Source organism: Eretmochelys imbricata, chromosome 13 (genome assembly GCF_965152235.1).
Source record: "Eretmochelys imbricata isolate rEreImb1 chromosome 13, rEreImb1.hap1, whole genome shotgun sequence".
Taxonomy (NCBI): Eukaryota; Metazoa; Chordata; order Testudines; family Cheloniidae; genus Eretmochelys; species Eretmochelys imbricata.
In genome coordinates this window covers 26339170-26627527 of record NC_135584.1, presented here as the reverse complement: position 1 = coordinate 26627527, position 288358 = coordinate 26339170, and the positions used below count along the sequence as shown (strand labels likewise).

Here is a 288358-nt window from a genome sequence, read left to right as displayed (position 1 = left end):
TGATTTGTCTTGCATACCCCAAGTTTCACATCACTTAAAAGCTACTTGCTTACAAAATCAGACATAAAAATACAAACGTGTCACAGCACACTGTTACTGAAAAATTGCTGACTGTCTCATTTTGTCTGTATGAAATTTTAGTTTCTACTGATTTCGAGAGTGATTTTTATGTAACCTTCTGTAAAACTAGACACATATCTAGATGAGTTGATGTGCCCCCTTGAAGACCTCTGTGTACCCTCAGGGATATGCATACCCCTGGTTGAGAACCACTACTCCAGAGAATATGAATTTGGGAGATGACTGAGCTTTTCTTTCCAGCATTTTCCTCTTCCCTTTGGTATGCTCTCCCATGCTGCACCCAGCTGCATGGCTTTGAAAAAGTCTCCACTTTTCTGTTCTATGTTGCTGCTAATTCTTTGGCTGGGGAAACTGGGAGGCGACAAATTTGTGTCACCTCTCATCAATCTAGGCATTGCCAGATTGGTTTATACAGAACCAGTTAGACACCAGATGCCCGATGCACCACCGCCGACCGCTGTGTGTTATCATTTAAACCAGTGCAAAGTGTGCGCAAAGTGCCACCCTTCTGACTTCGTAGCATTTGACATCCACTTTACATTCTATAATATTGCCAACCTCAGGAGACAAGTTTTCATGAGGCAGGTAGAATAGGACCCCAAAATCACTAGTCAGCCATACTGCATTCACTTTGCACTGGTGTAAACAACCGCTTAAGGTGCATGGCAGTGGAGGATGTTCATTCCCTGTCTGGGCTGGTCCCCATTATGTCTACTTTGCAATCAGGCGTGTGAGTGCAGCATGTGTAGGGAAACCTGAGCTAGCTTTGCTATAGCTGATCAAACCTAGCTCAAATAATAATACCAGTGGAGATGTAGCAGCAAGCTGGTGGCCACACAAGTATGTACCCAAAGCTCTGAGGAGGCAGGGCTAGCCCATGCTGCTGCATTACTGGAGTTAACTTGGATCTAGCTAAATCAAAGCAATCTTGGTTATGTCTACATGTGCTGCAATCACACCTCCCGACTGTGGTGTAGCCATTCCCACAGTTACTAGGGCTGTCTGGGCAGTACCGGGTTTACAATGGCACCTCTGGCACCAGGCCCATGCTCAAAAGGGGCCCGGCCCAGCCTGGTCCACTTAGAATCATGTCATAGAATCTCAGGGTTGGAAGGGACCTCAGGAGGTCATCTAGTCCAATCCCGACCAAGCCCCAATTTTTGCCCCAGATCCCTAAATGGCCCCCTCAAGGACTGAGCTCACAACCCTGGGTTTAGCAGGCCAATGCTCAAACCACTGCTACCCCTCCCACACTTGCGCTGTGCCCGGAGCAGCTGGCTCCTCTCTACCCCCTGGCTCCTCCCTAGGGTGACCAGATGTCCTGATTATATAGGGACAGTCCCGATTTTTGGGTGTTTTTCTTATATAGGCTCCTATTACCCCCCACCCCCATCCGGTTTTTTCACTTTTGCTGTCTGGTCACCCTACTCCTCCCTCACCCCCTGCTTGCTCCTCTCGGCCAGCCAGCCAGGGCTTCTCTCTCTGCCCTGATCCCGCCAGCCGGCTCCTCCCCACTCCCTGACCTCTTCTCCCCCCGCCGACCTCTTCTCCCACCCCCCCCACCCCCCCGCCCACTGCTTGCTCCTTTTGGCTGGCGGCTGGCTGAGGGCTCCTCTCTGCCCTCGTCACTGGCAGGCAGCCACCAGGAGAGCTGGGGCAGAGAGGAGCCCTCAGCTGCTGCTGCTCCAGGCCAGTGACCGTCTGATTCGGACTACCCAGGGGTGGGGCCCACCTCTCCCTGCTGCTCTGCGGAAGTGGCGGGCTGGTGAAGTTGGAGGCTGCACCTCCCCCTCCCCCCCCCGGCAAGGAAACGCCTTCTCCACCATGAGTCCCATCAGCACCAGGTGGGTAGGGCTGGGTGGGGCCCTGGGGCCACTCTCTGCTCCCGAGCTTCAGCTGTCCTGCCCCCTAGCACTGTGCTGGGAGGGGGCATCCCTGCTTTGCGCTGGCTCAGCAGAGCCTGGGAGCAGGGCATGGGGGAGTGGGTCTGTGGGGGGAATGCTGGGATGTGAGAGGGTGGGAGGCGCTGGGCAGTGGGGGAGATTTGTGTATTTTGGGGTGCTAGGCAGTGGGGGGTCTCTTGGGGGGCACTGTGTAGTAGTGGTGAGGCTGTGGGGAAGGATACTGGGCAGTGGGATGGGGAGATGCATGTTGGGGTGCTGGGCAGTGGGGTGTCTGTGTGGGGTACTGGGCAACTGTGGTGTGGGAGAGTAGTGGTGTTGGGCAGGGGTGGTAGTGTTCAGGGCACTGTGCATTTGTGGGGGGGGGGGTGCTGGGCATAGTGGGTCCAGGAGGTGCTGGGTGGGGGGCCTGTGCAGCAGGGCTTGGACCCACCCCACAGGGAAGGGGCATGCTGGCAGCACAGGGCTGGGTGAGCCAGTGTGCATCTGGCAACTGCCGGCTTGTAAACTGTGCCCTCACCGCGGGTGGAGCAGGGCCACGCCATTGCCCCTGGCTGGCCCCTCGGTCCAAGGACCAACCTCCCCACATGTTCCATTGCCCTCATAGGGGCACACAACTATGTTTGGGACCGAGCCCACAAAAAGTTAATCCAGCCCTGTTTCTGGGTGAGAGGCAATAGCTGTGGTACATTTCCTATCTCACAGTAGTAGTCGGAAATCCATTGGGTGCACTACGTTCATCAGAGCATTGAAAAGGACATGATCCAATAAGTTATTTGAGAGAGCACAGAAATGGTATGACACAAATAAAGTGGAGATAAAAGAGGTCTAGAGCAAGGCAAGGACAAAGATTAGAGAGCTGGAAAGACTTCCTTATGAGGAAAGAAAGAGTGAAGAGATGTTTGCTTTCAGGAGGAAACGAATAAGAGATAATATGACAGAGAAGTACAAAATAACCAATGGGATGAAGGGAGAGTGCACTCCTGATCACACCTTCGTTTGTTGCAAGAACAAGGATACAATCAATCAGTGAAATCAAAAGGCACTTATAAAAACACATTGCCTGTGGAACTCATTGACACAAGACACCAACGAGGTCAGTAAATTAGTAGGATTTGAAAAAAGGTTCGATAGATAGATAGATAGATAGATAGATAGATAGATAGATAGATAGATAGATAGATAGATAAGCACACCTGTACTTACACTGGACAGGATAAACATGTAGATAGGTTATAAACTCTCAGCTTGCAGGGCACAAGCCAACCACTACCTGCCTAGAGGTAGAAGAAAAATCCCCCATTGTTTGGTTATTCCATAACTGTCCATTTATGCGGGTTTTCACCTTCCTCTAAAGTACCTGGTCCTGGTCCCTGTCACAGACAGGATACTGACTAAATGGACCATTGGTCTCATCCAGTCTGGCAGTTCCTATGTTTCTATGGCAAATTATGTCTCCATGAGATGAGTAGAGAGGTGAAATATAATATTCCTAACCAGCTGCTGACTATTGCCCACAGCTGTTGCATTTGCTCTGTTGAGTAAAAATATACTACTTCCCTTCTTATTTTTAAAGACACTTTGGGCTTCCTTTCATACACTGTCTCAACAATTTACAAAAAATTAAGTTCTCTTCTTGCTTGAGGCCATGATTCTGGAAAGCATCCCTGTTCAGGGCAGTAGGTAAGTGCACGGTAAATCCCACTGAAGTTAATCAGACTTCAGCATGAGTCTTGCACATATTTACTGCCCTGAATAGGGATGGATCTAAACACATGCTTAAGTGCTTTTTCCTAGCCTCTGTGTGTGTGTGTGTGTGTGTGTGTGTGTGAGAGAGAGAGAGACAGAGTCATCTGCCACTGGATAAAGGAGTCTGCCAGGAGAGCTAGTCAAAGGTCAGTGAAAGGCATTCTAAGTACAATAAATACCTGTCCTTGAAATTGTGTTGCCCCTTTTTGACCCAAGCAGCTAGCCAAAGTTCAGGGCCCTAAGGATCGTAGAATCATAGAATATCAGGATTGGAAGGGACCTCAGGAGGTCATCTAGTCCAACCCCCTGCTCAAAGCAGGACCAATCTCCAACTAAATCATCCCAGCCAGGGCTTTGTCAAGCCTGACCTTAAAAATATCTAAGGAAGGAGATTCCACCACCTCCCTAGGTAATGCATTCCAGTGTCTTACCACCCTCCTAGTGAAAAAGTTTTTCCTAATATCCAACTTAAACCTCCCCCACTGCAACTTGAGACCATTACTCCTTGTCCTGTCCTCTTCTACCACTGAGAATAGTCTAGAACCATCCTCTTTGGAACCCCCTTTCAGGTAGTTGAAAGCAGCTATCAAATCCCCCCTCATTCTTCTCTTCCGCAGACTAAACAATCCCAGTTCCTTCAGCCTCTCCTCATAAGTCATGTGTTCCAGTCCCCTAATCATTTTTGTTGCCCTCTGCTGGACGTTTTCCAATTTTTCCACATCCTTCTTGTAGCGTGGGGCCCAAAACTGGACACAGTACTCCAGATGAGGCCACACCAATGTTGAATAGAGGGGGACGATCACATCCCTCGATCTGCTCGCTATGCCCCTACTTATACATCCCAAAATGCCATTGGCCTTCTTGGCAACAAGGGCACACTGTTGACTCATATCCAGCTTCTCGTCCACTGTTACCCTAGGTCCTTTTATGCAGAACTGCTGCCTAGCCATTCGGTCCCTAGTCTGTAGCGGTGCATGGGGTTCTTCCGTCCTAAGTGCAGGACTCTGCACTTGTCCTTGTTGAACCTCATCGGATTTCTTTTGGCCCAATCCTCTAATTTGTCTAGGTCCCTCTGTATCCTATCCCTACTCTCCAGCGTATCTACCTCTCCTCCCAGTTTAGTGTCATCTGCAAACTTGCTGAGGGTGCAATCCACACCATCTTCCAGATCATTTATGAAGATATTGAACAAAACCGGCCCCAGGACCGACCCTTGGGGCACTCCACTTGATACCGGCTGCCAACTAGACATGGAGCCATTGATCACTACCCGTTGAGCCCGACAATCCAGCCAACTTTCTAACCACCTTATAGTCCATTCATCCAGCCCATACTTCTTTAACTTGCTGGCAAGAATACTGTGAGAGACCGTGTCAAAAGCTTTGCTAAAGTCAAGGAACAACACATCCACCGTTTTCCGCTCATCCACAGAGCCAGTTATCTCGTCATAGAAGGCAATTAGATTAGTCAGGCATGACTTGCCCTTGGTGAATCCATGCTGACTGTTCTTGATCACTTTCCTCTCCTCTAAGTGTTCCAGCTGGAAGTAGAAATTGATGGAGGCTGGTATTTTCTTTGATGCAGTCTTGATTATTAACAAAGGAATGTACAAGGTCCGGCTCCTCCAAATGCAGGAGGAATCAAGAATAAAAAGGAGCAGTTTCTTAGCTTACAGACCCAAGCTTCTTTATCCAATGCCAGACCCAAAAGCTCACTGACTTTTTCCAGGGTAACCCTGAGTTCACAAGTTGCTGCTTGGCTTTTTGCCTCTTGGTCCCCCTGTGTGTTCTGCCGCTCACAAACACACGTATAACACAAACAGTACTCAGCCAAACAACCTCTCCCCCAAATTCCTGGGGGGTTCACAACCCCCCTTTTGTCTTGGGGGGGGGGACTTCTGATTAACTCATCCTGACAGTTGAGTGCAGATACTTCCAGTGTCAAAGAGGTTTGTGATCCAAGCAGTCACCAGCATTTCTCAGCATAACAATATCAAAAGTAAAGCTAGAAGGAGACTATCTGCAGGCTGCACATTGCAGAGATGATTTCTTCATTCCTTTTACCTTCATATGCATTTGTGTCTGCAGCGAGAGGGGACTGTTATGCAATTGTGTGTTGGAGGGTGTGGGTAGTTTATCAGTAGAAAGGGAGATTGGCGATGGTAGTTGGAGCTGTGGTGGTGGATCAGAGCACCTAGAGATAGTGTGCACAGGGGAAAAGGAAGACCCCACTCAAAAGCAGGCATGGCCACATTTTGCACTAGGTGCAGCTTCTGCCAAAGGTGACTCTAAGCAGGGCAAAAGCACCTTCCTGGAGGTGACAAAGGCATGGATAATTCTGGCACAGTCTGTATCATAGAGAAAAGGTAACAATCTCGGGGCAGTAAAGCACACTTCAGGCCTTCAGTGGTCTCTGGGAATCCAGACACAGAGATGAACCCAGTAAAACACCAAGACAAAGCCTTATTCTGCTCCCATTGAAGTGAGTGAGTTTTGCCATTGATTGACTACAGGTGGAGCTGGGTAAGGCCCAAAAAGTGGGAATGCCCTTTCAGTGGAGGGAATGCTTATACCTATGAGCTATTAGTCTCCATCTCTACCAGATGTGCTTGTCTGGATTTAAACCAGATGCTGTAGCATCTAATTTAGCTTGGCACTGGGAAATCACGAGACCAGGAAATCTAGACTCAGTGCTTGGCTACACTTGCGAGTTAGAGCGCATTAAAGGAGCCCCGGGTGCAATAGCTCACTACCCGTCCACACTGGCAAGGCACGTACAGCACTCTGACTCGGGGGCTAGAGCGCTCCTGGTACTCCATCTTGGCAAGTGGAATAACATTTTGTGCGCCCCCACTGGAGCACCGTGGTGCCAGTGTGGATGCCCTGGTCTGTTAGTGCGCTCTGAATGGCCTCCGGAAATGTCCCACAATGCCTGTACTAGCCACTCTGGTCATCACTTTGAACTCTACTGCCCGGCCCTCAGGTGACCAACCGTCAGACCTGTCCTTTAAATTCTTTGAGAATTTTGTCAATCCCCTTCCTGTTTGCTCAGCCAGGCATGGAGTGTTCTCAGTGAATCTTTCCAGGTGACCATGCCTGCACACGCCAGGCAATCCCCAGTATGGAGCAATGGTGAGTTGCTGGACCTCATCAGTGTTTGGGGGGAGGAAGCTGTCCAGTCCCAGCTGCGCTCCAGCCGTAGGAATTATGATACCTTCAGGCAGATATCAAGGGACATGATGGAAAGGGGCCATGACAGGGACGCACTGCAGTGCAGGGTTAAAGTGAAGGAGCTGCGGAATGCCTACCGCAAAGCCCGCAAGGCAAACAGCCACTCTGGTGCTGCTCCTGCAACCTGCCGTTTCTACAAAGAGCTGGACGTGATACTTGGGGCCGACCCCACCTCCACTCTGAGTACCACAATGGACACTTCAGAGCCCAGTTCAACAAGGCAGGAGGAGGAGGAGGAGCAGCAAAGCGGTAGCAAGGGTGCTGAGGCGGAGGAAGACATCCCAGAATCCCTAGATGCATGCAGTCGGGAGCTGTTCTCAAGCCAGGAGGAAGGTAGCCAGTCGCAGCAGCCGGTGCTTGGGGAAGGAGAAACACCAGAGGAGGTTCCTGGTAAGCGGCTTTTATTTTGGGAAGGAAGTTATTCAGTGTGGGCTCTTGGGGCAAGGAGGGTTAGGGCTGCATGCATGCCTGAATGCGGAATAGGGCGTTGATGCGCTCTCTCACATTGTGGTAATCGGCCTCAGTGATCTCTTCAAAGGTCTCATCCAGAACTTGGGCAATGCGTTTGCACAGGTTTCTTGGGATAGCCACTCTGGTCCTTGTCACAGTAAGGCTAACTTGTCCACACCACTGTGCCGTGAGGGGCCGGGGGGACCATTGCTGCATACAGGCAAGCTGCATATGGGCCATGGTGGAAGCCGCATTGCAGTAGAATACCCTCCCTTGCTTCCCAGGTCACCCTCAGCAGTGAGATATCTTCCAGGACTAACTCCTGTGGAAAATGTGGGGACAGTGTTCAATATAGGGGCCCCCTGCCTCTGTTGGCTCTCCCCAAGGCACAGAAATCCAGAGGACAGTACAGCCGTGAAACAATCAGTCACGCTTGACTCTGTGCTTACTCACCATTTTGGGGCTCCCATGGGTTATGTGTGCTTGCTTTGGCACGGGCAAATTGTGCTATTGTGTAGACTGTGCTTGCCCTTAAGTACAGGGGAATCATTGCGCTGTCTGGTGTGAACAGTGCTGCCTCTGTTAAGTGTTGCATTTTGCCTTTACAGATGCAACCTTGAGATCTCAGTCATCCATGTTATCACTGGCCAAAAGACTCCAAAGAATCAGAAAGAGGCAACGTAGTATCCAAGGTCTTGGAAAAAAATGTTGAAGGAGAAAGTAGCTAAGGACATTGAGGTCAGTGGTAATTGGGACAAAATACAACATGGTTTTACAAAAGGTAGATCGTGTCAAACCAACCTGATCTCCTTCTTTGAGAAGGTAACAGATTTTTTAGGCAAAGGAAATGCAGTGGATCTAATTTACCTCAATTTCAGTAAGGTATTTGATACTGTTCCACATGGATCTGCTTTGAGACCTTTAACAACGCAAAACAGCACAAGAGTGCAGATGAAGCATCAGGCCAGTCCAAACCTCATATATGTCAAACCCAAGGACAAAACAAAACACTCTGGTAAAAAACATCCATGCAAACACAACTCCAGTTCTTTGGTGGTTCTCGGGGAGGTGTACTTGTAGCTCCCACTGCAGCCTTGTCAGAAGGGCTACACATACCTGATTGGGGCAGGGGGAAAAAAAGCATTTTACAAAAATGTAACTTTGCCAGCTTTCTCACCCACACCTAAGTATTTACTAAAATAAAAAACCTCATAAATTAACCAGACTAATAAGCAAAATATATTTACCCAGCTTCATCCATCCATCCGTCACTGATACTGGTGAATTTTTCTTTTCAGTTGTCTCTTTCCTTTTCTTTTGAGCATTTTTACCCCCTCATGTTTTGACCGTACTGTAAAGCAAACAACATTCTAATAAAACACATGAAACTGTCTAGTAAATTTTAAAATAAAAAAATATATATTCATTAGGGTGTTTTTTCTATTTAAAAAAGTCATAGCTTTAAAACAAAATAATCCATTTCAGGCTGTACAACAAACACAGGTTTTGAGTTTATTTCTACCACTTTAAAAACAACCCCCACAAATATTTTTTTAAAAAATACATCTCATTTTGCAAAGTAAAACCAAAAGAAACAAACCATTACCATCAGTTTGTAGACATATACTTTTTAAAAACCACCTATGTTTTACACACACACACACACACACACACACACACCCCAGCAGTTTAAAACACTGTTTGCACCAAAATACTTTTCAATAAACCCACATGCTTTTAAAAAGACCCCCGGTTGTTCTGTCCCCTGCCCCGCCCCAGCCATGTGTGCTTGGGGCCTTTGGGTTAAAAAAACAAGCCAAAATGTTAGTTAGTATTACCCCCTAAATCCTATTCAACCTATGTAATACCTGAAGTTATTAAGCACAACTACAGTTAAAAATGTTTTTTTCCTTGGCCTGGTGATGAACTGCAACTTAAAGTTACTGGTTCCATGCTAAACAGATCACACTGCAATAAAGATAGGCACCATTATTTACTAAGACAGCATGGCCAAAGAATGGCATTATATAATATATATATATATATTTTTTTTTTCAGAGTTAACCCCTCCCCCCCCCCCATAGTGCCTTCTTACAGTAACTATTTCAAGTGAGGGGCCCTTTGCAGATATCAATGAATGTCTAGGGGCTTGGGGTTTTTTTGTTTGTTTGTTTTTTTGTTTTTCAAAACATGTTTCTTTCATGCTTAAAGTTTGGTGGGGTGGGGGTGCTTTCTAGAAAAAGTGCCCCATGGCCTTCAACCAAGTCCTGGGTCATATTTAAACTGGCCTATAGCGTTCCACCAACTCCTGGCATCATATTTAAACTGTCCAATAGAGTTCTGCCAACTCCAGGGGTTATATTTAAACTGTCCAATAGCATCTGCAAACTCCTGAGGTTTTATTTCATTTCATATAAATCAGAACTCACCATCCTCAGCCACCCACCTCCCTTACTATGGGTGCACTCCCATCAAAATTAACCCTGTGGCAACAAGGGTGAGTAATCACAGTCACCCTGGCTATTCAGTGAGGGGGGTGGTTAAACCCATTCAGTTCAACAGAGTAAGTCAGCTCTATTGTACTCAACCACATGTCTGAACCATCCCTGTTTGTTTTATTGTAAACACATTTTTAGGATATTTTTCCCCCTCCCACAACATACATTTCAGCTTTTTTTGCTGTAAATGGGTCTCTCTTACACAAAAGACACAAGAGCTAGGTTCTCACAAACAAATTTTTTTATTTAAAAGACATACAGCTCCTTGAAAACAAACCAAGATGCTCCATTAAAAAAAAAAAGAAAAAAAAAACAAACTTTAAGCTCCCTTAAGGGCCAGAGACCTTTTAACAGAAATACAGACAATCACAAAGCCCTTTTCAATAGATTTTTTTTTTTAATTTACAGCTACCAAGTTTTATATCGCATGTTCGGCCCCTCACCATTTTATAACTTAATCCTTTTAGATTTCTTACAAATAGCCTTTTTCTTAAGCAGGGTTCTGTAACTTTTCGTGCGGACCAGATGGTCAATATAACGCTCTAAGCGGGCATCTTCCGGTTTGGTCATTTTCTTTAAAACATGGTCAGGGTCTCCACTGAATTGCACAGCATTTATCAAGGTCACCCCTTGCGCTAAATGTTCCTGGGTTAGGCACAGACATTGCATAGCATAACCTATGGCAATAACAGTGTTTAATAAGCTTTCCAAACACAGCTCAGCACACAGGCCCCAGAGCTTGCAGTTTATATCCACTGAAGTCCAAGTCACACAGTCATGGTGCAGCTGGCCTGGTGCATCTATGACACAGCCCTCACAATCTTCAAAAAACTTTTCCCTAAGACAGTGATTAAGAACAGCATAAACAGCAACGCATACAATAGTCCGCCTGACTTTTTTACGCTCACGACGTGGCACTGGCTCAGTCAGTTCCATGCCAGCCTCCTCCTAAACTCCTCATTGCCGTCATCCTCGGAATCCTCTTCAACATTTTGTATCGGCGTTGAGCAAAAACAAGGTGGGCCCGGTTCATCCTCGCTGCTTGATGCAACGCTGTCCAGGGTCTCCGGGTCCTCTAGAAAGGCATCGTCGAGCTGTCGAGAGTTTTTTTTTTTTCAGAAAAGAAACAGTGTAATCACCCCACTGCTTGGTTTTTGATTTACACAATCCCTGGTTCCTAGCCCCATTACACCCCCAACCCTCGACCGTCACTTCTTAAACATTCATTTACCTGAGCGTTGTCTTTTCCGTTCAGCTTGTCCACTAGTGACTCCCCCGAGCTGCGATTGCCTTCTTCCTCCAGGGGGATGGACAAGAGGCCATCATGCTCATCGCGGTGCCTCACAAGCAGCTGGGTTTTGGGTTCCAGTGTATCCATCAATGGCTGAGCCAAAGGCTCCCCTCAGTCGCCCGCTCCTCCTCCTCGGAACTCTCGCTGATGTAGCGCTTTCTCTGCGGTTTGTCAAAGACCCTTGGGGGTAAAACAAAGTCCGAAGTTCTCACGGGGGTGGTGAAGAAGTCCATGTTTCCGCGATTTCTAAAACACACGCTCTTGGTAAAAGATGGCCTCTTCTGCCCGATGCTGGAACTCATGGGGTGATGGTGCTCTGATTGGCAGAGGGATCACACGTCCCTCTTCTGGGCGGTTCACCCCATCCCAGAACCTGCCCGATTTTGGTCAGATCTGCTCTCAGTGTGGCTTGATTGGTAGAGGTTGGTGAGAGGAGTTGTTAGAGGGATCACACGAATCATTTCCGGACGGGTCACCCCGCCCCAGAACTCATCCTGATTGGTCAAATCTCCTCTCGGAGCGGTCCTACAGGGGCGAAACCCATCCTGATTGGTAGAGGGTGGGGGAGGAGTTGTTAGAGGGGTCACATGACCCACTTCTGGAGAGGACACCCCGCCCCAGAACTTGCCCTGATTGGTCAAATCTCCTCTCAGGGCAGTCCTAAAGGGGTGAAACCCCTCCTGATTGGTAGAGGGAAGTGGGAGGAGTTGTTAGAGGGGTCACATGACACACCTTGCTTCCGGTCATGTGGCAGCCTTGACCCCAGAAGTAATACCCCCATGGGGTGGGACTTCCGGTGAAGCGGAAGGGGTCAAGGGGTGGGGTTAGGGTTTGATTGACAGTGGGGCCCGGGTTTGATTGACAGTGGGGCCCTTATACTACCTAGCAAAGAAGCAAAGCTAGTATAAGTTAGGCTCTGCCTGCTTGCAAGCTCACAGAATCTGGTAACAACAGGGCTGATATTGCAAAAACACATATTCCTAGGAAGTACTAGGCACAGGACACTCATGCAAACACATTCCTGAAAGATGGTACTGGAACACCCCAATAGCAAGTGGGTACAAACACATTCCTCGGAGATAACAGGACCATGTTGACCCTTATTAAAGATAAAGTCAGGATGACAGTGTGATGGATAGAGATGTTTAATGGAACCAACACGTACAAGGTAGAGGGTGGTAAATGACCATGTCAGAGAGGCAATACGTAACTTGTTTGTACTGCTATATAAAATGGAGTCTCATAGGAAGTGTCCTTGGCCAGCCTAGGGAGCAGTGGAATGTCCTGCCACTGACTGAGCTGGTCCATTGTGACGAGCATACATGTGTTAATGGTCCTGTAGAGTCTATGGGATACTAGGACCATGCTTCGTTAACAATAAATCTGACAAAGTTCCTTCACTACAACTGAGTCTGTGGTTATTGGGCAGTTTGAGCAAGATCTGCGCAGAGCTGGGACAGCACAAAGAGAGAACACACACACGCAGACCATCTGATGGCACATGGCACATTGGAGGTCGCATGGCCAGTCTCATTGGGAGGTGGCAGTCAGATGCCAGTGAGGCTATATACGTTCACAGCACAATAACTCCATAGTTAAATTAGTGGAGTCTCTGCAGAAGCATAAGGTTCTTTGGCTGCTCTAACTGTGCATTTCGTTACATGTACTTCTAATAAATTCAGCCTTAACTCTGAATTCCCTGAGTTTGTACCATTTGTCTTGGGCATAATTACAACACCCTTGTAATATATTCTACCCTAAATTACTGATATGGCTCTCAGCCTTAAATCCATTTTAATTTAGCAGTCAGACTGGAAATAGAAACAAAAATAAAGTGTTGACCAAGAAATGTGTCATTGTGGCCTTATTTCTTGCAGCGGTGGTAGCAGAAGCAGCTCTTCCAGAGAGATATGAAATGAGATGAGTTTAGTGGCCCTGGGACCCTGAGCCTACAAAAGGCATCCCACCCAGAGACGGCGGTGTGGCAATCTCTGCATCTACCATTGCATGGACCAATGAGCTCCACAAAGCAAAGGAGAGATTCCAGGAAACCACAGGTGCCACCAGGGTAATCTACTGCACAGGAAGGGATGTGAAAGAGAACAGAGGCAGGAACTGATTCAGGGAATTCCTATGGCTTGTGTTATGCAGGAGGCTAGACTATATTATCACAAGGTGGGTCCCTTCTGGCTTTAATATCTAGGAATCTCTCTGTTAGAGTCTGAGCCACATGATTATGCTAGAGCGACAGGAGGATGGATCCAGCAAAGGGAGAATGGGGGGGTTACAATTTATTTCCTGCTAGATAACGTGTTACCTCAAAGCAGAATGAAGAGGTTCAAGGTGATTTAGGAATTACTGAAAACTCAGATGACACTTAAGAGCATTAAGGGACAATGCCAGATCTGTTAGCTCTGATGATTCTCTCTCTGGCCAATCTGCAAAGGCTGGTTGTGACTAGGAACAACCAAGGACTCACCAATCACAGAAGAATAAAATGAAGCCAGATTCTTCCCTTGTCATCCAAGGCCAGCTATATTAAGTAGATGGCAGTTATTTTTGGCACAACCCACCACCTCTTCATTGGCATCAGTATGAGAAAACACAACTGTTTGATCATAACATTATTTGCAGCCCAATCCTCTAAACTAAGATGAAGGCTTTATTCAAAAAGCACAGAGGCTGCCTTCTACTCCCTAAAGCCCCTGGCCAGTGCTGCTTCCCATCAGCACCACTGGCTGATAGCTTTTTTTCCTTCCGTTTCATTTCAGTTTGACTCTTTATTCTGGAGCCGTCACTTCAATGCAGCTGCAATTTCAGCCTGCAATTTTAGTGCCATGGGTAGATGAGAAGTCGCCTCATTGCAGATCTAGATATACGGGTAAATTAACATTCCTCTGTCTGGGAAAAACTTGTTTATCAACCATGCTTGGTTACATGGTTTAAACATATTTTTAATACATACTTACAACTTCTTGCCTGACGCGCATGTATACATCTCACAAGGCTTATGATGAGGAGTGTGATATCTTTTATTTGATACCTTACATGACATTCTTTGTAGATAATGTGTTAGGTGTAGTGAGTTTGTCTGGCCTCATAGGAGTTGCCATGTGGCACAAGGCCCAGAGCACCTTAAAGTAGATGGGTTTTGTGGCATTCCCTGTGGGTGAATGGATTTGGCTATTCTGAACCAAGGGGAGATTGGGGGCAGGGGTTGGAATTACAGAGACCAGGGTTCCCCCCAGGAAACATTCTAATTTGTGAAAACCAGACACTGAGTGCCGGAACCTCCCCCACCCCCTGCTCCACCTCTTCCCTCCAAGGCCCTGCCCCTTGCTCCACCACTTTCCCTTGGGTCCCTGTCCCTGCTCCTCTTTTCCCCCCACTGTCACTTGCTGCTCTCTCCACCACCCTCACCCTGCCAGCCAAGCAGGGCTCTAGGGGTGGAGGGGTGACTGGAGCAGGATGTTGGAGAGAGAGCCGTGCTCCGAGGGTGAGTAACTGGGGCAAGATGGGGGAGGGAGAGCTGCAAGCAGACCCCTTCCGTTCTGAACTGAGGGATCTCCAGCTAAAAAGTGTTTCCACTGATCACAAACTGTGGCAGAGGTCCTGCCCCAAGAATGGCTCTCCCTCCCCCGCCCTGCCCCAATCACCCCCCACCCACGAAGTGCAGCTCTCCCTCCCCCATCTTGCCCCAGTTACTCACCCTCGGAGCACGGCTCTCTCTCCAACATCCTGCTCCAGTCACCCCTCCACCCCTAGAGCCCTGCTTGGTTGGCAGGGTGAGGGTGGTGGAGAGAGCAGCAAGTGACAGTGGGGGGAAAAGAGGAGCAGGGACAGGGACCCAAGGGAAAGTGGTGGAGCAAGGGGCAGGGCCTTGGAGGGAAGAGGTGGAGCAGGGGGTGGGGGAGGTTCCGGCACTCAGTGTCTGGTTTTCACAAATTAGAAAGTTGCCACCCTAGGTAGCGCCCTAGCTATAATGTGCTGAGAATGTGGTCAGTGCTTTACAGCACACGCAACAAAGTCACTCCATGCCCCAAAGAGCTTCCAACCTAAGATCCTGAGGTCTTCAGAACCTCTCCGTTGAGCACCCCGTGACACACCGAGGACCCCCAATGCCCATTGATTTCAAGGGGAGTTTAGGGTAGTGCGCACCCTGAAGTTAGTAGGAATGAAAATTGCTCAGCCTGTTGGCTCCTAACCAGTATTTCCAGTACAATAAAGGGGCAGGACAGGTAACTTTCAGTCATGCACCGGGGCGGGTTTAAGTTCTCCCTGCAGAAAGCATACAGGGAGTGGAAGATGGGAGGGATCAGCAAGGAAAGCTACCTTATTGAGGTCAGAACTGTAGGGATAAAGTGAGACAGGCTAAAGGTCAAGTAGAGTTGGACCTTACAAAGGGAATTAAAACCAATAGTAAAAGGTTCTATAGCCATATAAATAAGAAGAAAACAAACAAACAAAGAAGTGGGACCACTAAACACTGAGGATGGAGTGGAGGTCAAGGATAATCTAGGCATGGCGCAATATCTAAACAAATACTTTGCCTCAGTCTTTAATGAGGCTAACGAGGATCTTAGGGATAACGGTAGCATGACAAATGGGAATGAGGATATGGAGGTAGATATTACCATATCTGAGGTAGAAGCAAAACTCGAACAGCTTAATGGGACTAAATCGGGGGCCCAGATAATCTTCATCCAAGAATATTAAAGGAATTGGCACATGAAATTGCAAGCCCATTAGCAAGAATTTTTAATGAATCTGTAAATTCAGGGGTTGTACCGTATGACTGGAGAATTGCTAACATAGTTCCTATCTTTAAGAAAGGGGGAAAAAAGTGATCCGGGTAACTACAGGCCTGTTAGTTTGACATCTGTAGTAGGCAAGGTCTTGGAAAAAATTTTGAAGGAGAAAGTAGTTAAGGCCATTGAGGTCAATGGTAAATGGGACAAAATACAACATAGTTTTACAAAAAGTAGATCATGCCAAACCAACCTGATCTCCTTCTTTGAGAAAGTAACAGATTTTTTAGACAAAGGACACACAGTAAATCTAATTTACCTAGATTTCAGTAAGGCGTTTGATACTGTGCCACATCGGGAATTATTAGTTAAATTGGAAAAGATGGGGATCAATATGAAAATTGAAAGGTGGATAAGGAATTGGTTAACAGGCAGACTACAGCAGGTCATACAGAAAGGTGAACTGTCAGGCTGGAGGGAGGTTACCAGTGGAGTTCCTCAGGGATCAGTTTTGGAACCAATCTTATTTAATCTTTTTATTACTAACCTCGGCACAAAAAGTCGGAGTGTGCAAATAAAGTTTGCGGATGATACAAAGCGGGAGGTATTGCCAATTTAGAGAGAGATGGGGATATCATACAGGAAGATCTGGATGACCTTGTAAACTGGAGTAATAATAATAGGATGAAATTTAATAGTGAGAAGTGTAAGGCCATGCATTTAGGGATTAATAACAAGAATTTTAGTTATAAGCTGGGGACGCATCAATTAGAAGTAACGGAGGAGGAGAAGGACCTTGGAGTATTGATTGATCACAGGATGACTGTGAGCCACCAATGTGATATGGCCAGGGAAAAAGCTAATGCGGTCTTGGAAATACCTTGCCTAATGCATCCCAGTAGAGATAAGGAGGTGTTAGTACCGTTATACAAGGCACTGGTGAGACCTCACCTGGAATACTGTGTACAGTTCTGGTCTCCCGTGTTTAAGAAGGATGAATTCAAACTGGAACAGGTACAGAGAAGGGCTACTAGGATGATCCGAGGAACGGAAAACCTGTCTTATGAAAGGAGACTCAAGGAGCTTGGCTTGTTTAGCCTAACCAAAAGAAGATTGAGGGGAGATATGATTGCTCTCTATAAATATATCAGAGGGATAAATACCAGAGAGGGAGAGGAATTATTTAAGCTCAGTACCAATGTGGACACAAGAACAAATGGTATAAATGGGTCAGCAGGAAGTTTAGACTTGAAATTAGACGAAGGTTTCTAACCATCAGAGGAGTGAAGTTTTGGAATAGCGAAGCAGTGAGGGCAAAAGACCTATCTGGCTTTAAGATTAAACTCAATAAGTTTATGGAGGAGATGGTATGATGGGATATCATGATTTTGGTAATTAATTGATCTTTAAATATTCATGGTAAATAGGCCCAATGGCCTGTGATGGGATGTTAGATGGGGTGGGATCTGAGTTACTACAGAGAATTCTTTCCTGGGTATCTGGCTGGTGAATCTTGCCCATATGCTCAGTGTTCAGCTGATCGCCATATTTGGGGTCAGGAAGGAATTTTCCTCCAGGGCAGATTGGAAGAGGCCCTGGAGGTTTTTTGCCTTCCTCTGTAGTATGGGGCACGGGTCACTTGCTGGAGGATCCTCTGCTCCTTGAAGTCTTTAAACCATGATTTGAGGACTTCAATAGCTCAGACATCAGTGAGAGGCTTTTCGCAGGAGTAGGTGGGTGAGATTCTGTGGCCTGCATTGTGTAGGAGGTCAGACTAGATGATCATAATGGTCCCTTCTGACTTTAGTATCTATGAATCTATGACTCCCCAGAGCCAGACATGGGATCTTTCTGCCTCTTCTGCTAAGGCTTGTGCAGCTGCATTCCAGGTGCTGACCAAACCTGGCTTTCTAAGATCAGGGATATGAAAACCAATCATGTATTTTGTAACTAAAATGTTCACAAAAAGATGTCATATACAGATTACACAACATGGTGGTATAAAGGCCTTTTTGGCATTCTGCATAATGGGGCCACACCACCATGAATTATTCATTTAATGTACATAAAGACAGAGAAAAACAAATATGTATTCACTAATGGCTCAATTCAACTCCCCCTGAAGACAATGGAAAAACTTCCATTGATTTAATGAGCATTGGATCAGAGCCTAACGGACAGCTGTATTGGATGGACTTAGCCAACAACGTTGGTTCCTAGACAGCACTCGCTTATCTTTAACAATGTTCATGGGTAAAATCTGATCAAAAGCATTGGTGATCTCAGACCTTAATTTCTCCAAACTGACAGTGCAGTTTGCCATCCTCTGGGAATTTCACAAGTAATCAATCAGTTGTGGGAATCTGGATTTGAGGGTGCTAGGGATCTTGCACACATGAATTCTCCATCTCCTCCTAAATCCAACTTAAGGCAGCTCCACAATTCTCAACCACAGAGGAGGAAATACACTGTTTGCTTTAACCGCAAAACATTCCAATGGTGACAACGCAAGATACTTACAGGCTATTTTAAAACCAAGAGAGAAAGACAATAAAATCAACTCATTTTGGTCCATTAAAAAAAAAAAGCGTGGCACAGAAAACAATGGTGCCTGTAATGTAGCGTATGACATTCACATTTGACAAAACTTCATGCAGTCACAGAATTTGCACTGACTCACACATGGCTTGTAAGGGTTTACTATTTAGTCCACTATACATAATAGTAACTATGGGCTAAATTTTGCCTTGACTTGCACTCAGAGACTAAGTCTACACTGCAATATGGCTACACTGTGGCTGGCCCAGGTCAGCTGACTCAGACTTGTGGGACTTTGGCTGCAGGGCTAAAAATTGCAATGTAGATATTTGGGCTCGGGCTGGAACCTGGGCTCTGAAACCCCACAAGGGGGCTAGGTCTCAGAGCCTGGGCTCCAGCCTGACCCCCAGCCCAAGCATCTACACTGATATTTTTAGCCCTGCAGCCTGAGTTCCACAAGCCTGAGTTGATTGACCTGAGCTCGGAGAGATTGTTTTGTATTGCAATGTAGACGTACCTTCAGCAGCCACACTGATGTCAGCGCACTGTGTGTACGTCCTTTGACACCCAACATGAGCCGTATATAAATCTGGTCATGATACAGACATGTTTAGTCGTTGTTTCAGCAGCAAAACGACATTGCCTTCAGAATGCGAGCCCCAAATTTATTAAGACTCACTCCGTGCTGTGTGCTTTGGCAGAGGTTTTGGGGGTCTGGGAACAAAATCAGAAATGGACCCCTCACCCCCCAAACTCTTCCAAACAAAAATACAGGGCAGACAGGGGATGGAGAGCAAACTCCCACAGCACTCACCACCTGGTGGTGACTCCTGTCCCATGGTTCTGGGCCCAGGTCCCCACTTCAGGTATTGCACGAGGTCACAGCGTCACTCAGGTTTGGCCTGGTGGCCTCTCTGTCGTGATGGAGGGCTGCCAGCCAAATTTCAGAGAGTGACATTGTGACCCAGCACACAACAGGTTGCAGGGCTCCTCAGGTGTGTGGGCCGTCTCCCCTGGGCAGCCACGGCAAACTGTTTGTCACCAGCTGACTAGCTCTTGGAGGCAAGCTGGGTTTAGCCCTGCCCAGATGTTAGCAGCTGTCCCTCCGCCTCACTGATGAGCTGACAATAGAAGGGCTAATTAGTTACTCCAGCTGGGCATAATGGATTTTAATTAGAAAGACTGACCCAGCTGTGGTGGTGAAGCAAGGTAAGCACTGCTTAAATAGAGCTGGGAACTCAGAGATGGGGAAGGACCTGGAGGGAGGAACAAGGGGAGTTCCCCTCTGGGGACAGAACTGCAGTGTTGCCAACTCCACATTGTGGGCAGTCACCAGACAAACCTTGAGAAGTTGCTAGATGTAGCTGTTCAAGCACTCAAAAGGAGTCAAAAAAATATCACTAAACAAAATGCCCAGAGAATTCAACAGGGAATTCTGGGGAGTTGCTTAATTTCAGCTGAGCCTCCCTTCCTTGACAGCCTGGATTTGAGCCAACAGGTTAGTGAAAGGGAGAGCCCAGAGCCAGGGGGAAGAGGGCATTCACCTGACCTGAGCTTGGTGCTGCAGGGAACCAAGAAAGTAGATTTAAAAACAATAATCCATCAGCCGGACCCCTTTCCAATCTCCCCGCAGCTGGGCAGTTAACCCCAGGCCAGCCAGGGGAAGGAGTAAAGGGGAGCCAAAACCAAGCTAGCTCCACCTTTGATCCTGTAGTAAGGGCTTCATCCCAGGAGATACGGTGCCCACTGCCCCATTGAGGCACATGGCCCTGTCTTATCCCACCTCACTTTCCATCCGTGCGGCTTGCCTCACCAACTAACCTACCCCCCTGCCCTGCCCACTTCATTAGCTATCTTTCCCTGCATGACAGGGTGTGCTACCTACTACTACATTTGGCTAAAAACAAGCTCTGGCTAATGCGCTGCTCTCTCCAAAGTGCGCCTGGCTTTAGCGAAGTTTTTAATTAGCCTCCACAGACTTCTTTTCCTTGATAGGAGATTATAGTGAGCGCAGCCCAAGACGCTCTGGAATGCAGTTCCTTCCAAGTATATGCTCAATTGGGACATAACTTGGCATTCAACTAAGCGTATGTCTACACTACGAAATTAGGTCGAATTTATAGAAGTCGTTTTTTTAGAAATCGGTTTTATATATTCGAGTGTGTGTGTGTCCCCACAGAAAATGCTCTAAGTGCATTAAGTGCATTAACTCGGCGGAGTGCTTCCACAGTACCGAGTCAAGCTTCGACTTCCGGAGTGTTGCACTGTGGGTAGCTACCCCACAGTTCCCACAGTCTCCGCTGCCCATTGGAATTCTGGGTTGAGATCCCAATGCCTGATGGGGCTAAAACATTGTCGGGGGTGGTTCTGGGTACATATCGTCAGGCCCCCTTCCCTCCCTCCCTCCGTGAAAGAAAGGGCAGACAATCGTTTTGTGCCTTTTTTCCTGAGTTACCCGTGCAGACGCCATACCACGGCAAGCATGGAGCCCACTCAGCTCACTGTCACCATATGTCTCCTGGGTGCTGGCAGACGTGGTACTGCATTGCTACACAGTAGCAGCAAACCATTGCCTTCTGGCAGCAGATGGTGCAATACGAATGGTAGCCGTCATCATCGTGTCCAAGGTGCTCCTGGCCACGTCGGCCAGGAGCGCCTGGGCAGACGTGGGCACAGGGACTAAATTTGGAGTGACTTGACCAGGTCATTCTCTTTAGTCTTGCAGTCAGTCCTATTGAACCATCTTATGGTGAGCAGGCAGGCGATACGGATTGCTAGCAGTCCTCTTGTACCATCTTCTGCCGAGCAGCCATGAGATGTGGATGGCATGCAGTCCTTCTGCACTGTCTGCTGCCAGCCAAAGATGTAAAAGATAGATGGAGTGTATCAAAACAAGAAATAGACCAGATTTGTTTTGTACTCATTTGCAACCTCCCCGCCCCCGCCCAGGGGCTCATTCCTCTAGGTCACACTGCAGTCACTCACAGAGAAGGTGCAGCGAGGTAAATCTAGCCATGTATCAATCACAGGCCAGACCAACCTGCTTGTTCCAATAAGAACAATAACTTAGGTGCACCATTTCTTATTGGTACCCTCCATGAAGTCCTGCTTGAAATACTCCTTGATGTAAAGCCACCCCCTTTGTTGATTTTAACTCCCTGTAAGCCAACCCTGTAAGCCATGTCGTCAGTTGCCCCTCCCTGAGTCAGAGCAATGGCAGACAATCGTGCATCTGAGTTGAGAGTGCTGTCCAGAGCAGTCACAATGGAGCACTCTGGGATAGCTCCTGGAGGCCAATACCATCAAATTGTGTCTACAGTACCCCAAATTCGACCCGGCAAGGCCAATTTAAGCGGTAATCCACTTGTCAGGGGTGGAGTAAGGAAATTGATTTTAAGAGCCCTTTAAGTCAAAATAAAGGGCTTCATTGTGTGGACGGGTGCAGGTTTACATTGATTTAACGCTGCTAAATTCGACCTAAAGTCCTAGTGTAGACCAGGGCTAAATGTAGTAAGAAGAGAATGGGATGGATTTTATTAACACTATTGGTGACTTCTTTTTCTGAATATCACTGTAAGTGGCAGTGAAAGTCACTAGATTTGTCACTGGTCACTTTGACACTTATTTTCTCGCTAGGGAAACCAAAAAGTCCCTAAATCGAGTGACAAAGTAGCTAAGTTGAAATGCGCTGCATTTCAGAAAGCATTACACATAGTTCAACCTCAGGGCTATTGTATATAGAACCTTGATAAGTAGGTGTTAGTAGTTCCCAGGGAACTTCAAAGAGAGAGTACCTACAGGTTTCTTTAGTAGAGCAAATGTTTCCTGCCTACAGAAAACATTTTAAATAGTATTCAGAATACTATGAACAACTTTTAAACAAAAAGTATTAGATAGTAAATCTTCTGGTGTTCCTCATACATCCTCCCCCGCCCCTCTTTGTTGCTGTCACACACTTCAATTTTCATTGGAAGGGTTCCATGTAACATTGACACTTCTGTGCTTTAGCATACACAAACACATTCCCCTCAGATCTTCCCTCCGAGATGAGTTCTCAGGCTTCAGCGTGACCATAAGGCTTAGTAAAAAGAAAAGGAGTACTAGTGGTACCTTAGAGACTAACCAATTTATTTGAGCATAAGCTTTGGTGAGCTAAAGCTCACTTCATGAAAGCTTATGCTCAAATAAATTGGTTAGTCTCTAAGGTGCCACAAGTCCTCCTTTTCTTTTTGCAAATACAGACTAACACGGCTGCTACTCTGAAACCTGTCATAAGACTTAGTGTGTGCCACCTGGACGCTTCAGAGCTTGAGGAAAAAAACGGCATCTCAGGGCAGCCTTTCAGAACCCTGTCAGCAAACAAATGCTACAGTGAATAGCATTCCAGCCTCTGGGTGAATAGCTGACTGGTCACTCAGTTGCTCGTGAAACAGGAACCTGTAGCCTGTATCCAAAGTGGTACAGGGACTGGGCTCAGCATATAAAATACTTGTTCCCTGGATCTCTATAAGACTCTTGCTCTATAGGATGTTATCTTCATCCCATAAGGGTATTTTTACCCAGCATGGGTAGACAACACAAGCCAGCTGGGCTCAAGCTAGTGTGCTAAAGATAGCAGTGTGGCTATGGAGGCCTGATACCCTGGGTAGGTATTCAGGCCTTCGCCATGCTGCTATTTTAAGCATGCTAGCTCAAGCAGAGGTAGCACATGTACATCTACCTGAGCTGGGAATCACTCAGGTAGATGTACATAGACATCTACTTCTGAGTAGACATATCCTGAGACCAGGTAAGGATGTACCAGCCCTTCCTTGTTCAGCTCTGCCTGGTTGCTTTAAGACTGAATCCTAGTTTAAAGCTGTTGGCAAAGAGCTAAATGTATGTTCCACAAGCTCTGTAGCTCCCAGAGCTACATTTACACCACAGCTGGGAGGTGTCATTCCCAGCGTGGGGAGACATACACTCACTAGCTCTGCATTAGTTAGCACCTCATAACTGCCATGTGCCCATGGTAGCACAGGCTAGCTTGCCCGAGTACATATCCAGGGAGTCAGGCAGGATTATGCTTGTGCGGCAAGCCCGGGGCTGCTGCTTGAGTTGCTGTGGCCATGCGGTTATTGTAGCATACTCGTTTGAGGAGAACTAGTGTGTTTGTCTTCCCCACTGGGAATTATACCTCCCCTCACTGCTGTGTAGACGTAACCTAGGGTTGACATATGCTCCCCTCCCAACTCTCCCTCTAGGTCCACAAAATAAACCACAGTGGACCCAAACATTAACCTAAAGGAGTGCTTCCCTAAGGAAAGCTGGAATGACACTCACCTGTACTCAGAGAAGTACGGGCACTGGGAGCCACCCCACACAGCAGACTCATTTCTTGGTCCTGGGTGGACCAGTCACTGAACCCACAGAATGGTCTGTAATGCCTATATTTATAACCTTTCCCTCATCCACCACTAGCCCTGTGCTCTCTGACTGGCTCAGCTCTCAGAGAGTGATTGGGTGTGACCTGCCACGTGGATTGTCCACAATGCAAACTTTCTATAGTGCTTCAGAAACCACTACTGAACACATCCAGTAACTGTCATGCCCGACTTCTAGATGTTTCTGGGACCTTCTAGCTTTGTTGTTCTGTCCTCTGCACATGTGCCAAGATGCAAGGATTTTAGCTTGGAAAACGCTGTCTCCTCCCCACTGCTTCTTTCCCTTTCCTTGAGGGGGAAAAGAATGAATCAAATGCTGCAGTACAAGACATGTGGGTTACATGTGGAACTTCAAGCACTGAGGGCGTTTACTGCACTTTTAAGATCTCAAACATCCTGGATGCTGAGCTCAAAAGAACCCTTGTCAGTTGGAAGCAGTAACAGCTGAAGCTGGTTGAAGACTGAACCCATAAATTAAGTGAGACTGGATGTAGCGTGTAAATGACCGAGTCTCTCAGACGATAACCATCTATTTTTGTAGCGTGGCTTTATTTTATTATTGTTGTTATCCTGATCCAATTAAAGTCACTGTAGTTCAATTAAAAGGCACAATTAGATTTTTTGGAGCAACCCTTGACTATAATTTTCAGGATTTATGCACTTCCCCACTCTCAGCCCGAGGTGGCTTCCTAAAGATATATTTCCTGTGGCTCCTTGTATACCTGGCTAATCCCCAGGTCATAAACCAATATCAGTGTGTCTTCAGCATCTGGGTTTAAAATGAAGCCATATTCCTTATGCTTCCCCTCTGAACTACCTTTCTGTTTCTGACTTGGTCCTCATTTCTCTGGTTCCATAGGGAGTCATGTTCCTCTCATTTCCTCCTTTTGAAATGAACCTACATGGTCTCAGCAGTTGCATGAAAGAACATTTTCACAAGCCTGTCTCCAGTGGCTGGTTTTACTATATGTACTCGCAGTTGGCTGCTCTGTTTCTCCACAGCATAAATCTGGCACTCTCAGGGACTGTTTCCTTCCCCCGGCTATATTTTGAATCAGCGCTGCCCGCTCTTCCCAGTGAGGTGCAATCACTTTTGCATCCCTGTAAATTTTGGTAGCCAACTGCTGTGTCTCTGCTTCTTAGTGACTTTAGTTTCCATCTCATTTTCATCCTGGCCATAGAGGGTGTGACAAAGTTCCTGCTCTACCTTGGTGGGTCTTGCGCTTATTGGCAGATTTGCTCGCCTTGGAGCTTCACGGCAGCCCTCAGCTTGGCCGTTTTTCTGAACCCACAGTCCAGGTCGACTCCTCCTGTGTCTGACGAGGAGTTGGGGGGAGAATTTGGGGGAAACCTGGGCCCGCCCTCTACTCCAGGTTCCAGCCCCGGGCCCTGTGGAATGCAGTTGTCTAGAGTGCCTCCTGGAACAGCTGTGCGACAGCTACAACTCCCTGGGCTACTTCCCCATGGCCTCCTCCCAACACCTTCTTTATCCTCACCATAGGACCTTCCTCCTGGTGTCTGATAATGCTTGTATGCCTCAGTCCTCCAACAGTCCGCGTTCTCACTCTCAGCTCCTAGTGCCTCTTGCTCCCAGCTCCTCACACGCACGCCACAAACTGAAGTGAGCTCCTTTTTAAAATCCAGGTGCCCTGATTAGCCTGCCTTAACTAATTCTAGCAGCTTCTTGATTGGCTTCAGGTGTTCTAATTAGCCTGTCTTAATTGTCTCCAGAAGGTTCCCGATTGTTCTGGAACCTTCCCTGCTCCCTTACGCAGGGAAAAGGGACCTCCTTTGCTTGCTGCTCAGCTATCTGCTTTCTATTCTCTCCTAAAGCCCCCTGGCCTGGATTTTTCTTACTTTTTGACCCTGCTTCAGTTCCCCCCCCGACCGGGCCAGACGCTTTTTCTTCGTTTTGTTGGTGTTTTTTTTGCTGCCATTCGAGTGCTGGTCGGTTGCCAGCTTGCTGCCAGCTCCCTGCCCGCCCCCCCCGCTCTCGGACGCCGCTTTTGCTCCAGCTGAAACCCCCGGAGGAGGGGGGGAGGACTGCCGACCCGCTACCCGGAGGAGGGGAGTGGAAGCCCCCAGACCCAGCCGTTTTGCTGTTATCTCTAAACCCGTACCGAGCTAGGAAGATTCTTCTTATCTCTGCAACATTCTTGGCCTGCTGAAAGCCTCATTACAAAGCCGGAAGAGAAGATAGCCGACAGAAAAAATCACCCAGGGAAGCTACGAACCATCGTGGAGGGGGCCGTAAGACTGAGTAACTTTTGAATTGTACTCTCATGTGGGGGGAGTTTGACTGTGTTTTAATTGCGTTTGTGGGGGCACAGGGGGTGTGGCACGGAGCTGCCCCCCGATCCATCGGTTCCCCCCCCCAACACTATTACAACCGTCTCAGCCCCCCCGCCATCCGTCCCTGCTGGTACCTGCTGGTCCCTGCTTTCCATCTGCCTTTGGATTCAGCTGTTTGCTTTAAATTTTGCCGTTTCGGACCAGACATAACAGCCGACCAAACGAGACTCTTTGGACAAACGTGCGTGGGTCCACTACCCCCCCCGGACTGTTTACCCCACAGTTTGCCCCTATTACCGGACCCCAACTCCTGTTTTCCTCCCCCGTCCAGTCTGACCCATTTGGCACCCCCCCCGCGCCTGCAGCCCAGCAGGGAGGAGTGGTTAATCTGCTTCCCCCTCCCCCCTCCTACCTCTGGTGTCTCCCCGTCTCTCCCTGCTCACAATGGCGGGGAATGAGAGGGGTGAGGCCCCTCTAACAATATCAGTTGCCCCTCCCCAACTACCCCCTGCCCAACCCCCCAGCCCTCCCCCCCACCACTGCTGTCAAAACATCTGCCACCACCCCCGCTGGGGCATCGGCAGCAGGAGGCACCCGGGCGATTACTGCCGCTGCAACGCCCACCGCCCCCACAGATTCTAGGAACCCCCCCCCGCCCCAGTTGGCCGGAAAGGCCAGGGTGTGAAGAAAGGAAAGGGCCCCGCTAAAACCACCAGGCCCTCCATGGCAGGGGCTGCCCCCACCGCTGTGGCCTCATCATTGACCATGGCGTCCCTCCCCGCTGTTCCCTCCACCAGCTCTGCGAGCATCCCTCCCCCGGCCCCCAGGACGTATGCCCGGGCGGTGGCACCCCCCCCCCCCCCGCCTGCCGCCTCATCATCTCGCCCACCCACCGCCTCTGCTACCATCAATAGCGACCGGGGCCCCTTTCCCACCATGACCAGGAAGCACGGCCTCCATTGCCTCCTGGTCCCCGCCTCGCCCCACGTGGAGACATACGTGCAGGTGTTGGCGAGGGTGGTAGGACCCACGGCTATCATGGTAGCCTCCAAAATGTACGGGAAGGTCGTCTTTTTCTTAGCATCGGAGGCTGCCGCCCAGGAGGCGGTGGAGAAGGGCCTGGTGGGGGGGGTGTTTGTCCCCCTGGAGCCACTAGAGGACCTGGGCATTCGCCTAGTCCTCACCTCCGTCCCTCCCTTTCTACCCAATGCCACCCTGTTACCCATTCTCACCACCCTGGGGAAACTTGTTTCTGTCATCAGCCCTCTCCCGTTGGGCTGCAAGGACCCCACCCTCCGTCACGTCCTCTCGTTCCGCCGGCAAGTGCAGCTTCTACCGCCACGGCCGGCGTGTGACGGAGAGGCGCTCGAGGGGTCCTTCCTAGTCCCCTACCAGGGAGCCCACTATCGGGTCTTTTACTCCACGGGAGAAGCCTGGTGCTACCTCTGCTGCTCAGCGGGGCATGTCCGAAGAGACTGCCCTTTGACCCAGCAGGGAGGGGCACCCAAGACCCCCAAGACCCGGCAGGACATCGGCTCCGTCGTTGCCGATGCCCCTGGCCGCCTGGCCCCTGAAACCACCTCTCTTCCTGCTTGATCCACCACTGCTCCCGTCCGGGCCCAAGAGACACCTCCCCTACAACGCCCAGACGAGCAAGGAAGTCCCACCCTTGCTATCAACAATCCAGCAGAGCCTATGCAGGAGGGTGCAGCAAAGATATTACCGGGTATAGGAGAAGGCCCGCCCCAAGGAGAACTCCCCACCCCTCATGCTGCCTCACCGTTACCCCCCCCCCCGAACCATCGCCTCTGCCCCCCAACACGACCCCTGCTAACCAACCCCCAGACGACACTATGGAGGGCTGGACCGTAGTCCAGGGGAAGCGAGGCAAGCGGAAGGCTCGAGCTCCGCTGCACCCATCCGATGCGGAGGCCCCCCGGAAGACCAGGAAGGGAGGCACTGATACTGAGCCTTCCGCTATGCCCACGAGTCAGATCCATCCGCCGGTGTCGGGAGGGGAAGATAGAATGGCATTGGAAGGTAGAATCCCCTCCACAGGAGGCCCTCCCCTCCGAGACCCCTGAGGAAGCCCTTTCTACCCGGATACCACCCGAACCCCCCGCGAATCCTGAAGAGACCGTCGAGGCGGGCCCCAGAGGAGGAGGCCCCGGGGTAGCAGAAGATGACCTCTCCTCCATGTATGAGGAGATTGAGGCCCTAGGCTTGACCCCGATCAGCCAGGGAGAGGATGATCTACTGCCGGCTGGCCTCGATCTGGGCAACCTCACCCCAGTCCCCCTTTCCCCATGCTCCCTCCCCTTAACCGCCTTCCCAGGCGGGCACCCTACAGAAGGTGGTCTACCACCTGATGCCATGGCCGCCAAATCCACCACAGAGCCTGCGCCTAGCATCACTGGGAGCCCCCTCCCCCACCCCCACCCCCACCCCTCCACCCTCGAATCTGCTCAGGAGGCACCACTTTTCAGCTGCTTGCCTCCCGAAGCCCAGAGCCTTGCCTCTGCCTCTGCCCCCGCCCCCGCCCTCATCCCTGCCCAATCCACCTCCTCCTGCAATGCTATTGCCACCCCTGGGGTTATTTCTTTCCCGTTTTTTGCGGATTCCCCCCAGGGAGCAGCCTTTGCATTTTCCTGCCGCGACCCATTAGGAGCTGCAATTTTCCCTCCGCCATCCTCTTCTACCCCAAGGCTTGAGACAGACCTAATCACTTTAGCCTGTCAGATGCCCTGTCGGTAGTCTGCACCCTGCCTGCCCACCTCAGCGGACCACGAGGCTGCACCAAGAGCCCCACCAGGGAATAACCCGGAAATCGCAACCCCACCCCCCAATGAGCTGCGAAACGCATTGCGGGAGTTTTTAGAAAACATCCATGGCTCTCGCAACAGGGTACAGCTGGTGGGGGGACTTTGATCAACTCCTCCAGGCCACAAGGGCCCTTATAAAGGAGGGTAGAGCGGAAAGGAAGGCACGGTGCTGCAGCCTACAGGTGGGCCCGTGGCTTCCATGATGATTTACTCACTTACGGGATGGGTCACGGATTGCTGTGCGACCCGCTGGGGGCCATGAACACCCCCGCCAATAAGGAACCCCCATCCCCCCAGCCTTCCGCATGACACCTCTCATTATTGCAACTTTGAACACCAGGGGCTGTAGGATGGCTCTCCGCAGGTCCCAGGTGCTCTCTTACTTTCGGGAAGGGGGGTACTCTGTGGTTTTCCTGCAGGAGACCCATACGGATCCGACCGCCGAGGTCAGCTAGCAAGTGGAGTGGGGGGACGGGGTCTACTTTAGCCACTTCACAATTCGGCAAGCTGGAGTGGCGACCCTGTTCTTCCCCAACCTACGGCCCGAGGTGCTAGGGGTCACTGAGGCCATGCCGGGCCACCTGCTGCATCTCCGAGTCCGTATGGAGGGGCTCGTGGTCAACCTTGTTAATATCTATGCCCCGACAACGAGCCCGAAGCCGCCGCAATTCTATCAGCGGGTGTCCGACTTCCTCGGCACCCTTGATTCTCACGAGTGCCTAGTCCTGGGAGGGGACTTTAACACCGCCCTCGAGGAACAGGACCGCTCAGGGGCCGAGCTGAGCCCGGCCGCCACGAACATTCTCCGAGGAATAGTCGAACATCACTCCCTCGTAGACGTCTGGAGTGACCACCACCCCGATGACATTTCCACATTCACCTTTGTCCGGGTGGAGGCCCATCGGTCACACTGCTCTCAGTTGGACCATATTTATTTATCCCGTTTCCATCTTTCACAAGCCCACTCCAACATTCGGCCAGCCCCATTCGCCGACCATCATCTAGCCACCATAACAGCCTCCCTCTATGCAGAGAGGCCGGGGCCAGCCTATTGGCATTTTAACAACAGCCTGTTGGAGGATGAGGGCTTTGTGACGTCCTTCCGGGAGTTTTGGCTGGCCTGGCGAGAGCAGCGGCGTGCCTTTCCCTCGGCACGACGATGGTGGGATCTAGGGAAGGTGCGTGCCAAGCTCTTCTGCCGTGACTACACTCGGGGCACCAGCCGACGGAGAAATGCAGCGACAGAGCAGTTGGAACGGGAGGTCATAGAGATGGAGAGGCGTCTGGCCGCCATCCCCGAGGACCCGTTCCTCTGCGGAGCGTGCCGGGAGAAGCGGGAGGAGCTCTGGGCCCTCGAGAACCATCGGGCCCGAGGTGCCTTTGTTCGATCCCGCATCCGCCTCCTTCGGGAGATGGACCGTGGCTCCCATTTCTTCTATGCCCTGGAGAAAACGAGGGGGGCCAAGAAACACGTCACCTGCCTTCTAACAGAAGATGGCACCCCCCTCATGGATCCGGTGGAGATGTGTGGGAGGGCCCGTGACTTCTACACAAGCCTTTTCTCCCCGGATCCGACTGATCCTGGTGCTTGCGGGGTGCTGTGGGAGGAACTCCCCACGGTCAGCATGAGCGACTGAGACCGACTAGAGCTGCCTCTCACCCTGGCCAAGTTCTCGGAAGCCCTCCATCACATGGCCACCAATAAATCTCCGGGCATGGACGGGCTGACCGTGGAGTTCTATCGCGCGTTCTGGGACATCCTTGGCCCAGACCTAGCCACTGTCTGGGCCGAGTCTTTGCAGGGCGTGGTCCTCCCTCTTTCGTGCAGGCGAGCGGTGCTCTCCTTGTTGCCGAAGAAGGGGGACCTCCGCAATTTACGAAACTGGCGTCCCGTCTCGCTCCTTAGCATGGACTACAAAATCGTAGCGAAAGCAATCTCGCTGCGGCTAGGGTTCGTGATGGCGGACGTGATCCACCCAGACCAGACCTATACTGTCCTGGGTCACAGCATTTTTGACAACCTATTTCTAGTCCGAGACCCTTTGGAACTCGGGCGTAGAGACAGTCTGTCGTTCGCCCTCCTGTCTCTTGATCAGGAGAAGGCGTTCGATAGAGTAGACCATGGGTACCTCCTGAGCACTCTGCAGGCATTTGGATTCGGACCTCAGTTTGTGAGTTTTCTCCAGGTGCTGTACGCTTCCGCGGAGTGTCTGGTTAGGCTCAACTGGACCCTGACCAAACCGGTCAGCTTCGGGCGAGGAGTGCGGCAGGGGTGCCCCCTCTGGCGATCGAGCCTTTCCTCTGTCTCCTCTGCAGGAGGTTGACAGGGTTGGTGCTGCGGGAGCCGGAGCTGGTCCTGTCAGTGTACGCCGATGATGCACTCCTCGTGGTCCAGGACCCGGGCGACTTGGCGCGGGTGGAGGCTTGCCAGGCCATCTATTCGGCAGCCTCCTCCGCCTGAGTCAACTGGGTCAAGAGCTCTGGCTTGGTGGTGGGGTACTGGCGGCAGATGAGCTCCCTCCCACCCGCGCTTCAGACCATCCGGTGGAGTGCGAGTCCACTGCTCTACCTAGGCGTTTACCTTTCTGCCACGCACCCTTCTCCGCCAGAGAACTGGCGAAATTTAGAAGGCGGGGTGATAGAGCGGCTCCGGAAATGGACAAGGCTACTCCAATGTCTCTCCCTCCGAGGGAGAGCACTGGTGCTTAACCAATTAGACCTGTCCACGCTCTGGTACCGGCCCCGGGTTTCCTGACCAACCTCCGGACATCGATTCTAGAGTTCTTTTGGGCAGGAATGCACTGGGCCCCTGTTGGGATTCTTCATCTACCCCTGAAGGAAGGAGGGCAGGGCCTGAAGTGTCTGCACACTCAGGTCCGTGTCTTCTGCCTCCAGGCCCTGCAGAGGCTCCTTTATAGTGCAGGTAGTTCGACGTGGAGCATACTGGCGCATGCCTTCCTGTGCTGCTTCCAAGGGCTCCGATACAACCAGCAGCTCTTTTATCTCTGTCCTAGAGGCTTTCCGCGAGACCTCTCCAGGCTGCTGGTCTTCTACCAGGACCTCCTCCGGACCTGGAAACTGTTTTCAACAACCAGGTCCATGGCGGCCACCTTGGGAGCAGATCTCCTCACGGAGCCCCTGCTACACAACCCCCAGCTTCGTCTGCAGGTGGCGGAGTTCCGCTCCGAAACTGGCGAAAGTCACGAGAGTCGGAGACCTCCTGGATTACGACCGGGGAGACTGGCTGGATCCCCTGACGCTCGCTTGGTGCATGGGGCTCTCCAGACCTCGTACTCCCCGGTGCGTACTTCAGGAGGTGAAGTCTGCCTTGACGCCCGCTGCTCGGGCTTATCTCAACCGAGCCCTGCGGGAGGGCGCACCCCGCCCACCCTCTACCCCAGGCCCGCCGGACCTTTCAGTTGGGCCCCTACCCCGTAGATACCAACAAACCCCTCACCCTTTCACTGCGAGCCGGCTGCTTCCAAATCGTGCCACGGAAACATCTATACACACTCACGCTTCACCCCCTTCATGCACACACCCTGGTGTCCCGCCCCGATACAAAGGACCTCCTGCCACCTTTGGAGGGTGAGCAGCCCCGGTGGGCCAGCCTGTATTCCACCTTGGTCCCGAGGCCCGTCGGGGACATCAGTTGGCGGCTCCTTCACGGAGCTGTGAGCACGGGCATGTTTTTGACGTGGTTCACCCCCATCCCGGATACTTGCCCTTTTTGCAATGTGAGGGAAACCCTGGCACACGTATATTTAGAGTGTGCCAGGCTGCAGCCCCTTTTCCGGCTCCTCACGAATATTTTATTACGCTTTTGGCTACATTTTTCCCCTCCCCTTTTTATCTATACACTCCCCATCTGTGGCCCCACAAAGTCGTGGGATCTCCTGGTTAACCTCCTCCTAGCCCTAGCTAAAACAGCCATCTATAGAATCAGAGAGGGAAGGTTGGCCAATGAAGCATCCTGCGACTGTAGGGCCGTTTTCCATTCCTCGGTACATTCACGTATACGGGCGGAGTTCCTCTGGGCGGCATCCACCGACTTCCTTGACACCTTCGAGGAGCGGTGGGCGCTGTCCGAGGTTCTCTGGTCGGTGACCCCATCCAGTTCCCTCCATCTGACCCTTTGATTGAGGGGAAGAGCGAGAGACCCCAGCCCCAGCCGCTGCTGCTGTGGATACCATCATCACTGTCACCTAGGAGGGGTCCTATCACACGTGGGTGTACGTCCCCCCACCTCCAAACTGCCCACCCCGCAGCCTTGCCCATCTTGTCAGGCACTCTCAGGAGAGGAATAATCGGTGACACTGGGCATGGCACTAGGTAACTCGAGGGGGTGGAAGACCACGAGTATCGAGGAAGCCCCCCGGCTCTGGGCCCAGGCTAGCCTGAACACTTCTCCCTCCTGAAGGCTGCTGTGTTATACCTTGCATTTGCTTTTGTTTTGTTGCATAGTTTTGCTTTATCATCCTTTTTGGTGATTCTTTGTAAGTGTTATGCAATAAAATTCTTCCTGCTTAAAAAAAAAAAAATTACTCTCCTATAGCCATCTGGCACGACCCTGTCACAAGGGTTATTGCTGAAGTACAGGATTGTAATTTTTCGTCCTTCATGTGGGCTCTTCAGTGCTCTGGCACATCTTCCTTTGACACAGTCCCTGGTGGCAGGCCAGCTGCACCACAACTGAGGCAAATGCTGTAAATCCCAACATTCATCCCACCAACTGCCTTCCACACCACACTCCTCCTAGGGTCCCAGACACTCTGCCTCACCCCACATGACCCCCTAACTGGTGCAGAACATTCCCCTGCTGATGACCCATCTTCCTCCTGAGCAGGAGGGAAAGAGCAGCGGATTCACCACACTGGCCTCTGCTGGCCCCTCACCATTTAATGGCTTCATCATAGGATGATAAGGAGTCAGCTCTGATCCAAGCTTCATTTTCATCTGGCTTCTAGCCCTGGGATTTCCAACTTTAAGGCAGTCTGTCTAGTGGGCTACTGAGGAGCCAGGCAGGCATGCTGGCAGGAAACCAGGCAGGTTTCCCATGGAATCCTAGCAGGCAGGGCTTTGTCAGAACTTTGGCAAAATCAAACCCTTCTAAAAAATGACAGGTTTCAGAGTAACAGCCGTGTTAGTCTGTATTTGCAAAAAGAAAAGGAGTACTTGTGGCACCTTAGAGACTAACCAATTTATTTGAGCATAAGCTTTCGTGAGCTACAGCTCACTTCATCGGATGCATACTGTGGAAAGTACAGAAGACGTTTTTATACACACAAACCATGAAAAAATGGGTGATTATCACTACAAAAGGTTCTCTCCCCCACCCCACTCTCCTGCTGGTAATAGCTATGTAAAGTGATCACTCGCCTTACAATGTGTATGATAATCAAGGTGGGCCATTTCCAGCACAAATCCAGGGTTTAACAAGAATGTCTGGGGGGGAGGCGGGGTAGGAAAAAACAAGGGGAAATAGGCTTGAATAGAGACTGGGAGTGGCTAAGTCATTATGCAAGGTAACCTAAGTTAATTGTATCCAATTTGCAAATGAATTCCAATTCAGCAGTCTCTTGCTGGAGTCTGGATTTGAAGTTTTTCTGTTGTAATATCGCAACTTTCATGGCTGTAATCGCGTGACCAGAGAGATTGAAGTGTTCTCCGACTGGTTTATGAATGTTATAATTCTTGACATCTGATTTGTGTCCATTTATTCTTTTACGTAGAGACTGTCCAGTTTGACCAATGTACATGGCAGAGGGGCATTGCTGGCACATGATGGCATAGATCACATTGGTAGATGTGCAGGTGAACGAGCCTCTGATAGTGTGGCTGATGTTATTAGGCCCTGTGATGGTGTCCCCTGAATAGATATGTGGGCACAGTTGGCAACGGGCTTTGTTGCAAGGATAGGTTCCTGGGTTAGTGGTTCTGTTGTGTGGTATGTGGTTGCTGGTGAGTATTCGCTTCAGGTTGGGGGGCTGTCTGTAGGCAAGGACTGGCCTGTCTCCCAAGATTTGTGAGAATGTTGGGTCATCCTTCAAGATAGGTTGTAGATAATGCGTTGGAGGGGTTTTAGTTGGGGGCTGAAGGTGACGGCTAGCGACGTTCTGTTATTTTCTTTGTTAGGCCTGTCCTGTAGTAGGTGACTTCTGGGAACTCTTCTGGCTCTATCAATCTGTTTCTTCACTTCCGCAGGTGGGTATTGTAGTTGTAAGAATGCTTGATAGAGATCTTGTAGGTGTTTGTCTCTGTCTGAGGGGTTGGAGCAAATGCGGTTGTATCATAGAGCTTGGCTGTAGACAATGGATCGTGTGATGTGGTCAGGGTGAAAGCTGGAGGCATGTAGGTAGGAATAGCGGTCAGTAGGTTTCTGGTATAGGGTGGTGTTTATGTGACCATCATTTATTAGCACTGTAATGTCCAGGAAGTGGATCTCTTGTGTGGACTGGACCAGGCTGAGGTTGATGGTGGGATGGAAATTGTTGAAATCATGGTGGAATTCCTCAAGGGCTTCTTTTCCATGGGTCCAGATGAGGAAGATGTCATCAATATAGCGCAAGTAGAGTAGGGGCGTTAGAACAACGCTTCCTCAGCTCTCATCCCCTAAGTCAGTCATAAAAATGTTGGCATACTGTGGGGCCATGCAGGTACCTATAGCAGTGCCGCTGATCTGAAGGTATACATTGTCCCCAAATGTAAAATAGTTATGGATAAGGACAAAGTCACAAAGTTCAGCCACCAGGTTAGCCGTGACATTATCGGGGATAGTGTTCTTGATGGCTTGTAGTCCATCTTTGGGTGGAATGTTGGTGTAGAGGGCTTCTACATCCATATCAGGAAGATATCCGATGGATTGTAGTTTCCTCAGGAAGTCAGTGGTGTCTCGAAGTTAGCTGGGAGTGCTGGTAGCGTAGGGCCTGAGGAGGGAGTCTACATAGCCAGACAATCCTGCTGTCAGGGTGCCAATGCCTGAGATGATGGGGCGCCCAGGATTTCCAGGTTTATGGATCTTGGGTAGTAGATAGAATACCCCAGGTCGGGGTTCCAGGGGTGTGTCTGTGCGGATTTGATCTTGTGCTTTTTCAGGGAGTTTCTTGAGCAAATGCTGTAGTTTCTTTTGGTAGCTCTCAGTGGGATCAGAGGGTAATGGCTTGTAGAAAGTGGTGTTGGAGAGCTGCTGAACAGCCTCTTGTTCATATTCCGACCTATTCATGATGACAACAGCACCTCCTTTGTCAGCCTTTTTGATTATGATGTCAGAGTTGTTTCTGAGGCTGTGGATGGCATTGTGTTCTGCACGGCTGAGAATATGGGGCAAGTGATGCTGTTTTTCCACAATTTCAGCCCATGCACATCAGTGGAAGCACTCTATGTAGAAGTCCAGTCTGTTGTTTTGACCTTCGGGAGGAGTCCACCTAGAATCCTTCTTTTTGTAGTGTTGGTATGGAGGTCTCTGTGGATTAGTATGTTGTTCAGAGGCATGTTGGAAATATTCCTTGAGTCGGAGACATCGAAAATAGGATTCTAGGTCACCACAGAACTGTATCGTGTTCGTGGGGGTGGAGGGGCAGAAGGAGAGGCCCTGAGATAGGACAGCTGCTTCTGCTGGGCTAAGAGTATAGTCGGATAGGTTAATAATAATGCTGGGTGGGTTGAGGGAACCATTGCTGTGGCCCCTTGTGGCATGTAGTAGTTTAGAAAGTTTAGTGTCCTTTTTCTTTTGTAGAGAAGCAAAGTAAATGTACTGTAAACCATTGTGAAAACCATTGTAAATGGCTCGTCTAGTTTTAGTAAAGTCCAGCCACGAGGAAGTTTGTGTGGAAGGTTGTTTTTTTATGAGAGTATCCATTTTTGAGAGCTCATTCTTTATCTTTCCCTGTTTGCTGTAGAGAATGTTGATCAGGTGGTTCCGCAGTTTCTTTGAGAGCATATGGCACAAGCTGTCAGCATAGTCTGTGTGGTATGTAGATTGTAATGGATTTTTTACCTTCAGTCCTTTTGGTACGATGTCCATCTGTTTGCAAACCTGGATTTGTGCTGGAAATGGCCCACCTTGATTATCATACACATTGTAAGGAGAGTGATCACTTTACATAAGCTATTACCAGCAGGAGAGTGGGGTGGGGGGAGAGAAAACCTTTTGTAGTGATAATCACCCATTTTTTCATGGTTTGTGTGTATAAAAATGTCTTCTGTACTTTCCACAGTATGCATCCGATGAAGTGAGCTGTAGCTCACGAAAGCTCATGCTCAAATAAATTGGGTAGTCTCTAAGGTGCCACAAGTACTCCTTTTCTTTTTTCTAAAAAATGGTTTCAATTTCAATGAATCTGAAAAATCTGATGAAAAAACTTGTCGGAAGTTTTCTGACCAGCTTTGGTTTACTGCCTAATTGTTTTGTTTAAGAAGTCATTTGAAAGTATTCCAAATACTGTTTGTCAAGGTTTGTGTATGTATTAAATGTTTGTTCACTAAGGAATTGTATGGAACTCTCTCCTTGAGGCTGACCGGCCATTGTTATTAATACGTACATTCAGGGTTTGGCATCCCATGGCTTTCAGATTTAACTCCATGTAATACTGTTCTCAAAAGACAGAACTCTAAGCTGGGCTTCAGCAGAGAGGTGAGCTGAAGGGGAAGAAAAAGGGGAGTGACAGAGGTATCGGAATCCCTCGTCTGTTACATCCTTGCAAGCTCGGTTGCCATCCAATTGGAAGGGCAGGCCAAATGGTTCCCGTTAGATCTGAGAAGGGATGACAAATGCACAGAGCAGAAGCAGAAAGGCTTTTGGTTGGAGCAATGAGTATAAGTTTGACCAAACTCCAATATAAGCCTGTAATCAGTTTGCTAGTGAAAAACATGTTCAAGGAAAACAGAGAATGGGTGTTAGTCTCTGTTTCAAAGCATAGTCTCCAGATATCTACAAGAATTTTTAGCAGGTCTTTAAACCAGCAGATTCTCTTTAGTGGCCTTGGAGTGCACAAGTTTCCTGCAGATTTTCCTGCCCATCTGGACTGAGATAAAACATTGTCAAGCTGGTTAGCCACACCCCAAAATCTGACTCCCTGAAATGCAACCAACAAAATCTGACTCCCTGAAATGCAACCAACAAAACCTCCCCCCAAAATTGAGAGAATTTTGCAGAGTTATTGCCTGTGGTATATAGCAACAAAATCAGAACTAGCCTGGGCCGTAGACAACTGGGCATTTGCCTGGTCCCTAGAATGGCCAGTGCTGATCCCTGCTGAATAAATGTGATTCTAGGCCTTCCACACCAAAAGCACAGACCTGTGCCATTTTTGCTAAAGACAAACTCCTTTATCTCTACAAAGGATAGCAAGCTGCATAGCTGCTGGGGCCAGCCCCTAGACTAGGAAGCCAGCCTCACACACACTAGGCCAATGCATTATTACTACAAATATGACTTTACTACCAGTAAGTCCCTATATATTAGTTGCTCTAGTTAGTATAGTTAAAAATACAAACGTACGTCTATGTATACTTACACAACACAGTTATACCCAACACCAAACACACCAATTCAATTCATAAAAATATTCTTCTCCACCACGAGAAACCCTACAGAACTCAGGTGTAACCTAATACATGCTGCAGCTCCCCTGCTTGTAAAATCTACATACTGAATAAACAAAATATAAACTCAACGGTATCTGGCTTCTTGTATTTATTACTGATGGAAAAATCGACTCAGGGAAAAGAATGCTCCTCCACACAAACACACATTTGCCAAAAGCTTAAAACAAACCAGAAACTGTTTTTCTTTGTCAAACCACTGAGTTACACAACCATTGAGTTAATTCTTTTCTAACTCCCCTTATTTTTAAATTCTTGTGCCTCTGTGCTTCTAGATTCCAGGTGGGAGAGGAAGCAGAAGTGTTAGAAGATGAAGATTTCTATCTAATCCACTGGTTTTAAACCCCAGGGGTCCACAGACTATGTCTAAGATTTCCAAAGGGGTCCGCACCTCCCTTTGAAATGTTTTAGGGGTCCGCAAATGAAAAAAAGGTTAAACTATTGATCTAATCAATTTCTACCACACCCTCACTATAGCAACCAAGCACTGAACAGATACATTACATCGGCATAGTGAAAACCCCTGTTCTCGTAGACACTCCAACTCAGTATTGATGACCCCACAAAGGCTCAGATAGGTAGTCATAATTTTTTGTTTTGGCCCATCCTGTTCTTTTGATGTTCCCTAATCGCTAATATTTAATTGCTAAAATGATTTAAGGCTCAGTTTTCAACCAATAATCAAAAGTCTTTAAAACCTCTAATTTCCAGATGTTATTCATAGGGGTCAGGTATTTTTTCTTGCTATGTAAATATGCACTCACCATGAGCAATGATTTTTTCTGCCTGTATTGTTCAGCTGGCCCTGGCTACATTGTATTCGCCTCACAATAGTGCTCACTTCTCAGTGTGAAACTAGCTGGGAGCAGCATAAACCTGACAGAAAAGCTGTGGGGATCATTGGATTGTGACATTTTCTGTGAACTGCACCTTTAAAATGTGGAAAAATCTGCGAGAGGCAACTGCCATTTTGAGGTCAGTTCAAATACAGCTTCTTACAGAGGAAAGGAGTACTTGTGGCACCTTAGAGACTAACCAATTTATTTGAGCATGAGCTTTCGTGAGCTACAGCTCACTCCTTCTTTTTGCGAATACAGACTAACACGGCTGTTACTCTGAAATCTTACAGAGGAGATACACATACTGTGCTCTCTCCTGGAGATTTTGCTTTTGTTCTTTTACCTTAAGCTATTTTAAAAGTCACAAATACTGACTGGTTTCTCTTTGTGTATGGGAACACACTACAGTTCACACCATTTGTTTGTAGGATGGGGAAGGGAAGTATTTGACTTAAATTAGGACTGAACAGTGAATCTATGGGGGCAGGATGGTGAAAGCTGGTAAGGATTTGCCATTGAATGTTGGTTACAAATTAATAATGGAACTCTTAATGAGGACAGGTACACTTGTGACAATAAATGCAAGTCAAGTGTCAAGTGCCAATTAAGATGTTAGCTGGGATTCAGGACATGGTGAGAGAGAACAATTGTCTTTTCAACAGGATAAACAGCTGCTGTTCCAAAGACTGTATTTCAAAGTTCTCTCTGCTCTGTAAAGCTTCTGGAACTCAACTGGGGTCAGCGAGGTGGTGTCAGTGTGAAAATAATTCAAAATAACCCAGGAAGAGATAGCAAGCAGCACGTAACAGTCGAGTTAAGAAACTGAACCGTGCTGCTTCTGATTTATGGTGGCATGATACTGGCCAGAGCGCAGAGCATGCCTGCATTAATTCATACAGGCAACAATGAGTGGGAGGGAGGGAATCAGCTCTCAGGGGGAGAGGTGGCTGGACCTGAAACACAGCAGGAAGCTGGCGTGTGTGAGAGGACAATTTAGCCTAAAGACTTTGTTAGGCAACACAGGCTTTAGCTCAAGGGACTTCAGTGATGGCAACTGCTGTAGTATGACCTGAGGAGAGAGGCATCTCCTAAGTAAGCAAGTCCCCTAAGCCATTTAGGGTTTTATGGGTCAAACCCAACCATTTACATGAACAAAATTTGAAGATGTAGGATAAAATTACGAAAAAGGCAAATTTAGGCTAAATAAATCCCGAGTCAGATCCAGTGGCTAGATACTATAATTAGGGCCCTAGACTAGACTTAAACTCTGAGATGGTTTGCCAAGAGAAGAGGTAGAAATTTCATCCTCAAGACATTTGTAACTAGACAAAGCACTAGAAAAAAAACTAGATAAACCACTGAATATTCTACAGGCTGATCAAATATACACCATACTAGGTTACTACAATAGTTACTCCAGACAGAGACAGTACATTAGCTGGTCTTTCCCTCTTTAACTAGTATGATTCTTAAATTCTGTGATACTTTAAATAATTGTTTCTATGCAGGCGAAGGAGCAGGGTTTGACAGACGTGAGGGATGAGGAGTTCCCTCACTATATTTCCAGACTCTGCCAAGGACTTGGTAGAAAGAGGTTTAGACTGATGAAAGGAGACTTCTCCTGTGGTAAGAAGGACAGTGATTTTTCCTGCGCAGCTCTGGTGGGAGGAATTAAACTGACTGGGATAATGCAAAGAAATATCTTGATGCTAATTAATTACTTATGAAAAGAAGCTGTTTATGTTTGGCTCCGTACTTGACCCTCCTGGCCTTTAGTGTTTAGCCATTGGCTGTTTGGGAGCACTATCCCGAAAGCCCTCAAGGTATGAAAGAGACCATCTTGTTCAAGAGCATATGTTCAGAAATCAGGGCAATGTGGAGAGGAAACATGGATTCTTTCACCCCATGAGAACTGCAAGATTAGTTTTAGCGCTAATGGTGCATGGGCACCTGCAAAGGAAGAACAACCTTGGCAACAATTCTGAGGTGGAGAAGTGGGAGGTCAAGGGGAGTCCTCTGGGCCAGCTGCTACTGGAGACTCCAGATCCTGATCTGGAGACACAAGCAATCGTGAGGCTATCTGGCAAATGTGATGCCCACCCTTTATCTGATCCCATAAAGCGGGAGACCTCATATGAGGTTGGGGGCTCTCCATGGAATAATTTGAACTGTGGAGCCAAGCTTTGGGTAAATAGGGTATAAAATACTGAGAGGACGAAAATGTTGGCATTAGAAACCTGGATGTTTTCTAAAACTGTGCTTACTGGTGTTTCTTTTCTGAAAATCTCTCAATAGCTGGATGATGCCTTTCTGGACACCCCAGAGAACCAGGACGGCATTAGATCAATAGACACTAATGAAAAAGGACCAAGTTGTTTTTGCCCATTGCCTAGACAGGGTGTTACAGAGGTCACAGAGCAAAGGGGAGGCGGGGAAATCTCTCTCTCTAAGGAGGGCGCTAGCCATAGAGCTATCTGAATCTGAATCATGCAATAAGCATAAGAGTTAGGCAGTCTATCATGTGTGTTTCTTACCCTTTGTAAGGATATCCATGGTATTCTTAAGCATTTGGTCTTACAGAGAAGCTTTTTGACGACTGTGAGGGGTGTATTAGACATGGCAGGACAGCAGCATCATGACTGCAGTTTATATTCTCTGAAGTACAGTTCACACAAACACCAGTGTCTTTGTGCTGAACTGTGCCTGAAAAGCTTATTAAATGCTTGTGCCCCTCAGAGCCCCTCCCCCCATACTATAGCTCACTACCTCAACAGGCTGTCATAGTCCATATCAAATGGTAAAGGTCATGTAAGGTACACTGGTGTCATGCAGGTCCTGAAAATCATTGTATGATGCATGTACGGGTTGTTTACAAAGAGTTACATATGTGGGCTGGAAATATGTTCTTAAAATGCGTTTGGGAGGCAGTGCATAAACCCAACCCGCCCGAGACAAAGGAATGTGGATTCACCTGTGTGACTGGCTTGATTACAGGCGGAGGACAACGAAAGTACAGTTACATAGAAGGTAAACAAAGCAGTTACCACAAATGTAGGTCTTGATGCTGAGCTCACTAGTAGAATTGGCAAAGCAGCCAGGAACTATGGTCCTTTGCAAGACAGAGTATGGAACAATAACAAATTGCCAACTAAATTGAAAATCCGTATTTATGAGACGTGTTATCCACTTTTCTACATGGCTCAGAAACATAGGCAGCTTACATCAAACATATCAAAAGACTAAACAGCTTTCACATTACAGATATAGGCATCAATATATATTGGCACATGAAGAGAAGGGAGTTACCTTACAAGTGGAGAACCAGGTGTTGAAGGTCAGTTCAGTCAGGGTAGATGTGGTCCACTCCCAATAAATCCAATAAGTGTGTCTACAGGTGTGGACCTGTGCAAGGAATGCAGCGGATGATGCCTGCACTCTTGTGGAGTGTGCCATTAACAGCGGGGCTGGAATTTTAGCTAGGTTGTAGCAGGTTCTGATGCAGGATGTGATCCATGTCGAAATACACTGGGTCAAGATGGGAAGCCCTTTAATCCTCTTGGCGATTACAAAAAAGAGCTGTGGTGACATACAAAATGGCCTAGTGCATTCAATATAGAAGGCTAGGGCATGCCTGATGTCAAGGGAATGGAGTGCTCGCTCTTTGTTGCTGGCATGAGGCTTAGGAAAGAATACCGGTAGAAATATGTCCTGATTCACATGAAAATGCAAGATTAGTTTAGGTAGGAACATTGGGTGTGGGCGTAGCTGTACCTTGTCTTTGTAAAAGACCATGTAGGGGGGCTCGGAAGTAAGTGCTCTGAGCTCGGAGACCCTTCTGGCCAAGCTTATGGCCTGCAGAAAAGCCATTTTCCAGGAGAGGTAGGATAAGGGGCAGGTCACCGGTAGCTCGAAAGGGGGGCCCATAAATCTGTAAAGAACCGGGTTAAGGTCTCACTGGGGAACAGGCTGCCTCACCTGGAGATAAAGCCTATCTAAACCCTTAAGGAACCGGTCCACCATGGGATTGCCAAAGACTGACCTGTCCCCCATGCCCAGGTGGAAGGTAAAGATGGCCGCCAGGTGCACCTTATTAGAAGATATAGCCAGCCCCGGTAGCTTCGGGTACAAGAGGTCATCTAGCACAAGGGGAATAGAGACTTGTTGCTGTGGAAGCGGGGTGTTACCTTTCTGTCGGGACCAAATGCAGAAACGCTTCCACTTTGCCAGGTACGGGGTGCGAGTTGAGGGTTTCCTGCTTCCCAACAGAACTTCCCTAACAGAGTCTGAACACTGGAGTTCAGTTGGGGCCGAAGAGCAGACTCCATTAAGAGGAGCTTGAGACAATAGTGTCTCTCTCTCTCAATTCTGGGCTTGAATCCTCTGCAAATGGTGCACTTAGGGTGACCAGATAGAAAGAGTGAAAAGGACAGGATGGGCTGGTAATAGGTGTCAATATAAGAAAAAGCCCCGAATATCAGGACTCTCCCTATAAAATTAGGACATCTGGTCACCCTAGATGCACTTGTCTTGCAAATGGCCCTCTCCTAAGCACTTCAGACAAGCAGCATGCGGATCCCCTTTGGGTATAGGTTTACTGCACCTCTCGCACGGCTTGAATCCCTGGGGCTGTGGCATGCCCCGGTGCCTGGGGAAAATATTGAGGGGGAACCCCCCCAACTTAAACATACTAACTAATAAAACTGACTAACTAACAATCTAGTGAAAAGTAACAACTATAGACACAGAAAAATGCTACAAAACACTTGCAAAGCAAGAGACCAGTTGCTCCGATGACCATCACTGGTGGTAAGAAGGAAATGGGTAGGCAGCGGGTTGGCAGGGACCTATATACACCACCATAAAGGTGCCAGTCCCGGGGGCTCCACAGCCGACGTGACGGGTACTGCTAGGGTAAAACCTTCTGATGATCATGCACGCAACGCACGCACACACCTATCATGAAGGTTTAGGGCCACGTTGTATTATTTAGAAGTTTTGCTTTGTTAACTTGGACCAGACTGAGTCGTTTATGCAGGCTCTGAAGGCTATTCATAGGAGGTACAACCAGTGCTTGGCGGTGTAAAAGCCTGGCTAGAACCAGATGATTTTATACAGCTGTGTTTGAACAGGGGCAGATCAAGCAGTGGTTGTCTAGACAGCATGCGACAGTGAGCCTCTTTACCCCGGTCAACAGACTTGGGCTTGTGCTAGGACTCTAAAAATAAGGGTGTAGCTTGAATCCTGGTTTCTTACTCCAGTTTCTGGCCCTGACTCTGGCTCCAACATCTAGGCCTGGCTGTCCACATCCCAGACATGACATTTTCACCAGGGCCTACGTGTGTCTACAGCTGCATGACCTGTGAGACAAGTTGCAGAAGCGCTGCCTGTAGCATGCCACAGGCTCTGTGATAGCAGAGAGGCATGAGCGGGAGCAGAACCTGCCTCCAGGTTATTAGTTAGGGGAGCTCACAAAGGAGGTTCCACCAGATCGGCGCACCATGGTGTTTGTGTCAGCAGGGCTAAAGACCTCTAGGTAAAAGTTGCCAGGGAGAAAAGCCTCTATGAAAATTAAAGGGGATGAACTGAACGTGTGGACCCATGAAAAGATTAACTTTGTGTGTTTGAAAGATCTAGTCCAGGGGCAGGCAAACTTTTTGGCCCAAGGGCCACATCTGGGTATGGAAATTGTATGGTGGGATATGAATGTTCACAAAATTCGGGTTGGGGGGCAGGAGGGGATGAGGGCTCTGGCTGGGGGTGCGGGCTCTGGGGTGGGACTAGAATGAGGAGTTCAGGGTGTGGGGTGCAGGGGTTGGGGTAGGGGGGCGGGAGAGGGATCAGGACTGGAGGTCAGGGGTGCAGGCTCCGGGTGGTGCTTACCTCAAGCAGCTCCTGGAACGTCCCCCCTCTGGCTCCTATGTGGAGGTTCGGCTAGGTGGCTCTGCACGCTGCCCCATCCTCAGTCGCCACTCCTGCAGCTCCCATTAGACGCAGTTCCCAACCAATGGGAGCTCCGGGGGTGGTGCTTGGGGCGGGGGCAGTGCACGGAGCCCCCTCTCTGCCCCTAAACATAGGAGCCAGAGGAGGGACATGCTGCTGCTGCTGCTTCTTCTGGGAGCCTCAGCACATGCGTGTAGAGCAGCCTCCGACCCCGGTCCCCAGCTGGAGCAGGGCAAGCCCTAGACCCTGCTCCCCAGCAGGAGCTCAAGGGCTGGGTTAAACCAGCGGGAGGGCTGTAGTTTGCCCACCCCTGATCTAGTCCCTCTTGCTTGGACCCCACACAGGCCACTCCTAGAGAGATAGTAATGCAACAACAATCTATTGTCTAGAACAAAAGGCAGCGGTTGATACAAATAAAAACCACTTTAAAAAAATCCCAGAAAAAGTCAATTACGACAAGAGAGTCACCACCGAGGGTTGTACTCTACAGGATTTTAAAAGGGACAGCTGTTGGAAACACCCTTTTCCAGTTATTCTTATGGGGCCCAGTAACCATGGGAGGAAAGTTTTTTTATAAAGACTTACTGAAAAATTCCAGTTGAATGTATTCAGTTGGGCCTGAGAAGGACAGCTATCAGCTGCCTTTGTATAAAGAATTTCTTTGTAAGTATTCTTTTACCAACTGTGTGGAGGGTTTACCTGGTACTTTAATGATGATCAGCTGTTTCACTGTGAGCTGGGAAGTTAACAGGTGAGCCAGCCTTCTGATCACTTAGGCATCAATTATATTCCCTGGAGAAGGCTGACTAGGGACTGTGTAGCTAATTAGCTGATCATTCTGGGGGTGGATGAACAAATTAGCCATCAGCTGATGGCTATAAAAGAAGAAACTAGGTGATCATGGCTTAGACTAGATCAGCAGTTCTCCAACTGTGGGTCGGGACCTCAGAGTAGGTCATGACCCCATTTTAATAGGGTTGCCAGGGCTGGCCTTAGTCTTGCTGGGGCTCAGGGCTGAAACCTGAGTCCCACTGCCCAGGGCCAAAGCCCTAGGGCATCAGCTCTGAGTGGCAGGGCTCAGGTTACAGGCCCTCTGTTTGGCACTGAACCCCTTGGGCTTCGGCTTCCTCGCCCAGGCTGGTATGGCTTTGGCTTTGCTGCCCTGCCTGCCCAGTGTGGCAGGACTCAAGCTTTGGACCTCCCCTCCTGGGGTCATGTAGTAATTTTTGTTGTCAGAAGGGGGACATGGTGCAATGAAGTTTGAGAACCCCTGTACTAGATGATCATGATAGACTTCAAAGTCAGAAGAGGCCATGAGGTGCGGGTGGAGAGGAGTGGGTTAGCTGAGCCCAGTATACTTTGAGATCCCAAGGGAGAAAGAGCTCTGTTCCTCTGTGGCCCTGTGGGAAAGGGCAAGAAACCACTGAAATACTTTCCTGTACAGGACTGTACTGGGGTTCATGAAAATAATGTAAATAAATGATGTGGAGGTAATGTGGCCTCCCTAGGGATATTTCTTGGCCCCAGAGCATGGGGACAGTCCATTACACTGACCAGCAAAGTCAAGAAGATTATTGTGGTTGATCTGATGGACTTTGCTTGTGACAGTAATGAAGTTGAGGAAAGCCTCCACTAAGTATGCGTCACAGTTTACGGCTCCTGCACCTCTACTTCCTTTCTATACTTACCTATACTTTCTAAGCAAGCAGAATTTATTCTTAAGGTGAAAGCATTACAGAGAAAACAGCAAAAAAAGTACAAGAACTGGAACACAATAAACTTGCTAGAGAACACCCCCTCTAACAGGCAGGAGCAGTCCCTCACAGGGTTTTCCTTGGGTTTCGAGTTCATCATACCCTTTGCTCAGAATGAGAAAACAGTCTTATAGGGCTTCCGTAGGCTGAAGTCCTTCCAACCCTTCTCTAAGCTTGGGGCCCGCTGTGAACTGGAGGTCTGATCCATTTGCTGGACCAGAAAAAAAGCCAGGAGTCAGTTTAAACTCAGGTTATTTATCCCAGCATCCTCTCTTTGCTCGTCTGCTCATCTCTGGAAACGCCAGTTTCAACTTTTGAAGGGAGCATGAGTAGGTAATCAGCCAGATGGAGGGTTTCCTCCCCAGGGCTGAGCATCAAACAGCTGATAACCAGAGGAAAGACCTTAGCATACCCTCTCCGCCTAGCAAATTTACATACAATCACACAGTAACACAAACAATTGCATTTTTAATACAATGGACCCTAAAAGTATTAAAGTGAATTCAATATGGTTTAACTTAATTCAGTAAGGTTTATTCTGGATATTGCATACCTGTCAAAATCTGCACCACCAGAGCTGGAGTTGAATGTATATCATTCAGACTGTGTTCTGTCAGGGAAAAACAAGCCACACAATTGACCTAAAAACAAAAGTACACAGTTCTTTTAAAAAACCCTAGAGGTAAGTTACAGATCACAACCCTGGCACAGTAAATGTATCCTGGTAAGGCCCAAGTCCTTCTAAAAGCTGAGGGTGCCAGCAAAAAAATACAGATACCTTGTGGTAGATTTAAATGCTTCTATGCAAGAGGTTTACAGATGAAGAACAGGGCTTTTCCCTCCAGCATTCTACAGTTGTGGGAGAGGGGGAAACAACAGGATATATAAAAAAAAAAAAAAAAGAGATGATTTAATTGGCAAGCCTCCTTTTAATAGCCAACCAAAAATATGTCTAGCTGTGTGAAAAGAAACCTGAGCCTTCTAAATCTACTTATGAAATCATCCTCACAGCAGAAGAAGGCTATCCTGTATTCAGCCTTTGAAGATTTACTACCAGTCATCTCAGAAACAGTACCGACTACTTTAAAAGGAAACATCCCTTTGACACAGAACTACGGGCAAGTACTGAAAAAAAAAAAGAAAGAAATTTATAAAAACCCCTCTGTAATAAAATGTTCTCTCTTAAAAGAAAGACATCTGGTGAAACAGTCTGGGGTGGGGAGGGTTATCGGTCAGTCCTCTTAAGTTTTGTTATCCAATAATGGGGTTTTTAGACTAATTGATAATGGAGTATGCAGAAAAAAAAAAGTGTACCAGATGTCTGACCACCAGCTGGAGCAGTAAATGGCTCCCCCTCCAATGGAGAAAAATATCAGAACTATAGCAACTTACTTACTGGATGCTGAAAAGAAGAATATTCTCCAAAGGACTGATTTAATCAACAGTGAAAAGGCTAAATTTTACGCTGCTGTGCTTGAAAGGTATTTAACGTATGTAATCCAGTGTGATGTGAATAAAGGGAAAATAAGTCTGTTTCTTCCAGAACAGGAACAGAGTATGACTACCAAACCCCAAGAAACACTCAAATTCTGACACTGTTGCTCAGGAGGTGTTGAGCCCTGTAAATGGATGTTATAAGAAAAATGCTGAAGTATGGTTAAATATACTGGGCCATTATAAAAGCATTACTCAGAATGAGAAAGGAACTTTTGTGTACAAAGGATCCGTTGTTGTTAATGGTTCTAACATGCTAGATTTAATCAGGGGTGTCACACAGGCTCATTCCCTTCCTAACAAGAGCATACCTAAAAGGCTGGGATATTTTTATGAAAGCCATGGCTGAACTGAACACACTATCTTCTCTCATGGGCAGCACTACTAACAGAGATCCTTTGGGACGCCTGCAATCTTCTACCGCAGGGCTGGATCAAGAAACACCACTGTCATCACCTCTTTTACCTCCTAAAAAGGGGAAATTAGCTAAAAACAGCTTGGCCGAGGGTGTAATCTTCTTCATGTTTGAAGAACGTAATTTTAACAGATGTTACTGGTTTTGCTTTAAACATTTTTGAAAAGTACAGAAAACAATGTTCCAGTGTTTGGTTTCTTTGAGCTGCTCCATGTAAAAACCAAAAACCACCAGTCACTTGTCTGTAAACTCAGTAGGAGCTACTTTATTGAGAAAAGCGGTCATGAAAATCATTGCAAGAAACACTTGTCTGGGCTTGCTGAAACATTTTGAGGGGATTTAGACATGCCTGAGATTTTATGGGTTTTTATTTTATTATTTGCATTGTATTTATTTTTACAAGACTCACCACACCTTCTGGTCATTTCGTACTAAATCTCTGGAATACATTTTTTCAATCTGTTCAAAAGCTAAACCCTTGCTATGATGGGGTAAGAACCACACAGTGATTGCTGCCGTCAACAGAGAAAGGGGCTTGAAATTGTCCGGTGTGAACTCCTGCTGAGATAGCGCTTTGTCAGCATCCAAACAATATCTGAGCTAAATTATTGTGTAGTTCTTACGGGGGTGGTGAAGGAATCTGTGTTTCCCTTCCATGTTTGCCTGATTTCTAAAGATGTGCTCTTTAACAAGATGGTCTCTTTCTTACCTCAAGGGCTTGAGGGCTTCCGGGGTGATGCTATCAAACAGCCAATGACTAAGCACTGGAAGCCAGATTTCTGGCCCAGATACATTCTCTGGGGTTTGAAGGTCCTAGTCACACAAGGCCACCTTGATTGGCTCATGCTTTTGATCGGGCCTATGAGGAGACCTAGACTGAGAACAGCTGGTGTAGGGAAGCATAAGCAGGTCTCCGAAGGGACCCAGGGGTTGTCTAACCCCCACAAGTAAAAAAAACACACCTGTGTTGCATACCCTCTGTGGCAGGGTCTCAGGATACAGCCCTGGGTGTGATCTCCAGTCCAGCATTTTCTTTCCTGGGAGAATTGTGAAAACTGGCTGACAGCTTTACAGCAAGCAGTAAATAAAGCAGCAACAAACTGAATCCACTTTAGGCCAGTGTAAAGATTCTGGTTATCAACCCCAACTCATAAATCCACACAAGAAACCTCCAGCCATTTCACTAGGGATGGGGCAAACCTCAACCCTTTGGAATGCTTCTCCGAATCAGTCTGGACTGGGCGCTGCCTACGAACTGACTCCCTATGGGATTTCCCACACTGGCTTGAAACCCCAGCAACAGCAAAGCGAATGATTATGTTGGCACTCTCTCTAGGTTATTTTGGGGCTAGAAGGTTTCATTTGGAGGGTGGTCCAAACATTTTAGTTTTTGAAAGCTAAAATGACTGGTAGAAGTCAAAGAAAAAAAGCTTTGAAAACACCCTACAAAAAAAACCACCCGGCAGTAAACAAAACTCTTATGGGACTTTGTTTGCCGTGTTGGTCCCAGGACGCTAGAGACAAAGTGGATGAAGTGGTATCTTTTATTGGACCACCTTTTGTGGAGCTCAAAAGCGTGTTTATTTCACGAACAGAAGCTGGTCCAATAAAAGAGATTCCCTCACCCACCTTGTCTCGATATTTTGAAACAGGCAATTAACACCCTAACACTAAGTAAACCACAAAACCGTGGCATTTTGTTCCCAAATGGCTGCCTCATTAATCCAGGGCGGCCTGTTTGAATAGTAGTGGTATTGCTTTTTATGCGGACGTTGGGGGTTCCCAGAAGGAGCACAGGATTGCAGAAGGGATCCTTCAAACTTTCCTGTTCCTGGAAGTTTGAGAGGCTGCTCTATGGGAAAGTGCTGTAGAGGGCCACTTATCAGAAAGCACGGACATCCATTTCTTGGGGGTTGCTTAGTGGTTCTCCGTCCTCATATTCAAACACGGGCAAGGAAGCCAGACCAAAGCATCGGTTAATGATTTAACAACCACAAAAAGACCACCTGCTTCTTCCATGATTCAGTTACATTTGAGGGGCTTTCCCTAATGGGCTCAAACTATCCCAGCTGCCAAAGCCCATGACTCTCAGAGTCCTCTGTGGTTGATGTAATGAAGTAGTTCTAGCATGAAAGGTCTTTCCTCACCCTGCACTGCTGATGCTCCAGCTCTCCTGCAAAGGAGGAGTCAGGCTGCAGTGCAAGGGCTCTGTGTTGTGAGCCTCTTGGAGGCAGCCTGCAGGAAGGGAGGATGGCCACCTTTGCATCTTCCCCATTCCGGGATGTGCCAGGGGCTGAAACAGTGCTCTGCTAGCATAACTCAGAGCAGCTTCCTAAGTTACAGCAGCCCACCAGGAGTATGGCAGCACTATAGTGCCTTCCCTGGGCCCAGCCCCTGCACTAGTGACCGTGAGGGGGCTTGCATAGGGCCCCTGATACGTACGTGTGTGTGTGTGTGTTTGTAGAGCCATTGAAACCGCTTCAAGACAGCGCCCCTCGTGTGTGTGGATGTGTGTAGAGCCATTGAAACTGCTTCAAGCCAGTGCCCCTCATGTGTGTGGGTGTGTGTAGAGCCATTGAAACCGCTTCAAGCCAGCGCCCCTCGTTCTAGCACCTATGCCTACCTCAGAAGCATACAGGGCTGTGCCAATCTGTTCTGGATTCAAACCAGAGGTTCCTTTGCCATGTCCAGATATTTCCCACCTGATGCTTGCTTTACTACTTCAAAAGATTCCAGTTATTAGCCCTAGAGGTGGAAGGGAGAGTGGGAAGAGGGGATCAGATTGCTCTCCCCACCTGCAGGGGCCCAGACTCTGCCTTCTGCTCAGTAAGCCTGAAATGAACCACCACAGAACGGTCAGGAATGCCAAGTGCAGCCCCAGGCAGAGACAGCCGTGGTGCAGAAGAGGATAGCAGCCACCTTGTTGCAGGGCAGGTATACCCTGTCACCCCTATGGGCATTATGGCCCTGTGGCCAAGTCCAGCAAACTGCTCTTCCTTTCAGGCCAGTATAGCCTAATGGTCTGAGTCAGACGGACTGTCCTTAGATTCAGGGCAGCACAGCCTAGCAGCCTACATCTATAGCCCATGGCAGCATGGCACAATGACTAGAGGCTGGGGAGCTGTCCTAAGAATCAGGGCAGGTAGGACCACCCTTGCATGCTGGACAGTATGGCCTAGTGACCAAAGGAGGGTGGGCTGCCACCCAGGGGTGGGTTGGCAGCTGGGATAGGGGACCCAGGCCCTCCCTACGCCACTGGGTCCCAACCCAGGACCATATCAGCAGCAATCATATCTGCCGCTGAGTCAGTGGAGACATCTCGGAAACACACTGAGACTGTTTCTGGTACCACAACCAGATCAATATCTGGTCTCCCTGGGCTATTTCCTACCTGGTTTTCCTCCCCCATAGCCCACAGGTTCTCCAAGGTAGTTGGAAGGCAAAGCTCCCAACAACTCTTTCCCCTCGTGGGCTTCTGTGGACAGCTGGACATTTACCTGGGTCTCGGTGTGCCTGGCCTCTGAGGTCTGAGATTCCAACAGCTTCCAGACAGGAGCCTACACCACACATCTCTCCACCCCCAATCAGGCCAGGCCAGGCCAGGCCAAGCTGCTCCCTTTTATACTGTGGTTTCAGTTGGAGCATGCCCAGGATGGGAGAGAGGGCGTGGCTTCCTCCCCTCATAGTATGGGGTTAACCCCTTCCAGCCCAGTGCAGGGCAGGTGTACCCCATCGCACACCTCTATCAGGACTTTGCCACCTTCTGAGGCAACATCAGTGCCATAAGTATCAGCACCAGCCCTGAGATACCTACATCCAGGCATTCATGCTTTGATCAGTTTCAGGTGATATGTTAATTAATTTAAGATGGATCCAGCCTGCCTCCCTCCCTGGATCAATGTGCTTTTGCCTTCTCTCAGACATTTCAAGCAGCGAACTGCTTAGAATAGGGGCCCTGGGCGCTGTCCTTGTATGTAACAATGCATGAATACCAAAGAATTTCCTATTTCATCACCTTTCCAGTGCAATTTCCTCTCTGCAGGTTTTCAGCCTGGCTATCAGCAGGGGCCAATACAGCATTTTTTATTGAGAGGCCTGAAAACCATTGTACTACCCTCACCTTCCAAAAAAATATCACTGACCTGCAGGAAACAGGGCTAGAAACAATGTAAAAAATAAAGGACAGTTGATTTCTCCTTCACCCTTCTATGTTCCTTGAATACGCAGGGAGGCAAAGGCAAGTTCCAAGTAGCACATTAGCCTGTGATCTCATTAGCTCTCCTAACCGAAGGGACAGGCCTGGCCAGTGCTTGGGACAGAGCCTGCAGAGTGAAGTGGTATTAACAGCTCAGTGTTCAGTATTTCACACTGTACTGACACAGCAGGAGTTGCCTTCTTCTAGCAGAGAGAAGACTTGGACCACTTCTGCTACAATCAGCGCCAGCTGGACTCAGCCCTTTATGGCTGCAAGCAGTAGGAATTCAGGAAAAAGGAGCACTGATTTGTTTAGGCATGGTGATGATCAGGACTTGTTTCTCGCCCATTACACATACACCATGACCCCTTTAGAAGCCATGAGTTAGTAGCTATCATGCTGGGAAATTAAACCCAGACAATCGAGACATGAACAACAGGGAACACCTCTATCAGGTTTTTTGTTATTGCCTTCTGAAGCCCTAATACACCAGAACAATAAGTTTGAGTCTCTACCGGTGAGTTTCCAGCTGCAAAATAGGGGTACATGATGTAACCAAGGTCACAGAGAAACCTCCAAGCTAAGAGTAAAACTCAGCAGGCCCTGGATGCTGCAACAGACAGTCCAGACCGCTAAATCATACCACTCATCTGGAAGTTAAGGCCCTGGACCAGCAAAGCACTTGAGCAAGGCAGTACTCCTGCGCTTTAAGTTAAGCCTCTACTTAAGGGCTTTGTTGAACAAAGGTCTATGTTTTTAAGTGGGAGTAATTAAGACCCTACTCATTTGACATTTGTCAAACTCGCACAGGCACAGGCTTCCTCCAGGCCCCGGGGATGCTCAACCCACTGTTCTACCCCCACACAACCCTTCCCACCCAGTTCTGCCCCCTCCCCCAAGCATGCCCCAACCCTGTTCCTCCCCCTCCTGCCCAGTACCTCCTGCATGCTGTGGATCAGCTGATTGTGGTGGGTGGGAGGCAGTGGGAGGGGTAGGAGTTGATTGGTGGGGCTGCCAGCAGGTGCGAGGTGCAAGGAGGGAGGGAGCTAGCTGCCAGTGGATGCTAAGCACCCGCAAATTTTTTTCTGTGGGTGCTCCAGCCCTATTCTATTCCATACAAGCCTTCTGGTCTTGTTTCCTACTACTGTAACTTGCAGATTCACAAAGTTGCAGAACTTCATGCAAGAAATTAATCCTGCCCATGGCGATCTTGGTTTTGAGGCTCTGTTCCACATTTAGCCCCGAAATGTAGGAGTTGAGATTACGCATAGGAATCCAACCTCACCACGTTTGTTTGGTGGATATTCCTTCCCCAGGAAGGCACTGTGCTCTAGGGCTGATGTAGGTTTCTCTCTCCAGCACCTTCGTGAGCTAGGAGTTAGTGATTTTAAGAGTAGATAACCCTAGCATTTTGAGCTTGGTTTGTTACAGTTTATTTAGGCTCTACCTTCCTTTCCTTGGATTTAGGGAAGGAATGTGTTATATATACACTGTATAGGAATATAAATGTGGAACAATCACAATGAAGCACTCGTAATGAGAAGATTAAAAGTTATTTGTTATCCTCTCAGCTCCAGCTGCCCTTCTAGCAAGCAGCTTTGCCCCTGTGAATCAGCAGAGCCAGCTGCAGGAGCAGACAGCCTTTCCTATAACAGGACGAGGCGTCAGCTCCTGGAGCCAAACCGCGAGTGTTCTACAGAAAGAGTGCTTTGTGAGGGCTGCGTGAGGCAGTGCAAACAGACAAAACAGACACAGCCACGGCCCAGAAACAGAGACCTCTCCCTCCCGCGACACATGGACCAGAACGATATCAGACCACAGTTGTGGGTTTTTAATAAAAGCGCTTTAAGACATCATGAGCGGCACAAGATGCAGCAGACCTCACCACTTAACAAAACCAAATCAGGGCAGGAGCACACTGCTGGGGGTTTCAGAGAACCAAATATCCTCCCCTCCACCCACCCCTTCAACAGCCAATCACATCAGAAATGAACAGGCTGCTGAGTTACCCATGCCCCTCTAGAATTATGAGGAAGGCTGAATGTAGAGGGATGGAGGCAGCTGGACTAGACCCAGGAAATCAACTGCCAGACTAACATCTTTGATTAAGTAGGTAGGCTGCTCCTAGGGTAAGCGAACCAAGAAGCGTCATGCTAACCTCAGTGGACACAGCGTGCTGTGGAATGCCCCAGGACCCACAGGATATTCGTCTCCTCCATCCAACTTTCATGAACTACTGCACAGAACCAGTGGACTGTCTCTGGTACAAGTCACCGCTTAACCCTCACTATTATTGGTTAAGCCTGTTCCCATATCCAGACTGCAGGCTACTAGCAGGGCACATTTGAAGGACCAGGAGCCTTGTTTTAGAACTCCCGACCCAGCCCCCCTCACATTACAAGGCAATAAGGGTGTGTATGGGATCTGCTAGACGAATGCATTAGCTAAACAGCTGGTTCAAAGAGAGAGAGGATGATGCCTGTACTAGAGAGTCTCCATGTCTGTTTAAGAGCATGGGTGTGTGGTGAGAAGGGGAAGGGGAACGGCTTGTTCTCAGAATCCCAGCACACAGGCGAGAGCTTTGGAAGATTTTTATCCCTGCACATTGTTCTTTGGGTAGCGCCGGCGGCTCAGTATCTGTAGTGGTCTGGCTTGAAGGGCCCTTCTTTCGGCAATCCCAGGTACTTGGCCTGCTTGTCACTCAGTTTTGTCAGCTTCACGCACAGTTTATCCAGATGAGCGGCCGCCACGGCTTCATCCAGCTGAAAGACAACAAGAAAACGTTAAGCTCGGAGGTTCAGTCCAGTGCTGAAGGCTGGTGGAGTCCTTGAAGTGGTGCCCACTGGTGGCCATCACACCAGGGAGGCCCAACCGCCAACCCCAAGGGTTAAATGTAACAGGATCTACAGAGGAGTGAGAATGAGATGGTCCTGCTCTTCCCAGGTCCCCCCCTTTGTCCTGAGTACAGTGATCTCTTTACACCTGAGCAGTCAGTAACGAAATCATTCAGCTGCAGCTTCCCCACATCACCTGGCTCAGTCAATCTAAAGTCCAATCACAAGGCAAGAGATTAACTTGTGGCAGCCTTTCCTGGACTGTACATTTTTGTACCCAATGTAATCTCCATGCATTAGCTCAAGAGCAGGGAGCAAGCTAGTCAGCTAAAAACAAAAACAAAAAAAGTATCCGGCCTCGTTGTGGTGGACAGAAAAAAGGTTAGGCTGGTAAAGTCAACCATGCTGCCAGCCTCTCTTCTCCAGGCCCTAACAGTATCTCAACAGGGTACTATATTGTCCAACGGGGAGATTTTAGATAAGCCATAAGACTTACAGAAGAGTTCCCCAAAAAAAAGACTATTACCTACCTTTCGTAACGGTTGTTCTTAGAGATGCATTGCTCATGTCCAATCCAATAGGTGCGTGCGTGCCGCATGCATGATCATGGGAAGGTTTTACCCTAGCAGTACCCGTCGGATCAGCTGTGGAGCCCCCTGGAGTGGCGCCTTTATGGTGGTGTATATAGGTCCCTTCTGACCTGCAGCCTGCTCAGTTCCTTCTTACCCGAATACTCCAACAAAGGGGAGGTGGGTGGGATTTGGACTAGATATGTGCAACACATCTCGAAGAACAGCAGTTACGAAAGGTAGGTAACCGTCTTTTCTTTGAGTGATTGCTCATGTCCATTCCAATAGGTGACTCCCAAGCAATTTCAACGGAGAACGGGTCGGAGTTCACCGGTTGCTGATTGCAATACTGCCCTGCCAAAGGCCGCATTGTCCCTCGCCTGTTGGGTGATGGCGTAGTGCAACGTAAAGGTGTGGATGGAAGACCACGTTGCTGCCTTGCATATGTCTTGGATAGGGACCTGTGCAAGGAATGCGGCAGATGACGTCTGGGCTCTTGTGGAGTGCGCTGTTAACGGCGGGGCTGGAATTTTAGCTCGGTTGTAGCAGGTTCTGATGCAGGACGTGATCCATGACGAAATACACTGGGTCAAGATGGGAAGCCCTTTAATCCTCTCGGCAATTACAAAAAAGAGCTGTGGTGACATACAAAACAGCTTAGTGCATTCAATATAGAAGGCTAGGGCATGCCTGACGTCAAGGGAATGGAGTGTTTGCTCTTTGTTGCTGGCATGAGGCTTAGGAAAGAATACTGGTAGAAATATGTCCTGATTCACATGAAAATGCGAAACTAGCGTAGGTAGGAATCCTGGGTGTGGGCGTAGCTGCACCGTGTCTTTATAAAAGACCACATAGGGGGGCTCGGAAGTAAGTGCTCTGAGCTAGGAGACCCTTTTGGCCAAGGTTATGGCCACCAGAAAAGCCATCTTCCAGGAGACGTAGGATAAGGGGCAGGTCACCAGTGGCTCAAAAGGAGGGGCCCATAAATCTGTAAAGAACCAGGTTAAGATCCCACTGGGGAACAGACTGTCTTACCTGGGGATAAAGCCTATCTAAACCCTTAAGGAACCAGCCCACCATGGGATTGCCAAAGACTGACCTGCCCCCACACCCGGGTTGAAGGCCAAGATTGCCGCCAGGTGCACCTTAATAGAAGATATAGCCAGCCCTGGTTGCTTCAGGTAAAAGAGGTTGTCTAGCACAAGGGAAAAAGAAACTTGCTGGTGGGGGGTGTACCTTTCTGTGGGGACCAAAAGGAGAAGCACTTCCACTTTGCCGGGTACATTGTGCAAGTGGAGGGTTTCCTGCTTCCCAAGAGAACTTTCCTAACAGAGTCCGAACACTGCAGTTCAAGCAGGTTTAGCCATGGAGTTTCCATGCCATGAGGTGGAGAGACTCCAGGTTGGGGTGCTGTAGTCTGCCATGATCCTACGTGATGAGGTCCGGGAGCGTGGGGAGGGCCACGTGGGATGCACCACGCTGGAGTCCTGCCTACTATTCTTGGCAGGGAAGCAGCCCTGCTCTGCCTTCTTCTTTTTGTGCCGCACTGGGGATTGTGAACAGTACTGCACCGATGAGCTGGCCTTCCGCGCAGGGGAGCCGTGTCGATGCTCCTTATGCAAGTCCTTCCTTGGTGCCGAAGTGTCCCGCACCGAGGCCGGTGCGTTATGCACTGAGGCTGCCGGTGCAGACTCTTGAGCCGGTTGGGGTCGAAGCACAGACTCCATTAAAAGGAGCTTGAGGCGATAGTTCTGGGCTTGAATCCTCAGCAAGTGATGCACTTGTCTTGCCAATGGCCTCTCCTAAGCACTCCAGACAAGCAACATGCGGCTCCCATTTGGGCATAGGCTTACCGCACCTCTCGCATGGCTTAAATCCCTGGGGCTGCGGCATGCCCCAGTGACGGGGAAAAATATCGCAGGGGGAACCCCCCAACTTAAACGTACTAACTAATAAAACTGTCTAACGATCTAGTGAAAAGTAAGAACTATATACACAGAAAAATGCTAGAAAACACTTGCAAAGCAAGAGACCAGTTGCTCCGATGACCGTCACTGGCAGGAAGAAGAAAACGAGCAGGCAGCGGGTCGGCAAGGACCTATACACACCGCCATAAAGGTGCCAGTCCCGGGGGCTCCACAGCCGACCCAACAGGTACCGCTAGAGTAAAACCGTCCGACGACTGCGCACACGGTGCATGTGCACACCTATTGGAGTGGACATGAGCAATCACTTGAAGATGAACGGAGACTTAACAGGCATTCCAGTTTGGGTACGTGTAGACTAGGAATATACATGAAGGTGAGCTAACTTGATGTAGACCCTGGAAGGTATAAAACTGTGCCGTCACTAGGGAAAAGAGAGCTAAGCTACAGCAAGGAAGCTAAGCTCAATATGCGTTCCTAGTGACGTAAGCCCTTGGTGCGTTTTATTCCAGAGGTGGTTCCAATGCAGGGTGTCAAACACACCCAAGTGGTTCAGTATTAATCCCCAAATCTCCAGCACAAAAAGGGCTACAGTAATGAGCCGCCCTTTTAGAACAATGCTATTTTCATAAAGCATTTGAAAAAAAAAAAAAAAGAAAATGAAGAAGCCCACTCCACAAAAAAAAGTCTTTTGCAATCTATTTGTGCAACGCCCATATTTGGGCTATATATTTGTGCTTTGGGGTTCCTTCGACTGGTTAGGCCATATATCGTCTCCTGTAATGAATGCTACTAACAATATCTGTTCAAGGAAGATTTAAAATACCTGCATTCCCGTTAGAAAAATGGAGGAGAAAAATATATAGGAAGTGGAAGAGGGCTTGAAAAGTAGAGATGAGCAAATCACCAAAGAATGTAAGGGAGCCAAGGGCACGAAGTGACAATGCTGTGTAAGAGGGTCACAGGAAAGAAAGATCTAAAAACCTGCAAAAGGGAAGTTAGTGAAGAAGACAGGAATGCTAAAGGATTTAGAAAGTGAGGAGGTAATGGCACCAGTGCTCCAGATGGCTTCAGAATTTGCACTGAAGAAAAAACCTTCTGTAGAGATGCTTGTGGCTGTAATCGGGGAGATGAGGAACAAATGGCAATACCAAAGATGAAAGAAAAAAAAAAATCTATAGCAAGTTACAGTCTGGATAAAATGCACCTGAATATCAGAGGAACACACAGACTGAAAATAAATCATGGGCGACGAGAGCTATTTGATCAATGTAAAAAGAAGCCCTGTTTTGAAGGAAGAACAAGGAATCATCGTGCTAATCAGCCAGATGTATAACCTGTGCAAAGCACCAAGCCATAAAGTAAGGGGTTTATCAGAACATTTGGAAGAAATGCATCTGAGCACCAACTGTTAGTTTTGAAAAACAGATTTGCTTGGCATGTTCCTGGAAGCAATTACCCTATTTTAGTCTAAAAAGGAACAGAGTGATACAGACTAACACACTTCCTGAACTCAGCCACAGTGAAACTGGATGTGACATCAACATTGTTTCATGCACTGCCATGTGCAAACTGCAATACCAACCACTGGGAGCCCCAGCTGATGAGGAAAGTGTCCATTGTAAGATAACCATGTTTCCATTTCCATGAGACGTTTAATATCACATAAAGGAATTCTGAATTCAGGAATAATAGATGAAAACTATGTGGCGACTATCGAAGTAGTGAACAAACAAGGAACAGAGTGATCAATAAAAGCAGGGCTAGGCAATGGAGAAAAAGATCAAGCGGTACATTTTATGGATCTACATTCAGATCTAGATTTTCCCCAGAGAAAGGAGTCCGTATACACACCCACCCCTTCCACCCACAGAACCAAGATGAAGCACGATCTTTGAGTGAGGAGCACAGTAGGCTATAGGTAATCAAATAAAAATCAATACCAATTAAAGGAGAAGTAAGCAGCCCAGACACAAAACAGAGACCTCTGCTTGATAAGCAGCAGATTTAGAAGAAACTAATTTGCAGCATGAATCTATTACAAAAAGCAAATGCTGCTATCAGTGTTCAAATGCATAGCTGGAGAGGTAGCGATGCCATTGTGCATAGCTCTGGTGCAATTACTCACGGAACCGTGTTCTGGTCCCTGCAGTTAGGAAGAATACAGCAAAGCTGGAGCAAACCCAAATAATGATAAGAACTGGCAGATAAAGCATCCGGAGAGACTGAAGTAGATAACTTCGTAGCTAGGGCAGCATTAAATCATAAGCACAGGCGCACGCCTCGGGCCCCAGCTCCTGGAAGAGTCCTGCAATGAGGCCTGACTCTAAGCTTCCACTATAAAAAGGAAGTTTCTATCTTACAGGCTGCGGAGAACAGCATGAAAACATGACCTGCCTGCCTGGGCCTGCAAAGAGCCTGAAACAATAGCTCTGAAAGGGGTGAAACGTCCTGTGCCTCTCAGTGGGGTGTTAGCTCCATGACCCACTGTTCTAAGGACCTCACCCACCCTATCACAGCAAAGGGCTGTGTGTATGGCAGAAGGTAAAACAGTGCAGAGGACCCAGCCTGCCCTACACACCAAATACACCCCCCTAGAGACTCTCTCTTTCCCTCTTGCTGCCACCACCCCAGCTTGTCCACAGAGGGAAAGGGAAATCCTTCTGCCACCCTTGCTATTCACCAGGGGAGGGTGCCCCTTCTGCTGTTCCTGGGGGGCATCAAAAGGCCCCATGTCACCACCCCTGCCTCTCTGGGAGGGAAAGGAGTCCTGGACAGAAGGGGTCCTTTCTGCTGCGGCTATTCCAGGTAGGCGCAAAGCCAGGGCATAGGGGTGGGGCCACAGAGTGGAGTCCTAGGGGACCCCCTGTTGTGGCACGCCTGGGGCCCTGAATTGCCTGGATCCTACCATGCATATAATGTAGAAGAGTAAGGCAGCAGTTTGTAAGTCCCTACGTTCCCATCTGAAGATGAGAGAACAAGAAGCAAATCACTTGGATTATACTTAGCTCTTCTTTCAGAGACCAGTATCCTCTCCCCATTTTACAAATGGGGAAATGGGGAGGTGAAGTGACTTGCCCTCGGCTGTCACCCCACAGGTCAGTTGCAGAGCCAGGAATAGGACCCCAGTTTCTGGCGCCCTACCCACCAGACCATGCTGCCCTCCTCCTCTAATCAAGAGTTCAGCTAGGGTATTCAGGAAGCATTTTTCCACAGTAAGAGCACCTGGGCAGTGGAAGGAGACAGTCACTGCAGAGACACAGGAACAGGTTCGATAAGCAGTGAACAGGCTTGGAAGTGACAGCAGGCGAGGGGGCCATTGCATCAGCTGAGTGGCTTTCCCTGGCCCATTTGAAAACAATTTTCAGTTTATTTATTAGAAGCATTTGCTGAAACAGAAAAACTGGCCAAATCTATGCAGAAGAACGCTTCAGTTTACATTTTCAAAAATGCTAAAAAAAAGAATAAAAAATGTAACCCCCCCACTTTCTCTCCAGTGGTGAATAAACAACACGCCCTGTGCACCAAGGGGGTCAGGAGTCACAGGTTTCCCAGGGTAAAAGACGAATCACTGCCACAAAACCCAGAGAGAAGGAGATCCACTTGCAGAGGAGGTGGAACAGAGCAGAGTTTGTTTCCCATGTCCCCAGTGCTATAAACAAAACTCAACAGAAAAGGCTGCTTTCCTCAGGGCTCGGGAAGATGCCCAGAGGAGGCAGCATTCGTGCTGGAGAGGGAGAACTGCTCAGTGCCGCAGACTCCAGCTTCCAGGCCAAGAGGTTCGGCTGGCGGCCCTGTCGGGGAGAGACAGCCCTGTTCAATTTGCACCCCAGCCAGAAAGATGCGAATTGCTGACTGGAACAGCCACCCCTGACAGGAGCTGCCTTTAGGCTAGTTCACAGCTGCTCCGGTTGCTGGTGCAACAGGCTATAAAAACAGAAAAGCAATTTATCCACTGAGTTCTCACTTTAAACACAAACCGCCTTTGGCTGAGTGAAGGCTGCTGTCAGAGCCATTCCAGTCGCTCCTCTGGCTGGACCCTCGCTCAATGGTCTTGTCACAGCACCAACAGACGTGCCAAAACTTCAGGTGATAACAGGGGAACGAAGAGTGTTCACACGGGCAGAGTGAGAACGCACGGGGTTTCCTTTACTATATACAGTATCCCAACTGGCTGCTTGACCTAGGCACTCTCCCTCCTCTCCTGGCACCTGGGAGAAAGGAGGTGGTTACTCACCGTGTGCAGTAACGGAGGTTCTTTGAGATGGTTGTCCCTGTGGGTGCTCCACTGTAGGTGTTTTGCACCCCTGCACTTCTAGTCAGAGATCTGCATTAGCAGTGCCCCGGTTGGCTGCTCCAGGCAGCTACCCAGCACATGCAGCCCCCCGCCCCCCCCCCCCCCAGTTTCTCTTCAATCCTCTGGGGTAGAGAAGGAACTCTGAAGCAGAGGGGAGGTAGTGGAGCACCCACAGGGACAACCATCTCAAAGAACCTCAGTTACTGCACAAGGTGAGTAACCTTCTCCTTCTTCGAGGAGCATCCCTGTGGGTGCTGCACTTTAGGTGACTGTGGAGCAGTGCTCTTTGGAGGGGAGGGGCTTCTGAGTTACTGAATGCATGGTGGATAGCACCGAACATCCAAAGTGAGCATCAGCAGCTGAATGTTGCTCTACGGCGTAATGTTTGGTGAAGGTGTGGGCTGATGCCCAGGTAGCTGCTTTACAAATGTCAATGATAGGTACGTCTTTGAGAAAAGCTATTGATGTGGATATAGCTCTCGTAGAGTCCATGCAAAGTCCGGAAGGAGGTTCTAGATCGTGTTTTGAATAGAATAATCGGATACAGTCAGAGATCCATTTCGAGAGTCACTGTTTGGAAATGGTTTGGCCTTGGGAATGTTCTGTTGTGGATACAAGTCATTGGGATGATTTTCTGGATGTCTTTGTTCTTTCTATATAGAACGCAAGCGCTCTACGAACATCCAGCGTGTGAAGGGACACTTCCCTGCTGTCAGCATGCGGCTTTGGGAAGAATACAGGTAAGTAGATGGGTTGGTTGAGATGAAAGAAGGAGGCAACCTTGGGTATAAATTTTGGATGTGGACGTAAGATTACCTTGTCCATGAGGAATATGGTATAGGGTGGGTTTACCATTAGGGCACCCAGCTCTCCCACCCTCCTTGCTAACGTGATCGCCACTAGGAAGGCGACTTTCATGGATAAGTGTAACAGTGAGCTAGAGGCTTGAAGGGTTTGCCCACAGGAGTACAGAGAACAAGGTTGAGGTCCCACATAGGGGTTGGGTCTCTCAGTGTGGGATAAGTATGCGCTATGCCTTTGAGAAAGCGTTTAGTTAGAGGAGGGTGGGCGAAGACAGTGAGTCCATCTACCTTAGAGTGGTAAGTGGTATATGCAGATAAGGGCACTTTGAGGGAACTAATGGAAAGGCCAGATTTTTTGAGCATCAGCATGTATTCGAGTACTGTGGGTAGTGGTGCTGATTGTGGGGTAACTTGTATGTCTCTGCACCATATAGAAAAGAGTTTCCGCTTATGCATGTATCTTTTTCATGAAGTGAGTCATCGGCTGTTCAGTAAAATAGCCTGTACTTCCCTGGAACAGCATGACTCTAGGTTCGTCATCCATGGATTAGCCACGCCTTGAGATGCAGAATCGGAATGTTGGAGTGGCGGAGGCGTCCTGGGTCAGCAAGTTAGGCACAAGGGGAAGGGTCTGTGGCAGTCTTGCAGCCATCTCATTCAGGTATGGAGACCATGTTTCTTTGGGCCATGTTGGTGCAACTAGAATTACTCTGGATTCGTCCTTTATCTTGAGTATGCAGCTCAATAGTCGAGTTGGGGGGAAAGGCATACATCAAGGGGGCTTCCCATTTCATGAGGAAGGTGTCCCCCAGGGAATTGTGTCCAAGTCCTGCCCGGGAGCAATATTGTAGGCATTTGGCATTGTGATAGGTTGCAGAAAGGTCTAATGAGGGAAAACCCCATTGGAGGAATATAGTTTTCAGGATTCCTGGGTCCAGTTCCCATTCGTGCATTTGCGAGAAGTTCCTGCTTAGGTCATCTGCTGAGACATTCTGGCTTCCCAGTAGGTAGGCTGCAATGAGATTTATGTTGTTGGAGATGCACCATTTCCAGAAGTGAACTGCTTCTGCGCAAAGCAGGTAAGATCAGGCCCCGCCCTGGCAATGTATGTAGAACATAGTGGCCAAGTTGTCCGTGGGGATCTGGACAGCCTTGTTGCGTATCAGTGGCAGAAAGCGGTGGCATGCATTGAGAACCACCCTGAGTTCCAATAGATTTATGTGTAGGGTGGATTCTGCAAGGGACCACCGGCCCTGGATGCTATTCTCGGACAAGTGTGCTCCCCATCCCATGAGGGAGGCATCCGTGGTGACAGTTACCAATGGGGTATGTTGTGCTGATGTTCCGTTCCAACAAACGTTGGTTTGTTTTGTCCACCATGTGAGTGAGTCTTTTACCCCGCTGGGCATTGTCAGTCGTCTGTGGATGGAATGCTTGTGGGGAGTATAGCCAGTACGAAGCCAGGTTTGTCGACACCTCATACAAAGCCTGGCATGCTTCACAATAAACGTGGTGGCTGACATGAGCACTATGAGTTGTAAGCACATTCTGGCGGACGCTTGTGGTATGTTTTTTACCGTTGTAATGAAGTTCATTAGGGTAACAAAGTGTTGTTGAGGGAGTCGTGCCAATGCCGTGATGCAGTCTAGGTGTGCCCCTATAAAGTCCAACTCTTGGGTTGGAATTAGGGTGGATTTCTGAAAGTTGATGTGTAGCCCTAGTTTTCAGAGTAACAGCCATGTTAGTCTGTATTCGCAAAAAGAAAAGGAGTACTTGTGGCACCTTAGAGACTAACCAATTTATTTGAGCATAAGCTTTCGTGAGCTACAGCTCAATTCATCGGATGCATACTGTGGAAAGTGTAGAAGATCTTTTTATACACACAAAGCATGAAAAAATACCTCCCACCCCACCCCACTCTCCTGCTGGTAATAGCTTTATCTAAAGTGATCACTCTCCTTACAATGTGTATGGATAATCAAGTTGGGCCATTTTCAGCACAAATCCAGGTTTTCTCAATCTCCCCTCCCCCCCGCACAAACCCAGTGTGTGTGTGTGTGGGAGGGGGGGTTTGAGAAAACCTGGATTTGTGCTGGAAATGGCCCAACTTGATTATCCATACACATTGTAAGGAGAGTGATCACTTTAGATAAGCTATTAGCAGCAGGAGAGTGGGGTGGGGGGAGGTATTTTTTCGTGCTTTGTGTGTATAAAAAGATCTTCTACACTTTCCACAGTATGCATCCGATGAAGTGAGCTGTAGCTCACGAAAGCTTATATTCAGGCCCTAGTTTTGTAAACAGGGTTGTAGTGATGTGAAGGGCATCAACTGCAGCCTGGTACGTGGAAGCTTTTAGGAGGCAGTCGTCTAGGTAGGGAAATATTATCACACCCTGTCTGCGAAGGCATGCTGAGATGATGGCAAGGACCTTTGAGAATACCCGTGGGGCTGTGGATAATCTGAATGGAGCACTCAGTACTAGTAGTGGAGGTTCCAGAGTGTGAAACAGAGGATCCTTCTGTGCACTGGATGAATAGTGACGTGGAAATCGGTGTCTTGTATGTTGAGGGCCGAGAGCCAACCTCCTTTCTTCAATGCTGGGATTATGGTTGCTAGGGTTATCATCTTGAAGCGCTGTGTTCTGACTAACTTGTTTAGCTTGCGCAAGTCCAAGACGGGCCTCCATCCACCTGTTTTCTTCTGGGTGAGAAAGTGTGAATAAAATCTGCTCCCCCTGTGCTTGGCAGGTACAGGTTCTACAGCACCTAGTTGCAGGAGGTGGTTTACTTCCTGCTGTAACAGACAGTTGTGAGATGGGTCCCTGAAGAGGGACGGGGAAGGGGGGTGGGTAGGCGGGATAGAGGTAAAAGGGATAGAATAGCCCTTGCCTATAAATTTCCAGAACCCACTTGTCTGATGTAATCGTTGCCCAGACCGGGTAGAAGGGTGTTGGGTGGTCCCTAAACAGGCAGGAGGTTATGAGGGACTGTAGCAGTGGCGGGGCTCTCGTGCCCTCGACCAGCACTTCAAAATGCTTGTCTGGAAGTGGATGGTTGAGACGTCGCTGACTGCTCTGGGGCTTGTCGGCATCTTGTCTGATGATGTTTGTGGTGCTGGGTATACAGCCTCTGAGGATGGGTATACAGAGTAGTGCGGAAGCATTGGGTATAAAATCTGCCCTGTTTCTTTTTGTTCCCAGGGGCATATATTCCGAGGGTTTTCAATGTGGCACGGGAATCCTTGAGAGTGTGTAAGGTTGCATCTCTGCCTTTCACAAATAGGTTTTGACCTTCAAAAGGTAAGTCCCCCGACTGTCGCCTGAAGTTCCTTGGGGAAGCCTGAAAGGTGGAGCCAGGACACCCTTCGCATGACTACACATGTGGCAATGGAGCGGGCTGCCATGTCAGCGGAGTCCAGGGAAGGAGGGAGCCCTTCTGTTAGGTTAGCTTTATACTGTTCTTTATTTGTTGGAAGATGTTCAATAAAAGTGGTCATTTGTGCAAAAATGTTGTGTGTTCTTGGACAGTAATGCAAAATAGTTTGCTATGAGAAACTGGAGGGTTGCCAAGGAACAGGCCTTCCTGCCAAAGAGGGCTAGGTGCTTCCAATCTTTATCATTAGGGGTGGTCTTAGCCAGCTGTTGCTTTCCCCTTTGATTAACTGCCTCCACCACCAATGAATTAGGGGTGGGATGAGTGAACAAAACTTGGCTCCCTTAGCTGGGACATAGCCAGTGGTGAGCTGGAGCCAGTTCGCACGAACCAGTTGTTAAATGTTGAAGCTGGTTTAGAACCGGTTGTTAAAGGGGTGGGCAAACTTCGGCCTGCCTGAGCTCTCAGCTGGGGAGGCTCCCCTGAGAATCCCTTTTTAATTTTTACTCACCCGGCAGTGCCCTGGGTCTTCAGGGGCACTGAAAGGCCCACCGCCAAAGTGCCACCGAAGACCCGGAGCAAGTGAAGGAACCGGTTCTTCAGCTTTTGGCAGCTCATCACTGGACATAGTACTTCTTGTCTAATCTTTTAGAAGAAGCTGCAGCTGGCATCTGCCAGACAGTTTTTGCTGGGTCCATGATGGCTGCATCGATGGACAGTGCAATCTTGGCAGCAGATGCATGGAGAATATCCATCAGCATATGTAAGTCTCCAGCAGCTCTGCCAAGGAAACGTCGAGGGAGTCAGCCACTCGTTTAAATAATTCCTGGAAGGATTTGAAGTCATCACCTGATGTGGGAGGAGGCATTGTTTCATCAGGAGACGAAGAGGAGATGTGGGTTGGTGGGGAATGGTGCCACCGTGGTGGCTCTTCAATTGCTTCTGCTTCCTCTACGAGAGCTTCTGGGGAGGTTACGGCAGAAGGGGAAGGTGACTGTTGTGATCTGGGTGTTCTGGACCTGGATGGGTTGGAGGGTTGTTGCATGTTCTGGGTTCTGTATAATGCCCATGAGTCCCAATATGGCCAGTTTGGTGGGAGGACTATAGGAGGGGGCATGCATTGCAGAGGTTGCCACGCTATTGGCTGCTGTCGTGAGGGTCTAGGTTTGGGCGAGGAATGGCAAGGGGTGCACATTCCTGCTCCCACTTCCTCCTCGTAGCTGGAGAGAGGAGGGGCTGAGCCAGCAGGCATATCAGTCATGCTTGGCCCTGGTCTGGCTGGGGTACTGTCAATACCAAAGAGAAGCATTCCTGGAGTGGATGCGAGGAAGAGGTCTGCTTGGCTAACAAACTGCTGCGGCACAGGGAAGCTCAGTGCCGACGGAGGAGGCAGGCTCTGATTAGAAATCGTTGTGATTGCTGCCGGTGCCATAGACCTGCTGCAATGTATTGGTGCAGCAGGTGACGCCATTGCACTGCTCGGTGCCGAGGTAGCCTGCCTTCGAGCTAGACCGCAGGGGGGTCTTTTCCTCCTCGGGCGATCCCAGTGCCAGACGGTCCCCATGCCTCTCGGTCCGTGGTTCGAAGTGCCGATGGTACCCGGGCAGATTTGGCAGTCGGAGATTGCCTTTTCTGAGGCTATTCTCGCTGAGGCAAGGAGTGAGACCACTTTTTTGTGGTTTTCTATGGGACTGGGTCCTTTGCAGTGGTTTTTGAAGAGGATCCCATGTCTGATGCAGCTGCGGCTCAGCTGCGGGGAGAGGTCCTGCGATCAGGATCAGAAGCAGGTCAAAGGGATTTCTCCAGCATCGTAAAAGTTTCAATTGCAGATCCCTAGCTTTTCTAGTCCTTGCTGTCGGCTCTTTGCAGTGGTGGCACTTTTGTGCCATGTGTCTCTCTCCCCCAAACAATGGACACACTGCAAGTGACCATCTGAGACTGGGATTCACGGTCTACAGGTCAGACAGTGTTTAAAACCTGGAGAATCAGGCATGCCAGAGAGGCCGTTCACAAAGAAGGAATGAGAATAGTCCCTTCCGAGTGCCTCTGGGCTGTGAGGTGGATAGCCACCTCAGGAGGGAAAAAAGAAAAAAGATTGTGGGTTTTTTTGGTTGGTTTCAATAGAGAAAAAACAAAGGACAAAGTAAATGAAGGATAAAACTAGGAGGGTTGAACTAAAATAATAGCAAGGTTTTGATGGCACTGCTGTTGTTCTGACTAAAGCCAATGGCAGTAGAGAAGGAACTGGGGGGGCGGTTGGCTGTGTGCACTGGTTGGCCATTCGGAGCGGCATGAGATGGCTGCCATGCGTGCGTGGCCAACCAGGGCACTGCTACTGCAAATCTCCAACTAGAAGCGCAGAGCTGCACAATCAGTTAAAGTGGAGCACCCACAGGGACACTCCTCGAAGAACAACAATTGGTACACAGCCCTTGTTAGAGCAGGCTCCTTGCCCAATTGCAAGCAGACAGTTTAAGGTTCACATTCAAGGTTAGCTTTGAAAGTGTTGATTTCAAGTTATTCTAGGGGAACTGATGCACCCCCACTAGATAAGGACACACACTTGCAAAAAATCATCACGCTACCAACCAAGATCTAAAAAGTCTGTCTTCTCTTGCCATGATCACAAAAGGGATTTTTTAAATGCCTGAACAAGCTAACAGAAAAGTTCTTTCTGGACGGGAGAGTAGTTTTCTTGATTACACACAGAAATTCAAAAACATGCACTAGATCATCTGTACAAATCTATCCAATGTTTCTATTGGTAATACTTTAATTTTACCTACATCTTTCTTTTGTTCCAGCACATTAATGCCAACTCCCATTAACCTCCTTGAAAACCTTCCCCTACCGAGTGCCACATTTTTTAACTGGGGTTTCTGGTACTAGGCACTTCCCTAAATCAAACATTGATGCAAATTAGTCCAATCTGAGATACATAAAATGAAGTGTGTGTGGCTTATAGTAAGTGGTTAGATCGCAGATCCTCTCCCTTATTCAGTTGGTTTTACTGGGTTTTGTTACTAGGAACAGCATTACAGGGGGCTTGAAGCTGTGTGTTGAGGGGCGGCATTAAAGTAGCATAGCCACTGAATGACTTCATATAAAGGATTTTTCCTCCCAGGAGAAAGGCAGAGGTGCATTCCCCCACTCTTTGTGGGGGGTCAATCACGCCCAATCTCCTCCGAGAACACCTTTCTGGCTCATTATTTTAAATAGGTGGCAATGGGAGCTTAGAAGTCCTTCAGCAAACCCTTCGTAAGCCATTCCACATCTGTCTAATCTATTGACCAAAGGAAAACCCTTTTTGCATTATCACTTCTGGATCTGGCCATATTTCAAAGGTCCGGGGACTTAACAGCAGAATCTTTCTCAAACAACGACCATCTCGTCCAATTTGCAGGCTTGTTTTCGAAAATTGCAACCAGATGACAGTTTCTTTTGTAAACTTATGACAGTTGTGAAACGATCCAGATTCCTCCCCCCATCAAGAACAAAGAATCCACTGATCATTTTAAGCTGAAAAGAGAAAACCCAGGAGAATTTGTAGCAAATCCAAGTCAGACAGAGATTTTGTAGAGACGTGGTGGACATTTAGGCAATTAAGACCAGATTGTGGCTAGCTCTGCTCAGGTGCGCAAGGGGGATGGGAGGGTTGGAAGCTTTCCCTCTCCCTTCTCCATCCTGCTCCTCACAGGAGCCAGCGGCAATTAGAGACTCGCACCACTAGCCATCAAAGGGATAGGGGAGAGCTGGGATGAAGCCAGAGACCTACCCCTGATCCACTAGCCACCAAAGCTGGGCAGGCACAGAAAGAACATGCTACGAACACCTTGACGTGTACAGCAATTCTACATGAGCCAAAATACAGGTCATGGATTTAAACCACAGTGTGACCCGCAGCGTTCCTGTCACAAGTTCCAGTCCAACTCTGTTGTGAGCAACATTCTGGCTACAAGAGCAGCCCTACTTCAAAGGCTGTCAGTGGTGTATGTTTAGCACCCTTAAAACCAACCACACCCTCATGCAATGAAGCTCCTTTAAGCAAATACCTGATAAAAGAATTAGCTTGTTCACAGGTAAGATGCCATATGTAAATGAGATGTCTGCCTCCTGATGGATCCATTTTATCAGATTGTTCACTGCTTCAGGTAATAGAAACACTGACCTCACAAGGCAACTTGTTTCTAAGGATCCCAATCAACATTAACCTAGCCTCAATACCTGTGAGAGAGGGTTGCATTGCTCCCATTTAACTGCTGGGGAAATGGAGGAAGAGGATACCCAAGGACACATGGCAAAGCTAGGTCAGAGCAGAGAGTTCAAATTTTTTCTTTTCTTTGCAAAAATGTCACAATATATATAAAAAAATGTTTTCAAGTTTCCAAAACTGTACAAATCAGAGGGACACAGCTAGAGTGAGCATATCCTACCCAACAGTCAGGATACCACATGACAACGTCACAGCCTGCTCCCAATCAAAAGTTAAATTGAAAAATTATTTGCCGCTGTGTTTTCAAAAAAATCCAAAACCCACCATTGTGAAAGCGTTTGCAAAAAGCAAAGCACCAGAAATGTAGAAACACTGCAACTAAAGTTTCATACAACTGAAAAATTTGTGAAAATTTTCGTTTTCAAATGTGTGTTTTTGGTGCCAAAAGGTTTGAAAAATGTCAACTAGCTCTAGTTGTAGTTAGGGCTAACTGGATAATATTAGAGAGAGAAAAAGGAGGCAAACTTTAGGGAGGGGAAATTTCCCTAACAGTGAGCTGGTAGATTGTGCAATGGCCTCTCAAGGAAAGTGTGCAAATCCTACAGGTTTGGTGATTTCACTGAAAATTACCCAAGACTGGAAGATGTACTATGGAACAACCTTGCACTAGCCAGCCCTGGGGTAGGTCTCATCCACCTTCTGCTTTGTACGGCCATTTTGTCAGCTTCTGAATGAACACATGCCGAAGTTGGACTTTAGCTCTCTAAACTTAGGTTACTTACAAATCTATTTGAAGGATTGGGTTGGGTTCACCTGTGCAAGTATATGGAAATAATATTAAAACACTGCACCCTAACCCACCTTCTTTGGCAGGATATGGACTCCCACGGGATACTTGTCAGGATTGGTCCACAGCTCAATCTGCGCCAACACCTGATTGGTGAAGGAGTTGCTCATCACAAAGCTGGGGTGACCCATGGCACAGCCCAAGTTGACGAGTCGGCCTTCTGCTAGAAGTATGATGTGGTGGCCATTCTTCAGTGTATACCGGTCCACCTCCACAGGAAACAAAACAAACACCAATGAGACAAGAGCACGGAGGCAGTGTATTCCACCCAAAGTCTGGCAGTCCCCATCCATCCTGCACAGATGACCAGCAGTTAATATACAACTTAGACTTTGACTGTAATTGAGCTTGACACCACACACCGTCCAAGTCAAAAACATTTGTCTACCCACTGTAGTCTGGTCTCACCCAGCATGGAACTTAGCAGCTGCTGCTCATTAAGATTGACTTTGAGTCGATCGTTTATCCAGGCCTAGGGTTTCTGCATGTCTACTGCCATTGGAGGGCTACCTAACTCTGGGCTACCTAACAGCACACATCTGACATATGCAGAGCCAGAGTGGTTCTCTGCATACAGCCGAACAGGTGCATCTATGCAGTGCGTCAAGACCACCTGCATACACCTACAGTCTGCCCTCCCTCCCCATCACAATCGTCTCACTACATAGACAAGAAGGCAGTTCCACTTTAGATTGCAAACGCAATTAGTTTTGCTTTCTGGCCCCCCCACCCCACCCAGGGGCAGCTTTCAACTAGATGATGTGCTCTGCCACAAGTCTCTCCCCAGAAACAAGTGATCTTGCAAGTTCATCTGCCGAGAGGAGTGGACAGCAATATAAGATTGACTGAGATGACGAACAGGGTCTCTTTGCCTGTCCCCAAAAGAATGGGCAAAATCCAGGACTTGTGGTATATTTGTCACATGCTTCTCAATGCAAGAGGTTTACTGGGTGCCGCATGACCGTTTATTCAGGCATCGAGGGCACAGGCTAGTCCTGCTATTCATTTCTGCGTTAATACTTTGGCTCCCTCTTTCCTATTGCTTTACCACCTCTGGGAACTTACTTCATTAAAGCCAACAGTGCAATCCTGACCAATTCTGGATCTCAAAGTTATATTGGTATCATCTCTGGTCACTGCTCAGGCCTTCTGCTGAGTTAGTATGGAATAGATTGGATCTTTGGTATTTATTTCTGTTGTTTGGAGGGACGCTGTCACGTTATAGGTCTTTGCCTATGCTATTGATATCTTAAGTTTTTGAAAAGTGAAAGACAAAAACAGTTTCTTGATATTTACACTTTTTAAAATCTTAGCATTTCGCTCAGTTTGCACATAAAACACTTTCCGTTTTGATCCGAGTGCTACCATATTTAAGTTTCAAGTCTAAGGCGAAGAGTTAAATACCACTGTTCTCAGGGGGATTTTTAAAGTTTGAAGGAATATTTCTATTGAGATTTTAAAAAAGCTTGTTTGTACAAAATATAAACTTTTGCACCAAATTTAAACTAACGTGGTCTCTCCCTTTTCATACAAAGGAATTCCATAGGTCGCACTAAAAACCTTACCGGAGAATAGTGATGTAGCTAGGGCATTCTCTCCCTGTGCTTAAATACTAGAGATAGTCTCACTTCAATGCTTTTGTGTAATTTATTTTTAGCATGGTTTGTGTGCAAAGTAAATGTAACTTCCTCAAACAGAAGCCCTAAACAGACTGGCCATAAATCTACCTTCCTACTCCAGTTAGGCTGGGTGGAATTAGCAAGACAGTTCTTTAATGCAGAGGTTCTCAAACTCTGGGTCAGGACCCCAAAGTGGGTCACGCCCCATTTTAATGGGGTCACCAGGGCTGTCATTAAATTTGCTGGGGCCCAGGGCTGAAGCCCTCAAGCTTGGGCACCTCCCAGGGGAGGGGAGAGAGGGAGGGGCTCAGGCTTCGGCCCCCCTTCCTGGAGTCTTGTAGTAATTTTTATTGTTGGAAGGGGGTCATGGTGCAATGTTTGAGAAACCCTGATATAATGCGTAGTTGCAATGTTCCTTCTGGGACAGTAGTTCTCCAGGTGTAATTTGTGGACCATCACTGGTCTGCAGAGCCCTCCCTGGAGCGAAATATTGAAGTGAGAAGGGAGAAAAGGTGATCTATGAAGCACTCATCTGGAGTGGCCAACAGAAGGGAACCGTTTACAAACTGCTATAATGCAGGGAAAAGGATCTCTCTCTTGGCACTTCCCATCCTGGTGCCAGGCAGAAGCTACAGGAAACTGGTAAGTACAAAGATGGATGTAGCCCCGTGGCTGTACATTCCTCTGGCTTTAACAGGGCCAGCATGTCAGAGGAACCTGGCAAAGAGGCAAAGTGATTGATCTCAGGCACTAAAGGTCACGTTTTCAGAGGAGCTGAGCGTTTGTAAAGATCTTGCCCTAAAGCATTCCAAGTTAGCTAATTGAAAACAGATTTGTCACACTCTTAACCACCCTCTCCTAGCGGCCAGTCTACTCTCCAATGGCACTGCGGCAAGAATGGTCAGCCAAGCAATCAGTCACTGGCCTGCAGGCTCCTATAGTGCCTAGCACAGGGTTCAGACCACAGCCTTGGGGAACTGCAGCAACAATAGGGTGGAGCCTGCAACAGTTACTGCCATATTGCTACTGGGGTCCGTTCATGAGTCTTCAGCGCTGGCTGTTTGAGCCCCTTTCCTTAGAGGCCTGGCCTAGCCAAGCTCTCCTAAACAAAACATTCCGTGAAGGAGCTTCACTCTGGATTTTCTGGATTTTAAATTGCTTTTCTCCATCTGAAAATAGATTGGACACATGACAACTTCTCTCCTCTGCGTGTCCCTCCCAATCCCTCTGGATTTTCTTTCTCAACACTGAAAAGGTTTCAGTTACTTTTGTGGAACAGGCTTTCACTCCTAGTTGCTCTGCTCAATCTCCAGGATATCAGCTAGAGTCTGCCCACACCTGAGTGCTCTGCCAGGGCGCTCAGCCACGGCAGGGATGGAACATGGGCAGCATATGACTCGGAGGTTTCGACACAGGAAGGGGATATGGAAGTGGCAAAGACAGCTCAATCGGCCTCTGGGACCAATAGGGGGCTTCTAGAATCACTGGCACTCTCCAGCTGAATTTTCCTCACTGGTCTGGATGGAAAAGGAAAGACACTGAGGAGACCGGTTGGCTGTGACTGACAGGAAGCTCAAGCCTCCCTCTTCTTGATCCCAGTGCCTTGGGAAAGAGGCAACTCTGTATTTGGCTTGTTGGCAAAGAGGCCCCCTGCTGGTTCCAGTCTATCTGGAGAATCCACCCGAGTGCACTGACACCACGTTCCTTTTAGCCTTCCATTTTGCCAATTCACTCTCTATTCGGGGGTTACTGGGGACCCTGATAGATGCTGAATCACGTTTTCCTTTTTCCTCCATTCTCCTGCCTCCTCTTAGCACCGAGCTCAGTCATTACAGAGTCCAACCACAAAGGGCTGGTCCCTGCCAGGTGCTGCTGACCCCTGGCTGCTTACTCTGGAGACGGCCCTCCGAAGAATCAGAACGGATGCTCCCAGTATGTCTCAGGCTCTGTATATCAGCTGGGCAGGCAATGACCTGGCTGGATCTTCCCAAGCAAACCGTTATATTAGCCTCAAGACAACCTCAGAGGCCTCATCCACAGGAGCCCAGAGGAAGGTTAAATGCCATTTGTCCTAGCCTCTGAACAGCTAGCTCTATTGGAGGACCCAGCCTGCTTTCGAGAAGTGAGCCAGGCCAGAAGCCAGAGACCATGCTCCATGATGGCACTGCAAACAAACACCCTTCCAAGCTCATCTCCTCCAGACATTATTGAAACTGTCTCCTGTAACGAATGGTCTTTATCCAGTTCACAGCCTAAACTAGCACCATTGTAAGTTCTGGGTCTCTCTTTCCCAAGGTGGTCACAATACAAAGAACAAGCCAAACCATGGCTTCCTAGCCAAAGATGGCCCTGGTCTAACGCGTAGCCATGGTTCCAAATGCCAGGCAATACAACTGTGCATCATTTCTTCTGCCCATTGATCCGATACAGAAGAAAGGAGAACCTGTTCATGTTTCCAACAGCCAGGAGGAAGACTGGGGGTCTCCAGTTATGGAAAAGATAGTGTCTGAGGGAGAATCAGCCCTCCTATGCATGGGGAAGACACTGATTCTGATTAGTTGCCTCTTCCTCACGCTAGATCCTACTGAGGGCCGACTCACCTGGGGCTTAACATTCACCGTCTCCACTGCGTTATCATTTAGCCACTTCGCATCAACTTCCACGTCAAAGTGGCCGATGTTACATACAATGGAATCGTCCTTCATCTGCTCGAAATGTCTGCAACGAGAAACCAGGCACTGTCACAGAGCAGGGCATCGGAGGGTGATGTTCCACTCCACCCGTGCTGGCTGGCAGCACAGCGTCATGCAGGGAGAAAGAGGGAACACATGGTGAATCCTGAGAAAATGGGCTGGCGGCATCCTGTGGGGACCCAGAGTGTAACCTTGAAAGAGGTTTGGGTGGGGGAGTCACCTCATCAACCACCCCTCGTTAATTTCACCTTATGATGTCAATATTCACAGGCACAAGAGCAGCAAGAGGGCAGTGGGACTGCTCCGGATGGAGAGACTGCAAGCTGGGGCTTGTGGGAGGGGCCAACAGGGTATTTGTCAGGTACGACAGGGGCGATGAGCTTGTTTCATTCCTGCCCCATTAGCTCACAAATGGAATCTCTCTCCCGAGAGCCATGGCAAGATCCTGCAACAGGCAGAACGTTCCCCTGGGCCATCACTATAGCAACATCTTTGAATCGCAAACCTTCAACAGAATCAGTCATGTCTCTCCTAATGTTGGGGGCAAGAGTAGCAGCAAGAGTAAGACGCAAGCCAGAGATTCTGGCCCAGCTTCCTCCCGCAGCTCTGCCTGTGTGCCTCAGTCTTGACGTACATACCCCCCCCCATTACTCTGGTCCTGGATTCCCCCTCCCCCCAACATCTCTGCCAGTGTCCCTCACCACCAACCCCCAGCACGCCCTGCTATTCCATTCCAGTGTTCCCTACGGCTCCACCAATGCCCCTCACCCCAGATCACAGCACCCCTCTACTCCTCTTGCCTTGCGCCCCCAAACAAACCATGATTGGGATGTACAAAAATCACCACTGGAGACTGAAATCCTGACCACCTGTGAACAACACCCAACCCCGCAGAGCTGAGCAGCCAGCCACTGTGCTGCCAAGCAGAGTCATGTCCATATCTGAACACCAGTCAGTTTCCATTCAGCCAGGGAATGGACAGTACCTGCCCTGCACGATATCACTGCATCCAGTGGTGGTGACAAAAATGTTCCCCTCTTTGCAAGCCTCTTCCATGGTCGTAACCTCATAACCTGAAGGTCAAAAGAAAATGGTCACTCTCTGTCCTGGCAAGAGCCTCCTCTCCCAGCCAACGCCGGCACATGAAGGTAAGAAGCCCAGTTCTGATACTAAACAGGAACACAAGAGGTTATCATCCCCGACCTGTTACTCCTTCATCCTGAGTGTCCATGCAATGCAATTATTGACATAATGCCACATTCTCAAAGGAAGATGCATCTGCAATATTTGCAGGCTCCACGTCTGAGGGAGCACAAAGCCCTACGTGTGTGTGCGTGGACTCATGCACAGAAGTGGGGCGACTGCATGTGGAACAGCCAGGGGGTCCAGGGATCATTGAGTCTGATTTGCTTCCTTGTCACTCTATGAAGCAGGGGCTTCACCTTCCTTAAGCAGCCTAGAGCATAATGGAGGTGAATGCTTGGTATTCTCAAGCAGAGAGAGTCCCTTAAAGTCTTAACCCAGGATGGAGGTTAGAGCTGTCTGAGCAGAAGGAGCCCACTCAACACCTGTTCAGAAACTGGGCTACAGCACCATGAAGCACAGAGGGCCTAACCCAAATGTTTCAACTATGGTGCAACCTCAAATCCAGGTAGCTATTTGGAGAGGAGAACATCAAACATCCCAACAGGAGCATATAGTTTAACTCATTAATGACTCCTCTCCCAACAATCAGAAGGGAACAGACCATTATGGACACCATCACACTAGAGGAGTTGCCTCTGTCAGAGGACTAGGGCTATTCATCCTCCTAGTGACTATTGGCCAAACATCACTTAGTACTCTTCAACAGACTACAGAACCCAGAAATGGGTGCACCAAGTTCCGAATCCCCCACCCCAACAATCCGCAGCTGCTCACCTTCCATGGCTGCCTGCAGCGCGTTGATTGGATCAATTTCCGTGATGATGACTCTGGCTCCAAAGTTTCTCAAGGCTTGAGCACAACCTTTGCCAACATCACCGTAGCCTGCCACCACGGCCACTTTCCCAGCAATCATGACATCCGTGGCACGTTTAATGCCATCGATAAGGGACTCTCGGCAACCATAAAGGTTATCAAATTTACTCTGGGGAGGAAAGCAGCTGTTTCAGAAGAGCTGAAGCAAACGCTAGGAGACACACATGCTTCCTATTTACAGAGAAGCTAGACAAACTTATCAAATACCATGAGGCTGATAGTCAGCTAACTGCCTTTAACCACATCAGTGCAACTGAATATGGGTTTGCTTGAATTCCTTTCACTGGCTTTTGAACCCGGCCCAGATGGCTATAGCAGACATCTGCTGTCAGAACCCTCCTCATCCAGGAGTACTCTATTAAGAGGCATTTCATGTGTGTATTGCGCCTGTTGGCTAGTTCTTGGGCTCCTGAAAACAGCTTCCCTGGGATTACTAAAAGTGACGACAACAGAATAAAGCATGGGAGCTTGTCGCATACAGGGGCATGGATAGCAAGAGGCGTCTCTCATATGTATACAGCAGGGAGCTGTTGTTCACTCAGATTCCATGTTAAACATTTGCTACAGAAGCCTACAGACTGTTCCAAATGTCAAGGTGGGACACTGAACAGGCAGCTGTAACAAGACAGTTAGCATCAGGGGTGCTGGAACAATTTTTATAGTGGAGGTGCTGAGAGCCCTTGAACCAAACTGTAAAGCCTGTACTATAATGGAAACCACTTCAAGCCAGGGGGTGCTGCAGCCCGCCACCTGTAGTTCCAGCACCTATAGTTAGCATGCATGCAGATACTTATAACTCTGCTATCTTTGCAGCAGCATCTTTAAGGAACGCGCGTGTGTGCTCTAGAAGTGACAAGCAGCCAACTGCCTGCGTGCATAACTCCAGGATTCCAAGCCACCAGGTCCCAAAGCACATTCCAGACACTGCTCCCACAACATCTGCAATGAGCTGAAGTTCCACAGAGTCACCTCAGAGGATACTCAGCCAAGGACAATCAGAGTAAAACTGCTACAAGGTACCATGCAGTCAAAGCAAGGAACCCTGGATTTCATTTATCTCACTCCTGCCTTACAAATCAGTGACACAGGTATCTTGGCTGTGAGCAGCCCAACCCTTAATTTAAAACTCAGCTTAGAAACAGAAGCCAAACATAGTGTCATTTCATGTTTTTATCCTCCTGAGCCTAGTGGGCATTTCTTGCTGAAGTGTCTTTCCCTCTTTATGCTCTTTACCTTTTCCTCCCCACTCTGTGGTTCTGTTTTGACAGGGAAGATGTGAAACTCAATCTGGGCCCTAGATCTCAGTTTGAGAAATTACAGGATGCCAGGAAAGACTCTGGCTGCCCAAGTTTTGCTTTTCTTTACAGGACATGAATAACAAGATCACAGACGAGAAGATAGAGCCAATGAAAACAAGACGACTCCAGTCTCCAAGCCTGTCCTCAAAATGCAGTGGTAAGGTTGAATGGCTAGAACCACCCAAAAGAGGAGATGCATTCTTTTACAACTGAATACACACCTCTAGCCTGGCCCCTTCACGTATGCACATCACTTGAGGGATCACGAACTGTGTACCAAATACTGCACTATTACAGTGCCTTCTGTCACCTTAGATCTCAACTTACCTTCAACATACAAACTCTGATCTCAATTTAATGTATAGGGATTATAAACCACAGGGAACAGACGTGACATTGTACATTTGGGAGCACAGAACAGATGGCTGTTAGTGGAATAAAATCAAGAGATAAATCTAAAGAAGCGTAGCATTTTAGGATGGGAACTATCTTGCTGCCCTAGATATGGCCAACACTACCAGCTACTCACTACATAAGAGGAACATTATGCTGAAAGGCAAATGCCACGTTTCAGTCCTATTCCAGACAAAAATAAAACTAAGTGAAAGTTAAGGACTGTCTGCAACTTACTGCTGCAAGATGTTCCTACTCAGAATGTTACAGTTAATAGCTGTGAACAAAAGGCGTGGAGCTGAGCAATTCAGATGACTAACCCACTATGGCAGAGTGTGGCTCTCTGTCTCCCTCTCGTAGCTTCTCACAGCCAGCTAGGGATGTAAATATTGTTTAAAAACGTTAACCGGTTAAAAGATTAACGTTATATCGTTTATCCGGTTAACCGCTGGGGCTGGAGTCGCTCCGGCCAATCCTTTGTGGTCACCAAGCTGATGGAGGCTGTTCTTCAGTTGGGAGAGTGAAGAGAAAGTGGGCCAAGTAATAGTTAAGGGAAGAAGGAACTAATGCCCCATAAGACAGCAAGTTAAGGTCCCAGTTCAGCCACCTTAGAGGGCAGCAATACAGTCTGGACAGTGGGACAATAAACTCCCTAGGGGAACCAAATCTATGTAGCTAGTACAAAACCCTGTTCTTCAAACTCTCCTGTGCCCAATGAGAAGCTTCTCCCTTCCCAAGGGCAGAGGCACAGATGGGGACCCAGCGACACAACCCAACGGGTAGAGCAGTGCTGACATGCAGCGTGGCACTGGGCAGCGCCATTTCTCATGGACAAGCTACAAGTCAAAGATTCGCTGCCCTGCAAACACCCACATTGGGACAGAAAATCAGTAAGGGCAAGATTTTCAAAGGTATTCAGGTGCCTAATGCACATCACTCCTGATTTCAGTGGGAGTTCGACACCTAGGCGTTTTTGAAAGATGCCTACCTGCATCTTTAGGCACTTAAATACCTTTTGAAAAACTGGTCCCAAGTTCCCCGCCTCCCTCTAGAGCAGGGGCAGGCAAACTTTTTGGCCTGAGAGCCACATCAGGTTTCCAAAATTGTACGGAGGGCGAGTTAGGGGAGGCTGTCCTCCCCATACAGCCAGGTGTGGCCCAGCCCCCACTGCTTCTTGCCCCCTGACGGCCCCCGCAAGACTCCTGCCCCATCCAGCACCCCCTGTCCCCTGACTGCCCCTGGACCCCCCACCGCCCCATCCCACCCCTCCTCTCATTCCTGACTGTCCCCCCGGGAACCCCTGCCCCATCCAACCACCCCTTCTCCCTGTCCCCTGACTGCCCCCTGCTGCCCCATCCAACCCCCACTCCTTCCTGACTGCCCCCCCGGGACCCCTGCCCCCATTCAACCCCCGTTTCCCGCCCTCTGACCGCCCCGACCCCTATCCACAACCCCCGCCCCCTGACCACCCCCTCGAACTCTCCTACCCTCTATCCAACCCTCCCTGCCCCGTTACCGCGCTGCCTGGAGCACCGGTGGCTGGCAACGCTACAACCACACCCCGCGCGGCACAGGGCACCGGGTCAGGCCGAGCTCTGCAGCTGCGCTGCCGCCCAGGGCATTGCGCCGGCGGTGCAGCGAGCTGAGGCTGCGGGGGAGAGGGGACAGCAGGGGAGGGCCCAGGGGCTAGCCTCCCGGGCCAGGAGCTCAGGGGCCGGGCAGGAGGGTCCCGCGGGCCATAGTTTAGAGCAGAGGCGGGCAGAGTCACCGCCACAATTCAGCAAGAAGCGAAGCAACACGCACTCACCCCCTGCCCCCCAACCCAACGTCACTTCCAGGAGTGGCAGGACAGCTTAACTCCCTTGCCCAACCCTGAGCTTGGGCAAGGGACTCTCCTTTGAGAGGCCTGTGGCAGTAGGCAGGAGAGAGACAGCAAGGTGGTCTAGTGGAGCTGGCACTGGACTGGGAGTAGGAAGACCTGGGTTTTAACCTGAGCTCCTCCACTGTCCTACGGTGACACCTTAGGTAAGTCTCTTGACTTCCACGTCTCTGTTTTCCCTCCCGCCCTTTATCCGTCCTGTCTGTTTAGACCAGTGGTTCTCAACCTGTTTACGACTGTGGGCCGCATATGTAGCTCTCTCTGTGTTACGTGAGCCACATCCACAATATATATATACACACTACCTATATGGCCCTAAGGATGTCACACGGGCCGCAAGCAGCCCGCGGGCTAAGAACCACTGGTTTAGACTGTAAGCTCTTCAGGGCAAGGATGGTCTCTCACTGTGGGTTGGCACAAGGACGAGCATAATGGAGCCCTGATCGCCACTGACAACTTTGCGTGCTGCTGTAACACAAATAAATAAGGGGGAATGTGAATGCTTGGACACAGGCAAGACACTGGTGCTTTATTCTACATCGCAATTCTTTTGAAGTTGCAAAAAAACACAGAAAAGTTCATTAAGATGCCACACTGTATTAACTCCTTCCACAGCCTCAGCGCACCCACTCCGTGTCAAGATTAATGAGCCCCCAGGCCTGAGAACAGTCAGCCCCATTCCACAAGCAGTCTAGCGTAGCACACACAAGCCCAGATGCAGTGCAAAGCAGCGGCCTGCATGGCACTAGCAGATTGCATATCAATGGAACGGGGGGGGGGGGGGAGAAGAGCAGCAGAGCGCAGGCTGCGTTACCTTGGTGACAGAATCATTGACGTTGATGGCTGGCACTTTCAGGCTCCCACTGGCTTTCATCTTATACAGGTTGTGAACCCCGGTAGTCGTCTCCTCCGAGATGCCTTTAATTCCTGCAGGTCAGACCAGAAAAGACATGTTGCAAACTGAAATGTCCAGACTCTGTGGTGGGGCCCAGAGTAGCCTCTGGAAGAATTGTGCTAGTGGGGAGGGGTAAGAGACAAGAACCCCTCTCATATGGGACTGTTTGGGTCTTTAAAGTACAGGTTTACATCCCTGTGTTTACCTGATCCTCTCCCAGTGTAAACAGACTAAGTACGGTCTTCAGGGGGCAGCAGTACTTTCAGCACAAAGAAGTTACCAAGAAAATAGCTTGAGAAAGTCACAGCTCCCCCAAAATAACTTTGCAGATGGCAGCCAGGGATCTTAAGCAGCTGCAGAAGCATTAATGACTTCAGTCTCAACCCCCCTCTGAAGGCATTATCCCCTGTTTACAGATACGGAAACAGAGACGCAGCAATTACATGACTTACCCAAGGCGTCACAGAGAGGTTGCGGCAGAGCTAAGAATAGAACACAGTTTTCCAGCCTCCCAGTCCTGTGCTTCAACCACCAGACCAGGCTCCCCATTGCCAATATCATACATTTCATATAATTCATCCCACAGTATATTACAAACTCTGCACGCACAAATTCCTTTACCCACCACTGAAATGGAACCACCTCTGGGTTGGAAAATGGCAGCTGTTTAACTTATCACAGCAACACTGGACCCTTTAAGACAGAAAGCGAAGAAGAGTACCATACCCAACTAAAACAGCAGACAGGAGTTTAGGGGAAAAGAAAAGGATTTCACATATTGGAGAGCCCTACGTTGTGAAAAAGGACTAACACATACATGAAGTATCAGGAGGAGCAAGTTAACTAGAAGCTGGTGGAAAATTTTCTATGGAAACTTTTTTCCAGCCAACAGATAAGTTTACAAGAAAAGAAACCAACCAACGACACCACCTTGCATTTAGCTATCTGAAACATTTTGAAACCTTTTTGCAAAGTTTCATTTATAAGGTGTCATAAAAACAGTTTCACAAAAACATTTCAAGTGAAAACTTTTTTGTTTCTTTAAAAGTTTCTTTGCAAAATAGTCTTTCCTGTTTTGGCCAGATCTACATTAACCTGACTGTCAGTATCCCAGGTGAGCTCCTAAGTACCTGGAATAATCAATAGCCTGCACTAAGAAAGCTGCTCAAGACACCTCCCCCTTTACAGTTGCCCCTGCCATCTCTCCAAACACAATTACCTCCATGTCTCTGGAGCCTCATCTTCCTGCAGTGGAGTTGGGGCAGATCAGTGGTGTAACGGAGACAGGCACTATGTACTGAAGGTACTTCTACACCATCACCATGGTATCTGAGCACCCTACAGGCTTCGTGTATTTATCCTCACAACACCCACGTGAGGTAGGGAAGTGCTATGATCCCCATTTGACAGACTGGGAACTGAGGACCAGAAAGACTAAGACTATGTCCACACTATGCAGCTTTTAGTGACATCGCTGTGCCACTAAAGGTGTGCAGGGTAGCCGTTGTCCGTCTGCAGGAGAGAGCTCTCCTGCCAGCAAAGTGCCATTCACACCGGCACTTCTCGTTGGCAAAACATGTGTCTTTCGGGGGGGGGGGGGGGGTGTTTTTTTTTAAAAACACTTCTGAATGACAAAAGTTTTGTCTTTCACTTGCCAGTGTAGACAAAGCCTAAGTGACTTGGCCAAGGTCACACAAGAAGTCTGGGGCAGAAAAGGGAACTGAACCCAGGTCTCGGGAGTCCCAGACTAGCTCCCAAACCACCCTTCCTTTTGGCCACCGAGTGGCCAATAATCTGATTCAGGACATGAGTGGCACTGTCGGCAGGCCCAGGTGATGAAAATGTACTATGGGTAGGTCTCCGTGTTTGTCATGCAGGTCACAGAAGTCACGGATTCCGCGACTTGCCACGACCCCCGTGATTTCTGTGGAGGCCAGTGTGGCTGAGCCCAGGGCTACCCAAACAGCTGGTTCCGGGACAACTGCTCAGGTGGCCCTGGGGCCAGCCCCACCGGCCACTGGTGGAACAGCCCCGCAGCCAGCCGCTGCTGGAGTGACCCCAGGGCCAGTCACACTGTCCGCTGCTCAGGCAGCCCTGGGCACAGCTAGCCCCTTGGACCGTCAGAGCAGCAGTTCCTGGGCAGCCAGTGCAGCCACTTCCGCAGGCAGCCCCCAGCTGGTGTTGCGGCTGCCCCCCCACACAGCAGCCCCTCCAGATGCCCTCCATCCCCAGCAGCAGCCCCCGTAAGATTTAGTCATGGGTATTTTTAGTATAAGTCATGGACAGGTCATGGGCCCGTGAATTTATTGTATCGCCCATGACCTGTCCATGACTCATACTAAAAATACCCATGACTATATCGTAGCCTTAACTGTGGGACAATAAGGAACAGCTTTATTTTGCTCCTTTACATTTTCCATATGGGAGGGGACCAAAAACTGAAGTCTACAGGGCAACTGACACCTCATGCCCCCAAAAGACAGATTCCCCAGGTGACCTGTAACAGAGAAATACAGAAGTCAGGCCACATGATTCCATCAGGATGGGCCTTGCATTGCTAGGTGGTAGCTCTCCATTCAGTGACCAGAGCAAAACTAGGCGGATTTCAGACTGGTGCTCTCTGAAGCTCAGGAAGGCATGCAGAGATGCTAATCCCACAAGCTCACCAGCCACCTGCACCTCCAGCCAAGAGAACGTTCACATGTAGCATTCACAGAAACGGCTTTAAAGAGCACAATTCTTGAGGGAATGAAGCCTGGAGTCAGATTGAGTTATTTTGAAAGGCTGAAGGATGGGACCTGTTTTCCTAGCTGAAGGTCACTCTGGGACAGAAATCTGGATTCACTTAACTCACTGGGATTAAATTTCAACACCTTGATCTCAAATTGCTCCCCAGGGCAGCAAACACCACATGTTTGCCTGCTGTGGGACCATGCTCAGGCTTTAGCAGTAAGAGGGTCATGCTGGCAAGGGCAGTCCAGAAAACATCTCAATTATATAGGAAAATAACCTGGCCCCTCTTAAGCAATTAAACAAACCATTGGCTGGCTGGCAAGAGGGATAGTCTCACGGTGCAACGCTCCTTTCCCAGGCAGCATTCTGACGGAGGTCGTATGGTCTTTGAGGTTTTTGTTGTCCCTCCTTCCCCATTTAGTGATTCATGGCCTATGTGCATCCCCATTCCATGTGAGTGTGACAAAGTCCTTCTGGGGGTGGGGAGGGTAACAATTGAACAGCAAGTCCACCCAAGCCTGCTGAGGAGAGGTCCTGGAGGGTAGTGGGAGCTGGAGAATGACCCCACCCTGCACTCTCAGACAACAGCTCCCGTGTCCTAGGGGCTGGCCTTGGCTTCCCACTCCAGTCATACAGGGGCGCAGCACGGCTCAGATTTGGCCTGGCTACCCCACCATCATGATGACAGAGGGGCAGCCAGTCCAAACCCAAGAAGCACCGTGACCCAGCAGATCGGGGATTTGTTGTTTTATTTTGGTGGGTTTTTTTAGCACAGGGATCTACCCAGCACCAGTCAGGTCCTTCTGCCCCTCAGATACCCTCCTCATAGACCACTGTTTGAAAACTCTGCTCAACTTGACTGAGCAGGGGCCTGGGAATCAGGAACACCCAGGTTCAAACTTGTTTCGTCACCAATTCAGTGGCCGTGCTCTAAACACCTAACCTCAGTTTTCACCTGTGCAAAGAAGAAGACATGCCTCATAGTGATGTTTCTAAGGACTGGTGCAAGGTCTTGGATGGTGATTTGAAGGGATAAAGTGCTATGCAAATGCTAAATATTCCAACACATCCTTAACACATGATTCAAATCAATGAATGGGTCACTACTCAGGTTTCCTCAGCAGAAGTAACAGTTCACATGTGCCAGAACCAGAGTGGCCTTTTCTTTCCCTACAGACTTCAGCTATTTCACTAAACAACAGATCCATGGGAATTATACCCAAAGGCACAAGGCCAGATGAAAGATCAACATCAGCAGGCTCTATGAGCTACACAGGGGAACATTTTCAAATGCACCCAAGTCACTTAAGAGCCTAAATTTCATTGAAAGTCAATAAGACTTGGGCTCTTAAGACACAGAGGCACTTTTGAAAGTTTTACCCACAAGGCTTAGGTTTTAATTCGAAATTTCAAGACCGTGGAATTTTTTTTAATTGTGATGTTCTAAAACCCTGGGGAAAAGGAATTCTGTGAAGTGAGACTGACAAGCCACTAGTGCCTGGGAAAAGGACAGTGACTTGGTTAGGTTTGGCACATTTATTCCATCTAAATGACTGCATTGCTCAAGCAGAGCATGGAGCTGGAGACAGTCAATAGGACTGCTGCTGACCCAGGAAAGAAGCTGTGCTTTGACCATTGCTTAATCCTGAGGCCCAGGGACCAGCCGTGGCAGATTTCAAAGGTAAGTGTCTGTGCTGCTCTGTCAAAGACAGCTTCTTCCATCCCCTCGGATGGCAAGTAGAGCAAGGTCCTGGCAATCAGGAGCAGTGGTGTAAATGCAACACCAGGAGTGGGGATAAAGCTAATGAGCTGCCAGGCCGCCCAGGATGGAGCAATGGGCTTTGCTCACTCTCAGCTGCCCACAGAAGCTGTGAGTGTGGGAGGTTCACGGGGTTAGTGACAGCACAGAGTATTCCAGGCAGAGGTCACACTGTGAGGGAGGAACTGGTAGGAGGAGCAGAAGTGGTGAGAGAGGCCAGGGACACTTCTCCAGCTCCTGGAAAAAACAGCCTGGAGTGGCTCCAACAGCATCAGCTGCAGCCAGCCTGCCAGGCTCCTGGAAGGGAGGTCGTAGCCCGGGGTCAGACTGGGGGGAAAAGAGGAAGTGGTACTCTTCCCAGCTTCGCCCACATGGAACTCCATAGACGCTCACAATACGGCCACATATGTTCTCTGGGCTCCCCCTCACTGGGGTCCAAATACATCCATGGGCTTTGCTGGGTTCCTCAGGCGAAGCCCTGTTGGGCTTTCAGGGCATGGCTCCCCTGTCAAGGGGCTCAGATATCCCACCAGCATGGGCGGCGGGTGAATGCGCTCTTGGGGGAGGCTAGCCCTCAACCCCACCCTCTCTGCCCAAGGCCCCACCCCTTCTGTTCCCCCACTGGAGCTCGGAGCACACCGCTCTCCCCTGTGGCTGCTGGCCCCCCTGCACACCCCCAGCGGGTGGCGCGGCTGGAGCACTCCCAGCCCCGGGGCGGGTGGGTGGCACAGCCGGAGCATCCCCGGCCCTAGCATGGTCTTGCATACCATGGCCCCCTGCCTGCCTGCCTGCCCCAGCCTCTCAGCCACAGAAAGGAGCAGCAGGCAGAAGGGGGCCTGGTGGAGCATGGGCGGGGCTATGCTGGGCTGTTTGGGGAGGCATGGCCTCCCCCTGCCTATGATACCCACTGCCCATGCCCACTGGGCTCTGCTAGGATCCTTGAGCTTGGCTGTTTCTTCACTCAGGCTGAAAACAACAACTGTCCCACCAAGTCCACTCCCTGGCAGTGCCACAATGAGCATTCACTCTCAGAAGATCATGCAGATCTGCACAAGAGCATCTTCCTTTGCCACTCAGACATGCTCTGATGAAAAGAGGGGCCAGTCACTCATGACCAGCTGAACCAGAGAGGGGATGAGAGAACAGGGATGTGGCAGGAAAAGGAAGTAAAGAAGAATCCTAGAGAATTCCCAACAGAATTGAGTTAAATGAGGCACCCTTCATGTAGAAGAACCCAGTGTTCATATGCAAGATCTCCCTGAGGTTCTCTTTAAGGGGGGGATGAAGTCAATGATACATAGACCAATTGCCAGCACTGTAGTTTAGACCAGAAGCAATAGGTCTTCTCCTCGCCCCAACATCTGTGGAACACCTGTTACAAAAACAGAGGTCAGCTATTGCCTGGAGTATTCCCTCACTTCAAAAGAAGGAAAGCCAGCAGCTTAATATGCATGTATCTTATGAAGTGGAAAATTCTGCCAACAAATCAAATTTTTCACAGCCCTTGTTTCTGCCTCACATGGAAGTGAAATTGCATAAAATCAAAATGCACTGCAGATTTCCCTCTCACTGCAATCACAAGGGATTCATAAATCAAGACTCGGAGCAGCCCTACCTGAACCTTAGTCTGAGCCATAGCTCGGCAGACACAGCAATAGGCAGTGCAATGCTGCCTTCTAGGGATCCTTTGCAGAGGGACTTTTCTCTTTTTTTTTCCTTTTCTTTTCTTCCTTTCCTTTGGGCGGGGGGTGGGTTCCACTCCCAAAAACATACAAAAGTTTGTGCAAAAAAGTTCAAGACTTTGCCAAACGGCTTCAGGACTTGCACATATGATGGAACAAGAGCTCTAACACCCAAGTGCCTCCAGGGATGCAACCTTGCATTTATGATTTTGGAGACACTAATGCAAAGACACATCTGTCATAACTTCACTGGAAGATCATGGAAAGAAAACATGCAAATATGGGGAACTCCTGCTTAAACTCAGATTTGGGTAAGAAAGAGCGAGCAGGAAAGAAGGAAGTGAGAAAAAAGAATTCATGATGCAGAGATGGGTTTCAATGCTTTCCCCAGTGAGAAAGGGCCAAACTCGGAGGAGTCCAAACAAGTCTAAATCAAGGAAGAACCTAAAACAGTATCCACTAAACACTGATGAGACCAGAAGAAAGTAAATTTATACCACTGTGGGGCTCATTTACGTCAGCAAGTTTCAACAGTTTAACTTCAGGTGTTCTTTTCAACCCATTTAGTTGAACCGGAACAAAGGGCTGCATGGACACTTGTTTTGGTTTAAACTAGACTTATTTCTAGTAAGTTGAAACAGATCAGGAATCACGATAAGCTAAACCAAAATAAACCACTCTAACCACAATCAGAGCATCTGCACAGCAAATCGCACCAGTTTCACTAAACCAGTTTGGAAAACGACACAAGTTAAACTGGTGTATGCAGAGGATGCCTTGGATTCTCCCAGGGTCAAATTCAGAGATGATGAGCAAGTTAGATCCCCTGGCATTAAACCAGACCCAACTAAAGCTGAAGAGGAATGAGTAACTCCCACTCTTTCTATGGACTTCTAGGCTCTCCCTCAGATGTACACCTCATCTGAAAGAGGCCATCTCACTTCATATCTACACCTGCACCAACGCCAGTTATGATGTCCTTACACCTTAATCCTAGCATTTCTGTTCCCGCACTAGCAAGGCGATCAGAATCCTGGCTTCTTTCTGTGCTACCCTTATCCTTTCATGTTCCCAGAGGGCACTTTGATTTAATTGTGGTGTCAGGGAGTTGAAGCATCTGGTGCAGCCTGGAGAGGAAATGGATGGGGAGCCACCTAGTGGCTGAGCTTCTGAAGAAGCATTCTACATCAGTGTTTTTCAAAGTACAGGTCGCAGCCCAGTATTGGGTCACAGAATGTCAGGCACTGGGTCGCCTTGCTGATTCAAATTACTGTATAACGATCGTTGCCACGGAACAGGCCTAAAGGGCCACGCAGCAGGGACCTGGAGAGGAGAGAGGTAGGTAGGGGGCGGGCGGGAACTGGGGAGGGGAGCAAGTTAGGGCTTGCAGGGCTGCTGCGGGCCTCTCCCCTGGCCCCGGGCTTCTTGCTGCCAACAGGGAGAGGGACCCTTCCCCCAGAGCTAGCTGCTTCTGGCGGGGAGAGGGTTGGGTGGAGTCCTCTGGCCCCAGCCCTGAGGCAGCCTGCCTGCACCCCAAACTCCTCATCCCTGGCCCCACCCCAGAGCCCACACCCCCAGCCAGAGGCCTCACCCGCCCCGCATCCCAACCCTCTGCCCCAGCTCTGAGTCCCCTCCTGCACCCTGAACCCCTCATCCCCAGCTCCACCCTAGAGCCCTCACCCGTGCACCCCATGCTCTGCCCTACCTTAACTACACTGCCTTTTTAAGTAGATCAGCAAGGTGAGACAGCAGCTGCTGCCAGCAAGCTCCCTCTGTCCTGAGCCCTGTCGTGTCCCCCCAGCTCTATGGAGATGGGGTAAGCGGGGGGCAGGAGCAGGGGGGGATGGGGACATCCGGACATTAGCACCCCTCTTCCCCCCACCTACACACACAGCAAGCAGAAGGCTCCCAGGAGCAGCTCCAAGGCAGAGGGCAGGAGCAGCACACGGCAGTGGGGGGAGGGACAGCTGAAGTGCCCAGCAATTGGTAGCCTGCTGGACAACACAAGGAACTTAGGGGAGCTAATGGGGGGGCTGCCGGCCCTCCCTGGTTCCAAGCCCCCCCAGCTCGCTCCAACGGGCTGCTCTTTCCGCAAACAGTGGACAAAGCAGGCGCCTGCCAAACAACGTTACAAGGAAGCATTGCGCAACTTGAAACGAGCACGTTCCCTAATAGATCATCGATGTAACAATGAACCAACGTTAACCGGGACGACTTTAAGTGAGGAGTTACTGTACCAATGCATAACCTGTACAGGCAGTGCCTTGCTCTGTCTTGTGGTGACCTCAAAACCGCAGCCTAAGCCTCTGTTGTTTTCACGATGGGGGGGGAAGGGGGGGAATAAAAGGAACGTTTCATGCAGCTCCCACTGAATGTCCTACAGAAGTAAAGCGGTTAAGTGCAGGGTTCTGTTACAGAAAGCGAATTCAAGGCACCTCACTCTGATTCAATGTACGCCTTCCAGGACAGCTCTCCTACTGTTTAGTCCAATGCTCCCTGGAAGCACAACGGCCACAGACCAACCCCATTAGAGTTTCCACAGAGACCAATCTTTGATTAGTGAGCACTGACGCGCTACAAGGAGCGGAGCTGGTGCAGCGGGTTACTGCAGAAGTCTCACCTCTGAGGCCCATGACAAAGGGCAACGAGTTGAATGGTCTCAGTTTAGCCCCCAAGGAACACTTCTCCACAACCCAAAGACACCCGCGCATTTGGCACAATGGGCAGGTTTCTAAGAGGAAGAGGATGGAATGGCAGGGGTGCTTCAGCTCAGGATTTGGTGCATTAGCAGAACTGTCTGAGGGGCTCTCTGGATGGAGCTAGCACCGCGTGTTGCAGGTAAAGAGGAGGTGTGTTTGCATAACTGCAGAGAAGCAGCTGACATTCTTCTTCCCTGGTGCAGTGCTGCCAGTCTGTCACTTCGATGAGCACTAAATTCACTTGTGAGATAAGCCTCGTTCAGTGGTTATGTGTCATTAGCTACCCCCCACATTAAAGCCACCCATGCTAATCTATCGTTTCTATGGTATAAACACAATGACCTGCTCTGTCAGTTTCACTCTTCACTACATGATCCCGATCACTACTGATTTCACCAGTCCTTTCGACTGCTGACATTAATAGGGTAAGAGCGTGTCCCCTGTATGTTACATCCTGCAGAAAACTGATCTCAGCTTCTTTCTCTGAAGAAAAGCTGCAGGTGGTCACGGCTTCATCCAGTGACCCCAAACAGAGGCAGCAAAGACAATGTATTAAGGTGAAAAAAGCCCACAACTGCAGGCAGCAACTGCTAGATTGGGGGGGGGGGGGGGGGGTGAGAAAAACCCGAACAGCGACCTATGCGATGGGGGGTACTGCCCACACTGGTTCGAAGAGGGCAGAACTGGGCCAGGTGGGCCAAGTCAGCTGATTAAGCAGCAAACAAGGGCAATATAAGCTGTGTGGAGGGAGTTTATTGGGAGGTAGCTCACCTGTGAAGGAAGAGGAGGGGCCTGTATAAAGCCCAGGAGCTCAGAGCAGAAAGGGGCTGGAAAAGTCTGCAGTCGCTCCCTGGGAGAAGAGAGGAGTGTCTAGAGGCTGCAGAGACAGCCACTCCCAAGAAGGAGGGAGTTGAGAGGCTGGCAACCCTGGGCAGGGAGTGCTAGATGGTAAGGAAAGGTCTCAGGGAAAAGCAGTAAGGTCTAGAAGGGAACAGACCTCAACTGCCAACTAGAGGGTCCATGAGCCAGAACCTGTAGTAGAGGGTGGGCCCAGGCTCCCCTGCCAGTCACTGAGGACATGGCACCATGGGGCAGTGAGTGGGAAGACTGCCTAGGACCGAGGAAGTGGCAATGAGGCAATGAACGGGAACACTGCTCAAGATTGCTGAAGAATGACTGATAACCCAGAAGGGGAAAACGCATATAGTGACCTGGCCAGAGGGCCATGTCACAAAGAAGCAGCAGCAGCTCATGGAGCGAGAGAGGGGCTGGAGCCAGAGTGAGAAGGACTCAGAGATGGTGTGCAACCATGAGAAGGGGCGTCAACCTCCCAAAGCTAATCCCCAGAACAGCTAGAAGGGGGCACCATCCTACCAGTGAGTTGAGCAACCTGTCACAAGCTAGAGGTCAGCACCACCAAAAGCTCCTATGACAGGTACCCAGGTCATTTCCCACTCCCAGTGTAGGGGCACAGGGAAGGGGGGACAATACAGAGCTGAGCTGAAAACAGAAGTTTGTGTCAATAAGAGGGTAAGTCCTGAATAACCTTTAACAATTTAACAGGCTAGATCAGAGCCTATTGGCACATATCTGTCCTGCCCAACTTGGAGGGAAAGATTCCCACTAAAATGGAAACAGTCTTATTGTCTGGGTGGGGCAGAGTCAAACGTGAATGTCTTTCTCCTTTACAACATCTAATCATAACACAGGGCACAGTTACCTTTCAGGAGCTGTGGGTGTTTGGTATGAACCAGGTTGGTGAGGTCCCCACCGTCATCTAAAATCATGTTCAATGGCTGCCCATCCTTGAAATAGAGGGTCTGCTCGATGCACCACAAATACTCCTCGTCAGTCTCCCCTTTCCAGGCAAACACTACACCACAATAAACAGAAGGCATAATTAGTTGGGTCGCTTTCACAAGCATGTGTGTCCATACAAGAGTATAAATCAGAGCTCCGTCAGTAGCACTCAGTACCAGAGCCAAATGGTACAGGCTGCCCTAGTAATCAGGAGTAATCCAGCCTGGAGGCAGTGATAAGAAATTACTCTGCCTTTGCAGCTGAAAATTGAAGGATCTCTTAGAGCGAGCAGGATAGAACTAGCTTTGCCTCAGGTTCCAGGCCACAAAATTATGCAACCTTGGTCAGAGCTTGCCAGACACTACTTCCCTCTAAAGCAAATAAGATGACAGAAAAACAAACCTGTACAGACACACTACCATTCCCCACTTTCTCCCAATTTCAGAGCCACTAACAGCTCTCTCTCCTCCCCAGGCATTTGTGCACTTGGCCTCATGCCTTACTAGGCACCCCAGGCATTCAGCTATTGCAGAGGCGCATCCAGTAATGTTTACGTCTCCTGCCACCGGACACATAATACATTGCAAACTCATGCACTCTTCTTTGTTCAGTACAGGGAGGCAGTTCATCTTGCTACTGCTCCTTCCGCAGATGCACTCAGCGAAGCCACAAGTGAGTTGCCATGTATTTATACACCTTGGGGTCTGGTAGGTTCAATACGCTAAGCAAAGCTAGAAAACCAAAAGAAGGACTTGAACCCAAAAAGAAAGGAAATTCAAGGCAGAGACTGAGCAGCAAGGCCAACACCCCATCTTTAACTTGCTCTCTGGCAATGGGATTCAACTTCCTGAGCTGGAACCGGAGGAGGAGGGGCCATTCCAACCTTGGAGACTCTGACCACAGCATGAGTGACATCATATGCCAGAAAACCGGACCTTGCCTCCTGATTGGTGCACCACCTGTCCGAGTTCCTTGGCATACAAGGACAGGACAAATTAATGAGAAGGACTAGACAGTTTTAAATTACCACAAACAAAAAAAAAAAATCCTATCTGGGGAGCCTGACCCCTAATGGCCCATGGAAGTTTAATGGTAGCAAGCATTACAGCAGGAATGAAAGAGAATCCCTTCACAAAGGGAGGTAGAAAATGAATTTGGCCATTAATACAGCCTGGTCTCATGCCATGGAATTACTGGCATGCACAGCCATGAGTTTGTACAATTTTTGGCTGACAATGAACTCCAGATTTCTGTAACTTCCTTGTCACACACGAGAATGCCGGCATTATGAAAAACACAGACGTTTGAGATGGACAGTCAAACTGCTTTCGTTTAGTGCATTTCTCAGGTCCGGTCTCTACTACAGACCTGTACTGGCATAACTATGTCACTCGGGGGTGTGAAAAATCCACATTCCTGAGCAGCGACGTTATACCAACCTAACCCCCCATGTACACAGCGCTGTGTCAGCGGGAGAGCGTCTCAGGGAGGTGGATTAACTACACCCATGGAAGAGCTCTCTACTGTCAGCTTAGAGAGTCTTCATTACAAGCAGTTCAGTGGCGGTGCAGCTGTGCCGACGCAGTGTTTTAAGTGTAGATGCCCTCATTCTCAGTTTGGGGATTTAAATCTGGCCCGTAAACATCATTTCCCCTGGGGACAAAGCAACCATAAAGGCAGATGATCAAATGTCCTCTGCACGTTTTCAGCAAGCCTTTGCGGCAAGGTGCCAACATATTCAGAAGATCCGAAAGACTTTACAAAGGTGAATATCACCCCTGCTTTAGAGGTAGGAAACAGGCACAGGGCACTTACATGACTTGTCTTACATGCTAGAGCAAGTCATTGGTGGAGCTGGGACGAGAGCCCAGTAACCCTGCTTCTCACTGCTCTGCTCTAGCCACTAGAAAATGCTGCTCTGTTTGATCAACAGCATTGGCTGCATTGCCCTTTTCATCACCATCACAGTCTGTGTGAAGAGCTGCTGATAAATCACATTTCTGAAAAACACTGAACTGAAACTATTCTGCTTATATGGCATTTTCTCTTCTCAAATTTTACTACTAGAGGCAGGTGCCTGAGCATAGGAGCCATGTTCCTCAAGAGCTCACGACCTGTTGCTTCTCCTCCTTAGCAAAGCCTTAATCAGATGTCTGTGAGCCACAGTTACTTCAGCAAGAACCTACTATGATCTCAATGGATTAGGTTCACAGGCAGGAAATAAGCATCAGGAGTGGATGAATGTTTAATGAGCAGCTTTCTTGTGCCATTGTCTCTGGTAGTACAAGAGAAGGAGAAGAAACGGAGGCAGCTACTCCCAACAGATCACTCAGTTTCCCACTGGACATCTGCACTAGGGTGGAGGACAATCCAAGAGGCCAGGGGTGGGCAATAATTTTTGCAGGGGGGCCACTCCACGAATTTCGGTAAGTCGTCATGGGCTGCACATTTCTAATATATTAATGGAGGGGGTGTGGGGTCTGGGAGAGAGTTTGGGTGCAGGAGGGGGTTCTGACCTGGAGCAGGGGTGCAAGGGAGGGTGAGAGGTCTGGGAGGGCGTTTGCACCAGCCCGGAGCTCCCTCCAGCACCCAGCGTTGGGGTGCGGGCTTTCGGACGGAGTTTGGTGCAGGAGGGGGCTCTGGGCTGGGGTAGGGGTGTGGGAGGGTGTGCGAGGTCCAGGTTTTGGCTGGGAGGTACTTACCACAGGCAGTTCCTGGCCAGCAGCGCAGCAGGGCTCAGGCAGGCTGCTTGCATGCCATGGCCCCACGCTGCTCCCAGAAGCGGCTGTGGCCAGCTGGTGCTGGCACATTTCGGTGTGCCTCTTGGGGAAGGGGGGCAGCGGGTCTCTGTGCGCTGCCCGCACCCACAAGCACTGCCCCTGCTGCTCCCATTGGCTGGTTTCTGGCCAATGGGAGCTGTGAGGACAGTGCTGGGGGCGGGGGCAGAGCGCAGAGACATCCCAGCAGCAGCCAGCTGCTTCCAGGAGCGGCGTCAGGCCACAGCAGGCAGGCAGCCTGCGAGTGCCACGGGACTTTTAGCAGCCCATAGATTGTGAGGGGGCAGCCAAAGAGCCTGGCAGGCTGGACAGAAATGTTAGATGGGCCGGATCCAGCCCGCGTTTTGCCCACCCCTGCAACAGGCCCTACAAATCTGCAAATATCTGCGGACCATATTTACAGACAGTCAATTGGAAAAGGATACACATTTTGCATCCCTGCAGGGCTCTAAGTATCACTCTACATGGTTCTTCACCAGCCATTATTTGGTTCTTACCCTTAGAGGGGACTGGGACCCTCAAGTGTCACTCAGTTCTGAGTTGAAAGGAACCCGGATACTTTGAGGGAAATATGGCTGAAACGGTCAACTTTGGGGGTTGATACCCCAAAGAAATTGCCCCAGTTTCACATGACTTCCAAATTAAACCATAACGTGGCCACAGGCACTGCCTGAAACAGAGCCTCAGACTTGCTCTCACCTGGGTCATGTTTCAAATTTGTAACAAAACTCACCTGAAGTGGGTTGCATTGAGCGATTTGCCAACAGGGCTTTAAACACAGAACTGCATGATCCCCGAAACCTACATTTCAATGCAAAGTGCTAACTGTGCTAGCTGGAAAATGCAACACTGGGAAACCCCTAACTACTCAGAGCAAATGGCAGCCACACCAAAAGGGACAGAAATAGACAACAGAAAACCCCAATCTTCACATCAGTCAGCAGCAAGACCAGGCAAAAATGTAGAAAGTACAAAAAGCAACCAGGAAACTGGGACTGGCCTTCCTTGCCTCCTCTTTTTGTTATGCAAATGATCCCTCACAAGGTTAGTGAGGTTCTGATGGAGCTTTAGTGCAGTGGATTCAAGCATTTGGAGTTACTGCATGCAAAATGCCTGGGATCGTCAACTGCTGCTCTTTCACTAAAGAAGAAAAGTTACTTAAAGCAGGGACTACTCCCAAGCCTGATAAGCCTTGGTCACACTAAGGTATCTTCAGAGCACGTGTTTACATTAAGAAAAGGAGTACTTGTGGCACCTTAGAGACTAACCAATTTATTTGAGCATGAGCTTTCGTGAGCTTGAAGTGAGCTGTAGCTCACGAAACCTCATGCTCAAATAAATTGGTTAGTCTCTAAGGTGCCACAAGTACTCCTTTTCTTTTTGCAAATACAGACTAACACGGCTGTTACTCTGAAACCCGTGTTTACATTGATACCATGGCTTTCAGCTTCTATCACCTTCCAACCTACAGCAGCAGCAAAAGAGCAGAGTTTAGCTGCTAAAGAGTTTCAGGGATGGTAGTCTACACAGCAGGCATAGCTTTGGCCTCAACACATCTCAAATGCTTTCATTGTAGCCAACCAGAAAGGCCACTTCATTGAATATTTTGGGGCCAGCATGTTCTCTTTAGCCAGTTAGCCCTGAGTCTGCTGAAAAGCCCCAGGCACCCCACTCCATAAACACCATATGCAGCTGTCATTTTTATCATCTCTGCCAGTTTAATCACCTTAGGGTTTGTCTACACTGCAGATGGGAATGAGCCTCCAGCCCTGACAGACAGGCTCACCCGAGCTCCGCTTCAGCTAGCACTAGCGGTGTGGATGTTGCAGCTCTGGGTGGGCTTCAGAGCCCAACCTGCTGTCTGAGCCACAACGTCCGTGCTACTATTTTTAGTGCACTAGTTTCAGCTGAGCTACCGGAGGTTGTCTACCCAAGCTTGCTCTCAGCTGTGGTATAGACAACCTCAGTGAACAGAATTAAGAAAGCTGCTAACCTAGCTCCTTTAGCTTGTATTGCAGCATCAGTCATTCTCAAGGTAGCTGGATTGCTGTTGGACGCAACCCAGCTTGGATTAAACTTCCTGTGGTGTAACAGACACTACTTCAGAAGGTAATTTCTATCCTGGAGTTTATTCTCAGAGCTTGATTTGCACATACTTTGATTAGCTAAAACAGGCAGCCTAAACCACTTAGGGCATGGCTACACTTGCAGATGTAGAGTGCTTTGAGTTAAACCGACGAAGTGAGCTGTAGCTCACGGAAGCTTATGCTCAAATAAATTTGTTAGTCTCTAAGGTGCCACAAGTCCTCCTTTTCTTTTTGAGTTAAACCAACCTTCGTAGAGCACAGCAGGGAAAGTGCTGCAGTCTGTCCACACTGACAGCTTCAAGCACACTGGCATGGCCACATTTGCGGCCCTTGCAGCAGCATTGGGAGCGGTGCATTATGGGCAGCTATCCCAGCATGCAAGTGGCTGCAACGTGCTTTTCAAATCCAGGGGGGGAGGGAGGGTGGAGTGTGACAGGGAGTGTGTTGTGTATATGTCGTGGGAGAGAGAGGGTGTTTTTGGGGGGCTGAGAGCATGTCAGCGTGCTGTCTTGTAAGTTCAGACAGCAGCAGACCCCCCCCCGCCCCCTCACCTCTCTCTCTCTCTCTCTCACACACACAGCATTCCACACTAATGGCTTGCTTTGTCTCGGACAGATAAGCAGCCGGCTGTCAGAAATGGAGCTTTCAAGGGGCATTTCCGCATTCCTGCAGCCGATTCCAAACAATGAGAAGAGTGGCCACTTGACTTAAGGGGATTACGGGCTGTTTCCGGAGGCTGATCAGAGCGCAGTAAAGCAACACCTCGTTCGCACTGGCGCTGTGGTGCTCCAGCGAGGGCACAGGAAACGTTATTCCACTCGCCGAGGTGCAGTACCAGCAGCCCTGTAGCTGCAGAGTCAGAGCGCTCTACGTGCCTTGCCAGTGTGGACGGGCAGTGAGCTAGTGTGCCCAGGGCTCCTTTATTGCGCTGAAGCTTGCAAGTGTAGCCAAGCCCTTAGTCAGAGTCAAATGAGACCACAGAGGACTTACCAGGAACACCGGCTTTAGCAATGGCAGCAGCAGCATGGTCCTGAGTGGAGAAAATGTTGCAGCTTGACCATTGTACCTGGAACATAACCCAAGAGTAGTTTTACTTGTTGAGCAAACTCCCTAAACAACAGGCAAAATAAAAGTGGTCTTTGTTCTAGTTTTAGCAGCTAAATGAAGAGGAGCTGGGAGCAGGGAGGAGAGTAAGTCAGCCCAAATTCCTGCCTCATTCACAACATCTGCAGAAGTTACTGGAGAGACTAGGCACTGAACTAGGACCACTAGAAAAATCACTCAGGGTAGGAGAGCCAGGCTGTTTTAACATAGGTTCCTTTTCTCAGTGATCAAAACCCACAGGGCATCACATGATCAAACCTCCCAACATGTGAGAGATTCCGCTGGACACACATTCCACTGCAGATACTAAGTTTAGATAGGGCCCTACCAAATTCACAGAGGTGAAAAATGCGTCACGGACAGTGAAATCTGGCCTCCCCCGTGAAATCTGAACTTTTGTTTACTTTTACCCTATACTATGCTCTAGAGTAAAAGTATACAGAAGTACACTGTTTCTCAAACTGGGGGTCCTGACCCAAAAGGGACGGCAAGGCTATTATGAGGGGGGTCATGGTATTGCCACCCTTACTTCTGCACTGCCTTCAGAGCTGGGCGGCCGGGGAGTGGCAGCTGCTGGCTAGACGCCCAGCTCTCTGAAGGCCGTGCCACCATCAACAGCAATGCAGAAGTAAGGGTGGCCTGGTATGGTGTATTGCCACCCTTACTTCTGTGTTGCGGCTGGTGCTGGCACTGCCTTCAGAGAGCTGGGCGTCCGGACAGCTGCTCTCCAGCCACCCAGCTCTGAAGGCAGCGCAGAAGGAAAGATGACAATACCGTGACACCCTCTTTGGGTGGGACTCCCAGTTTGAGAAATGCTGATGTAAGGGCTTTACATGTTTATATTTTGCTGTTTTTAAATACATATTCACGCTTTGTTACAACACCGTGAAATTTAAGATTTAAATACCTGAAACCATGAAATTCAACATTTTTAAACAATTCTATAACCATGAAATTTCCAAAAATGGACCATGAGTTTGGTAGGGACCTCGTTACAGATGTTCACAGAATGCAGAATATGGCAGGGTATTAAAAGTTTAGGTAAAGTATGAAGTGGATACATCTGGAATAGATTTTCAAGGAGCGCCTGTTGTGTTGAGCACAAAACAAGGCACATGCAGAAACTTGGAAAAGCCAGAAATACAGCTGAAATGCCACGTGCAGTTGAAGAGTTTAAGATTTTGCTCACCCAGCTCTTCTCTGATTTTCCTGCTGGCCTAATTGCTTTCCACAAGCAAATCTCATTATAACTAGGTTCAGGCACCTAGAAGAGTACCATAACGTAGCTGGGCTGCACTGAACAGAGTGTTTGTGTGCTTATGTTCATGCACCAACCTATTCAAGAATCTCCTATGCATAATGGAGACACACAAGTCATTGCTGAACAGACTGTTTGCTTTTATTCTTACTGCCCTCTCTAAGGAGCACAGTGGTGAGTTTCTGCATGCTTACTCAAACTAATTAGCTCACTAAGGGAGGCAATCCTTCAATTCTTATACAGGTAGTCCCATTAAAGCCACTGGAATGACCCACGCAAGTATAGGCTGCAGTATCAACCCTTAAGTGTCTCTGTATTTGTGCCTACACAGCAGCTATCTGCCCTTGAAAACAAGCACTCAGATGCACATGTGTAGGTGGTATGTATGCACCACTTTTATGTGCATAATTGGAAGCATCTTGGAAAATCTGACTCGTTTTCTTTCATCAAAGAGTCAGTTCACCCAGCCTCCTCCTCAATGCTTTTCTCTGAACTCATTCCAATTTGTCACCACGTTCCTGGTAATGAGGGACCCACAACCCAAGAATGATATTCCAGGTGTCTCCAACGGGTATGTTAACACTTGGAGGAAAACTCTTACAAACAGTCTACAGGTCACTTTCCAATTATGCACCCTTTGCAACCTGAAAAAAAAAAAAAATCACAACGCACTTCTCTGTTGGAGGTTCTTGTATGGTCCCTGTTACCATGGCATCAGCTGCTCAGAATCAAGAATGTATCTTCAGCACCGCATTGATGGAAGGGGAAGTGCTCTTATCTCCATTGTACAGATGGGAAACTGAGGCATACAGAAACCAAGTGACCTGCTCAAGGTCAAACACAGAATTCAACCTAGGCTTCCAGAATCCCAGCCTAGCACTGTATTCACTGGACTCTCCTTTCCTCCCTAACACTGTCATGCCCAGTTTGAAAGCCAGATGCTGCACTCAGATGGATTCAGAAACTTGTTTGCTGATCTTCAGGTTACATGGATTAGTTTTTAATGCAGATTCATCTGCTTTGGAGGCAGCCACTTGAGGTTCGGTGTTACCAGCAGCCTGATAATAGTGCTGGATGTCATGGCTCAGAACCCTGATCTGATAGCAGCCTTTAGCCATGGTGAGGACATGATGGCTCTCATGCTAGAACAGGTTACGGAGATCACGAGCACCCCTTCCTGGCTGAAATGGGCACTGGCATTAGGATTCTAGAGGAGAAAGGCAATGCTTCTGAAGGGAATCAGAAGATGCACCTCATCTGTTTGCAAACAGTCTCTTCAGTAGTCTCTCCAGAAGGGTCTGCAGCTGTTTGTTAAGATTTCCTGGTGTAATGACATAAAACAAAACCAATATTCATGCCACCGTGAAGAGGAAACCCGAGATAATACTTTACCTCAGCACCCAGAGCCACCAGAGTATCTATCAGAACTGCGGTCTGCACAGTCATGTGAAGGCAGCCTGCGATACGCGCTCCCTTCAGTGGCTTCGATGCTGCGTACATCTCCCGCATCTTCATCAGCCCTGGCATCTCATTCTCCGCGATCTCGATGGCCTTGCGACCCCATTCTGCTAGGCTGATGTCAGCTGCAACAGAGGAATGACATGCAGTTGGATTGGGGCTCAAATGCATAAAACCACAGTATCCACTCACGTGCAGGTTGGCATTGGCTGCAACTGCTATGGATCCATGAAGAGACATCCAAGCGGGACATGAAGAAGCAGCTGAGAGAGAGGAGGCCCAGCCCCCCCTTCAGCTCCTAAAGTCTTTGCATAGCGTTGTGTAGGTCTTTAGGCAAGGAAGCCTCTTCAGCAAAGTTTTAGAACCCGCGCTTTCAAATGTACCTAAAGCCAAGCATTTAAGGCCCTTCTCTATGTATGTAAATTAGAAGTGACACAATTTTCAATATTACCAACCCTTTTCACTTACAAGCTTTTCTGTAAGCATTTGCATTCACAAATTTTCGCCCAAGGGTCTAAAACTGAGTGCGCGGATTTATTTTCAGAGTATACAGATGTGTATGTGCAAGAATACCTCATGCAAGAGGCCTAATGAGTTGAAAAGGGCCCAGTTCCGCATCCCTTGCGGCTGTTATGACCAACTTCCCCACCCAAGAAAAAAACAACAAGATCAAGCCTAGGTAGGATTACTAGACCCTGTGATTCAAAAGGGTCATTTTCCAAGTCCTACAACTAAAAAAAATTAGTAATTTACTCAACTGTGCAAATAAATTTTACACTAGAGAGAGAACTCATAGAAGTTGTCAGGAGTTCTTCTACCCTAAATCCATGGGATAGAGAACAGGGCTCAAAAAATCAGAGCTCTGGTGCCAATCTTGCCTATGGAGACAATTCTCTCCATAACAAATCACGTCAACAGGTTAATCCTAAGTACCTTGCACTGTTGGCCTATGCCGAGCGTCGCCTGCCGCCTTGTTATCCAGTTACCTGGCTTAGTCAGGCTCTTAAGGAACCCTTCACAACACTCTTTAGGTCTGGTCTACACTGGGGTGGAGGGGGGATCGATCTAAGTTACACAACTTCAGCTACGTGAAAATAACGTAGCTGAAGTCAACGTACTTAGATCTACTTACTGCGGTGAGTCAACTGCTGACACTCCCCCGTCGACTCCGCCTCTCGCTCTTGTGGAGTACCGGAGATGACGGGAGAGCGCTCGGCGGTCGATTTATCGTTTCTAGACTAGACACGATAAATGGACCCCCGCTGGATCGATCGCTGCCCGTAGATCTAGCAGGTAATGTAGACAAGCCCTTAGTCTCAAATCTTGATTAACTTAAAGAATTTTGTGTCCTCAGCAACTTGTCACTTCTCTTCCTCCTTCGGTTAGTAAAATATACACAGATTCCTAGATTAAGGCCAGAAGGTACCGTTGTGATCACTAATCCAGAGGTTCTCTCAACAGGTTTTTTGATGGCCTCAGAATTCAGCCACCAACTCTTGCTGGTGGCCGCACTGTCACTTTTTCCTAAAATACTTAACTTTAGGAAAAACAAATAAATATGCACATATACACATCCAAATAACTGTAAATTATTTATGTAGGGTGGGTTTTTTGTGTGTGCAGATTCAATAATAAAAATAATGCTGTGAAAACTTATATTTGTATGTTTGTTAATGTCACTTTTCACAGCACACTTAGTAGGGAGGGGAGAGGCTGTGATACATGATACAGTACTTGTATGTTTGTTAATATCACTTATCACAGCCTCCCAGCTAGCTAAGTGTACTGTGAAAAGTGATACTTTCACGTTTGTTAATATCACTTTTCTTAGCAAGCTCCAAGACAAATTAAGCCCTGGATGGGGGGAGGGTTTGAAGGGGAAGGCAGCAGGGGCCAAGGGTGATGGGGGGGATGGAGGTGGGGCCTGTGGGAGCCAGGGGGCCACATGGCTGAAGCCGGGGGTTAGCGCTTACTACAGCATGCTCAGAGCCCAGGGCCGGAGCCGGGCCGCTGAGGCCAGGGGTCAGCACCAGAGGCCAGCTCCTGCCGCTGTGCTGCTGGAGCCTGGTACTGGAGCTGGGGGCCAGCGCCTGCTGCCACACAGCTGGAGCCAGGAGTCTGCACCCAAACCCCCTCAACCAGGCTCCTGAATTCCCGTCGCTGGAACCTGCCGCCCAACTACCCCAGGGCTGAAGCCCGAGCCGCACTGCCCACTTCACCCAAGGTGGGTCAAGAACTCACCTTGCTCCTGCAGCACTGTGCCCCACCTTTCTCCAGAGGCGATACAGGGCGGCACACCGAGGAGCAACAGGGAGGGAGGGGGAGAGGTCGATGTTCTCCCCCCGTTCCCCAATCTCAGCCCAGGAAGTTGTCATGGCCACATCTGAGAAATGCTAACTACTCTGAGTTCTTGTATTAACACAGGCCAGAGAGAATTTTACCCAATAATTCCTGAATTAAGTCCGTAACTTCTGTTTGTGCTAAAGCCTATATTGTATGTTGTGGACCTCTGACCGTGGCCATTACTGACTGCTTGGGAGTGGGGAAACGCCAGGGGAATTGAGCCCAGGCGATTAATGCCAGTTGAGGTCCTGTTTCATGGGGACTCTGACCAGACAGTAAGAGCTCAAGAGAGATTTCTGAACAAGCGTGGCAGATAATGAGAAATTGGCAGCTTGGCGGTCAGTCACCATCTTTTGGTTCTGTTTGTACAGAGTCTAGCACAATGGGGTCCTTGTCCATGATTAGGGCTTGCAGGTGCTATGATAACACAAGTAACAGTGGATTTCAATCAGGCTGAGATGCAAAACTGCTGAAAGAAACAGCACTTCGGTTGGCTTCCACTAAACCACCACAGCAGGTTGGAAGGGCTGGTTTGTTCTTTTTGTAGTCGTAGATCCCAAAGCTAGAAGCAACCATTGTGATCATCTGACATCCTACATTACACAGGCCAGAGAATTTACTCACATCATTCCTAGAGACTATGTTTGAGAAAAACATCCAAACCTGATTTTAAAATTGCCAGTGATGGAAAATTTGCCACATCCCTTGGTAAATTGTTCCAATGGTTAATTACTCTTACTGTTAAAAATGTATACCTTATTTCCAGTCTCAATTTAACTAGCTTGAAATTCCACCCATTGGATTGTGTTATATCAGTGGCTTTCAACCTGTGGTCCATTGACCCCTGGGGGTCCACAAAAGGTTGTCATTACCACAGAACTGTGGTTTTCAACCTGTGCTCCGTGGACCCTGAGGACTATTTAGAAGATTTACAAAAGGGTCCGCACCTCCATTCGAAATTTTTTAGGGGTCTGCAAATGAAAAATTTTAAAACTACTGTGTTATACCTTTCTTGTCTACGATGAAGAGCCCATTATTAAATATTTGCTCCCCGTGTAGCTACTTACAGACTGTAATCAAGTCACTCATTAATTTTCTATTTGTTAAGCTAAATAGAATCCTCGGACTAGAAGGGATCTCGCAAGGTCATCTAGTCCAGTCCCCTGCACTTAAGAGAGGACTAAGTATTATCTAGATCAGTGGTCTCCCACCTTTTTATGCCCAAGATCACTTTTTGAATCTAAGGGCAACCCAGTATCTACCCTGCCCCTTCCCCAAGGCCCCGCCGCTTCCCCGAAGTCCCACCCCACTCACTCCATCCCCCCCATCTCTCCATCACTCGCTCTCCCCCACCCTCACTCACTTTCGCCAGGCTGAAGTAGGGCGTTGGGGTTCAGGAGGGGGTGCAGGCTCTGGGCTAGGGCTGAGGGGTTCGCAGTGTGGGAGGGGGCTCTGGGCTGAGCATGGGGAAGAGGGTTGGGATGCAGGAGGGGGTGAGGGGTGCAAGCTGTAGGAGGGAGTTTGGGTGCAGGAGGGGGCTCCGGGCTGGGGCAGTGTTGGAGTGCAGAGTGCAGGCTCTGGAAGGGAGTTTGGGTGCAGGAGGGGGTACAGGGTGCTGGCTCTGGGAGGTGGGTCAGGGCTGGGGCTTCGGGTGCGGATTCAGGGTGCAGAAGGGGGCATGTGGCTCCGCGCGCTGCTCCTGCCTGCAAGCACCAGCCCCACCAATGGGAGCTGCGGGGGCGATGCTTGCAGGCAGGAGCAGCGCACAGAGGGAAACCCCTGCCCTCCCACCCTTGGGGCCACGCTGGCTGCTTCTGAGAGTGGCATGGGGCTGGGATAGGCAGGGACTCTGCATTAGCGTCAACCACATAGCACCACCGGAGATTGCGATCAACTGGGAGATCCTCTAGGATCGACCAGTCGATCACTATCAACTGGTTGGTGACCACTGATCTAGATCATCCGTGACAGGTGTTTGTCTAACCTGCTCTCAAAAATCTCCAATGACGGAGATTCCACAACCTCCCTGGGGCACTTTATTGCAGTGCTTAACCACCCTGACAGTTACAAAGTTTTTCCTAACTTCCAATGTAAACCTCCCTTGCTGCAACTTAAGCCCATTGCTTCTTGTCCTGTCCTCAGAGGTTAAGGAAAACAATTTTTCTCCCTCTTCGTTGTAACTATCTTTTATGTACCTGAAAAGAGTTATCATGTCCCCTCTCTGTCTTCTCTTTTCCAGACAAAACAAACCCAATTTTTTCGATCTTCCCTCACAGGTCATGTTTTCTAGACCTTTAATCATTTTTGTTGCTCTTCTCTGGACTTTCTCCAAGTTGTCCACAGAACTGGACACAATATTCCAGTTGAGGCCCTATCAGCCTGGATTAGGGTAGAAGAATTACTTCTTGTGTTTTGACAGGTTTCAAAGTGGTAGCCGTGTTAGTCTGTATCAGCAAAAACAAGGAGGAGTCCTTGTGAATTTCATCCTATTTACTTCAGACCATTTCTCCAGTTTGTCCAGATCATTTTGGGTTTTAATGGTATCCTCTAGAGCAAGGGTGGGCAAACTTTTTGGCCTGAGGGCCACATCTGAGTATAGAAACTGTATGGCGGGCCATGAATGCTCCCGAAATTGGGGTTTGGGTATGGGAGGGGGTAAGGGCTCTGGCTGGGGGTGAGGGCTCTGTGGTGGGGCCAGAAGTGAGGTGTTCAGGGTGCAGGAGCGGGCTCCAGGCTGCGGCAAGAGGGTTGGAGTGAGGGCTTTGGCTGGGAGTGCAGGCTCTGGGGTGGGGCTGGGGATGAGAGGTTGGAGGTGCAGCAGGGTACTCCGGGCTGGGACCGAGGGGTTCGGAGGGTGGGAGAAGGATCAGGGCTGGGGCAGGGGTACAGGGGGAGACTCAGGGATGCAGTCTCTGGGTGGCGTTTACCTCAAGTGGCTCCCAGAAGCAGCAGCACGTCCCCCCTCTGGCTCCTACACGGATGCATGGCCAGGCGGCTCTGCTGCGTGCTGCCCCATCCGCAGGCACCACCATTGCAGCTCCCACTGGCCTTGGTTCCTGGCCAATAGGAACTGCAAGGGGCAGTGCTTGGGGTGGTGGCAGTGTGCAGAGCAGAGCCACTTGACTGTCCCTACACATAGGGGCCGGAGAAGGGCCATGCCGTTGCTTCCGGGAGCCGCATGGAGCGACCCCCAACGCTGCTTCCCGGCTGGAGCGGGGCAAGCCCCAGACCACACTCCCCAACAGGCGTTTGAGGGCCGGATTAAGACTGCAGGAGGGCCATAGTTTGCCCACCCCTGCTCTAGAGCATTTGTAACCTCTCCCAAATAGATTGAGCTCCTTGAGTCTATCATGGTAAGGTATGTGTTCGAGTCCTTTAATCACTCTTGTGGCTCTTCTCCGATTCCTCTGATTTATCAACATCCTTCTTGAATTGTGGACACCCGAATTGGTCACAGTATTTCAGCAGCGGTCGCACCAGTGCCAAATAATTTACCTCAAGGTACTTAATTATTTTCTCACTCTTCCTGGTATTTATCTCATTTCTACCCCTTTGCCCATTTCTAAAAGATGCAAAAGTTAGCACACGTTTCTCCTGTGGTGTAGCAACAATTTAAAAACAAAACAAACAAAAAAACCCTTCAATTCCAGTTCAGAACATTACGTTCTGTCTTGTTAAAACTGCCCCTTCACTTTCAACTGTGGATGCTTTACTTCACGTCCCATCCTAAACTGCTGCTGTCTTCCACCCCAGAGTGACTGCTGTGCAAAGCCGATACAACAGTATGCTGGGTTTATAAAGCCATCTGGCCTCCTTCAGGATGAAAGGCACTTGGGACTTGTAGAGAATCTCATTCTTCACAGAGGAATCCCAAAGCCAGATCATTTACCTAACGTTTGGATCCAAGGCTGGGAGGTCAGGCATAGCTGGAACCGTCCATGTTGGGAGCACAGCTGCTGCCATTCTTCAGTTCCTTCTGAGCTACCACACAACCCCCTTCCTCTCCTGCTGATTTCATGCAATCCGCAGCGCCGGAACAATTTGTGTAGTGGGGCGCTGAGAGCCACTGAACCGACGTGTAAACCCTGTATATGACGGAAACCACTTTCAGGCAGGGGGTGCAGGAGCACCCCTAGTTCCAGCACCTATGCATGCAACTCAGCAAGTTACGGGCCAATCTCCTATCCCCGATTTTTTTTTACCCTCCCTAGCTGTCCTGTCCCAGCCTCTCCAGGAAGCGAGCAAGACACTCACGCAAAAAGAAACCCGCCAACGGGCCGAGCAAGTCAGTCGCCTGTGTGTCCCGCGCGCGCGGCCAGGGGCACGCTGGGAAGTGTAGTCTTTTCGGGGCCAGCCGGACACCAGGCAGCGCGGGGTAGAACTGCAAATCCCACGAGCCGCCCGGCCCGACAGGAGGCACGTGGAGCCTGCTCAGCAGCTCCACGCGGATCGCTCTGAAGTCCAGCCACTGCCAGCCCAGGCAGCGCGCGCTCCGAGACAGCAGGCGGCCCGGGGGCTGGCTGGCTGGGGAGCGCTGTGATGTACGCGAAACGGCCCCACCCCACAGCTACAGGGGGTCCGGTGGCGTGTGTGTGCAAAGCGAGGGGCCTCCCCTTGTTGCAGGGGGCCAATGGGGGGGTGCAAAGCGGGAGCCAGTGGAGGGAAGGATGCAAAGCGAGGGGCCTCCACTGCAGGGGGCTAATGGGGGGGTTACAAAGCGAGGGGCCTCCTCTATCTGCAAGGGGCCAATGCGGGATGGAAAGCGGGAGCCAGGGAAGGGGAAGGTGCAAAGGGAGGGGCCTCCCCTATCTGCAAGGGGCGAAGGGGGGTGGGTGCAAAGCGAGGGGCTTCTCCAAGCTGCAAGGGAGGTCGGTGCAAAGCGCGGCGCCCTTTGCAGAGTGAGCGCCACGTTTCCCCCGGGTGCAAGGAACTGACACGGGAGAAATTGCTCTGTCCTTTCCCTTGCCACTGAACCGCCCCTATGCAGCGCGGGGCTCTGCCCACAGCGGCACCGGTTTTCACGGCCCCGCGGGGCGCAGATCGGGCCTAGCACAGGCTCACGGAAACCCCCACTTACCGACTTTGTAAGGAAGCTTGTCGGACATGCTGGGGCTCCGGCTTTGCAGACAGCAAGTGCAGGTCAAGGCCTGGGGGAAGGAGCAGGACAGGAGGAGGCGGTGGCGCCGGCGCCGCCAACACTGGCTTTAAATAGACTCGCCTCCTGCTGCATATGCATGAGGCTGCCGATGCCCATGTAGGGAAGGGGGTGCCCGCCCCGCGCCCTGCCCGCTCAGGTTGTGTAACGGAGGGGAAGACGTACAGGCGCCAGGTGTCTCGTGTAGCGGGGGGCTGAAAGTCCCTGACCCCGCAACTGAGCTCCGTGGGGCCGGACCGTGAAATCACTGGGTCTCCGCCCAGCTGTACGGGCCGTGCTCGAATTATCGGGGGCCCTTACTACGTGTAGGGGCCGCCTCCCTTGCCTCTGGTGGCCCCCTTACTTCTCACGACTGTTTATATTAAAGCAACCCACTTGATATTCAGGACATCGCCCCTCTGCTCCTCCCCCCCCCACACACACAATTTTCCCCCATAAGTTGAGCATTGTTGCCAAATTTGGCTCCCCTTGCAGGAGTGGGGCCCTATGGGAAATAGGAATAAATTAAGCACCTGAGAGCAGGGCCCTACAGCCAGATTTTTAGTTCTAGCTAGACATCTAGGGATGCAAAGAGGGGCCAGGGAGTTAGGTTAGGTGCCCAACTCCTATTGAAATTTAAAAAAAACAAAAACAAAAAAACCTGCAAAAACTTAGGTACTGAATGAATGTAGGTAGTTACAGGGTTAGGCAGCAACCAAGCAGGATTCAGAGTAACAGCCGTGTTAGTCTGTATTCGCAAAAAGAAAAGGAGTACTTGTGGCACCTTAGAGACTAACCAATTTATTTGAGCATGAGCTTTCGTGAGCTATAGCTCACTTCATCAGATGCATACCGTGGAAACTGCAGCAGACTTTATATATACACAGAGAATATGAAACAATACCTCCTCCCACCCCACTGTCCTGCTGGTAATAGCTTATCTAAAGGGATCAACAGGTTAGGCCATTTCCAGCACAAATCCAGGTTTTCTCACCCTCCACCCCCCCACACAAATTCACTCTCCTGCTGGTGATAGCCCATCCAAAGTGACAACTCTTTACACAATGTGCATGATAATCAAGTTAGGCCATTTCCTGCATAACCAAGCAGGAGTTATGCATCCGATGAAGTGAGCTGTAGCTCACGAAAGCTTATGCTCAAATAAATTGGTTAGTCTCTAAGGTGCCACAAGTACTCCTTTTCTTTTTGTCTCACAATGATGCCTAAAAACAGGATTTAGGTGCCTAAAATCCTTTGTGGATTAACACTCAAGGTACCTATCCTGAATAGGTGCTTTTGAAAACCCCTAGGTGCCTATCTGCATCTTTGTGCACCAAAATACCTTTGCAAATCTGGCACTTAGACTGTAAGTTTTTCAGGGCAGGGAACATGTCTGCCTCTATGTGCAGCACCTAGCAAAATAGAGCCAGGATCCTGATAGGGGCCAATGTAATACAAATAATAATATTTAAAACAATTACAGATGATTAAGGCCACAAAGTCAACCACCCAAAAGTTGTGAAATGATAGACTATGAAAACAACCTGGACAACCTTTGGTCTTTCATTGTAGGATCACATGCTGTTTTTTTCCCAACAAGATCCTGTCTCCTTAACCACAAGATCACCTACTTTTAAGGGCCAGGAATGATTATAAATTAAAAAACAGAGGGGTAAAAGGAAACACAAAATAATCATAAAACAAAGAGAAAAAGCCCATGCATCATACACACAAAAACAGAAATATTATTAATAATAGAGTAGGCAAAGGTTAAAGGCTTAAAGTACAAAATGCCTCCTCCAGATGAAACAGTTTAAGTTAAAATATTTTAAACAAAACGAACAGTCCAGAAGAGGCCATTTGATTAGTTCCCGATTCTGCAAAGTTTAGGTAACAAACTTTATGCACTGTGAGCCATCCCATTTAACTGCACTATTACACATATGCTGAACTTTACGCACTGTGAAGGCTTTACAGTCCGAGGGCCTTCATTTACATTCCAATGTCCACTCAATATTTAAAAATAGTAAAAAAACAAACAAACAAACAAAAACCACAAATAAAACATTCAATCAAAATTGTGGGGCCAATAAGATGTATGCCAGACTGTGTCACTTTTAGGTTTTGCGTTTATATTGCATCTGTTCCCCCACCATTCAGCTGTTTATATTGTCTAATTTTGGGTATGGTTACACAGCAAAAGCTGTGCACAGGTTAGTCTACCTGAGCTAGCTTCAATCCAGCAAACACGGGTAACAGCACAACATGGACTCAGAGCAGCCTAGGGAGCCAAACACATACCCAGGGCCTGTTCCAGGCTTGGGCTACTGAAACCCCTGCTGTGCTGTCTTCACTGCTATTGTTACCCAACCTAGCTAAATCAAAGCTTGCTCGTACATAGCTTTTGCTCTGCAGACATTTAGGGACTGATCCTGCAGCTTTTACCAGAGTGGTCCCAATGAAGTCAGTTGAACCACTGCCATGAGCAGAGGCTATACGATTGAGTCTTTGAGCTCTGATCTTCAGAGAGATTCATAGATTTTTAAGGCAGCGGGGGCCATTATAATCATCTAGTCTGACCTCCTGCAGAACACAGGCAAAATCTTGCAAAGACCTTTGTAATGCTTCACGTTTTTTACATTCTGAGCAGTCCCACTGAAATCAACAGGAATACTCACATACGTAAAGCAGCACTGTAGCCAGCATGGGATATTTGGGTGGGCCCCCGACTCAGGGTGGGTGGGCAATTATGGGGGTGGCAATTATGGGGTAGGGCTGGGAGTACAGGAGGGATTGGGGGGACCGCCTCCTACCACGCCCTGCAGCTGGCCTTGCGGGGGGCAATGGATGGACCCTCTGGCCATGGGCTCCCTGGAGCCCCAGGTGTGCACCCAGCTCTTGGAGGAGATGCTGCTCTCTAGTGCTCATGGTTCCCTTCCAGGCCCCACTGCCCCATGCTGGGCCTGGCTCCCCTCGGTGGTGGGCCTGACTTTTTTGAAGATCTCCTCTGCCGCCACTGGCCGCCCGCTCACCCTCCTCCCAGTAGCGGATTAGCCACTGGACCAACCCAAGGCCCCAGGAAAATGGGCGCTCCCGTGTCCCCACCTGCTCCACCCACCTGGCGGGGAGCGGGTTTTGAGCGAGGAGGTTTGCTCCACTCCACTCGCCCCACCAGCTTACATAAAGTTAAACAAATGCAAAAATATTTGCAGGATCAGGACATTAGATTGTAAGCTCTTGAGAACAGAGGCTTTGCATGTCTATAAAGTACCTAGCATGCGATCAGTACTATATAAGGTCTTGTCTGCACCAGGAGGTGTTTTGCTGGTATAATTATACCAGTATAGTTAACTGGCAAACCCTGCCTAGTGTGACACAGTTACACCAGTAAAACTGTGCTTATACCGATATACCTTACAGTGGTTCCCCGAGCAGGCATAAGATATGTTAATATAATAAGCACAGTTATGCTAGTATAACTATATCCACAGTAGGGCTTCTATCCCTATATCTATGTCAGTTAAAAAACTAACACACCTAACAAACATAACTATACCAGATGAAGTGAGCTGTAGCTCAAGAAAGCTTATGCTCAAATAAATTTGTTAGTCTCTAAGGTGCCACAAGTCCTCCTTTTCTTTTTGCGAATACAGACTAACACGGCTGCTACTCTTATACCAGTATAATATTTAAGTGTATGCCAGGCCTAAGTAATACATAATATTATTATATAATTCCTACAGATCCAATGGGGTCAAGTGGTTCAAACAAAGCAAATCTGATTTGCTTTTTTCAGCAACTCCTGCCCCTGAGGAGAAAGAACAACAGCTACCTTCCCCATCTCTTGATTTTATTAGTCTGTCTAACTAGCTCATCTATCATACATTTATACCATAGTGGTCACCGTGACGGATCACCCATGGATCAAAGTGGTCAATAATTAAAAAGCCAGAGACCCTAAGAATGCTATTCCGGCAAGTGGTGAAAGTGCAGATTCAACAATTGCTAATGGCTGATCTGAAGGCATGCAGATTAAGTCAGTGGTCTGTTTTGAACTTTAGACTTGGTCATTATGTATTTTAATTGGCTAACCTGTTATGAATGAGTGTTTGCAGCGGAGGTTCAGGGGACAGTCACACCAGATCAGATAATTGGTCCTCCTAGCCTAGGTTCCTACATTCATTAACAGCCAATGCCTGCAGCTCGACAGGGGACAAAATGCCCTGTAATGAACCAGGCCAATTAGGCAACACTGTGCACGTTTACATTGGCTTTGCTTTTGTTCCCCTTACCTTGCTCTGTGAAATGCGCTTTTCACAAACATCAGAGGTAAAGCTAAGAGAATAGATTGCAACTAATATTTTATCTGATAGATTTAGCCTCTTTTTCTGTTTGTGAAATAGCTGCAAGCAGAGGATATTTCCTCAGATGTGTTCATTTTTCAAAAGCTTTTGCTACATTATGTTGCTATTTTTTTTAATTCTGTTAATGGATCACAGTCAGTTCCCTATGAGAATTTTGGATTCAGTATTTGCTGTCAGAGCTGCAGAGGATACTCCATGACTGGTCGTTTAAGTCACAGGGTTCAGTTTCAGTTCCCTGATTGGGTGAGCATGCCAGTATCTCTAGCACAAATCCTCTGAGACACAAATCCCAGCCCTTGCTCCCTGCTGCCTCAATGGAGAATAAACTGCTCTGTATCTGTAGCAAATCAGAACATCCCTATGCTGGTTCAGCTATACACAGGGGTTCTGGAACAATTTTTATAGTGGGGGTGCTGAGAGCCATTAAACCACACTGTAAACCCCATATATAATGGAAACCACTTCAAGCCAAGGGGTGCTGCGGCACCCCCCGCATCCCAAGTTCCAGCACCTATGGCTATATAGGCTAGCACAAAGGGAGCAGAGCCAAGGCTGTGACAATTCCCCATCCACTCCCTGCCTACCTACTCTGGGAGTGGGACAAATAGCAGCATACAGCATCTACTTCTGTATGCCTGGATGCAAGGTCTGGTAGTCTGTGCAGGGGCATAAGAGACTCCCTTATGTGTGGGCACATAATCTGTAAACTTCATAGTCCACATAGGTCTAGGATTTGCCTTGCAAGTCTTCTAGCCCACAGCCTCCCCAGCAAATATGCAGTCAGTCAATTATTGTTTAACAAGTGTCTTTGTGAATTCTCCCACGGTGACCCTTATGCATGGAATGCTCTCCATGAACTAATTGGCAAGGCCAGCAAACTGACCTGATTTAATGCATCTTTGTTCCTTCAAATTCCAGCACAAGACTCATTTCTTCCATGAGGACTATGAGAGATTACCCAACTGATTAAGGGTAGGCTAAGGAGCAGACAGGTACATCTGATGAAGCTACCAGCTCCATCTATTAGAAAGGTTATCTAACACATTCCATTATAAGACCCTGTTTTCAGTAGCTTAAAGTTGCTTATAAGGGGCAGAAGTTGGGGGTGGGAATTGGAACAGAGGGGGACAAGAACAGGTTCCAGGTGGGTTTGATAAGGGTGGGGGGGAGGGATAACCATCATGGAGAGATGGACAGGAGCCGAGAAGGTCTGGGGCAGGAGCCATTGTACTGTAAATAGGAGCAGATAGGGATTCGGACAAGAGTCCAAGGGACAGGAGCAGAAAGGTCTATAACCACTCTAGAGCATACTCCTCTCCAGAACCTGAAACCAAATTGAGGATTTCTATGCCTCAATATTCTTGTGCTCTGTGGCAAATAGTTGTGACACTCATTGGCAGAGTGTGTCTCATTCTGCTCTAGTGGCTGAGCCACATATAGGATAACAGCCTACTACTCTTATCAGTTACTCCATTGGCTCAAATGGCAGAGGCCTGTACTGTGAATCTAAAGATCCCAACCCTACTAATGACTGTGAAGATCAGTAGAGTTCCACATGATGAACTTTCTGGGTTTTTTTAGTTTGCTTTTTTAACAATTTAGGAAATTATGTTTTTTAAAAACCTATGTTAAAAGAACATGATGGTTGCAAAGTCAAGCACTCAACACTTAGAAAATGCTAAAATTAAATCAACCCTAATTTGGCTTCCTTGTGATTCATTCATACCTAACTAGATTTTAAAGCCAGAAGGGACCATTAGATCATATAGCCTGACCTCCTGTATACCACAGGCCAGAGAATTTCACCCAGTTACCCCTGTGCTGAGTGCAACGACTTATTTGACAAAAGCATATGGTGCATGATGTGCATTATAAGAAACATATTGTGCATTATGATAGTCTTTAATTCCATAACCATACACTATTTTTTTCCACAGAGCCCCCGCCACATTCAGTGCACAGGATTGGATTGTGCTCTGGGAGCAAATCAGGGTTGTGCGGTGAATGAAGCAGGGACTACTGCAGTAATATAGACAGGATGTTCTCATGACTAAGGCAATTAAATGCCCCCCATGAGAGCTACCATAGAGTTCCTGGGTGATGCTGGGGAAGTCACTTAAACCAGAATCTGCACTAGGGGTCACTCACTGGGTGTTCCTCGTTTTCTGGGTGCTTGTGTTGAGACATCTGAGGCACCCAATATTAGTGGACACATTTGACCTCACACTCTGTGCCTCAGTTCCCCCTCAATAAAATGGTGATATTAATACCCCCTCATCTCATGAAGATAAATTCATTTATTTGTGTGGTACTCAGATATTACAGTGAGAGCAGTACAGAAACACACATGAGAAAATTAACAGTTCTGTACCCAGTGCAGGGTTTGGATGAGATGCAGTAAACAAGGTACCTATGCAACATTTCCTTTTATCCAGTGGACACACACTAAATAATGAGGATAAAAGGAAATATTGAATAGCTACCCATTCAGTGAGAACTGTCCATCCTTTGCACTGAATGAGGCAGGGGTTCTCTGGGAATACTAGTGTCTGATCAGCTGATTAAAGACTATTATAATGCATACACACAAAGGAGCCGAATTTGTGTTACACAAGCACCTTAGTTCTGGCATTTCCTAACTTATAAGTACTTGACTTTGCAATCTTAATGTTCTTTTAACACAGTGCTTTGGTATGTAATGTATTATGTGCACATGATACTGTATTCACAAAAGTATTTAATGTAACAGTTGTTCATATTTTGAATATAACCATCTCCAATATCCTTCATATGTTGCTTATCTTCCAGGAACTGGAGCTTGTATGAGTTTGCACAGCATCCTCACAATGGGGCTCCAGTCCTGACTGGGTCTTTTAGGTTTTTCAATATAAATAACATAAGTAACCAAACTCTGCTCCCAGTTACACTGACGCTAATCTGCAGCACTTTCATCAGTTTCATTGGTGTTAGTCTACATTTACAATGGTGTAACTAAAAGTAACAGTTGTCCCTCGATGTTAAATTAGGTACAAACCTGTTGCCAAACGTAATTGAAGCTGGATTTCACCACAGCCCATCTAATCAGGACTTCTCTATACCACAGATCCCCATTCCACTGGATTCTGATTGTGCGTGTGTATTTCTGAGTAGCTGCTGCTTCCCATTAGTAACTCCCCAACAGAGGGCAGAGGTAACCTTTGTTTCAAAGACCTTGTAAGAGAGGAACTGTCTCCAATTTAGATAAGAGCCTCTATGCTCAAAACACTTGTCACTTTCTCTTTTATGCCACTGCCTGATACAAGTAGCAGAGGTGATCCAAGGATTAAAAAATGGCTGGCTTTTTGTTGCATATCCTCAAGTGATTCATTCTCATGTCTAGGGACTTGCAGCTAGTGAAACAAGCATCCAATGAAGTGAGCTGTAGCTCACGAAAGCTTATGCTCAAATAAATTGGTTAGTCTCTAAGGTGCCACAAGTACTCCTTTTCTTTTTGCGGATACAGACTTACACGGCTGCTACTCTGAAAAAAGAACCAGAAGAGAATTCTCTGCTGGAGTCAATGGAACTAGTATAAGGGCTCATTCAAACCAATGTGGGATCCTCAGCAAAGGCATTCAACTAGGCTCTGGTCTAACCTCTGTAAATTAGAGCAGCCCTCTTGCACCAGGGGCTGGTTTGGTTCCTAGCCAGCCCCAGGTTCTGTGGAGGTTTAAAGGTGGCTTAGAACCATCTCTGCTCACAGCTGTGCCAAGCATGAGCTCAATGAAGATGAGGATTGAACCTGGGGTCGCAAGTTTAGCTCAATATGGGTTTTTCCCTAATCCAATCTGGTAAACTGTGAGCACCGCATCTGGTATGTTAAGGGCAGGTGCTGGGACAAATATAACAGCTCACTGTTTCCTGGCATCAGTACTGTCTTAACTCTGTGATTCGGTATCCAACGTATTTGCTGTAGAACCAATTGCTGCCCCAGAACGAAGTTAAGGTTGGATACGGAGAGCAAATTGTGCAGGGTTTTAAGGCTTTCGGAATGGTTGGATCCCTGAAGTGTTCATTTCCAGACAGTCTAATACTTCAGGTTTTTAAAAGGTGAAGAATATTTGTTCAGAATTTGAAATTATTATTTATTAATTGTGTTACCGTAGCTCATGGGTGGGCAAATTACGGCCTGAAGGATTGCCAGGGAACTGCAGCCAATGGGAGCTTCAGGGGAGGTATCCACAGGCAAGGGCAGTGCGCGGAGCCCTCTGCCGCCTCCCCCCAACCCCCAAGGGCCACAGGGATGTGGTGCCGGCCACTTCCAGGAGCGGCACGGGGCCAGGGCAGGCAGGCAGGGAGCCTGGCCTGGTCCCAGTGCACACCACTGTGCACCCCAGAGCCACTGCAGGTAAGCGGCACCAGGCCGGAGCCCGCACCCCAACTCCCTGCCCTGAGCCCCCTGCCTGCACCCCAACCCCCTACCACACCCCACAACCTTGCTGGACCCCAGCCCCCTGCCCCGAGCTCCCTGCCACACCCCAACCCCTTGCCCTGAGCCCCCTCATACACCCTGCACCCCTCCTCTGCCCTAACCCCATGCCCTGAGCCCCTTCCTGCACTCCGCACCCCAGCCCCCTGCCCCAGCCCTACAGTCATGGCCCTGCATGCAATTTCCCCACCCAGATGTAGCCCTCGGGCCAAAAAGTTTGCCCACCTCTGCCGTAGCTCATAGGAGCCTGATCTATATTGAGAGTTTAGGTGTTCGCTGGACTCCAGTGAAACACACTTTCAACCTTAATTTTTTTTTTTTAAATCAAAGTTGATATATTTTGCATCATTTCCCTGAACTTAACTGGATGATTTAGCCTTTTGGATGTAGATCATTTACAGCAAAACAAACCAGGGAACTGCAGGCTTGCCTAGGGCAGAAATCAATAGAGGTCTAAAATGAGATAGGTTTCAGAGTAGCAGCTGTGTTAGTCTGTATTCGCAAAAAGAAAAGGAGGACTTGTGCCACCTTAGAGACTAACAAATTTATTTGAACATAAGCTTTTGTGAGCTACAGCTGCATCCGATGAAGTGAGCTGTAGCTCACGAAAGCTTATACTCAAATAAATTGGTTAGTCTCTAAGGTGCCACAAGTACTCCTTTTCTTTTTTTAAAATGAGATAAAGTCTCCCTCCTTCCACACCATCTGCATTTCTAAAGCACGTCTCACTGTTTGCTGAAATTTTCAAAGGGGCCTAATGGAGATAGGCAAATGATCCTGAATTGAAGTTCAAGGGGATTTGGGTGCTCCAGTCCCTTAGGCTTCTTTGACAGTCCCAACTCGTCTGTCTATGTCCTTTTAAGCAATATAAAGAGTAAATGTATTGGTGGATAAAGGTGCTGGATTCACAGCCTTGTAGTGTGAAGCCCTCTGACCACACAGACAGACTGGAAGCTCCTTCACACCAACTTGCCTCCAGTTTGACCAGAAAGAAGCATCTCCAAAGTGGGAACGAGTTGTTTCATCTCCTTTGCTCATTCAGCCCTCAATTTCTTTGCTCAGGATACCAGCAACCTTATCAATTAGCCAGAGATGCTGATGGTTTCCATGCTATGACCATGTCTTATGGCCTGAGACTCATCTCCCATAAGCCTCCACAGTTATCAGGCAGCAAAGCTTTCACAGATTTAGTTGTGTAACATTTGTGATCGCTGTGCTGTGAGGTTCAATAACTTACCATTCTTCAGCAATGCCCCATCACCCTGGCTTTCCATTTGCCTTGCAAGTCAGTGAATCTCAAACTTCTTGAGCCTAGAGCTCATTTGTCATCTGCTCCCTCCTCCTTACCAAATTCAGGCAGAGCAGGTTGAAAATAAAAAAAAAAATTATTTTTTAAATCAGTTATTTTCATTCGACAAATTTAGAAAAGGAAAAGTTTTCCATTTTGCAAAGTTTTTATAAACATTTTTATCAAACATGTTGAGTTTTTTCTCCTGCCCTTCCCTTATTTCTCCCCTGAAAAGGGGGTCAGAAGAGGGGACAGAGCGAGAAAGTGAGAGGGAAAGAAACCAAAAAACTGACAATTTTTTATTTGCCACTTTTGTCAACAAAATTGAAAAAATTTGGACATTTTTTTTTGGCAAAAATTTCTAATTCCAGAAAAGGTCATTTTTCTGCCAAAAAAACCCAACAATAACAACAACAACAAAACCCTGAAAAATGTGAACTAGCTCTATGCACAGCCTGATGCTTTCATAAATGTCAGTAAAGGTACCCTCTTCCCCTTCTAGCTAGCTGGTGCTGCTGCAGTTGCTCAGGCTCTGGCTTGACATCTCTCCCTGCTCCTGACCCTACAATTCACTACCTCCCTAAGGTTAAAATGCATATATTTAGACATGCAGGTTTGAGAATTCTGGCCATGCTGTACTGCTAAGGTTCCTAAGAGAATCTACTGTACAAATGCTCAGCTACAGAACAGAGAACATGTCTCAGCAGATCACTGTAACTGCATGCACTCTCTTTCTGACCTAATTTGTCTCTAAAGAGGCCTCAGCAGAGCAGTGATGATGTTTTTAGGTCCCATTTCATATGGAGAAAAATAATGCTCAACTTCCTGTGCAGGGAGGTGAGAAACAATATTCCCAAAATACACAGTGTCTTTCTGTTTAAAATACATACCTTTCTCGGTGGTGTCATTTCCTTCCCCACATTCTGATTATGCATTGGGGAGCAGTTCAACAACACAGTAGTGCTCAATTGCCATACAAAATAATAACTCATGTGTTAGGTTTCAGAGTAGCAGCCGTGTTAGTCTGTATTTTTTAGTCGCTAAGGCGCCACAAGTACTCCTTTTCTTTTTACTCATGTGTTAGTTTTGCCTCCATTGATTCTCCTGGAAATGATAGTCTCTTATGTCCCTTGACGTCTTTGTTAGTATTTTCCAACCATTCGGAAGCCAAGTATCTCTGCCTACTGATATCTAGATCCTGAGTAGCCAAACAGGATTTCAAATGATAATTAACAATTAGCATTCACCCACTTCCTTGTGGGATAGCATTATTCCATCTTCAGGGACAAATTGAGTGTGTTCGGACACAGAAAGAATGGCACATAAGAAATTCTGTTATTACAAATGCAAAATTCAAAATCACAAGGGCAATAGTAAAATGTTAATCAGTTGCCATAATAATTATCTACCTAACAGAGAAGCTGTAAGACTTACTTAATAAATGTTAATAAAGTGCTTTGAAATCCTCAGATGAAAAATGTAGTGGAAATACAAATATTACTATTCCTATTCATCAGCAACTTTCCAAAGTCTGAAAGCACGTGAAAGTGCTAAGTTGCTATTTCATATTTAGACTAGATCAGCAGTAACTGAAAATAGGTAAGATCTGATGACTACTCAGGAGCTTATGTGATATTTGGTTGGGGTTCCTAGTCCAATGCCCAAGTAGACAACTGTCCCTATTAGGAAAACTGCTTCCATAACCGGACGTCTGTAGTGGTCTCTTTGGAGCAGGGACCATCTTTTTGTTCTATGTTTGTACAGCAGCTAGCACAATAGGGTCTTGGTTCATGATTGGCCCTCTCAGGGCTGGTCTACACTACCATGGTAAATCAATCTAATTTACGCAACTTCAGTTATGTGAATAACATAACTGAAGTTGACATAGTTAGATCCACTTACTGCAGTGGCTACGCTCTCCCATCTACTTCCCTTATGCTTCTCGGGGAGGTGGAGTACACAAATCGATGAGAGAGTACTCTCCCATCGATTTAGCATGTCTTCACCAGACCTACTAAATCAACACTCTCTGCATTGATTGCAGCAATGCCAATCTGCCCGTAAGCGTAGACAAGCCCTTACAGCCTACGCTAGTACACATAACAAACAACAAAAATACCTTAACACAGGTCAAGGAGTCAGGAGACCAGGATGCTGTTTCCAACTCTGCCAATGACTTGCTGTGTGATCTTGAATATGTTATTCAACCTCTCCATGCATCGGTTAAAATGGGGATGATCCTTACCCACTTTTGTGAAGTGGATGAACATGCAATATATTACAGCAGAACCTCAATTTTAAAAAACACCGATATTATGAATGACCAGTTATACAAACCATTTTTCCTTATGGGGGGGGGCAGGAAGGGGGAGGAAATCACATAATGAAAGTGATGTTGATGAAGAAAAAGTCAACATCCCTTCATGTTCTGATACCATCAGTGCATTGGAAATTGCTTTGTAGTGGTCTGAAGGACAAGAAAAAAGCAATAATGTCACCATACTGCAACTTATGCACAGTACTTACTGTAATTTTGAGATGTTCAGTTTTATGAACTGTTTGATTTTATGAATTCCTCACTCTCCAATTAGTTCATAAAAAAGGATTCTACTGTACTTTTAATTGACAGTCTTGTTGGTGCTCTCAGCAGAAGTCCAGGATTGATCATACCATGGAGACTGAACTATTCTCTCACTCTTATGCCTTGTTTACACTCTCAGCTGTCTTAAAATTTTCCATGATTGCACTACCAATGGTGCATCTCCATGGGCAGCAGTAATGCAATCAGTCCATCCGTGTTTTAACTACTGTGCTCCAGACAGAATTAGACAACACAGTCTAAACGTCAGCAATGCTCCCACTGGATCTAACGCAGTGGGGGGAATGTGAGTGTAGACATAGCCATAGAGACAACTCACTTCTCCAGGGGAAGGTTGTGGTACAGTAGGCAGTGTTTGGGAAGGCTGCCCTGCTTCCCTCCTTCTGTAACAGATCTGTGGATGAAAAGGACTTCAGTCTTCAGGGCTCTAAATGCATTTTATTAATTCTTTCTAATGAGGTACACAGATCCATGCAGAACAGAAATCTCTTTTTGAAACTGTATCATTGTGTTTCTAGCTCCAATCTAAGGTGCCCAGTGCTGCTATATTTTTATACTGGAGCTGGCTGAAGCAGCACACTTGAAATCTCTAATGCAATCTTACTATTTTTATTATTGTTTACAGCAGCATCTAGAAGCCCCAATTCAAGCTAGATTCTGCACATATATTGTTATAGAGACCACCTTAAGCACCTTGCCAAAAATCGAACCAGATGGCACTTGATTTGCAAGAAGGCCACGTTGAGATTTGCCATTATGAAGACGGATTGCGCCTTCAGAGATAAAAAATGGAATCCTTCAATGCCACTTTTCACAGAATAACCGTACTCTAGCTTCTCTGTATGAAAAGTGTTCAAAGCACTTCTAAACATGCCCATAGCCCCCTCCCACCAGATTCCTGTCTCTGAAGACCCCACTGCCCACACAGAGCCCCCCCAGAATCGCTGTCCGGGAGTCCCCACAGCCCACACAGAGCCCCCATAATCGCTGCCCGGGGGTCCCCACTGCCCACACAGAGCCCCCCCCCCAGAATCGCTGTCCGGGAGTCCCCACTGCCCACACAGAGCCCCCCCCAGAATCGCTGTCCGGGGGTCCCCACTGCCCACACAGAGCCCCCCCCAGAATCGCTGTCCGGGGGTCCCCACTGCCCACACAGAGCCCCCCCCCCAGAATCGCTGTCCGGGGGTCCCCACTGCCCACACAGAGCCCCCCATAATCGCTGCCCGGGGTCCCCACTGCCCACACAGAGCCCCCCATAATCGCTGTCCGGGAGTCCCCACTGCCCACACAGAGCCCCCCCCAGAATCGCTGTCCGGGGGTCCCCACTGCCCACACAGAGCCCCCCATAATCGCTGCCCGGGAGTCCCCACTGCCCACACAGAGCCCCCCCCAGAATCGCTGTCCGGGGGTCCCCACTGCCCACACAGAGCCCCCATAATCGCTGCCCGGGGGTCCCCACCCACACAGAGCCCCCCATAATCGCTGCCCGGGGGTCCCCACTGCCCACACAGAGCCCCTCCTCCAGGATCCCTCACTGCCCAAATAGAGGCCCCCAGGATCCCTGTCTGGGGGTGCCCACGGCTCAGCCCCTTCCCGCCCCCTGAGGGAGCCAAGTCAACGCCCAAATCCCCATAGAGGCGAAACACCCCCGCCTCTACAACGGGCCCGGACCCGGGTCCAGGCCGCGGCCTAGGAGACGCCCCGCCCCCTCCACGCGCATGCGTGGGGCACGCTGGGAGTTATAGTTTTCGCCCGCCTCCACCTCCCGCCGCCGTCGCTGACTCTGCGCATGCGGATTGTCCGCCCGACTTTGCGAAGTCGCTGCCTGAGGTTGGGCTCGGACGGGCTGCCATCTTGGCGGAAGGCTTGGGGAGCTGGCACCGCCGCCCTGACCGGTAAGGAGCCCACCGCGGCGGGAGGTGGCAGCGGAGAAGAGACTGTATCCCTCCCGGTCTCCCCTCGAAGTGGCGCGTCGGCTCCGTCGTCGGAGAGGGGCTCGGGGGTGGGGCAGGCCTGGCCCGGGGGAGCCGCCGCCCCCTCTCCGGGGTCACAACATGTGCAGTCGGGGAGGGGGGAGGCATTTCGCTCCTTGCCCCGTGGGGGCAGCCCCCAGACCGGCTTCCCGCAGGACGTCTGGTCACAACCCCTCCCCCGTCCTGACCAGTCCCCTCTGGCTGCCAGAGAGCCCTGATCGCTGGCCACAGCCCCCTCTGGCTACCAGAGCCAATGCTCTGACCACCGCCCTCTCCCTGTCCACCCACTAGCCTCCTCTGGCTGCCAGAGCCCTGATTGCTGGCCACAGGCCCGCCCCCAACCAGCCCCCTCTGGCTACCAGAGCCCTGATCGCTGACCACAGCCCCCTCTGGCTACCAGAGCCAGTTGCTCTGACCACCGCCCTCTCCCTGTCCACCCACTAGCCTCCTCTGGCTGCCAGAGCCCTGATCGCTGGCCACAGGCCCGCCCCCAACCAGCCTCCTCTGGCTACCAGAGCCAATGCTCTGACCACCGTCCTCTCCCTGTCCACCCACCAACCCCCTCTGGCTGCCAGACCCCAGAGCCCTGATCGCTGGCCACAGGCTCGCCCCCAACCAGCCCCCTCTGGCTACCAGAGCCAGTTGCTCTGACCACCGTCCTCTCCCTGTCCACCCACCAGCCCCCTCTGGCTGCCAGACCCCAGAGCCCTGATCGCTGGCCACAGGCTCGCCCCCAACCAGCCCCCTCTGGCTACCAGAGCCAGTTGCTCTGACCACCGTCCTCTCCCTGTCCACCCACCAGCCTCCTCTGGCTGCCAGACCCCAGAGCCCTGATCGCTGGCCACAGGCCCGCCCCCAACCAGCCTCCTCTGGCTACCAGAGCCAATGCTCTGACCACCGTCCTCTCCCTGTCCACCCACCAACCCCCTCTGGCTGCCAGACCCCAGAGCCCTGATCGCTGGCCACAGGCTCGCCCCCAACCAGCCCCCTCTGGCTACCAGAGCCAGTTGCTCTGACCACCGTCCTCTCCCTGTCCACCCACCAGCCCCCTCTGGCTGCCAGACCCCAGAGCCCTGATCGCTGGCCACAGGCTCGCCCCCAACCAGCCCCCTCTGGCTACCAGAGCCAGTTGCTCTGACCACCGTCCTCTCCCTGTCCACCCACCAGCCCCCTCTGGCTGCCAGACCCCAGAGCCCTGATCGCTGGCCACAGGCTCGCCCCCAACCAGCCCCCTCTGGCTACCAGAGCCAGTTGCTCTGACCACCGTCCTCTCCCTGTCCACCCACCAGCCCCCTCTGGCTGCCAGACCCCAGAGCCCTGATCGCTGGCCACAGGCTCGCCCCCAACCAGCCCCCTCTGGCTTCCAGAGCCAGTTGCTCTGACCACCGTCCTCTCCCTGTCCACCCACCAGCCCCCTCTGGCTGCCAGACTCCAGAGCCCTGATCGCTGGCCACAGGCCCGCCCCCAACCAGCCCCCTCTGGCTGCCAGATCCAGTGCTCTGACCACTGCCCCCTCCCTGTCCACCCACCAGCCCCCTCTGGCTGCCAGACCCCAGAGCCCTGATCGCTGGCCACAGGCCCGCCCCCAACCAGCCCCCTCTGGCTGCCAGATCCAGTGCTTTGACTACAGCCCTCTCCCTGTCTTGCCACCCCTGTGACCAGCCCCCTCTGGGTGCTAGATCGCAGTGCTCTGATCTCTGGCCACAGCCCCGTCTCCAACCAGCCCTCCAGCTGCTAAGCCCTAGTGCCCTGACCTCTGGCGACAGCCCCAACCACAACCAGCCCCCTCTGGCTCTGACCAGTGCTCTGACCACAGACCTCTCCCTGTTCATCCACCAGCCCACTCTGGCTGCTAGACCCCAGTGCCCTGACCTGTGGCCACATAGCACAGTCCTGTCCTGGGGGTGTTCATAGACTGCTGAGTGGTTCTGCATGATTTGCCAGCCCTGGGGGGTTTCCCTCCTCTTCTAGGTTCCTCTCTCCCACAGGATGCCCATTTTATTGAGACCCTCCAGGTGTTTGGCTTGCGTGAACTGATAATTTATTCCCTCCAGCTCATTCCTCTCAATTCAGTAATCCTCTAGCTCAGCCCCTTCCCCAGATCTTTGACTACTAGTGCCTCCACTCTATCGTGGTAAGTCTTGCTAGAGCCTCTTTTGCTGCAGCAATCTAACCCGCGTTTACTTGCTTTGTCCTATAAAAAAAATGTAGTGTCGTAAAGTAATGGTCCAAAACATTAAAGCATAAGTGAGTGTAACTGCAATGTGTGTGGTTATTACTATGCAGTAATGTAGTATCTTTAATAAGTAAAGTCATTCTAGAATGGTGGCATCGGTGCCTTCACTTTTAGTCTGGAAACATGGATGGGTCTTTGTTACTTAACCCTCCACATTATCTAAATGTGCACCACTGATCTTGTGTGACAACAAAATGTAGGTAGAGGAAGGTTGAAATGATGTGGGAGTCATTATTTAACTGGGTCTGAAATTTTCTGCCACCTCCTTTTCAGGATTTAGCTTGTTTTGATAGCTATAATTTAAAATAGGAAAGACAACACCAGATTGTGAGAGGCAGAAGTAGCATAGGTGTAGAATAAGGGGCCTACCTTGTAATTTGGTATAGTTAGAGACATCCGTTACTCTTTGAATTGGCAAAAGCCTCTCAGCAGAAACGAACTTTTATTGAATCCAAGAAATTAGAGATGTGAAAGGTCTTTTAGGTCATCTTTTCCATTCCTTTGGCTAATACTGGATTGTTTCTTAGAGTGTTTCCCATTATTTTGTCCAGTCTTTATTACTCCGTATCTTCCTCCATTTCCCTTTTACTGTGGGTAATCTTGCCTAATAAATGTAAAGGGCAGACTAGAAGTAATGAAGGAATTAAGGCAGATTGAACCACTGCTGGTTTGCACTACTTGAAAAACAGACTTAGAAATTTAGGAATAAAGTCCCACCTTGGCTCCGTTTTCCTGTTCAGATCTCATGAGGGCGAGACTAAAAAATTGCTTGAAGGCAGTCAATCAAGTTATGCTCTCTCTTCCAGCTGTGAAAGTTGAGAGCTGTTCTACTGACTTAATTGTGGTTACATTGGTTTGTGCTGCTGTAAAAGAGCCAAACACATTCTAGTTTGTGTTCTTAGTTGCAGTTTGACAGTTTTAACCGTCTCTGTGAATAAGTTCACTTCCAAGTTATCATCAGAATAATATCTGCATTATGATTCAAAGTGAATTTTTTCTTACATCTTTTAAACAAAGATATGGTATAGTAGGTATGAAAGAAGTTGAACTGATGGAGTGGAAAATAACTGAGGCTTCTGAATACTAAGTTTGAAAGCTCCTTACAGATTAAACAGTTATCACAGTGTTTAAAGGTGGAGGGAGAGTGGGGGGAGATTATTTATATGAATAAAACAGTTAAGCAATATAGTTTCTGTTTTCTTCTCTCCTGTTTAGGTATTTATATTCTAATTGTTCATGGTTAAGCAGCCATGGGAATTGAGATTTATTTCCTTATTTTAGAGATTAGACATCTTTCCCAACGTTTTAAAAGAAGAGATGGGATAACAGGCATTACCGAATGTAGTTTAAGAATTACATGCTTTAAAATATGTCAGGAGTCTGCTTTAGGTTTTAAATCTACCATTCCATTTTCTAGGAAAGTTTAAACTAAAATAATTCCAAAAATAAATGATCCATTTCTCATGAGGCCTACAAAATCCATTTGTTTTTTTCCATCTTCTGACTCATCCAATGGTTAATCGACAAACGCTTCACAGAGATGTGTTGATATCAATTAGCAATGTTAGTGCCCAGACAAATATATTTTATATGAATGGATTATAATGCAGTTAATTTGTTAAATAACACTATTCATGTTAACTTAAACCATCTGTTAAAATGTCTCACATGCTGGTAGTATACAAACAATAAATAATTCCACTTTCATTCAAAACAAATGAGGAAAACAATGTGTATAAAAGAATAAACTGAAAATGATAATAATCTAGCGTATATATGTGCTATAAACTACGCTATGGACATTGTGCTTCTAAGTTTGCTTCTCCAGTTCTGTGCTTTTTTCATGCTAGATTTGTCAGTCTGCTGGTCTGATTATCTTTGTGATAGATGATTGTAGTTTGTGTGCCCTCACACTTCAAAAGGGAGTGACATTTAGCACAGCACATGTACGTGTAGCTGGGAGAAGAACATTTACAGCTGCTTACTGTAAATGAGCTTTGCCCACATACAGAAGGATTATGATGTGCATGCTTGCTCCAGAAGGCAAAATAGGATGTAATCACAGTTTGCCTATCTATCTTGGAAGTGTTTTTTCTGTTTTTCCAATGTCTGCCACAGAATCAAGCAAATGTGTTGGGGTTGTTTTGTTTTTTTAAAGGTTCCAGACAGTCCATCTGTTTGGCATCGTTCATTTGGCTGTGTTTCAGGCATCTGAACTAATTTGGTGCCCACTTTTGGAAAAAGAAAGGGTAGTCTGCATCCTACTTTTCTTCCTTCTAGAGAAGAAAGTAAATAATCTTGCTTCTTTGTGTAGTGTTTAGAACTTGGGTTGCAGAGGAGAGTTCTTGCCATGTCAAAGGCCTCCAAAGGGATTGTTTTATTTCCTTTAAATCTATATTGAACAATCTGTGATTTTTTTCAGAAAGACTCACTGTAAACTGGAAAAGAAACCTTTGAAAACCTGCAAATGAGGTTCCCATTCTTGGAAAATTTCTTATTACCAAGCTCTATACAAACTTTTAAAAACCTCTGACATTTTTCCATTAAACTCTTAAATTATAAATGGAATTTCTACACTAACAGTAGTTAGTTCACAGAACACACTAATAAAAATATTGAGGACATAGATTTTCTCTGAGGAAACATGATATGGGGACATTGACATTGGTTATTCTAACTATTTAAACAAGCATACAATGCTAATATGGAATTTTGGAATGTTCACAAGTAGGGTATTTTCTTCCAGTTCTTTTGTCTAGAAACACTACTAGCTTCTTCCTCACACCTATTTGAGCTGTTCCAAAATGTATAACTAGGATGTTTCTGTTGCCTTGTACATGAATAGAGTTGCTAATGTTTGCATTTAAATAGTTGGTCCTGAAACAAGCATCTTTAATACATGTGCTCCAGTCAAGCAGAGGTAGGGCTTGAAAAATTCACCCACCATTTATCATCGTGAAATGGGGGAAAAGAGTAAATGTGCCTTTTCTTTTCCATTGGTTGAGCAGAAATAGGAAGTGGGGCATCAAATTTGAAGCCTGACCCATTAGCCAGAACATTATATGAAAGCAGACACTTCTGAGCAGGATCCATTGACACCATCCTGTTAAATTTTTTTTACTGCTTTCCTCTTTGTCAGCGGTTAGAAGTTGAAGGGAAGTCTGAGCATCTCACCAAGAGGTTCCACTTGCATCTCACTGTTTTTCATTTCTCATTTGTATTGGTTTCTGGCTAATGGATGTCTAGTAAATTTTTAAGCCCTGGACTAAGGAAAGATAGCCTGCCCTGTGTTTCAAAAGGCCTTGAATGTGGAGGGCATGGGAAAAAGGAGCACTCCCACTCAAATTCCTTAATCTGGTTATCATCTATTCTATGAATTTGATTAAATTGATAGCCATACAAAATGAACCTTTATCATCAAGAATATTTAGAATTTGTGAATATCTCAGAGAATTAGCAATTTATTTTAAATAAACTGAAGTATTGAGATAGGCTGCTTGTGATTGCTCCTGGGTCAAAAGTCTGTCACAGGACTTATATCCTGGCTATTATGATTACTGAGTGACTTTGGGGCAAGTCACTTATAGCTTCTGCATGGTTGTATCTCAGAACTGAGAATGTGGCTTTGAGCTGCTAACGGAGCAACTAAGGTTTGAGCTTTGTTCCTTCAGCTTCTTTCACTTTATTAGATAGAAAGTGAGCTGCAGACTGGTAAATCGGCATAAACAGCACACATGAGATGTTGGTGAACTTCCTTTGAGAGAGTTCATTTCATTAAAACCCTTGGACATATTTGTGTCTGTGTCCAGCCCTTGTGGCAGTTCTTGTTCTCAGTTTTTTCAAAGAAAAACTTCTTAAGTATGTTCTGGTAACCATTTCTCCTGGTTGGCAGTTGGGGTAACTGAGAATCCAAAAATTGGGCATGCTGGTTTGGTCATTTTTAAACATGTAAAGCTTTAAACCAGCTAGACCATGGTGCCTCAGACTCTGCTTCTCTGCCTTGGTAATATTACTGCAACAGTTGAGATCTGAGGAACATGAGCTAGCAATCCCCTGGTTTATTTACAAGGGGCCTTGACAGATTTTTCTTGGTGAGGAGTCCTCAACTGTGAAATCTGTTTCTCACCTTGGTTAGTCAGGGCCTTAATCTGTTGACCTCAGGTCCCATTGGAAGTTTCTCTTTCTCACAGGGCTTTTCTGTACAGTCTGTACTGCTATAACTATATTGGTTTGGAAACTGACATAATTGAAGTGGTATAACCCCCTCATGTGGACACAGTTATTCTGGTATAAAGGTGCTTATATTGATCTAGTTTAGTTATACCAATATAGCTTTGCCCACACTAGGGGAGTGTACTGCTTTAATGTTTTAGAAACCAGCATAGTTAAAGTGGTACAAAAACTATGTGTAAACAAGTCTTCAGGTTTATCTTTGGGCTGGATAGTGTGAATAAGTGGCTGGCTTGGGGGTGTGAGCCTTGTGAGGGGAATCAGATCGGATTGGAAGAGATGTTTTTTTCCATAGGTCCAAATTGTTTGTTTTGTGTATGCATCCAGGTTACTGGATGACGCATTTTTAAACAACCAAAATAAAATAACATTATTTGTATTCATTGGAATGTACATAGGGTATGCCTTGTATATATATCCTGTAACCATTATCTCTCTGATCAGTGTCCACTTCCTCCTACTTAGTACTCAGGCACTGTTCATGTTGCTGAGCATTTTTCACACACTTCTCCGTGGTATACAGAACCCTTTCTGAACAGGTGCTTAGTAAACCCTGTGTGCTGAGCATTTTGGCCCTCTGCACTTTCCCTGAACCCTCTCTGTCTATTTCCACACCTAAGAGTGTTGCAAATTTATTAGTTAATCTGTGCTTTGAAGATAGAAAATGCTAAATAGTATTAATATGTACAATTGGCTGTTAGCTGACTTTTAAATGTAATAAAACTTTGACTTACTATTTTAAAGTTGTACTTATTGCATTTTATTTTTTAAAAGTTCCATTGGTGTATCTTGCCTTTGAATTTTAAAAAAAAAAGTGTAAAAGGGGTTAACCAGACCCTTTTTATATCCCCCAAAAGCATATTCCATAAATGTGTCACTCAAAACACAAGCTTTTTATCTAGATAATCTTCCCTCAATATGTTTTCAAGTCTACCTTCTGTTTAGGGAAGGAGGAAGCAAGTATTCTTATCTGTAGATATGTGTATTCCAGATATTAAGAGCATAGTGTTTAGTGTAACCTGTATGTGGTTAGCTAATCCATACTATGTGCTAACCTCACTTTTTAAGCCAGTAAGATGGAGTGTTTATTTTTCTGTTTTTATATATCATACCACACAGCATCAAATTCATATATAAATGAATTCCTTAGAGAGAAATCATTCTAAATAGTTAAGGAAGTGTAAGCATTTAAAACTGTTGCTTCATACACTATTTAGAATGATTTCTCTCTAAGATATTTTTATTTGTACCTCTGTCTGTATTCTGAGATGCAGTAACACAAGGAACTCAATCTGAAAATACTCATCTTAACGTCTTAATTTTAAAAATTGTCCCATTTTTACTTGATGTTTGTTATGATTAAATGGAGTTTTTTGAACATTTGACCAAATGTAATGACCGCTATTTATGAAGTTTTTCTTCGTAAGTCTATGAAAGACCGAGCAGAACAGCTTCACAAAATTAGTTTAAAAACAAGTTTTTTTCTTTATATGTCAAGATTTATGTTTAGATTTACTAGCACTTGTTAGCTGGGAATCCATGTAGATCATTTAATCAAGTATAATGTTAAATTCTTATATAGGTATTTTTGTTTTAAGGTAGTTTCAAAAGAAGTCTTCAGTGCAAAAACACTACTTTTTTTTTTTTAGAAGCATTTTTTGATTTAGAGGATTTTTACAAATTCTCACAGAACGAAATGAGTATCTTATAAACTGGAAAACCCAGAGGAATGGACAAACTTACTCTTGTCTCATGAAAATAATAGAGTGGCGTCTCCAAATAAGTCTTTAAGAAGTAATAAGTCTGATCTTTTTCTAATTTTGACTTTTCCCTATTTTATGAGTGTGGGGTTTAGATTTATTTGCTGTCAGTAAGTGTTCATATTAAAAATCTTGATTGTAAATTTTAGTGCTCTTGAAATGTGTTGGATTTGTAACAATGAAGACTGAAGGCGACTATTCATAGAGCAGGTCCAGCTTGGCAGGAGTGGCACAAGTTTTCACACAGTACCCTGCCAGTATTCTTCAACTCTGGTTTGGAGGGAACACCCTTAGAGATTAGGGGCTTTGTCTCCATGTTTGCTCAAACCTTTCTCCTCTTCTGAGACTACAAAAGGATGCCAGTTGCGGTGAAGGGATTTGTAAACACGTGTCCACTGGGAGCTTAACTGAGATTGTCAAATCATAGCTAAGGCTATATTATTATGGTTGTCACAAATTGAACAGAAAGTATGCATCTTACTTTGATTTCAATCTACAAAATGTACCTGTCCATAACAGCAATAGGTGCCTACATTTGCTGTGGAAAAATATGCAATTTAAAAAATGAGATTCAACTTTCTGCCACATTTTCACTTACTGTACGCAAAGAGTACCTTTAGGTGCATATGTGATTAGATGACCAATTTCACTGAAGCAGGAGTGCAGGTGCCTGTAGCTGGAGACAGCTGCCTTGCTCTTGGACTCTTTGGCTCTGTCTTCATTAGGAAAAAAGATGTGGTAGCTAACTCAAGGTAAAAGTTCTTATGCAGACAAGGCAGTTCATAGTTTTTCTCTGAGTTAGCAGATTGATTTAGACTTTAACTGGCCCTGCAAACTTGTGTGAAAACTGCAAGCTATTTTCACTAGGATTTTAGCTTGTATTCAGAACACACTTTTTCCACCCTAGTGAAGGTGTGTCTTAGGCTATATCTACACTAGCACTTTTGTCAGTAAAATTTTTGTTGGTCAGGGGGTGTGAAAAAACATACGCCTGACCGACATAAGCTTCACCAACAAGTGCTGGTGTGGACAGTGCTATGTCTGTGGGAAACATTCACCTGTCGTCATAGCTACCGCTGCTTGGTGGTGGTGGTTTAATTATGCTGATAGAAAAGCTCTCCCCCATTGGAATAGAGTGGCTATGTGGGAGACCTTACAGTGGTACAGCAGCAGCCCTACACTACAGATCTTGTGCCACTGTAAGATCTGTAGTGTAGCCATAGCCTTAGGCTGCTCTTGCAGACCAGATCATTCAGAGCAGTAGGGAGAGAAGGCACAAGAAAATAAAGGAGTTTGGGAGATAGAAGGCCAACAAAACTGGGCTGTGTTTTGGGAGGAGGGCCAGTCTGCGTTCCTCTTGTGTACATCTCCCTTCCCCATGTATTACTCTTAGTAGTTTAGTCTTTAGTGCAGGTTCCTTATTTCAGCTGTCTGAATGGGGCTAAAGCACTCACTAATAGGAAAAAGGGGAGAAAACATCAAATTGAGGAAGATGATCTGGCCCTCCAATTCACTAGTGAAAACAGTGCCATTAAGACAAAAAACTCCCAATATGCTAAAAAGTGAATGGAAATTCTCTGGGTTTTCGTCTACTAATTTACAATGCATGGTTTAGTCAATATGGACCATTTATCATCTTTCTCCTCTACTCAAAAATGGATGAAGTTTTCATAATCTAAATATGTAGAAAAACTTATCCTGGTAGACAGACAGTTGGTGCATTCTTTTAATTAATTGCCAAATAGAATTGTTAGCAAGAAGTTAATATTCATTTTTTCTGAACCTGTTATGGATCTTTATTTCTGCAGTAATTAAAATTTGAACGGTTAATATCCCATTTTCTAATTTCCTGCTAGTACAAAAAATGGAGTACATACAAATTAAAACATACTTGGAATTAAACAAATCTGTTAATTAATGAAAAACTTCAAATGCTTCCTACCTTCATGAAATAAGTGAGACTGTTTTCTTTGGCAATAAGTGCCATTTTTATGGATCAGAATGGCAAACTTCCAGAGCAACATTACATCTAACATTTTAAAGTATCGGTTCTCAACCCTAGGATGCTTGTGGCCCAATCAGCACACAGCTAAGGTGGCCACAAACTGTCTACGTATCATTGTATAGGCAAAAAATATTTATAAATATATCCCCAAGTTGGTGGGTTTTGCATAAGTGGAGAGAGATGCTCCAATTTAACGGAATTTCTTTGCTTTTTTGACATTTCACATCCTATCCTTAACATAATTTATTCTGTACTTCCTCTTCTGTAACTCTAATCCTCCTGCCCTGCAATCAGATAGAGCAAATTCCTGGTTATTTACAAGTTAAATTAAAAACAGCAGAAGCAAATAAAGTTTAAAGCTAACATTTTCAAAAGTCCCCAAGTGATTTAGCAGACTCAAGGTTTGTCTACACAGGAAAGTTTTACAAATTGTAGTGATATGGTTATGGCCATATAACCTCCTGGGTAGCCATGTGTTATGGTATGAACACCATTTTTCAGTTTAGTGTATGTAAAAAGACACTCATACTGGAATAAGACTGTCAACAAAGGGAGTTACACCGGTATAACTGGTAAAACTTCCCCATGTAGACAAGGCTCAAGTCAGGTGCTTTTGTAAACTTTACCCTAGGACTTGTTTTGAAATGGTCAAGGATCTGTGAGTGCCTAATATACCATAGAAAGAACTTTGCAAAGTTGTCAAAATAAATCATCACTACATTTTGGAAAGTTCCTCCAATAGGACCCAGTCCTGAAGATAGCTTTGTCCTATGTTGGTACTGGCTCTGTAGACCAATAGTGCAAATCCTGTGGCAATTAGTGGACGTAAGCAAAAATGAGCTGATGATTTAATCTTTTAAAGCTAATTTAATATATTTAATTTGTCTCATTTTAGCCAAGTGATGCAATTATTTTATTAAATAAAAAATAGATGGAATAGCAAAAATGCAAAGGGAAGATTGGTCATTCTTCAAAGCAATTAAAGATACTGTACTTAGTGATGAGTGACTGAAAATCATGGCTGACTGGTGGGCAGGGTGTAGCTATGGCCTTGTGTGGGTGAGGCTGGGTTTCTTTTGAGAGCTCTGTGTAGAGCTGGGTGAACAGAGGTGTGTATGAACAATTAGTGATGATGAAAGGGTAGAGCAGAGGCAAGTATAAAGGCATGTGTCTAACCAAAGTTTGAGCAGTAAATAGGAAGAGAAGATAATAGTGCTTTGGAGGGATAACAGAATCAAACACGCATACCGTACTACACTTACCATAATTAATGAAGGAATATGTTTCTTGTTTTAAGGCTTTTTGCTTGAAAGCTGTGTCTGAAGGGTGTGTGAAAGCAGAGGTGGTTGACCTGTGTATTTTTCTGCGTGTGTGTGTGTGTGTGTATTAACATTCTCTAAATTGGTAAGTATTTTTGCAGTAAATTGAACGGTCACACAAAATACAAACCCAGCAGCTTTTCCTCACCCAAATACACAAATTAACAAGTCAGATTTATTCAAACTCAAGCAGTACCCCCCATCTCATGTGCAAGTGCCAGCCTTTATTATGCCCCTCCCTCACCAAAAGGCTGGGTAAACAAAGAGGCCTTACAGTGTCATGCAAGTTAATGAACTCAAGCTGTTTGAAGTAGAAAACTCAATGCAACCTTAATTATGGAGCCATTCATGCACCTCCATAATAACTGATTGGTTGAGCTGAAGCATGCATCAAGACCTGTGAATGAGTGCACTCTGAGTATGTTTTCAGTGTAGAGTTAACATGGGTGATCAGCACCTGGGTCTGAGCATCCAGGTTAACCTAGCCTGGGTGTGAGTAGCTATACTGAAAAAGCCATGTTTGAATTACTGCCTCCTCACTGGTGCTGCATTCACTTGTGTGGACTGCTAGGATTTTGGGGGGCATATCTCTTGCTTCTTCATGCTGCAGTAAATTGAGCTACTCTGCTTATTTCTCAGTGACTTGTAGGAGAGCTTGTCTGTCCTTATGAGCACATGGGAGAAATTTTGTGAAGCCATTGGATGATGGTTATCGGCACTCAAATGGTCTAGCCTGTGCCCTCACTGCAAAGTGGGCAGGGATTATAAGCCTGAACCCCAGAATGGGCCAACTAGCTCAGACTGAAAGCACCACTAAACTCTCAATGGAGGCTTTTGGGGGTAGGAGAGAGCTGGATTAGGGGCAACACGCAAGTAAGAGATTGGGTTGACTATACAGTGGAGACCTACCCTGTGTGTGAGAAACAATTGGAGCAGTTTCACGAGGTAGAAGCACCTAGACACTGACAAGTAATAAAAAGTGAAGACGTCTTTTTGAGTAAAAAACGTCAACCATGACACCAAAGGACTCTTCAGAGAACAGATTATGCAGCTTGTCTGTAATCTTAAGGAGTATTATATAAAAGTTGAATATGGTTCCTTTTTAAGTACAGGCATGCTACATGTGCATGGTGACTTTTTTTTAGAGGGACTTGCAGCTGTTGAAGTCACTGGGCTTGTCCAGTGGGGACAGTATGTATAATGATACTGATCTCCTATGTTAAAGCACTTTGAGATCTGTGGATGAAAACCACTATATAAGAACTAGATGCTATTAGTGTGTTCTAGAGATTTTTACTTCAGGTTAATTGATAGTTAACTTGAGATTGTAAACACTTCTGGGAAGGCTAGTTTGGACGCTACACATTTGATTGAAGCTACAAATGTTTGCTGATCCTTATGGTAAAAAACAATCCATTAACTTGGGATAAAAAAGCATAGTGTAGATGTGCCCATTGGAATTGAATGCAAGCCCTGGGACAAACCGAAGAAGCAGAAGAGAAGACACCATCTGGGACCTATTGAGATAACACCTGACATAATTATGGAGCAAGAAGAAATATAGTGGAAGAATAAATAAAATGAGCAGAGAGATCTCTGGAACCTTTAACCTTTATCTTGTTGTATTCTGCTGCTGTGAAGGAGCAGACTGAAGCAACCAAACTCTAATAGTAGCTCAGTTGTGAAAATTAAATTGGAGTCGCTACTTTCTTCCTCTGTTATTTTGATTAGTAACTTCATAGAAGAAATGTGGCACAAGATATAGTGACCCAGATAGACAGCAGGATGCCTGAATAATTGTGACAAGAAGGGTAGATTGTTTCTTAAGAAGTCTCACTGACTGTAGTGGACATGGAAGCAAACGACACTACAGGGGATTCAGTGATCTCGAGGATGACTTCAAGAATCTGTTGAGAAATAGATATTAGTGTGACACAATCTTAGCCAGTGTTGTTCTAGTGCCTAGTATGAGCAAAGAAAGAAGCCTGATCTCAATGGATGCACCAGGCTGCTGCTGACAGGATTGGTTTATTAATGAAGCAACTGTTTGGATTAAGTGATATCCCAGCCAGTTAAGAGATAAGTGGTACTTGGGCTACTGTGCTTCTTTTCTTCCTACTCTTTCCATACAGAACCAATGGTTCTCTGGTCCCATTCAGCCCACTTGTTCAGTTTAGATGTGTATAAAATGGGAACATGTTAAGGGGTGGCACAGTATGTCAGGTTGGGGGCGGGGGGAATACAATCTGAAAATTCGCAAGTGTGGAACAGGGCTCAGGGAGGGATTCCAAAACACACATAATGAAGGCACAACAGATTCACGCAAGTAGTAAGATGTGCTCATTGTGGTTTGTGTGGTTTCTAAGAGATCTGAATGTAAAAAGAATCCTGTTCTGGAAATGAAAAATGGTGAGGTAGCTAAACAAGAATATCCAGTTAGGCAAGGCTTCCCATGAAAGAGGAGGGCAGCAAGAAAACAAAATGAGTTAATGCAAGCTGAAGGGCTTTCACAAGTATATTTTTTGGGAAAATTTCTAATAGTAGAAACTAAGCTTGTTAATTCCTGTTTAAAAATCTGCCCAACATGAAAAATGGGGGCAATTTGAAAATAATGGACAAAGTCTTTGTAACAATAGCTATTGTAAAGCAGGTAAAGAAATACTTGAACAATCTGAATATATACAGATAAAAGGTCTGGAGGACAGTATATCCTGCTGTGCCAAAAGAATTGGCCAATAAATTTACTAAACCTCAAGTTAATTTTGAAAAAGCATAATGAGCTGGAGAAGTACCAGAAAGAGTAATCTTGGCAATTACACTCTAATTTTAACTTCAAAACCTGATATAAATATTCATACCATCTTAAAAAAATCACTAAACATATAAAGAATAATGGAACAGTGAGTAACAAGGAGCAGGGGATTGCAAATTTTGTCAGACAAAGTGCTTTCTTAGATAGAACTATAGAATTAGTGGAAGGAGACTTGGTAGATGATATTTGGAATTTCAGTAAAGCTTTTGTTTGTGTTGCATGAAATCGTATTCACAGAATTCATTCTGATTGGCTTGGATATATGAGCACTGTCCTGTAGATTGAAAAATGACCAAGTCTCTATAAAAAAGGTAATAATAAACAGCAGTGGAGCTAGTTTTGGATGAGGGCTTGTCTACACTTAAAAAGTTACACTTCAGCATAGACACTGTCTACGCCAATCGGAGGGATTTTCCCCATGGCATAGGCAATCCATCTCCCCAAGAGGTGGTAGCTAGGTATCTACCTAGCGCTGTCTACATGAGGACTTAGGATGACTTAATTATGCCACTCTGAGATATGGATTTTTCACATCTCTGAGCGGTGTAGTTATCCTTCAAGTGCAGAACAGGCCTAAATCTATGAGGTGTCACAAGGGAGAATCTTATCTATGTGGGAAAAGTGACCGGAATAGCTGTCATTGACCTAATGCTGTAGTGTAGACCATGCCTCAGAGCTATTGTTTTAGGCTGTATTAATCTCCAGAAGCCCGCCTTGGGCAGCAATCTGAGAATGAATTGTAAGCCTTCGGGGAAAATGTCTATCAAAGTTGTGTTTGTTCTGCTGTACTCTGATTACATTTCTCCAAACTAAGAACAGTCAGAAGGTCTTAAACTATTTTTGAAAAGAGAATAAATTACCCCGGGAATTCCCAGTGAGAGGGGAGGGATGATTGGGGCGCAAGAGTAGGTGGTAATAGGGGAAGAGGGGCTTGGGCCTGCAGAAAGGGATGAAGATGTTATGGGGAGGGGATAAATGGGAATGGATAGTAGGGGCTCAGGTAAGGTGGGAGGGGGTGCAGAGGAGAGGAAGGGTTGGAGAATACGAGGGGCAGCCAAGGAAGTGTGATGTCCTGTCAGCCCTGAATTCTGCCTTCTGTGTGTGTGCTAGGATCTAGAAGAGCTTTATCTCTCTCTGCAGGAGTATGAGCCCCTTTCCTCGTCTGCTCCATGTTCTGGGATTTGAATGACCCCGCTCTTCTTGAGATTCTGAGTCCCCCTTCCTGCCCCTCCATGTACACAGGAATCTGTGGTGGGAGGGACTGAAGGTAATGCAAACTTAAACATCTGAAACCCAGAAAACAAGTAGTATTCACATAACTCCTCTTTGAGGTGGGGGGCCTGGCCAGAGTGCCTGGGGGAGGGGTCTGGCTAGCCACAGAAGGAGGAGCAGACTTAGTGAACCGGTGGCATAGTCGGGGAAGCTTGGCTCAATTCCCTATCAGTAAAATAGGGATAATAGCAATTCCCTGCCTTACAGGGTAGAGGATAAATATCTTAAAGATTGTGTGGTGCTCAGATTCTGTGGTAGTTGGGGCCATATAAGTGCTGAAGATAGATACATAGGTGTGGAATGAATTCTAGGGAAAGAGAGAAGGGACCATGCAGGGAAAGTTGGCTGCACAGGATGTATTGACCACCAACCCGTTGCTGCTTTCATTTGTATCTGAACAAAACTCAATGTGGAAGATAGAATATTTGGATAAAAAGGGCTGGGAGGGAGAGCCACACCTCATTTCTTACAGTATGTGCTGAGGAGCATATTACAAATGGCCAGGTTTATATATTTTTTGTCCATTACCACAATAGAGATCATTAACAAGGGTCCAGAGCTGTCTGTCTTCCATGTCCAGGTCTTAATACCAAATTGTGTGAGGAGAAGGAAATCTGAGGATTCCTGGAGGTGCCAGAGTTGCTTTAACATCTTCCCAGAAAAGGCAAGTGGAGGGGCATTGATGACTGCATAAATTGTTAATGTCAAGGGTGATTTCTTGAGTGTACATTGAACAGTCTCCATTGAGAGACTTTGGCATTTTGACCTCATGAAAGGAAAATTGACAACATCTCATTATTAATCCCAGTGTCCTCTCCAGCTAGACTTTACTAATCATAAGGGTCATGAGTTTAATTTATAGGTTGCAGCCCCAGTCCTGCCTAGAGCATCTAAGAGTAAATTTGCTGAAACTCAACAAGAGAAGACTTCACAGTTGTCTCTCTGTCCCCAAAATGGATCCGCTTTCATGGAGCCAGGTTTTGTGTAAATCCAATGAGTATTGTCTGAAAAAGTAGGTAGAAAACTTCTTGTACTAAGAAATGCTTAACTTGCTTCTGCATGAAGACAGGCCAAATTCCCTCTATTAGCAACTGACCTTGATTAATAGAATGAACTGTATGTAGGCTCCCTGTCATTGTTCCTTGGAAAATGGTCTCCTCCTTTGCCCTTCACAGACCACCCCCCATACTTACCTGCATATTGCCAGACTATGGCAGCAACAACAGCACTTTCAGCCATCATACAGCAACCACCTGAGAGTACGTCTAGACGGCAGAACAACCCCCTAAATCCAGAAAAACCCCAGCAGCAAGTCTGAGCCCAGGTCTACAGACTTGGGCTTGCACGGCAGCACTAAAAGTAGCAGCGTAGGCTTTACCATTCAGGCTGGAGCTCAGGTCTGAGTCCTAGCCCCCTCACTGAGTTTCATAGCCTGAGCTCCAGCCATACCAGCAGTCCTGCGAGCCCGAGTCTATGCAAAGATAGTTTGTGACCTGTTGTGGGAGGAGTGAGGTGCCAACTTTCAAGTGTTCTTTCCACCCCAGAATTGATGTTAGTAATGTCACTGCAGTTGTGCTGAAAATGTAAGTACCTTCATGGAAGCTTTGAATTTAAGTGTTTTAAAATTGGTCTCCACTTTGATTGAATACAATCATTGTGTTGCAGTCTTATTAAAATCATATATTTTTAAGGCTGGAAGGGACCAATATGATCTAGTCTAACCTCCTGAAAAGCAAAAGCCATAGAATTTTGTCCCCATAATTTCTTCATGACTGCAATCATTTTTAATTGGTTGTAGCTGCACAGGGTGCAGTTTAGTTATTCCTCCACCCATTCCCCACAATGAATTTGACCCTGTGCGGCACTTCAGCATTTGGGCCTGGATTGACAAAATTTGTTTTTCAGTTGTCCTTTCAGAGCTTGTCATTTTGAATATTGTCCTGGTGAATCAGTTATAACTAGGCTATTCGTGTATGCAGTATTATGTTTTTCTAAATGACTTGCATCATGACGAGGAAACAACTGAAATAAAAATATACATGCAGTAGTCTGTATGTACCCATATGTTCATCCTTTTTACAAAGCTATGATAAATTTTGTATAAAGTATGCCTTGTGAGGTATCGTTTGAAAACTCATCATATGCTGAACATTATTGTCCTGCTAAAAGATATGTGGCAACATTGAGTGATGTTATAAAATTCTATTCTATAAGACATGTTCCAGATTTAGAAAAGCAGGCACAAACCAGTTCCTCAGAGGCAGAAGGCAAACTGATGTCTTAGCTAGGGGTCAACATAAGCAAATGGACTATCACACGGGTAAGTGGCCATTCTTTGGCAGAAAGAAGGGCGTGAGCAATACATTTACATCTTGGCAATAAACAGCTGGAGGTTCCTGTGCAAACAGACTGTGCTGCCTGAACTCCAGCTGAAGATGATTCTCAAAGAAGAGGGAGAGAGAGGAAAAATGAGGAACAGAGGCCCCAGATTACCCCCTCCCCTCATCTGTACTCATCTGTACTACACTGGAAAGACAAAGGAAGCATCATTGAAGTGGGGGAGGAAGGGTACTGACTGAAATCCAGCCAGGCTGCTGTAAATATATGATGAGAGAAACCTTTTTGCTTTAAATTCAGTTAGCTTGTTAAGTTAGGTATTAGTTTGCATTTTAACTTTTATTTCTGTGTAAACATTTCTGACTTTTATGCCTGATTACTTGTAATCACTTAATCTATCTTTCCGTAGTTAATAAACTTGTTGTTTTATCTGAATCCATTTTGCGATGAGGTTTGTGCATATAATTTTCTATTAATAAAATGATGGATTATGTATGAGCTTGTATTGTCCAGAAGAAAAGAGCTGGGCGGTACAAGGCGCACATTTCTGGGGACAAGTCTGGGACAGGGAATTTGCTGGTGTCACTCTGCAATATAATTCAGGAGCAGCTGGTTAGACCACTCATATCTCAGCTGGAAGTAATGTACATGCTAGAGGCTGTGTGAGAGTAGTGGTTCTCATGGCAAAGTAGTGCAAAAAGCACCCCAGGAGAAATTGAGGGTACACAGCTGTTCAGCAATCCAGATTGTACTCTAGGGAATGTCACAATACAATTTTTGTTTTCAGAAATGGCTTTAATTATTTTGTGCAGTGCTTTTGGGGGGCTCTACTTCGCTAGGCTTCAAGAAGCCAACTGTCTTAATGCTATACATGAAAATTGTACCTTTTTTCTGTACGTATATATGTAAAAATCTAATCAGAACTGGTTTCAGAGTAGCAGCTGTGTTAGTCTAATCAGAACGATCACCCTTTTAACTCTTTCTTTCGTTTGCTGTTATTTTCAAGGTACAGAAAATAAATTATAGGCTCCAAATTAGTTTCTTATCTCAGAGTGTGTGTGTAATAGGTGATGTGCTGCCCCTTCCTTCCTCCCCTAATTTATCAACTTTCTGTCTCCCCATGAGCAGTTCACTGCTGGGTGATAGTATTATGCTACCAAGAGGATATCGTCTAGTCATCATTTTCCCCTTATTTCTCTTCTGTTCCTTTCTTTCCTCTTTTTTCCTCTTTTAATTTTATATGCTGCAGTTCTAATGGTTAAAATGCCTTACTTTTAAATTTTTACTCAGACCAAATCATGCATATCTATAGAAGATGTAATTCATGTCATGTGACCTTGTACTAATTGCATGCAAGCTACAGAATTAGTTTTCTGTGCATAGAAATGTAAATTAATGAATATTACATAAGCTGTTGAATTCAGGAAACTTGTAGTCATCATAATGCAGTTTGGAGTTCAACAAGGCTCTTATTAGGGTATCTTTCTCCAGGCATATAGAGTTGGTTGACCAGTTTTACTAATCTGTAGAGAGAACATGTCTGATCACTAGGAATTTAGATCAAAAGTTGCAAGTTGGGCCAATTCTGAGTATCTGGTTACAATGTCACTGAAGTATTTTCTCTGTGTGTTTCATAAAGAAGGGCATTCTTTTCCCCCTTTTGGTAATCAGGACATGCATTCCCCCCCCCCCCCCTTTTCCTTATCTAATCCGTCAGCTTGTGCTGCGTTCAGAAAGGTTTTCCTGTTCTCACATCCTTCTCTTCAGGTGGGTGTGAGTGTGGAAATTCAGAAAAGCAAAGAAACTCTTGATGACAATCTTGCCAGGAATTGACACTTTTTAGGAAAAGTTGTGGAGAAGGTGAGTATGGACCCGCAGTCTTCACTGGAGTCCATAAACTTCCTTGATCTTTATCAGTGTAGTTTTACATCTGGGTATTACACAGACAATACTGCTGCTTTTGGATGATCTATTGCTAGTGATGGATGCCAGAAAGGTGTCAGGCTGATGATTTGATTTGTTGCATGTATTGCTTGCTTACTTGCTGGTGGAAGAAATGGGAACAGAGATTCAGCAGGTGTATAAAGAACCAGACTGTCATCAGTCTCATCCACCACATACAGTTGCAGGGCAACTGGCTTAAAGGAAAAGTTGCTGTGGTGTGTAACGTGACATTACACATTGGAAAGGTGGGTGGGGGGGAAGCCAGGCCTGCAGGTAGGCTGATCAAGGTGAAGGGACTGCCACCTGTCTCAAAACAATAGGGTGGTTTTGTGTGTGTGTCTCAAAATCTCTATCTCTATATATCTGTATATGTGAGAGAGAGGTAGAAACGTTGCTGCTCTTGAAGTAGGAACCTCTTTTCAATACACATTCTTAAGAGTTTTTAAGATCTATTTTAAAACATCAGATGTTTCTTCCATAGGCAGTATACAGTTCGGGAAAATATGGGAGGAGTTGGGCAGGTTTTCACCATTTTCTTCTGCTTTATACTCTTTCCTTTTCTCCATGTTACAGCCACTGTCATCCTGAATGTCAGTGCCTTTTTATTCGAGCACAGGAGAGCAACTCAAAACTTTCCTCTTTTTCTCACTGGTACTTTATTATGGCTCTGAAATTACCAGTGTTGTCTTTGAAGCTGCACCTGACTGATTATACCAGAAGAGTAACTTACACGTTGACTCAGTAAGCAGAGTTAAACTATGATACTGTTTTTCTGTATTGGTTTAAAAAAATTCAAGTATTTGAGACATGTTTTGGTTTCTTTAATAATCATATTATTTAATAATTTAATATTTAACAATTTAATAATAAGCTGAGTTGTACCTGAATCTAGACACTGTAATAGCTGGTTTTATTTGTGCCTATTTCTGAAATGTGATGTTTTCTTCTAAATTACTTGATATAAATAAGTCTTAATTTTAAATTCAGGGGCCAACTGTTGTGTAATAAAACACCAATTATCTTACTTCTGATGCCTCTAATAATGTTTTAAAATTCCTTTTGGCTTGAAAGTGTTCTGGCTTCATCTCAGATGAGCATTGTTTTTGAAAAGTTTGAAAAATTTAGAACACTGTTGTTGAATTACAGGGCTGTCTCCTTTCTTTCTTGCACTCAAATCACACTAAGCTCTTTTTAACCACTTACACTGACCTCTTTTTGGGTACTCGTAACTTAAGCATCTGGATTTTAGGTTTTAACTTGTAGTCCTTGAGTACTAGGGCACAGGCTACTTTGAACAAAATAGATCTGTTTAGAAATTAAAACTGATTAACTGGCTGACTGTTGTGGCAGTGTATTGGTTAAGTGAAGTACATATGAAGGCGTGGGTGGGGAAACTGGACAGGCCGCATTTTGCTGTAAAAGACCTCCTTGATCATTTCACTGACTCCAGTTACAACCTGATGCAGAAACTCTCCTGAATCCTATTTCTTTCCAAGCATTTTTTTAACTCTTTTTTTACACTAAAAGATTGTAAAAGGCACTCAACTACTATGGGAATTGATAGGTAGAAGACGTAATGTCAAATCTGTTTTGTTTTTCTTAGTATTCTGGTATTGCCAATAATGTGCTAGATCAGGGATGTAAATTTTATTTACAGTCCCTTATGGACTTCCCCTTCTGTTCTTTATGATGTAGGCTACCTCCTGTTTTTGTTATTGTATTGTGTTTTAACATCTGGAAACACAGAACAGAACCAGAATCATATGGCTTACTAGCTCTCCCTGGACTTCAGTTTGGTAACCTCTGTGCTAAACACTTTCTATACACAAGGTAGACAAACTCTGTTGGATAGCTTTTATCTTTTCAGAAATACTTCAAATCAATGGTGTCATACAAATCTCAAGGAGACGGGGAAAGACATAAATGAGACTTTTTAAGGCAGTCCAACCTATCAACCTAAAGTTGGGGTTACATACAATATTGAAACTATTGATACATGGGGCTTGAAAAATTTCCACGATACCTCAGCCTACTCGGCAAGGTGTAATGAACATGTGCCACCACTCTCTGAAGACGAGCATACTTGATTTCCATTGGCACGTTTTCACTCCCACTCAACAAATCAGTTCTTTCACTCCCCCCAAAATATTAATTTTTTCTTTCTCTCCAAAATAAATCCATTCTGTCCCCAGTCAGTCTTTCCCCCTTCCAAATTAATTCTGCCCCTAGATAAAATGAGTTAATGCTGTGCCCAGAGTGAATCCACACTGCTCTCTCCACCACTCCTAAATAGCCTTTTGCAGGGCCTTTCAGCTGCTTGTGCCCTTGTTCCTGCATATGTAAGAGGCCCTTGGCTTTCCAGCTCCACTTTCCACCTGGACTCTCTGCTTCTCACTTCCCACTTTTTCCTCTTAAATGAGAAGTGGCTCAGAAGCTGCTCTTCTCATTTCCTGCCAACTATGTGAAAAGAGGAGTAGCTAAGAAGTCACTCTTCTCCCTGCCTCCTTCCCCTCCTGAAAAAGAGCTAGTGGTGGCTGCTCTGCTGTGTTCCCTCTTGGCCCTCTCTCTTCCTGTCAAATTAGAATCAGTACTTGAGATGACCTGGTCCCTGCCTCCTTGCTCCTCTCCAGAGAAGGAGCCAGTGGTTCAAGGCCAAAAGTTCAACTCACCCTGCCTGAGTTGGTTTTTCAAGCCCTGATAGCAGTTCTATTATGGAACTTTCATCTTCAAGCACTTCAAACATCAATCCTCCCAATTCCTATTGCTCAAGTAAGTATTGGCTCCATTTTACAGATGGGGGAAAAGTTAAGCAATAAGGTTAAATGACTTGCCCAAGGCCACCGAAGGAGCCAAGTTCAGAGCTGGAATTAAAACAACTCTTGATTGTGTGTGTGTGTGTGTGTGTGTGTGTGTGTGTGTGGACCAAGTTCCTTACCCCTTTAAAGTTATGGCATTTTGCACACCAGATTGAAGAGGGGTGATATGATAGATTGTATTTGATATGCACAGGATCACATGGAATTTATGGAGCATAATTAGCCACAATTTGCCTTTTTGTCCAGATATTGCATACATCTGTTACAATGCTGCTGCTTTGTGCACCTGAGTTTCATTGACCAACCTTTTTGCTTGTCCTGCCCTCTTCTGTTCTTCTGTCTTTTCCCTATGCTAGAGAGTTTAATGAATTCCCTGTGTCTGCTCCAGCATTCTGCCCTCAAAAGGCAGCAATTTGATAAGAGAAGGGGGAGTCTTTTCAGACTGAACAGCAGCAGGGACAGGAGAGTAGCAATATCAAGCAATCACTCGCCTGCCTAAAATTTCTGTAGTAGGAGTTCTTCCTTGCATTTTATCGTTTGGTTTGGTTTAGAGGAGGCATGAGGTCCCACTTTACGCTGCTCTACACAAGTGAGGCTAAGGAGTTCTGCAGATGGGGAGACTGGCCATTTAAAGGAGTGAAGCAGCAGGGCCAGCTAGCAACAGAGATGCTCCAATACTTGTGCCAAAGACGGGCGTACAGGAGTTATATAGAGTTTTTGAGTCTCACTGGATCTGCTAGCCTCTTGTTCTGTTGCTCCCCAGCTTTGCATGACAGAACTGTCTTCAAATAACCACCCTGCTTCAAATAACTCCCATCCTACGTACTTGAATAAGTGCGAACTTCTGAACGTGAACTGTTCACTTAATGTAGTTTTATCTTCTAAAGTTAATCTTGAATAATGCATCTACTGCCATTACTTTCTTTTCACAAACCTCTTACCTAGAGTCTAACTATTCCTGATTCATTATGTGTGTGAATTTGAAGGATAAAATTCACAAAGGATAAAAAATGAAAGCTGTCTGTGAATTCCGGAAGTTCCAGAAAATGTTAGGCTGCATAACATTAAAGATTGTCAGATGGTTTAAAATCATTTAGCATTCCTTCAGAATTCAGTGCGTCCTATCTGCCTCTAAATTAGGGAGCACTGCCGAATAGTTTATCTAAATTCCACATACTACAAGGGGTGTGGGTCAAGGATTTTCTCCAGGAAGTTCACCTTCATAACTGTGAGAGGTCAAAAGCAACCATTGATATTACCCAGTCAAGCACTGAATTATTAATTCTGCTGGATGTCTAAAAGCACTGATTCCCTGGTTGTCCTAATGTATCCTTCTCTATGCCAAACAAGACTTCGTGCAATATTCTTCATTTTCAGTTTTTAAGAAATATATTTTATTACTCAGCTGACTTACAATGAAAAGTTTCCTAAATGGTTACCTTTTATATCATGGAGTCATATAACAGTGTTTCAAAGCAAACTGGTTTCTGCTTCTAGCTATCACAGACCCTGGAAAATGTTAATATTTTTATAAAAAATAAATACAAAAATGGAGTCATTATTAGTTGCATTATAATAACAAACATGAGGGCCTAGTCACATTCAGTTTACTCAGGGAATTGTTAGTTATAGATTTAAGATTTTTTTCTTTTATTACAATATTAACAATTAGCATATTTTAAATATTCTAAGCTTTGGTAATTAAGCATTGGAGACAGCAAGAAGACACCCCAGATACCCTGGAATGCCTAATTGTGATAGTAAAATAGCTCTATGCAATCATTACAAAATAAATATATATTTTAAAGGAAATTCAGTTCTTCTTAAAACATTAATCTAAATATAATTCTTCCCTACTTAAGTCTTCTTCCTTGTGTATATTTAGTCATTAGTGGTTCACAGTCATGCTGGAAGGGCATAATGAGTGGGGTCCCGCAGGGATTAGTTTTGGATCCGGTTCTGTTCAGTATCTTCTTCAATGATTTAGATAATATCATACAGAGTACACTTATAAAGTTTGCAGACAATACCAACCTGGGAAGGGGTTGCAAGTGCTTTGGAGAATAGGATTAAATTTCAAAATGATCTGGACAAACTGGAGAAATGGTCTGAAGTAAATAGGATGAAATTCAATAAGGACAAATGGAGTACTTTGCATTTAGGAAGGAACAGTCAGTTGCACACATAAAAAATGGGAAATGACTGCCTAGGAAGGAGTACTGTGGAAAGGGATCTGGGGGTCATAGTGGACCACAAGCTAAATATGAGTCAACAGTGTAATGCTGTTGCAAAAAAAAGCAAACATCATTCTGGGATGTATTATCAGTGTTGTAAGTAAGACATGAGAAGTAATTTTTCCTCTCTGATTAGGCCTCAGCTGGAGTATTATGTCCAGTTCTGTGCGCCATATTTCAGAAAGGGTGTGGACAAACTGGAGAGAGTCCAGAGAAAAGCAACAAAAATTATTAAAGGTCTAGAAAACACGACCTATGAGGGAAGATTGAAAAAATTGGGTTTGTTTAGTCTGGAAAATGAAAACTGTTATGTCCCCTCTCAGTCTTCTAAGTATGTAAAAGGTTGTTACAAGGAGGAGGAAGAAAAATTGTTCTTAACCTCTGAGGATAGTACAAGAAGCAGTGGGCTTAAATTGCAGCAAGGGAGGTTTATGTTGGACGTTAGGAAAAACTTTGTGACTGTCAGGTGGTTAAGCACTGGAATAAAGTGCCCCAGGGAGGTTGTGAAATCTTCTCCATTGGAGATTTTCAAGAGCAGGTTAGACAAACACCAGTCAGGAATAGTCTATATAATTAGTCCTGCCATGAGTGCAGTGGACTGGACTAGATGATCTCTCGAGGTCCCTTCCAGTTCTATGATTCTATGATTATCTGCTGACGTTAGTGGTAGGAAGTTCTTGCTACTGTTAACCCATAAAAGAGCCATGACCTCTAGGGATGAGTAATCTGGATTCTGTCCATTGTGCATCAACAGGATTGTTTATGGAGTTAATTCAGTTACACCTGTGCAACCCAATCTTCACTATTGATGATGATGATGATGCCCAAGATGGAAAAGTCCGGAAACGATGGAAAGACTTGCAGGGTGTTTTTTATTTTGAAAGCCTGTTTTTGTAGAATTGAGAATGTATGTTTGTTTGTTTTGATACAGAAAACATTGATACAATAACATAGAGTTCTATGATGCCAGCTAGGAAGTGAACTACATTCTCTTATTCCTTTAGCATCCATCAACAAAATAGTAAGGACTTGTCTACATGAGAAAATTGTACTAATTTTAACTTAAGATGTGATTTTTAAAGCCCATAGCTCAACCACTGCAAAAGCTTGTATGGAAACTCTTACTTCAGATGAGAGCAGGGTTATTTCAATTTAGGTTAAGTCAGGTGAGAACTGAGTTAAGCTGTCCCAAAAAAGTGCTATACAACCTTTTGTACCTGTTTCAACTATACATTGATTTAAAAACAGTTTCAGTTAAACTATTGCAACTTGTGTGTAGACTAGGCCTAATTTCTAGTCAGTTCCACTTGGGCATACCCCCCGCAGACTGTGGGGCTGCATGGTTATCGGTGTGGTTGTGTAGTCTTTATTACTGGTGGTGACATGTGAGATGGAAAAGAACTGAAGTTGAGTTTGCAAGGCTGACAGTCATCTGATTATTCTTTAATGTATTGGTACGGTAATCATTCAGACAATAAACATATAACCTTCCTATGCTGCTGTTAGTCATTTTCCAGAATAGCTCATGCTTTAATTGGTAAGTGTTCTTATACCAGTTAAAATAGTTAAAAAATTAAAATGTCGTTTAAAAAAATTAAAATACTTCCCTCTATGACTAATTAATTCTTAATATAGAGGCTTCACACATTGATTGAGGCCACTCAACTGGCACATTAAGTTGATAAGGACATTTTTCATGGGTTCAAGGATCTACCTTAACAGAACGGCTTGCAGAATCCTGCCAAGAGATGCAGGTACAGACCCTTATCTCTGTGCAGGTGTCAGGATCTGTAGTGCACCTGTTTGTAGGACCAGGGCTGACATTTTTTATCTATTTTTGGCAAGCAATTGAAGCTTTTGCAAAAGTTTCTGTTACCTGTTCATCACTGAAAACATGGTTACAGTAGAAATGAAAATATTACAAGGCATAATTCACCTACCTGTCTCAAATCTAATTTTTTAAATGTTATTATGTTGGATTTTTTTTTTCCTTTAGGTTAGGGAAGTGATCCAAAGACTTAAATTATACAGCTAAGTTGTTGTTTAGCACAAAATGGGTGGGAATTTTTAATGAATATATTTAATTTGTATTAAACCAGAGGTGTTATGTGCTTAAAAATAAGTCTAACTATTGCCACCAGCTGGGATATTCTTTCTTCCTCAAAGGTTGTTCATTAACAGTTTTGGATTTTTATTTAAGCATTTCATTAGGTTGATTATTATAATTTTTCTAATTCAGTAATGATACTTGATTTGTGTCGTGTTACCCACATGCAACAACAGACCAATGGCTTTTATGAAATTTTAGAAAACATCCAACAAAAGTATCTCAGGTTTCAGATTTGATTGACAGAGCCACCGAAAACTGAGATTTCACTGAAGTTTGGAGAACTACCCAATATACAACAGACTCTGGTCTATCATTTTTAATAATGATTAATGGAATTATAGTCACCTGAAACTCATCAGTAAGCAAGTTGCTTGTAAAAGTTTTAGGTCTTGATCCTGAAAATACTTACACATGTGAATAAATCCCATTTAATTAAATAGGACTGCTCACTACAGTACTTATTCAACCATGCACCGTATTCTCGGTGAAAATGAGGTCACGTATTTTGAGGTCTTTTAATACTGAGTATTTTGCAAGCATCTAAATTAAAATTTGCCATGAGAGAGATTTTAGGATTAAATTTTTATGCTTTATGTACTTACTGTCTGTGAATTCAAACATCAGGTAATTATCACATTTAGTAGAGATGCATTATGTGCATGGAAAATAGCAGCTTCACTCTTTAGTGCAAATACCTCCAAGCTGTCTGGTATGTCTGCTTTGGTCTAGACTTTTTGGTCTGCTGCTTGCTTAAAGTATAAAAGATCCTTAAGTTTTTAATTTTGCTAGACTTAAATCGTTGTTCTGATATGAATGGAGCTGCTCTATAAATGTCGATTAAATGTCTTATCCTTTTTTAATCAGCCTTCTTTTAAAACATTTACATTAAAAACACTCACACTGTACAAGATTATTAGAAAGGTTTGATTCATAACTAGTAAAAACAAATATTAATTGCATTAATGGCAGGATATAGTACTGTGACATATAGCGTTGTTGTAGCCGTGTCAGTGCCAGGATATTAGAAAATATGGACCAAAAGAAGTTAGTCCAATAAAAGATATTACCTCACCCACCTTGCCTCTCTGATACTGTAACAGTCAATAGTACATTAATATTTCTGCTTTGCCATACTTTTCACTTCACACTGTAACCTGCAAGCAAGGAAGTTCATGTCGTTTTTATATATTTAGTCTCCTTATCCATATTCTACACTGCACAATACATAATCTAAAATGTTTATTGAATAGACATGTTCATGTGTAATTGAGCCTGCTTGGAGTGTCCTGAAAGTGAACAAACCTGGAACCTTTTGCACTAAGTGCATAAGCATCCACTGCTAAAGGTTTACATCTCTTCGCTGGAAGCTGTGGTAGACTCATTAACATTGTGTATGGCCTAGCCAGTAGAGAAGGGACAGATACCTGCTTACCTCCTTGTCCCTTCAGATTGAACAGTGCGCTTTAAAATCTGTGGGAGACTAGCATAACCGGACATTTCCTTCACATCTTCCACTTTTTATTAAATAAGCACCACACATTTATCACTTAGATCTCTTGGCATATCAGAGCCACTGATCTGATGCATTGTTTTTTTCAGGACAGGTACTTTGCCTTTGAATCAGTGGTGTAAGGAGACTCTCTCTCCACTCCAGTGTGCCCTGGGAGTAGACAGAGGAGAGCCCAAAGGTTGAAAGAGCAAGGGAAAACTGTTGGAGTTGTGATCTAAATAAAGGGCATCTCCACAGCATGAGAGGAAACTGCTTTGTTTGCTCTTTGAATAGTGCTTTGTAGAGCCAGGAGCCACAGCTGTAGATTGGACCCGATTTAGTACAAACAAAATATTTGTCTTCCACTGAATTTTTATTTGTAAGTTACATTACATTTACAAGATAAATAGCAAGAATAATCTTCTTTTGGGAGTGCAGAGGAAGGGGAGGAGCAGCCATTCTGCCTCTTAATGCTCTTAAAGTGTTTGCCACTGAACTTGACTGTTCAGGATTTCTGGCATCAAGAGGGTGGAGATATCCATACATTAGATGGGTGGCAACCCTTCTGAGGATTAGGAGAACCTTCTTTTTGGGAGTGGGGAAGTAGAGAGGGATGACCACACGAAACAGGAATGATGACAGCCAGGTGTGATGGTGTAGCCCTGGGTACTATGTGACGAGCTAATAAATAGAGTTGATCTTATAGCCAGGAAAATGGAAACATAGTTTCCATCGCAAGGAAAGCAAATGTCTTGTGTTTATCCTCAATATATTGTATATGTATGCCAAAAAATAGAGAATTTGATTTCAGACTCTACTATTGAGTTTTTAATGTCTTCTTTGCTTCCTCATTCAGAGTCAAGGCCCAGCTCATATTATGGCTGGCAGTGGGCCAAGATCAGGAACTGTCAGTGGATTTGCCATGAAATCACAGCTTCAGATTACTGGTAAGTCTTTTAAAAGATTAAATGTTTTCTCCCGCTTCCTGGGGGGGGGGGGGGGGAGGTGGATAACAAACAAAAAGGTTGTGTACATAGTTAAGTAATAAGATGCTACTGGCGGTATGTTGTGCTTTGGATGTGAAGAGGACAAGACATTCAACTTTGTTCTGCAATGAAACCAGCAGTGTTGCTGTAATTCCCTGACAGAAATGCCATCTTATTATTTACATCTTTTTGTTAGATGTATCTTTTTCTTCCTAAAGTCTAGTTGATAAAGAAGTTTCCCATCTAGTTTTTATCATGTTATTTTTCTCATATTCCTCCATACACTTATATTTAAAGGGAAATTGTCAGGTTAAGAATTGTATGCATAAAACATTTTCCTTACTGATAACACTTTAAAAATTGAAAAATGATTAAATCTTAATATTTTTATTGCCTTTTATAATATACTCTGAACATTTCAGGTTGAGTAAATTTAAACTGCTCTCTTTCTAATCATGTTCTCTTGTTGATTCTCATGCAGTAGTATGTTATAGCTGTTGGGCTGCAAGTACTATAGGGGAATATTTAAATACAAATACACATTTAAATTTGGGAATAATACTCTATTTAAGTACTTGTGAGGCAGGTTGGTTAAAGAGCTCACACAGTGGATTTGTATGTCTCGCTCTCGTACACAATGCCTCCCCAGCAGTGCGGCAATTGATAACTTGCCAATTCAGCTTCATTGCTCTAGTGCGTCTGACAATATTAGTGAAATGTCATAAGACCTTTTGCGTACTCATGGATGCAGAAGACCTTGCCAGTGGAATTGGTGTGGATTCTCTGCAGAGTAGAGTGAGATGTAGAACCTTTTCTTTGAGTGTGCACCTCTGTGTGTGCCTGCGAGGCGCTCTGTACATGTTCAATGGGGATTTGGAACAGAGATTGTGGTGAATCGACCACTGCACACATTCACTGGCAGTCCTCCCATAGAGATGCTACAGGCCCAGAGGTTACTCCAGCCATGAAACTGGAGGAGTATCCATGGAGCAGCAGCTGCACCTCTGTAACCTATGGAGGAGGATTCCTCTCCACCACCACCCACCTTTTCCCAGAGAGATACAATCCAACTGCTTCATATGGGGTTATGTGCAGAAACTACACAGTCTTGAGTTTGGGGAGGATGGAAGGAATAGATTGAAAAAGGCACACAGAAATAACAAGAAGAGTGACAAAAGAAGTGATAACAGCAGCCAGAGTCAATGCATGTTAGATTGGGACTAATTTTGCTCCCTTACTGAGTGAACCAACAGGAACTGGAAGGAGCACTTCGCCCTCTGCAAGCTGACTTGAAAAAGCAATGATGACAAACTTCAGAGAGCGCTACATTCCCTCTTCCATCTGGCTAAGGAGATCACTGTAAGACCATGGCAAACGTTTTTTGGAAGGGAGTAAAATGTTATGGCAAAAAAATTGAGCATCCACTCTCCACCCAGAAAGGGCGGCAGGTTAATTTAAAAAAAAAAAAAAAAAGATGAAGACTGTAGTGAGGGATGAGACAAACTGGGATATTTTACATACAAAAAAAGTTATCAGAACGTTAAGGTTTTGAAGTCAAATACTCAAAAGTTAGGAAATGCCAGAAATAATTTTTTTCCAATGCAACCTTAATTCAGACCTCTTCTGAATATGCTTTGTGATAAACTTAAATTGCATGATTGCATGCTATTTTTCCCCCACATTCCACATCCTCTGCTCATTCTCAGATCACACTCCTTCCTGAGACTGTTGTATGAAGACCCCTGCTTCATTTGTTGCAGAAGTTGGAAGATGTGTTCTGAATGAGGCAGGGGACTGCAGGAAGAGGAACGGATGGTCTCATGGTTAAGGCAGTTGAACGCCAACCAGAAGAACTGTAATTTATCCTTTCCTCTTCTGCAAAGCTCCTATTTGGTATTGGCAAGTCACGTAAACCAATTTTTTTGTAGGTGGCCACTGTGTTCCTCATTGTCTGGATACCCAACTTGGTTTACAAAAGTATTTGGTTTACCAGATGTGGTCACCCCATATCTTGGTTTACCAGAAATGGTTGCCACATCTCAAAAAAAATATATTTGAATTGGAAAAGGTTCAGAAAAGGGCAACAAAAATCGTTAGGGGTATGAAAGGGCTTCTGTATGAGGAGAGATTAGTAAGACTGGCACTTTTTAGCTTGGAAAAGAGACCACTATGGGGAGATATGATTTGAAGTCTATAAAATCATGACTGGTGTAGAGAAAGTAGATAAGGAAGTGTTTACTACTTCTCATAACACAAGAACTAGGGGCCACCAAGTGAAATTAATAGGCAGCAGGTTTAAAACAAATAAAAGGAAGTATTTTTTCACATAACGTACAGTCAACCTGTGGAACTCCTTGCCAGAGGAAGTTGTGAAGGCCAAGACCATAACAGGGTTCAAAAAAGAACTAGATAAATTCATGGAGGAAATCAATAGCTATTAGGTAGGGTGAGTAGGAACGGTGTCCCTAGCCTGTTTGCCAGAAGCTAGGAATGAGCAAGAGGGGATGGATCACTTGATGATTACCTGTTCTGTTCATTCCCTCTGGGGCACCTGGCACTGGCCACTGTTGGAAGATAGGATACTAGGCTAGATGGACCTTTGGTCTGACCCAGTAGAGACATTCTTATGTTCTTCTTACGTCTATGGCTATAGAAGCCCTCTACACCAACATTCCACACAAAGATGGACTACAAGCCATCAGGAACAGTATCCCCGATAATGTCACGGCAGACCTGGTGGCTGAACTTTGTGACTTTGTTCTCACCCATAACTATTTTACATTTGGGGACAACGTATACCTTCAAATCAGCAGCACTGCTATGGGTACCCGCATGGCCCCACAGTATGCCAACATTTTTATGGCTGACTTAGAACAACGCTTCCTCAGCTCTCATCCCCTAATGCCCCTACTCGACTTGCACTACATTGACGACATCTTCATCATCTGGACCCATGGAAAAGAAGCCCTTGAGGAATTCTACCATGTTTTCAACAATTTCCATCCCACCATCAACCTCAGCCTGGACCAGTCCACACAAGAGATCCACTTCCTGGACACTACGGTGCTAATAAGCGATGGTCACATAACCACCACCCTATACCGGAAACCTACTGACCGCTGTATTTACCTACATGCCTCCAGCTTTCATCTAGACCATACCACACAATCCATTGTCTACAGCCAAGTTCCACGATACAACTGCAATTGCTCCAACCCGTCAGACAGAGACAAACACCTACAAGATCTCTATCAAGCATTCTTACAACTACAGTACCCACCTGCGGAAGTGAAGAAACAGATTGATAGAGCCAGAAGAGTACCCAGAAGTCACCTACTACAGGACAGGCCCAACAAAGAAAATAACAGAACGCCACTAGCCATCACCTTCAGCCCCCAACTAAAACCTCTCCAGCGGATCATCAAGGATCTACAACCTATCCTGAAGGACGACCCATCACTCTCTCAGATCTTGGGAGACAGGCCAGTCCTTGCTTACAGACAGCCCCCCCAACCTGAAGCAAATACTCACCAGCAACCACACAACAGAACCACTAACCCAAGAACCTATCCTTGCAACAAAGCCCGTTGCCAACTGTGTCCACATTTCTATTCAGGGGACACCATCATAGGGCCTAATCACATCAGCCACACTATCAATGTGATATATACCATCGTGTGCCAGCAATGCCCCTCTGCCATGTACATTGGTCAAACTGGACAGTCTGTACGTAAAAGAATAAATGGACACAAATCAGACGTCAAGAACTATAACATTCAAAAACCAGTCGGAGAACACTTCAGTCTCTCTGGTCACTCGATTACAGACGTAAAAGTCACAATATTACAACAAAAAAACTTCAAAAATAAACTCCAACGAGAGACTGCTGAATTGGAATTAATTTGCAAACTGGACACCATTAAATTAGGCTTGAGTAAAGACTGGGAGTGGATGTGTCATTACACAAAGTAAAACTATTTCCCCATGTTTATTTTTCCCCCCTTACTATTCCTCACACGTTCTTGTCAACTGCTGGAAATGGCCCATCTTGATTATCACTACAAAAGGTTTTTTTCTCTCCTGCTAGTAATAGCTCACCTTAAGTGATCACTCTTGTTACAGTGTGTATGGTAACACCCATTGTTTCATGTTCTCTGTGTATATAAAATCGTCCTACTGTATTTTCCACCGCATGCATCCGATGAAGTGGGCTGTAGCGCACGAAAGCTTATGCTCAAATAAATTTGTTAGTCTCTAAGGTGCCACAAGTACTTCTGTTCTTTTTGCGGATACAGACTAACACAGCTGCTACTCTGAAACCTGTCATTATGTTCTTATGTATTCAGCACTCACAAAAGAGGCTGAGGTCAGTGGGCACTGTGCTCTGAACTTAAAGTGCTATAAGATGCTAATTACTCTGAAAAATTACATCTACAATTGCGCATACAAAATTCATGGACGCTTTTGATAATTTTAGCTGTAAGGAACTGAGACACAGCTATCAGTTGAGGATAATACCATCATCCTCTACCACATGGGGGTGTTGTAAAGATAAGTTTATTAATTCTTGTGAAATACTAAGATGTTACTGTGATGTGTGCCATGAAAACCCATGATGAAATTCATAATTCTGTTTTCAGTGCAACGTTTGAATGTAATGTTGTAAATAAGGCTGCGGGGAAAAAATAGCATGTGATCGTGTCATTAAAGACTGTATGCATACAATCCAATTAAGAGCTGAATTAAGTGGGAGGGAAGTGTGTGCAGTGGAGTGCTTTTTTTATGGATTTTTTTTATAGTAAACATTTCACGATGTGTAACTAGATATCTTTTAGAGAAGGCAAGGTCAAAGAAATGCACCTGGCACTTAGAGCAGAATGTGGTGAGGTTTGTTATGGCCCTTAGTTCCTGTGCGGGAGTTCACTCCATGTTCTTGGACCAGCCCCAGAAAGCTCTGTCTTCTGAACAGGCGAGCCTCACCCTCACCCTCATTGTAGAATGTCTTGTTGTGCTGGAGGAGTGAAATTGTTGACAGCTGTCTTCATGCAGGGAACTTCTGTGATCTTTTGGATACCCTGGGCTATTGAGAGAAGATAAGGACTGAGACCTCGAACTCGATTTGATATCCTGAGGGAAACTAGTGTAGAGAGCAGAGGACAGGTTTGCTAGGTTTGTGGGTCGCTTGTGTTGCTGAGTTGTGTTGCAGTGTTCTGTATTAGGAGTTTCTCAAGTGCTGAAGATCAGGCTCAGCCTTATTGTATTGCTGTATTCCAGCCAAGAAGTGACAATGATCTGAGATCAGGCTGAGGTCAAACTATCATTTGCCAGGATGGGATGCCTCTCGCTAATCAGATATGATAGAAAGCATTACTCATGAATGCTGCTATCTGAAAGTTTTGTATCAGGGAGGAATCCAAGAGCATTCCTAACGGGTAGATTGAATTGACTAATTGTGGGCGTGTACTTTCAACCAAAGGAGACTGCACTGTAGCTGCAAAGTCTTCAGAATGCTTTCCTCTGCCACCCAGTACCACTTCTCCAATTGCTAGGTTCAGCGTTAATCAGCTGTTCTTCATCAACAAGCTGACCTCATCCAAGAATTCGGCCATCTTGTAGTATAGTCGTATGTAGTTCAGGATAGGTAGAGCTGTGTGTCATTGCATATTGATGACTGCCTGTAGCTGTTGAATGGGACCAGAGAGAGAATTGATCCTTGTGTAGGACTCCATAGTAGAGGGGTCTGCTAGTGAAGAGGCAGTTTCCCATTATTACTCATTGGGTGTATCCCTCCATGAGGGATTTGACCCATTTTAGCATATTACCTTGTATGGTTGAGAATGTCAAATGCTGCTGAGGCGCTCAGGAGAATGAGAACAAATATCTGCCTTCTAGCCACTGACATCAGGAGATCATCCATCAAGTGCCACTAAAGCAGTTTCAGTTCCTTGTCCAGGCCTGAATCCAGATTGTTAGGTCGAGGATATTGGCTTCAATTAGATGATCTTGAAGTTGGCCTTTGATTACCTTCTCAATGAGCTTGCTCAGGAATGGAATATTTGTCACTGGGCAATAGTTGGCTATAATTGATGTATCCAGGTAGGTTTCTTCATTTTGCTTCCATGCCTCAAGGAAGAAGGAAAGATTTCTTCTCTGAATCAGTGCTCTAGTTGTGCCAGAATGCCTCAGAACACTATTCCAGCACCTTTTTAGGAGCTGGAAATGTGTTCCAATTAGGGCTGTTGATTAATTGCAGAAAACGCACGCGATAACTCAAAAAAATTAATCATTATTTAAAAAATTAATCACGATTAATCAGTTTTAATTGTACTGTTAAACAATAGAATACCAATTAAAATTTATTAAGTATTTTGGATGGTTTTCTACATTTTCAAATATATTGATTTCAATTACAACCCAGTATACAAAGTAGACAATGCTCACTTTATTTTTTATTACAAATATTTGCACTGTAAAAATGGCAAACAAAAGAAATAGTATTTTTTCAATTCACCTCATACAAGTACTGTAGTGTAATCTTTTCATCGTGAAAGTGCAACTTACAAATGTAGTTGTTGTTGTTGCATAACTGCACTCAAAACCAAAACAATGTAAAACTTTAGAGCCTACAAGTCCACTCAGTCCTACTTCTTGTTCAGGCAATCGCTAAGACAAACAAGTTTGTTTACATTTGCAGGACATAATGCTGCCCACTTCTTGTTTACAATATCGCCTGAAAGTGAGAACAGGCGTTCGCATGGCACTGTTATAGCTAGCATTACAAGGTCTTTACATGCCAGGTATGCTAAACATTCATATGCCCCTTCATGCTTTAGCCACCATTCCAGAGGACATGCTGATGATGCTCATTAAAAAAAAAAATTACATTAATTTAATTTGTGACTAAACTCCTTGGGGGAGAATTGTATGTCTCCTAGTCTGTTTTACCCACATTCTGCATATATTTCATGTTATAGCAATCTCAAATGATGAGCTAGCACATGTTGTTCGTTTTAAGAACACTTTCACTGCAGATTTGACAAAACGCAAAGAAGGTACCAATGTGAGATTTCTAAAGATAGCTACATCAGTTTACCCAAGGTTTAAGAATCCGAAGTGCCTTCCAAAATCTGAGCGGGACGAGGTGTAGAGCATTCTTTCACAAGTCTTAAAAGAGCAACACTCTGATGCAGAAACTATAGAACCCAACCACCAAAAAAGAGAATCAACCTTCTGCTGGTGGCATCTGATTGACTCAGATAATGAAAATGAACATGCGTCAGTCCGCAATGCTTTGGATGGTTATCGAGCAGAACCAGTTATCAGCATGTACGCCTGTCCTCTGGAATGGTGGTTGAAGCATGAAGGGACATATGAATCTTTAATGCATTTGGCGCATAAATGTCTAGCGAAGCCAGCTATGGCAGTACAATGCAAATGCCTGTTCTTGCTTTCAGGTGGTGTTGTAAACAAGAAGCGGGCAGCATTATGTCCTGCAGATGTAAACAGACTTGTTCGTCTGAGTAATTGGCTGAACAAAAAGGAGGACTGAGTGGACTTGTAGGCTCTAAAGTTTTACATTGTTTTATTTTTGAATGCAGTTAGTTTTTGTATGTAATTCTACGTTTGTAAGTTCAGCTTTAATGATAGATTGCACTACTGTACTAGTATTAGGTGAATTGAAAAATACTATTTCTTTTGTTTTTTACAGTGAAAACATTTGTAATAAAAATAAAAGTGAGCACTGCACACTTTGTGTATTCTGTGTTGTAATTAAAATCAATATATTTGAAAATGTAGAAAACATCCAAAACTATTTAAATAAATGGAACCCTATTATTGTTTAACAGTGCTATTTAATTTTTTTAATCGCTTGACAGCCCTAGTTCCAATATTTCTGCTGGTCTTAGGCCAGGTATTTCCTTTCTCTCCCCAGCTGCAGAGCATCATCAGAGCTGGCAGGTGTCTGTGCCAGGCTCATGTGGCAGTGGGTCAGCATGGAGGGAGCCAGGAATGCTACAGCTGGGACCAAGTTATGGGGGCTGGAAGCCCAGGGCAGAGCTAGAGCCAGGCTATGTCAGGAGCAGGGTAGTGGGGCTGCCTGGACAGCGGAGCCACCCATGGGGAGCAGGAGCCAGGGACAGGATGGGTTCTGTGCGGAGTCACCTCCTTTTCCCCTGGGCCTCTCCCAGCTCATCTGCTGCCCCTGCCTTTTTCCCAGCTCCCCTGTGCTCCTTTCCGGGTCCTCCCACTGCCCTGTGTTCCAGCACTTCTTTTTTAGGATGCCAGCACTGTCCTGAATGAGGTATTGGCTATTTTGCTTATGAGTGACACCAGTTGCTCATGACTCTTTCACAAGCCATAAAGAGCATGCATCAGATTCAGAGGTCTTGGGTTCAGACTCTTTTTAGGGTATACAGAACTTCTTCATGAGTGAATATATTGAACTCTGAGAATGTAGGCTTGGTGGAAGCAGGTGGGGCAAATCCAGGTTGTATTGAAAGCATTCCTGAATGTGCATAGTCTTTTCAGCAAAACAGGATGATAGTTCTTCCCAGCACTTGGTGCTCAGTTCCAGAACAGACTGTAGACAGTCAGGGTTGATGAAGTAATTTACTTTGGGGCAGGATTACCAGTGGAGGCTGAAAGAAAGATTCTCTTGGCCTGTAGTACAACCTCTGGATAGGCTTAGAGGAATTAATTGTTTCATCCAGTTGTATCAGATTTTATTTTCTGCCACTGATTGTTGAGTTTCCATCCCTCTCTCTTCATGTGGCACAGGGTGTTGGAAAACTGAGATCACCTGTGGGGCCAAAAGGGAGGAAGGGGCCATCTAGGGACCACGTATTGATGGTCGAGGTTAACATACAATGATGATGATTCACCAGATCCTTGACTCCTTGTCCTGTGAGTGAAGTGCTGTTGTCTTTTAGCATGCTTTTAGAATTTGGTGGAGAGCATGTGTCTTTGTGGTTGAATCAGGATCCTGGGTCTGTCTTGTTAACTGGGAGTTGGAAGAACTCTGACTACTGTGTTAATGAGGTGAAGGCCTGTCCAAGACTGACTGGTTTATGGTGTCCTTGATATTGATTTATTTTAACTCATTTTTGAATGCTTGACTTTGCAACCTTTAATGAACATCTGACAGTTCTTGTATGTAATTTCCTAACTTTAAAAAACAAACGCGCACGCACACACGCCCCATGAGTCATCAGTGGGACTGGAATCTTTTAGAGCAACAGAACAGACCTCTGTCACTTGAGCTAACTATCTTGTAGCTGTTATAGAAAGCTGTTATCTTCTAAGTGGATCAGCCACGAGAGGAGGATGAAATGCACACTTTGTCCGTGGGTTTCATAACTATTTGATAGAAGGCGAAGGAACGTTGAGACTCAAAAGTCCTGAGTTAAGTTTCAGGCTCTAAAGGGAAATGTGCTCTCGAAACCCTCCTACCTCTTTGTTCTCCTCTCCCCTAAGCCTGCCCTCACTTCCAGCCCCTGGCCTCTGCTCCTGTCCCTGTCCCCCTGCCTTTGGATCCTCACATATGTGCATTAGTCAGGCAGCTTTCTCATTCTCCTCACTTCTGGGCACCAGCAGGGGGAGCTTTGAGAGCAAAGGAGAGATAATCTACCTGCCCTTAGTTCTGATGGCCAGTGCCATCTAGACCCCTGGTAGCTTGGAGGGGCAAGTGCATGGAAGTCCTGCTCAGCCTCTGCAGCCCTAGGATGGCACATGCTCAGTGACTCTGGAGTGCATACATGCTCATCCCCACAGTCAGTAGGTAGGAGCTATGTTGGTTTGAGATACGATCACTGCATATGGAATCTTTGGATAATTTAGCTACCAAACAAGCTTCTACTGAGCATGTGGGAACTGCTCTTTTCAGGACTTACAGCTTGGCCAATTTGGGTAGATTTTCACAGGTACAAGGAAAGCATATCCCTGACAACAATGTGACCCTTCTGTCAAATTCCAAGTCCATGCTCCAAAGCGTGGTAGAGCAGTGGTAGAGCTCAATCAACAGTTGTCAGATATTTAACATGAACAAAACACATTTTCTCTTATCTTTGTGCTTAGAAACAGCAGAACCATGGTTCAGCCTGACAACTATTGTCCCCACATGAAATCAGATGACTGGTTTGCTGACTTTGACCTTCAGGATGCTTATTTCCACATAATAATTTTCCCGAGCCACAGGATGTCTCTCCAATTTGTTGTAGTGGATCGGCACTATCAGTAAAATGTGCATCCTTTTTTTGTCTGTTTTCCACTCCCAGGGTTTTTACCAAATACTTGATTGTGGTGACAGCTTACTCAGGAAGAGGGGAATTCATCTTCCCATATCTGGATGACTGGTTACTGAGGGACAAGTCCAGAGAAGAAGTCCTCTCTCATGTTCAGTTCATGTTACGCTTACTGAATCACCTAGGTCTTATCCCAAATAGTGGGAAGTCAGCACAGGTTCCAACTCAAAAAATCAAGTTCATTGGTACCCTGCTAGATGCTACAAGTTCAAAAGTGTTTTTGCTGACAGACCAGTTCCACATGATTTGCCAGCTATGCCTAACTGTAGTCTCAACCCTCAACTACAGCCCAAGTATGCCTGAGGTTGTTAGGCCATATGGTTGCATGCACACACATAGTCCAATGTGCCAGATTGCACCTTCGTCCTCTTCAACTGTGGCTGAAGTGGGTGTGTCATCCTAGCTATCATCCATTGGACAAACTGATCCAACTTCATGCGTCAATTCTGGGCTCCTTTTGGTGGACAGCTCAGGGCAATGTGTCCCAGGGTATTCCCTTAACTCAGTTCCCACTGACCAGGACTGTTGTCACTGATGTCTCTTTAATAGGTTGGGGAGCACATATGGGGTTGCTGAAAGTTCAAGGCCTGTGATCATAACAGGAAGCTTCTCTGCATATCAGTGTCCTGGAGATTCATGCCATCTACAGTGCCTTTCAGGGCTTTTGAGGTCACATCAGGGACTCGGTGGTGCACAAACTTACCGACAATACCACTATGATGTATTATATGAACAAATAAGGGAGCACACTCCAACATGCTGTGTCAGAGGTGATAGGGCTCTGGGATTTTTGCATCGGGGAAAACGCCCTGTGGCAGATTATTTACCTGGGTTCCAGAATCACCTCGTATGTCACCTCAGTAAAAACTTGTCCCTGAATCACAAGTGGTCTCTGAAGTCCCACGTCTTGCAGTCCATCTTTACAGTTTGGCGCATTCTAAAGATTGATCTCTTCATCTCAAGAGACATCAAAAAATGCATCTGTTTTGCTCTTGAGGGGATCTCAGTCTGGGCTCCCTGATGGATGCTTTTCACCGGAGCTGGGAAATGGCACTCCGTATGCTCTTCCTCCAGTTCCAATCATCCCGCAATCATTCTCAAGATGAAATTGGATTGTCCCAAGTTGATTCCCATTGCTCCAGTGTGGCTGAGACGGTGTTAACAAGGAGTCCAGTGGCACCTTAAAGACTGACAGTTTTATTTGGGCAAAGTCTTTAAGGTGCCACCAGACTCCTCATTGTTTTTGTGGATACAGACTAACACGGCTACTCCTCTGATACTTGAGACAATGTTGGTTCTTTGACCTCTTCACATTATCAGTTCAGCCTCCCATATCTCTTCCTCTTCACCCCAACCTCCTGACTCCACATCAATCAGATTTTGCATCCAGCGTTCAGCTCCCTGCATCTCACAGCATAGATGCTGCATGGTTAGATGAGATGGAGGAATGATATTTGGAGGTGGTCCGGCAAATCTTGCTTAGTAGTAGGAAGCCCTGCGCTAAAGTGGTCTATTCGGCCAAGTGGAAGTGGTTGTCAGTGTGATTTGTTAGCTTGGTGAGTTCAACCAAAGATGGCTTGTATCCAGGATGTCTTGGATTACCTGTGACACCTCCAGTCTTCTGGTCTTGCACTTAGTTCATTGACAGTGCACCTGGAAGTGACTTTGGAATTTGATTCACCCGTCCATGGGAAGTCAGTGTGTTCGAATTGCAGGGTGGTGACGGTCTTGAAAGGGAAATGCTTGTCTCCACCTGTTGATTAAATAACTGGTTCTTTTGTGGGACCTTAATACTGCTTTAGCAGTTTTTATGGGACCTCTGTTCGAGTCTCTGGCAACTTCTTCTTTCTCCCTTGTAGCAATAGCATCTGCAAGGAGAGAGAGAGAATTGCTGGCAGAGCCTCTTTTACGCGCAGTTTTCCAGAGACAAAGTAACCCTGCAGCTGCACCCTACGTTTTTATCTAAAGTGGTTTCTCGGTTTCACTTGAATAGAGTTATTTATCTACCAGGGTTCTTTCCTAAGATGCATTCAACCCCAGATGAGTAGCGTTGTCACACATTGGCTGTCAGGTGATGCTTGGCTTTCTACCTGAATAGAATCTTTCTGTTCTTCTTCTCGTCCATTTGCTTCATATGTGGACCGAATGAAGGGGCAAGTAGCCTCTTCACAGACAACCTCCAGGTGCATAACTTCCTATATCATGACAGCTTACGAAGTATCTCAGACTGTGCCTCCTCAAGGGTGTGGGCTCATTCCACAAAGGCCCAGGCAACGTCGATGCCATTTCTGAGGGCTAGTAGTCCACACTGGAAGTGCTAGAGTTGTGCTGCTGTAGCGCGTCTGGTGAGGCTGACGGGAGAGCGCTCCACCTCTGCGAGAGGTGGTAGCTCTGGAGGCGAGAAAAGCTCTCCTGCTGACGTAGCGCTGTCCAAGCCAGCACTTAAGGCAGTGCAACTTATGTCATTTAGGGGCATTGATTATTCACACCCCTGAGCAACGTAAGTTATAACAAAGTAAGAGCTAGTGTATACCAAGCCTTAGTGACGTTCCTATACTGGACATTTGTAGGGCTGCCACTTGGTCCTGCGCACCTAGGTTTACAAACCATTTTGCCACTACTGCTGCATCCAGATCAGATGCAAACTTTGGGAAGGCAATCCTGTAGTCCTTTTTTAAATGGACTCTAAGCCCCACTTCCTGTGAGTACTGATTGAGTCACCTGCATGGAATACATGGCTGCATCTACTCAGAGGTGAAAAACAGTTCCATACTTGTTTTGTAATGGTTATTCTTCAAGATGTGACATAGACATGTTATTTCACAACCCATCCTCCATCCTGTCTGCATCAGAGACTGTACTCTTGAAATTCAGTGTGAAAGAACTGATGGGGTTGTAGTAGGAAGAGAGCCTAGGGTAGCACACAGAGGGAACACGTGCAGCCAAACATCCGACTACACGGGGTTGGGGTGGCGCGATCCTTACAAAACCAGGGTAGGAGCTAGGGCCACAGGGTGTAATGCGCACCCCTACTGGTACTGCCAGGCAAAGTTCTCCAGCTTTGGTGTGCTGGGTGCGCTCACTCCTACTTGGAATACACATCTACATTTGTTACAACCGGAACATGGACAGTCTGACTTAGTGGTCAGAGTGGGAGTCTGGCTGGGTCAGATACCAGGAGATCAGAGTCCGAAACAGGCCAGAGGGCAAACCAAGAGTCAATTGTCAGGAGGCAGGCAGGGTAAGGTTACCAGGAGATCAGAAGCAGAAAACAAACTTGAGAGCAGAACCACGGATTGATAACCAGAGTTAGCCCAAGTCAGGATATCAGGAAGTCAAGCCAGGGGACCAGGAGCAGGAAGTAGAAGGATCACAGTCCAGAGCAAGGTGGATTCCAGTTGCATGCACAGCTTCCTGTTCCGGGTTTGAATAGGAACTGTGGACCAATCAGGACTCCCAGCTTTGGGCCAGTCAGCTTCCAGGATTGAGATCCTCAATCTGAGTTCAGCTCCTATTTTGCCAGCAGTTAGCACATTTCTGTGTGGCAGGTTGGAAGCTACTGGCTCCGAAGAGCCCTGCGGGCCAGGGTTCAAGACCCACGGTCCCTGATAGCATCACATCTTGAACAGTAGTTACAGTACAGGTAAGTAACTGTTTTTTATCTGAATGCCATGGGGTGACATTAATTTCCTTTGAATAATCAAGGATAAATATGGGTTGCTGCTGCCAGGATGCTACACAGCTACTAAATGTTGCAGAGTTTAAACACTTAAAGATTCTGATTATAAAGTTTCCTATATAGAAGATTTCACATGCCTTATGTCAAACTTTAAGGGACCCCTCTGATCTTTCGCTAACCAAGAGCTTCAGTCAATGAGCTTCACGTTCAAATAATGGAGGTCCCATTGTCGTAGTAATAGACTAGAGGAAATTTAGATTTTCAGGTAATGAACTTGCAAATAACATGAATTCATCTGTTCCTGAGCACATACAGGTCTTCGAGTCAAATTGCCTCTTCAAAGAGATTGGCATTGTACACATATGCATATCTAATAATGTTATAAGGAAACTGACAAGCCAAAAAAAGTGTCTAATGTGTAAACACACTGGTAAAAGTTAGTGCAAATCTTGTTCTTTGTTCAAATCACCAAAAAACCTAACTCTCTTTGGATGTGCATTTTAAATGCACTGGTGAAATTTTCTACTGGAGTCGTCCTAAGCAATTTCATGTGCGATCTTATCCAGGCAGGGAAGGATGAACCAAGGCAGGCAGCTGCAGTATGAGGCAGGGTCTGAACATTGTGGCCTCTTTGAAGAGGGCAACATGCACCTCCCTAACTAGTATGACCTGGAGACACCAAACATGTTAGCTTCCTGGAGGTCATCTGTAGCTGTTATTTTCTAGCCATGTTAGTGTGAGAAGACTTTCATGTACTCAGCTAGTGTTTGCAAAAAGAAAAGGAGTACTTGTGGCACCTTAGAGACTAACAAATTTATTTATCTCTAAGGTGCCACAAGTACTTCTTTTTTGTTTGTGAATACAGACTAACACAGCTGATACTCTGAAACCTGTCATTATATCAGCTGGTGTTGGAGCACTGATCTTTCTGCTCTCAGAGCAGCTGAATTCTTTAAATCCAGTGTCTGCGTAAAATTCTTCTTTGATTTGAAATCACAGTACGCAAAAGTGTGATTTGTCATACCAGTGAATCTAGTTCAAGGTAAAGATAATTCTTGTGCAGTAGTCTTGTGGGGTTTATTTTATTTGAGCTGTATTACATATCTGTGTATTTTAGGTTATTACAGCCATAGCTACTTCCAATAGTAAGGAGAACAATGTTGTATGCATTTTTAAAAAATTAGTTTCTTACAGGAATGCAGCTAGTTTTCAAAGTGCATTTTTAACAGTTAGCTTATTGAATAGAATAAAATATTCATTGTTTTCCCCTTTTTTAACAGTTATCTCAGCAAAATTAAAAGAAAATAAAAATAAATGGTTTGGACCTAGCCCTTATGTGGAAGTCTCAGTGGATGGACAGTCAAAGAAGACAGAAAAATGCAACAATACAAATAGTCCGAAGTGGAAGCAACATCTTACAGTGTAGGTTTGGAGCTGTTTTTGCTTTACAGATCAATATATGAAATGTAATCATTATTATGTTATAGGCAATTAATGTAAAGAATCATTTCTAAACAGTGTGCTCTGTGTTGCAACAACACAATATGACAAAACCAGTATTTTTCATATTAAAGAAAAAGGTGGTACACTTCTACCCCGCTAGAGCGTGGTCCTCAGGAGCCAAAAAATCTTACTGCGTTATAGGTGAAACCACGTTACATCGAACTTGCTTTGGCCTTTAGCATTTCTGTTATTAACAGTCACTTCCCACCCCCATCCACATTCCCGCCCCCTGACAGGCCCGCTGGGACTCCCACGCCCTATCCAGTGCCCATGACCGTCCCACCCCCAGAACCTCCGAACCATCCAACCCCCCATTCTCCCTGTCCCCTGACCACCCCCCAAGACCCTCTGCCCCTTATCCAATCCCTCGGCCCCAGGCCAGCACCCTTAACACACCGCTCAGAGCAGCGTGTCAGAGCCAGAAGCACTGATCCGCCGGAGCACGCAGAGCCGCCGAACACCCCCCCTCCCCCCCCCCCCGGCGCTGCTTTACCACATTATATCCGAATTCATGTTTTATTGGGTCGCGTTATTATCAGGGTAAAGGTGTACTGTAATACGGCTGCTATAGTATGGACTGCTGAGGACCTGGGAGTTGGTGCTTCCAGGAAGTTGGGCCCCCACAAGGCAGACTGCCAAGGAACCAGGCAGGTTTCTTTCATAATTCTACTGGGTCCTGTCAGAATTTTGTCAAAATCAAACCATCTTTGTGAAATGTTTAGATTTCAATGAATCGACAAATACTAATGAAAACCTTTTCATGTTCTCTGTGTGTGTGTGTGTGTGTGTGTGTGTGTGTGTATATCTCTTATGTTCCATTCTATGCATCCGATGAAGTGGGCTGTAGCCTACGAAAGCTTATGCTCAAATAAATTTTAGTCTCTAAGGTGCCACAAGTACTCTTGCTCTTTTTGCAGATACAGACTAACAACGCTGCTACTCTGAAACCTGATGAAAAGGTGTTTTTCTGGTCCGTTTTAGCTACTAGTTTGCTGTGGTAGCCACAAATTACTTTTTTTCTCCTTGGACATTCTAAAACTAGTAGAAATGTATGCAGTTTAATTGTTCTTGTTGGTTTCTTCCATGATACCTTAGAGAAGAAAAGAGGCCAAAATAAGCTGATCATCTTTTAATGTCACTTAACCCTTCGTCTAAAGATCTTCTGTTCTACCTGCTGTGCTGCTGTCATTTCAATAGAATGTGATCGGAATCAGTAAAACGTTAAGGCATGGCCACATGAGCTGGAATTTATAGTAAGGTATTCATAATGTTGTAAAGACCTATTAAAAAAAGCATGTCCCTTCCTCTAAGAAATTAGTCTACGTCAGACCAATAGCGCAGCAAAAATGACATCAAGTGGTAGTGGGCAGAAAGGACAACAAAAGACGATGTTAGACTGCAGGGAGTCTAAGGAAGTGCTTTGCCGGGATAGTGTACCTATTTTTTTTTCCCCTCACTCCCCAGAGAGAGTAGTGAATGAAAAATTAACTTGAAAGGAGACATTTGGAGGAGAGCAGAGATGCTTGGGAATAAATATCACCTCTTTTGTAAAGCACTTGGAGAATTACTTATGAAAAGTGCTATATAACCGCTAGGTATTAGTCTTACATAATGGAACAGAAACTGTTCCAGATCTAGGTGACAATGTGAAGAAAAAACTGTTGTAAATGGGAGGAGGAGACAGAGAACAGAGGCTTAGGCAGAGTGTAAGACCTAATCAGATGTTGTGGAAATAGCATTTGAGATTCAGAAGCCACATGAGCACTGTGATATTAGTGGTGTTATGGGTGTTATCTATACCAGCAAATATAGGACCCCTAATTCAGCAAGGTAGGAGGTTGCAGAGCAGGTTAGAGGATATGATGATGATATTTTATTTAGACTGGAAACACTTGATACAATGCCTAACAATATCAGTTGGGGCTTCTGTGCTACCATACTGCAAATACATAAAAATAGCCAAGTTTTCTCTACACGGCAGCCTCCGCTATTGCCGATGCTGGTAGAGGAGCTTTGGTGGAGAATTCTGGGTCTTAATTTTCTTATGGTAGACAATGCCTGAAAAAGACAGCCAGCACAGTAGAGTCTTGCTGGAGAAGAGACGACTGAATATGAAGTGGAACAAAGTATAAACAGTTGATGGAATTAAGGGGAAAGGGTGATGAGTAGCAGAATAGGTAGACATTATTTATTTTATGTCAGCGATGTTTTTAGAATGGACTGGATGGGATAGGTGAGTACCAGGAAGATGAGTAGCAGTCAGGATTCACATGTGGGTTTTAACAGTAGAAACAATGTCACAGTATTTTACAAAGGTTAGGAGGAAAAAGCCATGATCCTCAGCTCACCCTTACAGTGTGCAGTGTGACAAATTAATGCCGAAAAGTTCAGGCCTCTAATGCACACACCCTCACAAAGGGAATTCTCCTTCCTTACTGGAGGAAGGCCAGCAGTCCAAATCAAAGTTAGAGAATCAAGTATTTAAAATATATATTTAGCCAAAACCCCCAAACAGACCCCTTTCAGGTAAGGGTATACAGAGTTTAGTAAACTAAACTTAAAGGTCTACAGATGCCCTAGTTGAGCTATAGCCTCCACATATCCCTCTGAGAAAGTAATAGTGGGATAGGGATTTCCTCCCACTTGTAAAAGACTGGGAAAGTATCAGTTTGTCATTCTCAGTTACTGTGGGTTACCATGCCCTAATGTCCAGGTTATTGTTCCTAGATTCTGTAGTAGGTTACAGTGCCTCTCCACTTCCTCCCCTCTAGCAAGTGGCTTTGGAGCGTAGAGAGGGATAGCAACACAAATGGGAAAGAACCAGCAGGCAGTAAAGGGTCTCTTGGCCCACTCTTTATTTATCTCTGTCCTCTCCCCCACCCCACCTCCATTCATAAGGCCAGAAGGTTCCTTAGCGTGCACCAGTCAAAATTTATCCTGGTATCAATACTTGAGATAAATGTGCCTATTTTTCTCGTCGTCAGGGACTCGTAGTTTCTAACTGGGAGAGATTTTTATCTGAAAGAGTGGCCACCTAAGTATACTGGCCTTCACAGGTAGCCAGGTACAGGCAGGCATAGGTTTTATGATTGAAAGAGGGGACTGAGACAATCAGGGGATATTAGGTCAACAATATTAAAGTCAAAAATATGAAATGTCATCTGACCCTTCAAGTGCCCCGCATGCTTTCACAAGAAGTGCTAATGCTGGTGGACAGTATTTCAAGTGTGGCCCCTCTCAACCTAAAAAGAGAGAGAAAAAATCACATGGCCTAAGGGCTTCTCCCTGAGTTAGAGGGAGGAGTAAGGGCATGCAGGTAGCCTTTCTTATCCTATGAATGGAATTAATAGAATCAGGCCTTTATTCCAAACTGTGCCTAGTTCTCTGCCCCCCAACCCCCATCTCCCCAAAACTAAAAAATTTCAGAAGGCCACAACAGTTTTTGACCCTAAATATCTCAGTAGATCAAGGAAGAAATCAAAATTCAATATGGAGGCCTTGAAATCTGTATTGGCCACTATCAGCAAAAGAAACTTCATGAAGAATGCCTATCTCATAGTTTCACAGATGCTCCTATGTTTTGTTTTTGAAGCACAACACTACCAGTACAGGTCCTTGTCCTTTGATTTAGCAACAGCCCAGAAGTATGTTTCATAGAATCATAGAATATCAGGGTTGGAAGGGACCCCTGAAGGTCATCTAGTCCAACCCCCTGCTCGAAGCAGGACCAATTCCCAGTTAAATCATCCCAGCCAGGGCTTTGTCAAGCCTGACTTTAAAAACTTCCAAGGAAGGAGATTCCACCACCTCCCTAGGCAACGCATTCCAGTGTTTCACCACCCTCTTAGTGAAAAAGTTTTTCCTAATATCCAATCTAAACCTCCCCCACTGCAACTTGAGGCCATTACTCCTCGTTCTGTCATCTGCTACCATTGAGAACAGTCTAGAGCCATCCTCTTTGGAACCCCCTTTCAGGTAGTTGAAAGCAGCTATCAAATCCCCCCTCATTCTTCTCTTCTGCAGGCTAAACAATCCCAGCTCCCTCAGCCTCTCCTCATAAGTCATGTGTTCTAGACCCCTAATCATTTTTGTTGCCCTTCGCTGGACTCTCTCCAATTTATCCACATCCTTCTTGTAGTGTGGGGCCCAAAACTGGACACAGTACTCCAGATGAGGCCTCACCAATGTCGAATAGAGGGGGACGATCACGTCCCTCGATCTGCTTGCTATGCCCCTACTTATACATCCCAAAATGCCATTGGCCTTCTTGGCAACAAGGGCACACTGCTGACTCATATCCAGCTTCTCGTCCACATGTTTACCTCACATGTTTACAGAAGTGCTGGTAGTGTTAATAGGAGCTCTCAGCCAGGAGAGGATCCATGTCATCCTTTTCCTGGACAATTTTTTTATCTGAGCCTTATTCAGAACTAGGGTTACAGATAGCACCATCCTGACAATAAGGGTGCTGCAGACTGAGTCAATTAACATAGTCTCAGCAGATTCCCCATCATAGAGTGGAGACAGATAATGTCCTCCACAAAGTTTTTGTGTTGCAGGAAAGATGGGAGAAGCTGAGGAGTCTTATCAAAATCATCAACCACTCAAGGGATGTATTCATTCATACACTTCAATGGCTTCTTGAAAAGACATTCTTAGTGGGCCAGTGCTCACAGGAGGCCACTACAGAGCTTCCTCTTATCCCTCCCTGAACTATCTCTTACCTTCACTGAGGGATGGGTCTCTCTCCCCAGTGGGATTTGCAGGTAATTGAATGAGTGAATAAGGTGAATGAGTCCAAGCAGATTCAAGTTGGGGTTCCCAATAGGACAGTTATCACCACAGATGCAGGCCTGGAGAGATGGGGTGTTCATGTGAGATCAAGATATGTGGTCCAAGTAAAAGAACGAGCACAGTATAAACTGGTGAGAGCTCATGGCAATCCAGTATGGTGTCAAGTCTCTGCTCCCATATCTGGACTCCCTCCTGTGCTCATCATAACAGGCAACACCTCAGCCATGTTATACATCAACAGATATAGCAGAACAAGGATGACTGCCAGTCAAAGAGAAGCTTATCTCCTGATGACTTGGAGAGGAGAGAAGCAGCCAATTCACTCCCCTCCTTCTCATCCAAGGGAAAAAGAATCATATGGCCAACTGGCTCAGCATGCAAAAATTAGATAATTTAGAATTGGACGTATACCCAGAGGCATTTCATTTCCTGGTGAAAGAATTTGGTCTTCTAGCAACAGATCTGTTTGCCTCCCACTTAAATCACAAGGTTTCAGTGTCTTCTCTTTTTGGCCTTCCCTCCACTCTCCTGATCGTCTGTAGCATTTTTGTGAGACACAGCACTGGTAGTTCTGATAGCCCTGTACGGGGCAAGAAGGCCTTGGTTCTCTGAGCTCCTCGACATGGCATAAAAACTTCCCATACTCTTTCCATCAAGATGGGACCTAATATTACAAGGGCCAATCATGTATCTGAATCCAGACAGTCTGAGCCTAGCTGCCTGGCTCTTGAATGGAGATTCTTAAGTCAAAAAGGTTGTTCATGACAGGTAAAATACACACTTTTATTTTCCAGAAAGAAAACTAACTCAGTAAATTCAAGAGCCTGTTTGAGCTTTACCCCTTGCTGCCAAGACTAGGGTCTCACCCCTACATGATGTGTGTCCATCAATTCTCTTCAGGATGGACTTAGGTTAGGCCTTGCAGTTCCAAAATTCAAACCTCAAGGTGCTGCATTGTCTCGCATCCTGAGTGCAGTAGGCAGGTGGTAGATTGCATCTTACGCAGGTGCCTGAACTTTTTCTTTTCTTTTCTTGTTTTGAGAGCAGCATCTCTTCTACATCCTCTTGAAGAGGAGCACAGAGTTATTTCAAGGGATTTTAACCTGGTTCTCAGTGCCAATTGAGGCCCTCCATTTGAGCCACTCATGAAGGTGTGTCATTACTTTCTAGCCATTAAGGTAGCCTTCTTGATAGCAACCATGTCCGTTCACGGGGTACCTGAGTTGAGAGTTCTTTTCCTGGAGACTCAGTACTACACCTTCCATAAAGATAAAGTGGTACTCAGAACTTACCCTGCCCTTTATTCCCAAAGAGTGATTCCAGGGTCCCAAACACAAGAAATTGTCCTTCCATCCTTCTGCCCAGCTCCATCTCACCCCAAAGAGAGAATGTGGTATACTTTGAGAGCTCTGTAGATGTCTCAGGTAACATCTCCACTGCACAGCTCATTTCAGAAAGGCAAGTGCTTTTGTTTGTTGCTTTATCATCTGGGGTCAAAAGGGAAAGAAGGCTTCAAAATCTTCCATTTCCAGGTGGCTAAACTATTGTATATCAGAAGCATGCAGAGCAAAAAGCATAACTCCATCTTCAAAATCACTCCCTCATGGCTATGGTGGTTGAAAAGATCATATGCCTCATACAAGGAAATCTGTAAAGCAGCCAGCTGCTCATCTGTTCATACCTTCTCCAAATTCTACAAACTAGATATGCAGTCATCATCTGATGCTGCCTTTGGTAGACAGGTGCTCCTTGCTGTAATATCCCAGTGACTGTTGGGAAAGGGATACACTCTTTGACATCACAAAACTGATGTGTTTATATGTAGGTGTTAAATACATACATATAACACGTGTATATCGTTCCTCCCTCCTCAGCCTGAGTGGATGCTACTATGAAAATCCCAGTGTCTTAGATCTTTAGATTTCACTACAAATGAGAATAGACAAATATTTTTCTCTAATATTTTGGATATAGCAATTTTAGGTATTAATTGTAGCAGTTAATATCAATTTTCAAGTATGATTAAGTTGATTATTTCTGAGTTTAAGAGGCAAACCATCTCCACTTTCTGACCTAAGCATGGACAGTTTTAGCAACAATTTTGATTTCTCTTTATCTTTGACTGGTATCTTGCTTTCCTGTCATCCACATAACAAGAAAATAATACATTTTAAGCTGTTATTTAAAAAAATCTTAGACGTTTGGTGTGGCAGTTAAAAAATATTATCATTTTTATTTTCAATAAGCTTTGTTTTTTAAATGAAGGCTGATGTGTATCACAGTTTGTTTGTGACACTTTGCCTAGTGTTCACCATTGTCCTGTTCTCTGTACGTTTCCAACAGAATTGTCACTCCTGTCAGTACATTAAACTTTCGAGTCTGGAGCCATCAGACATTAAAGTCTGATATTCTACTGGGTAGTGCTACTCTGGAGGTTCATGAGACATTGAAATCAAACAATATGAAACGTAAGTATGTAACTAAAAAAATTTACCTTATTTGTGTGAAATTTTCCCGACTTGCATTATATGGTAGTTCAAGGTGCTGTGTTTAACCCTTTCAGGACTTCCAAACAATAATGTGACAATTTATCTAAAGTAATATCTTCTCTTTTTTGTTTACTGATTCTATTTAAGGGCTTTCTCTCGCAATTTATTTCATTCTGGCTGATCATGCAGTGTAGTCTTACTTATAATACACTGTTTTTATAGTGATATTACAAACATGGTATTTTACACCTCACTGGTGTGGAGTAAGAGATGGAATGTGGGAGTGAAAAATCAAACTGAAGATCGGAAAAGAATTATTTTAACGTTAAACATTGTCTGAGTCGTGTTCCTGGCACCAGACACACAAATATGCACGTGAAGGTTGTTTTTGTTTGCTTGTTTGTTTAAATTGATTAGATGCTATATCATTTCAGAATATTCAAATATCTTATGTAGCTGAATATGTGCACCTCCCACGTTGTTTGAAAGGGAAGCACATTGAATACTGTATTACAAAAACCCTCCTCAGAGAATCCACATTACTATTGCACATACCTTTGCATTGGCTCCATTTTGTTTTGGCTTTCCAAAGAGTTATTTGTTTGGGGTTTTTCAAATGTCTGTACTGTAATTGCAGGATTTATTGGTATCCGTGTAACAGTGCAGAACAGGCCAATGCCCTGACAGGTGTGTGATTCCACTGCTAAAGTTGGAAGAAAGTTAACTTGGGGACTCTTGCTCTATGTAGCATCAGATATTCTGTTGTGATATTGCAAAGATATTTATCCTAAACTGTGTTCCATTGTGACCCGATGCAGAGGCTTAGCCTGTAAAAGTAAATACCCTTCCTTCTGTAGATACAGGATAAAAGCTTCATGTTTTTAAATGTACATTTTTTCAATGACTGGATAAATATTCTTGTCTGTGTATATGAAACTTGTATATGCACTTAATGAGGAATATTATGAATTCTGGTTCTTAAAGGTGTTTTGGAGGTCAGCTCTAGGAGTTGTTTGAGAGATGTGGTCCAGTGGTCTAAACACAAGACAGCCAGAAACTCCAGAATTCTGACTTCTGCTCTAATTCTGGTTCTTTCTGTGTTCAAGCCACTTCACAGTTCTACCTCAGTCTCCCCATCTTTAAGGGAATAATGCCTACTTACAGGAGGTTTGGGAGGATTGTTTGCAAAAAGCATAAATATTATTAACATTAGTCCTATGGGGATTCAGAACTGTTCTATTTTATAATACTTTCCTTTGGATTTATGATAATTTCTTTAATAAAATGTAACAATATGTTAACATAAAGGGAAGCTTCTAATTTTTCTGTACTTTTTCTTTTCTAGTTGAGCAAGTGGTTGTGACGTTGCAGCTTGTCGGTTACCGAGAACCAGCAGAGGTGATAGGAGACTTGTCTGTTTGTCTGGATGGGATGCAGGTAGATCCTGAGCTCCTGACTAATGGTGATGCCACGACTATAAGAAGTGAGTGTTTATTTAAGTATTATAGGGTGTGTAGTCTCTGCTTATCTAAAGCTGTTTACTGGAAGATAGTACAACATTTTATTTATAATAATTTACAACATTTTATTGATAATAAATACTTATATTGCACTCTTGTAAAGACTAAACTCTTCCATTAACCTTTGTTTCTTTTGAAGTTTGAATTTGTGATCCATAAAATAACTGAATAAAAGGAGTGATGGGACTTCAAAATATTTTATTTCAAGATTCATTCCAATGTTCAGTCTGACTTTCCTTTCTTTGTGTCATCTGTTTCATTCACAGTTTTCTGAATTCTTTGTTCTTTCTGTTTCATTTTTTTAAAGCTGAACAGATTATTACAGACTCATAGCCAAGTGTGCTAGTTACTTTATTATGCAGCTCGTGTCTGCATGTTTGTAGAATATCAGTAAATGAAATGTTTTTTTCCTAGGAGCCTACCATTTAGGCACTTTGGGTTTCTTATTTCCTCGCAAAGCTTTTTATTTATCTGTAGATTATAAAGTCAGCTGTTTGGGTGTCTGGAGTTGCTCTCTTCTTGTCATTTAACTGTATTTTATCCATGTCTGTCTTTCCCTGTGGTTCTCTTTTTTTTTTTTTTTATGGATCTTAAAGTATGAGCAGCTGACACAGTACTTTGAGTTGGAGCTGCTGTGTACTGCATAGAGATGTCAGATGGACTCTGCCTTCAGCATCTGATAATCTGCAGATTAACTGCATTAATCATTAATTTTTTTACACTCTGCACTTTGAACTAACAGCATATTCCAGTATTCAGATGAGCACTTTCAAGTATGCTCTTTCTACCAGAAAATAATCTAGAAGCTTGAATAGTGAAATCAGTGTAGCAATAGTCATACTATGACCTAAACTGCCTTAATGTAATTCTGAGGAGACACCATTGTGGGCAGTAGTCTCACATCCTGAATTTTCAGAGTCCCAGTTTTGAAAATGCTTTTACATAGTTCACCCAGCTCTTCAAGAAGGAGCCACAAATATATTATAATGGAGGTTTTGCAAATCTTTTGGTCCCTACCTCTAACACAAGGGCCCCCCCATGTGTTTTACTTTCATCCTAAGTTCTGTGTGTGTGTTCAGTGCATAGTGACCTGGAGTCCTGGTCCATGACTGGGGCTCGTAGATATTAGTGCAGTACCAATAATATTGGGCACCTATTCTCTGGACCATGCTACTTTATCTCTCAATCCCAAACTATCTTCCATGCCTTCCTTGATGTCAAAATACATCTATCCAGCTGTCAAAACCACCAGCTTTCCTAATTGACATAGTCTTCAACGTAGTTGAACATCATCAGTACGTAAATCTGTGGCATTTGAAAACATAGGAGTAATGCAAAATAATCTGAATTTAATAACAAAATAAAAGGAATACTGTAATTACTGCGTTACTCACTTTCATATTTCATTTCTAATTATACTTTTTCTTAATTTATCTAAAGTTGCCACGATGTACAGTGCTGCAGAACACAGGGTGTGGCCTTTTGGATTCGTCAGGGAGAGACAGCTTTTAAATAGTACCTCAGGGTTATGGTAGTCTTGTTTTAAAAGTCTTTCAGTTTCGAAGGGCTTGTCTACACCATGGGGTAATGCTGACTACAGGGGTATGATTTCTAAAGCATACTAACATACTCTGTATTAATTGGTCTGTGTAGACCTTGCTGGTTTCAAACAGGACGATGTTAAAGAGCACTAGGGAACCATTAGTGCACGCCAGTAGGGTCTACATGGATCAATTAATGCACAGTACATTCCACTTTAGAAATCAGAACCCCATAGTCTGCATTACCCCACTGTGTAGACAAGCCCTAAATCAAACAGAGTACTTTAAAGTCCACCACTTTTGTCACTGATTATTCGAAACAAGAGCTGCTGTTCATGAAGAATCTATAATTGCTGCTTGCTAAAAAGCCAGAAGAGGGAGCACAAATTGCATTCCCAATGTTTTGCTGACCTCTTCAGTGGCAAATAGCTTAATATAATATTTTTAAGATTAAAAACCTTGAAGAATAAGAGCAGCATTTGCAGTTACGCTACAATAAAAATAGGGGTTCTCAGCACTGATGGTTGAGAGCAATAAGATAAAAATTTCTCCTGTAGAGCAGGACAAGGGGCATTGTGAAAGGTTTATCCTTTCTTCAGAGAAGTCCAATATTGGCTGCTGTCGGAGATTATGTACCAGATTAGGTGGAGCATTGGCAATTGCAAGCTTGGCAATTCATATGATGCTGTTACTGCAAAACCAAAAGGAGGTGAACAATAAATGCCATCCACAGCCTCAGAAACAACTCTGACATCATAATCAAAAAGGCTGACAAAGGAGGTGCTGTTGTCATCATGAATAGGTCGGAATATGAACAAGAGGCTGCTCGGCAGCTCTCCAACACGAGTTTCTACAAGCCATTACCCTATGATCCCACTGAGAATTACCAAAAGCAACTACAGCATATGCTCAAGAAACTTCCTGAAAAAGCACAAGATCAAATCCGCACAGACACACCCCTGGAACCCCGACCTGGGATATTCTATCTACTACCCAAGATCCATAAACCTGGAACTCCTGGGCGCCCCATCATTTCAGGCATTGGTACCCTGACAGCAGGATTGTCTGGCTATGTAGACTCCCTCCTCAGGCCCTACGCTACCAGCACTTCCAGCTACCTTCGAGACACCACTGACTTCCTGAGGAAACTTCAATCCATCGGTGATCTTCCTGATAACACCATCCTGGCCACTATGGATGTAGAAGCCCTCTTCACCAACATTCCACACAAAGATGGACTACAAGCCGTCAGGAACACTATCCCCGATAATGTCACGGCTAACCTGGTGGCTGAACTTTGTGACTTTGTCCTTACCCATAACTATTTCACATTTGGGGACAATGTATACCTTCAGATCAGCGGCACTGCTATGGGTACCCGCATGGCCCCACAGTATGCCAACATTTTTATGGCTGATTTAGAACAACGCTTCCTCAGCTCTCGTCCCCTAAAGCCCCTACTCTACTTGCGCTATATTGATGACATCTTCATCATCTGGACCCATGAAAAGAAGCCCTTGAGGAATTCCACCATGATTTCAACAATTTCCATCCCACCATCAACCTCAGCCTGGTCCAGTCCACACAAGAGATCCACTTCCTGGACACTACAGTGCTAATAAACAATGGTCACATAAACACCACCCTATACCGGAAACCTACTGACCGCTATTCCTACCTGCATGCCTCCAGCTTTCACCCTGACCACACCACACGATCCATCGTCTACAGCCAAGCTCTGCGATACAACCGCATTTGCTCCAACCCCTCAGACAGAGACAAACACCTACAAGATCTCTGTCAAGCTTTCTTACAACTACAATACCCACCTGCGGAAGTAAAGAAACAGATTGATAGAGCCAGAAGAGTTCCCAGAAGTTACCTACTACAGGACAGGCCTAACAAAGAAAATAACAGAACGCCACTAGCCGTCACCTTCAGCCCCCAACTAAAACCCCTCCAACGCATTATTAAGGATCTACAACCTATCCTAAAGGATGACCCAACACTCTCACAAATCTTGGGAGACAAGCCAGTCCTTGCCTACAGACAGCCCCGCAACCTGAAGCAAATACTCACCAACAACCACATACCACACAACAGAACCACTAACCCAGGAACTTATCCTTGCAACAAAGCCCGTTGCCAATTGTGCCCACATATCTATTCAGGGGACACCATCACAGGGCCTAATAACATCAGCCACACTATCAGAGGCTCGTTCACCTGCACATCCACCAATGTGATTTATGCCATCATGTGCCAGCAATGCCCCTCTGCCATGTACATTGGTCAAACTGGACAGTCTCTACGTAAAAGAATAAATGGACACAAATCAGATGTCAAGAATTATAACATTCATAAACCAGTCGGAGAACACTTCAATCTCTCTGGTCACGCAATCACAGACATGAAGGTCGCTATCTTAAAACAAAAAAACTTCAAATCCAGACTCCAGCGAGAAACTGCTGAATTGGAATTCATTTGCAAATTGGATACTATTAATTTAGGCTTAAATAGAGACTGGGAGTGGCTAAGTCATTGTGCAAGGTAGCCTATTTCCTCTTGTTTTTTCCTACCCCCCCCCCCCCCAGATGTTCTGGTTTAACTTGGATTTAAACCTGGAGAGTGGTCAGTTTGGATGAGCTATTACCAGCAGGAGAGTGAGTCTGTGTGTGTATGGGGGTGGGTTTTTGGAGGGGGGTGAGGGAGTGAGAGAACCTGGATTTGTGCAGGAAATGGCCTAACTTCATTATCATGCACATTGTGTAAAGAGTTGTCACTTTGGATGGGCTATCACCAGCAGGAGAGTGAATTTGTGTGGGGGGATGGAGGGTGAGAAAACCTGGATTTGTGCTGGAAATGGCCTAACCTGACGATTACTTTAGATAAGCTATTACCAGCAGGACAGTGGGGTGGGAGGAGGTATTGTTTCATATTCTCTGTGTATATATAAAGTCTGCTGCAGTTTCCACGGTATGCATCTGATGAAGTGAGCTGTAGCTCACGAAAGCTCATGCTCAAATAAATTGGTTAGTCTCTAAGGTGCCACAAGTACTCCTTTTCTTTTTTTAATAAATGTCATGTTAATTTCAAGTGTCATTTAAATATCATAAGAAATCAGAGAGGGAATTAGCATATTAGCCTTTTATGTTTACTTACTACTTCTGAAGATGTCTGTGCTCAAACCTGACTCCCTGGTCACAAGTGAAAATAAGTTGTTTTTTGTTGGTATCATCCCTCCCCCTATTTACCATGTTATCACGTTGTGACGGGTTGGATCACAGAAACCCCCTGGGGGCTGCCAATTGGTGTGCCAAGACTACTTCTGCCCCTGCTTTCCTTGCCCTCCCAGCTTGGGACTTCAGTGCCCTGCCTGGTTTGAGCCAGGCCCGCTAGCCTGCTGCAAACCCAGACCCAGGTCTGAACCATGTCCCCTAATAGCTGTAGGCTTAAACTGAAAGAAGCTTTAGAAGTGTTCCTGTCTTTAACACTCAGATGCTCAACTCCCAATGGGTCCAAACCCCAAATAAATCTGCTTTAAGGCTTATACAGGGTAAACTCATAAATTGTTCACCGTCTATAACACACAGAGAGAGAGAGAGAGAGAGAGAGATGTACAGCTGTTTGCCCCTCCAGGTTTTAATGCATACTCTGGGTTAATTAATAAGTAAAAAGTGATTTTTATTAAATACAGAAAGTAGGATTTAAGTGGTTCCAAGTAGTAACAGATAGAACAAAGTGGATTACCAAGCAAAATAAAATAGAACATGCAAATCTATGTCTAATACAGTAAGAAAACTGAATACAGATAAAAAGAAAAGGAGTACTTGTGGCACCTTAGAGACTAACAAATTTATTAATACTCAAATAAATTTGTTAGTCTCTAAGGTGCCACAAGTACTCCTTTTTTTCTTTTTGCGGATACAGACTAACGCGGCTGCTACTCTGAAACCTGAATACAGATAACCTCACACTCAGAGGTGTTCCAGTAAACTTCCTTTTACAGACTAGTCTCCTTCTAGTCTGGGTCTAGCAATCACTCACACCCCCTGTAGTTCCTGACCTTTGTTCCAGTTTCTTTCAGGTAGCCTCTCCACCACAAAGGATCTCTCTTGAGCCAGCTGAAGACAAAATGGAGGGGCCTCTCACAGGCTTAAATAGATTTTTCTCTTGTGGATGGAGACTCCCTCCTATGCAAAGTCCAGCTCCAAGATGGAGTTTTGGAGTCACCTAGGCAAGTCACATGTCCATGCATTACTCAGTTTTTATAGGCAGCAGCCATTGTTTGCATGCTACCTTGAATGTCCTCATGTAGACTTCTTTTGTGGATTGGAATCTTCCAAGATCCATTGTGCGTTAAGTGCTTCTTGATTGGGCACTTAATTTGCACATTCCTTTCTCAAGAAGCTGACCAAATGCTTTACAAAGGCTACTTAAAAATCAAGCAAGTACACAGCCAATATTCATAACTTCAAATACAAAGATGATACATGCATACAAATAGGATGAATAGATTCAGTGGATCATAACCTTTAGAGACATGTTACATGGCATATGTAGCATAAAACATATTCCAGTTATGTCATATATACATTCATAAGCATATTTCCCTAAAGCCTTATGGGCTGCACTGTCACACACACGTTATCACATAGCTTGCCCAGATGGGAATTTCTTCTAAAGAAAGGACAAGGACTGGAATTGCATGGGATTTGCAGTGCGTGGTCTAGGTATGTTGATAGAATTAGGCAGGAAAACTTGCACACCTCTTTCTGTACTGCATTTGGTTTGAGCTTGTGCTTCTAGTTTCTCCCTTTCCTGAGCACTGAATTCACTCACTAAATTAAAAAATGTATACTTGTAAATGGAAAGAGGAAAAATTAGATAGGGAAATTAATTTTTATTTTCAAACGCCTAGGAACAATATCAGAAATTGCACAGAGCCTGAAGTACCAGCATAAATGACTAAACTTGATATTGGGCAACTATGAAGTAAAATGTTCAAAAATTTTACCTGTGCTGCCGACTCTGTGTTTAATATGTTTAAGAGTTGGAGGTTAGCAGAATTTTTGATACTTTTTTAAAATGTGGTTCTGCCCTAAGACACTGTAAAATGACACCACCTTACTCTGCAGATCTACTTCCTGTGTGTATTTAGATTCAGATCTTCTCACTTTTGTGATGAAATAAATTCTTTTTTTTTTTTTTTTTTACTCCTTTAATCCTGCAGAACCTATACAGCTATGATTAAGTGAGCTGGAATCATTTCCATCTTACGCTTCATCATTCATAAGTTCCAAACAGTTACACCAATGTCAGTAGTACAATGGACTGCACAGATGTTAAATTTTATTGCTGTATAAGCTGGATAGCCCAGGCTCAGTTTGCAGGGCTAGAGGTCAACAACAAAAAAAAATCATTATACTTTTAAGTGGAGCATGTTTGTTACAGTAATCAGTAAACATGAAGCCCATGATGCCACTTGTGAGTCCTTTATCAGAGTTAGGTCTTCACTGTACAAACATTATCTGTATCATAGCATCGGAGTAGATCAGCCAAAACAGTCTTCTAATGTCAAGTCCACCTTGACTAACTTGGTGACTCTAAATTTTTTATGTAGGGCTGTATAAAACTGACTTAGCTGGCTCATTCTACCAAAGTATTGAGACTAATGCTGAATTCGTAATTCTGAAAGATATTTCTGCTTTCCTAAGAAAACTTAGAGCCAGATTTAGAACAGTGAAGACAAGAGGAAACAGTGGGTCTCAACGCTTCTTGAGATTTCATGCCTTTTCATGACTCAGCAAAAAAATACATTTAAAAATAGGTGCCATTGACATTAATTTTCCTCCTTGTTTTTGGCAGCTATTCCTTCCGGTTATTGCTCCTTACTACTTTGTGTTCTTCTTCACAGCTGTGCCTTGGTAATGTGTGAAATGGATTAATTGAAATGAATTCCTTGATAGAGAATCTTCATTATAGTTTTCATTTAGGTTCCTTTTTTCTTCAAATTAGAGTAAACAAACTTTTGCTTTCATTGAGACAGTGCATTAACTATTCATTCTTTTTAGACAAGTCAAGTATAAAATCAAGGATTCTTTCCAATGTTTTAGAAAGTCACCTCATGTTATTGGCAGACGTCAGCTATCCTATTCTTAAAGACTTGCTGGGGGGAGAAAGAAGGAAACAAATATCTAACGTGCTTTACTTTGTTGATTAATGAGATTCTTTAAGGACCTCTAACTTTAAAAAAAAAAATGTTTTAAAAATGAAAATGCATAGTATCTTTGTCTTCTCCTTACTGTTGTAACCCAGGTTTACAGACTGTGGTGCTCTGTCCCCCTCTAGTAGCTGGACCATGCATATAGATTTTTTGAGTGCACTAAGGGCCTTGAGCTAACAGACCCAGGTCTTTTATCTCAGGCAGTGGAGGCTCAGGTCCCTGGTTTGACTTCCCACCTGCTCCCCACAGGCATCAAGTTACACTATTATTTTGGATCTTCCTTGAATAAAAGCTCTCCCTCCTACTGATCCTTCAAGAAAAATAGTCGTCCTCTGCTTCGCTCCCAATCCATAGACCTACAAGTGACTTAAGAAGTTACACATTCAGTGTTATAACTTCACTGCAGGATCAACGAGGAAGAGCAAGGCTGTAGAGGAACAAACTCTTGTTTAAATACAGATGTTATTGGAAACTAACAAGATAAAAACATAAATATGAAGGGCCACTATTTGAGAGGAGGAAAAGTAACCAATACATTCTTATTATGCACTCTAAGGGAATAGATATATATGTAGTTGTGGGAAGTACTTGCAATATTCTATATATACATCATGTGTTTTTTCTGTTCTTGGAATTACAATTGCTTGCTTTCTTGATCTGATTAAATTAATATATTATATTACATATGTGCTTATTTCTGCCTAGATTTCTTTTTTTATATTGTCCCCATCATAGTGATATCTGAGCATTTGGTTAACTTTATATTTCTCTGTGGAAGCCAGACATAATGTGCAGTCAGTACTACCAACTCACAGTATCACAAGTGCTGTGCTTTGGGGCCAGATTTGTACAAGGCAGTTGCATGAAGAGCTACAAGAAACTCTGGAGTTTAGACTGATATGCTACAGTTCTGTTTGAGGCCACCAGGAACTGCTGTTCTGCTTGGAGAGTAGCCAACTGCTAAAGCTCTCAATGGTTCCTCTGTTATTCTCTATGAGTAACCTACAGAGCAATGGGGAAAGTGCCCAGGTTAAGAGAGCACCAGAGAGGTGGCCCAGCAAAGCAGCAGGAACCAACCCCACACCTGCTGTCACCAAGGGAGGAATCCATGAAGCAGAGGAAGGAAAAATTCCAGAAGTGCAGCTTTCTTTCTGCTGTCTTATCCTGCCACCTGGAGAGCAGGGAGAGAAGGACATTAAAAATAGCTCTGCAAGGTGGAGTTTGGCGGTGGAAGGTTGCTTGAATCTGTCATGGGGATAGGAAACAAAAGTGATTTCTCATGATTGATGAACTTATGCAATTTGGCAATATCACACAGTAGCTGAATAATATTCAGAATCTGTTACACCTTTGAGGGGAAAGAATATATTGCTCTTTTCTTGTGCTCCTCAGTACTAATAGCTTAAAATGTGACTGGTACATAGATTTGTGTGAAAGAAGCTTTCACAAATGGGAAGGTGCTCTTCATTTAACCTCAACATTAGAAATGAATTTGAGTGTTGAATATTTTCTACCTTGAAATCTACACTAAATAAGTTCATTGCTTTTCTTTTTCTGGTGTTTAAGGTCCCACGCAGAACGATGGTTCCAGAGCAAGAAGCGACACAAGGTAGGAGTTCGTTTCTTGCCTGAGTTGTTAATGTGCTTCTTTTAGATTATTATAGCTGTGCAGCGTCATCATTATACTTAAGCTTGCATTATGACTTTTGTTTAAAGGTCAACCTTTCTAAGTACTCTAAAATCAATATGCTCAATTGGATTCCTTTGAAGTTAGGTGCACCGTGGGAGAGTGCAGGGTAAGGTTAGTAGTCCAAATTTGAGGTCATTCGAGCTAGGGGTTGCAGAGACAAATCCCGAAAAAAAGCCACTATTTCTAAAATTTACAGCTAAAGAAAGCTTATTCTCAAATAAATTTGTTAGTCTCTAAGGTGCCACAAGTACTCCTTTTCTTTTTGTGTTCTTATTAGTGATACAAATTTGGCTTCATTTGACCAAGAGGTTCCTTGAGTTACAAGCCCCCTCCAAAAAAAAAAAAAAAAAAAAGGTTTCCTTCTGCTGCCTTGTATTGTTAAACTGATAAGTACTTAATGATTGAATGAATCCCAGACCTTGCTGAGATTAATGGCTGTGAGTTCACAAGGCTGTGCCTGTGTAACTGATTTGGCCAGTTCTTCCTTCTCCCAGGTCTTGGGCTTTATCCATACACAGACCTGCTCTGGTTAAATAAGGTGGTTTAGTTAAATCAGTGCAAACTCATGTGTTGATATTCTTAATATGGTTTAAAAATGTTTATTTTGGTTTCGTTTAATCCTGCTCCTAATTGATTTAGATTAAATTGAAACAGGTATGTTCATTGCTCCAATACAATACAGTTCGTATAGGAGGTCTTGATCTTATTGAAACCATCTCTTTCAACATCTGGGGCCAGTTCTGTGAGGGCTCTGAAGACAAAGAACTGAAACTTTGAAATTGACTGTGTGTTCAGTAGACAAGCTACTGCATTTTGAACCAGTTGGATACGTAAAGGGGGATGTTTCCCTTCTTAGGTACCAAGGCTATGTTTCATCCTATCACATGTTGAAAGCCATCTCTGCTGCTGAGGCAATATGTTCTGTATGCCTCCAAACAGAAGGACCTCTCTGCCCTCTGAGAGCTGCTTTTATCAAATATATGAGCATCTGAATTACTTAAACAATCTCCATACCAGCTACAATTATATGATGCTCAGTGAGGGTTTAACTTGGGACAGCCTATGTGTTGCTTATATAATGAACTGATTCAGAATGTGTGGGTAGCGTAGGTGTTCTTATATATCAAATAACATCTTTTTATACATCGTACCCCCCATCCCAGGCTGATTTTGATAATGTATGCAAGAGTATAAAATATAATGCTCTTGACCTTAATGTTCAAAACCAGAGTAATGTGTTCTGGGACTGAGCGAAAACTAGGCTTTAACTCTAGTAAATTTCAAATCACTGTTGATTAGCACATGATCAAATAGTCACTTATTTTTAAATTCTTCGGGGGCAATAAGGCATAGTAACTTAAATTATCACGAGCACTGTCCCTGATACAGAGCAAAAGTAGTGCTGTATATTTAGGTCAAACATGTATGTGATTAGGCTTGATTCCACATATCTTATGAAATACAACTTGGGTTCCTAGCCTCTTTCTTTTTTTGAATAAAAAATTCCAAGTTGCAAATAGTATGTTTATTATAGAGATATTTGGTTATGATTCCCTAGATGAGATTGCAAGTAGTGGTCCACTGTAAAACTTATTCTGAGCCATCTATACTGGTCAATGAACAATCTACATTTACAGAATTTTATTTTCAGAAGTGTTGTCTGATTAGTTTATATAGCAGCAATTCTAATATCTGGTACAAAAAAGGTCTTCAGTTATTGAGTCATTTATATCTGAATTATGACTTATGTAAAAGTTTTTGAAAATCCATGATAGGCAGAGGCAGTGAAGCCTGCAGTTAAAGTTGTCAAACATTTTCCATAAGTCCCTGTTTTCAGTTGCTTGTAATTTTGTCAGATTTGAATAATTCAGGCTGAAATTTTCTATGCTTGGTTTCTGCCTCAGGCTGAATTTTTTTAGAAAGTTTCAGAAAAACAGTTCAACCATTTCCAAAATTAAGATTAAGAAAAAATAGGTAATTTAGCCCCGTTATGTTTTTCTACCCATTTTTCTGAAGAGCACAAGTGCCTCAGTGCTTTAGAGCAAGCACTTGAAATTTGGCACAGGGACTGTGCCAGGGAGAAGTGCCTTTGCAGTCCCTGTGAAAAACCACCCAGCTACATCCGAATTATAAGCCTCTGATTTGAAATGTGTACATGCTAAGTATAGACTTTAAAGAGCTTGCTGCTAAAATCTTCGAACACTGTGCATTGAGAATGGTCCAGTTAGGGTGACTGGTCCCAATTTTAGATGTCCCGATTTTATAGGGACAGTCCCAATTTTTGGGTCTTTTTCTTATATAGGCTCCTATTACACCCCCCCTCCCGTCCCAATTTTTCACACTTGCTGTCTGGTCACCCTAGGTCCAATCCCATGGGGCTCTTAAATGCAATATGTTCTTGAGCGTGTTGCCAAGGTCCATTCAGTCTCCTACATGATAGGCACAGAGCTACAGTTCAAGATAGAAGATGTGGTCTCTTGTGTTCAGAGCACTGTCCTGGAAACCAGGAGGCCTGAGTTCTCCCCAGCATATAAATAAGGGGCCAAATTAAAGTTGTACAGATGGCATTAATTTTTCTGGCATTTACTAACTTTCAGTGCTTGACTTGCAACCTTAACATACTTTCAACGTAGTTTTTGTATTTATATATGTGTATTTTAACTCGCTGTTGTGATTGTTATAAACCAATTCTCCTTAATTTCTGTTTTTGTAAATAGTCTCATTTGTTGGAGGTTATGCAGGGATGCCATCACATAATAATTGTCAAATCAGCGTGACGACCAGTTGGTATGATGGCCAATATATCTTAAAAATTTGTGTCGTCTTAAGGTTTAACAGAACTTTACAATTCAAACGTAAAAAAGCAATGCCATATTGTTACCCATAACAAAGAAAGCTTTCAAATTAAAGCAGCCAATAGGAGCACATTACAAACTCTTTTGAGTACTTTGTGGCTTTCTCTAATGCTTCCTCGTTAATGTTTTTTCCATTTCTGATGGAAGGAGCTTCACAAATTGTTAGTACCTTGGGAAGATCCTTGTATCAGAAGGGGGCACAAACACTATCTAAAAATCTATGGCAATTCAGTTGTTGGATTATAGAATTGTCATGTGATCCCTTTGGAAATGAAGTTCTTATTTCCTTTTCCAAACCCCTCAGCAATCCATTGTCAAGGAAGTTACATTGGTTTTTTAAAAGGAGTGCAGTTAGTTTGGTTTATTACAGAGGCTATATTTACAAGTAAATTTCTCTGATAGAGCAAAAATGTGACACTTAGTGTCAGGATTGTTTTACATAATCTTAGCTTGTGATTTCCCTACTATTTAATATTGTTAAACAAGTGTTTCCAGTGTATCTTCTCTTGAATTGCACTTAGCAACCTTAACTCTAAGTTAACAGAAGTTTTTTGTTTGTTTTGATAAATTTAGGCACTGTGTATTAAACAGTCTGAAAAATGGGGATAATGCCTGCTTTTCAGGAATGATGTTAGCTTAATTCCTTAATTTTTATTAAGATCTTTTAGATCTATAAAATGGCACTAGAGAAATACAAATATTGTATAAGTGTAACCTGCAAATACTGAAAATAACTCTAAATTGTGCTTTCCATTTATTAATTTCCCTTTGCATAAACTCATGTGTTTAATTCATAAGTATTTCCTCTGATGATGGATTACTTTATTTATTAAGGTTATGCTGAAAAATCTCATCAGTATCCTAGTACAAAACTGATTTTTATAAGATGTGTTCACACTGGTGTGAAAATCGTTTAATTAAAAAAAAAGTTTTGAAAGCAAACTGAGAATTTTATACAGATTTCCAATCCCCATCTGTTCTGCTGTTTCCAATATTCCTAGTCCATCCTTCCAAACATGGCCTCTTGCTTTTCTTTACCTCTGTTTAAACTCCTCTGCAAGTGGTTCCTGTTACATATATTGCAACCAACTTAAATTCTGTATAGTTGTATATCTGGATTGTGAAGAGGTTTATTGCTATAACAAATATGTAAACATATTGTACAAAAACTGTTTGTTTTGTATAATATGTTTATAATCTATAAGATTTTCAGAATTTCCTCTATTTAAAGCCATAATAGTTTAACTTTTCAGTTCTAATATCTTCTACAAATTCCTAAGAATTCTTGTTTCTGTTTTTCCCCCACAAAGGGCTAATGCAAATGGCCTTGAAAGCTATGAGGATGCAGGATCCAGTGAAAGCAAGTCTGTTAATGGCAGTGATTCTCCGTTACTCACAAATGGGCTCTTTAAACCTGCTAGGCCTCCCAGGCCCTCCCGACCACCTCCACCCACTCCTCGTAGACCCTCTTCTGCAGCTGGTATGTATTGCAGTGCCAAACATCCATTTAAAAACTATTTGTAAGTTACATTCTATTTGAACAGTCATGACCATTTCTAATATCTTTTCCTCAGATGTACTGATCACATTTTTTTAACAAGTCCCCTTAAGAAATGCTCTGCCACCGAGAATTGATCTTGCTTCCTGTCTTTGTACATTCTTGCTTAATTGCTATTTTTATCATTAGAAATCTCTCATTTCATGTCTGTGAAAGAACGGCTATATTGCAACCACTAACAAGTGCAGAAAGCCCCCAAAGGGCCTGATCATGCAAATACTACCAAGGATAATGCTTACTACTGTAAATGTCCAATTGACTTTGATGTGACTACACTAGGTAGTAAGTGTTGGAAAGACTGGTGTCTAAAACAGCCTTCCTGAGTAGGTAGCAGCATTGGGTCTGGTAGATTACAGTGGGTGTTTGTTACAAATCTGATCATCTACAGTGTCAAAAACTGTCATATAATAGCAAAAGACTGCCAAATTCTTAATATTTTTTTTTGCCTTTAAATAGAGTAGACGTTTTGTTACTTTTTATCATATGCCAGTTGCTTACAAAAGGCCATGACATTCAGACTTCTCTGATTAAGTTTAAGTGGCATCCTAGAGTTTCTTAGGAGACATTATCTTGAGCTATGGACAAGTGTTGGTAGTATCTATGAAATGTATGTATGATGTGTTATATAATCTGTATTCAGAGAGAGAGTGCTTAGAAAACCATATTTATAGAAGAAAACGCAATTTTTCTTAAAGGGACGTTTGTGGGAGTCAGTTTCCTCATCGGAGCAAAGACCAGGCCATCCCAGCAGCCCACTGAGAAGTGGGAATAGTATTTGATTGAATAGCCAGTCTCAGGTGCAGCATGGAATCTTCTCAGGAAAGCATCTATAGTGAATGCTGTCCCCTACGGAGCTCAGGAAGTAGATTGAATCAAGACTTGGCTTCTTCTTTTTCATCCACTAAACTACACTGCATCCCTCATTTATAATATTTTTATATAGCTACATGGGCAGTGCGGCTCTTTTATCTCTTACAATGCTGAGATCATTGTTAAGATTATTGCAGTGTTTGTTTAAAAAAAAAAATACGGCGAATGTGCATCTCAACTTTTCAAACCTACTTATCTTGACCAAATCAAACACAATTTTTGTTTTCTGTTTTTTCCTAAATAACAATATGCTGCTGACCAAGTTGAAACTCTAAATGCTTCCCTTTAAAGTTTTCCACCCATTGTTGTTGGGTTTTTTTTCTTCTTTCTCTCGAGTGAAATTTCTTTCCAGATAGATGTCTAATTTCCTTTTTTGGAAATTTGCATTGTTCATTTGTAAAATAATAAAAACTAAGTTTAAAAAAAGTTTGTTTAATAAGAAGGGATTTATTTACATACCTTCAATATTTATTGAAAGTAGATAACTTGCTATTATAAAGATAATGAAATGTTCCATCATAGAAATATAAAAGCTGTCTGCTGGTTCATGATACTACTAGGAATCTAGCATTTCTGCAAGGTAGGAAAGAACTGCCTCTGAGTTCCAGTAAGGTAAAATATGTGGTTTTACACCTACACTTTTTTGACAGTCCTATTTTACTAGCCTTTATTTTTGTGGATTAACAATTTTCTAAAACAGATTTCTTGGGTTTTAAACAATAATGAGAGAAAACCAACTAAGAACCTTTCTTCCATTTTTGTTTTCTCTGATTTCATAGGATGTGTCAATGGTCCTTCATCTATGTCCATAGAAAATGATGAGTCCAGTGCAGGATCCTCACCAAGTACAACTCCAAATGCACCTTCAGAACAGAGCCCTGAGGGGGCAACAGCTGGAACAACAGTTCCTGCAGCTTCCGCTTTGACCACGCCTCCAGTATCCAGACAAGTTCAGCCAGTAAATCCTCCGTCTCAGACACACAGTACTGTCAGTCAGGGTCCTCTTCCACCTGGGTAGGAGTTCAGTACTATTGTACAGTTTAGTTCTGTTTTATCTCACGTAATGCAAACAACCACAGCTTCTGTATTTTGCCTGGTAAGACTATCTGTGTGGTTTGATTGGTTTTCAGGCATAGGTTATGCAAGGAAGAAATTAAATTTGTTGGTATTTCTGTTGTCTTTGATAACATGCCCTCAAACTTTTGAGCTTTTATTCATCTGGCAACCTTTGTCTTCAAATCGGGATGTGATCACTTAGTAGGATATAGGTCTTAGTGAGCTAACATTGTTATTTTGAGGAAAGCAGTTATTGCTTAGGGTAATCAGGATCTAGAAGCCATTCTAAAGTTCTTAATTCCAAATAGCCCAAGTCCTGTGAACACTGTAGCCGTGATCCTACGTAGTCTTCAGTTGTAGAATTTGCCAGAGAATCAACCCCTTGCCACAGAATTGTGCTTCAGAATGTAAGCATTTTTTTCTTCAAAACTGCGTATCTAAACTTCATGATTGTGAAGAAAACCTTTCCAAGGTGACCAGTGTAATTTATTAAGTGTTGCCTGCCTTAATTTGTAGGCAACCTGAAACAATAGCTCTGAGAGTGTGAATTGCCCCATTCACCATACTTGCATGTAAACTCTGAAATCAAATGATAGTACTGGAAATGTCAACCTCGAATATTTCACTGCTGATAATTTCAGCAGAAATGTAAAGCTATTATAGTTATTCCCGAATACCAAGTTGTCTCATTCTTCAGATGTTAAAAGTCCCAAATGCTGTATAACCAGTTACCCACTGACAACTTCTGTGATGCAGATATGTGCTGTCTGCAAAAATCTGTGGCAAAATGAACATTTAGGGACTTAATAAAATTGAATTTAATGACAAAAACTATAACACATGGGGTACAGCTGTTCTAATTGTATTATTAATTTTTAAATTTAATTAAATAAAAAGCTCAGTTTTTTAATTTACCTGTTGTTGCCACAAAATTTACATGCAGTTGGCCACACAGTAAACAGGGTCTTGTGTATATCTTTTATTGCACCAAGATCACAGGTGTGTTGATCCTGGAATACTGCTCAGACCAGCTCCAGTTTAAGGACTTGGGACTCCTAAGATGCTTTCTTTTCAGGACTCATTGCCTGCAGTGCTTTTCCCATTCATCAGGCAGCTCCCAAGATGCTGGCTAAGAAGTGCAATTTTACTAGATTCCCAATCTCTGAAATTTCTAGCATTTCATAGGTGAGGATTTTATTGAATTTCACTCTGTTGCCAGTACACCAAAACACGTAGTAGTAGCCTGGTACAAGAGTCCCCATAGAATGGTTGGGGGAAAGGGGAACAAACAAGTAGGAGAGGAATAATTTTAATATTAATTTTAATAATATTGAAAAAATATTTTAATCTGTGGGCACTTTAGTCTTTTCAAGAGTTAACTCCTTCTTGGATCTCCAAACGGAGGGAAAGTTACCAAGAAAACTTAGGACCCTGTCTCTTTGTTCCTGTCCCTGCCCCACCACTGACCACTCTTTCAGTTTCTTTTCCTCTCACTTCCCTAGTCATCCTTTGACCTCTGCCAAACAACAGACAATGCCATATGCTCTCACTCACATTCAGTCACACATCTGGCAGCTTCCTCTTAATCATAGAGATGCTTCCTGGCTCCATGCCACCAAGTTTTCATCTTTGGTTCGTTCTGCTGTGAGCTATTCACCCGTTGCCGCTCTTCAAGTCAAAAGAAGATGGTGTGCAGGGTTGGACTGTCTTCATGGAGGGTTTCCTGAAGCGTCCTTCCTTAGCCATAGAGGCACCCTCTTTCCAGACTTCGCCACAACCCGAAGAAACTAGCCTGAAGGCATAAAGCACCTCAAGACTAGATGGTATCCATAGGGTCAAAGAAACATTTTTAGTGTCTTACAGAATTAAAAAGCAGTATTTGTGCTATATGTCTTAAATAGCAAGTTGTATAATTGCATTGAAGTTTGCTGCACTGCAGTAAATAACTAGATGTTTACATTATGCTGATCTTAGAGCCTCAGCATCTGGGCTAGAATAGTTTCCCTACAGTTCTGAACCATTCTGTTAGTTTACTGTGGATAAACTGAGCTGTATGCAGTTTGTCATTCTTTTCCATTTCGTGCCATTTTGTCACCCTCCTATTCTTTCAGATATTTACATTATCTTGCTGTGCATCTAGAGAATTAGTGATAAAGTTTAAAACTTTAAAATAGTTCAGCTCCTAATTTCAGTGTCTGCAAAGTTTTTTATTCGGGTTTATGTGCCAGCTTGCTCTTTTCATATTATGGATCCAGTGCCACTGACATGACATGGATAAAAATTGGATTCAGACTAATTGCTCCTAATTGACTTCTGTCATCTTTGTGGCGCACGCTTCAGATATGGGGTGTTAGTTCTCTTAGTACTTAGTGGGTAGAATTCCATCCCTAGCCTATTTGGAATTTGATTGTTGTTCATTCTGCTTTTGAAGTGTTTGAAAATGTTTCCTTTTAAATTCCCCTTTTAAGTATTATGTTGTACCACTGCCTCCTGTACACAGTTTTAATAGATCCAGTGAACAAGGTACTAGTTATAAAAGTGCTTTGCAAATAATAAATACTTTATACAAAGTAATTATAGTATTTCCGTTAGCTTTAAACTGCAAATGCATGATTTGAATAATTTTCTACCTGAAACTAGAAACACACTGTTGTTGTTCTTCGAGTAGTGTCCATCTGGGTGCTCCACTTCAGGTGTGCATGTGCCCCATGAGCCTTTGATCAGAGACTTTTGATGGTAGTATCTGTTCATCCTGCACATGTGCCCTACATATCCTTATGCCCGGTACCAAAGACCTGGGGCTGCATGGACGAACCACCCTCAGTTCCTTCTCAGCCACCTCAGCCTATGACAGCATCTACCACTCAAAGTTTAGCTTTAGAATGTGCTAGTTTTTAGTTTAGTTTTAATTTAGTTATTTACTTCTTTTTTAATTTATGCTTACACTTTATTTTTTGTGTGAAGCTTGTTTTATGCTTATTTTAATCCTTGGGGTTCATCGCCAGGATATGTCAGGATCTCCAGGATTTAAGTGCTGCTTCACCTGCTGGGAGTCTGTTGGACATTCCTGGTGTATTCACTGTTTAGGGGATACTACACTTTTGAGGGAAGTGTGTATCTGCTCAGCCTTTAAAAGCAGAGCTAATAAAACCTGGGAGATTAGAGTCAGGCTCCTAGTGATGGCCTCAAATCCAGGCCAAGAGAACTACCTTGTACATTGGCCTCCAGGTGAGATTAGTGCTTTGTCAATCTTTGCACCGCATTCACCCAGGCCTTTGCAGGACAGACAGTCAGAGATTACTGGAAGGACTCATAAAAGGAAGAGTACTAGTTCTCCTCATAAAGCGCCTATATCAAAAAAGCCTGTCTCCTCAGAAGAAGGCTGTTGGAGATCTCAGGTCCCGGTCTGGATACCACTGAGTCTCCAGACTCCTTTGGTGTACTGTATCTAGGGCTCTGAAGTCTTCCAAAGGTCACGGTATCAAACATGCTTTAATACTAAAGGCATCCTCTGTACTGCCCGAGAATGACCATACTACAAAAAAGTCTAAACCTCTACCTCCAGAAAGGCAGTACCTACAGACCCCATGCTACTCTCAGTACCTAAACAAGTCACCCAGGCTCCCTTGGTACCGATGAAGAAACAAGCATCTCACGCTATTTTGGCACCCCCAAAGCAGTCATTGTCTTTGGTACCAGCAACATCCACTGGATGGAATCCACCAAAACAGTTTCAGCCCCTGGTACTGACACTGGAAACTTGCTCCTTTTCAGCACTAATCTACATCAGTCATCATGGGGGAGTGAGGTTCCTCATTCTCTGTTCCAAAGCAATTAAGTTATGGAACTCTGAAGTATAGCCAACCGCATCCTCATTTCAACCTCTTACCTTCCAGGCATGCAAAACACCATGGCAGACTCTCCCAGCCGACATTTCTCCTGTGGTTATGAATTGGAACTGGAATTGTGGGGTTCTCAATCACATTTTTCTGGCTTGAGCCCTTCAAGACCTGTATGCTACCACCGCCAATGGGAAATACAAAAAGCTCTGTTTGAGAGGAAGCTTTGGCCTTCACTTCCTCGGGGATGCCTTCCTTGTTCCTTGGTGGAGAGGTCTCTACTATGTATTTTCTCCAATGCCACTGATCGTTGAACAATATCAAATGAGATTGAGCCAAAATCATATTGATTGTTCCAACATGGGTAAGACCAGTCTAGTACCCTTACCTAATTTGTCTAGGTTTTTGTCCAGCATGGAGTCTTCTGCCCATTCCCCATTTGCTATCTCCGGACTTCGTTCAGACTCTTCATTCCAACCTGGAGATTCCTCATCTCAGAGTTTGATGGTTCTTGGATATAGAGACTTTCTGTTTTGCAGAGGTATGAAAGGTACTATTAAATACTAGAAAAACATCCACACAAAAGTGTTATCTTCAGAAATGAAGGAGATTTCATCACAACTTTCCACTGTTCACTCTCCCATCTCAGCTGTCCTTGATTTACCTGTTGGAATTAAAAAACTCAGGACTCTTTCTGTTCTGTCAAGGTTCATTTAGTGGCTATAATAACCTTTTATTCCTCAACTGAGGGATTTTCAGTGTTTGCTCATCCCACAAAAGTAAGATTCCTTAAAGAATTGATGCACCTTTTCCCTCCAGTTAGGAACGGTGCTCTCGTATGGGATCTAAACTTGCTCCTTAATTGTCTCATGAAAACCCCCTTTGAGCCAATGGCCACCTGTTCTCTTCTTCCCCTGACATTGAAAGTGCCGTTCTTGTTGGCCATTGTTTCTGCCTGAAGAGTCAGGGAAATGGGCGGTTGAATGGTGGACCCTTCGTTTACAGTTTTTTCAAGGACGCAGTTTCATTGCGACCCTATCTTAAATTTCTACGTAAGGTGTCCTCTGTATTTCACATCAACCAAGTCAATCCATCTCCCAGTTTTTGTCCCAAAGCGAAATCGGACTGATCAGGATGCTATCTCCATACCTTGGATCTCAGAAGGGCATTAGCTTTCTATTTGGGCAGAACCATTTAGAAAGTCTCCCAAACTGTTTCGATCAGTCAGCAATTGAAGCAAACAGAGGATCCACAATCTCCACCCAAAGATTCTCCAGGATCTCTGGATGCATTATCTCCTGCTGTAAATTTGTCAGTGTATCCACTCTCCTTCTAGAGTTCTAGCCCATTCTCCATCTACCTCTGTGGCATTAGTCATACACGCTGGAAATCTGCAAGGTTTCAATCTGGACCTTTGATATATACTCCTTTCCAAAAATTATGTGACAGTTTATTCCTTTAGAACTTATGCTGCAGTTGATAATGTAGTCATATCTTCAGTATTAGATTCGTCTCCAAAGCTCCTTCCTCCTGATGGGAATACTGCTTGGAAGTCATCTGATGTGGAGCACCCAGTGGGACACTACTCAAAGGAGGAGGAGAGGGTACTCATCTTGTGCAATAATTGGAGTTCAAGATGTGTGTCCCTATGGGTGCTCCACTACCCAGTCTCCTTACTCTTTTTTTAGTGTTTCCTCCACGGGGCTTTGCCGCGGAGAAGGAGCCGAGATGGTTCACCCATGCAGCCCTGTATGTTCTTGACAAAGAGCATGAGTACGTGTAGGGCGCATGCACGGACTGAACAGGTACTACTACCGAAAATCTCTGATCAAAGGCACGTGGGATGTACACGCCTGAAGTGAAGCACCTATAGGGGGACACATCTCAAAGAACTCCACTTACTGCACAAGCTGAGTAACATTTCCTTTTTTAATTGTAGATGGGAGCAAAGGGTGGACCAGCATGGTCGAGTATACTACGTAGATCATGTTGAAAAAAGGACAACATGGGATCGGCCGGAACCTCTTCCCCAAGGGTGAGTCTGTAGAAGACGACATCTAGCCTCTGGTGATATGTCTAGGCTATAGTTTAGCTCAAGTTAATTGATTATTAATTAACTTGAGCTAGCTGACACTTTGGATATTACACAGTTATTCCAAGGCGCACACATTTGTGGTTTGTACTAAGCTGAGCCCTAATGTAAATACCAAACACTAGTGGAATGTCCAGACTAGCAGGTATAAACATGTTGGCTAGCTCCAGTTAAATTTCTAGTGTAGATAAACCCCAGGAGACTTTGTGACCCGATTTAAGAGCTTGCATGTGCTTTTTTGGACCATCTCTATCCCTATATGAGTGGCACATGCTGGTGCCTTGGAGATGAGGCTCAGATTTTTATTTTTATTTTTTAAATCTTTGGAGAATAAGAGAGAAGAAATGGTTATCTGCATTGTATCTGTTGTGTAGGGTTGGTGGAGAGGGAGAAGGTATAGGAAAAAGAGGAGTAGGGAAGTTTTACTAACAATCAGACACCAAGCAGCTGTGTCTGCTTAATAAAGAAAAAAGGTGCTCAGATCAGTCATGGGAAAAGAAAATAGATTTTGTCTTCCCCACTCTGGGGAAAGGAACCAAAACCGAAAAACCACAGCAAAGGCTACCACAAATAACAGCACATGGGTCTTAGCCCCCAAAAATACTATGTTCACTAGCCAGCTCTGAATAAGTGCTTCCCTGATTAGCTCTTTCTCCTGAGGTCTCTGGTTTCTATCCTGTTACCAAAGCTCAGGTTCCCATCTGCTAACCTTGCTGCACACCTGCACCTAAGCAGAGCTTTGCTAATCATACTCTTCCAGTCATTAATAGATCAGCAGCCAACAGCATTAGCTTTTACACAGGAGCACACATTTGTATATTTGTCCTTTTTCCTGGTTTTCTGGGGACACTGCATCTTTTAACCAAAAAACTATTTTTTTCCTTCACACTTTATTCGTATCACATTCACACTCACTCATGTCACGCACACAACAAGAAAATGTAGAACTGCCGAGAGAACTGATCTCAAAGGGGAAAATACACTCACCCACCCCCAACAGACACCAACCTGTTGCACTATACTTTACGGCTTTTACAGTGATATAGTGGAGAGAGTTTATCAGGTATTGATCAATACAGGTATTGCACCAGACCTTGCTCAATACTTGACCACTGCTCATTTGAGTTTTTTGATGAATGTCACTTATTTCAAATTGATATGAAGTGGAAACCAAGTAAAATGTGGGCACTCTTTTGGTTTTCTGAGGTTAGACTAGAAGTGTGCCAGAAAGTGCATGAGAGTATCTCACGTTTTGCAGCCAGAGCTGGCAATGTTACTTTAATTTTTTTTTAAAAGAGACCAGTAGACTGCAATTACTTCACGCGTCCATCCTATCCCTCAAATATATAATGTATAACAACAGTAATGACTTATCCAGAGCCAGCCAGATGCATAAAGCAGCTCCTGAGCACCACTTAAAAGCATTGCAAGTAGGTGACTGACTAGATGGTGGTATTGTGGAACAAAGTGAGGCTATGTCTACACTACTGCAGTAAGTCAACCTATGCTACACAACTCCAGCTATGTGAATAATATAGCTGGACTCGAGTTACCGCGGGGTCTACACCGCGGGAGGTCGGTGGGAGAAACTCTCCCGTCGACTTACCTTACTCTTCTCGTCAGGGGTAGAGTACGGGGGTAGATTACAGGGGTCAACTGGAGAGCGATCTGTTGTTGATTTGGTAGGTCTTCACTAGACCCGCTAAATCGGCTGCCGGTGGATCGATCTGAGAGACTCAGTCCCAGCTGTAGTGTAGACCTGCCCTGAGAATAATTCTCTCATTTTAGATAGCACTTTTCTCTAGCTCTTTAGATTGTTTCAGCAGGAGCTGTAAGGGGGAGATAGGCACTGACCACATTGAACTTTTCATTTAACAAAGCTCCACGTCCAATTCCATATTTATCTCCTGCTTGCCTTGCTCCTTGTCTGACTCTAAAATCGTTCTGAGGCTTTGAGTGCTGCATGCTGTTGAGACTCCTTGTTTGCATTGTTTAGCTGGGAGCGACGAGTTGACAACATGGGGAGAATTTATTATGTCGACCACTTCACTAGAACGACAACATGGCAACGACCAACATTGGAATCTGTCCGGAATTATGAGCAATGGCAACTTCAACGCAGTCAGCTTCAAGGAGCTATGCAACAGTTTAACCAGAGGTTCATATACGGGGTGAGAAGTCTATTCTGATATAGAGGAAAAAACGTGTTCTGGAGGAGAACCCCCACTCCCAAATTCCACCCATCCACCTCCACTACAAACAGATCAAACTTCCTTCCCCTTCTTCTGCATCCCTTCTGCACAGCTTTGTGAAGGTGCACACACTTGGGCTTGGCAAGGGGCTGCCAGAAGATTGTGCCCTGAAGGATACCAGAGTTAAAGTTGTGCATTCTTTGAGGTGTATGGTGGCTGTGTGTTTGTTTCTCTTGATGTGGGAGTAGAGGGTGGTATGTACAATTGGTAACCTTAATTTATTTCCTTGCTTTTTGTTGTTAGGTATGGCACAACTATAACTGACAAATGGTAGTGTTTGCTGTATTGTATATATCTTGTGAAATATTCCTCATGTAGCAAAGTCCACTGATTTACTGAGAAAGGTCAAAGTGGTGAGAAAATGGTTCAAAACCAGCTGTGGTTTAGATGTTGTGGCCAGCTAGCAGATGTAGTGGCTGTTTATGCTGGTAATGTTTGGAGACTTGTTCAGGTTAATTCTATTTGTATTCAGTCTTAAATGAATTCTAAATCTTAGTCACTTCACTGTGTTCTGTCTTCTATTGGTTGGCCAAAGATTAGTATGGGAAGTTCACCCAGAGGAAGCAATTGAGGGATTTTATGCAGGTAAAATGCAATTATAGCATGTGATTGGGAGGAAAACAAGGGGAGTTAAGCAATCCAAAATCCACCAAATACTAAGGAATGGTAGACTTTGACTGGACATCTCCAAATACTGCTTGCAGTTAGTTTAGCAAGACAGGTGATGTAGGTTTTTAGTAGCTACTTAAATACTCATGTTAAGCCTCAAAAACAGAGCAGTGTGTTTCCCTGATTGTGTTAGGCTTTCATGTATTGGATTCTGAGGCTGTGTTTACACAAGCACTTGTGTCTGTATAATTAAGTTGCTCGAGGGTGTGATGCCCTGTGTAGCACTAGCAAGAATGCATTTGCTTGACTGATGTTATGGTTAAATTAGAGGTCTGGAAAGCAAATTGGTGGTGGGTGGTCATGATTGATGCACCATTTTTGTGTGTGATCTGCAGAACCAAGACGCTACCCCCACACAGAAGACCGAGTTTGATCCTCTTGGCACCCTGCCACATGGATGGGGTAAGTCTTGTTCAAATGGTGTTTTATAACATAACTTAAACATTAATACATACATCTGGCATTTTTTTTACCAAATGTTTTTGATCGTACTTTGCTTTTTTTCTTTTATGAAATCTGAATTTAAATTCCCTTTTTATTAAATATAATCAAAAGTACTGTTTAAGAACCAGCTTCTGATACGGCGTATATGCAGTTCCATAAATAGATTAAAAAAGTACACCGTATTATTCTGTTACACTTCTAAGTTGCAACTGACTTTCTTTTAGTGTCCTTATCATACAACGTGGACTTTTCCCTGCTGCTGTTACTGTCTTAACCATTTTAGTCATACAGATTGTTTTGTATTGTTTCTGCTAGAGAGCCAGTGCTTGGAAAGTTTTTGTTGGTCTTGAAAGCGTTTGTACAGGTCTGCCAGCCCCTTATTAAAAATATTTCCAGCATAATTTCAGCAGTCAATATCATTGCATTAATTTGTTTGAAAGATGATATAAAAGTTGTCAGGATTTGTCTACACTACAAACTTTGTCGTCATAGCTATAGTGGATTAGCTATACCAGCAGAGCGCCCAAGTGGAGATGCTGATAAGGTGACAGAAGTTCTCCTGCCAGTATAGCTAAACCACCTCCCCAAATGACAGGAACTATGCTGACAGAAGCACTCTTCTGTCGGCATAGTTGTGTCTACACTTGGGGTTTTGCTGGCATAGCTTTGTCAGATGGGGTGTGATGATTTTTTTTTCCCCACGCTCCTAAATAATAGACCTATGCTGGCAAAACTTTGTAATGTAGACTAAGCCTTGTATTCAGGTGGTGGGGTGGGGAAAACAAGATGGTAATCAGAATGATGTCATTTTAAGGGTGAATACCTTTACTTGGCAGATCTAGACATGGATTTTTTTTATAACATTTCAAAAGTTTGATTTGCAATTTTTTAAAGGTTCAAACATTATTATTTGGATTTCTAGTCTTGGATGTATGCAAGATATCAGTGCATTAAACTGGCAGGCCCACATGGCACCTTATTCTACATGTGTGGTATTTCAAAGAACATTGCTAATTAGTTGGTTTGCTCCGCTCCCCCCGGCAAAATCAAATCTCCGTGTACAGTAGAGTTCTGCTACTTTTATAACCTACTTACAAACATGCCTCTGCACGTAGGCATTTCCTATAAAGCTGGACAGAAATGCTTATTACCTGCCATGGCTTGATTTCAAGGCTCTGTTTTTCTCCTGCAACATCTAAAACATAGTGAGGCGCTTATATGCTGTGCTTATCTAACGTTGTCAAATTGCAGAAGACTGAATCTTGGTGTTAAGTAAAGGAGAAATGGATTTTCAACAGAATGTGTGTATAAGTGTTTGCATATGTGCCTAAACATATTTTAACAGTGTGAGACAATAAACATCCATATTTATTTACTTGGGGTGTAAATATTATTTTTCTCTTGCTGCAGTTTTGGCTCATACTTTAACAGTGGAACGGCTTTCACATTCATATGCTGCCGTATTTGTATACATGTCTGGTGTACCCGGGCACGTTTCTTCATTCTTCCATTAATCAGTTAAACTATATTTGAGGGCCCATGGCAATAATCCAGGGAGTTGGGATTTATAATGGCTCATGATGGAAGATGGTTTTCCTGTGGAGAAAACCACTTCCTTTTTTTCATCTCCAACTAAAAGTAGGGTTTTTTTTCCCACCTTTCTCAATGGGAAAATAAATAGTATAATAAATAACTGTACATATGTGGATGTTTTTAAGTATAGTTTTTGTTAAACATGGAAGGCTGAGATTGATTTAAAAATAAAAAGATCAATATTGGTATTTTAATTTTTAAACAAGGGGGAAATATCTACATGAGCATTCCAGAACAACCAAAAAAAGTAAGAGAAATTAAGGTAAAATGCAAATCTGGTTCTTCCATAAGTTATCTTTCTTTGGGCATCTGCTAAAGAAACCTATTTTTAAAATAATGGGAGGGGGGAAAAAGGCTTTTCTACTTTTATTATTATTATTGTTTGTTGTTGTTATAATTAGTCATAGTAAATATATTATGCTGTTGCCCAAAAGCCCCACTTGTGTTTGGGGCCCCGTTGTGTTAGGTGCTGTAGAAACACACAAGTGAGACAAGTCCCTAAAGAATATCAGATGAACACCCTGAATGTTTTTTGCTGAGGGTAAGTTACGGTACACTTCAAAACATTACACTAGTACTCGAATTAAAATAGATTTCTGGTGCTGAGAAACTGGTAAGAAATGATGGGTTTGGAGAGATGATGAAGAATCAGATATGTTAAATTTGAGATTGAGGTGCCAAGAGCACCTAAAGAAAACAGACACTGCCACAAGATGTCCAGCTAATTGGTTATTTTAAGCACAGTTAGTGTGAGGAGTAAATTTGCTGGAACTAAAATTTCTTCACTTTTTATTTCTCCTTAGAAAAGAGAACTGACAGCAATGGCAGAGTGTATTTTGTCAATCACAACACACGTATCACACAATGGGAAGACCCCAGAAATCAGGGGTAAGAATTTTTAAATCAGTTAAATAATTTCAAATGGATTTTTAATATAAATGTTATAATTATTATTATTTTAGTTGAGAGCTTAAGTTCCCTCTAAGCGCGGCCGTGCAGCAGGCTATCAAGGACCGTGCACGCACGCAGCCACAGGGGCCTGGAGAGCATAGAGGTAGGGGGTGGGTGGGAGAGCAAGTTGGGTCGTGCAGGGCTGCGGCGGGGAGAGGCACCTCTCCCCCAGCCCAGGTGCTGCTGCACAGAGAGGGCTATGGGGAGTTCTCTCTACCCACCGCAACTCCGGGGCAGCCTGCACCCCAAACCCCTCATCCCTGGCTCCACCCAGAGTCCTCACCCCCAGCTGGAGCCTTCAGGCCCCACACCCTAAGCCCAACCCTCAGCCCCAAGCCCCCTCGTGCACCCCATACCCTTTGTCCCTGGGCCCATGCCAGAGCCCTCGTCTCCTCCCCCCCCGCACCCCAAGCCCAACCCTCTGCCCTAGCCCTGAGCCGCCTCCTGTACCCCAAACCCTTCATCCCCAGCCACAGTCCTCAGTCCCCGGCACCCTAACCCTCTGCCCCAGCATTGAGCCCCCTACTTCACTTCAAACCCCTCAGCCCCATCCCCACCATGCATCACCTCCATATTGGTGCACATAACAAAATTCATTCTGCACATGGATGTAAAAAATTAGAGGGAACATTGGTTGAAAGTGAGAATTAGGAGGCATTTCTGAAAACTGAAGTCTTGGATTGAACCTTGCTGCCTTCTATCGGCTTTTCAGACAAGACTCACTTACAATGTAGAAAATGATACAGAACTAAAGCAAAAAGAAAAGGAGTACTTGTGGCACCTTAGAGACTAACAAATTTATTTGAGCGTAAGCTTTCATGAGCTACAGCTCACTTCGTTCGGCTGCTACTCTGAAACCAGAACTAAAGCAGAAATTACTAAAAGGAACATTGCTTGCATAACAGGAAAACCGTTAGGAAAGTCCCAGTTAACAGCAACACCTCTTTGCAAAAAAACCCCAAACACACAAACAACTATTACAAAGTCAAAGACCAACCGGAAACGTTTCCAGTAATAGAGAAAATTAAATAGAAATAGCCTTTTAAGCAACCCTGCCCTTAGTGCTTGTAATTCTTACTTTACAGCAGCGGTTCTCAAACTTTAACAGCCCACAAACCCCTTTCACTAAATTGTGAAATCTCGTGAACCCCCTCCTAAAAATGAATATTTCCAGGGATTTAAGTTTAAATTTCCTCAGTGTGATGGATGCACTTGCTTTACTCTGCATAGCTCTTGGAGGTCCGGAACCACTGGACAAAGATAAAGTCTCGGGTCTGTTTCTGTATCAAGTCTGTTTTTGTATTTGGTTTTCAGATGTGCAAACGAGAAAAACGCTTTCTCGCATAAGTATGTTGTCGAAAATGGTAACAAAACTGCAGCAGCTTTTTCTGCCAGAAGGGGGTCCTCATTTCTTAAACTCAACCAAAAGTTGATCAGTGACAGATTTCTGAAACTCCTTTTCAGTTCATAATCACAGGAGGTCTCAATCAATTTCTCTTTTTCCTCCGTGTTCAATATCTGTGTTGAGAAAGTGGTATCATCAAAAGGGTTGCGAATCCAGTCATTGCCTGACATAGCTGGAAAGTATTCCCTGAAAGTTGTGCAAGGTCCTTTTAGGTGTGCAGTTATATTTGTTTTAGTGCACTGATCCAACTGAAATTTTATGTTCTGCCAGGAAGTCATGAAGATTATTGAAACACTCAGTTTGATCGTTTTCCAAACAACTTTCCCAGAACTGAAACTTATTTATCATGGATTCAGCTCCTTCTTGCACGTTGAAAACTGTTATATTGTGGCCTTGAAGAGGTAAATTTAGGTCATTAATTCTTGAGAAAATATCTACTAAATTAGCTAGGCTCTGGAGCCAGACATTATTTTCCATACAGCTGGCAAGGTGCAAAGAGTGGCTGTTGGGGCGGGGAGAGAGAAAAAAACCTAGGATTTCTGTTCTAAGCTCAAACAAGCTCACAAGGATTTTGCCCCGTGACAGCCATCTAACTTCAGTATGTGTCAACAGACAGTTGTGTATACTACCCATTTCTTCACAAAGTATGTGAAATATTCTGGAATTTGTTGGCCGTGATTTTATGAAGTTCACCATTTTCACTGCATTGTCCAGCACTTCCTTCAGTCCCTCAGGCATGCAGTTTGTTGCGAGGGCTTGTCTGTGGATGCTGCAATGAGTCCAAGAGACTTTTGATGCAACCTTTTTTGTTCGAGCTACAAATCCAGTATACTTCCCCGTCATTGATGTGGCCCCATCAATGCAAATGCCTAAGCAACTAGACCAATCTGTTTCCTTTTCTTGAAAATATGCATTAGTCAGTGTGGCAAAGTACCTTGTTCTCCTCAACAGACTCAGTCCTTTTTAGCCTTGGAGACATCGGCTTGGGCAAGGTAAATCCTTACAGGTAACATAGGGTCCGGTTATTCCTTTTCCTGATCCGTCCTTTGTGTTTGTTTTTCTTCCCTTCTGGGGCGGGGGGAGTGTAGTCTCTCTTCCTTGAAGGGTTCGGTGGCTTGCTGCCCTTAGCCTACTGGCAGCTTCCCTCCTTGTCTCACTCTCTCCTCCCTCTCCTTCCACGCTGGGGAGGGTTTAAAAAGGTCTCCGCCAGTTGGAGCCAGCTGAACCTAATTAGCTCCCTAGCAACCCCTTCTCCACCTGAACCTTATTTCCCTGTGGTTATTTCCTCAGTGGACAGGGAGTGGCCTTTTAATCCCCTGGGTCTAATTACTACCCCTCCCTTTTTTGTAGCTGTTTGTCATGGGTTGACCACATATCCCATTTCCCCCCCCCCGCTCAACACTACAGGGTTGGGCTACTTGGGTCGGAAAGCAGTGCACTCTTGATAGGCCATCCGCATCGCCATGTTGGATTCCAGACCTATGTTGTACTGTGAAGTGGAAGGGTTGAAGCGACAGGAACCATCTCATTACTCTCACATTTTTGTCTTTCTTTTGGTGCATCCACTGCAGAGGGGCATGGTCCATGACAAGGGTAAACCTCCATCCCAGTAGATAGTAGTGTAGGCTTTCTACGGCCTCTTTTACCACCAGACATTCCTTTTCCACTCCGGCATACTTCCGTTCCCTAGGCAGGAGCTTCCTACTGAGGAAGAGGACGGGGTGTTCGTCGTCTCCGACCATTTGTGAAAGTACAGCTCCCAACCCTACTTCAGAGGCTTTGGTTTGCAGGATAAACTCCTTCCCCCAGTCTGGTGCTACAAGTCTGGGATCTGTGCACAGGGCCGTCTTCAGATCCCCAAGAGCGCCTTCGTCTGCAGCAGACCAATTTATTATGTCTGGGCCCCTAGCTTTTGTTAGGTCCGTTAATGGGCATGCCCTGGTGGCGAAGTGGGGAATGAACCATCTATAGTACCCCACTAGTCTCAAGAAGGCTCTGACCTGTTTTTTCCAGAGGGGTCAGGGCCACTTCTGTATAGCTTCTAACTTGTTGAGTTGGGGCTTCACCATGCCCCTCCCCACTATGTACCCGAGGTACTTGGCCTCAGCTAACCTGATCGAACATTTGGAGGGATTCGCCATCAGCCCCGCCTTCCTCAGGGTGTCCAGGACTGCTTCCACCTTCTCCAAGTGTGTCTCCCAGTCGGGTCTATATACAATGATGTTGTCGAGATAGGCCACCGCGTACTTGCCATGGGGTCGCAACAGCTTGTCCATGAGTCGTTGAAATGTAGCAGGAGTGCCATGCAACCCAAAGGGGAAGACAGTGTATGGATACAGACCTTCTGGAGTTGCAAAGGCCATATTTTCTTTGTCGGCCTTGGCCAGTGGGATCTGCCAACAGCCCTTGGTCAGGTCAAGGGTAGACATAAACCATGCTTTTCCCAGTCTGTCAGTTAGCTCATCTATCCGGGGTATAGGGTATGCATCAAATTGGGATACCTCATTCAACTTGCTGAAGTTGTTACAGAATGTCCTACTGCCGTCAGGCTTAGACACTAATACCACGGGACTTGACCATTGGCTATGAGATTCTTCAGTGACTCCTAAGGTCAGCATTTTCTGGACCTCTGTCCTGATCTCTTCTCTTTTTTGGCCTCTGGGATCCGGTATGGCTTGATGTTCACTTTCACTCCAGGCTCTGTGAGGATGTGGTGGTGAACCTCAGTATTCCTGCCTGGCTTTTCCAAGAACACATCCTGGTTGCGTTTGATCAGGCTGATCACTTCCAGTCGTTGTTCCGGAGTCAACTTCGGAGATATCCCCACCTGGTCGGGCTGGTTGCTTTTAGGGGATGGCGCCCCCAGCGCAACCACCAGAACTTCTTTATCCTACCGAGGTTTCAGCAGATTTATGTTAGATCTGCTTCAGCTTCTGGCGGCCCGGTTGTCGACTTACTGTTGACTTCTCCTATAGCGTCTATTATTTCATATGGCCCCTGCCACCTGACCAGGAGCTTGCTCTCTGCCGTGAGTATGAGCACCATTATTCAGTCTCCCACCTGGAACTTCTGGGTCACCTCTTAGCGATTGTAGTATGTCTGTTTCGCCTCTTGTGCCTTCTCCATGTGTTCATGTACAAGGGGGGGCAACTTGGGCTATCCTGTCTTTCTTCTGTAACACATGTTCAATGATGTTTCTCCTTGGGTTCAGCTGTTCTTCCCAGCCCTCTTTAGCGAGGTCCAGTATGCCTCTGGGGTGGCAACCATATAACAGCTCAAAGGGGGAGAATCCCGTGGAAGCCTGGGGTACTTCCTGTACGGCAAACAGCAAGTAGGGCAGCAGAGTGTCCCAGTCTTTTCCACCACGACTAACCACTTTCCGCAACATGTTCTTCTATGTCCTATTGAAGCGTTCGACAAGACCATCAGTCTGGGGATGGTAGACCGATGTCCTGAGGGTCCATATGTGGAGCATTGTACATAGGTCCTTCATCAGCTTAGACACAAAGGGGGTCCCTTGGTCCGTCAGGATCTCCTTGGGTATCCCTACTCTGGAAATAATCTGGATTAATTCTTTGGCTATGGTCTTGGTCAGGGCGTTCCGCAGGGGTATGGCCTCGAAGTATCTCGTGGCATAATTTAGTATTACCAGAATATTCTGGTGGTCCCTGGCTGACTTCTCCAATGGCCCTACTAGGTCCATAGCTATTCGCTCAAATGGGATCTCAAGGGCCCCTTTGGTACCTCTACCAATTATTAAGTGTGGACGGGGCCCATGTATCTGGCATTCGGGACAGGACGTACAATATTGTAGGACCGCCGCGTAAATGCCAGGCCAAAAAAACCTCTGCAGGATCTGATCAAGGGTGACCTAGGTGGCCCCGGAACAAATGGCTGTGGGCCAGATCCATCCCGCCCCTCTGATGCTTCTGTGGGACCAAGAGTTGTTCTACAACTTGCTCTTGGACCCAGAGTACTCTGTATAGTAGATCGTTCTTAATCACATAACATGGCCCTGGGCCCTTAACTCTCCTCTCCACAGAGACCCCATTTACCTCGACTACTTCTTTACGAATATTGTTGTGTATTGGATCATTGCCCTGATCCTGACGAAAATTCCTGAGTGCGATCCCCATTTGTCCAAACTCAGGGGGGTCTACCTCAGTCTCCCCTTCGGGGAAAGCCCCTGGGGAACCTGGTTCGACGATATGGTTGTTGATTGCCGGCCCAGTCCCGCTGTTGGTTGAGCCACCTCTTTCCCCTACAAGCGTAGACTTCTGGTATTGGGTCAGGATCTTCGTCCCCCTCCTTTTACCTTCCCTCTGGGGCTTCCCCCGTGGGGAGAACAAATCCTGGTCAAATTCATGGAAGGCTGGGGGGGGTGGGTCGGGGGCTGGGGGGGTGGAGTTTCGGAACTACTCCCACCGTCACCTTAGTGGGGTTTTCGCGAACTTCTGTTTTTAAGGGGATGGTTGGGTAATAGTTGACATCCCCATGCACACAGGATATTCCTGAGCACTAGGCCCAGGATAGTTGGTCCTGCCCTACCAGCTTCCCCGAGACCAACGTGATTGCACTCCCCGAGTCTTAACAACTCGGTGGTCTCTATACCATTCATCTTAACGGGTTTAGTGTATCTATGAGGGACCATTGCAACCCCGACTAGACTTATTAGATCACATGGTCCCCCTATATCTCCCAGTTCACATTTCATGGGCTCTTCTAGATTTGGGCATTGGGCAGCAAAATGCCCTAATTTGCCACAGGTGTACCCCACTAGGGGCAGCCGCCTATCTTTCAGGATGCTGGGCTTTATCCCCCGAGTCTTTATCCCCCAGTCCTCAAGTCTCTCTGGGACCACCAGCTGCTTTTCCGCCTCCTTCCTCCCATCCGTTGTCCGGCCTGGCACTCGGGCAAACCGGGGCCTCGGCACGAAGACTTGTCTCCGATTCTGATGCCTGCCTTCCTTCCCCAGTGATCCGAGAAAGTTCTTGGGCTGCTAAGTGCCTCTCTACGTGGGCAACTAGTTCATCATAGGAGGAGGGATCATTTTGACGGACCCATCCTCGTATGTCCAGCGGCAACCCCCTCATGTACCTGTCCAAGACTAGGATTTCCACTACCTTTTCCGGCCCATGGGTCTCGGGGCGGAGCCACTTCTGGGCAAGGTGGATTAAGTCAAAAAGTTGGGACATTGGTGCTTTGTTGTCCTGGTATTTCCACTCGTGGAAGCACTGGGCCCTTATGGCTGGCGTCACGCCTGACCTTGCCAAGATTTCCGCCTTCAGCTGGGGGTAATCCATAGCTGCTTCCATGGCCATGTCAAAATAGGCCTTCTGGGCTTCCCCTCACAGAAATGGAGCCAGGATCCCTGCCCACTGGTCTTGGGGCCAGTCCTCCTGTAGAGCCGTTCTCTCGAACGCGAGGAGATATGCTTCTATATCGTCGTCTGTTGTCATCTTCTGTGAATAGTTGTTTACCCGCAGCGGCCGGGTCCCTTGGGGTCCGTGCGTCAGGGCTTTCAACTGGTTCACTGCTTCAGTCAGGGTGGCTCGATCTTGGGCCGCTTGGCTAATCAGTAATTGGTTCATCTCCTGTTGGATATCTATTGCCTCTTGCTGGGTCACCATCTGTACCCCGGTAGCTTCTTGTTGGGCTACAGTGCCTGTATCAATGCCTTCACTACATCCTTTTTAAAGCCTTGCCCTGAGATGGCTTGCCTCCAAGCCTTACTCACTCACCACATCCCACTGCTGACACCACGTGCGGCAAAGTACCTTGTTCTCCTCAGCAGACTCCGTCCTTTTTAGCCTTGGAGACATCGGCCTGAGCAAGGCAAATCCTTACAGGTAGCACAGGGTCCGGTTATTCCTTTCCCTGATCCGTCCCTTGTGTTTGTTTTCCTTCCCTTCTGGGGCGGGGGGAGTGTAGTCTCTCTTCCTTGACGGGTTCGGTGTCTTGCTGCCCTTAGCCTACTGGCAGCTTCCCTCCTTCTCTCACTCTCTCCTCCCTCTCCTTCGATGCTGGGGAGGGTTTAAAAAGGTCTCCGCCAGTTGGAGCCGGCTGAACCTAATTACCTCCCTAGCAACCCCTTCTCCATCTGAACCTTATTTCCCTGTGATTATTTCCTCAGTGGACAGGGAGGGGCCTTTTAATCCTCTGGGACTAATTACTACCCCTCCCTTTTTTGTAGCTGTTTGTCCTGGGTTTACCACACTGTTTGTCCTGGGTTTACCACATCAGATTGTAGATATCTTCTCCAGTTGTACGTTCTTGCAATGGTCGGCAAAACAAGAAGTCTTCTTCAACCATACTTTCATTCACATAACGTACACACAGTAGCAGAATATCTAGATTAGCTACATCAGTTGATTCATCCAACTGTATAGCATAATGTGGACTATTTTTCACTCTACGTACAATTGTGGTCTCTACATTATTTGACATGTCATTAATTCTTCATGACAACGTATTATTGAACAAAGGTACCATGTCAATCCTTTCTGCAGCCTTTTCTCCAAGCATGCAATGAACTACGTCTTTTATACATGGACCAATCAAGCTCTCTGCTATGGTATGGGCTTCTGATGCTTTTGCTACTCAGTAGCTCACGCAGTATGATGCTTCAAGGGCGTTTTCATTATCAGTACTTGCTTTGGATATAAAACTGGTAATGTCACTTTTCCTCTCAGCTAATTTTCCCCTTAAAAAATCAACGGGCTTGTCGAGTTGTGCAGGATGCCTAGTTTCTAAATGGCACTGAAGTAGAGAAAGTTTGAGGTTTCTGTTTGCTAGTACATCACCACAGATCTCTCTCACTGGTTTTGGACATCTTGATCACCAGTGCATGTAAAGCCATATTTTATATAATCATTGTCATATTTTCTTTTCTTTGTAAGTGACTTTCCAGGACCATCATGATCATTAGACTTAGATTTTCCACAGTGTGGACTTGAGGAAACACTAGCGGATTCTTGCGTCTTTACACTTTCCTTTTTCAGCGACTTATCCATTGAACTTGTGTACAAAAGTTCTAATAAAAATAACAGACTGCTAACAACCAACAAACTGGAAAATGAGAAGATTCACTCAAGTCTCACTGAAGCAAAACAGCACTCCAGAGAGAATGACGATTACTGAGGCACCTTAAACACTGCTACACTGTCTACAACGTGCTTCCTGCTAGTTTGGCTCGCAAACAGCTTTTCTTCCGCCATAAGGTCCGTCCCTATGAGGGTGCCCTGTGAGGGACAAATTAGCTTGGACCACTCGCCACGTTCAGTGTGGCTCCTGCTCACTCTGCCCTCGATGCCAGCTTCCCCTGTCTGACAAGGGCAGGGGTCCAAGCTGCCACCTGTGCGCCTGGGGTCTCAGCTCCTGCCCTGCCCACCATAGGACTCAGGCTACTGGCCCTGCACTGGGGTCTGGGCTGCCAGCTCCGCACTCCGTGGGGCTCCAGCTGTTGGACCCCATTGACTACCCCAGTCAACTGAGCTCCACTGAGCTTGGGCTGCAGGTCCCACTGACCGCTGGGGCTCGGGCTGCCAGCCCCAGCTGCCCAGCTCCACTCTCCCTGGGGCTCGGGCTGCCAGCCCCGCAAGGAGCCCTGGGGTTCGGGCTTCCGGCTCCCCCGCTGACAGGGGCAGGGCTCGGGCGCCAGTCCCAACTGCCCCCCCCGCTCTCCCGCTGTCTGCCCTGCAACCAGGTCTGCCCTGCAACCAGGTCTCACCTGCTGCCTCCAATGCCCAGGGTTCCCTGGCCGCCATTAGTGAAATTTTTCTGGTAAACCCCCAGGGGTTCACGAACCCCAGTTTGGGAACCACTGCTTTACAGCATAGCCCTAGAGCAGGGGTTCTCAAATTTCATTGCAGCGCAGTCCCCTTCTGACAACAACAATTACTACACGTCCTCAGGAGGCAAGGACTGAAGTCTGAGCCCGCATGAGCTTGGCTGCATCGGGCAGGAGGGGCCAAAGCCAGCTCTGGTGACCCCATTAAAACAGAGTTGCAACCCACTTTGTGGTCCTGACCCACAGTTTGCAAACTGCTGCTCTAGAGCATGAGAACCCAAAAGTTAAACATACTTGTCTTTTTAAATTATTTATTGTCCAAGCTGAAAGAGCTGCATAAAGTAGACAGGAAGCATAAATAACAAATGTTAATTTAAAAAAAAAATCTGTCAGAGTATTAAGATGAAGGTAGAGTGGAACTGAAGTTCCCTTAAAGAAGGTGGAGTATTTCTATATATACTTTTTAGTTTATGAAATATAGAACTTGAGGGAAATGTGCAAGCCTCCTGTTAGGAAATAATACAAATAAGTAGTAACTACAAACTACTGCTCAAAATCTCTTGACCTCCTGATGAGGCATGCAATACCTTCAGAGTGGCTGTGTGGAAACAATATGTTCTGAGAGCAAGAGTTACTGCAGGGATGTTACCATTCAGATCCTCCAGTTATCATCACTGGGACTTCCAGCAAAGTGTGAAATGAGAACCCCTGATATTTTTGATTGTTAAATTTACCACACAATGTTTGAAGCCATCCTAAATGATAATGGGTCAGTATAAAGGGAACAGTATTATTTTGACTTTGCTTTGAAGTTGTTTTACCATTTCTTGGCAATTTTTTCAAAGATCTGTGCAGATATTAATGGGGTGGTGATATCTCTGACATGCTATATCTTTCCTCTTTGTGACCGCCGTAATTATATGAATAATAGCAAATGCTGTTTAATAAAATTACTGTGATTTTTAAAAAAACTGGTTACACTGTCAAACAAAATTCTGTATGTTGAGGAGAGAAAACATCCAGAAACTTTACCAGTTTTCTTCAGATTGCTATTAGACATTGGTCTTTCCTTCTCTGTAGTTGAATTTACCAAGCTGATATTGATTATTCTGGTCTCACTGTGGTATCTGACATTAAAATTTAAGAGTAAAGCCAAGTAGAAACAAATCAAATAGAAAATTCCTCAGAGAAATCACCACAAGTTTTCCAGAATTTCAGCTAATTTGTGTTGTCCCTATCCATGATCAGTTGACAGAATATATTAACTTGATCAATTATCTTTGTATTTTCTTGTGTCCCATAGTCAATTAAACGAGAAACCCTTGCCAGAGGGCTGGGAAATGAGATTTACTGTGGATGGCATTCCCTATTTTGTGGATCACAATAGAAGAACTACAACGTATATAGATCCCCGCACTGGAAAATCTGCTCTGTAAGCCTTTATTCAAGAAGACAAACTATATTACACTGAGATTTTTTTACATATGCTTTGTTTAACAGGTATTGCCAAGTATGGTTTTTGGTTTTTTTTGTTTGGTGTTTTTTTGCAGAGGGTTTTTGGCATACCAGTAGAGCTTTTAATTTCCCATTATCTCTTCTACTGAGGATCTTCAACATCCCTGAATATTTTTTTCCCCCACGTACACCATATTTTGAATGCTTTACAATTCCTAATTCTTGAGGCCCCTCTGATGGCTTGGATCTTTCCAGCCGAGTACTAGATAAGACTCTTTGGCCTCTAACTAAGCCACTCAGTCAATAAAAACTATTGTGCTAATGCTGTGTCCTCCCTTCTCCTTCTGTGTATTTTAGTGTGCAGGTAGATGCAAATTCAGTCCTTTAATATATTCTAGCATCCAGAGAACCAGGAAGTGGATGTATGCAAAATTGACATGCCAATTTAAGTCAGGTTGGATACAAGTAGATTAGAAATTGGGGTTGGCATTTAGTTAATTTATTGAAAGAATCTTCTTGTTAACTTTGGGTCAACAAGACATCATTTTTTAAAAATTGCATATGAACCCAGAATCTTTCTAATAGATGCATTTTGCAAGTTAAAAATACATGTAAGGTAAATTACTCTTAAGGATTTTTTTAAAAAAAGAAGAAAAAAAACTTTTGTGAACGATGGCCTTTCCGAAGCATTCACACAATTAGAAAACTGGTTTGTTTAACCAGCCAGGTAAACCACATAGCTTCATAATTGTAGTATTTTGAAGCTGTTATCTTGACTTTCAGCAGTGTTTCAGAAATTTATTTTTTCTTCCTGTTTCCAGAGACAATGGGCCCCAGATAGCCTATGTGCGTGACTTCAAAGCGAAGGTCCAGTATTTCCGGTTCTGGTGTCAGGTAAAAAAAAAAAAAAAATTAACCTTGGGAATGGCTTTGTTGAAATGTGTCCTCTAAAGCTGCATCCAAACAGCTTCAGCTGGGACCATCTAAAAACATTTGAAGCAATTTAGGTTAATACAGCTGGCCAGCATGCACTGGCATAAGCTTTAAAACTGAGTAACTATCAGGCTTCAACATGGTTTTAAAACTTTTTAAAACAAAGAAGCGTTCAGTTTTGTCTTCCACAGTTATTTTTGTGGTAACATTTCTAAAAGGCTCAATACAACAGCTTATTTCTGCTCTTCTTGTACAGAAGTTTGCATGAAGACATTTAATGGAATTCAGTGTAGATAATGTGGAGTTAGTTTCTGCTTTAATTCCATACTTATAAGGCAGGAAGTCTAAGTCTTCCTAAGTATTTTTGTACTTTGATATATCCTTGAAGCGTCAAACAAATGTACTATGTGGCAAATTAGCTCATTCTGGTGATTAGACATACATATTGATATGCAGGTCTTTATACTCAACTTCCCACATATCAAGAGAATAAATCCCTTGGTCTGTAGCATAAGACCAAAAAAGTCTTAGGCTATGTCTATATTAGATACCTTACAGCAGCACAGCTGAACCACTGCAAGGTCTCCTGTGTAGGTGCTCTGAGCCAACGGGAGCGAGCTCTCTTGTCGGCATAATTAAACCACCCCAACGAGCGGCCATAAATATGTCAGCGGGAGAGCGTCTCCCGCTGACATAGCACTGTACACACTGGTGCGTCTGGTGGTGGTGAAACTTAGGTTGGTCAGGGTTTGTTCTTTTGTTTTGTTTTTTTCTCACACCCCTGACCAACAAAAGTTGTATGGACAAAAGTACTAGTGTGGACATGGCCTTAGGCTCGAAGGATAACATTCTCAAAAGTGTGAAGTGACTTAAACGCCTGAGGAGCTGTCTACAGGAACAGGTAGTTTGCAGCAAGCTGCAGTGTGGTCTACCCCGCACTAACCTGCCAAGGACTAGCAGCCTGTATGAACCCTGCTGATGTACATTAACAGTTAATGTACTTTGATCTAGTCCTCTTTGAAAAGGAACCTAGATCAAAGCGCATTAACAGGGTGTTAGCGTGCGTCAGCAGGGTCTGCAAGAACAGTTCATCCACATTGGGCTAGTGCAGGGTAGATCACATCCCCACTTGCCAGGAACCAGTCGTTCATGTAGGCAGGCCCTCAGCTTCATTGACTTTTATAACTTAGGCCAGGTCTACACTACAGAACTCTATTGGTATAACTGTCGCTCAGGGGTGTGAAAAATTTGCACCCTGAGCAATGTAGTTATACCGACCTAACCCCCCCTGTAGATTGAACCTATGTAGACAGGAGAGCTTCTCCCATTGATGTACCTACTGCCTCTCAGGAAGGTGGAGTAACTACACTGATGGGAGAAGGTTTCCCACAGGCATAGTAACATCTTCACTAAAGCGCTGCAGTGGCGCAGCTGCACCACTGTAGCGCTTTAGTGAAGACAAGCCCTTAAGCCAGTGGTCCCCAAACTGTGGGATGTGCCCCCTGCGAGGGGAACATCTTCGGGGGGGGGCCCAGGCCGGCCTCCATGTGGGGCAGAGAGGGAGCACCACCCAGCTCTGCTCCGGCCCCTGCACACAGTACCAGCTCCACTCCTGGCCCAAGCTGTGGCTAGGCTCCCCGTTCTCGGCTGCTAGCTCCTGGCCGCAGCCCCCAGCCTGGCCACGACTCCGCTCCTGACCCGGGGGGTATGGACACATTCCATTCCTGGGGAGGAGGGGGGCACAAGAGGAAAAGTTTGGGCACCAATGTCTTAGGCTCATAAGTCACTCAGGATCTACTTTGAAAATTAACAGAGACACTGGCGTCGATAATTTTGCAGTTTGTATTTTTTGTGAGGAAAATAAATTTAAATATAAATCAGTTTAAAACTGAACAGCTTTCAATTAAATTTGGGTGAGCAGTTTGTCTTGTTGAGAAGGGACTATAGATCTAGGCAAATTATCACATTGTGCTAGGTTATTATATTAGAACCTGTTTAAAACTATATCATGGGATCATACGTGTCGTAGTGATATCAAAAGCAAATATTTATATTACCATAGTGCCTTAGGCCCCATTGTGCTAGGTGTTGTACAATGAACAAAAGGACAGTCCTACCGCCCCCAGTTTTGATTTTGTTTTTCTGTTTCACATAGGCCAGACAGATTCACCAGTCCCTTTTCTAATTTCTGTTAATTTTGTCTGAATGCTTATTCAAAACACTTATTTAAAAGCTGTATATATATATTTCACTTTTGAAACATTTTGCATTTCAGCAACTGGCTATGCCACAACACATAAAGATTACAGTGTCCAGAAAGACATTGTTTGAGGACTCATTTCAGCAGGTATTGTATTATTAACACATGCTTGCTTGCTTTTGTATACAAAGCTGTACAGGGCAAATTTTTTGAACTTTGTAGCTGAAAGAGAACATCACCCTTAATCTTTCGATATCTTAGGACTTGTCTACAGTACCCGCCGGATTGGCGGGCAGCAATCAATCGAGCAGGGGTCAATTTATCACGCGATAAATCAAGTGCTCTCCCATTGACTCCGGTACTCCACCAGAATGAGAAGCACAAACGGAGTCGATGGGAGAGCGTCAGCTGTCGACTTACCACAGTGAAGACACCACGGTCAGTAGATCTAAGTACATCAACTTCAACTTCGCTATTCACATAGCTGAAGTTGTGTATCTTGGATCGACCCCATGCAGTAGTGTAGACAAGCCTCATTAATGATGGTTAAAGTGATGATTTTTTTAAAAAGCACTCATTATGCTATTCCTGGAGTAGATGCATAATTGGATACACAAGGCAATGTTAAAAACTTAGCATACAGCTGATATCTCTGTTTGGTGCTTGTGTGTATCAAAAAGATTACATCATAATTGTTTTGCCTCTCTTCTACTGCTCTGACAAGAATACATGTGTCATTAACTGGTGTTTTAATTATTCAGGTTTGCTATACAGAAAACCACAGTCTTTAGCTGGAAATAAATCCTTTTAAAGAATATTTAAAAGGTTTTTAAGAAAAATAAATCTTCCTTCAAATGATAGTCCACATGGATTCGACTTCTGGTGTGCATGCACATTCTTTTGGCCAGCAGTGTCTGTGGGGGCCACACCTGCACCTTAGACATCCTTCCTTTCCTCCGTCCTCCCCAGAAAAAAAAACACTAGAGGGCATAAAGAGTGGAGAGGGGGCCCAACCATCCCTCCGTTCCTTCTTTCTGCCTGTAGCAATGAGACAGAACTACTGCAATATCTCCTGCTTGATGCACTATATTTAATTTTTTTCTTGGCTAGTTCATCAGTTCGTACAGTTTTCCTTGTTATAATGTCCACTGCCATTTTAAAAAAAAACTAAAACAAAAACAAACTTTTTTTCTGTTAGGTTGAGAGACAACACCTCGTACTAGGGTCTAGCTGCTATGAATGAAACAAAGTCTTCAGCATTCAAAATCTGCTGTTCTTGTGACACAGCTATTCTGCTTTAATGGTGATCACTGCCCGTGCCTTTTTTGCCTTGGAGAGGGGTACATCCCCAATAAATGCTCGATCTGTCACTCCTCCAAGAGACCACAGAAAGCAGGAGGTCCATCTCAAACTTTTTCTTCTGGAGTGCTCAGTGAGTGCCTTCTCAAGACTTGGTGGGCCCTTTCTTCTCAGCTTCTAAGAGTCGTCGTCTTCTTCTAGTGCTCCTGTGAGCTGTAGCTCAGCTTCAAGCTCCCTGGCTAACTCTTCATTGAAGAGATCAAACCCTTTAGCTGCTAAGACCTCTTCCATCCAGTCATCAGAAAGGGGTAGGAGTGCAGTGAGTGCAGACCTAGGTCACCATCTCTGGTGCCTACTAAAAGGAGGCAAAAAACTTCACCAAGCCACTGTTTAACCTCATGCTGCAATTCATGGTCCAAATTGAGTCTCTCTGATGCCTCCGCAAGACCAGTCACCAGGTATCTACGGTACTACTTGAAACTACTACTTATTCTGGGACTCCAGACAGGGTATCTCCTCTTTTGGAGGAAAAACTTCCTGTCCTTCTGAACATAGCAAGGAGTTATTCCCCATCCATTCACCTCACATTCACTCTTACAGGCCATACTGGTCTGAGAGGGACTTCAGGACTCTCCATTACAAACATAGACCCCAGGGGTCTCCTGGGGAATATTGACCAAGTTATCCAACCCTATCGCCCCAGCCCCTTACCTCTGCAATGTGCAGTCTTTCCCTTATTGGGCTTCTAGGGGTATTCAATTTCCTTCCTCTACGGGATGTTGTAGGTCTACTCAAGAGGACCAGTTGTACAGTCCCATTCTCTGTACTGGCAAGATCATAATAGCAAGAAAGAACATCTGCAGGATGCAGAAGGGCAATTGATTCCAGTAGCAGTATCCTCTTCCTTATCAGTCAAGGCAGTAGTCTCTTCTATTCCTAGCAAGCCTGATGATTTTAAGATTTTTCCAGGTCTTTTATGTGATATGGCAGAGATCTTGGAGATTCCTGTGGAGGTAGTTCAAGCAAATTCCAAAAATTATTGGATATTCTGCACTCCTCCATACCTGGTAGACTTGCTATGCCTATTAATGAAGGGCTTTTGGAACTGGCAAAAGAAAAAAACTGTGGCAGACCACAGAATCAGTGGTATCCATGGCTTAAAGAGCAGATAGATTTTGTCAGATCCTTTCCCAAGTGGTTGAATATTTCTACACCCACCCAGTTCCAGGATCCCTGGTATTGATGGTGGTGCACAGGGGTCCAATAACAACACAAAGAAACTTGCATTTTTTGGAAGGAAGACCTATTCCTCTGCAAGTCTGCAGATGTGTATTTCAAACTATCAGGCACTTTTGTCAATATATGACTACATCAGTTGGGACAAGGTATCACAAATTTATAGGACAGCTCTCACAAGAATGTAGAGAGGATTTGAAATCCATTTTGTCTGAAGGTCAGCCCGAACATTCCTCAGGCTGTTGCGTGCTTATGATACAGTAGCATGTTCAATGGCTACTTCCATCACAGTGCACAAGGCTTCATGGCTCCATTCTTCTGGAATACTAAACAAGGTCCAAACAATGATTGAGGACCTCCCATTTGAAGGTTTGCGACCTATTTAATGCCCGTACTGATGAAGCCTTGCATCCTTTGAAGGATTCAAGAGCCATTTTCTTCTCCTTGGGACTACATGCCAGTGTCTAGTAGGAAACAGGCCAGATCCAAAAACTTCATGAGACAGAGACCCTCTGCTTATTACTACAATCCAGAGAGGACACTGAAGCCACTAAATAGGGAGCAGACATTCCAATGCAGGAGACCTTCTGTCTTTTCCTTCTCTACTGTATGTCCCATGTCTACTTGACAGCAGTAAGTTTGACACCATTGTTGAGAACTAGTCCGAACCATTCCAAGATCTCTCTTTCCCCCCCATTTGGCAACTGCCATTTTATTTTGGGAAGCCTGGACTCTGATTACCTTAGACCAGTAAGTCTTCAAAATTTATAAGCAAAGGGGTATTTTATCCAATTTCAGTCACTTACTATCCCTACTCTCTTTCCCCATCCATCTTCAAGGATCCCTCTCACAAGACATTATTAAAACAAGAAGTGGATTCCTGTCTAAATTTCAGAACAGTGGAAGAGGTGCTTCTGGAATTCAGAGGGAAGAGGTTTTACTTCCATTATTTCTTTAACCCCGAAGAACAAGGGAGACTGGTACATGCTTCTAGATTTGAGAGATCCAACAAGTTCAACCATCACTTCAAATTCAGGATGGTAACTCTGGCAACCCTAATTCCCTCCTTAGATCTCCACGGCTGGCTTGTGGCTCTTGGCCTGCAAGATGCCTACTTTCACATTTTGACTCACCTGGCACATAGAAAATAACCCAGATTCCAAATAGGAGCCTCTCACTACCAGTATAGAGTCCTGTCCTGTCGTCTTTCAGCAGCACCAAGAATTTTCATTAATAGCGGTTGAATTTCGTGGAAGTATAGAATTTAGCATCGCAACTGCGGATAGCTAGGAAAGCTCTTAAAATATGGCTTTCATTCCAAATTCAAGGTCTCATGGGAGAGCACAAACTGGTTGTCCTTGGACAAAGATTTATATGAAATCACCACATCGACTGGATTGTTGTGAATGTCTGCTGTCTGACCAAATCAGCACAGTCACAAATTTGGTATTATGCCAAAAATAGCACTAAGGAAATTGCTTTGTAGAATCCAACTTTCTTCTTGGAACCAGAAATAAATATGGCCTGTCTGCAAAGATGAGTTTTATCTTGAAAATTATATTGCATCTACTTGTGGGCAGAAACTGTGGAATGGAAAATGTGAATTTGTAAACACATTTTAAAGAATTTATATTGTGGCTTTTTTAGTTGTTTAACATCTCTGTTAGAGACTTCTCTCGTATTCTTCCTGGCTAGCTTACTATTTAGTGTGACATCTTGGTGGTCCTCAATAGCCCCGTTTTCTTTTTGGATTAGCCACTGATTTGGGGTCCAGATTTTCATCCTTTTTATAGTTGAAAGGCTATACTTGTTAGACTAATACATTCCATTTAACAATTCTTATATTCCTTTCTGTCTCACTTTTACACCTTTCATCTTCTGATCCGCTGGATAGAAATGTTTCTGCCAAGCCCTCAAACATTTCCTTAAATATTGCTTTATTCACTGCACCTAGTTCACTTCATGGTCAATGAAAAATGTGATTTACACACTACTGGATAGCAAATAGTAATATTCCAAGACCAGCTGCTTTTATTCTTTATAACCATGTTTTTTCTTTCACTAAGATAATGAGCTTCAGCCCTCAGGATCTGCGAAGACGCCTGTGGGTCATTTTTCCTGGAGAAGAAGGTTTAGATTATGGAGGTGTTGCAAGGTAAACTAAAGAAATGTGTGTTTCACATAACAAATCAATCTGAACACCTCATTCTATGAATATTTGGTGTGAAAGATTCCCACAAGGAGATGTTTTGTTTGCTGTCTTTTTAATATGCCAATGAGAGTTTTCCCCTCTCTCTCTCTCTCTATAATATCACCTCTCCAATTCTAAAATGCATTGTCAAAACTATTGTAGGAGGATGCGTCTTCCTGTGTGAACATATATAAAGTTTAAAGTGCCTCAATAAAGTTTAGAGCAAGCATTTATGCAACTCTGCACAACTCATAAGACAAAACCGTGAACTGCAGATTAGAGATTTATTGAAATACCTACTAAATGCTTTCTTATTCATTATTCTCAAAATTTGCTCCATGTGCAAGTCTTTTTATAGTACTTAAAATGAATATGCACAGACTACTTGCAGATCTGTTTTTGCTATACTTTGTTTTTTTTATATGCAATATTACAAATTTAACCTTATTTAGTATTGTCAATGTGATATAAAATGCAAGATGACAATATTGTGACGGGAGAGACAGTAGTATATTTCATGCGATTTGCTTTTTAACCTTGGGATTATACTTGAATTTTAATTTGAAAATAAATATCAAACACACATGCTTCCTACCAGGAAATTCTAATTTGTATTTAGTCTTAAGGTTAAAAAGTGAATTCTTGAACTTATGCTCCCAGCAAAGAATTGGAACCAAGTTGTAGTATAATATGGATACCTCTTCCGCAAAAGGTGATAGTGATAATTTTTTTAAAATATGAACCTGTCAGAATTGATCTCTACCAGATTTCCTGCTTCTCTTAGAAAAGCAGCCCTTGTAAATATCTGCCACAGAAAAAAAGAAATTAACTTTCTAAACCAGAAATGCTCACTGAACTTAAGCACCCAGGCATATGTTAATGGGTACAATAAACTAAAGCTTAATTCAGTGATGACCTCATTTGAGAACTAGCCAACTCTGGGCATTAGACGTTCTACTTTTTTGAGCTGCATTAGTAAACCATGTAGCTTACTGACACCTACTGTCTGTTAGCAATTGGTAACTTAATAATTTTCTGGACAGGCCAGTTTTACCAGTTGAGCACCAGCCAATCCCTAAAATAATTTTTAGCATATGTAGTAGCAAGGATACTTTCTAATGTCATCCCATTTTCTTTTGAAGTCTTCATGATTTTTTTGTTTTTTGTGTGGTTTCAGGGAATGGTTCTTTCTGTTGTCACATGAAGTGTTGAATCCAATGTATTGCCTGTTTGAATATGCAGGGAAGGATAACTACTGCTTACAGATAAACCCAGCTTCTTACATTAATCCAGACCACCTGAAATACTTCCGTTTTATTGGCAGATTTATTGCCATGGTAAGTTCAGATAATCAGTGCTCATCCACCATAGTGTGTGTTTATTTTTAAATGGTTAGTTTAAAACACAGCAGTAGTTTCAAATCAAGAGATGAACTATTTAGTGCTTTGTTGCCAGATGGCTGGCTGTAACAGCTAATACATTCAGATCAAATTTTGAGGTGTGCCATTAGTAGTGATGGTATTACAGAACATCTTACAACACCTTTGGGCTCCAGGGTTTATTTGATACACTATACTGGAATATTAGGTAACCAAGCATCCTTTGGATCATTCCTGGTCTGTTTTCATGTTTTTTAGGCTTTGTTCCATGTGAGATTCATAGATACAGGTTTCTCTTTGCCATTCTATAAGCGTATCCTAAACAAGCCAACAGGACTCAAGGATTTAGAATCTGTTGATCCAGAGTTTTACAACTCTCTCATCTGGGTAAAGTGAGTTTCTAACTTTTTCATTCGTTCTTTAAATAAAAATCCAGATGTTTTTGATGTTTCATTTTATTTGTGTAATTTAGATGTAAATTTGAAATGTTTTGCAGACAGATTTTGAATAACAGAACTGTATAAATTGCAGACCAGCACTGAACTTCTTGCATTTTACTATAATTCCAACCTACATGTTCAGTAGTTCGGTAATGCTAAGGTTAGCTGTCCTCCATAATTCACTAAATATTACATAAACTAGAATTCTGTTTCTGCTTGTTTTCCCGTTGAATTAATCTGAGCATAAGCAGTCTTACACATTGTTGGAAATAGAAATGTCTGAATAGATAATCAAATATTGTTTCCCTAACAGTAGATTCAATATTTAAAAAAAACATCTTCAGTGTAAGTTAATGTAAAAGGTGTTTCAGTGGAATCAGCTAATACCCAAACCCAGTATTACTTTCTTTTCAAAAAATTCTTTTCTTTTTATGAAAAAACAAAACCAAAAATAGGCAAAGTATTAGGATGTCTGAAATGAACAGTTAGTGGATCTCAACTTATCCTCACTTCCATCTAATCCTTCATCAGTCACCCCATCCAAATTCTACTCGTCTCATAAAACTTTCAAAAAAATATACTCCATAGTGTGTAAAAAAAAAAAAAAAAAAAATTTCTAAAGCATTTAAAGCACTTCAAAGTTAAACTTGATTAAAACCCCTCTGCCTCTTCCTATCCTTGACTCCTCTGCTTCTTTGCACCCCCTCCTTTGACCCCATGATCTTTCACCTCTTTTCTCTCCCATCTATGCCCTCTCAATATCCTGTCCATGCTCTATGCACCCGTACCTCATAGTTTTCCCCTACCTTGAAGGGCCCTTCTCCCCTGCAAGGGAGACAAAACAAATTTAGAGTTTGTTGGCCCAAGTCATTTTGGAAAGTTGAGTAAAAACAAGTTATAAAACTTCAGGTGTATTTTGAAAACATCATAACGTTAAGATTTTTTTTAAGCAAACTTCCAGAAAAAACTCTATTCTTGATTGAGGCGTAATATTAAAAATTTCAGTAAGATTAATTACTTTCTGGGGAAAGTGGAGGAAGATTTGAAAATAACGCCAAAAAATGGAAAGCTAGATTCAACCTGATGATTAACAAGGAGCTGATCCATAATAATGTAAATATAAGAGAAAAATGGGCCCTGTGGATGTCATCAGTAGCAAAAACTATAGGATTGTAGTTATTATTTATAAAGCATCTGCATTGCTGGAGCACTCAAGATACTTTATTTTATAATAAAATAATATGAAGAATGTAGTTTTAAAATGCCTTATAAACTTAACAAATAAAAACAGGGAGGAGTCTCTTTAAAATGAAGGAAATGGAAACTGGGAGTAGGAAACAATAATTACAAGTCTTTTAAGGGTCAAACTTAAAAACACTTTTTGGAATAATAAATTTTAATAAAAAGACAGTACTTACTTAGTTCTACTTGAGTGCAGGGGACTGGACTGGAAGACCCCTTGAAGTTCCTTCCAGTCCTACATTCCTATGATTCTGTGACACTGAGCTATATTTAAAACTATGGAGAAATTGATTGAGACAGGTTTCATAAAGAAGTCAGTCCCACATCTGCAGAGTCACCACAGAAAGGCCCAGTGGCTTAGCAGTTTAAGACTGAGTGAAGGGAACTTTTAGCTAGTAATTGGGGTTTGAGCAAGGTACCCATGAAACTGAGGCTTAGAAAGGAAGTATAATCACTAGAGCTTATATATTTATCGGCTTTAAAGTCAAAAGTTCCATCATAAAATCAGCTTGGTATATCATCATCAGCTAAAGGGGGGGAATGCAGGGATGCATTTTTTGATACAGTACGATCACGTTAACTCCAGATATCAAGTACTTCATTCTGCATAAGCTGAAAATGGCAGAAAAGCCCTGCTGAAAGACCTACAAGAGGGAAATAACAATAAACGATCCTTGTAATCATGAGAGGGCATGTGTTGCTGATGCAAAGCCATCCAACTAAATTACTGTTTAGCCTGCACACATTGTACAAGTAGAAAAGTGTACATGTAGCATCAGAGACATAGCTTTTATTGGAAAGTAGTCAAAAGTGATTCTTAAGGTTGAGTCATGAACTCCGAAAAAGTTTATTTAATAAGACTCTTGATAAAAACCTCATCTAATTGGCACAGGATTTCTTTGCAGTTCTTTACAATACGTGGTGTTTGCTTCTTGCAGAGAAAACAATATTGAAGAATGTGGCTTGGAAATGTATTTCTCAGTGGATAAAGAAATTCTAGGCGAAATAAAGAGCCATGATTTGAAACCTAATGGTAGCAACATTCTGGTCACAGAAGAAAATAAAGACGAATATATTAGGTAAGAACAAATGAAGTTTTTTTTTAATCTATTCTTTACCTCCATCTATTTCTTTCCCTAGTTAAAGCAGGAGTTGAATTTGTCTAGCTACATAATTTAAAGCCCACAGAAATACTTTAAATGAACAACTCATAATGTTAGCAGCAAGTGACTGTTCTGAATGTTGGTTCTGAAAAGTGACTTTTAAAAGAAGCTGAAGAGCCACTTTTATACTGAAGATGTTCAAGCTTAATGTCCAATATGCTCTGATAGTCAAAAATCTGAATGTTAGATTATAAACCATTTCAGAGTCTACTGAGATACTAGCCTACCACTTTTATACTGTCAGATTTAAAACTTTTGTTTACATGTCACGTGTTTTTTAATGTTTCTTTCTTATTGTCTGTTTATCAAAAATATGTTTAGAAGTTCTGTTCTCAGCCGGTTGTCTGTTAGTTGCACCTGTAGTGCAGTCAAAATGCTTATTTTGTGATGTCACAGTCAGAGGTCTGGAAAACATGGTGGTAAATATGAGATTGACTTCACCACAGGAACATTCTGAAGCTGTGTTGGGTGGGAGGGATTCTTTATTTGAAAAAGACACTGTTATGTTGAATACTAGCAAAGGGAATGCAGGAGTGTATGGGCCAAGTAAACTTGTTAATATTGAAGTCAATTCCTCCAAATTTGCTGTAGTACGAAAACCCTCCTTACAGATATGGACTTTCTGAAATAATACCTTACACCAGTGATGTGTATTGGAGGCACAGAATAAACTCAATCTCATTTTTTCATTTCTAAATGATTTATTCTATTAAGATTACTGTTGGTTGGCAGGTCTTGGTATAATTGCATGACTGAGCTGTGATAGTGTCGAACATTTCTAAATAAATAACACTAAGTCACACAAAGGGTAACACATTAGATAGGGAACACTTTTATATTTTGGAAGATATTAATAGAAAAAACCCTGAACAGAATCTGCAAAAAAAAAAAACCCTTCTCTTCTAGCTTCCAGCAGCCCAGGTAAAGCTTGGATTCCTATTGCACTCCCACTTCTCTGTCTCTTCCTCTGTACCCTGCTTTGTCTCCTGAGTTGCTAGGATTGATATCCGAAATTAGCCTTCTCTCCTCTAGACCCCAATTCTCCAGGTTAGGCTTGAATTCAGCATAATATCTGCTTCTCCCTGGGTTCAGGTTCTCCGGGTCTCCTGCCTGCTTTTCACCCTTTTATTTATGGAGAGTGGAATTTCTGACACAGAGCAAAGTTTCATGATTAACAGACACAAATATGGAACTTTCCAAATGGACATAGTCGTTTCTTGGTAAGCTAGCAGTCCTCATTATCTTCACCAGTACAACTTGACCTAGTTTTTCCCTTTTCATGGTTAATGACTGAGATTTCTGGGGAGAATATTGGACAAAAATACAGCTTTTTGCTTTTTTCTTGAATACCTAGGGACTGCTGTGCACTCATTAGTATAATCGCTGGATAGATACCGCCTTCTCTTTGATCGTGTAAGCTTTTTCTTAGCGGAATGGTCAGAAATGAAAGGTTTTAACTTTCACTTCAATGCTGGTTTGCACTGTATTGAGATAAGGTTACAAATTATGTGGTGTTTTGTCCTCAGAACTTTCCATAATACTCTTTAACATAGTTCACAGTTCATCACAAAGTGGGCTAACAAAAGAAATGTGGATCTGGGCAGCTTGGGACAGTTTAAATGACAGATTACCTTATCTTTTTCCTTTTCCAGGTTGGTAGCAGAATGGAGACTTTCCCGAGGTGTTGAAGAACAGACACAAGCTTTCTTTGAAGGCTTCAATGAAATTCTTCCACAGCAGTACTTGCAGTACTTTGATGCCAAGGAACTAGAGGTGAGGGACTTATTTGGGTATGGGTAAGTACGGTTACAATTAAAGTGAACAAGACTCAGTGGGAGTCTAGCCCTCAATTTGCAAAACAGAGCTGTGTGATTGTTGAAGAAACTGTTGGTTAGTGGTGAAAATTTTTCCTAAACAGTTTCTTTGGTTAATACATTTCCCCCAGGAAGCATTTTTTATTTAAAAACAAAAATATGGAGAAGTTATATACACAGAAGAGAGCAGTGTTACTGTTCACACTGGGTAGTCATTTTTAATATTTCTTTTAACCGAGCTCTATATTTGAGGTCCAAAAACAGGCAGTTGTTCATCTTTTCATTAGGGAAGATTATCCCATTCTGTCTGGTTTCTTCATAATCAGAGATTACCCTTTCCTATAGTAGGTCTGAATAAAGCTCTGTGTCTGTGAGGTCACCAGCATTACTGCTTATTGATAGGTGGAAGCAAGCAGCTACTTTAAAATAAAAAGTGAATATACAGTCATAGTAGGTGTTTCCAAGTGCAAGCACAGATGTCCTTTGCTGCCACTGTATAGAAGCCATTGAAACAAAATATTAGCTTATACTTCTATATTCTCCCCCGAAAAAGGTGCTTTTATGCGGAATGCAAGAGATTGACTTGAATGACTGGCAGAGACACACCATCTATCGGCACTACACCAGGACCAGCAAACACATTATGTGGTTTTGGCAGGTTTGTGGTTGATTTTTCCTTTATCTTTAAAAGTAAGAATTACAGAAGGAGTGGGACGATGCTACAGCACGATGAGTAAAAACCAAAATCACAAAGCAAGTCTGTGCTACCATAATAGGTCCAGTTCCACTTTATTTGTGCAAAGTAATGCACATTGGAAAACATAATCCCAACTATACATACAAAAAGATGGAGTCTAAATTAGTTGTTACCACTCAAGAAAGAGATCTTGGAGTCATGGTTGGCTCTCTGAAAACGTCTGCTCAATGTGCGGTGGCAATCAAATAAACTAACAGAATGATGGAACCACTGGGAAAGGGATGGATAGGACAGTAATTATCTTAATGCCACCATATAAATCCATGGTACACCCACACCTTAAGTACTGCATGCAGTTCTGGTCACCCCATCAAAAAAAAAGATATATTAGAATTGAAAAAAGTATAAAGAAGGGCAACAAATTTGGTTACGGGGATGGAACAGCTTCCATATGAAGAGAGAGTAAAAAGACTGGCTGTTCAGCTTAGAAAAGAGACGACTAAGGGGGAATATGACAGAGGTCTATGAAATCATAACTGCTGTGGGGAAAGTGAATAAGGAAGTGTTGCTTACCCCGTCATATAACACACATACTAGGGGTCATCCAATGAAATTATTAAGCAGCAGGTTTAAAATTAACAGAAGGAAGTACTTCACACAACACAGTCAACCTGTGGAACTCATTGTCAGGGGATATTGCGAAAGCCAAAACTATAATGGCGTTCAAAAAACAAATTAGACAAGTTCATGGTGAATAGTTCCATCGATGGCTATTTGTCAAGATGGTCAGGGATGCAACTCCTAGCCTCTGACTAGCAGAAGCTGGGAGTGGACGACAGGGTGGATCACTCAATTGCCTGTTCTGTTCATTCCCTCTGAAGCACCTGGCATTGGCCACGGACAGAAGACAGGAGACTGGGCTAGGTGGATCATTAATCTGATCCAGTGTGTTCGTTCTTATGTTCTTTATGTTAGGCTATCATGCAGCCAGACAAAATGATCTGGCTGACACCTTCCTCCATTCTCCAGTAGTCAGACAAGCAGAACGAAAATACCAGGTTCCATCCCAGGATTTGAGCAGTTCTATCTACGTCCACTCCTGACTTTTTAGATGGATCCATAATGAATGAGAGAATTTGTCAGAGCTGTGCTAGGTCACCCCAAGACAGACACTAAAAAGCTTGGTGTTTTTGGCGGAAAAATTTATTCCAAGGAAATCTATAACTTCAGATTGCCAACTATCACACCTGATTGTTGCAGTATGACTTCTCCAAGTAGGAAGCCATATCCTGTTTAGTCACCAAGCTGCCTGAAGATTCAAGGGAGCAGTTTCAGTCACTCATGGCTGAGGATTGCCTCATAGCTTATTCAGTGCTGCACACTTCTCAGTCTATGGCAACGGATGTAATGATGCAATTCTTGGGAATCCCAGTAGAGGTGCAACAAATGATTAAGGGGCTTCCCCTTAGAAAGGTGTGCCTTGTTCTTTTCCAGAACAGATAAGACTGCACACTCTAAAGCACTCCATAGAAATAGAGAACACAGCAATGGCTGAAGTGTTAAATGCCTTTTTTGTTTGTTTTCAGCAAAAAGATTAGCAGTGATCAGACGAATAACATAGTAAACATCAGTGTAAATGGGATAGTTTCTAAGGCTAAATCTGGGAAAGAACAAGTTAAGAATTACTGTACTTAGACAAGTTAGATGTCTTCAAGTTGGCAGTGCCAGACAAAATACATCCTGGAATACTTAAGAAACTGACTGAAGAGATCTCTGAGCCATTAGCAATTGTTGAGAACTCATGGAGGACTGCAGAGATCCCAGATGACTGGAAAAGGGCAAATATAGTACCTATCTATAAAGTGGGAATAAGGACAACCCAGGGAATTATAGACCTGTCAGCTTACCGTCAGTACCTGGAAAGATTATGGAGCAAATAAACAATTAATTTGTAAGCACCTAGAAGATAATAAGGTGATAAATAACAGTCAACATGAATTTGTCAAGAACAAATCATGTCACGCCAACCTAATATCTTTCCTTGACAGAGTAACAAACCTTGTAGATGGGGGGGAAGCAGTTGATGTGATATCTCAATTTTCTTAAGGTTTTTGCTACTGTCTCTCATGACCTTCTCATAAGCAAACTAGGGAAATTTGCCTAGATGAAACTACTATATGGTGAGTGCACGATTGGTTGGACAGTTGTACTGTTTTAGTTCACTGTCACGTTGAAAGGTCATATCAAGCGGGGTCCCACAGGGATCTGTCCTAGGTCTTGTTCTATTCAGTATCTTCATGAATGATTTGGACAGTGGCATAAAGAGTGCACTTATAAAGTTTGCCGTTCTAGGAAGGGTTACAAGCACTTTGGAGAACAGGATTGGAATTCTATATGATGACAAACTGGAGAAATAGTCTGAAATAAATAGGCTAAAATTCAGTTGGGACAAATGCAAAGTAGTACACTTAGGAAGGAAGAATTGATTGCACAAATACAAAATGGAAAATGACTGCCTAGGAAGGAGTACTACAGAGAAGGATCTGGGGTTATAGTGGATCATAAACAAAATGAGAATCAACACTTGCAAAAAAAAGCAAACATCATTCTGGGATGCATTTGTGGGAGTGTTGGAAGCAAGACATGAGAAGTAATTCTTCCACTCTACTCAACACTGTTAAGATCTCAACTGGAGTATTGTGTCCAGTTCTGGGCACCACACTTCAGAAAAGATGTGGACAGATTGGAGAAAGTCCAGAGAAGAACAACAAAAATGATTAAAGGTCTAGAAAACATGACCTATGTGGAAAAATTGAAAACACTGGGTTTCTTCAGTCAGAAGAAGAGAAGACTGAGGGGGGAAGTACCTAAAGAGTTGCTCTAAAGAAGAGGGTGATAAATTGTTCTCCTTATCCACTGAGAACAGGAAAGAAGTAATTGCCTTTAATTGCAGCATGGGAGATTTAAATTAGACATTAGGAAACTGTCAGGGCAGTTAAGCACTGGAATGGATTACCTAGGAAGGTTGTTGAATCTCTGTCATTGGATGTTTTTAAGATCAGGTTAGACAAACCCCTGTCAGGGGATGGGCTAGATAATAGGTGGTCCTGCCTCAGTGCAGGGGACTGGACTAGATGACCTCTTGAGGTCCCTTCCAGGCCTGCATTTCTATGATTCTCTGATAAGAATAGTTCTGAAGTGCTTGGGACTCTACACCTCCACAATGAAAAGGACACTATATCATCCTCTATACCAGCCTAGACAGCAATATTACCATCAGGCAGACCAACCTAAGAAGAGGAAAAGATCACAGAGGAGGCAGCAGATGCCTGCCTTTTCCTCAGGTAAAGGCATCCCCAGTCCTCAAAATAGCAGATTTGACTCATTTGAGGACAGCATGCCAGTTGACCTGGATCCATCTGGCCCTTTCCTGCCTTTCTCGAACAGTTTACCCCATTTCCTGCAGACGTTTGTAGAGCAACAGCATGGTCCTCAGTCTGTACTTTTACCAGACATTCCAGACTGTTGCTTCAAGGAAAGATCCAGACGTAGGCAAGGCAGTCCTACAGTCCCTCTTCTGATGAGACTTGGAGCCCCACCTCCTGAGGTAACAGCTTGGGAGTCACCTACAATGTAATGGACATATGTAAGCACTCAAAGAAGAAAAAGCAGTTAGTGACCACCTTGTGACTGCTGTTTTTCTAAATGTGTTGCATGTGTCTGTTACACGACCCACCCTTCTACCCCAGTGCATCAGAGTCTACCACTGGATTCTAGAGCAAAGGAACTGGAGGAGGGGTGAGGCTTTTCTGCCCTCTGAGGAGCTGAGCAGTGGGCAGGGCTGCCCAGTGGGTACTGCTGGGGAAAATTCTCCAGCACCAGTGCAGATGCCTACAGTGTAATGGACATATGCAACACAACTCAGAACAACAGTTAGGAGAAAGTAAGTAGCCTTTCTTTCTATCTAAGAACTTGCAGCAAAGCCCACCCTTCTATCATGCATCTTATTAATAAAGCCCTACACAGATCAGGAAAACATGCTACCTGCTAAAAGAAAGAAATGGCCATAAGGTGTGAAGAAGTAGTTGCCCTAGCAGTGCTGATAGTTTTCAGCTTTATGATAAAGTATTTCACAACTTCTGCTGGGATGGACCTAAGATCAGAGAGACTTGTTAACAGGTTTCCTCAATTTAGGAGTAAAAACCTGCCTTGTAGGGGCAGCTAGTGACTGGCGCTACTGACCATTCTGAACCCCAAAGCACTAAAGGTACTCCAGTATCCTGCCCAGCTGTCCCTCTGCGTCCCTGGGGCTTTATTACAAAGTGTGAATCTGAAATGGAGACAGAGCATTAGTGATGCTACTGTCAGTCCCTGCATACAGCAAGCCTGGAAATACGTATTTTCCTGCAGGTGCTGGAGACATTAATTCCCTTATGACTGCCATGACCCTTGGAGAACTAGATGTTTGGCTGTTGGCAATAGGCACTACAGCTTAGTTATTCAACCGGAGTTTAATTTTTCTGTTATCAAAATTACATTCTGCTCTCTTCCCTCCTCCCCCAATATATTAATACTGCCACCAACATGGGAATATAGTCCCAGGAAGGGTATGTTTCCTGTTACACCAGCAGAAAGCCGATCTTTCAGTCAGACATTAGCATGTCAAATGTTGGATACTGAGTGTCTGATCTTCAAAATGAAGATTAGAACGGTGTAGTATTAAATGATGATCACCTTTTGGACAGTTAGTATTTTAGAATATTTTTCAGAAACCTATTTTCTGTCTTTCCAAAAATAAAAATATTTAAGAGCTATCTTGATGCGCTCCAAAGAAAATTCTGGTAGTCACTTATGCAGACAGAAACTCAACATGTTCTTAATTCTGAATAAAGAAACCAAGTAACTTAAATGTAACATAACATGTAACTTTTTATGTTCCTCTTCACCTAACTCATGTTCTTTCGGGCAAGTAATTTAACCTCTCTATTCAGTGCCTTATTTGTGAAATGGGGATCATAATGCTTCCCTAACTTTGTAAGGTGCTGAGAGAGACTTTATTAATGCATACTATTACTGCTCCAGAGGATTTTCACAGTAATATAACTAATTGGTTAATTTATGGTCATAGATGTTCTTTGTGAAAATAATTGTGTGTAGAAGGCGCACCTACATATCTGTTTTATATTCGTTCCCTTTCAGTTTGTGAAAGAAATAGACAATGAGAAGAGAATGCGACTATTGCAGTTTGTTACAGGAACATGCAGATTACCAGTTGGAGGATTTGCTGACCTCATGGGTATGTAGAATAATCCTTCTAATGTATTAGCTCATTTTTTAAAAGGACAAATTGTATTTTGTGATTGTTTATGAACAGCTTTTTTGTAATGAATCGAATCAAATACATTTCACTAGCTATTCTCATAATTCCCCATTATATTTCAACCATGGCAGGGTGGAGAAAAACATACACTGATCTCGAGTGCTCCCAGACTGCCTTCAAAACCATTTCTTTAAGTTTGTGCACTTCACCATGTAAATGGTTTGATCTGGCTGGAGATGAGTGATTGAAGGCAGACTTCTTTATTCTTCTATTGCCAGTAAAGATAATCTTGTCTTTTTGGGGTGCTTTAGATTTGATGTGTAGAATATTATCTACTGCATTAAGGAAAGCTAGCTATGTCCCACACTTTCTCATGCCAGTTGCAAATGTGGGTATCACTTTAAAATACTTGATTTTTATTGCAGGGAGCAATGGACCCCAAAAGTTTTGTATTGAAAAAGTTGGAAAAGAAAACTGGTTACCCAGAAGTCATACTTGGTGAGTACTCGTTAGATTAGAATATTATTGTCCTTCTAATAATCCTTTGTTAGACTACTTTAATATTTTAGCAAGGGTTAATATAGCAACAGTTTATTTTGGGACTCTAAGCATAAGTGATGCTCAGAAATATATAGGGGTCCAGAGATTACAAAGAAAAATTAACTCTGGCCTGGAATCTGCTTTACAGCCATAATCACCCTGTATTCTGCAAATCCTACATTAGCTTTAGCGAAAGTGGAGAATGCCCAGGACCTTTTGGAGTCGAGCCTTAAGTATGGATAATCATTTTGAACTGAATCGTAGTTTAGTATAGAACCAAAACAATTTTATAGTTCTTACTCTAAACCTTAGTGATCCACATATTTGTTTCCAGTGGGTAATCAACCATTTATTTTTTTTAACTTGATTTACATTTTTATTGCCCTCCATTTGTTTTTCTGGCCAGCTGTAGCAAACAATACCCTCTGCAAAAGTGGAACTGCCTGTAAAAGGAAACTGACCCCACACTTCAAGAAGGATGTGGGAAAATTGGAAAGAGTCCAGCGGAGGGCAACAAAAATGATTAGGGGGCTGGAGCACATGACTTACGAGGAGAAGGCTGAGGGAACTGGGATTATTTAGTGTGCAGACAAGAAGAATGAGGGGGGGGGGGGGTTGATACAGCTTTCAACTACCTGAACGGGGGTTCCAAAGAGAATGTATCTAGACTGTTCTCAGTGGTACCAGATGACAGAACAAGGAGTAATGGTCTCAAGTCTAGGTTGGATATTAGGAAAAACTTTTTCACTAGAGGGTGGTGAAGCACTGGAATGGCTTATCTAGGGAGGTGGTAGAATCTCCTTCCTAAGAGGTTTTTAAGGTCAGGCTTGACAAAGCCTTGGCTGGGATGATTTAGTTGGGGATTGGTTCTGCTCTGAGCAGGGGGTTGGACTAGATGACCTCCTGAGGTCCCTTCCAACCCTTATATTCTATGATGAGCATCACATAATCCTAGTTATTTTCCTTCTACAGCTAGATCCAGATAGAAAGCATTTCTTCCGGCACTGATTGTGCCTCAGTTGATAGTTTGGTGCTTGGTATGTTTTGATGGACATGTTAGGAGTCAAGTATTTATATTGCATGAAATGTATGAATGCTTTGGAGTATGGCAGGGAAGGCACAAATGATATTGAGACTGCTTTTTGGAGTGTGGTATGGGGTATACATTGGACTAGTGCTCTACAGCTGAGATAGATGTTTCAGTAAAAATAAAGTATTGACACAAAATGGAGCCAGGATAGTCAGAAATTATGAATAGCTGTAACTCTGACTTCAAGTTTCAGAGTAACAGCCGTGTTAGTCTGTATTCGCAAAAAGAAAAGGAGTACTTGTGGCACCTTAGAGACTAACCAGTTTATTTGAGCATAAGCTTTCGTGAGCTACAGCTCACTTCATGCGATGAAGTGAGCTTTAGCTCACAAAAGCTTATGCTCAAATAAATTGGTTAGTCTCTAAGGTGCCACAAGTACTCCTTTTCTTTTTCTGACTTCAAGTTGTTTCTTATATAGCAATTTTTTCCCTTGTAACTGCACTTTCTATAAATAAAGCTTTAATCTTAGCTCATAGCCAGCTGTCTTTTGTAAGAATATCCTTGGGCAAGTCACCTGCAGTCATTGAACCTGGAACCTCCAGATCTAAAAGCATGAGCTTCTACTGCTTGAGCTAAAAGACAAAATCTGTTAGCACAGAGGCAAGGACCCGTAACTCTGTCTATGTGGTGCAGTCACTATCAGGAGACAGTGTCATGCTGTTAGTGTAGGTTACATAAACATCTGGCCAAAGGAATGTCTCAGTTAGTTGCCAGTTTCGAAAGCTGTAAGGGTCTCTGGAATTGTTTCCTACTGTGGTAAATCTTATATAAAGAGGATTGAATGCCAGCACAGTCTGACTGTTGCCATTTTAACATACTAAATTTGTTCCTTCCTGCATCAAGAGAAGCTCAAATTTTTCATGACTTTAAAGTTTAGTTGATTATTATATATTGTTAGAATCCTGCCCTTATTCACTCCAAAATAACTTGAACCTTTCAACAGCCAGAACCTGTCTTTAACGTACAGCATGGTCTCCATATTCTGTGGCATTGTCGTACAGCATGCTGAAAATTCTATGGCAGCTTCATTTATTTTTTTTTGAAATACTGTGAATAAATCATGAGGATCTGTTTGTTATGATATTTAAATTCTCTGCCTGTAAAGGCATGGGGAGGCAGTTTGGGATTGGGTAAGCATTTTAGCTTTATATTCCTGCTAAAATGTTTAGCGGTGAAATAGTTGAGTGTGGACATTGAAACATATAGATGCCAATTTTAGAATCGACATATCATTGAGATAAAGGTCAATTGAAACCTCACAAAGCTGCTGTCTGCAAATTGAGGGAGAGAATACTGCTTCTCTTTTATACGTGAGTCGCATTTTCAAGGTTATTTTCACAAAAATGTATTTAATTTAAAGTTGAAAGTCAGACAAATATACTGTGGCAAGGGGTAGTTGTCTCTGCAAATTCTACAGCTGCACAACTAGACTGCACAGCTATTGTGTAACTTAATTTAAAAATTGCATATAAACTTACTTCCAAAAAAGTCAGCATTAATCTGGTCTCATTCCATCAATCACAATGCATTTATATTAGAAAATTTCCCCTTTGACTTAAAAAAATAAAAACAGAAAAGATGCAACTTACTCTTTGGTAGACCCTTTCCTTCAGCCATTTTCATTTTTCTCAGGGGGAAAAAAATAAGCAGTTTTAAGTAGAGTAATATTACCAGTGCATACACTTTTAAAAGAGACTAATGATTTTGGGTGCCCAGCTTAACACTTTAAAGGGATCAGATTTTTAGTTAGTGGATAAGTGCGCCACACTTCTGGAAATCCAATCTCTTTCAAGTGTGTCAAGATTTGCACCCAAAAATAGGGACATCTGAAATCACTGGTCACCTTTTGAAAATGTGTAGACCCAGGCTATCAGTAGATTTTTTTTTTCTCCATCTAAATATAAAATAAATAGCTGTGTAATAAGTGTGATTTCTACTCTGGATAGTGGGGAGTTGAGTACCCTGGATTTATGTTCAAGGTGCATCTGTTAGTAAAATGATTGGTTTTGTTGTGTTTTAATTTTTTTAAATTCTTTTTTAGAAGTTGTTTAATTTTTATTTTCAGTTTCAATCGCTTGGACCTGCCACCCTACAAGAGTTATGAGCAGTTGAAGGAAAAATTATTATTTGCAATTGAAGAAACAGAAGGATTTGGGCAAGAGTAATCACATGTGTGAATTTGCACCCCGAAGAACATGAACTTGTGTGATGTATGTTCTTCTCTTCCTCTGCTTGTTGCACATCTCATTGTAAAGTAAACTTGACTAGGATTTATTTAAACAATTACTAGTGTGTAAGTAAATGGATGTTATCCTGAGACTTTATCCCCACTAACTCTGGATTTCTACAGAGCCCTTCCAGAAATCAAATCAGCAAATTATTCATCTACAAATGAAATGTGACCTAACTAGAGATTTAATACAGCTCTCAGCTCTGCTTTGTTTCACAATTCATTAATTAGAATGTGTCCTCCTTAATGACAGTTTTTTAAAAACTGGGCTCTGTCTTTCCTTTTTAGTAGCATTTCTTTTGCTACTGATGCACTGGGAAGTGCAATGCTGCAGCATCCTCATAAGCCTCTTTACAACAGTGTTATTAGAGCCAGCTTGTAACCAGCCTCTGGGTACTATGAGCAGATCCATTGCTTGGCTGTTGTTTCTTACTCAAGTGTGGCCTGACTGTTTGTTTGTTTGTTTTTTCCCCTCCTGGAGCTTGTTCACGTTTCATTTTGATTCAGATCATTGCTAAGGGGGGTGTAGAACTACTGCACATGTCCAGAGTATAGCTTGTTTTGTTTTTTAAATCCTGTTAATTCTGGCATGATAACCTGTCTGAGGTTGTTGCCATGTTTGAGCGCTCTCTCCTATCTCAGAAGAATTTTGATCCATTTCCATATAATACACACACTTAATGTCAGATACAATATTAACACTGTGGTACTTCAACACTCATTTTGCAAAATGAGACCATCTGGGATTTCAAGTAAATGCACTGAATACATTTGCAGATTGCTGTTTCTTATCAAATGAGTTAATGGAAAGTAGACTTGATGTTGCTGTTAAGTGCCCAATCAAATAGTTTTCTTCTAGGATTTTATCCTGTTGTCAGGAAGAGGTATACCATGTAACTGGATTCTAAAACATGGCTATAAAGCAGCCTCAAAATTGTATTGCTTTATAATTTTAGTGGAGAACTGATGTGCTATAATTGGCTAAGAAATAGTCAGTCCTAGAAAGTTTAGTCAAGGATTGCAGACGTCCAAATGTTGATATATCAGTAAATTCAGTAACTCCGTAGAGGTTAGAACTAATGTGTTCAGACTAACTCGGCCCTGAGTTGCTTCTGAGCAGTAACTTCTGTAGTGTGTGTTCTTTCTGATTTGGACGGATAACACCTTTCACTTCCTGTTATCTGTTAGTATTACAATTTTCTAACAGCATACAATAGTATTTTACATTATACTTCCTCTTTTGGAATTAATGCACTTTCTGTATATGGTCAGCTCTCTCCCTGGCCTTCCTTCCTCCGGATGATTAAACTTCAATGGGATGAGTTTCTAACTATGGGAAGAGAGATGACGCTTGAAACGGCAGTAGTGCATGTTAATGCATACCTGCTTCTGCCTCCAGAGTGTTACAGTGCCCTTTGGAAGGCTTCTAATATTAGAGTTGAAAGAGGACAGATGGGCACTGTCCAATCGAACTTTCATCTGGGAAGAAAATGTTTCTTAACATTTATTGTGAGGGATTTTCTGTACCAGGTCATGCAAAGGGATCAGTTGTTCCTCAGCATGTGCTTGTAAGAAGGGGGAATGGCTTAGACCTCTAGTGTTTTTACTTTCTTTGCCATGCATAGTCCAAGAAATGCATGTAAACATGTTGCTGGTTTTAGAGAAATTGACCCACTTTTATCTTTTCCCTGGTGGATGAGAAGTGAACTGACTTTATCTTACCTGGAGGAATGTCTGCCAACTCCCAAAACATCTGATGAATATCTTGCAACATATGGCTCATGGAACAAAAGCCTGATAAATATTTTCTGTTGATGATTCTTACAATGAAGCCTAGTTATCTAACATATTTACGAGAAAGATTAGATTAAGTGAGATAATGGGAGATTAAGCTATGGAAAATAGTTTTTGTGTTCTGCATAATGATTCATGTTTCATGTAGGGACCTAGATATATTAATGTATAAATATCACCCAGAAGGCTTTCTGCCCTATATTTTTAAAATAAAGAATAGTTATAGTTGAAATAGCCATAGCCCTAGTTCTATAGGGTGAGGCTGTTTAATATTTTTATGGTTGAAATGTTTAGTTCAGGAAAAAGGTAAATGCTTGTATATATTTTTGCAGTCCGGGGTCTCACTTACTCCATTTCTTCCTTTAATTTAAATGGCATGTTTATATGTCTTTACTGCTGTATTAGGGAGGGGGAAAGGGGGCTGGATATCCCAAGCACCAGAAGACATGTTATAAAATATTGCAAATAAGAAATATTTCACTGAAAAATTAATCTGTAAAATGAAATATTGAATTTTGGCCAAAATGTTAACATTTAAAAATAGGTTTATAGTAAATGTTTAAATTAGCAATATTTATGAAAACCATACTAAAAATTGCTTTTAAAATACATTCTGCTTTGTAAGCATTGGAAATGCTAACAGATCTGTTAATTTTTTACAGCATGTTTTGTTGAAATAAAAAGGAATTAATACGAGCAATTAATGCTCTCTTCTGCTCTTTACGGGGATCTGGGGAAACCATCATGTGCACAAGCACACGGTTTGGCACACCATGTGATGGGCAGAGTGACTTTGGACTCCAAGTGATCTTTGGTAGAGATTAATGAACATGTATCTGCCTTTCTTAAGTTGATTTAGCAGCCTGTAAATTGCAGTAAACTCATACTTTGTCTATACTGTATGCATGTGAGAATGTCAGTGGATCCAGTTACATAAGATTTACAATAACGCTATTTAGGATTTGGCTTTATGAAGATGTTAATTTTGATTAACATAAGTTCAGTGGATCAAAATTGTTACCGCTAACACAGTCTGGTATTTCTGGGTAGTTCAGAAAATGTTAACATATTAATGAAATGTGTCGTAAGAGAGTCATGACTTAAAATTTGCTGCAGTATAAATAGGGCCTACCAAATTTACGGTCCATTTTGGTCAATTTCAGTCACAGGATTTTTAAAATTATAAATTTTATGATTTCAGCTATTTAAATCTGAATTTTCATGGTGTTGTAATTGTAGGGGGCCTGACCCAAAAAGGAATTGGGGGGGGGGGTCGCAATGTTATTGTAGAGGGGGTTGCGGTACTGCTACCCTTATTTCTGCTCTGCTGCCCGTGGCAGCGCAGCCTTCAGAGCTGGGCATCCGGAGAGCAGCCGCTGCTGGCCAGGAGCCCAGCTCTGTAGACAGAGCCGCTGCCAGCAGCAGCGCAGAAGTAAGGATGGCCTGGTATGGTATTGCTACGCTTACTTCTGCGCTGCTGCCTACTGAGCTGGGACCTCAGTCAGCAGATGCCACTCTCCAGCTGCCCCCCTCTGACGGCAGCAGGACAGAAGTAAAGGTGGTATGATATGGCATTGCCACCCTTACTTCTGCCCTGCTGCTGGCAGGGCGCTGCCTTCAGAGCTGGGCGCCCAGCCAACAGCCGCCACTCTCCAGCCACCCAGCTGTGAAGGTAGCGCAGAAGTAAGGGTGGCAATACAGCAACCCCCATAAAATAGCCTTATGACCCCCCCCCCCCCCCCCCGCAACTCCGTTTTGGGTCAGGACTCCCAATTTGAGAAACACTGGTCTCACCTGTGAAATCTGTTTAGTGTAAGGTAAAAGCACACACAAGACTAGATTTCACTGAGGGCTGGGTGGAGGTTGGGGAAACAAGATTTCACTGTCTGTGATGGGTTTTTATCATGGCCGTGAATTTGGTAGGGCTCTAAGTATAAAATTTTATATATATATATAAAAATATATATAATTTTAATTTTAATAATTAATTTTAATAATTTTAATAATTTTAATTTTATATATATATAAATATATATAATTTTAATTTATCCAGTTGATTTGTGTAAAAGAAAAAATAATTTGTGACCAAATATATTGCAGTTTTTAATATATGACAAAAAAGCAAACTGGTATAACTCACCATTTATTTGTTTCATGTTTTCCTAACATTCTGCACTGGATTTGTAATCTAAACATCTTCCACTCCGTTGGTATCTCCAGCCCCCCTTCCTGTTTTTGTGTGTGTGTGGTGGCTTTTCATTTTCTTTCAGAATCATAGTTTGTAAATATGTGCTCTAGTGAACTAGTATATGAACTAGGATCAGCAGCACTGGATTGTAAAATACTGTACTGAAATTCCATTGTTGAATTTTCCTTGAACTGTAATTTTAAATACTCAGGTAACTGTAAAAGTATCTCAGAAAGTCAAATACTTTTATAAAAGTACTTCAAGAGCTGGTCTTCCTGTCATCATTTCCTTTCCTGATATGAAACTTAAGTTTGTAATTACATGTTCCCTTTAGCAATGGAAGCTGTAAGGTTGGTTTGTTGTCAGTTCACTTCTAGGAATGGTTCTGCCATGGTTAATCTCAAAGGAACTCAGCAGTGTGATCACATTATTGTGGGTTTTATGATTGGTTTCATCACAGCCAGATGTCCCATGTCCTGACTTTTAGGAATTATTTTATTTAAAGTTTAGTACTGTACCTGGATCCTGTGCCTAGAGCATAGTGAGAATGATGGTCCGAAGAAGCAAGATCTAGGTCACTGGGCTGCTTGGAGGAAAGGGGCAAGGCATTGGTGGGGGGGAGATAGGATTAAATGAGCTGTCATTCACCTTGGCTCTACACTACAGAAGTAACCAAGGTGAAATATGATTGTGACCCAACTGTTTATAATTTCTTCTTGCCTGAGTGGACAGGAGGGGAAAAAATCTACTAAGGAACAAAGCTTTAGTATAAGAATCTCCCCAGGGTTGAATCTCAGTCTCCCAGTGGGATCACAGCCAGAGTTTATGGTACTAATCTGTACTTAAATATGGTAACTTTTGTAATGTAGAAAGGGCCTTGGATGTAGCCCTCATCTTTATCAACATTTGCCATGACATGAGATTTTGCTGATGTTTCTGTGATGAAGCCTCTGCTCCTTAGATCTTTATTTATAAAAATGAAGTGAAAAAATGATATTTTAGTGGGTCTAGTTGCCCTTTTTTGTTTTTCTTGTACATCACCACCTGGTTTGGTACAAATTGCCGCAACTGAGTCTCCTCAGGAGTGACCCAAGACCAGAATACTAGGGGTGTGGCAGACAAAGTGCATGTGGGATGAGAAGTGAAGATGAAGACACGCAAGACTAAAATCGGAGAGGGGTGTTGCAGTCCAGGATTGAGGTGCATTAGTCTATACTAGAGATGGCAACTAATTAATTAGATTCAGTCTAATTAGTGACATAATTAGTCTAATTTCAATTAGCTATGTAATTACATTCTTTGCTATGATTTAGCACTTCACGTCTGGGCTGATCACCTAATGAGATTCTTCTTCGGGCGATTGCTCATATTGATTCCAATTAGGTGTGCGCACTGCGTGCACAGTCGGAAAGTTTCTCCCCTAGCAGCACCTGCCGGGTCGGCTGTGGAGCCCCCTGGAGTGGTACCTCCATGGCGCTCAATATATGACCCTGCCGACCTGGCACTGCCTCAGTGCCTTCTTACCGCCAGTGACGGTCGTTGGAACTGTGCCATCTTGCTTTGCAAGCTCTCCACCTTTCCCTAGCTTCTCTTTCGGACTGTTTGTATTTTACAGTTGTTCAGTTAGTTCTTAGTTATTGTAGTTCTAGTTAGTAGTTAGCTAGCTGTCGGGCTGGGCGGTTTACCCTCCACCCCGAATGCTTTCTCCTTGGGGGACTTGCCTGCCTAAATCCCAGGGGTTCAAGTCCTGCAACAAGCCCATGCCAACAGGCGACCCTGATGACGCTTATTTAAAGTGTCTGGGGAAAGCACATCCGTCAGAAAGGTGCAGGATTTGTAAGGGCTTTCAGCCCCGAACCAAGGAGGAGCGGGACTTTAGATTGAAGCAGCTCCTTATGGAGGCGGCACTTTGACCGCAACCCGGATCGGTGCAGCAGGACTCTGCACCAAGTTCCTCAGTGCACAGTGCCCCAACGGCAGTGGTGGAGGCGACACTGTGAAAGGACTCAGGTAGAGACCCACGGCATTGTCACTCCCCGGCACCAAAGACGGCAGGACTGGCCTGGCACCGATCCCATTCACTGAGGTGGTAGAGTCGGAGGACCCTATGGTGGACATCCCGGCACCAGCAGGACCATCCACGGTCGCTGTACCCCTCGTCAAAACTATACAAGCCAATGCAAAGACCATTTGGCAGATCCTGGCCTTCATTCCCTCTCACCGCTAAGGGTGTGGAGAAGAATTACTTTGTGCCCTCCAAGGGGTTCGACTGCCTGTTCACGTGCCCACAGCCTTGCTCGTTGGTGGTGTCAAAGTTTGACTCAGACTCACAATTTATCAGACCACTCTGTTTTATTAGCAAAGCTGCTCTGCTAATACATTTAGAAGTGAGCCCCCCGAGTGGGGCTTGTGTCTTTTAATTTATACAGTTTTTTGGAGAACAAGTTACAGAGAAGTTACAGACAAAGGAAGAAAAAGATTTTAGTCACCACCCTTCGAGATCCCTGAGACCAGTCACGTATCTTCAATTACCTGCCACCCTTAACAATCTCCTTTAACAGCTTCCAGTTAACTTAACTAATTGCCCTTCACACCTTCCATTCTGATGCCTGCTTCTTAGACGGGCTGGCTCTATCTTAATTGCTTCTCCATTCAAAAGCTAACTGTCCCTACGTGTGCTCCCTCAGATACTTTGTAACATGTTTTGGCATGCCCTCTCATATACAATGTATCCAGCATGTCCCCTTATACAATGTTATACTTCCATAGTAGTGTCAGCAGTAAATGAGAGGGACAGTGAGGGTCAGCAAGTCCCAGCACCTAAATCTAAGGACGCCAAGCGCCTGGACTTATTCAGATGCAAAGTTTACTCCACCGGGGGCTTGCAATTTAGGATTGCCAACTAGCAGCCAATCCTGAGCAGGTACAGTTTTAACTCTTGCAACTCAATGCTGAATTTTAGGGGGCTGGTACCAGCAGAGACCAGGGAGGAGTTTGGAGCTACGTAGAGGAGGGCAAGGCAGTGGCATGGAGCTCTTTACAGGCCTTACTGGACACTGCGGACTCGGCAGCGTGCACCTTGTCCTCAGGGATAGTTATGTGGCGTAGTTCATGGCTGCAGGCCTCAGGGCTCCCGCCCGAGGTTCAGCAAACTATGCAAGACCTACCCTTTGAGGGGGTGGGCCTGTTTGCTGAACAGACGGACTCCAGACTGCATAGCCTCGAAGACTCCAGGGTGACAATGAAATCTTTGGTTATGCATACTGCGGCAACCCAACGAAAGCCCTTTAAGCCCCAACCGCCGCAACAGTGCATGTATCCTCAGCCAAGGCAGGATGTTTACAGGTGCAGGAGTAGGAATGACAGGTGTAAGCCTTCCCATTTCCTGTCCAGTCAGGGCCAGGGCCAGACTAAGCCTTCGTCGGGCTCAAAACACATTTTGAAGATGTGCCCGAGGATGGAGCACCTGTCTCAATGCCAGATCCTTCCCTGTGGTTGTATTTTTTGGAACCATCGATCCCACTTCTACCATGCGTGGTCCCAAATAACTTCGGACCGTTGGGTTCTTCACACGGTAGAAATGGGATATTCTCTCAAATTCTGCTCCTACCCTCCCTCCCAACCCCCTTCCCTGTCCCTCTTCGGGGACCTTTCTCACGAGCATCTCCTTATCCAGGAGGTGCAGGCAGTCCTCGCCATGGGAGTGATGGAGGAGGTTCCTCAGGGGCTAAGGGGCAAGGGATTCTATTCCCGCTATTTCCTAATCCCCAAGGCAAAGGCGGGAGGGTGGGGTCTCCAATCCATTCTAGACCTGCGAGGACTCAACAAGTTCATGGTAAAGTTGAAGTTCTGCATGGTCTCCCTCAATACAATCATCCTTCCCTGAATCCAGGAGACTGGTCTGCCGCCTTTGACGTGACAGACGCGTACTTTCACATAGCGATTCACCCTGCTCACAGACCCTTCTTGAGGTTTGTAATTGACCAAAACCGTTATCAGTTCATGATCCTTCCCTTCGGCCTGTCGACAGCCTAACGAGTGCTGACTAAGTTGGTGGTGGTGGTAGCCAGGCCTTTCAGTCTCATCTGCAAGCCCAGCACGTGGCAGTCATGACAGACAATACCCCAGGTATACCCTTACCTAGATGACTAGCTACTCAGAGCTCACCAGAGAGCAGATGGGGTCACAGGTCAGCCTGGTCACATCCACTTTCGAGAGATTCTGTCTCCTCCGCAGAGTGAACAAGTCAATCTTATCACTGACCCAGAGAATAGAATTTATCGGGGCAGTGTTGGACTCGGTCCAGGCAAGAGCATGTCTGCCAGAGTCCCGATTACAAACCATGTCATGCATCATTCAGTGCATGAGAGAGTACCCAACTACTACAGCAAGGAATTGCCTCAGTCTCCTCGGTCACATGGCCACCTGCACATATGTGGTACGGCTGCCAGGCTGAAGCCCAGGCCTCTACAGACGTGGCTCATTTCGACATACTCCCTGCGGCTCAACAGTCTGAGCTTAGTGGTTGTGATATCACAGAAGACCTAGAGTCACTCCAGGGGTGGCTCAATGCTTGGATAGTCTGCGAGGGAGTCCCTCAACTCTCCTTGTCTCTAGTTACAGACGTGTCAGCTCGTGGTTGGGGTGCACACCTGGGAGATCTCCGAATGCAGGGCCTCAGCACAGGATGAGCTCTCTCTCTCCATATCCCTATCAAGGAGCTCAGAGTGGTGCGACTCACATGCCAGGCCTTTGTCTAGTCTGCAAGCCCAACATGTGGCAGTCGTGACGGACAACATCACTGCAATATTTTACATCAACAAGCAGGGTGGTTGTCCTTGCCCCTCTGCCACGAGGCTCTCAGGCTCTAGGAATTCTGTATAGCCCACTCCATTCACCTGGAAGCATCATATCTGCCAGGAGTCCAGAACATACTGGCTTACCACCTCAGCAGGTCCTTCCACAGCCACAAATGGTCCATCCGGCTGGATGTCATTCACTCCATTTTCCAGAGGTGGGGATTTTCCCAGGTCGACCTGTTGGCCACTTGGAGCAACGGGAAGTGCCCAGTATTTTGTTCCCTCCAGAAAAGCAGCCTGGGCTCAATTGCAGACATATTCCTGCTACCCTGGGAAGGCAGTCTCCTCTGCGCCTCTCCCCCAATCCCTCTCATGCACAAGGTCCTGCTCAAGATCCTCACAGGTGGGGTGCCAGCCCCTGAGATCTCCCTGACACAGCAAGCCAATCCCTGGTATAAAAAAAAAACACTAATGTAGAGTCTCATGAATCCAGGGAAGGTAGTTTGAGCATTTAAAGCAGGGGTGGGCAAACTTTTTGGCCCGAGGGCCACAGCAGGGTTGTGAAACTATATGGAGGGCCGGGTAGGGAAGGCTGTACCTCCCCAAACAGCCTGGGCCCTGCCCCCTCCCACTTTCTGCCCGCTGACTGCCTCCTCAGAACCTCCAACCCAGCCACCGCCCCCACCCCCTATTCAACTCCCTTCTCCTCCCTGTCCTCTGACTGCCCCAACCCGTATCCACACCCCGCCCCCTGACAGGCCCCCTGCAACTCCCATGCCTATCCAACACCCCCTGTTCCCCATCCCTTGGCTGCCCCCCACCAGAACCTCCACCCTATCCAACCGCTCCCTGTCTCCTGACTGCCACCCTGGGACCCCCTATCCCTTATCCAACCTCCCCATCCCCTTACCATGCTGCTCAGAGCAGCAGGAACTCGCAGCCCTGCCACGCTGCCTGGCAGGAGCAGCAGGCCAGGGCGCTGGCGGTGTGGTGAGCTGAGGCTGTGGGGGGGGGGGGGGGGGACGGCGCAGGAGGGGCCGGGGGCTAGCCTCAAGGGCTGGGCAGGACGGTCCCGTGGGCTGGATGTGGCCCACAGACCCTAGTTTGCCCACCTCTGGTTTAAAGAGTCAGAGCAGATCTGGATGTAAGTTAAATCCTTGCTCATCTGAAGTAGACCAGTTACAAAACATAGCTGGCATGAATTGTTTCAAGAACCAGTGTAAAAGATCTACTCTGGCCAATGTGGAAAAGGGATTAGTTAGTCTGTGGTCCAGAGGTGTGACCTGGTCATCCATTGCAAGAATGCAGCTGAGGGTTTGGAAATCTGATTTGAGTGTTTCAGCTGTGTTAGAAAATACCATCAATGTCATAAGACATACAATTGCAGTAAGTGTCCCTGGGATGTTGGACTGCAAGGCTAAGACCACTATCTTCTCAGCAGTGCAGGCTGAGGCCTGATTTGTCTTTTGTAGGGTGTAATGGAGGCCAAGTTGCACCCAAATTCTGAATGGTACAACTCTTTTTTTTTTTTTCCTTGGGACACACCCCCCTCCCCCCTACAGCCATTCTAAAGCATAGCTGTCATCACACAATTGAGAATAAACCTCCTTCCTATGCTCCTGTTACTGCTGCTGCGACAGAGAGGGCAGAATAAACTCATACTGAAGACGAAACTAGAATACTGGCTAATGGAGGAAGGCAGTGAATAGCACCAGAAAGCTGTGGATGTCTTGACAGACTGACAGACTCAGACCGGGGGCTACAGGAGTCTCGTAGAAGGCAACTATACTGGCCACTGGATGAACAGGTTTCTGTTCCCTGAGTGACCAGAGCAGGGGCTGCCCTAGAGCAATCAAGAACTGGTGAGAACCAATTAAGACAGGCAAGCTAATTAAGACACCTGGAGCCAATTAAGAACAAACTAGAATCAATTATGGCAGGCCTACTAATCAGGACACCTGGTTTAAAAAGGACCTCCCAGCATGGGGAAAAGAATGTGAACCAGTCACTCCTTGATCTGCACAAGCTGGCAACTGACAAGAATGACCCTCATTTGTGTGACTTCATTGAAACTCACCCCATGGGGGGGTGGGTGTGCATACAAGGAGCAGGGAGTGAGAGGGCGTGCTGCTGGAGGAACTGAGGAGTACAAGCGTCATCAGGCTTCAGGAGGAGGATCCTGCGGTGAGGGTAAAGAAGGTGTTGGGAGGGAAGTAGCCCTGGGAGTTGTAGCTGTCATGCAGCTGTTAAAAGAGACCCTGTAGACAGTTGCAATCCACAGGGCCCTGGGCTGGAACCCGGAGTAGAGAGTGGGCCTGGGCTCCCCCCATCTCCTCCCAACTCCTTATTTGAGGCAAGAGGAGGTGACCTGGCCTGTGGGTCCCATGAGAGAGGAAGGTCCCTGGCCTATCCCCCAACCCACTAGGTGGGTCAGCAGAGACTACGGGGATTGTTCTCCTCCTTTTCCCCATGCTGGCCAGTGATGAGGTTAGCTGAGTGAACAGCAGGTTTGAGCCACTAGCAAAAGTGGCCAAACTGAGGGCTGCCGTGAATCTCTGAGGCAAGAAAATCCACCAATAAGCACAGGACCCACCAAGGCAGAGGATGGATTTTGTCACATGCAGTAGGTAGAAATTCAGTGGGACAAATCCAAGAGCAATAGACCTGGCATATTGCATGTTAGCAGAGTACAGTAACTCCTCACTTAACGTCGTCCTGGTTAACATTTTTCAGAGTAACAGCCGTGTTAGTCTGTATTCGCAAAAAGAAAAGGAGTCCTTGTGGCACCTTAGAGACTAACCAATTTATTTGAGCATGAGCTTTCGTGAGCTACAGCTCACTTCATCAGATGCATACCGTGGAAACCTTTCCACGGTATGCATCTGATGAAGTGAGCTGTAGCTCACGAAAGCTCATGCTCAAATAAATTGGTTAGTCTCTAAGGTGCCACAAGGACTCCTTTTCTTTCTGGTTAACATTGTTTCACTGTCTCCTTGCTGATCAGTTAGGGAACATGGTTGTTTAAAGTTGTGCAATCCTCCCTTATAACATTGCTTGGCAGCCACCTCCTTTGTCCACTGCTTGCAGGAAGAGCACCCTGTTGGAGCGAGCTGTGGGGGGGAGGGGGGCTGGAACCAGGGTGGACCAGCAGCCCCCCTCAGCTCCCCGCTCCCCTAAGTTCCCTGTGCGGCAGCCGCCCAACTGGCTATCAATTGCTGGGCAGTTCAGCTGTCCCTCCCCCCACTGCCGTGTGCTGCTCCTGCCTTCTGCCTTGGGGCTGCTCCTGGGAACCTCCTGCTTGCGGTGCAAGGGGGTGGGGGGGGGAAGAGGGGGGCTAATGTCAGGGTGTCCCCTTCCCCCAGCTCCTTTACCCCATCCAGAGAGTGGGGGGTGGGGGGACATGGCAGGGCTCGGGACAGAGGGAGCTTGCTGGCAGCAGCTGCTGTCTCCAGTTACTTCAAAAGGCAGTGGACAATAACTCCTCATTTAATGGTGTAGTTCTGTTCCTGGAAAATGCGACTTTAAGCGAAACGATGTTAAGCAAATCCAATTTCCCCATAAGAATTAATGTAAATGGGGGCGGTTAGGTTCCAGGGAAATTTTTTTCACCAGACAAGACTATATATATATATATATATATATATATATATACACAGAGAGAGAGAGAGAGTATAAGTTTTAAACAAACAACATAATACTGTGCACAGCAATGATGATTGTGTAGCTTGGTTGAGGGGGAGTCAGCGGGTGGGATATTCCCCAGGGAATGCCTTACTGCTAAGTGATGAAGGAGCACTCGGCTGAGCCCTCAAGGGTTAACACATCGTTGTTAATGTAGCCTCACACTCTACAAGGCAGCACAAATGGAGGGAGGGGAGACAGCATGGCAGACAGAGAGACACACCGTGCGTGTGAGAGAGAGATGTGCATTGCCCCTTTAAGTACGCTGACCCCATTCTAAGTACATTGCCTTTTTAAATCTATCAGGAAGTTGAGATGGCAGCTGCAGCCAGCAAGCTCCCTCTGTCCTGAGCCTTGTCGTGTCTCCTCCCTGCTCCCCCCATCCATAGAGCAGGGGGGAGACATCCTGACATTAGCCCCCCTCGACCCCTTCTCCCTCCGCAAGCAGGAGGCTCCCGAGAGCAGCCCCAAGGCAGAGGGCAGGAGCAGCATATGGCAGTAGGGGGAGGGACAGCTGAACTGCCTGCAATTGGTAGCCTGCTGGGTGGCTGCTGCACCGGGAACTTAGGGGAAACTTAGGGGAGCTGATGGGGGGCTGCTGCACGGGGAACTTAGGGGAGCTGATGGGGGGCTGCTGGTCCACCCTGGTTCCAAGCCCCCCCAGCTCGCTCCAGTGGGCTGCTTTTCCTGCAAGCAGTGGACAAAGCAAGCGGCTGCCAAACAATTATAAGGGAGCATTGCGTAACTTTAAAGGAGCCTGTTCCCTAATTGATCAGCAATGAAACAAAGTTAACTGGGATGACTTTAAGTGAGGAGTTACTGTACTTAGAGTGGGGTCAGCGTACTTAAAGGGGCAATGCAGTCTGTCTGTCTCTGCTGTGCTGGGTCTCCTCCCTCTATGTATGCGTGCTGCCTTGTAGAGTGTGAGGCTACATTAACAACGATGTGTTAACCCTTAAGGGCTCAGCCCAGTACTTGTTCATCACTTAGCAGTAAGGCATTCCCTGGGGAATATCCCACCCATTGACTCCTCCTCAACCAAGCTACACAATCATCATTGCTGTGCACAGTATTACATTGTTTAAAACTTATACTCTGTGTGTGTGTGTGTGTGTGATATATAATATATATATATATATATATATATATATATATAATGTGTGTATGTCTTTTGTGTGGCAAAATTTTTTTCCCTGGCACTTAACTCCCCCTATTTACATTCATTCTTATGGGAAAATTGGATTTGCTTAACATCATTTTGCTTAAAGTAGCATTTTTCAGGAACAGAACTACACCGTTAAGCTAGGAGTTACTGTACAGCAGTTTCTTTGCCAAAGGGTGATTCAAAAAGAGGTCTGGGCCAGAATCCCTGAGGTTCCTGAGAGGCTTACTCTGCTTCCCACAGCTGCCTTGCCCTTGTTCCAGGAGGGGCTGGGGCTTGCAGCCTCAGAAGCAGTGGAATGCACGTGTATCCAGAAGTGGTTCCATGCTCCGGGGCAGGTGCATTGGGAGTGGAAGATTTTGCATCTGCTTTACAATAGCTTAAATGGGGGCCTGTAGGGGAAGGACTGGCTGAGAAGCAGAGGAAGTCCCCAGAAAGAGCAAACTGGTGGGGAGGAGAGAAACAGGAGTGGAGTTGGCTCTGCTCCCATCCCTCAGCCCACAGGTCCTTGGGTGCAACTGGTTAAAGCTCAGGTCTTCCACAAGTTAGTGCTCCAGGACTCAAGCTGCTGCCACCTCCCAGAACTAGGGTAGGTTTCTCTCCACTTGGGAAACCAACAGCATCCCGAGACTCACCTAGGAACACATCTACATTTGGGTGAGGGCACTTGGAGCAGGAGGCTGCTGCTGGGATGGGATGGAGGCTTTGCCAGGACACATTTGTATCTATCCCACGCCAGGCCTCCCTGAAAAACCCCTGAGTTGTTTATGGAGCTCAAGGCTCTTGGGTTTCAAAGAGGCTCTTGGGCCAAGGGCTGCTCTGCTGGAGCTCCTTCCCCTTACTTAGCTCTCGTGTAGCAGTGCTGTGCGCTGTGCAGGCTGGGGAGCGGGGGCGTGCAGTAAGTGCGGTGCACTTTGGGGGTGAGAGCTTCTGTGGAGATCTGGAAGAGATTTTATGACGATATGTACAGCTAAGTCATCAGTGCATAGTAGAGGGTAAGAAACAGCAGGTGATAAACCAGCCCAGCATGGTCTAGTGGATGAAGCACGATGCTGGGCCTTAGGAGACCTGGGTTCTGTTCCCAGCTCTGTCCATGGGTGACCTTGGAGAAGCCGCTTCACTTCTCTGTGCCTTAGTTTCTGTAAAATGGAAACAGTGCTTCTGCTCTCCCTTGTAAAGTGCTTTGTGAGCACTAGGTGGTGGTATTCTTCAGGCCAGTCAGACCTACTTCCCCCCCTTCCCCTCCAAGCCAAGGGGTACATGCTTAGCCCCCGATGGGAGAGGTTGGCTTGTGTTACAGTTTGTGTTGCCAAGAGGGGAAGGGTGCTGCTTGTGAGAAATCAGGAAATGTTTCTGGATCCTGGTCTCTTCCCCCTGAGTGAGAGGTTTGGGCTGGGCCTTTCTTCCTGCAAATGCTGCACTAATGGACAGCAGAGATGCTGTGGGGGGTGTAGAGAGGCAAGCGGGGCCATGACAGAATCATGTGGATCACACACACACAGAACATGTAACCTATCAAGAATGTTGATATCCTGTCCATGCTTTGCCATTTGGATGGGCTTCTTGACTCCCCAAAGTGCCATTAACCTGCTAGTCAGTAGAGGTAGCTGTTCCTGCATCAAAAGAGCGCTGGAGTTTTCTGGTACCCGGCTCTGCCCCTGGGCGACCTTGAAAAAAGCTTTTAAAAACAGCTGCCCAGGATTCTCTTCTTACCACAGGGTTGGATGCGTAACACAGTAGAGCTGTGATAAAAAGCCAGCAGATGGTGCCAGGGAGAGTGGATGGGGCGTTTCCATGTGAGTCAGCCCAAAACGGCCCAGGAGGAGGCTGCTTGTACTGATCTCTCCAGCATGGGTCAGCCAAGCACTTGAACCTAGGCCCTTTAGGGGTATAAAGCACAGGTCTCTACCCTCTGTGTTAGGGGAATGCCTCTGTGAGCTGCTAGCTAGAGTAGACACTGAGCCTCTTACCTGAGCCAGCCACGAGACAGGGCCATATGGCACACACTGAACTACTGGTTTTAGACAGACAGCAGTTTGTGTATAGCCTTAAACTGACATGTGGGACTAACCAGGTGAGGCCAGTTCTTCAGCAGACTCCTTTGCTTGCCCTGCCCTTCATCTGTCTGTGTTTAGACTGCACGGCCTCCAAGGCATGGATTGTGTCTCTTCGGTGTTCATACAGCACCCAGCACAATGGGCCCTAATCCCAGCTATGCCCTGGGCACCGCCATAAGATAACTATTTACTACTAATAAAGAATAGATTGAAAGGAGCACAGTCCACTGAAAAGCCAGGTGTTGCTGTAGCTGCGTTGGTCCCAGGTCTTAGAGAGACAAGGTGGGTGAGGACCTTTCCCAGAACTGAGAAAGAGCTCTGTGTAGCTCAAAAATCTCTCTCCCCCTCCAACGGAAGTTGGTCTGATTAAAGATATTACCTCCCCCACCTTGCCTCTCTAGGCTGTCGCCTGAACATTTATGAGTAGCACACAAGATCCTTATAAGTAAAATGTGCTAGAGGGAGAAAAAAATCTCTGCTCAGGTTGCGTTTAGTCTGTTTCACCCTGTGCAGAGTCTGTTTCACCCTGTCACCCCTGGAGTTAGTCAGTTTCTCCTGTTGTGTTTGTGGGAGAGAACAACACAGTCCGAATATGTTGGTAAAATCACTGCCCCAGACAGCGAGATGCCGGGGCAAGTGCACAGAAAGGTGTGGTGTTTGTGTTTTTAAAATGGGCAGTTCTGCCATTGGAAGAAAAAATCATTTGAAATCCAAAGAAAAATAGCCAACTTAAGCAAAAAATAACAGCAGTAATTTCCACCTCATTCCACTACTGCAGAGCGCTGCCCGTTCGTTGGCTCCCCTCCAGCTCAGAAGCTGGCCTGGGGCGTAGGGCCTCAACACAGATAGCTGCTGCCTGTAACTTTCTCTGACCTGCATTGTGGATGTGTGGTTGTAACGTTACCACACAGGTACAGCTGCAAGTCCTCCTTGATTAAGAGGAGAATAAGCATTACAAAGAGTGAGCCGTGCTGTGGAACTGGAAGTAGGTGTGTAATTAAACACTCTGGGCTGCCAGCTCAGGGGGGTTTCCCCAGTCTTGCTCTACTTGGTGGTTTTTTTGAAGCCCGAGCTCCAGGAGTCATGTGACTGCACGTGACTCTCAGCTTTCTTTTTTAACCAGGTACATGTTTAGCCCTCATGGCTGGAGAAAAGCATGCAAATGTGAAGTGAATGCACTCCAAAGGCTGAGAAACCAGAGACAAATCAACTCCCACCCCAAACTTTTTTAAAAGCTCAGGAGTTTTAAGCCAGTCTTGGGATTTTGGGGGCCTGGTTTACGACTTATGAGGAGAGGCTGAGGGAACTGGGATTTGATTTATGAGGAGAGGCTGAGGGAACTGGGATTTGATTTATGAGGAGAGGCTGAGGGACTGGGATTTGATTTATGAGGAGAGGCTGAGGGAACTGGGATTGTTTAGTCTGCAGAAGAGAAGAATGAGGGGGGATTTGATAGCTGCTTTCAACTACCTGAGAGGTGGTTCCAGAGAGGATGGTTCTAGACTATTCTCAGTGGTAAAAGAGGACAGGACAAGGAGTAATGGTCTCAAGTTGCAGTGGGGGAGGTTTAGGTTGGATATTAGGAAAAACTTTTTCACTAAGAGGGTGGTGAAACACTGGAATGCGTTACCTAGGGCGGTGGTAGAATCTCCTTCCTTAGAAGTTTTTAAGGTCAGGCTTGACAAAGCCCTGGCTGGGATGATTTAATTGGGGATTGGTCCTGCTTTGAGCAGGGGGTTGGACTAGATGACCTCCTGAGGTCCCTTCCAACCCTGATATTCTATGATTCTATGATTCTATTTCTGAACGCTTGAGGTGGGTGATCCTGTGTGCTGCTGAGCCAAAGGAGTATGGTGCTTCCGGGGCTTCAGCGGGCCTGTTAAGGTACATCTCCACCGCACAAATCTGACAGCAGCGGGTAGAGGACATACACTGCGGTCCCCCAGCACAGGTATAAACAGCACTATGGCCACTGAGGCGCTGCTTAGGCAGGTAAAGACACACCTGAATCCTGTGGTTATGTATCCTACCTCCCTACACACCCAAGCCAAGCCTACCAAGTCTCCACTGCTATTTTTAGCAGCATTATGTCCTGCTGACTCTCAGGGAAAGGTTCTGGCAGGAAGGAGACAGCAGGAAAAGGCTCCCTGCATCCACCATTTCACTGATGGGCGCAGCCACACACTACAGTGTGGACACAGCCTGCTTGTCACACACCCTACACGACAGTATGAGTGGCGTGCAGTGTAGACCTAGCCTCAGTGTTATCTAGTAAACCCGGACAATGTGCTAGGCGCTGTACAAACATATGAGACAATCCCTGCTCAGAAGAGCTCTCCGGCTAAGGAGAAAGCAATCCAAGGAAAGCCCTGAGGGAGCTCTCCCATTCTCATTTTTTTACGTGTGTTTCCCTTCTTGTGGGTCATTACAGAAGAGCTGAGACTGGGGATCTCAAAGGAGTCTTTGCAAAAAGAAAAGGAGGACTTGTGGCACCTTAGAGACTAACCAATTTATCTGAGCATAAGCTTTCGTGAGCTACAGCTCACTTCATCGGATGCCTTTGGGAGTTAGGCACCGAACTCCCACTGAAATCTGGATGCCAACGTCCCAGCCTGAACCCTTAGCGGTGGCTCAGCTATGAAGGGAGGTGGCTTGGTGCACTGGACTGGGGAGGGCGTTCCATGCCACAGGGGGTGGATGGAAAATGGCACAGGGGCAGGCCTGGGCGAGGCAGATGAATGGGGCATTAAGTAATGCCTAGAGAACTGAAAGGGCTATTGTACAGAGCCATGACAGGCAGCATTGTACCCTTCCCCCACAACGCAGCTGATGGCACGAGGCATTCAGGAGGAGACGGCTCGCTGCAGTTCATTGAACTAGTTATGCGCTCTGAATAGGACAGTCTATGCCACTAGCCGGAATGGTTACATGCCTCCAGGTGACTGGGACTCTGTGAAGGTTTTAAGTGGGTAAACAGGAAGTAATAAAGCCAGAGCCCCTTGATCCCAGAAGCTGAGCAGCGCCCGGCCTTGTCCGACTAGCTTGGCAAAAGCATGTGCTGCAGGAAATGGCGTTGCTGATTCCGAAGGTGGCCAACGCGAACACACACTCCCCAGCATGGCGTGAGGGGTGCTGGACTGTCTTTCAAACGGCTTGGAAATCTGAGACCCTTCAAAGCTGGGGTCATCAAAGACCCTCATGGTGGTTTTTGCAGGTGCAGGATTCCCCACCTCCATGTCTTGGTCAAACTGCATTTTGAGTAATTACCTTCTTCCTGCCTAAAATTGCATCTGTAGTTTCACTGACTAGATACTGTGTTCTTCACTGCCTGTCCTAAACTGCTGTGCAGCTTTTCTCTAGGCTGTTAAATAACTGTTATGTTGACTCCGGGGGGGCAGCTGCATTTCAGCACTAGGGGGAAATGATGTTTGGGTTGGAAGTTTGGGATGTGTCAGGCCCAGGTACAAGGTCTTATATGGAGACGAGTACAGTATTACTCATAGTTATGATGCCTCTGACAGCCCCTCTACAGATGGATCACTAGGAGGCAGCATTGCACTTCGATCCCATTTGGCTGCGTTCACTAAGTGCTGAATGAGTAAGGGGCGTGGCTGCAGTCCCTCCCTGCCACCATCCTATGCACTTTTCATCTGCCAGACAAACAACGCCCTATGTCTTGTGCACATCACTAGTGGCCTGGTGGGTCTTATTGCTGCAGCCCTCGTCCTGCTCCCTCCAGCCCCTGCATCTGTCACTGTCCTCCCTTACGTCTCGGCGTAGGGACTCAGGGCTCCTCTGGGCTGGGTCACTGTCTATAAAATGTCCAGCTGCTCCTGTCCGAGGCACTGCTAGACATGAGGGAGATGGATGCTAGAGTGAGATGTGAGATCCTTGGGCAGCTGCCAGGAGGGCTGAAGAGGGGGGAGGAAAAGGGGGAAGTAACAAGGTTCTGGGCTCAGGAGGCCCCCAAAACATCTGTAACATCTGGGTAAATGATTAAATGGGGGGAAGCAAATGATGTACCAGGGCCTGAAATTTCTCTCCAGGGGCCTGGCTGCCAGCACCTGCTGGTCATTCCCCAGTTACATTCCTCATCCCTCCTTGTACCTTCTCCTTGTCTTGGATGCACAATGCCTCAGAGCCAGTTGCACCTGGGCCTCCGGCTGGCCAACCAGGGCCTTGGGCAGACCCCAGGACAAGAGCCTGTTGAGTGCTGAAGGGCCAGTGGGACGCCGTCCTCTTGCCCTTCAGGGCGCTTGAGTGTCACTATTAGCATTGCTTCTTTCTAGAGCTCCAGGGTTAATTCCTGGCCGTGGCCAGCGGGACTCTAAGCAACCCTCCGTGTCAGCTGGCAGAGGGACTCCCGTCCTGTGACTCCAGTCAGACCTGACACGCTCACCAAACCTGCTGCACTGCTGTCCTCACGCTCAGCTGTAAGGTGTGCAGTGCAAAGGGTCAGAGGAAAGCTGGTGACACACAGATCGTTAATGACACCGCAGGACGGACGGATGGGTGGTGTGGAAGGAGTTATGTAGGTGCACTGGAAATACATTTGTTTTAGGGGCAGACTGGGTAAGCAAGCTTGTCCTAGACAAAAGAATGCTGCTTTGCCTGCATCTCTGATGTAAACCGAACAGGGTCTTGCCAGACTCAATGGGCAGTTCATCTGCATTTGTGGGAAACAGCCATTAGTTATCAAGAGGCTAAGGAACCAGCCTGTCGTCAGCCCATTGGAGCACACCGGGCAGTCTGAACCCAGGGATTATCCTGACTCTTGAGACAAAGACAATGAACTTTGGGGAATATAAGAAGCAGAAGGGTATCTGATTATCGATCACTGCGGGAAACAAGGGGCTCTTCGCATCTAAGAACGGTGGGTCCCCAGCCTTGTGGGTTGGGGACAGTGAGTAGTTGAAGGTGAGACAATTGCTGTAGACAAAGCTTGGAGCCTGCTAAGGTTACATGTCGTCTCTTTACAGTGTGTTACACTTTTGTTTTTTTGTCAACTATTTTCTGTTTCCATTACCTCTGAGTTTGAATTCAGGCTCAAGCCAACCCCCCCTTCTATCTACACACAAATCATGCTAACCAGCCAGGGCTTAGATCCAGGGTACCAGGATCCCATGGGGGTGGAGGGGCTGAGCCTGAATCGAGCCAGAACCCAGGGTTCAAGCTCTATCGCTTCACTTTGTAGAACCTGCCCCATTATACTTGTGCTCTGGGAATCCACCAAAAGTATTCTACAGTCCCAAGGGCCAACTTCCTTTGTCCTCTGATTTGGTGGACAGTCAAGTTTTCCCACACTGCACCACGAACAAAGGGCTAGAACGGCCACATTTGGGGAGGAGGCTAGGAAGTCTGGGATATGGATGATTGGACTCAGGCCCACATAATGCAGCTTAGACACTGGAGCCATAGCTTGGGACCCAAGGTTCAACAATTCCTAACCTGGGGTTACAAATGAGTGTAAATGTTCAAACCCTAGGTTAACAAACCCAGGGTCTGCTAACTGGAGTTCTACCAACCCTGGGCTTACGTTGTAGTGTAGATATACCCTACTAGTGTGAGGGTGTTTCTGCCAAAGGAACAATTTCATGCAATTTGTCACCTGTCTGTCCCTCCACTCTCACCCTTCAGCTACGATCTGTGTATGCCTGAAGTTGTTAGGTCACTTGGCTGCATGAACTTAAATGGCACCTTTTTCCTCTACAGGGCTGTTCTCTGCTTTTCTTGTTGCTTTGAAATCTGCAAGGTAAGTGAGCCGCAGGCCTTAATGGCACAGCCCACAGATATGCAGTTTTTCAAAGACAAAGTGGCTCTATAGCTACATCCAAATTTTTTGTCTAAAGTGGTTTCAGAGTTACACCTGAGCCACATAATATACTTTACTGGCATACTTTCCTAACCACATTCAAACGCAGATGAGCAGCACCTACACTGGATGTGAGATGATGCTTGGCGTTTTTATTCATCACCTTGACTTTTTGTCTTCTATGTGGATCAAATTAAGGGTCCGGTGGTTTCCATGCCAATGATTTCTAGGTGGATAACTTCCTGAATTATGACAGCTTATGGAGTAACTCAGACCATACCTTTACAGAGGCTACGGGCTCCTGCAACGAGGGCCCAAGTGCCTTCAGTTGCATTCCTCAGCAATGTTTTGATATTGAAGAAATGCAGGGTTGCTACCTGCTCTTCTGTACATACTTTTACCAAGCACTATGGTATCACAGCTGTATCAGATGCAAACTTGGGGAAGGCACTTAGTTCCGTAGCCATTCTCTAATTACACCGAGTCCCACCTCCTACCAAGATGGCTTGTGAGCCACCAGTGGAATACACATCTGTAAGTACTTGAAGAAATAAACAGCTACCTACCGGTTCTAGAACTGTGGTTCTCTGAGTTGTGGGTACAGATTTATATTCCACAACCCACCCTCCATCCCCTCTGCACCAGTTTCAACTCTTCGTGTACAATGCAAAGGAACTGAGGCGGGTCAGGTGGTGCTGCCCTTCAATAGTCATGGGAGGGGCAACAGGACCAGAGGGCACAAGTGCTGCCCCCAAGGGTACTGCCGGCAGAGTTCTCTGGCTTCAGTGCACTACGCCTATATGGAATACACGTCTGCACCCACATCTCAAAGAACAAGTTACAGTAAAGGTCGGTAAGTGGCTTTCTTAGGCACTCTGGAGAGTTCCTGATCTGCTGTTTGAATGCAGAAAGGGGATGGGAAGAGTCTGCTGACACCCCTCAAGTAGTGCAAGGGCAGCCCCTACCCCTGTATCATTACAGGAAATGCTGGGGGAGATGAATTCTCAACATGTGTCGTAGCTCAAGGTCTGTGCAGAAGGTGATTATCTGTGCAATACAGTGAAGCTCAGGAGGGAATGGCATGGGGCTTTTATATGGTTACTCTCGATTCTGTAGGCAGGAACTGAGTCCATTAATCTCCCCACCTCTGGATGTAACATCAGTATTTCCCTGCTCATTGCAGATGGTGGAGGATTTGACTGAAATGCGCCATGGGAGCTGTGAGAATCCTGATGGCTTAAATGCCTGGAATTGAGCATGCAGCATGGTGCTTTTGCATTCTCTTTCTGTTGAAAGAATAATGGCTGAGCTGATCATGTGTCTCCTGACTGGGAGAGCTGTATGAATTATTCATTACAAATAATTTCTCCTGTGGATTTTTATTGTTCATGAATTACGTGTCACCCCGTTGTGATTTTTATTCACTGGTTTGGTGAGAGAGATTGCATTTTGGTCTCTAATTTGTTTGCAAATTAATTGCAGTGAGCATTCAATACTCATTATTAGAGCTGATCAAAAACGGGTGAAAAAAATTTTGCAAAAATAGTTTTATGATTTTTCATTGAATTTTAAAAGTTTCAAGCAAAGTGGCCTGGCTCTGTTTGGTGTTCAGGCAGTGTGCCCTCTTGTGTTTCAAAAGATCAATGAAATTCACAATTGCCGGATGACTCCATAGTTAGGGCCCTACCAAATTCACAGCAATGAAAAACGGACCATGAAATCTGGTCTTTTGTATTCTTTTACCCTATACTATATAGATTTCACGGCGAAGACCAGCGTTTCTAAAAATGGGGGATTCTGACCCAAAAGAGAGTTGCAGAGGGTCACAAGGTTATTTTAGGGGGTCGCAGTATTGCCACCTTTACTTCCTTGCTGCCTTCAGAGCAGGGCGGCCAGAGAGCTGTGGCTGTTGGCCGGGTGCCCAGATCTGAAGGCAGCGCCCTGCCAGCAGCAGCGCAGAAGTAAAGGTAGTGGTACCACAATCCCCCCTCCCCAACACAATAAGCTTGTGACCCCACTCACAATGCTTTTTCGGGCCAGGACCCCTACAATTACAATATCGTGACATTTCAGATTTAAATACCTGAAATCATTAAATTTACAATTTTTAAAATCCTCCGATAGTGTAATTGATCAAAATAGACTGAATCCGGTTGGGCCCTACCCATAGTGTAACAGATAAAGCTCTTCAAAATGGTGGCAGGCCTCCTCTCTGGAGTGATTGTTCTTCCTAGTAGTTATTTGTACCAGTATTCAGGATTCTGTGAACAACGTGGTGAATAAAACACTCATTTACAGAAATCATGAACTCACCCAATCAATGACAGAGATGGAATGCGGTCAGAACATGAAACAGAGCAAGTCTTCATAAACTAAACTCAGCCAAGGTGAATAAGGCATTTTCTTAGTCAGTGGACTTGTACTCCAGAGCTGAATTCTGCCATATGGCCTTTATATTGCCTTCTCAGTCCCTATCCCCAGCGTGAATTTTCTTCCCTGAGGCTAACAGCATGGTCATTCCTTGAGCCTGGGAACCCAACTATCTATTTTAGGTACATCCGTGCCCCATTCTCAATCTTGAATGTATTTATCCTCACAATACAAGTGCTGGTTTCAGAGTAGCAGCCGTGTGAGTCTGTATTCGCAAAAAGAAAAGGAGTACTTGTGGCATCTTATTGAATTTTCCACTGAATGCATCCGATGAAGTGAGCTGTAGCTCACGAAAGCTTATGCTCAAATAAATTTGTTAATCTCTAAGGTGCCACAAGTACTCCTTTTCTTAATACAAGTGCTATTATCCCCATTGTACAGAATGAGAATTAAGGCACAAAGAGACTAAGGCTATGGCTATACTAGAGACCTTCCAGCAGCACCACTGTACTGATACAGCTGCACCACCGTAAGATCTCCAGTGTAGCTGCTCTATGCCGATGGGAGAGAGCTCTCCCATGGACATAATTAAACCTCTCCCAACAAGAAGTAAGAGTGTGTGTGCTGGGGGACCACATGTCTTTACTGTCAAAGAGGCACAACTGAACAATCAGCCACCGGAATGTGATGTCTTTTGGAGAAGGGTGTCTTCTTAGCCACGCCACTTGGTCTCACCCGGCCGGCAGGACTTCAGGCAGGCTCCAGCTTGGCACTCTGAACTGGGCAAGGCAGAACCTTAGACTAGATGATCCCAAGACTCCAGTTGGCCCAGAAATGTCTACAAGGGCGAGGGAGGGACCCTACAAAACAGCCCCCACCAGACCCCTGTAGCCCCCCCAGGCCACGTCCCCAGCCAGCCCCCCCGACCCAGGTACCCCTCCCCAGCCAGCGCCCCAGACCCCAGTGTCCCCCCCAACCCAGGTACCCCTCCCCAGCCAGCCCCCCAGACCCCTGTGCCCTCCCATGCAGCCCCCCCTCTCCAGGTACCCCTCCCCAGGCCACGTCCCCAGAGCCCTGTGCCCCCCCAGCCAGCCCCTCCAACCCAGGTACCCCTCCCCAGCCTGTGCCCCCGCAGCCAGCGCCCCAAGACCCAGATAGCGAAGAAACCCCTAGGCGACCCCACCCGTGACAACCGAGGCATTACCCCCGAACACTTCCGGGGCAACCAGCAGCGGTGGAAATGACGACACCCGCTCCCTTGGCTCGAGTCGAAGCCCCCGCTCGCTGTCTCAGCCCATTGGCCGATGGAGCTGCCCATCCCCAGCTCGGGGCTGCGCATGCGTGCTGGTGCTGTGACGGGTCTGCGTGCCGCTGGGGACCGGTTGCTGCTTCAGGCGGAGATCCCCCAACATGGTGAGTGGAGGGCGGGGCCGCACCCCTGCCCCGCGGCCGCCGTCTCACCTGCGGCAGGGGCGGGGCTGGGGCGGAGGGGCCGGGCCGCAGCCCAGGGCGTTGGTTCGAGACCCCGTGTGAGCCCAAGGAGCCCCGGGCTCGGGGACCCGGGTGCGGAGTTAAAGGCGGGGCCGGGGGTTGTGGGGGGAACCTGGAGCCACATGAGGGGGGTTGGGGGCCTGAGGCTCACGGGAGGGAAGTGGGGGCCCCCTGGGGGGCTCAGTCAGGAGGGGTCACCTCAGCTCAGTCCGGAGTGACAGCACCACACCATTAGTTATGGGGATCAGTTAAACCGCGTTCAACCCCTGCGTGAGCACCCTCATTCCGAACAAAAGGGGCCTTAAATTGGGTTAGTCTGAGTCACTTCCAAAGTGAATGAAGACAAACTGAATTAAGGCCACTGTAATTCTCGATAACAGCAGCCACACAGGGGTTGAATGGGGTTTAGCGAATCCACTTCAAATTCACAGCTTTAGTTAATTCGGAGCGATTCATTTTCCTGCTGTCCCCATCTGTACGAGCCCTCCGAAGTGGACTTCAGGGTACGTCTGGGCAGCAACATAAACCCAGGATTAGTAGAACTGGAGTGAGCGGCCTCTGGGTTTGCTAATCTAGGCATAGGGCCGACTCCGTGGGTGCCCCGGTTCTGGAGCACCCATAGAAAAAAATTAGTGGGTGCTGAGCACCCACCGACAGCCAGCTCCCCCCTCGCACTGCCAGTGCCTCCTGCCCGCCCAGATCAGCTGCTTCAGGGCATGCAGGAGGCTCTGGGAGGGAGCGGGAGGAGTGGGGACCTGGCACGCTCAGGGAATGGAGGGGAAGAGGTGGGGTTGGGGGCAAGGGATGGGGCGGGAGCAGGAAAAGGCAGGATGGGGGGTTGGGGGAAGGGAGGGGGCGGGGTCAGGGCCTGGGGCAGGAACAGGAAAAGGCAGGATGGGGGCTTGGGGGAAGGGGTTGGATGGGAGTGGGGTCTCGGGTGGAGCAGAGCGGTGGATTGAGCACCCTCCCGGGCCCGGAGGAAGCCGGCGCCTATGAATCTAGGGCTTGAATATTTGCATTTATTTGTAACCCCCAGGTTAGGAATTGTTGAACCCTGGGTCCTGCATAACATAGACAAGGGGCTCCAGTGTCTACACTGCATGATGCCGGCCCGAGTCCAGCCACCCATATCCAGACTTTTTAGTGCCCTCCCAAATTGTGGCAGCTCTACGCCTTTGTTCGTGGTGCAGTGTGAGAAAACTTGATTGTCCTCCAAACTTGACTCCCCAAAGGACCAAAAGAGTTGGCCCATGGGATTGTGGGATACCCTTGGCAAACTCCCAGAGCACAAGTCCAGTGGGGCTGTATCTACCCTTCAAAGCAATAGGGCTTGAACCCTGGGTCTCAGCTTTACTCAGGCTCGGACCCTCCACCCCGATGGGCTCCTGGTAGCCTGCGTCTGAGCCCTGGGTTAGCACAATTTGTATGTAGACAGAAGGGGAGTTAGGCTTGAGCCTGAGTTTGAACCCTGGGCTTACACGGCAGTGTAGATTGCACTCCTTGATAATCTGTACACTATTCCCTGATAACCAGAAATTTCTACGCTTAAACTCTGTGCCATTCACTATTTTTTTAAAACACCATCTTAATAAAATTTTTATACCCTCTTGTGGGCTTCCAGAGCCCAGGTACCAGCCCAAGCCTAAACATCTACCCTACAGTTTTGTAGCCCCACAGCCCAGTGAGCCTTAGTCTGTTGAAAAGGACCAGCCACGGGTGTTTTATTGCAGTGTAGACATATCCTCAGAGTCCAAGATTTCAAGGCCTGAAAGGACCACAATGATTATTGAGTTTGACCTCCTGCATAACACAGACCATAAAATTCTACACAGTAACTCTTACGAGGGAAGGAATTATTCTTCCATGATACATAATTGAATGCTATCAAGCCAATAATTTGTGAGTGAGCACCTTACAAAGGAAGACAAGTGAAATCCCTGTTTTACACATGGGGAAATGAAGAGGTTCTGTAAATTTTCCAAGACCACACAGGGAGTCAGTGACACAGCCAGGGATAGAACCCAGACTCCTAACTCCCAGTCCAATGCACTATCCCTTAACTGCATGGCTTTGGGTGAGCGAAAAAAAAAAAATCTCATTTTAATTAATGCCATTGACTGTATGGCTTGGGTGTCTTTTTTCAGAGAAGCGTGGGCACTGGGATGTACCAAGTCAACAGGGATGTTGGTCTACGAGGTGCTTCCCTGAGGAAATCTTAGGGATTGGGAGGGAAGGGTTATTGTTGTTGTTTTTTATTGTAATTCTATTAAAGGAGACACTGAAAACAGACTTTTACAAAGATCACCATAAACTGTTTCTGTTTACAAAAAATACAGCTGAAATATTTTCTTAAGAAACAGATGTTTCCCTGCATTGCAGATGAGAACCTGAAAATGAAATAGTCTACAGCTGGGATTTTCAGTTGAGCCCAAGGGAGTTAGGCACCCAACTCCTATTGAATTGGTGTTTGAGCACGACACTCCCTTTGATCCTTTTAAAATGTCAGTCTGGGTGTGAGCTAAAAACAAAGAGAGAGTGACTAGTCTTGCTTGCTATGTGAGAAGAAATGCAAAATTAGATGATGATCTGCACGGATGGATCCTTATGCTCAGGCAACACTCTTTGGAAGTCAGTAGGGCCCGGATGCCTGGAACAGGTTGTAGGGTTGGGGCTTTAAACAGGAATAATAGCACTTACTTTCAGATTTAATAGCAGTCACCAGCTGTTTATTTTTCCACTTCTCCAGCATACAACTCATTTGTTACAATCTCCTTTTAGTTACCATTCCGTTTCCTTCATTTTGAAATTTGCACTGTGATTTTCCATGCCTGATAATCATTTTAAAATAGCTCTTGATTTTCCGTGCTGGATAAGACAAACTGTAGTTTGCAGACACAAAACAAATCCAATGTTGTATGGTTCCCATAGTTGGCAGCAGTTAGTATTGTTTTAGACATAGTTGCCTAGTCTCCTGTGCAGTTGTTTCCTTGTTCCTGTGAAGACAAGCATGTTTCTTTGTTTGTAGAAGTCTGTTTTGCCCGACATTGCATTATGGAGCTCGGTCAGTCAAAGTGCTGAGTGCCCCAGCCCCCCATTCTCTTTAATGGGAGTTCACAGTGCCGAGCACCTCTCAAGGAGCGCTCAGCACCATGCAGAATCACACCTCGGCCACTCAGATCATTAGGCTCCATTATCGAGATCCCCAGTGAGTTGTAATTGATGTAAGAGCGAGCATTGCTAAGAAAACTTTCAAAATCTTTCAGAGTTGACACTAATTTTACAAGACAACAAACGGATAATAATACCTTTGCAGATTTCTTTGTATATTGACTTTTTAACGTAGTAGAATAAACTGTTAGCAATAGATAACAATAGCCCATCCACCATGAATCGTTATTGTAGGCTAATGGTTGTAAACCAGACTCTTTCCCCTCGTTTGCTTTGTTTATTGCCTTTAGCATATTTTTGATAAATGGAGTTTAACCCAAAACTCGATGTTTTTTCTTTCTTGTTTGTAAATTCCATGTATTTTTTCAAAACAAGTGCTGCAGCCCTGTCCTTTGTATAACTGTAAAATAATAATAAGAAGTGCTAGCAGCCCTAATGAGCAATCACACAGTAACAAAATAGTGTGTGTGTGGCCTTGTGCCCATGAGCGAACCTGTAATGAGAAACCAGTGTTGCAGTGAGGGGTGGGGAGAAAGGGTGAGGGATGTATTGGGGAACAGGTTTCAGGCTTCCAAAGGCTTGTTATGGCAAATGACTGATGGACAACAAGGGGCTTGAAAACAACTAAAAAGGCCTTGGTAATATGATGGTGCAAAAGATAGCTGTGCTTTGCTGTGAGAAAATGAGTAATATCTATTGGAATCATCTTGGCTCAGTTGTATTTCCAGATATATTATTACAAAGCATTATTTGAAGGCAGATTGCACCTTCAAGACATCATGTTGCCTAATCGTTTGTTTGTTTGTTTGTTTTTTTCAGGCTGAGGTGGAAGAAACATTGAAGCGAATTCAGAGCCAAAAGGGCGTCCAAGGAATCATTGTTGTTAATTCGGAAGGTATTGTGCCACTCTGGCTATATTTCCTAAGGATGTTACTTTTTCAGAACAGGGCACTTTAAAGATCAATGTATTTACTATTTAGAAAGAGATTAAATGTCTCTCTAGATATGTTTTCTTCCCTTAGAGAGGCAGGTTAAGTCAAGCTGTCTCTCTGCAAGCCTATTGAAGTCAGTGGCATTGAGCGGATGTATCTGAGAGCAAAATTTGCCCCCATGCATTTTAAGAATAACTTTACAGCCAAGAGGAAAAATATCAGTGTATAGAATGTAGAACAAGGCAAGCTCATTTTGCCAGTACAATGAAAAGGTTTTTCTGATCATATGTAATGTACAGTAAATCTTCTAACACTTAATTTTAATTTAACTGATAAGTGTCTTAGAAAAAAGACATTTGGTAAATACGTGGAGGCTCTATTGAAGATCTGATAATTGGTGACCTCATTTACAAATCAGCACTCGGCTTTCCCTTCCTTGGTAGTGCTGGTGTCTGAGGACTGGGAGGAAGGTCAAATGTTTGGGTTGTGCTTGTGGGGTATACATCTTCAGTGTACTAGAAAAACAGATAGATCAAATGTTAGCAATTTGCTACTGCATCCGTCCCATACTACAACGTACGACAAATGTGGACTGAGTTTGGCTTTTTGGCTTCTGCCAGGGCACTGGTACTGAAAAGCCCCCTCAGGAGGAGGTTGTGGAGCAGGAGAGCAACTGCTACCTCCCCATCCTTACGGATCGGTCCTAACCAAGGTGATGCACAGAGTCAGTGCATCCCGTCAGCAGCCTCCAGCGGACCGGCTCATATGGCGCCTGGCTATAAAGCACCACCCCCCTCACACCCCCCCCAGAAAAACAATGAAAAACTCTCAATGTTACACAAGCCTATGGAGGGCTCTGGTCCCAGTGGTGGTGAGCAACTCTGCTCTGCTATCATCTATGTTCCTTGAGGGCTTTTCTTATATGTTCTCTTTTTTGTATGTATTAGTGGCTCCTAGTGGAAGTTTCTCCTTGTTTCCAGCTGCTCTTTGGAAGGAAGGCTGGTGGTCTGCAGAAGCAGCCAGCCCCTCCCCCCCCACATGTTTCTGCACCACTCACAGAAGGGTTTCTAGTCACACTTTGTTTCAAAAAATTTTTTTTTAAATATGCTAAATTTTAAGCATAAAATCTACTGAGGTTTAAAGGGACTGTACAGATGTGTCTAGTGGGTAGCCAGGAATTAAGTTAGTCTCAGAGGTTACCATCATTAACCATCTCACCACACTTACCTTCTCTCTTTGCAGGTATTCCTATCAAAAGCACGGTGGACAACTCCACAACAGTGCAATACGCAGGCCTAATGCACAGCTTCATCATGAAGGCAAGGAGCACTGTGCGAGACATTGATCCCCAGAACGACCTGACATTCCTGCGAATCCGCTCCAAGAAAAACGAGATCATGATTGCTCCAGGTAAAAGCCCCTCAGCATCAGGCTTCAAAGCCTCCTGTTGAAATTCCTTTCTCGCGGCATGTGTCTCATCCTTCCCTGTCAAGCCTTCCATGGCACAAAATCTATACAGCCTGAAGAAGTGAATCCTACCAGTGACTGGGGGAGGGATAACTCAGTGGTTTGAGCATTGGCTTGCTAAACCCAGAGTTGTGAGTTCAATCCTTGAGGGGGCCATTTAGGGATCTGGGGCAAAAATTGGGGATTGGTCCTGCTTTTAGCAGGGAGTTGGACTAGATGACCTCCTGAGGTCCTTTCCAACCCTGATATTCTATGATTCTGTGACTGTCTAATTTAGTATGCTGTAGCCAAAGAATTTCTGGTGGTATACTCGGTTCAGAGATGGGTCTATTTCTGTTAATATGAGCCTCCCTCTTCATGGTGGGGTGTGGGAAGGAATCAGTTTTCCCATCTCACTGCCAGTCAAACTGTACATTTGAAAGAAGGTTCTCTTGTGTTTTGCCTTCTTCAAGATAAGATCAGAAGAGTCTGAAATTAGCGGAACACATTTTATGAGCTGCTTCAGGCCAGCACTGCTAGCAAAACTACTGAAATGAACCAGAGTGGGAGGCTGGCGTCTTTCTCAGAATTGGAGGAGCACGCATATTGTTACAGTACTTGCTGGTCCTAGAATCTCTCAATTTGAGTCTGTGTCTGCACTAGACTCTGTTAATTTTTCGCCACTGGTCAGAGCGTGTCTAGACAATGTAGTGGTTAAAACACCAGTAGCCTGGAAACACTGGAACTTGCAATGATGTAGCATTGGTGGGACATGTCGAGAGAAAATGCCTCATGCCGAGGAGGCCAGAATGTTTCATAAAATCACCAGATAGTGTCACAGAGGGAACTGGTGCAATATGAGTGCAGTTCACCCAGGTGTAGAGGGCTCATATATGCCCCTCCACATCACTTAAGACCTGTGGTGGAGCTGTGATGAGTAGGGAGCTGTTCACGATGAGTGACTGCACAGGGCAAGGGGTCCTCTTTGTATAACAACCTATTTGTGCTGGCAAAGAGGCGCTGGTTGTGGCTGCAGTGGGGGAATGGCTGAGAGATTTATGCTTATGTGGATCTAGTGGTCCAGAATCCCCACGTGGAAGATGCAGAGGGGTAGTGGGTGTTGTTCCAGAATGTAGGAATGTGCATTAAATTACATCAGCTTGGTACATCCCGTTCTCTAGAGAGGTTGGAACTATTCCCCCACAGTAGGATTAGAGAGACTGACCTGATTTATCCATGGGAAATACCTGTCAAGCCCACCTCGCTCACTAAGGAACACTTGCTGTCAGGTATTTTTATTTTCTCACACTACTTTAAAATTGAAGTGGAGCTGATGAACATTTAAGTAGGTGACATTTACTGTCACTAGTCAATGTCTGATAAACGTGCAAGGTAAAAAACAAAACAAGAAAACAACTTTTCTTAATCTGTGAATGAGCATTAGCAATGGAGGAATAACTTCCTTTTTTTCCCTTGCAGATAAAGACTATTTCCTGATCGTCATCCAGAATCCAACAGAATGAGATTGTCCTAAATTAGTATGTTTTTTTCCCCCAGTACCCAATATTTTTAAATTTAATAGCCAAAAACAAAGCATTAGGGTTAATTCCATTGTGCCACCTTAATAATGACCAGGAGGACCACCTTGTGCTCTTTTGTTGTTTACAAAGAAGTAAAAGTACCTTTCTTTTGTATCACTAAAATGGCATTCCGTGGAAGGGGTCTGAGGATTGAAATCAAGTGACTTGGGCAGTCAGAAATGGACAGATTTCTTTTAGTGTTCAAGAAGATAATATAATAGAAATTCTAATAGTGTGATCTAAAAAATGAATCTTTGTGGTTTGCACACTCTTGTCAATTCTGACTGAAGTATGGTTTTACCTTCTTGGTTTTGAATGACTGTAAATATGAAGCTTGATTACTCATAACTTACCTTCTTGGTTTTTGTTTTTTGTTTGTTGCTGCTTTTATGATTTATTTTGAAAAGGTCTTGCCTTATCAAATCAATAAAAGTGTCATCAATGATTATTTTTGTCATGTCTCTATTCCTTCTCTTGTGAAATTTTCAATGGCCCTTTGATGACTGAACTTCTTACTGCAAATCTTTAGAAGCTCTGAACTCTCCCTGAGGATGTCCCTACCTCACAATGTTATCTCTCTGAAAGGTGACTTTTTCCAAGCGAACGGGCTCTGTACTAATAGTGGCCCATTATTTTCATCCATTTTCACCCTATGCACTTGCTTTTAAACCAGGGACAAAGAAGAAAAATACAATTGACTTATTAGGGGTTTGTCCTGAGTAACAGCAGCAGGATTTCATCTGTTGGAATTGCCGTTCCAGTACAGTCCAATAATTTGTCTAATCAGGTATTCAGTCTTGAGGTATTCAGGATTTGGTTTGTAAACAATTGAGGCATGCAAATTGGATACCTACCTGTGCAAATGGTTACAGTAACCTGCAAACATGATGTGAATATACAATTGCAGTAATTCTTCAGGCGAATTAGATGCACAAATGCATGTGTCAGAGCATGCCTCTTGTTTTAAAAACAAGGCTCTGAATTTCGAATGAGTATTTTAAAATCTTGTTTTATCTGCCTCAATACCCTATATAGTGAGTTCTCGTGGTAACTATATATAGATAATTTTTTTAAAATGTTGACTTTAGTTTTGCACATCCTCTTGTCCCTGTATTATGGGAAAGGGTAAATAGGGATACCTAAGTGGACTTCTCTGTACCATTTATTATGTCTGATTTTACTCTTCTTTACAAATGAAATATCCCTGATTTTTAATCTCTCCTATATGAGAGACCATTCATCTTCCAGGTGTGTGTTCATTTATCCTTTTTTGACAGGTTTCAGAGTAACAGCCGTGTTAGTCTGTATTCGCAAAAAGAAAAGGAGTACCTGTGGCACCTTAGAGACTAACCAATTTATTTGAGCATAAGCTTTCGTGAGCTACAGCTCACTTCATCGGATGCATACTATGGAAAGTACAGAAGACGTTTTTATACACACAAACCATGGAAAAATGGGTGTTTATCACTACAAAAGGTTTTCTCTCCCCCCCACCCCACTCTCCTGCTGGTAATAGCTTATCTAAAGTGATCACTGTCCTTACAATGTGTATGATAATCAAGGTGGGCCATTTCCAGCACAAATCCAGGGTTTAACAAGAACATCTGAGGGGGGAGGGGGGGATATGAAAAAACAAGGGGAAATAGGTTACCTTGCATAATAACTTAGCCACTCCCAGTCTCTATTCAAGCCTAAGTCATTATGCAAGGTAACCTATTTCCCCTTGTTTTTTCCTACCCCCCCCCCGACTTTCCACAGTATGCATCCGATGAAGTGAGCTGTCGCTCACGAAAGCTTATGCTCAAATAAATTGGTTAGTCTCTAAGGTGCCACAAGTACTCCTTTTCTTTTTGAGAAAACTATTCAGCGTGCAGATGTGCCATTGATGGCCTTAATGGCCTCTGTAATAGTCCCAGTATGTTTGTTTGTTCCCTACCTTGGTCACAGTTTTGGCTGAATGCTTTTTGTTAGTCATGTTGGCAACCATCGTTTGTGCTAGGGGCTATCATATATGTGTATAGAGCAGGGGTGGCCAAACCGTGACTCACAAGCCACATGCTGCTCTTTTATAGTTAAAGTGTGGCTCCCAGAGCCCCCCAGACCCGACCCCCTCATTCTTCGCCTACCAGACTGCAGTGTGGGAGCTCGGGGCTACTGCCCTGCAGCAGTGCTGGGGGACTAGAGGCTACTGCCAGAGACAACTGGTACCTGCTGAGAGTGGGTAGCACAATTTAAAGGTTAAGCCATTGGGGGGGGTGAGGGATTGGAGTCACACACCTCCAGGCATGTGCCCCCTCTTACCCTCAGTGGTCCCTCCCTGCAGCCCCAAGCGGTTTACTGCTGCCTCTCCCCACAGCTGGCTCCAGCAGCTGCCATGCAGGGAGGGGTCCTGGGCACATCATGTGACCGAGTGGAGCCAACAAACCCTGGCAAAAATCAGGGGTGGGGGCACACTGTGCCCCAGCTCTCAAATTTCTGAAGATTGTTGTATGGAGGACCGGTAAGTTTGGCCATCCCAATATAGATGGTGGGATGTGTAGGACAGCCCCTAGCACATTTTAGTTAGTGTGTGGGGGTGTGGCTAGATAGGAAGACAGTCCCTGCCCCCAGGAGTTCACAATATAAGAATAGGGTTGTCAACCCTCCTGGTATGGCCGGGAGTCTCCCGGAATCAGGCTCGATTGGCTTCAGTAGCCTTCAGGAAATCTAGGAGATTTTAGGCTGCTAAAAGTGTGGCAGCACAGCAGGGCTAAGGCAGGCTCCCTACCTGCCCTGGCTCTGCGCCGCTCCCAGAAGCGGCCCGCATGTCCAGCAGCGGCTCCTAGAAGGAGGCAAAGCCAGGGTTGTCTCTGCAGGCTGCCCCCATCCCGATTGCGGACTCTGCAGCTCCCATTGGCCAGGAATGGGGAACCATGGCCAAATGGGAGCTGCGAGGGTGGTACTTGCAGGCAGAGGCAGCGCACAGAGCTGCCTGGCCGCCCATGAGCCTAGGAGCCACTGCTGGACATGCCGCTGCTTCCAGGAGCCGCCTGAGGTAAGCACTGCCTGGCCGGAGCCTGCACCCTGAACCCCCGCCTGCACCCCAAACCACTTACCCCACCCCAACCCCCTGCCCTAGTCTCAGCCCGGAGCCCCCTCCACACTCGGCCCCAGCCCAGAGCCCGCACCTCGTCCTGCACCACTGCCCCAGCCCTGTGAAAGTGAGTGAGGATGGGGGAGAGTGAGCGATGGAGGGAGGGGAGCTAGAGTGAGTGGGGGCGGAGCCTCAGAAAAGGGAGGGGAAGGGGCAGGGCATGGGTGTTTGGTTTTGTGTGATTAGACAGTTGTCAACTCTATATAAGAGCAGTAAACATCTTGTTCTTAATGGGTTACTAATTCAGAACCCATCATTTGATAGCAGCCTTCAACTACCTAAAGGCGGGTTCCAAAGAGGATGGAGCTCGGCTGTTCTCAGTGATGCAGATAACAGAACAAGGAACAATGGTCTCAAGTTGCAGTGGGGGAGCTCTAGGTTGGATATTAGGAAAAACTATTTCACTAGGAGGGTGGTGAAGCACTGGAATGGGTTACCTAGGGAGGTGATGGAATCTCCCTCCTTGGAGGTTTTTAAGGCCCATCTTGACTAACCCTGGCTGGGATGATTTAGTTGGCTTTGAGCAGGGGGTTGGACAAGATGACCTCCTGAAGGCTCTTCCAACCCTAATCTATGATTTTATGATTGTGCACAAGCTGTTGAAACTGTCCACTGCTGTGTGTTGTAGTTAGGGCCTCGTGTACTACTTGGCGCAATAGGACACAGTTCTGCAGCAAACGGACCTCAATTCTGCAGCAAAGTTAATTTATTATTGTAGCTCCATGAAATACTCTTCATCCCCCTCCCCCCAGCTCATAGTTTGAAGATACTCAATGATGTGCAGTTAACCAGTGATTATGTTCAGCAATGATTATTTTAGATGGTGGATTTTTCTTTTTTTTTGCACTGCATATTGTGGATGACTCAGCTCTGGATATCAGCAGTTATGATGTTGCCTGAACAGTTCCTATCTCGTGTGTGCCAGGGAAGAGGTGAGCTTGCAAACAGCTCCATCTTCTCAGTTCCCCAGGCCTCAGCTGCTGCTCTGTTCTCTAGGCAGTATAGTTTCCCTGTTTGCACTTCTGGCTTCCCCTGCTCCAGAGCTTCAAATTGGACTCGAACTCTGGCTCCTTACCCCCCTTACTGCCTGGTATTAGGGTTGCCAGGCATCCAGTTTTCAACCAGAATGCCCGGTTGAAAAGGGACCCTGGCGGATCTGGTCAGCACCCTTGACCAATCTGTTAAAAGTCTGGTCAGCAGCGCAGCGGGGCTAAGGCAGGCTCCCAGCCTGCCCTGGTTCTGTGCAGCTCCCCGGAAATGGCCAGCATGTCCCCGCAGCCCCTAGGCACAGGGGTGATCAGGGAAGCTCTGAATGCTGCCCCAGTGCTGGCACTACAGGTCCGATTGGCCAGGAACCGTGGCCAATGGGAGCTGTGGGGCCAGTGCCTGTGGTCATGGGCAGCGTGCACCGTACAGACCCGCCTGGCCGCGCCTCTGCCTAGGGGCCGCAGGGACATGCTGGCCGCTTCTGGAGAACTGCACAGAGCCAGGTCAGGCAGAGAGCTTGCCTTAACCCTACTGCGCCACCAACTGGGAGGTAAGCACCACCCGGTTGGAGCCCAATGCACCCCTGCCCCAGGTCAGAACCCCCTCCTGCACCCAAACTCCTTTCTGGAGCCCACACCCTGCATCCCCTGCTGCACCCCAATACCCTTCCCCAGCCCTGAGCACCCTCCTGTACCCCAAACACCTCATCCCTGGCCCCACCACAGAGCCCACATTCCCACCCAGAGCCGTCACCCCCCTAACCCTCTGCCCCAGACCTGAGCCCCTTCCTGTACTCCAAACTTCTTGGTCCCAGCACTAATCCCCTTCCTGCACCCTGAACCCCTCATTTTTGGCCCCACCACAGAGCCCACACTCCCAGCTGGAGTCCTCACCCACTCCCACACCCCAACCCCTTGCGCCAGCCCAGTGAAAATGAGTGAGGGTGAGGGAAAGCAAGCAATGGAAGGAGAGAGGCTGGAAGGAGGGGGGCCTCAGAGAAGGGGCAGGGGCGGGGCTTCAGGGAAGCAGGGTCAGGGGGCAGGGTAAGGGTGTTCAATTTTGTGCTCTTAGAGAGTTGGCAACCCTAGCCTAGTTCTAGAATAGTGAAGGGAACAGGCATTGTGATTATGTGGGGAAAGGTGCGGAGCCAGAGGTGGTTGCAGGCAGGCCCCTGAAAACAAAAGCCAAGTGCCTGGCTGCAGCAAAATACTGAGTTCTACAGCAAAAAGGCTGAATTCTGTGGTATGTTTGGAAAACTGCCAAATTCAGTGGCTGCAAAATGATAGAGTCTGCAGGGCTCTTTGCAGTGAGATGACTAGGGCGGTTCACACCTCTCAGAACCATTTTTGGGGGCTCTTTGCAGACTCAGGCTGGCATCAATTTACAATTTTTGAGATTATCTTTGCAAAGATAAGGGCTAGAAACTTTTTTTTTTTTTTTTTTTTAAGACAAGCTGAGATTCTGTAGCTCAACACTGCACGAAGGGGCAGATGCTGCAGCAAATTTCATTATTACAGAATACATGAAACTCTGGTCTTAGTACTTTGCATTTGACTATACTGAATGTCTCAACTGCCATGTTGTTGTCTTGCCTTGTTTTTCTATGTCCATCAGCTGGTCCCCATGCACCATAATTCTGACCAAACATGTTTAATCTAAATTTTTTAAATCAAATTTTGGGTCAGGTGCGCAACTAGGTGAATGTTGTAAACAAGGGTCTTCTATGTACCCAGTACTGCCTAGGTAGCTTGCCAAATGTGTTGCCTGTTATCTTTGATTCCTATCTCGGATGTGATGGGAGCTCATTTACAATTTGTTAGGAAACCTGGTTGCTAATTATTGTAGAGTATGCCAGTCCTCAAAACTCAGTACCCCTCCTCTTTAATGAGTCTCTGTAGCTTCAACCATGCATCAGGCAGTGGCTTCATAGAAACGGTTACATTACATTTTGCAGCTAGAGCAGCTCTTAATATACAGCAGAGATTACATACTGCATGTAAATGGTCATAACTTATCTGAATTGAATTTTCACTCCATAAAACAATGTTGAACAGACTGGAGTCTCAGTGTTTCAACTGAATGTGGAGACAAGATAGAAGAAAACAATTTAGTACAAGCCTCATGAATATGCGTTATCGTTCATAACCAGATAAATGTTTCTGGCTGGAGATTATGGCCTGTTCTTTGGTTTTCACACATTGTTGGCAATGTTACTGCTGTGCATAGTAAAAAATTTCTTTAATGCAGTATTCAGTAACTTGGTTTTAGTATGTTCCCTTAGGATAATTAGCCTTTCTGATGGTCTTGCATCTGTTTAAAAAAAAAAAAATACCCAGTAGCTCTGCTGCAGAACTAAGGGCCCAGTCTGACAAAGTGATGCACACTTCTTGTGAGGTGCTGAGCACCAGCAGTGAAATCGATAGGGTTCCTCAAAGGGCTTTTGGTGCCTAACTCTCACTGATTTCAATAGGCGTTAGGTGCCTAAATCTCTTTGAGGATCTAGGCCTCTGTGTTCAAAGGCAGAAAGAAGGTCACAAAGGCAGGAAAGAATGTTCAGTGCAGGTAAAGAACATCACAGGTTATGGGAGTGACACCTCGTTTCCTGGCTTTGATGATAGTTCTTTCACAAGGGCTGTTTCCTGTGAAAAGTTAGCAGCAGCTGCAAAAGGAGGAAGATAAATAGAAAATAGGTATCGTAGCCCCAGTCCTTGACTCTGGCTGAAAAGTGGTTGATGCATCTTGGGTGGAGGCACAAAGTTAGGATTTACCTTGTACTCCCCTGCACCTACAGTTGGTCGGTGCTAGGCTAGTCCCTGGGGATAAATTGCTGTTCTAATTTGTACCAGCTACAAGAGCCACAAGTGGCAATTATGGCAGCCTGAGATTGCTGAGGTGCAAGGAAGACCTACTCCAGGCCTACACTAGCAAAGTACTCCTAGTATGGACACAGATTATCAGCAAAACTGTACCTTTGCCGTATAGCTGCGTCTGCACTACGGGCTTCTGCAGCCCCAACCATGTTGGTTAGGGACCACATCACCTCACACCCCTGTCCAACGTAGCTTTGCTGATAGATGTTTCTAGTGTAGACCTGGCCTTACTCTCTCCTCCTCTCTTCTGGTTTAAGGAGGTGGCATACAAGGCCCAAAGGCCTAATCTACACTCAAATTTTAACAGCATAGCTAAATCAGTGAGGGTGTGATTTTATTTTTAAACTGGGATAGCTCTATCAGTAAAAGCCCCCGTCTAGATGCAGTTATACCAGTATATCTGCTTATAACGGTGTCGAAAAATACAGCAGTCCCCTGCACCAGCATAAATAATACTGGTATAAGCAATTCACAGACAAAACTGCATCCAAACCAGAAGGTTCGCCCATATATAAACAAAGCCTAAATTGGTTCTAGGTCACCCAAGGATCCTCCTATACTAGCTAGTAGGAATAGCTGGACCCCTCCCTCCTATACTTTTGTGTCTTTGTTTTTAATCTAATCTCATTCCCACTGAAGTTGTTGGGAGATTTACCGGTGGCTTCAATAGGAGCAGAACAAAGCCCTGGATTACTGTACTGCTTTTCAGGAAGGCTGAAGGCTATTGGAATTTAGAGATGCAGAAATCACTAGAAATGTTATACTGTTGTGTTAGCTGTAGAACCTCATTTATCTGAGCCTCTCTTATGCAAAAGCACCCACTATAGGAAGCTGGATTGTCATCTCCTGGCATGCCTGAATAAATATCAGGTCTCCTGATTTATTTGGATGGAGCTATATAGAATTACTGTTCCAATGCCACAACCAGATCTGCATGGGCGGACTTTGGGGCACTGAAAGGGACTGATTACATAGATTTGACTGCGGGATCAGGGACTAAATCAATAAGCAAGAAAGCTAACTCCTTCCTAATGAAAAGAAGAAAACTCCACACAAAAAAGGAACTTGCCTGTGTATGCAGGGCATATAGCTATTTAGTTTGCTTGGTCAAATTCACTACGACTAGTTTGCTTTTCTCTGTTAAGGTTTAAGGAACCTCCAACTTTAAATCCTATATGTGGGGGAGGTCTTTGCTTGTATTTTTAACATCACCTTAGGTTTAGTCAAACTCAATTCAAAGAGTCTTTTCACTACTTAAGGGTTTTTTTTTTATATATTTTATCTTGGACATTGAAAATCAGTTATGTCAGTTTCTTCTGTTTATAATCAATTTCAGTTCATCCAATGAGAAGAGATCATTTGTTTTAAAACAGCTGTTCCTTTGGGATTTTTTTTTTCTGTTAATGGTAACATTTCTACTATTTTAGGTTTTGCCAGCTTTGAGAAGTGTCCGTTTTAAAAAAGATTGGGATGTTTAATGGAATGGCTTTAGTGTCAATATTTTTATCCTTGAATACTATACACACAGAGTTCTTGATGAAGATAGTTTGTAAACAATGATACATTAAAGCAGCATAACATTGCCTTTGCTGCAGCATATGCTTACAAGGAAAATTAAATAGCTTAATTTTTCAGGAAGTAGCATATTTTCCTTTTTAAATGTAGTCATATTATGCTCTTTAAAATGTTCAAAACAGAAGTAGCTGTAAACTTACCAGGCAAAATAAAAGCATGACAGACTGATTAGTTCATAAATTGTAGAGACACGAGGCAGGTGAAATAATATCTACTCCTGAGGGAATTCTGCTCCAAAAGAAATTTAAAATTCTGCACCAAAAAAAAAAAAAATTCTGCACATGATATTTTAAAATTCTGCATATTTTATTTGTCAATAAATAAATGTGGAGGCTCCAGCATGGCAATGGGAAGCACAAGCCACTGGCTGCTCACGAGATCACCCTACAGGCCCCCCCGCCACTTCCCCAGACAGGGACTTGCTGGTGAGACTGCACACAGTGCAAGGGCCAGGCCTCCCCCAGAAACACTGTGGGGCCCTGCCCCTCAGTGCCAGGCACGCTAAGATAAAGAGCATGAGGGACAGAGTCTCGCATGCACACCAGCCCTGGCACCTGATCCAGCTGTGGGCAGGCAGGCTCAGTCCCGCAGGATCCAAGCGTGGAGGGGCTTAGTGTGAGGGCATCCCAGAATGTGGTGAGAGGGTTCTGTGTGGGGCAGTCAGAGTTTGGGGGTGGATCTGGATGCACAGGGGCTTACTGGCGGGGGGGGGGTTCTGAGTGCAGGGGGAATGGGACTCTGCAGGGTGAAGGTGGTTGGGGCTCAACAGGGGGGCAAGGGCAGGGTATAGAAGGCTGAGCGGGGAGGGGGTCTGGGTGTTAGGGGAGTGGAGCTTGGTAGGGTGGGGATCTGAGTGTACCCAGTTGGGACTCAGGAGGTGGAGGTCCAGGTACAGGGGACTTCTCAGGGTGTTCCAGATGTAGGGGGTGTGGGGCTCATTGGGGTGGTGGTTTGAGTGCAGGGTGGTGGTCTGGGTGCAGGGGGAGGGGCTCAGTAGGGGGTTTGGGTGCGGGGTGTGTGGCTTGGTGGGGATTCTGGGTATGGGGGGTCTGGATGTACGGTAGTTGGGCAGATGGGAGAGCAGCTCCCCATAGATTGGCTCCTCCCCCTGCAGCTGGGGAGTGATGGGGGCAGGAAGCAGGGGAGATATGCAGGGGGGGGGGGGAAGATTCCGGGGGTGGGTCTGACCTTGCCCACATTGCTCCTTGCAGAGGAAGAAGTCCCATCCTCCCCTGCCCCCAGCCCAGCCTAGCCCAGCCCAGCCCAGCCGGCCAGGACTAGCAGCTGAGGGGACATGAATTCTGTGCACACGCAGCGGTGCAGAATTCCCCCAGGAGTAAATATCTTTTATATGTTGGACCAATAAAAGATATTACCTTGTCTCTCTAATATCCTGCAACCAACACGGCTATAACCCTGCAAACATAAATTATAGATGAATGTATCCGATGAAGTGAGCTGTAGCTCACGAAAGCTTATGCTCAAATAAATTGGTTAGTCTCTAAGGTGCCACAAGTACTCCTTTTCTTTTTGCAAATAGAAACTAACACGGCTGCTACTCTGAAATCTGTCATGAATTATAGAGACAGCCATGAAGAGTACAAATATTTGAACAGATCCACAACCCTAGTTCATGTCTTGTTTTATCAAGCTCGGGGTTCCCATACTTGCTCAGTCTGGACTGCACTGCAATAGATTGTCTCATGGACGTTTCATCTCCCCTCCCCTTCAGAATCACATCCATCCCTGTGCTGACTACAGCAATTACTTAAGTGAAAAAGCAATCTTCTTCTTCTCCTATGAATTTCTTTGGCAAAGTTTGACAGCTGGCTGCCAGCCTGATGCCAACCCCCCTCCTTTTTCAACTGGTGTTGGTACTAGCCATGATGAAGTTAAGTGTGTGTGTGGGGCGGGGTGGAAGCAATAACGTTATTAATGTATTTGGGCTTGAATTTTCAAAGGTGAGGGAGGAAGTCAGGTACCCAATTCTCATTGGCACCTTGCTCCTTGCTGATTTCCAGCCCAAATATCTTTAGCTATCCCTACAGAAGAAGCAACGTCAGCTTTCCATAGACTGCAGCTTGGGAACCATTGATCTTCCTGGTCTGTCTTAATAAATAATACAGTGTGGCTGATAGTAAAGAGGCTAGATGAACAATTTACCAATCATATTATTGGCTGGAAATGACCTTACTGCCAACTTCAAAGTAGTTATCTACAGTATTTATAGACGTGCCAGTCACTGTAGTATCTAGGCATGGATTAATAACAATACTTCTCTCGTGCTTTCCATCTGGTGAGCTCGAAGCACCCTGTAGCTATTAGTGAATTAAAGCCACGCCATCAGAAAATGTACCTACTATTGTTACAAGAAGCCTCAAGGTAACTAGAACAGAAAGAGATCAGAGACAAGAATTATTTCACACAAACACCCCCCATCTCCATAGTTTACATATTCTGTGCATTTGACACACTTGATATATAGTCAGTATCACTCTCTCGTTGATGGTCAGTTGCACTTCCTGTCTCTTTTGCTAGCCTGATGACCTTGCTCCCTTGCTCACTTGGAGTGAGTTCACATTCATACTCTTCTCCGAGAATATTTCCCACTAACAGCAGCAGGCAGCTGTGTGCACAGAGTAAGAGAAGTGGGGAGAAAGGACGAACCAAAGAATGGCCCTGCAGAGAAGGGCCCATCTTTTAAAGTGTTTGCAGGGTTGAGGCCTGTTTTGGTGGTGGTAAGCTCAGGGCCAGCCAGAAGAGCTTCACACTTCAACAGAGGAGGGGAAACCCCCCCCCCCCGGAATTTGTTAAATTACTTTAAAAAATGTTATAAGACTACACTCATTAAAGAAAGCACTATCAGAAAGTAGAAATATTTCAGCTTAGTCTGTAATGATGCCTCTGGGTGGGTCATCTACAAGGATTGAATGCAGGATCTTTGGATCTAAGATCAAAAGCATCCATTGCGTGAGCTGAAGAACTAGGTCTGCTAGCCCAGAGGCAGTCACAGGATCATAAACCGCAGCGTGCTGTCATCCACTAGGAGACAAAGAGCTATGCTGTGTCAGCATGAGTTGCAAGTCCAAAATTCAAGATGACAACGTCCCTTTGAGGTTCACTGTTGTACTGGTGAGGCTCAGAGAAACTGAGGGTTTTGTCCCAGGCCACAGGACAAGAGCGTGGCTGTGCTGGAATGTCATATTGCTCATCCTAAGCATATAAAGAATATGAAATCTAATAATAATGATGATGATGAATAATAATTTCCATGGGATTTTTTTTGCCATCCTCTTGAGTTTTGAGTTTATTAAGTGGAAACCACCTGCCCCCAATTTGGGTCTGACCATTTTAGCCTTCAATACGCACAAAATGTGGGCTGCTCAGAGAAGATTCATCCCCTCCCACTAAGGCCATGTCTACGCTACCATTTTTGTCAGTATAACTTATGTCACTCGGGGGGGGGGGGGGAGGGGGGTTTGAAAAAAACCACACCCCTGCGGGACATAAGTTCTCCTGACAGAAGCACTGGTGTGGAAGCTCTGCCACTAGTGGAGGTGGTTTATTATGTCGATGGGGGACATAGAGCAGCTACCTGAGTGACCTCACGGTGATGCAGCTGCATCGGGGCAGCCGTGCTGCCATAAGCTCACTAGTGTAGACTTGGTCTAAAAGCCCTCTCTTTCCCCTTCTGCCCTTCTCCTCCTCAGCCTCCTCTGTGTCACACCCACTTTCCAGCTGCACTCAAATTCTTGCTCCAGTAATCTCCTGTTGCAGACTTGCCCCATTCTCTTCAGTCACCTGCCAGTCCCTGTCCCATTCTACTCCATCTCAACAGCCTGCCTTCTGGGCCCCCACATTTCCTTGCCCCTATTCTCTGCACTTCCTGTCCGACTCCTTCCTGTTCCCCATCTGCCTCGCAGTTTCCAAACCACGGAGTCCAAGGGGCAGCCTGGCTTCAGTCCCACAAGAAGCAGGGAGAAATGGTGGGCAGCTGCAGTAGGATATAAGCCCAGGCCTGCTTGGCAAAGGAGGTATGGAAGCAGCAGCCGCCTTAACTGAGGACTCGATGGATGTGAGGTCATCATGCTAGCGAATGCCCTTAGTATGAGGGTAGCTTGGGCCTCCAGTCCCCTCGAAAGTAATGGAGCCTGTGGCCATTGTGAATCACCTGTGCAGGGAAGAGATCCCTCCCCCCAAAAAAGAGAGACAAGAGGAGAAACAGAAACCTGTGACCCAGCAGGAGACAGACGGCCAGGAAGAGGAGTAGAGGCCGGGCGGGGGTCTGTGGCCCAGCAGCGGAGGAGATAAGAGTGGGGGAGAAGAGACCTGGGGGGGGAGAAGAGACCTGTGGCTCAGCAAGGAAGAAGCACTAGAGTGGAGTAGAGGTCGGGGTGGGATATAGAGGATGGAAGTAGAGGTCTGGGGAGGTATGGAGGAGGGAAGTAGAGGCGTGTGGGAGGGATATGGAGGGGGAGAGTAGAGCTTGTGATCGGGGGGGGGGAGAATATAGAGGGGTGAAGTAGAGGCCTGTGGGGGGGAATTTGGAGGCGGGAAGTAGAGCCTGGGGGGCAGGGAATATAGAGGGGGGAAGTAGAGGCATGGGGAGTGTCAAGTTTCCTTTCCCACTCTGAACTCTAGGGACCTGCATGAAAACCTCCTAAGCTTATTTTTACCAGCTAAGGTTAAAACTTCCCCAAAGTACAAACTATTTTACCTTTTGCCCTTGGACTTTATTGCTGCCACCACCAAGCGTCTAACAAATATATAACAGGGAAAGAGCCCTTTTGGAAATGTCTTTCCCCCCAAAATCCTCCCCAAACCCTACACCCCCTTTCCTGGGGAAGGCTTGATAAAAATCCTCACCAATTTGCATAGGTGAACACAGACCCAAACCCTTGGATCTTAAGAACAATGAAAAAGCAATCAGGTTCTTAAAAGAAGAATTTTAATTGAAGTAAAAGAATCACCTCTGTAAAATCAGGATGGTAAATACCTTACAGGGTAATCAGATTCAAAACATAGAGAATCCCTCTAGGCAAAACCTTAAGTTACAAAAAGACACAAAAGCAGGAATATCCATTCCATTCAGTACATCTTATTTTCTCAGCCATTTAAACAAAACAGAATCTAACACATATCTAGCTAGATTACTTACTAAGTTCTAAGACTCTATTCCTTTTCTGTTCCAGGCAAAAGCATCACACAGGTAGAGAGAGCCTTCATTTCTCCCCCCTCCAGCTTTGAAAGTATCTTGTCTCCTCATTGGTCATTCTGATCAGGTGCCAGCGAGGTTATCCTAACTTCTTAACCCTTTACAGGTGAAAGGGTTTTTCCTCTGGCCAGGAGGGATTTTAAAGGTGTTTACCCTTCCCTTTATATTTATGACAGGGAGGTATGGAGGAGGGAAATAGAGGTCTGTAGGGGGGATTTGGAGGGCGAAGTAGAGCCTGTCTGAGGGTGGGGGAATATAGAGAGGGGAAGTAGAGACCTATAGGGGGGATTTGGAGGGGGGAAATAGAGCTATGGTCTGTGGGGGGGAATATAGAGGGGGGAAGTAGAGGACTGGGGAGGTATGAAGGAGGGAAATAGAGGCCTGTGGAGGGGATATGGAAGGGGGAAGTAGAGACTGTGGGAGGATATGAAGAGAGGGAGTAGAGCCTGTGGTCTGGGAGGGGTGGGAAGTAGGGGCCTGGGGAGGAAAGGGAGGAGGAAAGTAGAGGCCTATGGGGGAGATATAGAAGGGGAAAGTAGAGACTGTAATCTGGTGCGGGGGAGTAGCTCCCTTTGATGGACACCCAGCTGGCCAGTTAGCTCTAAAATCCCTCTTGGTCTGTTCTCTGCTTGCTTTACCTGTAAAGGGTTAACAAGCCCACAGGTAAAAGAAAAGGAGTGGGCACCTGACCAAAAGAGCCAATGGGAAGGTAGAACTTTTTAAAATTGGGAAAGAAACTTTCCTTTTGTCTGTTGCTCTCCTGGCTGAAGAGAGAGGGCAGCAGGAATGCTGTGTAAAGTTTGAACCAGATATGAATATCATCAGATCATATCTAGAACTACTTTTAACAACCCAAAGGTGTAAGTAGATCAGAATGTTTAGCTAGACGTGATCAGGTTTATTTCTGTGTATTTTTTAAGGCTTGTGGATCTCCTCTGTACTAACCCCAGATGCTTTTGTTTGCTTGTAACCTTTAAGCTGAACCCCCAAGAAAGCTATTTTGGGTGCTTGCTTTTTGGAATTGCTCTTTTAAAATCTAGGAAAAGCCTAAGTAAAAAATTACTTTTTTTTTAAGAACAGGATTGGATTTTTGGTGTCCTAAGAGGTTTGTGCATATGTTGTTTGATTAGCTGGTAGCCACAGCTAATTTCCTTTGTTTCTTTCTCAACTCTTCCCTGGAGGGGTGGTGAGAGGGCTTGAGGGTACCCCACAGGGAGGAATTCCCAAGTGCTCTTTCCTGGGTTCAAAGGGGTTTTTTGCCTTTGGGTGGCGGCAGTGTTTACCACAACAAGGTCAGAGAGAAGCTGTAACCTTGGAAGTTTAATACAAGTCTGGAGTGGCCAGTATTAATTTTTAAAATCCTTGTGGGTCCCTACTTCCTGAACTCGGAGTGACAGAGTGGGGATTGAGCCTTGACATGGTGGCAGAGCAGTGGGATCATTTTGAACCAGAAGCACAGACCTCAGGATTTTTTAAGGACACGTTTTTCCTTTTGTCTGCTTGAAAGCCAGGGAGGTTTTTGCTTTGCTTTGCTTCCTGCGGGGGAACAGGCACACCAAAGGAGCGAGGGAGTCCAACAAGCCGTTATTTTGTCTCTTTTCCAACTTTGTGGCAACGAAATAATTAGGCTAGAGTAGGGCAGTCTGTGCATGAGGTTGAGGTTAGGCACTGAAACCCTAGAGAAACCAGTCTTCCCAAAGCGGCACGCCACAGAGAAGACAGACCCAGCTCAAGCCCAGACATCCAGCCCCATGTCAG

At 45.4% G+C, this 288358-nt stretch overlaps 3 protein-coding genes across 6 annotated transcripts; 2 read left to right on the top strand and 1 right to left on the bottom strand.

Annotated features, from left to right (window-relative positions):
* Positions 1–55079: 55079 nt before the first annotated feature.
* Positions 55080–109808, bottom strand: AHCY (adenosylhomocysteinase). The gene is made up of 10 exons (XM_077831996.1): positions 109697–109808; positions 102211–102401; positions 99447–99522; positions 93513–93665; positions 82839–82951; positions 78356–78563; positions 77421–77508; positions 76343–76460; positions 72138–72332; positions 55080–56025 (listed from the first exon to the last, which is right to left on the bottom strand). Exons 1-10 carry the CDS (start codon positions 109722–109724, stop codon positions 55894–55896), a joined length of 1302 nt encoding a protein of 433 aa, XP_077688122.1. The 5' UTR covers positions 109725–109808; the 3' UTR covers positions 55080–55893.
* A 14453-nt stretch (positions 109809–124261) lies between these two features.
* On the top strand, positions 124262–244587 carry ITCH (itchy E3 ubiquitin protein ligase). 4 transcript variants are annotated; one of them, XM_077831822.1, is made up of 25 exons: positions 124262–124367; positions 140637–140743; positions 153866–153956; positions 169256–169397; positions 176616–176740; positions 178107–178244; positions 187615–187657; positions 191904–192073; positions 193801–194035; positions 199856–199951; positions 202005–202179; positions 203265–203331; positions 205770–205854; positions 216415–216543; positions 217388–217460; positions 219775–219846; positions 224301–224389; positions 225603–225762; positions 226063–226196; positions 228425–228565; positions 230302–230422; positions 231017–231121; positions 236360–236456; positions 236906–236978; positions 240176–244587. In XM_077831822.1, exons 1-25 carry the CDS (start codon positions 124262–124264, stop codon positions 240273–240275), a joined length of 2874 nt encoding a protein of 957 aa, XP_077687948.1. In that variant the 3' UTR covers positions 240276–244587. The 4 variants fall into 4 exon arrangements, with proteins under 4 accessions (XP_077687948.1, XP_077687945.1, XP_077687946.1 ...); XM_077831820.1 differs by lacking the exon at positions 124262–124367 and adding an exon at positions 139947–140074 and having other exon boundaries at positions 140660–140743; XM_077831821.1 differs by lacking the exon at positions 124262–124367 and adding an exon at positions 139990–140074 and having other exon boundaries at positions 140616–140743.
* Positions 244588–265494: 20907 nt separating this feature from the next.
* Positions 265495–273266, top strand: DYNLRB1 (dynein light chain roadblock-type 1). Its single transcript, XM_077832364.1, has 4 exons — positions 265495–265616; positions 269682–269757; positions 271037–271204; positions 272720–273266. Exons 1-4 carry the CDS (start codon positions 265614–265616, stop codon positions 272761–272763), a joined length of 291 nt encoding a protein of 96 aa, XP_077688490.1. The 5' UTR covers positions 265495–265613; the 3' UTR covers positions 272764–273266.
* The last annotated feature ends 15092 nt before the right edge of the window (positions 273267–288358 follow it).

Coding starts and splice junctions, on each gene's coding strand:
- AHCY (XM_077831996.1), bottom strand. CDS start 109,724: ATGTCCGACAAGCTTCCTTACAAAGTCG. Junction 102,402..109,696: donor CAAGCTTCCTTACAAAGTCG/GTAAGTGGGGGT, acceptor CCTCTGTTGCAG/CTGACATCAGCCTAGCAGAA. Junction 78,564..82,838: donor TCAATGATTCTGTCACCAAG/GTAACGCAGCCT, acceptor TTTCCTCCCCAG/AGTAAATTTGATAACCTTTA.
- ITCH (XM_077831822.1), top strand. CDS start 124,262: ATGCGGATTGTCCGCCCGACTTTGCGAAGTCGCTGCCTGAGGTTGGGC. Junction 192,074..193,800: donor TAGACCCTCTTCTGCAGCTG/GTATGTATTGCA, acceptor CTGATTTCATAG/GATGTGTCAATGGTCCTTCA. Junction 216,544..217,387: donor CGCACTGGAAAATCTGCTCT/GTAAGCCTTTAT, acceptor TCCTGTTTCCAG/AGACAATGGGCCCCAGATAG.
- DYNLRB1 (XM_077832364.1), top strand. Junction 269,758..271,036: donor CATTGTTGTTAATTCGGAAG/GTATTGTGCCAC, acceptor CTCTCTTTGCAG/GTATTCCTATCAAAAGCACG. Junction 271,205..272,719: donor CGAGATCATGATTGCTCCAG/GTAAAAGCCCCT, acceptor TTTCCCTTGCAG/ATAAAGACTATTTCCTGATC.